Raw genomic sequence first — 288358 nt, 5'->3', positions numbered from 1 at the left:
TTAAAGCAGATCTCTAAGCAGATAGTTAAAAAAAATCTTTTAGATGAAGGATCATAACCCTCTTCCAGCAAATCAGGGCTCTATTGCTTTGCATAAGGCTGTTAGTCTAACAGATTCTTAAAAGGTGTAAAGAATAAAGCGACTACCTCATTGGTTTGCTGTTTCATAGTCCATTCACAAGCTAGAGTAGTAGGCTGTAATGCGCAATAGTTTGTAAAGTCTACGAGGAGATGTACTTTTTGGCAGGGGTGCTGGCATCACAAGTCATTTGGAAGCTAAAACGGTTCCAATATGTGTATCTTGGCTGGGTAGTTAACACTCTGCCTGATGTTTAGCTCAAAGACTATATACACTTTGTTTAAAAATGGAATTCAATCCTAACATTTATTACACATCAATGTCCAAAATGTGTTATAAAGTTTTGCGTTGCTGCTTTCAGTATGGTAGGTTGAGTCAACCAGTCCAAATTATCCACTTTTAATTTATATATATATATTTGTGGTTTATTTTTTAACTGAGCATATTTTTTAATATGTGTATTCATGGGTGTGGGCCTGGTTGATTTAAAGAGTATCTAACACAAAAAATACTAAAATTGAACATATTGTAACTTACCACTATTAGAAAATATCTGTTGATCTTGCCAGAAATACAGCGTCCTTGTCATTAACTGTAAAGACAGCAAAGACAATGTTATCTTTTTTGTGTAAATTACTAATCCCATCAACTACTATGTATTGGAGATGAATAAAGTCCAGCCTGTGTTTCAACCATGGCTGCCTACATAGGCACAGTGCAAAAATGAATGTATTATTCACAGAGTTACCAGCCCAAAAAAAAAGGAAAATGCCTGAAAAAAAAAAACGAACTCAGCCACCAAGGACTGGTAAGCTGCAATATATTACATATTTGTTTTGGGGTTTAGATACAGCAGCAATGGTTAGTACATAATTTGTAATATGTAATTCCAAGAGTCCTCAATTTCCTAAACAGTGTAGTCTGGTTAAGTCACAAATTAAGGAGAAAAAAATAATCTGTCACCCATGCACAGGGTAGAGGAAGCTATGATATGATTTAAAGATTTATCAGTCCTACAAATGGTTTAAAAATGGTCACTGGCTTGAAATATGCAAGCTTATCAATAAAGAAAATGCCATTGTGTACTGTAACTCATAGCTAACAATCAGATTTTTATTTTCATTCGTTTAGATCAGTCAGAATAAATAAAGCTGCTTGCTGATTGGTTGCTGTGACATGACAGGTTTTACACATGACAGGGCTTTGAACATTGATCTTTGTGTTATAAAACATCTATCTAGCCCTCATGATAGCTGTATCTAATCTGGATGAGTGACAGGTCCACCTTAAAAGTAAAATAAAACAGCCACTTCAAGACACTGCTTCATATAGAATGTATTTTGTTTCATTTTTAAATGTGAAATTGCTATTAAATGGAATGGATTTTAAGTATTTATTTTCTCAATGTGTTGAATAATTTCTTATAGTTTAAATACAGTAGCCATGTAAAAATTAAACACACATGCTAACTATGACAAATTCACGGTTTCATTTTTCTAGTGTTGTACAGGAAAAGAAAACAGTAACACAGACATATAATGTTTCAGAGAGGACATAACTTACTATTAAGTTTACTTTTAAGTCTTACATCCTTTATTCCTTTTTATTCATATGACACTGTATTTTATGATGGTTAACATAGAGCTAAAAGCAAACCTTTTTTTCATTGTGGATAGAGGGTTATAACCCCTGTTAGGGTTACTTTTGCCATTTGTGCCATAATTTATGGACATTGCTTTGTGCACTGGTGCGCAGTCATGTTGGAACAGGAAGGGGAAGTTGTGAGCATGAAATTATCCAAAATGTCTTGGTATGCTGACGCCTTAGACATTCTCTTCACTGGAACTAAGGGACCAAGCCCAACCCCTGAAAAACAACCCCACACCATAATGCCCCCTCCACCTAATGATTTGGACCAGTACACAACGCAAGGTCCATAAAGACATGGATGAGCAAGATTGGGGTGGAGGAACTTGACTGGCCTTCACATCCTGAACTTAACCCAACAAAACACCTTTGGAATAAATTAGAGCGGAGACTGCGAGCCAGGCCTTCTTGTCCAAATCAGTGCCTAACCTCACAAATGCACTTCTGGAAGAATGGTCAAACATTCCCATAGACACACTCCTAAACCTTGTGGACAGCCTTCCCAGAAGAGTTGGTATAGCTGCGAAGGCTGGGCAAACTCAATTTTGAACCCTATGAACTAAGACTGGAATGCCATTTAAGTTCATGTGCGTGTAAAGGCGGTGTCCCAAAACTTTTGACAATATAGTGTATATGGCCTCATGCACACTAGGCATTTGCCCAGCTTCTCTGAATGCCCTTTATTCTAGGAGGAGAAAAGCAGCTTATAAAAATGTCCCCAAAGCCATGTTTCACAAACAATTTTCGGTGCGTTTAGGCGCCTCAAGCATTTTGGCATTCATTCATTCCTTTGGCCATTGAAATAAATAAACACTCAACCACTAAATGCATCTAGCGATTAGGCACGTTAAGACGCGTCAAGCATTTTTTCTGGTCAAAAACTCCTCCCCTGAACGTGCAAGTGATGTTTTTTTTTTTCTAAATGCTCCACTATCCTGAGACCATGGATAATGGATGATAGTAGCTGTCATTGTTGCATACACATTTTAAAAGCTCCTGAGCTTTGGATACTTCAATTAACTTCTAACTTCTGTGAATTCTTCTACAAAGCAGAAAACACAAAACCCTGAGCTCTCCTGCTATCCCCTAAGATTTGTAAACTCTTTGACCATCGGGACATGGAGACATAAGAGCAGGCTTTACAGTGTCAACAATCAAAAGATCCCTTGGTGTTATCAACTTGTTGAACCACCTAAGGACCTGGCCTATTTCTGACACATGTTGTTTACAAGATAAAATCAGTATTTTTTGCTAGAAAACTACTTAGAACCCCTAAACATTATATATAGTTCTTTAGCAAAGACTCTGGAGAATATAATGGCGGTCATTGCAATATTTTTTGTAACAAGGTATTTGCGCCGCAGTCTTTCAAACCAATTTTTTTTTAAAAATGGATTTCACTGATTTTAAAAAACTAAACAGTAAAGTTAGCCCAAATTTTTGGGATATTGTGAAAGATGTTATGTCGAGTAAATAGATACCTAACATGTTAAGGTTTAAAATTGCGCACACTTGTGGAATGATGACAAACTACAGTACTTCGAAATCTCTATAGGCGAGACTTTAAAACATTTTTAACGGTTACCAGTCTAGAGTTAAAGAGGAGGTCTTTTTCTAGAATTATTGCTCTCGCTCTGACGATCGACGATTTGCGGGCACTACTTACTTATGCTTTTTCTTTTGTGTGCAAGCTCACAGGGATGGGGGCGCTTGAAAAAAAAAAATGTTTTTCCTATTAATTTAATTTTTTATTTTTAACACTGTTGAAAAAAAAATCTGATCACTTTTATTGCTTTTACAAGGAATGTAAACATCCCTTGTGACAGTTATAGGCAGTGACAGGTACTCTTTATGGAGGGATCTGGGTTCTAAAAGACCCCAGACCCCTCCAAATGCACTTCAAAGCATTCAAAATGCTGAAATCTGCATTTTTGAATACTGACTTTTTTAAATCGGTGCCATTGGCAGCCGAGTAAACTAGAAAGTGACATTGTGACGTTGCTTCCGGGTTACATGATCGGAATCTGATCATTTTTATTGCTTTTACAAGGAATGTAAACATCCCTTGTGACAGTTATAGGCAGTGACAGGTACTCTTTATGGAGGAATCTGGGGTCTAAAAGACCCCAGACCCCTCCAAATGCACTTCAAAGTATTCAAAATGCCGAAATCTGCATTTTTGAATACTGACTTTTTTAAATCGGGGCCATTGGCAGCCGAGTAAACCAGAAGTGACGTTGTGACGTTGCTTCTGGGTTACATGATCGGAGACCCAATCAAAGCCAAATCCAGTGGGACAGGAGACCCGGGCAGAGCGGGGGGAGGCGGCGAGATGCTGAGCTGCATCGGTTGTTATCAATATCTCCTAAAAGCCGACCACTGGCTCTAAAAAACGGTACCAGGTTGATGCCTGCAGGTAAAATCACTTCTTCAAGCCAACGTACAGGTACGTCGGTTTGCGGGAAGTGGTTAACTTTGAATGGTCAGTACTTGTTGAAGGAGAGAGCTCTGTACCAGGATCTATGATCTATGATGTTGAAATGACCATTATAGCCTAAACTCCTGTCCTTGCAGGAATATCTTTGAGGAATTCCCTGGCTGTGTTGTTTGGCCACAGAGTCTGCTGACCTCTCTTTGATTAGAGGGTCCTATGAAGTCGGTAAGCCTGTACTCTTTATTAAGGTGGTGGTACCACGGCTTGGAGGCTGCAATGTTGGTGATGAGGTTTATTTATTATTAATTTCTTATTTTAAGAAAATTTATGAAGAGACTATAACTTTGCCTTTCAACGTTGCACAAGTTTTTTCTTCCTTTTTCTCTTTTTTTCTGACTTTATTATGTGTAACTATCCCTAAATAGGGAAAATTTGTATGGACACTCTTATTAACTTTTTGAGCATCATTGTTTTGTAGGGTGGCTCTTTTTGACATTATATTCATTATATAAGTAAGATACTTCAGGAAGAATCATTTGCCTAGCATAACCCTCTATCTCTGTGCACCGCATAGCCCTCTCCTCTTCTAGGAGGGTCATATTACTCACTGTGCTGACCCAGCATCTCCAGCCTCACCTCCTTACATAGCCTTTTATGCAACTGTTGGGGGAAAAGCAAAGTTGAATATACTACAGTGTCAGGTCTGAATCTGTTTGGGCTAATGACATGTGACATGACATCCAAGATGGTGATAGCCAGCAGTGGTTGCAGGGCTTTTACACAAGGGAGGCTTTTACAGGTAACATGTCGATAAATTTCTACAATGTACACAAAATCATAGAAGAATATTATTATTAAGTTCTGGCAACAGGGTCTCTTTAAGCTATAACAATGCTGTAGTAACAATCATAAGTAATTTTAAATCTATTTTTTAATTTAGATGCATTTTTTTCATTACATTTTTAAAACTTTAACCACTTGCCTACCGGGCACTTTCACCCCCTTCCTATCCAGGCCAATTTTCAGCTTTCAGTGCTCTCACGCTTTGAATGACAATTGCGCGGTCATGCTACAATGTACCCATATGAAATTGTTATCATTTTTTTCACACAAATAGAGATTTCTTTTGGTGGTATTTAATCATCTCTGGGTTTTTTATTTCTTACAAAAAAAAAAAAGAAAAAAGACAGAAAAGTTTGAAAAAAAAAAGTTTTTCTTATTTTCTGCGAGTAAATTTTTAAAATAAATACATTTTTCTCCTTCACTGATGTGCGCTGATGAGGCGGCACTGATGGGCACTGATAGGCTGCACTGATGGGCACTGATGAGATGGCACTTATGGGCACTGATGTGGTGGCACTGATGAGGAGGTACTAATATGCCGCACTGATGAGCACTGATAGGCGGCACTGATGAGCACTGATAGGCAGCACTGATAGGTGGCACTGCTGAGCACTGAGAGGTGACACTGCTGGGCACTGAGAGTTGGCACTGCTGGGCACTGAGAGGCGGCACTGATGGGCGGCACTGATGGGTGCTGAGAGGCGGCACTGATGGACACTGACGAGTGGCACTGATGGGCGGCACTGATGAGCACTGATGGGCAGCACCATCAGTGCCCACACTCAGTGCCCATAGTGCTGCCAGTCAGTGCTCATCAGTGCCTAGATGAGCAGGCACTGACTGGCAGCACTATGGGCACTGATTGTAGGCACTGATGGGGGCACTGATGGCGGGCACTGTGGGCACTGATGGTGGGCACTTAGTGTATTTTATTTACCTTGTGTAATCAGGGCACTGGTGATCAGTGCCCTGATTACATTCCTCTGTGTCCACGAACGGCTGATCGGCTCTGCTCCTTCCTCACACGCAGTCTCTGTGTGAGGAAGGAGAGCTGGCGATGAGAGATGATCTCATATGTTTACATATGAGATCATCTCTCATTGCATGGGCCGATCAGGTGGTAAATGGCCGCTGTGATTGGTCATTTACCACGATCTGTGATTGGCTGTGTCCAAGGGACACGGCCGACACAGATTTTCCCCGATGCACGCTTGCGGGAGCGCGCGGGAAGCCTGTCTCTGGGAGGCCGTTTAAAGACGACCTCCCGGAAATTTGAGTCCGCACTGTAGCCGTACTTCGGCTATAGCGCGGATCGGAAGAAGTTAATTATATGACTACAATATTTGCAATATTGACTGGGGTTGTTTGGGCTTAGCAACATTGTAGTAATTCACACTTTCCAAAGCACATTTATCATTCATTGAGTTTACTGTGAGAATAACTGTGCATGAACATAACAGACAGAAACTCAGTAGCCATTACACTGCACATAGGAAGTGACTTAATAAATAATTCATTTTTAAATGAATTTAGCCAAGTAAGCCTGTGTTCTTAAAGAACACCCAATTATGTACATACACTCACCGGCCACTTTATTAGGTACACCTTGCTAGCACCAGGTTGGACCCCCTTTTGCCTTCAGAACTGCCTTAATTCTTCAAGAAATAGATATAACAAGATGTTGGAAACATTCCTCAGAGATTTTGGTCCATAGTGACATAAGAGCATCATGTAGTTGCTGCAGATTTGTCGGCTGCACATCCATTATGTGACTCTCCCATTCCACCACATCCCAAATGTGCTCTATTGGATTGAGATCTGGTGAGTGTGGAGGCCATTGGAGTACAGGGAACTCATTATCATGTTCAAAAAAACAGTGGTGAGATGATTTAAGCTTTGTGACATGGTGCATTGTCCTGCTGGTTTCTCAGTTGGTACTAATGGGCCCAGTGTGCCAAGAAAATATCCCCCACGCCATTACACCACCAGCCTGAACTGTTGATACAAGATAGGATGAGTCCATGCTTTTATGTTGGTTATGCCAAATTCAGACTCTACCACCTGAATGTCGCAGCTGAAATCGAGACTCATCAGACCATGAAAGGTTTTTTTATTCTTCTGTTGTTTTGGTGAGCCTGTGCAAATTTTAGCCTCATTTTCCTGTTCTTAGCTGACAGGAGTGGCACCCAGTGTGGTCGTCTGCTGCTGTAGCCCATTTGCTTCAAGGTTTGATGTGTTGTGCATTCAGAGATGGTATTCTGCATACCTTGATTGTAACGAGTGGTTATTTGAGTTACTGTTGCCTTTCTATCATCTCAAACCACTCTGCCCATTCTCTTCAAATAAGGCATTTTCGTCCACACAATTGCCGCTCACTGGATATTTTCTCTTTTTTGGATCATTCTCTCTAAACCCGAGAGATGTTTGTGCATGCAAATCCCAGTAGATCAGCAGTTTTTAAATACTCAGACCAGTCCGTCTGGCACCAAAAACCATGCCACCTTCAAAGTCACTTAAAATTCCCTTCTTACCCATTCTGATGCTCAGTTTTAACTTCGACAAGTCGTCTTCATCATGTCTAGATGCCTAAATGCTTTGAGTTGCTGCCATGTGATTGGTTAATTAGCAATTTATGTTACTAAGCAATTGAACAGGTGTACCTAATAAAGTGGCCGGTGAGTGTATAAATTGCTTTTATATAGGAGTAGATAACTTCAGTGTTAATAGTTTCATTGAGCCGAGGAGGAAAAAAAGTCACTACAAAGCCAGAGGGTTCCTGGGTGGGCATACTGACTATGGCAAAAAATATTGGGCAGTGGCAGAAGGGCACAGCAAATGAGAAAGGAAAAAAAAAATAAACTAAATACACATAAAGCCTCATGCACACTGCTGCCTAATAAAACTCAGAATTTCAGACATACAGGCATTTTTTTAACTGAGCTAAATGCAGCCCATTGTTTTCAATGTACCTGTACACACAGGCACGTAAACATTTGCTGCACATTGATTTAAAAAAAAAAATACAGTTGATGGTCAATATTTTTGAGTGTATACTCACAAACACTAATAAATATTTATAAATAGGCACAAATATGCGTAAACACCAAGTTTTCTGTCTGTGTGTGCATATTTTATAATTTTCCACATTTTTCCTGCTAGGAATGTCTGATGCTCATACAAAAGTACAGTGTGCAAGACACCTAACTTAGAATATTGCGAATAGATAGAAGCAAATTTAAAAGGTGGATTTATACTTTAACATTAAATTACTGTAAAAAAAAAAAAAAAAAGCAAGCAACTGTGACCAGGAGCACGTTAGAGAGAAGACTATGGGAGACTGGACAACTGGAGGGAACCTACTGGTGCATGAAATGAGGTAGGTATTTACTACGTATTCCAGCATCCCTAGACATAATGACTATAACCCTTGTAATGCACTGCAAATTTTTTTCTAATTCCTGGAATTGGTAGAGGTGCTTGCACTGTCACCTTTGGACAAAACATTTCAAACCACAACCACACATTCTAGGAAAGTGTTTGGTAAAAGTTGGCTAGCATCAGAATAGTATGCAAGCATTTAAATAGAAAGAGACAAAGCAGGTTGTAATATAATTTAGAATGTATAATTTGAGAAACAATAGACAATTTTCAGTGGCTGTACAGCATGTAATACCAAAATATAAATCAAATACAAGAAAAATTTCCGCGCTAATGAAATGAAAAAAATTGATAATAAATGTTAGCAGCCAACACAAAATCAACCAACAATGACTCAAATAGATATTAAAACATAAAGTGTAGCGCTAAAAACAATAAATGATTATAACAAAAAAATTATTAAAGAATAGTGTCCAACTGAATGGAAAAACTATTAATCACAATAGTGAAAGGGAAGATAGTGTCCAATTGATAAAGTCCCAAAAACAGATTGATCTGAAATCAAATCCAAAATCATGCAAGATAATCCAAAAGGGGAGGGTTTCTTCCCATGACACCAAGGGTATGTGAAGGAAGGGGCACACCTCAGTGATGAAATAAAAGCAGCAGCTTACCAGATTTCCATGGCTGATCAACTTAATGACTCAGCCTCTCCCAGCTATATAATCAAGGCCACTGGAGATCTGATGTTACATGGATGCTTTATTCCAAAATAAACCACTTCTCAGGATTCATGGGATCAAAGCAGGAAAGGAGCACTTCTCAGTATTTCTCATCGATCATAAATTGAAATATGAAAGGAAAAAGAAAGCGAGGCCCATAGCGTGATCCCGTTTAAAAATAACAATCTTGTTTAATAAAAAAGGTACTCACAATATAACATAGGCTTCCAGGCATGTATACAATAGTTGTACAAGGGATGGATATGCGGCGTCCCGCAGACTGGATTGTGTGTTCAGAATCTGTACAGATTCAATAGAAAGAGACAAAGCAGGTTGTAATATAATTTAGAATGTATAATTTGAGAAACAATAGACAATTTTCAGTGGCTGTACAGCATGTAAGCAGCTTGGTTAGGCCAAGTTTATATTGAAATAAACATTAGAATATATTATTTGAGCGGAAATAACCACAAATATTGAACAGTGGCTGGACAGTATGTAGGCAGCTTGGTTAGGCCAAGCTTATATTGAAATAAACATTAGAATATATTATTTGAGGGGAAATAACCACAAATATTGTACAGTGGTTGGACAGTATGTAAGCAGCTTGGTTAGGCCAAGTTTATATTGAAATAAACATTAGAGTATATTATTTGAGGGGGAAATAACCACAGATATTGTACAGTGGCTGGAGAGTATGTAAGCAGCTTGGTTAGACCAAGTTTATATTGAAATAAACATTAGAGTATATTATTTGAGGGGGAATAACCAAAAATATTGTACAGTGGCTGGACAGTATGTAAGCAGCTTATGTAAGGCCCCAATATAAAAGAACGAGAAAAGGCAGGTTCAATTTTGAAACAATCATTAGAGTGTATTTTTCTATTCTATTCTACTCTATATTCTTGTATTGGTTGAACTAGATGGACTTGTGTCCTTTTTCAACCTAACTAACTATGCTACTAATATACTATGTAACTATGTTACTACTGTATGTATTTAAGAGTCAACAGGTACAAATATTGCTTTAGGTAGAGGTGAGGCAGGGTTTATCTTGAAATAAACATTAGAGTGTTTTCTGAGTGACAATATTTTTGAGTTCTGGAAAATTGAAATTTGACAGCAGAGGTCCCCCTGTGGAGGTGTTCTGTGGCAATTTTACAGTGCTGAAGAACTAGAATAATCCAAAAGAGGTGGCGTGAGCTGGTAATGGTGGCGGTCATCATTTTTTTTTTTTTTTTTTTGGGAGGGGGGGGGGTGTAACCTCAGTAGCAGAAATGTAATCATTGGTAACTAATTTTAATGAATTTAAGCCAGTCCTCACTGTCAGGGGAGAGGCAAATTTGCCTCTCTGTAACAAAATATCCTGAAACATGGAAGGCCCTCTTACAAAATCACCCTGGCTACAAGACAAGATAGAAGCTCCATCACATACTATACAAGCCCCAGCCAGGTTTACAGCCTGAATATCCAATAGTCCATAAGGTCCTCACGTCTGAAATTGCCTGAATCAGCTATGGACTGATGCAGTCAGCATTTATATGTTCTAGGCGCTACTTGTGAATGCTGTCTGCAGTCAGGTCTGGCGACTGTGGTTTACAAAAACGTTGTCATCATTGCTGTTCTGCATTTAAAGAATCAGAGGATCGGAGGCACACTGGTCATCAGAGGGGAACCTTCCATTAGGCAAAGAGGTTCTTACCCAACACTTCTTCAAAGTGCTGCATTTTGGGCTTCCTCTTGCAAGGTGGCAATAGATCTGCCATTTTTCACTTCTACTATAGGGTAGCTACCCAATAGTGGTCATTCTCTTTGATGACCCTGCCCATGCTTTGGTCCTGTGTCCCCTGCCACTGACAGCGGTCAAGCAGAATAGATACATTACATACTACATGCTGGAGGCGGGCAGGGTGGCCTTCTAGGCAAAATACCAACATCTGAGTACCTGGAACTGTAGTGTAGAACAAGCTCTAACCTCACTGAAGTGGACTGAAATGGAAGCAGTTGTAAAACCAGCAATCTTGACAAACTGGCATTAGGATGCTAGATATGAGGGCAATTTGGGGACAATGTTTTCTAATACTCCAGCAGCTGCAGAAGAGACAGCCTTGGGAAGGATGCTGATGAAGATAAGGGGAGTGGGTCTAGGAGATCTCTTTAGCGGTTCAAGCTTTGGCTTGACCCACCTTAGTGTAGCCCCATGATCTCCACTTGACATGGTGTATCCTAGGTCTCTGAAATCATTATTGAGACTTCCCTTCCTGTCATTAGCGTTTACAGATGTTGTGGTGGATGCAACAAGAGAATGTTGTCAGGGGAAGAATGAGAAACAAAGAAAAGGTTAATGTTTTAGTGCACACTAATTTACCGCACAAGTATGCAGTGATGTGCTGCAAACAACCGTCAGCGTTGCCTGCACCAGCAATGGATCTCGAAATAAAAAAAGCCAAAGTAAATAAAAACACCACAATAAAACAGAAAAAAAGGCTGAAAGGTTGGACCAGACAGCTAAACAGCAACTAAAGCGGTTTCTTGCACAAAAAAAGGTAGTTCTAAAAATGATTGTTGGGTCTATATACAGTATCTCACAAAAGGGAGTACACCCCTCACATTTTTAAATTTGTAAATAATTTATTATATCTTTTCATGTGACAACACTGAAGAAATTACAATTTGCTACAATGTAAAATAGTGAGTGTACAGCTTGTATAACAGTGTAAATTTGCTGTCCCCTCAAAATAACTCAACACACAGCCCTTAATGTCTAAACCGCTGACAACAAAAGTGAGTACACCCCTAAGTGAAAATGTCCAAATTGGGCCCAAAGTGGCAATATTTTGTGTGTCCACCTTTATTTTCCAGCACTGCCTTAACCTTCTTGGGCATGGAGTTCACCCCAGAGCTTAACAGGTTGCCACTGGAGTCCTCTTCCCCTCCTCCATGACGACATCATGGAGCTGGTGGATGTTAGAGACCTTGCGCTCCTCCACCCTCTGTTTGAGGATGCCCCACAGATGCTCAATATAGTTTAGGTCTGGAGACATGCTTGGCCAGTCTCTCACCTTTACCCTCAGCTTCTTTAGCAAGGCAGTGGTCCTCTTGGAGGTGTGTTTGGGGTCGTTATTATGTTGGAATATTGCCCTGCGGCTCAGTTTCCGAAGGGAGGGGATCATGCTCTGCTTAAGTATGTCACAGTACATGTTGGCATTCATGTAGCTCCCCAGTGTCGGCAGAACTCATGCAGCCCCAGATCATGACACTCCTGCCAACATGCTTGACTGTAAGCAAGACACACTTGTCTTTGTACTCCTCACCTGGTTGCCGCCACACACGTTTGACACCATCTGAAATAAATACTTTTATCTTGGTCTCATCAGACCACAGGACAGGGTTCAAGTAATCCATCTCCTTAGTCTGCTTGTCTTCGGCTTTCTTGCGCATCAACTTTAGAAGAGGCTTTCTTCGGGGATGACAGCCATGCTGACCAATTTGATGCAGTGTGCGACGTATTGTCTGAGCACTGACAGGCTGACCCCCTAACCCTTTCAACCTCTGCAGCAAAGCTGGAATCACTCATATGTCTATTTCCAAAAGACAACCTCTGGATATGACGCTGAGTATGTGCATTCAAGTTCTTTGGTCGACCATGGCAAGACCTGTTCTGAGTGTAACCTGTTCTGTTAAACCACTGTACGGTCTTGACCACTTGCTGCAGCTCAGTTTCAGGGTCTTGGAAATTTTCTTATAGGCTAGGCCATCTTTTTGTAGAGCAACAATTCTTTTTTCAGATCCTCGGAGAGTTCTTTGCCATTAGTTGCCATGCTGAACTTCCAGTGACCAGTATGAGAGAGAGAGAGTGATAACACCAAATTTAACGCACCTGCTCCCCATTCACACCTGTGACCTTGTAACACTAAGGAGTCACATAATACCGGGGAGGGAAAATGACTAATTGGGCCCAATTTGGACATTTTCACTTAGGGGGTGTACTCACTTTTTTTGCCAGCAGTTTAGACATTAATGGCTGTGTGTTGAGTTATTTTGCGTGGACTGCAAATTAAAATTGTTATACAAGCTGTACACTCACTACTTTACATTGTAGAAAAGTGTAATTTCTTCAGTGCTGTCACATGGAACGATATAATAAAATATTTACAAGATTGTGAGGGGTGTACTCACTTTTGTGAGATACTGTATGCTGGGAAAGAAAAACTTCAACCAACACGTCTAGGAATGTTAGTCTATGCTCAAATGTTACAAAAAAGGAACTTAGAGAATGACCATTCAATTAATTTGTGTTGGTAGTTATCAAGTGAGTCCGGTGCTATTGTAGGAGCCTTTTCCATCCGGGCAATTTGGTTTACTCTGTTCTGCTAGTTGTTGTTGGTTAAAGCTAAGGTAGAGTTCCAGTGTCCAGAAATCATTGTTTGTGCTGCATTAAGAAGGGGAGTTTTAAGTTCTTTTGTGTTTGCCCAGCAGGACAACTGTATCATATACAAGATAGACCTGGGAGGTGCACGTTTAGGTAGTTTTGTTATTTTAGAATATTTTTGATGCAAAAACAGTTTTGGTAACATTTGCACAACTATCATGAGACATATAAAACTAGTAGCTGCATCTTCTATTTATAAAGGTCCTGTGCTTTCTTAAAAAAAGAAAACATGTCCTTCCTTTCAGAGCATTAAGTGAAAAATAGCAAAAAAAGGGACAAATAGCAAAAAGGGTTTGGCTACCTAAGGTAAAAAAATGGAAGCAAGGGCCACCAAAATAAATGGCTGCTTTGCACCCTTGAACTGAAGGAGAGGAGACATAAAGATACATTAGCGGCCCCAAAATACATGGCTGCTATGCAAGAGGAGGAGAAAAATGGCCAGGAACTTTCTGCTAGATGATATGGGAGATGTTTGAGTGCAAAGAACTTGACCAAAAATGACTGCTTTGAAACTTTGAGTAGGAAATGCATCTCACATCACATGTGGTATTTAGGTGTCCAGACACATTTTTCCTAAATATAGAATGCGATCCTGAAATTGTAAATTTACTATACTGCTCAAAACTGTCCGTAAATACAGCATGAAAAGGGATTCAATTCAATTATTAGAAGTAAATAAAAAGGTAAATGCATGTGGTAATTAAGTAGTGGTCCAGACATGCAGTATTTAAGTCATCCCTGCCTTTTTGGATCAATTCTCTCAACAGTAATGAATAGAAGTCTAAATATGGAAATCATTGGGGTTGATTTACTTAAAGTATAACTAAAGAAAAATGTTTTTTACATTTTGGATAGAGTAGTGAGGGATTAGAACACCTATCAGCTCAAAAGTAAAAGAAAATCCCAAATTTTGGGTTGTCCTCAGAAAAGTAATAGTGGAGAATATTCCGACGGGACACAGATGGTAAAAAAACTGACAGGGGTTATAATTTTTTTGACTATAGTCACAACTAAAAAATGTACCTGTTCCAACTTACATACAAATTTAACTTAAGAACAAACCTACAAACCCTATCTTGTTTGTAACCCGGGGACTGCCTGTAAATGTAGTAATGCTTCACTTTACAAAGAGTAGCCAATCACATGCAAGAAAAAGAAAAAAATGCATTTTTGCTTGCACTTGATTGGATGATGGAAGTTAGCAGAGCTCCCCCTCATTTACTAAGCTCTAAAGTAACTGCACTTGCAAAGTCCTCAGTCTATGTGCCACATATATGTGTTTTGAACCGCATTCGGTCCCCATGACATGTGAACCGACAGTCTTCTCTATGGAGCTGGTTCACATATATACGGTGCAGCAGCAGTGCGAATTTGCTGAGAATTAAAAAGAGCCCTGTGCATTTTCTGAGCACTGGGGTGCAGTTCAGATGCGAATTCCTCGCTATTCCCTTCTATGGGAACACATCTGAATCGCACATGTCATCAACTTTTGAACACTAATTTGATCTGAGAAAAAAACAGTGTGGGAGTCCCCCTCAATTCCTACCAGGCTCTTTTGGGTTTGGTATGGATTTTATGAGGAACCCCATGCCAATATTTCTTTAAAAAATGGCATGGATCCCGACGCCCCCAAATCCATATCAGACCCTTATCTGAGCATGCAGCCTGGCAGGCCAGGAAAGGGAGGAGCTAGCGTACCCCCCTCCTAAACCATACCAGGCCACATGCCCCTTAACATGGGGAGTTGCTTGTGGGCAGAGGGGCTCTGCCCCGCCCCCACCTCAAAGCACTTTGTCCCCATGTTGATGGTTGTGGTGGTTGTGGGGGTCTGCGGAAAGGGGGCTTAAAAGACTCTAAAAGCCCCTTTAACAGATCCTGTGGGGGGCAGGATCTGTTAAAGGATCCTGTGGGGGGCAGGATCTGTTAAAGGGGCTTTCAGATATCCAACAGCCAAAAACTGTCTCTGTTGTTTTTACTTCTTTTTTTACACTTTTTTTGGTTAATGAGAAGGTGTACAATGGGGGAGAGGGCAGTTGTACACCTACTCATTCACCAGAAAAAGTGTCAAAAAGAAATAAAAACACAGACAGTTTTTTAGAATTCCTTTGGTAAAAAAACAAAAAAAAAATACCCAGGTGTAAATCTATCATCAATCACAATGAACGCCACCGCCGACTCGAAAAAAATATAAAAAAAAGATTGGCTTGTGCCGAAGGCTCCCGCCGTCTGCCTGCTCCGCTGTAGTTTTCTAGTCACCTTTTTCTTTTGTATTATTACATATACTGCAGGGACCGCACTGACTTAGTGAGTTGTCATATTTCCATGGTTTAAACCATTTTACCTTTTTATTAACAATAAAAACTGACATGGGTTCTAATTTTTATCCACTGTGTCCAACCCACTGAATATTGCATGAGATAAAATACAGCATGCAGTATTTTAGTAGCTTTCTTGTAAACTGCAAAATATGTTTGTAAAATGCTATGAGCTATTTTACTGCAAGTTTTAACCACTATAGCCCCGGAGGATTTTGCTGCTTAATGAGCAGGCCCTATTTTGCGATTCGGCACTGCGTTACTTTAACGGACAATTGCTCGGTCATGTGACGCTGTACCCAAATAAAATTGACGTCCTTTTTTCCTACAAATGTGCGATTTTTATTTTTTGCTCTATAAACAAAAAAAGAGCGACAATTTTGAAAAAAAAAAAACAATATTTTTCACATTCTGCTATATAACATTCCCAAAAAAAAAAAAAAGTAAACATTTTTTAACATTTTAGGCCAATTTGTTTTCTGCTACATATTTTTGGTAAAAAAAAATCACAATAGGCGTATTTTGATTGGTTTGCGCAAAACTTATTGTGTCTACTAACTACGGGAAAGATTTATGTCATTTTTATTGTTTTTTTTTTTTTTAATAGTAATGGCGATGATCTGCAAATTTTTATTGGATTGCAACATTGCGGCAGACAGATCAGACCCCTAACTGACATTTTTGACACTTTTGGGGGTACCAGTGACATTACTACAGTGATCAGTGTTCAAAATATGCACTGTTTACTGTAATAATGCCATTGGCAGGGAAGGGGTTAATACTATTAGTGATCAAGGGGTTAAATGTAAGCCTAGGGGAGTGATTCTAATTGTGGGGGGGGGGGGTTTGGGCTTGTGAGATCATCACAGAGACATGTGATCCTATACAGTAGGATCACATAGCCTCTGTGATCACTTCAGGGAGAAGGACAGATGGCTGTGTTTACATCAGCCGTCTGTCCTTCTCTGTCAGCAGGGGGAGATTGCGAGTGGCCGGCGGCCATCGGAGCCGCCAGTCACACGTACTGGCTCCCCGGCTGACGAGCGGGGGCGGAAGCGCAACGCCGGTGGCGCGCGCTCGCCCCCTAGAGTCTTCTGAGCGAGCGACTTAGTACTATGTCGGTTTGCCCAGTAGTGGCCGTCTGCCACAGTAAATTTGCGGTGGATGGTCGTCAAGTGGTTAAAGAGGAAAATACCGCTTTGTGAGTGGAGCCCATTGTCATTAGTAAATATGTCCTCTAGAGGAGGAGAAGGAAGAAGAAAAATTGTTTTAAAACTTTCTTATAGTTTTTAGTTGTGGCTACTACTTCCACCATACAATTAAAGCTAATTGGCACTGGATAGGGAAATTTAGGAGTTGCATTAAAAACACCTTTTTTTTCTAGTTGTAATGAATCAAAGTGGATGCTGATGCAGTATTTAAAGTAATAATAAAGTCATTTTTAAAATAAAAAATAACAAACATGTTATACTTACCTGCTCTGTGCAGTGTTTTTGTCACAGATCAGCCCTAATCCTCCTCTTCTCGGTTCCCCCGCCGACGCTCCTGGCCCTTCCCTCCTGCCAAGTGCCCCCAGAGCAAGCAGCTTGCCCAGCCCTCCTCTCTCCTTGTGGGCTCACTGGCTGTGATTGACAGCAGCAAGAGCCAAGGACTCTTGGCTCTTGCTGCTGTCTTAGCCAATGAGGAGGGAGAGTCCCTGGAGAGCTGAGGCTCTCCTGCACATCAATGGAGGAAGATCAGCCTAAGGTAAGTATTAGGGGGGCTGCTACACAGAGAAGGTTTTTTACCTTCATGCATAAAAAAAACCTTCAGCCTTCACAAACACTTTAAGCCAAGCACAAAAGTAAAAGGTATACAAACAATTACACGTGCAAAATAGTTGATTCTAGAATCTGGTTGTTGACACTCTGTGAGAATCATACGGTTACCAAATATCACACACAACATAAAGCCATCTGCCAAGCATTTCATTTAAATAACTGGTGTTTTTTCATGGCACCCTCGAAAATTGCATAAAAAGGAAGACCTTCTCACTGCTATACAGTATTTAATTCTTTTTTTTGCATTGGCAAATGCCCTTGCAGTGTCCAGCTCCCCATGCCAATGCCATTTGTTTGACAATCCCTTTTCTATTTTCCTTTAAAATAGGCAGGATTGATTTTCAAGATTCGTCCCTCATAGACTTTGGAGAAGTTCAAATTAAAGGATAACTCTACTTTCGTGGAAAAGAAAAAATATATACTATATACCGTTGCCACACAAGCCATATAGTATTTTAAAATTATAAAAAAAGACCTTTCCTTTTAACTCTGCTCTTACTGTAATTTTCTCTTAAATTCAATGCAACATGGAAACCTGGAGGGGTACATCTATGGTGTACGGAACGCTCCCAGAAATTTCCTTTCATGCTTGTGTGATTGGCTCACTGATTTCCCCACAAGTCTGCATCAAGACACAAGTTACATTTTAGGCAATCCCTGCAACAGAAATTGGTTTTGGTGAGATACTCCCAAGAGTTCAATACTTATAAACATATGCAGGTAATGCAACTTTCCTCATCAGCACTATGAATGTGCACCAGGTGATTTTTATGAACCAGATCCTCCCATTCAGAATCAGTCTACCAAAGACCTGCTGAAACAAACAGCTATTTCTTCGGAGCAGAAAACTTAGTATTTGTAATAAAGTCTGTTAAAATCTTTGCAATAGGGATAGATTACCTAGAGGGGATTTTTTTTTTTCTCATCAATAGTGGAGTTACAATTTAAAGTTCATAATTTTGGGACTTACCTATAACCTATTACCTATAGGTTACCTATAATAGGTTATGGCAACCTATTATTATTACCTATCACCTAATTACCTATAATAGGTTGAGGGAACCTACAATAGGCTTGATAATAATAGGCCGGTAATCTGAACTCAGTTTGAATTGTTCATTTCTATTTGTAGGTAGATAGTGCAGAATTGGGAGACAGTTTTCACCCCACAACAGGAATTATCTAAACAAGGGCTTTTATGGCAAGTACACCAGATAAAGATGGAGGTTTAAAGAGATTGCAAATAATGTTTGACTGTATATTAACCATATACATTTGATATGAGATTTAAGGCCCCGTTCACATAGGGGCGATCCGACTTCGGGGGTCGCCTCCGGGTCGCCCCAAAGAAGCTCCGGACCCTTTCTCTAAGTCGGAGCGACTTGTGTCGCTCCTATTAGAACGGGTCCGCAGCTTCCCTATGGAAGGCGACCTACGGCGACCTGTGAGGCGACCAGGTCGCCTCACAGGTCGCCTCACAGGTCGCCTCACAGGTCGCCTTAGTGTGAACGGGGGCTTAGTGACAAGGTTCAAATCTATTTTGATCAATAGAAAATAACAGGTATATTGGTTTAAATACACATAATAAGGACAAAGGGTAATGTCATATATATATATATATATATATATATATATATATCATCTGTCATTGGTAATATCATTTAAAAAGTTGTTCTCAGTATTACCAGTAGAGCTTAAGGAAAATGCACTTTGTTAAATAGCAGTGTGCACTGTGCACGTGCATTACAAATAAACTACAATAATATTAATAATACTAATGAACATTATCCTAGCTGCCTCCTATACTTATTCTATTTCTGTCAAGCTCTGACATGGGACCTTTGTCAAAAGGCTAGTTTCCATGGTACTGTCTCAAAAATAGCATGAACCCAACACACATCAATATCTGTACAATAAATAGAGTAAATTGCTACTTATAATACATTATTTTGCATGTACTGAGTAGTAATTTGTGCAGAGGGCCGCAACTTATTCTTTCTCATTTAATCAGGGGGAAGCAATCCTCCCTGATCCTCAATAAGGATTTAGAGATTGTGAACAATGTTGGCCTTTTTCATGATTCCAGAGATAACTTGCTGTTTAAGTAACCTTAAATCTCATTTCTTTCTTTGCAAGACACATCTCAGTGCTTGCATTCAGCAATTGCATGTTATTATTACTGTTGAATAAGTTATTTAGGTTTGGACAGAACATAACTAGAAACCATTTGACCAAGCTAGAAATATAAAGCAATATGAAAAGTGATATAACCAAACCTTCTCTTTCAGGGTGGTAAAGTTTATCGGATTTGTTGTCATTAGCACCTGCACTGAGCGTATATTTGGTTTTTGTACATCTCTGAAATTAGTGCGGATTGGATGATTTTAAAATTGTACTTATAAACCACTCTGATAGCAGTTTTTATTTTCCAATAATTTTTTTATTTTATTTTCCAATAAAGTGATAGCAGTTTTTATGCCAGTAAACCCCTTCTTCGCCCCACAAGCTGACAAAAGCAATTTTCCAATTTTTAAAAATAAAATGTAAAACTAAAAACACAACTGGATACGTAAAGTGAACAAAGCTTCACATTATTTACCAAGATCGGTAAACATTAAAAGAGATGTTTAGCTTTGTTTTGTCTTTTTCCCCAGCCTCACAAACTGGGAAATGCAATTTTCCATTATTTTTTTTTTAAATAAAATTTAGAATTAAAAACACAACTGGATGTGTGAAGTGAACAAAGCTTCACATTATTTGCTAAATTAGGTAGACGTTGTGGGGCTGATTTCCTAAACACAAGTGCAAGTGCAGTGGCTCCAAAGCTTTGTAAATGAGGTAAAGGTTCACTTTGCAGAGAATACCCAATCACATGCAAAAAAAAAAAAAAAAAAAAAAACCAGCATTTTTGCTTGCACATGATTGGATGATGGAAGTCAGCAGAGTTTCTTCTCATTTACTAAGCTCTGGAGCAACTGCACTTTGTAAAGTGCACAGTCTATTTGCCTTTAGTAAATCAACCCCTAAGTGCCTATTCACACCAGCAGGGGCATGTTATGCTTTGTCTAACATACTCGTCTCCCGTTGGTTTGTGCTGTGAAGAGGCATTGTTACAACACAAATGTTTACCTTTTGTTTGAAATATCACAAAATGACATTCCATTCAATTTTATGCACCACATTGCATTGCTATGTGGTGTAAATGTGTCGTTACAAGCTGCACTACATAAAGTCATAAGACATAAGAGAAAGTGCCTTGTCTATGCATTGGGACAGCGTTGGCATGATTTCCCAATGCAACCCAATACATATAGTGTGAGTGGGAGGGGTTATACTGAACTGTCCTTACAGTTTTGTTTGCCAGTGTCCAGTCTCCTAAAGAGACCTGTAACACCTTAAGTACCAAAAAATATCCTGTGTTCCTTAACCACTTGACCTCCGGAAGGCTTAAACCCCTTCCTGACCAGAGCATTTTGTGCGATTTGGCACTGTGCTATTTTAACTTGTAATTGCGCGTTCATGCAACACTGTACCTCAACTAAATTATTGTCCTTATTTTCCCCACAAATAAAGCTTTCTTTTGGTGGTATTTGATCACCGCTAGAATTTTTATTTTTTGCGATATAAATTAAAAAAGACTGAAAACTTTAAAAAAAAAAACAATATTTTCTACTTTGTGTTATAAATAATATCCAATAAACTCAAGGCCTGATTCTGATAATGTTGCATTTTTTGTGCTGTGTATAAGAAGTGACAGTGATCTGCTAACACTGCACTTGTTGGGGGGGCCTGGGGGCGGAGGGGCTAAAAGCATGTGCTGGCAGGTGTTGGAGATGATCATGCTATTGCTGCATTTTTGGGAACACTATACTATTGAGGACACTAGTAAAGTTCTGAGCTGATCAAAGATATTGATCCATTCAGACTATACTAGTATTGGCGGTGTATAGTGTGTTTGTGTTAGTGTTACTGGCAATCAAATGGGTTAAAAGTAATAATGAAAATGTGGTGGGCAATTTGGCGCTGTCTGGGATTGACGTTAACTGACGCTAATGCTATCTGGCGTCACCCATGACACTAATACAGTACATAGAAAAAAGATCTGTACTAATGACACTGCGACAGGGAGTGAAAGGGTTAACTGAGGTGATCAGGGGGTAAAACTTTATTAGTTAATATATGGCAGGTACCTTGACGCTATCTAGGACTGACACTAACTGCCGCTAATGCAATCCAACGTCACTAGTGACACTAATACAGTGATCAGTAAAAAATCTGTACACTGTACCTAATGACACTGTAATATGGAGTGAAAGGGTTAACTGTGGGGGGGGGGCGATCAAGAGGTTAAATGTGCCTAACTATGTGATCTGCTGTCAGTGTAGTGCTTTTACTCACAGTCTAATGCTATCTCCTCTCACACTGGATCTGAAAAGGACTCCAGGAAAGAAGACTGCATCATTTCCTGTTTCTGTGTAATGTAAACACAGACACCGGAGGATCTGTGATTTGTCGGAACTGATCAGCAGGTCCAGGCCATAAATTATTGGCCTAGACCTGAATATTAATCAGTTCTGAACCAAATCATAGCGCTGCCGCCCCCTGCCCGTGAGCGCGGATCATGCACAGGTATGTGAATCTACGCAGAGAGGCTGCTGCCCCGCAGTAAATGTACATGGGACAGTCGGTAACATGTAAATTAAAAATAAGTAATCCCCCCCAAAAAAAAGTTTTTTTCCCTATTTACACTCCCTATTAACCCTTGGTTACCCCTAATCTTTTTTTTTAAACTCCTATTTTTTTTTATTTTTAATTTGTGTCCACCTTATTTTCATTTTACTAAAAGAAAAAAAAAATTAATCTGTAAATACTTTCACTGTGCTTTATACCAAAAACATAATTTTGGTTCCTAAAAAAAAAGGCCATGTCAAATAATTCCATTTTCACATTTGATGGGTTACATATTACTTTGGTTCCCAGATAGAAAAGCAAAAAAAGCAAATGTTAGTTATCATACCGTTAGTGAAACTTTGAATAGAACTACATCTCAAAAACTGGATTAAAAAAACAGACAGATGCCAGCCTTAACTAAAAAAAATGTATCTGAAATCTAGGATCCTAGACAGGTTGGATCAGTTTTCTAGACAAATGCCATCTGATTTACACAATCAGGTTATTTCGCTAAAGGAGTTGAAAATTTTCACTTCACAATGTATTCTTTTACTTAGCTTTGTGAATAAAGTGAAGCATGTTTACTTCAATCATCCAATCGCGTCTAATTGAAAATCTTTTTTTGCATGAACATTCATTTTGAAACGTAAACATTCTCAACTCTAAATACTGTAAATCCCTTTAAATTACAGTAATGAAAAATAACTTTAAAAGACTTGTCTTTTTGGCATTACAAACATTTCTACAAAAAATTTGAAAATGTTATGGGGAAAACCAGGACATTTATTCGCAGTTTACACCTTTCTTTTATAGGCTTGAAATGAAAAGTCAGCAGGCCCAGAGAATGTGAAGATATTTAATTCAGTAAAAATTATATGCAGCAGATAAATCACAATCCATTAGGGGTCAGCTATGTCCCAGCAATCTCTGGAAACCCACCACTTGAAGATAATCTATGCCAAAGTATTTTAAATGTCACCATGGGATCTATTTTCCTGGAGTCTGATGATACCCCTTGGCTCCAGCCCCCAAATCATTAGATATTTTTCAGCTATAAAACCATCGCGGAATGTCTCATTCTTAACAAAAATGAGTTAAACTTTACTGGGTGATTAAATTTAAATGAAATTCTCACAAACACGATGACTGCCTATCTTTATTCCAGCAGTAAGTAACAGAACACTACATTGTCTATGACAGATTGTATTGTGGATATCCTAGCAGAACAAACAATATATCCAACTCTTTCACTTCCTAAAGTCAAGCACCTTCCTTAATCTTACAAGACATTATTAAGTAGAGTCTTTATGGGTGCATCTGATGCTCCATTAGGTAAAGAAACATCTGACAATGGGGCATCTAATAAACACATCCTGAGAAGAGGTGACCTAACAAGTGATAATAAACAGACTAACACAAACATAGTAAATGGAAATAAGGATTTAACTGCACCAGTCACCACAGAAAAGCTACATATGTTGAGAATTTACAAAATCCGTCTCACAAAAACAAACAGACGGAGAGCCTGCTTACAAAAACAAATGTACTCATCAATCACCATAGAAAACCTTCAAGCTAACAATTAACCACGAGCACCATAGTCTTTTGGCATACCTTTTTAATTATTGTGCTTGTTATTCAATATATTATCAAGTTTATAATATATATATATATATATATATATATATATATATATATATATATATATATATATATACAAACCCAATTCCAAAAAAGTTGGGACACTGTACAAACTGTGAGTAAAAAAGAAATAGACTAATTTTCAAATCTCATACACGTACATTTTATTCACAATATAATATAGATAACATATCAAATGTTGAAAGTGAGACATTTTGAAATGTCTTGCCAAATATTGGCTCATTTTGGATTTCATGAGAGCTACACATTTCAAAAAAGTTGGGACAGGTAGCAATAAGAGGCCGGAAAAGTTAAATGTACATATAAGGAACAGCTGGAGGACCAATTTGCAACTTATTAGGTCAATTGGCAACATGATTGGGTATAAAAAGAGCCTCTCAGAGTGGAAGTGTCTCTCAGAAGTCAAGATGGGCAGAGGATCACCAATTCCCCCAATGCTGCAGCGAAAAATAGTGGAGCAATATCAGAAAGGAGTTTCTCAGAGAAAAATTGCAAAGAGTTTGAAGTTATCATCATCTACAGTGCATAATATCATCCAAAGATTCAGAGAATCTGGAACAATCTCTGTGCGTAAGTGTCAAGGCCGGAAAACCATACTGGATGCCCATGATCTTTGGGCCCTTAGACGGCACTGCATCACATACAGGAATGCTACTGTAATGGAAATCACAACATGGGCTCAGGAATACTTCCAGAAAACATTGTCGGTAAAACACAATCCACCGTGCCATTCGCCGTTGCCAGCTAAAACTAGGCTAAAAAAGAAGCCAAATCTAAACATGATCCAGAAGCGCATGGCGTTTTCTCTGGGCCAAAGCTCATTTAAAATGGACTGTGGCAAAGTGGAAAACTGTTCCGTGGTCAGACGAATCAAAATTTAAAGTTCTTTTTGAAAAACTGGGACGCCATGTCATCCGGACTAAAGAGAACAAGGACAACCGAAGTTGTTATCAGCGCTCAGTTCAGAAGCCTGCATCTCTGATGGTATGGGGTTGCATGAGTGCGTGTGGCATGGGCAGCTTACACATCTGGAAAGGCACCATCAATGCTGAAAGGTATATCCAAGTTCTAGAACAACATATGCTCCCATCCAGACATCGTCTCTTTCATAGAAGACCTTGCATTTTCCAACATGACAATGCCAGACAACATACTGCATCAATTACAACATCATGGCTGCGTAGAATAAGGATCCGGGTACTGAAATGGCCAGCCTGCAGTCCAGAAAACATTTGGCGCATCATAAAGAGGAAGACGCGACAAAGAAGACCTAAGACAATTAAGCAACAAGAAGCCTGTATTAGACAAGAATGGGACAACATTCCTATTCCTAAACTTGAGCAACTTGTCTCCTCAGTCCTCAGATGTTTGCAGACTGTTATAAAAAGAAGAGGGGATGCCACACAGTGGTAAACATGGCCTTGTCCCAACTTTTTTGAGATGTGTTGATGCCATGAAATTTAAAATCAACTTATTTTTCCCTTAAAATTATACATTTTCTCAGTTTAAACATTTGATATGCCATCTATGTTGTATTCTGAATAAAATATTGAAATGTAAAACTTTCATATCATTGCATTCTGTTTTTATTCACAATTTGTACAGTGTCCCAAACTTTTTGGAATCGGGTTTGTATATATATATACATATATATATATATATAATTATTATTATTATTTATTTTTTTTTGCTAACAAGTTAACATGAGCAGTGCTATTATTCAGGTTTTGTTACAGTAAGCCTGTATATTACCATTTTTGTATGTATAAATGATGAGGTTTTTGTCCGCTTAGCTTAATAAATACGTTGCAACTGTGTTTTGTGTCAATCCTCCAATCAGGCTCAAGCAAAAATCTTCTTTTTCAAGTGAATGTTATTTTGCAAAGTGAACTTTCTCAACTCTTTTAGAAGATGAGCCCATTTAAATTGCCATTGAACGATTTACCTTTAGTAGACATTACAAACATGTACACAACATTCTTTAAAATCTTCTACAAGAAATCCTTTAGACATTCACCTGTATTTTTTAATTTTAATAGTTTTTATTAGAAAATTTTCAAACATACAACAAACAAATCCATCAGTCAATACAAAGATCGGAATATACAAATATAGCAAAAAATAGCATATACCTTAAATTGTATAAAGTACCTCCAGTCGTAAGGAGAAGAGGGACCCGAGGGAGAAATCATGATCCACAACCAGGGCACCAATCAACGCCGAGGGGAACGTGCCGCATGGCCAGGCACCCCACTGGGGGCATACTGTGCCCAGGCCCCACGACCCGGCCCCCCCACCCCAACCAGCCCCCCCCCAATCAACCCTCCGGACCCACCCAAAGACACATCTCCAAAATGGTACACTCGCAACCTTCATATCTTAAAAGATGGTAGGTATCTCAAGGACTTGAAGTGCGTCATAATAGAAAGAAAAATGGTAACATACAAAATATAAAACTAGTAGACTATCAACAGGACAGTCCGAACAGTGCCTCCAAATAAAAGTCATCATTCAGGATATACATTCAGATATGCTCAAATTCAGCTAGGTTACAGCATCTGCCAATGTCCCCACTGCTTCTGGAATGCCAGAAGGGCATCTCTTGAACTAGCAAAGAATTTTTCATAAGAGTGGTTTGCCTTCCCTCGGTTGATAACATCATAAATGGTAGGAGCCCGTGCCGATCTCCACGCCGCCGAAATAGTCACTCTGGCCGCCGTTAATATATGCGAGAGTATACATCTATGCTCTTTTTGTATTGCACGGATACCCAAATTAAAGCGGAGTTCCACCCGAAATTTATACTTACCTCCATCTTCTCGCTCCCGGTCACCTGAAAAACAAATGGATAATCGCAATTTTTTTTTTTTTTTTCACTTACCTTTTAGAGAAAATATACTCACCTTACTTCCTTCTTCCTCCCCTCGGCGGCCACGGCGATTCGTCACTTCCTGGCTTTTGCAATGATTCCTGGGAGCTGAACGTCATCGCTCCCAGGAATCATTGCGCCTGCACCGGCCCCGACGTCAGTTCCGGGGCGCGCGCGTCATTCCCTTCTAAACAGCTTCTGGGCATGCCCAGAAGCTGTGGAGGGATGACGCGCGCGACCCGGAAGTGACATCGGGGCCGGTGCAGTGCATCGTGGGACCGAAGAAGGAGGAAGAGGACCGAAGAGGACGCGGAAGAGGATCGCGCTGGCTTCAAGCTGCCCACACCCGAGATGGCAGCGCTGGAGAAGACAATTTCAAGGTAAGTATTTCTCCTGAAAGGTAAGTGCAACCCGGGACAGATCAGAGGCTATCCATTGTGGAATGTGCTAGCCCTGACTGTCCCGGGGGTATTTTTATAAAAAAATGTATAACTAGGGTGGAACTCCGCTTTAAGCAGCGCCAATGAAGGTGACATAGTGAGTTGCAGGCCCGTTACAGATGTTATCAAAGCGTAGATTGCAACCCAGTAGCTTTTCAATTGCCTACACTCCCAAAAAAGGTGTATTAGAGTACCTTTGGCCCCACATTCCCGCCAACATAAGTCTGAGGAGTCTTTAAACATTTCTACCAACCTTGATGGGGTAAGGTAACTCCTGTTAAGAAGCTTAAGCGCCACCTCCCAGTGATTAGTGCAATGGGTAAATTGATAACAGGATTTAATGGCATCCTGCCAGTCTGTGAAAGAGTATTCCGATTTAAAGTGGAGTTCCACCCTAAAATTATACTTACCTCCATCTTCTTGTTCCGGGTCACCTGAAAAACAAATGGATAATCGCAAATTTTTTTTTTTTTACTTACCTTGTTTAGAAGAAAACATACTCACCTTACTTCCCCTTCCTCCCCTCGGCGGCCACGGCGAGTCGTCACTTCCTGGCTTGCAATGATTCCTGGGAGCTGAACGTCATCGCTCCCAGGAATCAATGCACCTGCACCGGCCCCGATGTCAGTTCCGGTTCAGGCACCGTCATACCTTGCTAAACAGCTTCTGGGCATGCCCAGAAGCTGTGCAGGGATGACGCTGCGGAACCGGAAGTGACGGCGAGGCCGGTGCAGTGCATCGTGGGACCGAAGAAGACGGAAGAGGACGCAGAAGAGCTTCAAGCTGCCCACACACCTGAGATGGCAGCGCTGGACAATACATTTTCAAGGTAAGCATTTCTTCTAAAAGGTAAGTGCAACCCGGGACAGATCAGAGGCTATCCATTGTGGAATGCACTAGCCCTGACTGTCCCGGGGGTATTTTTTTTAAAAAAAACTTTCCCAGGGTGGAACTCCGCTTTAAGGTCCCCTTCCCACTCCAGCATACACTTCGACTTAGTCTGACACCTAGGAGTAGTCAGTAGTTTATAGAACCATGACAGCCCTTTAGATTTCAAGGCCCCCGGAGGTGAGATATTCCCACACTTCCTGGGACACAAAAACACATGTGTTAGGAAATTTAAGATGGTAGTGATGCATTTGTGCTAAGAAAAAGAAATCCGGTGAAGGTGTGGAGAATAAAATTTGGGCATATGTAAACGAGTGTGGAATTTCATGGCGGGGAGATTTTAATGAGGGTAGGAGGTATTCGTACGAGGCAAGCTTAAGTTCCTTAGAGAGGAGGGGGACTCCAGAGACAGTCCTCAGGGACCCCAATCCAGCCGCAGTAGCCTGAATGGACGGGATCTCAGGAAAGTGGAGATCCCGACCAGTCTGTGCCGCTAATAGCAGGGAGGGAAGATCTCTATTCACTACCAAAGATCTTTCCAAGTGCACCCATAATTTGTCAGATGCGGGGTTGAACCACTCCCTCACCTGATCCAACACGGCCGCAGTGTGGTATTTATGAAGGTCCGGTAATCCTACCCCCCCCCACCCCCATGCCTAGATTTGAGGAGTGTAGAGTAGGAAATCTTGGGCACCTTCCCATTCCACAGGAATTTCCTAAACAGCTTATCCAAATTAGAGAAAAAGGAATTGGGGAGGACTATAGGAATCGTTCTAAAATAGTACAGGATTTTTGGTAGGACAATCATTTTAAGCGCTGCAAATTTGCCCATCCACGAAAGTTCATGTAGAGCAATATGGGATAGATCTTGGTGTACTATATTAGTGAGCGCTGAAAAGTTAATGGAGTAGGTAGAGGCAGTCGGGAAGGACAGTTGTATGCCTAAATATAAGGGAGGCCCATTGAAAAGGGTGATTCTTCTTCAGCACACCCAAAGCTCCAGGGGACACAAATATTGGTAAGCACTGAGATTTAGTAATGTTTAATTTGTAATAGGAGATAGCGCTAAAGGTGTCCAGGACTTTATTAAGATTCCGCAGTGAAGTCACCGGGGAGGTAAGGGTAAGAATAACATCATCTGCGAATAAGCCTATTTTATGTTCCATGTCACCCACCCTGATGCCTGAAATAGATGGGTCACTTCTAATGGCCTCCGCCAGTGGCTCCATTACTAGGGAAAAGATCAGAGGTGATAAAGGACACCCCTGGCGGGTGCCATTCGTAATATGGAAGGTGTCAGACATGGCATTACTCATATAAACCCTCGCCGAGGGTATGGTATACAAGGCCATTATGGCAGAGCAGACAGGACCCCGAAGGCCAAACCTAGAGAGTGTAGCGCTCAGGTACCCCCAGTGAACCCTGTCAACCGCTTTTTCAGCGTCGAGCGTCAGGAACACCGAGGGCACCCTACGATTCTCCACCACTTTCAGAAGATTAAACATCCGTCTGGTTCCGTCAGGGGCCTGCCTGCCCGTAACAAAACCAACCTGGTCCGCTCGTACTAGAAAGGGGGTGACCCGTGCCAATCTATGAGCCCATATTTTAGCGTACAATTTTAAATCCGAGTTCAATAAAGATATGGGGCAGAAATTTTGCGGGACATCAGGGGTTTTCCCTGGTTTGGGCAGTGCTACGATTATAGCTTGAAGCATCTCTGCGGGGAAGAAGGACCTAGTCAAAGCAGCATTTAACACTCGGCATAGGTATGGTGTGACTATGGATCGGAAAGCTTTATAATATTCGGCCGAAAAGCCATCCGCCCCCGGTGACTTGTTAGGAGGCAGAGACCCAATAGCAAGATCAATTTCCTGCTCCGTTATGGGGGCATTCAACCGATCCAGCATTTCCTCCGAAACAGTTGGCAGATGGAGCCCATCCAGGAACCCCCGGATACCCTCCTCTGTCGGCTGTGGCGTGTCGGTATCAACGTTAAAATTATAAAGGTCCGCATAGTATTTAGCGAAGGCATTAGCTATTTCAGATGGGTGGTGGACAGTGTGGTTGGTGTGAGGGTCCTTCAGGGATGACAGTTTGGATTGCTGTTGCCTCTTCCAAATATAGTTAGCCAACATTTTACCCGCTCTATTGCCTTGGGCATAGAATCGTGCCTTAGAGCGGAAAAGTAAATTCTGGTGTTCCTCCAGTAATTTGGTCCTGACAAGTGATCTACACTCATTAAGTTCCTTCAAAAGAGCCGCAGTGGGGTTGGATTTGTGCGGAGTCTCCAAACCTTTAAGTTTAGACATGAGAGAGGACATAGCCCTGGCCTGTTCCCGCTTTACCCTAGCGGCCAACTGAACAAGGAGACCCCTAGCGTAAGCTTTATGAGTACATCACAGAGTAAAGACATCAGTACCATTCGTGTCATATTCAAAAAAAGTCTCGGATCTGACCACGCAACCGCTCCCCATGGCCTTGGTCCCGGAGAAGAGAGACGTTATTGCGCCATAGGTGCACTGGAGTAGTGTGATTAGACTCCGCAACCACCATCGAGACCGGGGCGTGATCAGACCAAGAGATTGTGTGGATAGAGGCTGACTCTACCAAAGGCAACATAGACAAATCTGCTATAAAGAGATCCAGCCTAGAGTAGGATTGGTGGGGGGCCGAGTAATAAGTGTAGTCCCTCTCTGTCGAGTTAACGCACCTCCACAAATCATAAAGATCAGAAGTGTGCAAGAACCATTGCAGAGTGGTACGTGCATGCTTCTGAGGAGGGGAACAGTCTAAAGATGCATCAGTAATACAATTAAAGTCCCCACAGTACAGGAGGAGGGAGACCCCTTTTGACTCGATCCACTTTTTTGGTCAATGACCTAAAAAATCTAAGCTGGCGTTGATTAGGGGCATACACGGTAACTATAGTATACGTAACGTTATTAATGTCACAGATCAATATCAAGTATCGACCTGCTTCATCAGTAATAGCTTCATGCAACTGAAAAGCTACAGTTTGGGCAACAGCTATGAGTATCCCATTTTTTTTTAACCGGAGGAAGTGAATACATGTGGGTATCGTCTATTTGAACATTTAGGTTGTTTGGATCTCACAAAATCGGTCTCCTGTACACAGACAACATCCCCTTTAAGACTACGGGCCAGAGAAAACGTCGCTTAAACGGGCTGTTCAAACCATGGGCATTTAGGGTCACAAACCGTATGGTCATGGTATATCAAATAGAAAAGGAATAAGGCCCATCTCTAGGATGGGGCCGTAGATGTAAAAAAGAGAAAAACAGAATGAAAAACCCAAAGTTACTAGGTGTACCTGCACCGCAAAAAATGGAGATATTCGCAAGAACAGGTCTAAGGCAGATTCCAGCAGAGAACAAAATCGAACATTGGTAAGTCGTCCATATACTTCGAGCAGTTCGTAGCTCTTGAGGAGGCTGAAAAAAACAGAAGCAAAAGTCCAAAGAAAATACAAAACTCAACAGATGTAGAACATGGGGTATATCCCATCATGCGAAATGAATCGCAGGTACTGAGTTGGGGGGGAACAGCTCCCACCCTCCAATCACCTCCAGGTCACCAGCCCAAGGATGAGCCGAGAAAGATCACCTTCATGGTATCAGCTTCATACAGGCATAAAGAACAAGTTCAAGATGTCTTCACTTGTTTCAATTCAGGGTCCAAGTAAGAAGGAGATTTAGACACAGACGGGGATGCATCCGAGTCTGGCCACAGACCCCATGTCTTGGCAAGGCGGAATCCCCCCTCTTCGGTATGGATGACATGTGTACGACCTTCTCTTACGATCAGCAGCTTAGTAGGGTAACCCCAAGAGTAGACCACCTTATTATTTCTGAGCAATTTAGTAAGAGGCACCAATTTTTTGTGGGCAGTCATAGTGTATTGAGAGAGGTCCGCATAAACAGAGATCCCATGATAGGGTTCTGGTAGGGGGGAATTCTGCCTGGCGAAGCGCATAAGGTCATCTTTCACATGAAAGAAGTGGATACGGGCTATTACATCCCTGGGTACCTTTTCAGGCAGATGTTGCGGCTTAGGCAAACAATGAGCCCTATCCACAATAACTTCTCCGGTCAGAGTGTCGGGTAGTAGGGCCATTATAAAGGCTTGAAAATAGGAGCGCAGCTCAGCAGGGGGAACCGTCTCCGCCACTCCCCTTAGCTTAACATTGTTCCTACGGTTCCTGTCCTCCAAGTCGGCTATTTTAGCCTTTAGGGCCTCCATCTCATCGGAGTTATCATTATGGGCATCCACTAATTCATTATGGGCCACAGAGAACTCAGCCATTTTTGTTTCAACGTGGTCCACCCGGTCTCCCAGGACATTCACATCAGTTCTGAGATGCGTTACACAGGCCATGAGATCCCTGTGGAGTGACCCTGTCAGATTAAGCAGCATTTCTTTCATCCTAGTGTCATTGAGGGGCTGCCCTGTAGTAGGGAAATCTTTTATGTGTTCATAAAAGTCCAGGGTACTGTCCTGCAAATTATCCCCCGCTGGCGTTTTGCCCACATAGTGGTGGTCCAAGGAGTGCCGTGGGGCCGCTTTCCGCAGGCTGTTGCTCGGGGAAGGCCCCAGGGAGGAACGGCTGCTGGAGCCTGCTGCATGCAGGCCTCAGTGCCATTTTCAGAGCGTGGCGTGCTGGCGGACACGAAAAAGTCCATTAGTTTGCTGGCCCCCGTGATCCGTGATTTTTTCTCTTCCCCATGTTCGCAGGGTGTGGGCAGAAGGCGAGGGTTGTCAGATGTGCTGGTGTCGCTTACCCACGTCGCTTACGGAGCTGCGGAGGGATCGAAGGAGACGGAGCTCGACTCTCATCCGGCCATCTACCTTGGCTGCCGGCCACGCCCCCACCTGTATTTTTTCAATGACATGAAATAAAAAGGAATCAGGACCACAAAATGTGAATATATGCTGCTCCAAAAAATTAAAGGAACACTTTAAAAAAACACATCAGATCTCAATGGGGAAAAATCTCACGCTGGATATCAATATTGATATGGACTGGGTAATGTTATAGGAACGAAAAGATGCCACATCATTTGATGGAAATGAAAAATATCAACCTATAGAGGGTTGAATTCAATGACCCCAGAAATCAAAGTGAAAAAATGATGCAGCGGGCTAATCAATTTTGCTGAAATTTCATTGCAGCAACTCAAAATGGTACTCAGTAGTTTGTATGTGCCATCCTGGAAGAGTTGGACTGCCTGTGCAACCTCTATAGGGTCCAGGTATCGCCTCATGCTACCAGTAGTGACACAAAAACTAGTGAAAAACAGTTTCACTAGTAGGGAAAAAATGTCAGTGGCCTCCACCTCTAAAACCATTCCTGTTTTGCCCATCTAGTGCACTTGTTGTTAATTTCATTACCAAAACAAAGCAGCTGATTAACAACCACCTCTGCTACTTAACCACTTAAGCCCCGGAAGATTTTACCCCCTTCCTGACCAGGGTTTTTTTTGCGATTTTTTACTGCGTGACTTTAATGGACAATTGCGCGGTCGTGCGACGCTGTACCTAAACGAATTTGACGTCCTTTTTTCCCACAAACAGAGCTTTCTTTTGGTGTTATTTGGTCACCTGTGCGATTTTTTGATCATGCGCTATAAACAAAAAAAGAGCGTCAATTTTGCAAAAATAACAATATTTTTCACATTTTTTTATATGAAATTCTCCAAAAAAAATGTAAAAATCAAAATTTTTTAACATTTTCGGCCAATTTGTTTTATACTACATATGTTTGGTAAAAAAAATAGCAAAAAGCGTATTTTGATTGGTTTGCGCAAAAGTTATCGCGTTTACTAACAAAGGGAAAGATTTTTGTCATTTTTGGTGTTTTTTTTTTTAACAAGTAATGGCGGTGATCTGCGATTTTTTTTGCGGGACTGCGACCTTGTGGCAGACAGATCGGACCCCTGACTGACATTTTTGACACTTTTGGGGTTACCAGTGACATTACTGCAGTAATCAGTGCTATACATATGCACTGTTATTGTAAAAATGACACTGGCAGGGAAGGGATTAACTTTATTGGTGCTCAAGGGGTTAAGTGTGTCCCTAGGGGCATGATTCTAACTGTTAGGGGGCGTGGCTAGTGACGTAATCACAGAGACATAGCAGGATCTCATAACCTCTGTCATTACTTCAGGGAGAAGGCAGACGGCTGTGTTTACATCATGCGTCTGGCTTTCTTCCTCTACTGAGGGGGATCGCGAGTGGCCGGCGGACATCGAAGCCGCCGGTCACACGTGCTGGCGAGGCAGGGAATGAGCGGGGGTGGGAGCGCCCTGCTGGCGGCGAGCATATACCCCTATGTCACCCCTACGTCACTTTGCCTGTAGGGGGCTGACTGCCGCAGTAAATAGTCATGCGGCAGTCGGCAAGTGGTTAAAAGCTTCTGTTGAGGGTTAATAAGAATATAATGGGGCAGACAGGTCAGACAGGGATCAGACCATAACTGTGCGTGAAACTGGGGCAGATGGGGGGAGGGTTATGGCAGGTAATAAGAAAGTTCTTTTGTTTCAAACAACCATTGGAAATGATACTGTAGTACTGTATATTCAACTCATAAAGTGCAGCTGTGAAGCTCCGAGAAGACGTTCAACGACGAAACGTTCATAGGGCTGATGTCTGGAGGTATCGACATCATGCTGGATCAGGTTTCTGCTTGCGGCATCCAGAGATTCAGGGCAAACCGTCATACGATTCTATGCTTGCTAACCTGTGTCAGTGGAGACACCTATAAATGTAAGTGCATCAGGATTTTATTAAATTAAGAACGTGATTTTCAAAAGGTTTTATGCTATGCCGAGCTTTCTTGCTTATGTGAGGTTTTCCCTGTTTGCAGACACCGTTTGAGAGTTTTCGAAGATCGCAGACATTACCAGCCATTTCTGGTATTCCGCTATGAAGAGGAAGATAAACTGTCAATCTACACTTGGATATTCATTTGGATTATGTACGGGGTTTAATACATGTGGATTTTGTTACATGAACAGTTGGACTTTTGATACATCGTTTTTTGAGCATTTGAAAACATTCTTTGTTACTATTTTCCGAATATTTAGATTTTTTTTAGCACTGCAGCACTGGCTTTTGTTTATTGATCAATTTTATTTACATATAAATGCACACATTAGCTTTAGAGTCGGCTCACACTGCCACGACCTCTAAGTTGCCTCATAAGGGGCGACTTGTTAGCGCGACTTTTAGCGCAACTTCAGCACCACTTTGTGTGTATTCAGCGTGACTTGTATGATAGACGACTTTGTATGACTTTGTATTTGGCCAATCAGAATATGATGGTTCTGGGTCATGCTCAATCACACAAAAAAAAAGATCTAAAAAAATTGTCGTTTTTGATAGAGAGCCAATTATTGAAAAAAATTAGATTTCTTTGGATTTTGTGTCTGGGGGGTCTAAAAAGTGTACCTGTGAAGTTTCAGCTCTGTAGCATGTCCAGAACCAGAAAAAAAGATCATTTTCCTTATAATTATTAATAGAGCAGGGTAGTGGCTCCTCTCCACCTGGGCGTTTTTGTTGCAGGCATTTATCGGGCATTTTTGGAGGCAGGCATGACTTTTTTTGGATTTAGTGTCTGGGGGGGGGTCTAAAAAGTGTACCTGTGAAGTTTCAGCTCTGTAGCATGTCCAGAACCAGAAAAAAAGATCATTTTTCTTATAATTTTTAGTAGCACAGGCATATGGCTTCTCTCCAACTTGGCATTTTTCTTGCAGGCATTTATCGGGCATTTTTGGAGACAGGCATGACTTTTTTTTTTATTTAGTGTCTGGGGGGTCTAAAAAGTGTACCTGTGAAGTTTCAGCTCTGTAGCATGTCGAGAACCAGAAAAAAAAGATCATTTTTCTTATAATTTTTAGTAGTACAGGCATATGGCTTCTCTCCACCTGGGCGTTTTTCTTGCAGGCATTTATCGGGCATTTTTGGAGGCAGGCATGACTTTTTTTGGATTTAGTGTCTGGGGGGTCTAAAAAGTGTACCTGTGAAGTTTCAGCTCTGTAGCATGTCCAGAACCAGAAAAAAAGATCATTTTTCTTATAATTTTTAGTAACACAGGCATACGGCTTTTCTCCACCTGGGCGTTTTTCTTGCAGGCATTTATCGGGCATTTTTGGAGGCAGGCATGACTTGACAATTCACAGGTACACTTTTTAGACCCCCCAGACACTAAATCCAAAACAAGTCATGCCTGCCTCCAAAAATGCCCGATAAATGCCTCTAGGAGAGTCAGGAGCCCCTATTACCAGCCCCATACTTGCAGCAGAAAGGATACCTAGGCACCCTCCAGCCCCCCTGGATGATTGTGGGATCGATAGGAGTTCCTCTTTTTATGCTGTAACCTTACAGCAGTAAGGTAAGGGTGTAGTACACCCAGAATTTCTGAATCATCCACCATTCACCGTAGGTGTTGTCATCACCTGAGTGGGCACCTTTCACAAGACTGCACCTGGACCACGTTTTTTATGAACTCTATTGCTGCCTTATTTGCACCAAGATTACTCATCATAGTTATGGACTTTTCCACCAGTCCTTTTATGCTTTAATCCCTGTTATATATATTTACATTCTCATTTTTTCCTATTTATTATTGAATATATTGATCATTGCTATTTTCATTTTTATTTTGGATCCACTTTTGCTGTCACCCAGTCATTTCTGGCTGATCATTTCTGGTATCACACAGTTCTTGTAGTAGCATTACCAAGCACTTTACTTTGATTTTATTTACAGCACGTGTACCATCATCTATTGTTATATGATATTTTGGTTATATAACCCAGTTTCACATCATCCATTAGTGTCACCAAATTATTATTGTAGGATTGGCACTGCATTCACGTCACAATATTGCCAAAGCACCACTTAAAGCGGAGTTCCGGCCACAAAATCGACATAATCGATTTTGTGGCCATCCGCTTGCTTTTCATTACCTGAAAAGGAAATGGATAGTTACGATTTTTTTTTGTTTACTTACCTTGTTATTGTAGAAAGAAATACTCACCTTTCTTCCACTTCCTCCCTCGGCAGCCGCGGCCCGCGCCATCACTTCCGATTTGCAATGATTCCTGGGAGCTGAACGCCATCGCTCCCAGGAATCAATGCGACGGCACCGGCCCCGCTCGTCACTTCCGGTGCGACGCCGCACCGGAAGTGACGAGAGGGGCCGGTGCAGGAGCATTCTGGTAGAAGAGGACACGGAAGAGGACGCAGAAGAGGATAGCGCTGGCTTCAGCTGCCCCCATCAGAGATGGCAACGCTGGAGAAGAAATTTTAAAAGTGAGTATTTCTTCTTGCAGGTAAGTGCGACCCAGGACAGATCAGAGGCTATCCATTGTGGAATGCACTAGCCCTGACTGTCTCGGGGGTATTTTCATTGAAAATGTTTTTTTGTGGCCGGAACTCCACTTTAAGCACCTTATACGGAGATCCTGTATATCACTGAAGTTCTACTATACCTTTGTATTATTATGCCATTTGTTGATCCTTTGTTATATGTATTGGATGAGCGCAGCTTCACTATTGTATTTTTATAGCTATTCAGTGTTTTTTGGCAAGGCTGAACTAGGAGCTGCAGCTTTTCCTTGCTGTCTGCTATCTTTGTATTGTCATCCCATCTCTGTTGTGATAGTGCAGGGGTTCTCACTCATAAGAAAATAATGGTGGCCACACACAATATTGACACTTTGGGCCCAATTTGAAAATTTTCACTTAGGGGTGTACTCACTTTTTTTGCCAGCGGTTTAGACATTAATGGCTGTGTGTTGAGATATTTTGAGGGGGCAGCAAATTTACACTGTTATACAAGCTGTACACTCACTACTTTACATTGTAGCAAAGTGTCATTTCTTCAGTGTTGTCACATGAAAAGATATAATAAAATATTTACAAAAATGTGAGGGGTGTACTCACTTTTGTGAGATACTGTATATATATATTTTTTTTTCTTTCATTAGCAATATGATTTTAAAAAATTCTTCTCAGTATTACCAGTAGAGCTTAAGGAAAATGCACTTTGTTAAAGAGCACTGTGCACTATGCATGTGCTTTACAAATAAACTACAATAATATTAATAATACTAATGAACATTATCCTAGCTGCCTCCTATACTTATTCTATTTCTGTCAAGCTCTGACATGGGACCTTTGTCAAAAGGCTAGTTTCCATGGTGCTGTCTCAAAAATAGCATGAACCCAACACACATCAATATCTGTACAATAAATAGAGTAAATTGCTACTTATAATACATTATTTTGCATGTACTGAGTAGTAATTTGTGCAGAGGGCCGCAACTTATTCTTTCTCATTTAATCAGGGGGAAGCAATCCTCCCTGATCCTCAATAAGGATTTAGAGATTGAGAACAATGTTGGACATTTTAGTGATTCCAGATATTAACTTGCTGTTTAGGTAACCAAAGTGATATTACCAAAACTTATTTTTCAGGGTGGTTTAGCTGATTTGTTTTTTATTAGCAACTGCACTGAGCGTATATTTGCTCTTTGTATTTCTCTAAAATTTGTGATTGGATGATTTCAAAATAGGGCTTACACACCACTCTCATAGCAGTTATTATGCCAGTAAACTCCTTCTCAGCCTCACAAACTGAGAAATTCAATTTTCCAATTTTTAAAAATAAAATGTAAATTAAAATCACAACTGATCCATGTACAAAGCTTCACATTATTTACCAAGAAAGGTAAACTTTAAAAGAGATGTATAGCTTTGTTATTTTTCCCCAATCATACTTACCTAGGTGGATGCAGCATTGAACCGATGCTGCATCGGTCCTCCGGTGCCTCTACGCTGAGAACCGAGCGATCAAACACCACCGATCGCTCAGTTCTGATAGCTCCCAGACAGCTCTCACAGAGCAGAGAGTTGGTGACTGTCAGTCACCGCTACCTGCTCTGCCCCCCCACCCCTCGCTCACTGGAGCACTGGGCTGTGGAAGGGGTGGGAGCGGCGGCTCAGGCTCTCAGTGGCTCTCAGCAGCTCTCAGCAGATCACTGATGCCATGCAGGACTCCAGCAGATCTGTCAGTGAATCTGCTTGCCCGTACATCCCAAGTCTCTGTCTGGCCAACTTTTTTAGATTTTGTGACAGCTATCGGGAAAGGAGAAGAACCCCGCTAGCTGTTACAGCAGAGATCCGGGAGGTGCAGGGGCTGGTCTGTTTGTAACATGTTACATGTTACACCCTAAATACGGGTGTAACATGTAACATGTTATGAAAGGTGAACTTATCCTTTTGGATTTCACACAACTTATTTAGTTTAATTCTGTGTTTGTATAAAAAGTTCACCTTTTCAGGCAGAATTTCACTTTTCACAATAAACAAAAGCGTTTTCCAATGCCATTTCTCACCCAGCCATCCTAATGTGATTTTCTCTCACTTACCTTATTCACAGGAGGTTTAAAACCTTGTCAGTTTATTTAATTTTTGAAAATGATTTTCAGATTCCATTACTTCCTGTAGATCAATGGCCTACAAACTGCGGCCCGTGGAGCCCGAAAGCGGGTCTTTGCTTGCCATTATATGACCCTTTGGGCATTATTTGCCCCACTGTCAGCAAAATTGAGGAAGTATGCCTGATCTTCAGCTTTGACCGTTCTTTTATAGGCAAGAGGCGGGGCCACCCGGCTACATCACTCAGTGGCACCAGTCACTTCTGATGTCACGTGCCGTCATGTGACGTCAGAAGGGGTGGTGCCACCATGTGATGTAGCCGGGTGGCCATGCCCCTTGCCTATAAAAGAACCATCAAAGTCAAAGATCGGGCATACTGCGGGTAGCCTCTAAAGAGGTGAAGCGTTTTTTAAATTTTTTTCTATTTTTCGGGCCTGGCGGGCCTCGTGATTGGTGATGGATTTACATTGAGGGACACTATTTTTTTTTCTTTTTTCTTTTTAATAAAGGACTGTCTGGAAAAGGGCCCTTGTCCCATCAACATGGGGACAAGGTGCTTTGGGGGGCACTCCAAAGCACCCTCCCCATATTATAGGGCAAGCGGCCTGATATGGTTCAGGAGGAAGGAGGGGCGCCCGCTCGCCCCCCCTATTCCGGCCCAAAGGGCCTGGTAGGGGCTAGGGGGGACCCCACGCCATTCTTTTCATGTTTTTAATCTGTATTGCCTGGGAGCCGACAATACATTACAGCTGTGAGCAAGTTTAAATGACATTTTTTCCTTTAGAAATGACAGTATTGCTGTAGCAAGATCTATACATCATACAAATGCGCCACTTTTCAGGCACATTAGGACCCCCCAGGCACGATAGTTAAAGGAATTTTTCATTTGTATTGTTTCACTATAAGTATGAATAAAATTACTGCTCCTGTAAAAACTATTGTTTGAAAAAATATTTCTTCCATTGATACATGTCCCCCAGGGCAGTACCCAGATCCCCATACACTTTTTATGGCAATAACTTGCATATAAGCCTTTAAAATTAGGACTTTTGATTTTTCATGTTCGTGTCCCATAGACTTTAATAGGGTTTGCATGTTCGCTAGATCATTCCCTGTGGTGCGAACCGAACAGGGGGTTGTTCGGCCCATAACTAATGTATTCAGGTGAATAGGGTTAATCCACTCCCTTTCAGGAAATTAAGTAAAGACAGCTCATCATTACCCCTGCCATTCCCATCATGCCTTAGCTTTGTAGAAAGCAATAGAAAGAGATGATCGAAAAACCAGAGGGGAACAACCAGTGTTCCTTAATGTACTCCACAAAAAAGAGTGTGTGGGTGTGTGGGGGGGAGGGGGTATTATACTGAGCTGTCCTTAACGTTTTGTTTTCTAATGTCCAATCTCCTCATGGCATCTATCAAACTAAATAAACATCATGTGTCCCTAATGTATGGTTACATGTTTTTATTTTTTTTTTTTATTAACTACTTAAGCCCCGGAGGATTTTGCTGCTCAAAGACCAGGCCCTATTTTGCGATTCGGCACTGCGTGACTTTAACGAATAATTGCGCGGTCGTGCGACGCTGTACCTCTGTACCTCGGATGACTGATTTACATGACAGTGCAGAGAGTAGAGAACAACTGAAGCTGTGCAGAGCAGGGTGAGATAGTGCCTTTATGGGTTTTAGACAGTATAGGCATTTTTTTTTTTAATGCTTTACATAGCTATACCTGCAAAAGGCGCCAGCTCAAAGTGATCTATTAGGACTTAATTTTCTGACTAAAGTTTAGTTTTTTTTTTCCCCTATTGATCCTTAGTTACCCCCCATCAATTATTTTATTTCCTAATCTTTTTTTTTTTTTCCACCTTATATTACTTACTAGTGCCGAGTTACATACAACTGCAAACTGCAAAAAAAAAAAAAAACCCAAATAGTTTGTAAATATTTTGTGTCTTGTACCATAAACATAAACATAATTTTCGTTCTTAAATAAAAGGACCATGTCACCGAGTAAAATTTTCACATTTAATGGGTTACATATTACCTTGGTTCCCGGATGGAAAAGCGAATGTTAGTGTGAAACCTTGCTCTGTTTTAAGTTACTCATTAGGTTTTACGTTAGGCAAAGTCACACTGGTTTACCCATTTCTTAATGCCACCCCCCCCCCTGCATCATATTAGGTTTTCTATGGACCAGTGGACATTGGCTATCATTTCTGACAACCCTACATGTAGACATGCACCTCTGCTTGAGAAATGGATTTTACTTTTGCATCTTTGAGTTCAATGCCAGAGGACCTTGACATAAAATTATATCTCAAAAACTGGAGTAAATAAACAAGCCGGTCATAGATGGTGCAATTTTCTTTCCTGCAACTAAAGGTTTGTATGAAAACTCCAAATGGCTGGTTGCACCCAAGTTGATTCATCAATCAGTCTGACCATACTTGGTTTGAATCTCAGGCCGGTCCCTGCTAAACCAGCTGAGATTTAAATCGTCTATGGCTGGCTTAAGTCAATCATAATAACCAGTTAAATGCTAGCTCTCACTAGGAAAATCTCCTCTGGAATCTAGGATTCTAGACTTGTTTGATCAGTTTTAGAGACAGTATTTTCATACAGAGGCAGTCTGATTTACACAGTGGGGTAATTTACCAAAGGAGTTGAAAATGTTCACTTTGCAATGTGAACACTCACTTTGTGAATAAAGTGAAGCATCTTTACTTCAATCGTTCAATCACATTCAATTGAAAATCCTTTTTCGCATGAACATTCATTTTGCAAAGTGAACATTCTATTTTAGTAAATCAATTCCTTTAAATTACAGTAATGAAAAATACCTTTAGAAGACTTCTTCTTGGCATTCCAAACATTTACACAACAATCTTGAAAATGTGTTATGAGAAATCCAGGACATGTATTTGCAGTTTACACGTTTGTTTCAAAGGCATTAAATGAAAAGGCAGCAGGCCCACAGAATGTGAACATATTTAATTCAGTAAAAAATATATGCAGCAGATAAATCACAATCCATTAAGGGTCAGCTATGTCCCAGCAAGCCCTAAAAACCCCCCACTTGAAGATTATCTATGCCAAAGTATTTTAAATGTCACCATGGGATCTATTTTCCTGGAGTCTGATGATACCCCTTGGCTCCAGCCTCCAAATCATTAGATATTTTTCAGCTATAAAACCATGCCGGAATGTCTCATTCCTAACAAAAGTTAAACTTCACTGGGTGATTAAATTAAAAGAAAATTCTGACAAACACGATGACTGCCTATCTTTATTCCAGCAGTAAGTAACAGAACACTACATTGTCTCTGACAAATTGTATTGTGGATATTCTAGCAGAGCAAACAATATATCCAACTCTTTCACTTCCTAAAGTCAAACATTTTCCTTAAAGTGTTAATAAACATTGGTTTTTTTTTTAACAATAACAAACAGGTCTATACTTACCTGCTCTGTGCAATGTTTTTGCACAGAGCAGCCCTGATCCTCTTCCTCTATGGTCCCCCACCAGCACTCCAGGCCCCTCCTCTCCTGTGGGTGCCCCCATGGAAAGCGGCTTTCCATGGGGGCACCAGTGAGTGCTTGCTCCCAGGCCACCCTGTCTGTGTCTATAGACACAGAGCGACCAGCTTGGCCCCACCCCCAGCTTCCTTGTCTCAATAGCTCCTGCTGCTATCAATCTGCCCAATGAGGAGGGAGACAGTGGCGAGAGCTGCTGCTCTTGTGCACATCGCTGGATCAAATCGGGCTCAATTAAGAAATGGGGGGGGGGAGCTTCAGCACAGAAGGTTTTTCACCTTAATGCATAGAATGTGAAAAACCTTAAGGCTTTAGAATCAAATGATCTTACAGGGGTTGATTTACTAAAGGCAAATGGGTTGTGCACTTTGCAAAGTGCAATTGAACTCACTATGTAAAAATAATAATAAAGAAAAAGCATAATATGAGAATAATAATAATAAAAAACATTGTATTTTTTTTATTATTATTCTCATATTATACTTTTTCTTTATTATTATTTTTTCTATATTATTAATTTTTCGAGATTTTTTTATTTTATACTCTTTTCTGTTATTTCCTCTTCAATTTGGTTAGGCATATTTATATTAGGGACACCCCGCACATATCTAGTAAATATGTGTGTTGGTTTTAAGTGTTTTATCTTGTTTTTAAAAGATTAGCTACAACTTTATGCCATATATTTTAATAATATATATACATTTTTAATTCTGTTCTGTACTTAAAAGGTAACCAGAATTTATTGTTTATGGCAATATGACATTTTGTGTTGTTGTTCTGGATTGCCCTTTGACATCTGCTATAGTCATTTCCGGTGTATGTCCTCTTAAGACCGCCGTTGTAGAGAGTCTGTATACGTCTGATGAAGGAGCCGATTGCGCATGCTCCGAAACGCGGTACGTCACTTCCGGAGAGCTTGCGGTTCACCGCTGCCTCCACTTGAACCAGCTCCTCCACGAACCTTCCTGTACTGTCATCACCCGGCTGCGGGCCAGTCGGGATGTGGAAAGATTGCGTACAGGAAGTGATCTAGGATACGGAACATGGACTCAAGGGCACCTCTATGCGAGTTACTATTATAATTTTTCATGTAATAAAATTGTTGCTACACTCAGCGGCGCCTGTTTCTTTCCTTTGTTGCCAGCGGGATTTCCGTTTTTTTGCCTGTCAGAGCTACCCTGAACTATAGCATCATTTGTGAAGCCTTGTCTACAGCAGCCCCTGACCACCTGGCTGTTCATAATGGGGTCCTTTTCTTCCGGGAAACAAGCGCCCAACATCCCTCTGCTCTGTTCACTTACTAAGCTCTGGAACAACTGAACTTTGCAAAGTGCACAGCCTATTTGCTTTTAGTAAATCAACCCCTAAGTCTTTATGGGTGCATCTGATACTCCATTAGGTAAAGAAACATCTGACAATGGGGCATCTAATAAACACATCCTGAGAAGAGGTGATAATAAACAGATTAACACAAAAGTAGTAAATGGACATAAGGATTTAACTGCACCAGTCAACACAGAAAAGCTACATATGTTGAGAATTTACAAAATCATTCTCACGAAAACAAACAGACGGAGAGCCTGCTTACAAAAACAAATGTACTCATCAATCACTTTACAAAAGCTACAAGTTTACATTCTTTAAAACCTGCTACAAGAAACCTATTTGAAGTTTGCCTGTTTCTTTCAATTCAAAAAAGAAAGAGAGCATGCCCACAAAATGTGAATATAATTATTTTAGTAAATGTAGTGTTACCCCCGTAGGAGCCACTGGAAATATGCACAGGTTCTTTTTCCCAGTAATTGCCTATTGCCCCACAGCCAGACACACGATTACAGTCACTTATTGGTTAAATGACAAGTCCAGGGGTGTTCTTTAGCTTTAACTCGGATAGGGTTGGGGAAATTGAGTGGGATACTCCAAAAATAACTTTGTACAAGATGAGGACAGTAAACTTCCTAAATCAAAAGTCCTTGCAAAAGCAAACTATGAACTCAGCTTTGTAGTAGAAACAGTTAAAAGCAGAAAAGATTTTTCTTAAGAGCAATTAGAGCAGAGTCCTTTCACACAGTACTTTCTAGCACCAGAGGGGTGGTAGCAGCCCAAACATCTCTAAGATCTCTCTCAGTGTCTGTAATCATAAAATGTCCAGAGACAGTTGGTTGCCTCCTTCCAAAATCCATGCAACACCTTTTGTTCTGTGATACCAGGCTAGATCTTCAGACGACAGCCCCTTAGTCAGCTCCCCATAACTTCAGCAAAGCAGGCCCTCAGGTCACCCACCCAAGGCCTCATAAACAGCAAGCACATGGCAGGGTTGCCTAAGGGGGCAGCCAGCCCCCCTTAGGCTGTGTTCCTCTCCTGAAGGAAAAGACAAAGCTCCTCTGTGTCTCAAAGTACGTATACAGATTCCCAGCAGCTTTCAGGGCTTGTTCTTCATTTTTCTGGAGAGGTCCGCAGTTCTCCAAAAAACAGAGGAAGCAATCAAACCTACAGCAGCTGAAACACTGAACAGACCAGAATATTTAACATAGTCTGACTGATTACAGTGAGCAACACTAAATGTGGCGAACAACAAAACAACAGTGGATACAGTGAGCCAGCACTAATTGTACCTAATCCCAGCACCTATCTAGGAGAGTACTACATAAAGATTAAATAAATCAGACAAATCACAGCCTGTTATTTGTCAGCTATGTCCAAGCAATAATTCATAAACTCAATAAAAATATACATAAAATCAATACACGTATTCCTAGTGTATTCCAACAGTGCATAAATTAATATAAATTGCACCGTGCAACGTAAACCCAACTACTATGCAAATATTGCTTTTATGAGTGCTAGGTGTCAGTGCAGCAGAAAAGATCACTGTAACAGTGCTCAGTGTGTTTTGCAAGCTTTATTGGGTAAATGTGCTTAGTGGTGTGGATAGTACAGAGGAAGGAAGTGCACTAACAATAATATTGTGAAATCCTCTATTTAGAGGTTTTATAAGTGCTCAAAGTCAATAGTTACAAACATGGGTGTGCAAGAAATATATACAAAAATAAAAATAAAATTATTGTGAAAACTAGTGGGGAGATTACTCCCAGTGCTCAATGCCCAACCGTGAGTGCCAGTTACTGCCGGCGTTGATTGATCGGTTTCGGTGAGGGTGCTGGTAGCGACTATACCCGTGGCCCCCCACTGGGTACTGCACTCACCCTTCCGAATTTCACTTTTAACAGGGGTGCTGACTATTTATGTCCTAGGCTACTGGTTCCCACAAGTCTTGGGCTTCCCTGGTGTCTGTGGCAGGATCGGCTGTTAGTCCCCTCCCTGGAGGTCCGTAGGGTCTTGTGGGCTCAGAGAACAAACAGGGGATCCCCCATGGTGTAGTAAGCAGGGTAAAAGTTAAAAAAAAAAAGCAAATAAAAAAAGCGGCCACTCCAGATGACGTCTTGATGACGAAATGCGTAGGGCGGAGCTTACAGCGGCAACATCACTTCCGGTTAGGGGAGTACGGACCATGGAACGTGGAAGTGTCCCGGCGTTTCCCCGCTGAATATCGTGTATCCAATTGTGACTTTACTGCTTTTTTTGTGGAACTTTTACACCGTACGTACCCTTTGTCCGGCTGGGGGACCAATTGGCAAATTATTAGGTCAATTGGCAACATGATTGGGTATAAAAAGAACCTCTCAGAGTTGCAGTGTCTCTCAGAAGTCAAGATGGGCAGAGGATCACCAATTTCTCCAATGCTGCGGCGAAAAATAGTGGAGCAATATCAGAAAGGAGTTTCTCAGAGAAAAATTGCAAAGATTTTTAAATTATCATCATCTACAGTGCATAATATCATACAAAGATTCAGAAAATCTGGAACAATCTCTGTGCGTAAGGGTCAAGGCCGGAAAACCATACTGGATGCCCATGATCTTCGGGCCCTTAGAGTGCACCGCATCACATACAGGAATGCTACTGTAATGGAAATCAAATCATGGGCTCGGGAATACTTCCAGAAAATATTGTCAGTAATCACAATCCACCGTGCCATTCGCCGCTGCTGGCTAAAACTCTATAGGCCAAAAAAGAAGCCATATCTAAACATGATTCAGAAGAGCAGGCGTTTTCTCTGGCCAAGGCTCATTTAAAATGAACTGTGACAAAGTGGAAAACTGTTCTGTGTTCAGACAAATCAAAATTTGAAGTTCTTTTTAGAAAACTGGGACGCCATGTCTTCCGAGGACAAGGACAAACCAAGTTGTTATCAGCGCTCAGTTCAGAAGCCTGCATCTCTGATGGTATGGGGTTGCATGAGTGCATGTGGCATGGACAGCTTACACATCTGGAAAGGCACTGTCAATGTTGAAATGTATATCCAAGTTCTAGAATAACATATGCTCCCATCCAGATGTTGTCTCTTTCAGGGAAGACCTTGCATTTTCCAACATGACAATGCCAGACCACATACGGCATCAATTACAACATCATGGCTGCGTAAAAGAAGGATCCGGGTATTGAAATGGCCAGCCTGCAGTCTAGATCTTTCACCCATAGAAAACAATAGACAAGAATGGGACAACATTCCTATTCCTAAACTTAAGCAACTTGTCTCCCCAGTCCCCAGATGTTTGCAGACTGTTATAAAAAGAAGAGGGGATGCCACACAGTGGTAAACATGGCCTTGTCTCAACTTTTTTGAGATGTGTTGATGCCATGAAATTTAAAATCAACTTATTTTTCCCTTAAAATTATACAGTTTCTCAGTTTTGATATGTCATCTATGTTGTTTTCTGAATGCAATATTAAAATTGGAAATTTTTACATCACTGCATTCTGTTTTCATTCACAATTTGTACCAATGTGCCCCAACTTTTTTGGAATCGGGTTTGTATATATATATATATATATATATATATATATATATATATGTGAAATTAGAATGTAAATGTCTTTATTATGAGTGTAAAATGAAACAATTGTTAAAAGGTTAACTTTTCTCAGTAATGTTCTTGCTTGTTTGTTCTTCCTTTAGATTCCTTACTGTTTCCATTTTCAGAATGAGAGGTCAATGTGGAGCTTTACGATCACTTTTGTAAATCAGTCTGTTTCTCTGCCTAGCAGGTTCAGGGAGAGGAGATATCTTTACTGAAACTACAAGTTTTGTAAGCAGATTCAACTGCAATGAGAGGCCTTTTAAAAACTTGTATTCTTTAGACAGCGAAGCAGAGTGGCAAATCATAATTTACTGTGAAGAAATCAGATCAATGCAAGATGGATTCTGGTTGGTTGATTTGATTTATTGCACTTAATATTTTTTTTTTTTTTTTTAAAGTTCATCTTAACTCAAAAAGTGAATATTCGCTTTCCAGAACAGAAATGTACATTTTACTAGGAGCTCATCCTAAAAACCTGCTGCTACTGCTGCTACTGCTGCTACAGTTTGAGGTAGGTTTTGGTTATTTCACTACCGTGCTTCTCACTTTTCTCCTTGCTGGAGAGGAAGTTGTACCTGAGGACCTGAAGTGCCAGAATCTCACTACTTCTTTATTTATTTAGGGGATCTGTTCTTTCTGATCCTCTTCTACTATTTTTTAGAGATGGCCTTGCGGTTTACCCTGCGGTCGGTTCGCGGCGAATATTGCTTGTTCGCAAATTCGTGAAAAAGTCGGACTTTTGCCGATGTTCGCGATTTTTTTGCTGTAAAAAAATAAATAAATAAATTTAGGGCAATTTCCAATTGCAATACTTCTGTTATGACATTGTCCATGTGTTGGGACTATTTGTGCACAGCTAGTACGTCTTTTGTGGCTGAAAATATGACCTAAAGGTTTTTAAAGTTTGCCTCCAATTAAAGTCAATGGGGCCCCCTGCGAACTTGCGGTTCGCAGACTTTTGAGAAAATTTGTGGCTGACGTTCGCGAACCGCCCGGCCGATGTTCGTCCATCTCTACTAGTTTTTAAATATTATCTCACCAGTAATTAAGACACAAGTCAGGGGCAGGGCTAGTGTTCTGACATGAGGAAGCAGAGCCCTATCCAGATGGTTAGATCCACACGGAGACACGACGCAGAACAGAGCATGTTGTAAAATCAGCTACTAGGAGACCACAGGAAATACTGCTAATTGGTAGCAATGAGCAAATTTGCTTGGCTTTGTTTTCCATACAGTTCCAGTCCCATACACTACACACTTTCTAGCTCATTCTGACAAAAGGCTGAAGGGAAACCTGTTTTTTTTTTATAGGGAGGGGGCTGCACACAAAAAATAAAAAAAAATATTGGCCATTCCATGCCACTTGACTGCAGTTCAAAGGCCAAGAAATATATAATTGGTAATTGGTTGCTATGGTGTTGAACAATCTCATTAGTTCATTGTTTTTCCAAACTGCAAAAAACTAGAGGTAAAGCTGAATTCATGGTCGACCAGAACTTGAAGTTCCTTCCTACTGACTAGATCTTTGCTTTCTGCCTGCATTTTTTGCCACAGCTTCCACAATTCAGTTTTATTTTAGGACTAAGAATTCTGTATTGAATATGACTGTATGATAATAAGATGTACATTAGGAAAGTCTGTATCCCTTGTCTCCCAGGCAACTCCTTAAGTGTCCAACACAATCACAATTGACGTGCAAATCCATGCAGCAAGTGAAGGACATTATCAGTTGAGGCTTACGTGGCTTGATCCCTCTGCTAGGGCTAGAATGAAGTTTCTTGCATGGTCTATATTTATATTAAAAAAGAATAGCGCACAAATGCAAAAGAAATTACTACCAAATCTGAAGAGAGTCCATAAATAAAAATGGGGGTTTGGTCCCACCATATGGCCATATCGTGCTCAAGCCCACTACTGCGTCAAAGTACCCCATTATCAGTGGGTCCTACACTATCCATGAAAAAGAGATGAATCCAGCCTTTCTAACCCTTGGAGATAATACTCCTTGCTGGGAGAGATGTGCAAATGCACTACAGGGGACTCCTCCTATATCCACTTGATGGTGGACACTGATTGAGTACAGGTGTGTGTGGGGGGTGGGGAGGGCTGCTCAACCTCGATAGTCTGGTCAGACCGAATACATAATAAACAGGCAAAAAATTTGGGGGAGCATACCCATGTATTTCCAAAGCTGCTGCAGCTATGAACCAAAAGACATGTATATTAAAAAAGAATAGCGCGCAAATGCAAAAGAAATTACTACCAAATCTGAAGAGAGTCCATAAATAAAAATGGGGGTTTGGTCCCACCATATGGCCATATCGTGCTAAAGCCCACTTCTGCGTCAAAGTACCCCATTATCAGTGGGTCCTACACTATCCATGAAAAAGAGATGAATCCAGCCTTTCTAACCCTTGGAGATAATACTCCTTGCTGGGAGAGATGTGCAAATGCACTACAGGGGACTCCTCCTATATCCACTTGATGGTGGACACTGATTGAGTACAGGTGTGTGTGTGGGGGGTGGGGAGGGCTGCTCAACCTCGATAGTCTGGTCAGACCGAATACATAATAAACAGGCAAAAAATTTGGGGGAGCATACCCATGTATTTCCAAAGCTGCTGCAGCTATGAACCAAAAGACATGTATATTAAAAAAGAATAGCGCGCAAATGCAAAAGAAATTACTACCAAATCTGAAGAGAGTCCATAAATAAAAATGGGGGTTTGGTCCCACCATATGGCCATATCGTGCTCCAGCCCACTACTGCGTCAAAGTACCCCATTATCAGTGGGTCCTACACTATCCATGAAAAAGAGATGAATCCAGCCTTTCTAACCCTTGGAGATAATACTCCTTGCTGGGAGAGATGTGCAAATGCACTACAGGGGACTCCTCCTATATCCACTTGATGGTGGACACTGATTGAGTACAGGTGTGTGTGGGGGGTGGGGAGGGCTGCTCAACCTCGATAGTCTGGTCAGACCGAATACATAATAAACAGGCAAAAAATTTGGGGGAGCATACCCATGTATTTCCAAAGCTGCTGCAGCTATGAACCAAAAGACATGTATATTAAAAAAGAATAGCGCGCAAATGCAAAAGAAATTACTACCAAATCTGAAGAGAGTCCATAAATAAAAATGGGGGTTTGGTCCCACCATATGGCCATATCGTGCTCAAGCCCACTACTGCGTCAAAGTACCCCATTATCAGTGGGTCCTACACTATCCATGAAAAAGAGATGAATCCAGCCTTTCTAACCCTTGGAGATAATACTCCTTGCTGGGAGAGATGTGCAAATGCACTACAGGGGACTCCTCCTATATCCACTTGATGGTGGACACTGATTGAGTACAGGTGTGTGTGGGGGGTGGGGAGGGCTGCTCAACCCCGATAGTCTGGTCAGACCGAATACATAATAAACAGGCAAAAAATTTGGGGGAGCATACCCATGTATTTCCAAAGCTGCTGCAGCTATGAACCAAAAGACATGTATATTAAAAAAGTATAGCGCGCAAATGCAAAAGAAATTACTACCAAATCTGAAGAGAGTCCATAAATAAAAATGGGGGTTTGGTCCCACCATATGGCCATATCGTGCTCAAGCCCACTACTGCGTCAAAGTACCCCATTATCAGTGGGTCCTACACTATCCATGAAAAAGAGATGAATCCAGCCTTTCTAACCCTTGGAGATAATACTCCTTGCTGGGAGAGATGTGCAAATGCACTACAGGGGACTCCTCCTATATCCACTTGATGGTGGACACTGATTGAGTACAGGTGTGTGTGGGGGGTGGGGAGGGCTGCTCAACCTCGATAGTCTGGTCAGACCGAATACATAATAAACAGGCAAAAAATTTGGGGGAGCATACCCATGTATTTCCAAAGCTGCTGCAGCTATGAACCAAAAGACATGTATATTAAAAAAGAATAGCGCGCAAATGCAAAAGAAATTACTACCAAATCTGAAGAGAGTCCATAAATAAAAATGGGGGTTTGGTCCCACCATATGGCCATATCGTGCTCAAGCCCACTACTGCGTCAAAGTACCCCATTATCAGTGGGTCCTACACTATCCATGAAAAAGAGATGAATCCAGCCTTTCTAACCCTTGGAGATAATACTCCTTGCTGGGAGACATGTGCAAATGCACTACAGGGGACTCCTCCTATATCCACTTGATGGTGGACACTGATTGAGTACAGGTGTGTGTGGGGGGTGGGGAGGGCTGCTCAACCCCGATAGTCTGGTCAGACCGAATACATAATAAACAGGCAAAAAATTTGGGGGAGCATACCCATGTATTTCCAAAGCTGCTGCAGCTATGAACCAAAAGACATGTATATTAAAAAAGTATAGCGCGCAAATGCAAAAGAAATTACTACCAAATCTGAAGAGAGTCCATAAATAAAAATGGGGGTTTGGTCCCACCATATGGCCATATCGTGCTCAAGCCCACTACTGCGTCAAAGTACCCCATTATCAGTGGGTCCTACACTATCCATGAAAAAGAGATGAATCCAGCCTTTCTAACCCTTGGAGATAATACTCCTTGCTGGGAGAGATGTGCAAATGCACTACAGGGGACTCCTCCTATATCCACTTGATGGTGGACACTGATTGAGTACAGGTGTGTGTGGGGGGTGGGGAGGGCTGCTCAACCTCGATAGTCTGGTCAGACCGAATACATAATAAACAGGCAAAAAATTTGGGGGAGCATACCCATGTATTTCCAAAGCTGCTGCAGCTATGAACCAAAAGACATGTATATTAAAAAAGAATAGCGCGCAAATGCAAAAGAAATTACTACCAAATCTGAAGAGAGTCCATAAATAAAAATGGGGGTTTGGTCCCACCATATGGCCATATCGTGCTCAAGCCCACTACTGCGTCAAAGTACCCCATTATCAGTGGGTCCTACACTATCCATGAAAAAGAGATGAATCCAGCCTTTCTAACCCTTGGAGATAATACTCCTTGCTGGGAGAGATGTGCAAATGCACTACAGGGGACTACAGGGGACTCCTCCTATATCCACTTGATGGTCTATATTTATGCTATGTATGGTGTATTTAAAGCGGAGTTCCAGCCACAAAATCGACATAATCGATTTTGTGGCCATCCGCTTGCTTTTTGTCACCTGAAAATGAAATGGATAGTTATGTTTTTTTTTTTTTTTTTACTTACCTTGTTATTGTAGAAAAATATACTCACCTTTCTTCCACTTCCTCCCTCGGCGGCCGCGGCCCGCACCCGGCATTTTCGGTTTGCAATGATTCCTGGGAGCTGAACATCATCACTCCCAGGAATCAATGCGCCGGCACCGGCCCCACTCGTCACTTCCGGTGCGACGCACCGGAAGTGACGAGCGGGGCCAGTGCAGGCGCATTCTGGGAGAAGAGGACACGGAAGAGGACGCAGAAGAGGATTGCGCTGGCTTCAGCTGCCCACATCCGAGATGGCAACGTTGGAGAAGAAATTTTAAAGGTGAGTATTTCTTCTTGCAGGTAAGTGCGACCCGGGACAGTTCAGAGGCTATCCATTGTGGAATGTACTAGCCCTGACTGTCCCGGGGGTATTTTTATTGAAAAGGTATTTTCATGGCCGGAACTCCGCTTTAAGGTATATTCCTTCAGTGTATGTTCTTAGTTACTTATTATGTAACAGTAAACAATAATGTGATCGCCATAAATGTCTTCTTTTTGAAACTGTTTAATCTTTGTGGGATGAAGAAGGAAGAGTTTGAAATGCAATATTTCATTCTTAACCAAAACCACTAGCGTGTAAATACAGTACCTTCATGTATGCATCTAGGCAGTTACGAGCTAATTTATATAAACAGAGACAAAAAGTCTTTCTCCAGCAGAAGCACATTGGCAGTTTTGACATATTTATCTCTGTTAGTGATTTACCTAGATGTACGAGTGGTTGTGCATCACATTAATGAGTATTGCTTTTTGTATGGTGGCTGTTTTGTACTTAGCTTTCAAGCAGTTCTCAGAGGATTTGCTGCATATTCTTTTATATAAGGAAAATGATTTATCTGCCTGATTCTCATTATATCTGCAGAAAATTTGATTCACAGTATGGTCTATACAGTACCTGCAAATAACATAGTTGAATAAGCTAGTTACAAATGAAAACAGCTTTAAAGAGTCAGTCCACCCAAAAGTCATGCCCTAGTTGCAGGTGGGGTTTGTAGTGTTCAGTAAACCCTTGGCTTCCCAAGTGTCTTGTGATACTCCAAATAATTTTGGATTCTGTTCCTGTCCACCTTTGAACTTTGTTCCTGCCCACTTGCATATGTTTCAGCAACTCCTGTGGATTTTTTCATAAAATAAAAAAAATAAATAATAGTAATTCAGGAGAGAATGGCACCTCCCCATAATGGTTGCAGCACATGTGCAGACCTGACAACTCAGGTGCACAAATTTCATCAATGTATTCCTCACAAGGTTCAAGAAAATATAAGGATCTGACAAAAAAAAATATCAGGGAGAAATGGCCCTTTCCATCACAAGTTTTTTTTACCCTAATGTATTAATGTTAATGTGTTAACCTCTGTATAAAGGTAAAAAACATTTTGTGTGCAGCTGTCTCTCCAGGCTCCCCTTATACTTACCTGAGCCCAGTCTCAACCCAGCACTGTGCCCGAGAACAGTGTCTCTCTCCCTCCTCCCTAACATAAACTTTCCCACTGTTGATGCTAAGTAGAGTTAATGGCAGCCCTTTTCCAAGGCAAGGTGGCATATGGCATGTTTAACAGATTCATGGGTCTACATTACAGATACCCAAGGCGTCAGTTCCACCACTTCTGGCTCAGGCCCTCTGCCCTCTGCTCACCACTATTATTTGTATTATTTGTACACAGAAGTTTGGCTTCTGTGTTTACAAGTGACAGCTTGTCTCCCAACGACGCCCAGAGATATAATCTCATGAGTGGCTCCCATTCAGTGCAGGATGGGGACAAGGGAGATGCAGGTTCCTGGGGTGCAGTGCAGATGCTGTCACCCCCACTGGATGAGCTTCCAGCAAGTGAGAGACTACAGGGCCAACTACAGTGTGCAGGGAGGTACTAGAATCAATACAGCAACAAAAGTAAGACACCTGGAAGAAAGTGGAGCTTTTAAGGAGGTTGGGATAAGATAGGGGCAGTGAAGGGGTTGCTTGCAGAGGTCAGAGCTGGAGAGGGGTGAAAGTGAGATGTGGATGGGAGATGCAGAAATAAGCAGCTGTGGAAGAAGGCTGAACTCTGTACTCCGTGTGTAGTGCACCCCTTAATTCTGCATTATGTACGTAGTGCACCCCCAAACTCTGCACTCTGTGTGTAACCCCCCCAACTCTGCACTTTGTACGTAATGCACTCCTGATATTTAATGCCCCTTTAAGACCCTCCCACTGTTAGTGAAATTAGACTGCACCCACTATTTGATGCGCTTTGGAGGGTTTGTGTATGGAGGTGGAGGGGGTTATTGGGGGTCGTGATTGAGTTCCTGTACCTATTATCTGAGAAAGAAAGCCCTGCGAATACCTAAAAATAGACAAAACTCGAATCTTCCCCAAGCACTCTCAATGTATCAGGCTGGTGGGATCTTTATAGTTTAAGGACTGAGTCAATCGGCTTTGGTCTTTTGTTGATAGTATCAGTTTAAGATGTTTGTGAGATCATTTTAAACTCATTCACTAGTACATTGACCAGCAGTTGATTTCATTCTAACCCACATTTAACTTGCTTGGGTTTTGTGTTCCTATGGTACAGAAATGCAAAACCCATTTGATGCAAACACAAGCCCATTGACAAAGACCCTTAAGGTGTCGTAAGCTGAAAAATGATGGCTGTTTTAAAAGCTGTTCTTATTTCAGCAGGTTAATAGAACTTATTGGTCGAGTGATTCCAAATATTGATAATGTTATATATCCAAGCAACTGTAAACGCTAGTTGTACGTACAACAATTGGATTGTCAAAATTTACTTTACTGGTTCACTTTGTTGTAGACCTCCACAAATCAGGGGAAGACATGGGCGCATGTGCACCCCCCAGTCCAGTGCCAATAGGATATTTTGGGCTGGTGGCCCTGAGACAAGATATTTCACTATTCAGACCTCAATCAAAGCAAAACCCTTAGTCAGTGACAAATACTATACATTATATATCTACCTGCTCTCTGTTCACACCTCCAACAACAGCTTCTGCCAGAAGGGAGCCTTCCTTTGCAACAACAAAGAAAAATTATGCTGAAAGATGTAAAATGGTGTGTCACAACAAATCATATCCTTTAGTAACACCCACCTTTCCCCATGTCTTTCAATCAATGAGGCCCTATGGCACATTTTGCACAAAAATCTGTCACTACCCCAAAAAGTTTACTTAGTTATGTTTGCCTCCAATGCCAAAGGTTCCCAGTCCAACCCTGCCATAAATGCACATATTTACCTTCTTTTCACTCCCCTGATTCTTTGTTCAGCTGCACAGTGTAAGATAAGAGTTACGGAAGTCATAGCTCATACAGGTCTATGGACTTGCCATTCAGCAAAGCCCTCTGCAAAAAAACAGTCACTCAACCGTAGCTTACATTGGGTTATTTACTACATGCTTTCCCATACCAGGAAGTACTGAGTGTTTTCTTTGGCTGCCAATGCAGAACAGAGAGGTGGGATAGTGAAGGATGGGTAAATATATGAAGCTGGGGAATGTCAGAATTAAAGCACGCTTGTTGCTTTGCCCTGAATAAACTAAACACATATTTGTCACTCTCTAATTATATGATTAAACCAGATACATCTGAGCATTCAGCACCTGCATCACACTTCCTTATTTTACAAGACAGTAGAAACAAATACATGCACAGATATCATTATCATGCAACTCAATTGCCTATCCTATCTAAATTGAGATAATAAATGGGTTTAAAGGTTTTATTTTTACATATTTTGGTGGACTAGGTAACTATAGGCCGATCAGCCTAACATCTGTAGTCTGCAAAATATTGGAGGGGATGTTAAGGGACCACATACAAGACTTTAGTAATGAAAACGGTATTATAAGCATTAATCAGCACGGATTCATGAAAAATCGTTCGTGCCAAACCAATCTTTTAACCTTCTATGATGAAGTGAGCTGCCACCTAGATAAAGGTAAGCCTGTGGATGTGGTGTATCTGGACTTTGCAAAGGCCTTCGACACCGTTCCCCACAAACGCTTACTGTACAAACTAAGGAAGATAGGTATGGATCATAAGGTGAGTACCTGGATAGAGAACTGGCTCCAGGGGAGAGTACAGAGGGTGGTGATTAATGGGGAGTACTCGGATTGGGCGGGTGTGGAAAGTGGGGTCCCCCAGGGTTCTGTCCTGGGACCAATCCTGTTTAATTTATTCATAAATGATCTAGAGGAGGGGATATCTAGTACAATCTCAGTATTTGCGGATGATACTAAATTAGGCATGCCAATATCTTCTATGCAGGATGTGGAAACCTTGCAAGCGGACCTGAACAAAATAACGGAGTGGGCAACTACATGGCAGATGAGATTTAATGTTGAAAAATGTAAAGTAATGCACTTGGGGGCCAGAAACCAGAAAGCAAGCTACTCGCTAGGGGGGGAACCTCTGGGTGAGTCTAGGATGGAAAAGGACTTAGGGGTACTGGTAGACAACAGGCTTGGCAGTGGCATGCAATGCCAGGCCGCAGCAAGCAAAGCCAACAGAATACTGGGATGTATAAAAAAGGGGATTCACTCCAGAAATAAAGAGATTATTCTCCCGCTCTACAAGACTCTGGTCCGGCCACATCTGGAGTATGCTGTCCAGTTCTGGGCACCGGTCCTCAGAAAGGATGTGCTGGAACTGGAGAAAGTCCAGAGAAGGGCAACAAAAATAATTAGGGGGATGGAGGACATCAGCTATGAAGAAAGACTACAAGCCCTGAACTTATTCTCTCTGGAGAAGAGACGATTGAGGGGGGATATGATATCAATGTACAAATACTGTACTGGTGACCCGAGCATAAGGAACAAACTATTCAGAGAAAGGAGATACAATAAGACACGTGGCCACTCACTAAAACTAGAGGAAAGGCGGTTTAACCTTAAAGTGCGTAAGGGGTTCTTCACTGTAAGAGCGGTAAGGATGTGGAATTCTCTTCCACAAGCAGTCGTATCAGCAGGGAGCATTGATAGTTTCAAAAAACTGTTAGATGGACACCTTAAAGACCACAACATACAGGGGTATACAATGTACGGCTAAAAGCAAACACACACACACATCATAGGTTGAACTGGATGGACTGATGTCTTTTTTCAACCTCACTAACTATGTAACTATGTAACTATGTAACTAATGACAACATGACAAAAATGATCTAGTGTGACCTTAAGGCTAGCCATATAATTGCCACGAATATGCATTAGCCAGAATATCTTGAGACTGATCACAAGCTTACAGATTGAAACTCAGCTATTGGGAAAGATTACATGTGTTGAACTTATTCTCTCTGGAGAAGAGAAGCTTGAGAGGGGATATGATATCAATGTACAAATACCATACTGGTAAACCTAGCATAGGGAAAAAACTTCAGTGAAAGGGAATTTAAAAAGACACGCGGCCATTCACTAAAATTGGAAGAGAAGCTGTTTAACCTTAACCTCCCTGGCGGTATTGATTGTTTCCGATTTTAGGTGCTGAAAGTGGTACCATTATTTTGCATGTAATTCTTAAGAATGAGCAGCCCAAACCAACTATTTACATATGATTTTTTTTTTTTTACTGTGCGTTCTTCTTTATAACATCTCGGGTATGATAAAGTTTAAAACACAAAATCATAAATTATAATATAATAAATAACTATAAATACGTTAAAGTATGTATGTGTAAAACTGCAGGAAAGGACACTGGGGGGCAAACTAATGTGAATGTATTATATTTTGCAATGTGTCAGTGTGTTTGTGTGTTTTACTATTTTGAATTTGCCACCGGTTCCACCCCCCCCCCCCCTGTCACATCGCAGGAGACGAAAGCCGGGGCACAGAGCATCGGGCGGAAGATCCGGCCGCTGCACACTGCCGGGATACATCGCTGGATCCCGGGGACAGGGTGAGTACCCTCTCTTCCAGGATCCAGTGATCTCCCTAGTGGTACCCCTAGTGTGGCTCGGGGTTGCCGCTAATGGCTCTGAAATTTCACCCCGAGCCACACTCGGGAATACTGCTAAGGAGGTTAAACTGCGTAGATGGTTCTTTACTGTCAGAGCGGTAAGAATGTTACATTTTCTTCCACAAGCAGTGGTATCAGCAGGGAGCATCGATATTTAAAAAAAAACTATTAGATGGGCACCTTAAGGACCACAACATACAGGGATATACAATGTACTATTGACATAAACACACACACATCATAGGTTGAACTGGATGGACTGGTGTCTTTTTCAACCTCACAAACTATGTAAGATTACACAATAGGGTTGATTTACTAAAAAAAAAAAAAAAGTACAGTATTTGCCGTTTATTTACCAAAGTGAACTTGTACTTTGCAAAGAAGTTTTCACTAAGCTTAGTAAATGAGGTCGCCAGGTGCTCTGACTTCAACCATACAATCATGTTCAAGCAAAAAATTCAGTTTCTTTTCCTTGCGTGTGTTTAAGTTTTCCTTGTAAAGTGAGTTTCACCACATTCACCTATTTAAGTGGAAATCACCTTGCAAAGTAAAAATTCACTCTGCAAGGTGAATGTATCCCACTCTTTTAGTAAATCAACCTAGATGAGTAAAATTTCTTCAACTAGGCAACATACTATGCAGACTAAGCGGAAAAAAATTAGCCAGTGGAAGTTGGCCTTTGTCAAGAAATTATAAGAAGCAAGAGTTTCAATCACTTACAGAATGTTCATGGCTTTGTGATTATGATTCATTCTCCTTAACCACACAAAATCAAAAAAAACACACAGACTCCCACTTTTTATTAAATTTAACTGACATAACCCAGAGAATAATGAACATAAAATAATTCACATAACGTGTTTTGCAATCATTCATGCTACTTCACACAATGGAGTCTGTACTTTGAGGAAATTGAAGAAGGGAAGTTGTATAACCTCTTTCTCAAAGACTTATCATACGTCGCATACAGATGGTTATACAGTAGGGATTTTAGCCAAAAAGTTAATCAGTTGATCACGGTCCAAGGTAGTTATAAAAAAGATATTAGTTCTATTTAAATTTTAGTAAAACACATCTTTTACCTTAAATGTCATGTTTTTCACTGGTTTCAAGATCTGCCTTGTGTGTGTCATGTACAAATATAATAATGAACTCTGATAAGTAATATGCATCAGGGAAAGGAGTTGGTTATATACACAGACAAGTTCTAAGCCTGTACAGTATCTAAAAAAACTTGATTTATTTTCATAAATGTACAGTATTAATAACAACTCGCGAAATGTGATCTCCGGAGAGAGAACAAGGAATTATAATGTTTAACCCAAATTTAGGCTGTTCAAATCTGAATTTAATTTGGTATTGTGCTATGTAAAGGTAATATAAATATAAAAAAGTTATACAAAAAAACAAGTGCTAAATAGCATCACCTAATATTTTAATTCATTCTTCATTTTGGACAGCTAAACCCACCCAAAACTATTTTTTTTTCTTTTTGGTTGAAGTTTCTCTTTAACCAATTCAATACTGGACACTTGCACCCCCTTCCTGCTCAGGCCAATTTTCAGATTTCAGCGCTGCCAGACTTTGAATGACAGCTATTCAGCCATGCAACACTGTACGCAAATGACATTTTTTATCATTTTGTTTGAGCCAAATAGAGCTTTCTTTTGGAGGTATTTGATCACAACTAGGTTTTATTTTTTGCTAAAAAAAAAATGAACAAAGGCTTGAAATCTAATAAATAACATGTTTTTCTTAATTTCTGTTATAAAATTTCGCAAATAAATAATCTGCATATACTTAGGCCATCATGTATTCTGCTACATTTCTTTGGTAAAAATAACTCAAATCAGTGTATGGTATTTAGTCTGTAGAGTCCACAAACTGTGGTATATACTGTATATTTGAAAATTAATCAGTCCTGATATACTGATGGTCTATCTAATTTCTTGAGGCCTTAAAATGCCAGGTCAGTACAAATACCCCAAAAATTACCCTTTTTTGGAATGTAAATATTCTAAGGTATGTATTTGGAGGCTTTGAGAGTTTTTTGATATTGTAATATTTTGGTCACAATTTTTTGGAAAATGAAGAAATTAAACAAAATGTGGTCTTTTTTTTTTTTTTTTTACAATATTTTATTTAAAAAACTTTCACCATAGCAGTACAGTGTCACCATATGCTTGGTGTGGTTGAGTTGAGTCAGGGACACTGACTGGTGACAGTATGTAAAAAAAAAAAATAATAATATTTTTTTTAACATGTTTTTTCTTTTTTCTTTCTTTTTTTTTAAAATTTTATTTTATTTTTAGTATCTTTGTTTTATACTGTGACCACAGAGCAATACCGTGTTACCATAGTGACACTTTACTAATCTGGGGAAGTGATCAGGATTTTTTTTTTGTTTTACACACTATTATTGTATAAACAGTGATGATCACTGTTATAAGCAACCATTTTTTATGAATAGCATCCATTTATCCAGTGTGTACTATTGTGAAGCTATGATTGGCTACAGCACTTACATGGTACAGATGTGCTGTGTTTGGCCCTGTCTGTACCATATGATCACTGTACCCAATCATAGAGATCAGCAGAGTAGTACACAATGAATGGTAATGAATGAAAGCCATTCATTGTGTACAACTGTCATGTGATTGCGGTTATTGGTCACACCAATCACCTGGTACCCGGAAGCAGCCTGGTACAATGATCTGTAATCCACTGTGTACATAGCAGGTGACAGATCGTAGTGGCACGATCCTGGAAGGACTTCATGTGACATCCACCCAGGATGGGAGAGCTCCTACTCAGCCGCACAGTACATTAGAAGCCGTGATTGGCTGAAGCAATGAAAGCTTTGACCAATCAGGGCACATAGCATTGTCAGAGCCATGATTGGACGCTGTCATGATGACTCTATCCAATCATGGCTCATTGCTTTTAGTCCCACCCCGCACTATAAAAATATTCTTCCCTTAGCGGGCATTTGCAGTATATTGACATGGAGAGAGAAAGAACAGGGCTCTGTTCAGTGCTACTAGAATGTCAGTGTACTATAGTAGGCTATTATCCTTCTATTGTGAGTGTATCAGTATCATTTTATTGTGAATTTAGTGATCAGCATGAGTGAAGTGCAACCGTCCATTTTTACTATCGTGTCATTTTATTTTGTCAGAGCAAGTTTTTGGCAGTATATATCAGTGCGTTACTCCATTATTAACACAGCATATTTCAGTACATTGCTGCACGTTTACCGCAGTATATTGCAGTGTGTTAGTGCACATTTAACGCAGTATATTTCAGTACGTTTGCGCACCTTTACCGCAGTATATTTCAGCGCGTTATTGCATGTTTACTGCATTATATGATAGTGCATTTCTGCATGTTAATGCAGTATATTTAAGTGCAGTGTATTTCAGTGCGTTAGTGAATGTTTAATGCAGTATATTGCAGTGTTTCAGGGCAGTTTTAATGCAGTATATTGTAGTGTGTCAGTGGAGTGTGTCTGTGTAGTGAGTACTGAAGTTCAAGTGCACCAAACACCACTTTCTATTGATTAAAGTCCATCCACATACATATTTCCCCTTCTTCATTACATTTTGCTAATAAGCCTCTCCCCCCCCCCCCCCCATGCTATCCAGCCACCGCATACAGAGGGGGTGGTGGACTGGCTTACTAAACCATCCTCATCCTCCTCATCCTTCATCACCAAGCAGAGACCAGTGCGCAGACCACCGCAGCTGCCAGAGTGGCTTATTCTGCCTCCTTGTCCACAGCTACTCCTGCCATAGACCCAGCAACATTCAAGGAGGCGTCAGCTGAGTTATTTGAATAGAGTGTTAGCCACTTGCTCCCTGACGATGCACAGCCAATACTTGATTCATCAATATACCTCTAAAGGGTTATGGTGGGAAGGAACTACCAAAACCCAAAGCCCAATTTTTCTGCACCTGTTACTTCTATCTGAAAACTGTGAAAGAGACAACATAATTTATTTAAAAAATCTTTAATCTTGTTCCGAGTGCACTACATTATGGCCTCATCATACAGACTGGCTCCCCAAGCCATTGTTTACAAAATAAAGAAAGCTTGCATGGGAAATTTATTTTGGCTTTACAAATGTCATTATTGCTGCAACAGGTTCTATACATAGTAAAGATGTACCACTTTACAGGCAAACCAAGGGGACCCCCCAGGAATGATATTTAAAGGAATTTCTCATTTTTATTATCACACTTTAAATATCAGTAAATCACTGCTCATTTAAAAATTATGTTTTTTACAAATTTTCTTTTCATTCATGTCCCCTAGGGCAGTACCTGGACCCCCATAACCATGTATTCCCAATTACTTGCATATAAGCCTTTAAAATTGGCACTTTTGATTTTTCCATTTCAGGTCCTATAGACTTTAATGAGGTTCGTTATTCGATCCTGAACTTTTGCGAAGTTCGAAAGTTCTGCCGCGAACCGAACCAGGGGTCGTTCAGGCAATGTCTATTTAGGAGATATTTACTATACATGCAGCTGGTGGCATCACCGAAGCATGCGCTCTGAAGGAAAAGCCACTCAAGCCATTGCTTCAGAGTCCTGTGTCATAAACGGCGGTTAGCGTGCATGCGCGGGAGTGACGTCATCGTGGCTACGGCCACTCACACAACCGGAGTCTGCAAACCCAGAAGGAAGCCGAGTGAAGATGGAAGCCCTGTCAGCGGTGACAGCTTGCAGCTGGAAGAGCTTTATTCTAAGGTAAGTTTCACATAATGTGCAAGTATGCGATGCATACTAGCACATTATAATTTTGCCTAGCAGGTTAAAAAAAAAAATCACCCGCAGTTTACTACCAATGAAGCTTACTGCTGCATTATGTCTGATGGATTATAAAAATTTAAAAAAAGGAACAAAACTGTAGTGACTGTAGCCGATAGGCAGCTCTACAGAAAAAAAAGGGCCAGTTAGATTCCAATGGGGGTAGAGCTCCCCTTGGAGTAACCGAGTGATTATTAAGGCAGAAACTTGGACTTAAAAGTTGAGTAAAACATGTATTTATTCCAAAAAGTATAAAGATAATCTTGATAAATGATCTTTGTATATTTTGGAATAAATCCATGTTTTACTAAACTATTAAATCCAAGTTTCTGCCTTAATAACCACTTGGTTACTCCAAGGGGAGCTCTACCCCCATTGGAATCGAATTGACCTTTTTTTCTGTGTATGCGTAAGGTTAAGGGCAGAACACCACTACGTGGTACAGACAAATAGTACTGTGAATGTATTCAATCTAGTTTTTTTGTTAAAACAGAGTTCCACCCAAAAGTGGATCTTCCGATCATTTGCTTCCTCCCCCCCTCTGGTGCCACATTTGGCCCCTTTCAGGGGGGAGGGGGGAACGGGTACCACAGGATATGGTGCAGCGGCACCGTCCCTCTGAAGTTTGGCCCCCTCCTCCCCCCCCCCCCGCCAAGCCAATCCAAATGCGCAGCACACTTCACGTGTGTGCATTAGGGACCCGTCCGTGAAGCCGCGAGGCTTTACTGCCGGGTTCCCTCACCGGCAATGGCGGCGGCAGCACCGACAGCCGATGTAAACATTGACTGCGGTGCTGACATCGGTGGACTCCAGGACAGGTAAGTGTCCTAAAATGTGTAGCTGCTGACTTTTAATTTTTGGAGGGGGAGGGGGGTGAGGCTTGAACACCGCTTTAAGGCAGATCTACAGACTGCATACATTTTCTCAGCAAAATTCCTAAAAGACTTGAGAAAGCAGTTGGGGATTTTTCAACTGGTATACACCCTAGCATACTGAATTATATGTTTTGTATATCAGAAATCTTGTCTGCACACTTTTTCTTTACCCTAGAACAGGGTATAAATAGGGGGAAAAACAAGCTATTCAGAGAACATAACCCAACAGGCAAAGTCCTAACTGGAGTTTAGCTTTATTATGTTAGTCAAGTCCATCTAAATCTACTAGTGCATCTAACACTACCTTAAGCCCCGTACACACGAGTAGAAATTCGGCGGGGAAATTTCGTCCGACGACCGATCTGCCGATTTTCGGCTTGTTAGTATGGTGCTTCCAACAACCGACTCTGACTTTTTGGCCGAAAAAATCCTGGTGTGCAGGCTATATAATTTTTGTTGACCGTCAAAACACGTCAGATTTTCGTCTCATTAGTACAGATTTCGATGGGGAAAAATCTTATGAGCAAGACTAGGCATGCTCAGATGAAAGAACACAAAGAAAGCAATCCAACACATGACATCACTTCTGAAGTAGAATTCTGTAGTGCGGGAAAATTCATGTGCAGTCTAGAGCACATTCTAACCAACAGACACCACTCTGGACAAAAGACGGACGACCGGTCGGCGGAAATTCATTGCGTGTGTACGAGGCTTAATTCTCAGATTGACAATGCTTCTGTCCAAGGTTGGCTCCATTGCTCCTCCATCCAGACCGGAGACACCCTAATACAGGAAGTGAAGTACTGGCTGGGTCACCAAGTGAAATGCAGCCACCACACTTAAGGAATGGTAAACTGCAATTTAATACATTTTTGTTTGTGGGTTTAATACTGCTGAAAATGTGCTGAAAAAAAACATAATTGTGTATAATGCAAGGGCATTGATTTTAGGCTTTTGGCATTTGTATTACCTTCATTCACCACTATGAACTCAATTCACAAAAGCTTTACACAAGTATACCAAATTCAGCAAAGTAACTGAAACTTTTAAACCTCATTCAAATCTCTTTGGCTGAAAATAGCTGTCACAGGCGACACAGGCGATTGGGGGGATATTTTACAGCTGACATTTCAGCACCGACATTGTAATATGAAAGCTGCAGAAAAACTGTTGATATGTTGTAATAGAGTGCAGTTTTATATCAGAACCTTATTCTACCCATGTCCCCCGATATATCTACAATATGCAGATTTTACAATCAAAGCAGTAGACCTTGTACGCTTTCTTCCTTACATTGACAACAACAATATTGTTTTTTTCAATCACTTACATTAATGTCATCTTAAGAAGAAAACATGTCAATTTGTTGTCTGCTGGCTTGATCAATCATTCTTACATCTGCACTGAGACAGACATTGAAAGACTTGCATTATTATTTATATCTATTGATCCCAAATCTTTGAGAGTGCATGTATTATTCAAAAAGATATAAAAATATTAATAATAGCTACTAAGTGACATCGGTATGGAGAATGATTGGCGGCATTTACTAGCATTGATTTGTTGCTTTGTTTCACATCTTGTAATGTAGACATTTAGTATTTGTTTGAGCATTCATGTTTCCACGGTCTGATGTATAAAACGAAGCCCCGGTTCACATATGTGCGATGACAGACATCGCATATGATTTGGAGTGCACTGCTCTGCAGATCACATGCGATGTCTGTGCGATCCAAATTCAGCCATACAGATTGTATGGCTGAATTCACATCGCATTGGGATAAAAACTCACACAGGACACTTTTTTTGGGTCCGCACCAGAATCGGATCGCATGGGTGTTCACTAGGGATGATCGAACTTTTGAAAAGTTTGGTTCGACCAGAACACCCGAATTTCCCGAAAGTTCGGGTCTGGATTCCAGAACCCCATTGAAATCAATGGGACCCGAACTTCGGTAATCAAAAAACACCATTTTGAAGCCCTGAAACCCAATAAATGCCCCTAAAAACCCTAAAAAGTGCCTAGGGTTCTGGGTCATGCCCCAGGGACTATTAATCACACAAAAAAGTTCTTAAAAATTGTCGTTTTTGATAGAGAGACAATTATTGAAATAATTATTGGAAAAAAAAATGAGATTTCTTTGGAAGTGTACCTATTAAGTTTCAGCTCTGTAGCATGTCCAGAACCAGAAAAAAAGATAATTTTTATTAGCGCAGGGATGGGGTTCCGCTCCTATCACACCTGTATGTGTGTATGTGTATATATACATATATGTGTGTGTGTATATACCCCTATACAGAAGTTTAGATGTTATGCCTGCCTCCAAAGACGCCCAAAAAATGCCCAATAAACACCTTCAACAACACAACTGGGCGTTTTTGTTGCAGGCGTTTATTGGACATTTTTTGGGCGTCTTTGGAGGCAGGCATGACATCTGAACTTCTGTATAATGGTATATATACACACACACATATATGTATATATACACATACACACATATAGGTGTGAAAGTAGTGGAACCCCATCCCTGCGCTAATGAAATTATTTGCAAGGATGGGGTTCTGCTCCTATCACACCTGTATGTGTGTATGTGTATATATACATATATGTGTGTGTGTATATATACCCCTATACAGAAGTTCAGATGTTATGCCTGCCTCCAAAGATGCCACAAAAAATGCCCAATAAACGCCTGCAACAAAAACGCCCAGGTGTGTTGTTGAAGGCGTTTATTGGGCATTTTTTGGGCGTCTTTGGAGGCAGGTATAACATCTGAACTTCTGTATAGGAGTATATATACACACACACATATATTTATATATACACATACACACAAACAGGTGTGATAGGAGCGTAACCCCATCCCTGCAAATAATTTCATTAGCGCAGGGATGGGGTTCCGCTACTTTTACACCTATATGTGTGTATGTGTATATATACATATATGTGTATGTATATATATACCCCTACACAGAAGTTCAGATGTCATGCCTGCCTCCAAAGACATCCACAAAAAAGCCCAATAGACGCCTGAAACAAAAACACCCATGTCACCCTGACATGGATGAATTCGGTCACCCTGGCATACAAGGAGCGGAGCCCCATCCCTGCTCTACTGCAATTCTAAGACAAACAATCTTTTTCTTATGGCGGTCACCCTGACATGGATGAGTTCTGTCACCCTGGCATAGCAGTCAGAGTCAGTTCACCCTACGCTACACTACGGTCACCCTTGACACTTAACACTTTCCCTACAGAAACTAGATGATTGAATCTAACTATAGTGGTATATAGTACCCTAACTACACTAGATATCCCTTTCCTCACACTAATAATTGCTAAATGACACTTTTGAAGCAGGAGTAACAGAACTGCTTCCACTCTCTTCCACAGCCCCTGTATTACAGTGCTAGAGATTTGGCGGGGCTATGTTATATACTGGGGGGGGGGCGTATTCACTACTGATTGGCCTCTGGACCCCCCTAGTCACTCCAATCAAATTCCTAGCATCCTTCTGCCCCCTCAATTGGCTTTTACTGATGTTTCTGGTCCAATCACGGGCTTTTAAAGCCCAGTTCCTGTCCCATTGCATTTTGGTCGGTTCTGGTTGCCGAATTCCGAAGTTTTTCCGCAAAAAGTTCTGAATTCGGCCGAGTTTCGAACAGTCAATGTTCGGGTCGAACCGATGGTCGACCCGAACCATTCGATCATCCCTAGTGTTCACACCTATGCGATCCGATTCTAGTCCAAAATGACAGGTCCCACTGCCATATGCAAACTGATCTGGGGGTGACGTTAACTTTGCATTGACACCCCCAGCATATGGCAATGTGAACTACCTGTGAGTTGAATGCGATGCGGGAACCCACAGTGGATTCAAAGGGTTCCCGCATCACATATATGTGAACTTGCCCTAATACCCTCTACTCATGTTGAAGGACTTTTTTTTAAAAAAGAAGCATTTGATTATATCACAAGTATTATTAAGTCATGTTACCTCTAGTATAGCACACTTGTCACAACTGAGGTTCCAACAGTTGTTATAATTTATTTATTTATATATTTCTTTGATTGTTTTATATGATATTATTTCGCGCAACACTACTTTTTTTTTTTTTTTAGTATGGCACTATACACTTCAGAATAAGATTGTGATCAGTATTTGCAGCTGGCTTGATTGAAGTAGTATTGGTCGTAATAGCTCGCAGGAACCTTTCATATTCACGTTGAAGGACTAATATCAAATAAAAGACAGAGACTTTTCTAAAGTTCTAAAGTTTCACACAGATAATAAAAGTGACATTTTAGTAACATGCTTTTGAAATCTATCTGCATGTTTGTCTTGGAGTCTAAAACATATTCAACCAACCTCAGAATAACCATTAATGTTATTATAAAATGAGTAAAATGGACTAAAATGCCTTCACAGGAAAAAATGTTACATATGACTTAAATTCCAAAAGTAAAGGTTTAATCCCTATTTAAAGCAAGTAGGTGGGGCCAAAGGATCATTTTGTGCACCCTGTGGCCAACCAAGCATCAAGTAGTAGTATATTTAACTCATTCAATAATGGGCACTTTCACCCCCTTCCTGCCCTGGCCAAGTTCCAGCTTTCAGCGCTGTTAAACTTTGAATAACAATTGTCATGCAAAGCTGTACCCAAATTAAATTTTTATCATATTTTTGAGACAGATGGAGCTTTCTTTTGGTGGTATTTAATTCATTTTTGTTTTTTGTTTTTTGCTAAAAAAAAAAACAAAAAAGGCTGAAAATGTTGAAAAAATTATTTTTTTTAGTTTCTGTTAGAAAATGTTGTACATAAGTAATTTTTATCCTTCACTGAAGGGCACTGATGAGGAGGCACTAATATGCAGCTGGCCCGTGTGTACTGCAGCTCGGCTGGCTTCTGTCAAAAAGGTATGACTGAAAAAGGTCTTCTGACCGGCTCCTGCTCAGCACTCACAGCTAATGGCTGAGATTGCTGACCAGGGTGTTATAATGGCTGTCCCCATGTCAGAACACAATAGAACAGCAGGGGAATTTGCTGTACTAACATCGGATTGTTAGTCCAGCAACTCCGACCTGAGCTGTCAGTTTTTTTGTTTAGCTCGCTGGGTTGAAGGAAAAAAAACTAGCAGTGTGTACCAGGCTTTAGGAAATCATGCTCTCCACTCAGAAAAGCTTATACAGCAATTATAAAATGGTGTGTACATCTGAAATCACATGTAAACACTAACAGCGCTATATAATTGATCACATAGTCCATAATGTGTCATATTCATTTCAATGGACAGTCCACCAGCTGAAACCATCTGTAGTGATGATATCCTATGTAAAGTGTCCACGTGCTCTATATATGTAGTAGTGCACCTTCACCACACCAGCATGCCCCCCAAGCAGTGCTCACGTACCTCACTGAGGGGGATATCAGGCCAAACAGAATGTATGCACAGGAGGATCAATCACTCTGTCACAACACAAGATCTCCACAAAGCTGGCGGCCGGATCACTCCACAGATGTTATGTGATATGTGGATGAGAATAATGCACACATAGCGTAATTCCATCAACACTTATACATTTATTAAGGCAAATCCAAACAAAATGCACTCACAAACAGAATAAAAAGAAGAGCATCCAAATATTTGTCAAAAGTTCCCGATCCGGGCTACCTGCACAGTGCAACACCGTCCCGTTGTGTACTCCGAAGCCGCGGCTACCACCGCCGGGCGACTTCCGGGTTCGGCGTGACATCAGACGTCCGGATCGTCACGTTACTATGGTCACCGCGTGTCCACGCCCTAACGCGTTTCGTCGATTGGCTGACTTCAACAGAGGGCCTTCTGTTGAAGTCAGCCAATTGAGCACCTTAGCGCCGAGTGGGTGAGGTATACAGGCATCCCTTGTGGTGTTTATGTCAGTTTTCTTACTCCTTGTTTTATTATACAGCAATTAACATATCTATTATCAAAAAAAAAATCAATAACAGGAAAGATAAAACAAACTGCACAAAAAATAGAGCACTAAAAAGGTAAAGGACTTTTACACCCAACTTGAGCAATAAAGCCCTATTCACACTTGCGAGTGGGGCCATTTGCAATTACCTGCAGAAGACCCAGGGGGGGTTCCCTGTGATTAGATAAAGGCAGAAGCCCTATTAAAAGCAATGGGAGGCTGGCAGCTCATGCAGCAATTATCAGTTTCCAGGGACAGGGATCATGCAAATCATGCAGGCACCTGGACTGGAAAAAGGGCCTGCATTATCTGTTTTTTAAAGGCAATCCAAACAAAATTATATAAAAAATATCTTTATTTTAAACATTTAAAAAGAAAAAATCTTTATAAAAGCATATGTGTTTTTAAATGTAGGGAACAAGCAAACAACAAGTAATACAAGGTCAATAAGATGCAAAAAAATGGGTATTCCTCAACTAGTGTCCAATTCCTTTTGAAGGTTGAAATAGCATAGATATTTCCCAGTGGTGGGGATACCCAACGTGTTTCAAAGTATACAACATATAACTTATAAACTTACAAAGATTTTTTTTTTATGTTTAAAATAAAGATATTTTTTATATAATTTTGTTTGGATTGCCTTTAAAATCCCATTCAATGAATGAGGATTAAACTCTTTGATCATTAACAAGGGATGATGGCAATCACACCAATAGCCACTTGAGCCATTCCATTCTTTCGCATTATCTGTTTCTTAGCTCTGAGGAAGGGGTAGTGCTGAGCCCCTGAAACACGTTGGCTGTTGCAAAAAAAAATCTTTTAAAGGTCTATACAAACTGGTGTGGCACTCTCATCCTTTCAAAACTTTAGTCTGTTCTCACATCTAGACACATACTGGGCATTCTGATGTCTATATATTTGCGGTATCCATTTCTGGCATTATATTAAGTATATTTTAACTAGATGGGCTCTTTGGAAATCCCTTTTTACAATGGATGCAGGCACTTTACATTGGCCAATGGCACAGATTAAACATCCTGATTCCTACTGCTTCCCTATTAAATGGGAGGCCCTTGTCCTCCATACTTTTTGCTCTCCCTGTTGAGCCATTGGCTCCAAAAATCTCCCTCTGCAATTACATATCTTCTAAATAGCATACCAGTACCCCTCTTGTTTCCGATTCTACACCTCTTCCTATTACTCCGGGTGGTGCGGGGGGACTCTTCACAGAAACTGCTGGCCCCTCGATCCCCCTCCATCCACCAATTCACAGGACAGACTGGACATTAAAATTGTGCGCCCTCTAGTGGCCGCTCTAGGTCATTCAAACTGCACATTTAAAACTTGGAAGAAGTTCTAATCCTTTACTACTTTATAAAAAAAAAATAATAATTTTTGGCTGGAGTTGGGCTTTCAATAGCAATAATTAAGAAACCTTATGTTTTAATAAATTGCATGTTGTTAGAAATCTATTTCACTGATGACACAAAGTATCTCACAAAAGTGAGTACAACCCTCACATTTTTGTAAATATTTTATTTTATCTTTCCATGTCACAACACTGAAGAAATGACACTTTGCTTCAATGTAAAGTAGTGAGTGTACAGCTTGTATAACAGTGTAAATTTGCTGTCCCTTCAAAGTAACTCAACACAGTTATTAATGTCTAAACCACTGACAACGAAAGTGAGTACACCCCTTAGTGGAAATGTCAAAATTGGGCCCAATGTGTCAATATTATGTGTGGTCACCATTATTTTCCAGCACTGCCTTAACCCTATTGGGCATTGAGTTCACCAGAACTTCAAGGGTTGCCACTGGAGTCCTCTTCCACTCCTCCATGACAAAATTATGGAGCTGGCGGATGTTAGAGACCTTGCGCTCCTCTACCTTCCATTTGAGGATGCCCCACAGAGGCTCAATAGGGTTTAGGTCTGGAGACATGCTTGGCCAGTCCATCATCTTTACCCTCAGCTTCTTTAGCAAGGCAAGTGGTTGTCTTGGAGGTGTGTTTGGGGTCATTTTTATGTTGGAATACTGCCCTGGGGCCCAGTCCCTGAAGGGAGGGGATCATGCTCTGCTTCAGTATGTCACAGTACATGTTGGCATTCATGGTTCCCTCAATGAACTTTAGCTCCCAGTGTTGGCAGCACTCATGCAGTCCCAGACCATGGCACTCCCACCACAGTGCTTGACTGTAGGCAAGACACACTTGTCTTTGTACTCCTAACCTGGTTGCCTCCACACATGCTTAACACCATTGGAACCAAATAAGTTTATCTCGGTCTCATCAGACCACAGGACATGGTTCTAGTAATCCATGTCCTTAGTCTGCTTGTTTTCTGTAAACTGTTTGCGGGCTTCCTTGTGCATCATCTTTAGAAGAGGCTTCCTTCTGGGACAACAGCCATGCAGACCAATGTGATGCAGTGTGCAGCGTATGGTCTGAGCACTGACAGGCTGACCCCCCACCCCTTCAACCTCTGCAGTAATGCTGGCAGCACTCATACGTCTATTTCCCCAAAGAAAAACTCTTGATATGATGCTAAGCATGTACACTCAACTTCTTTGGTCGACCATGGTGAAGCCTGTTCTGAGTGGATCCTGTACTGGTAAACCACTGTATGTTCTTGGCCACCATGTTGCAGCTCAGTTTCAGGGACTTGGCAATCTTCTTATAGCCTAGGCCATCTTTATGTAGAGCAACAATTCTTTTTTTCAGATCCTCAGAGAGTTCTTTGCCATGAGGTGCCACGTTGAACTTCCAGTGACCAGTATGACAGAGTGAGACACCAAATTTAACACACCTGCTCCCCATTCACACCTGAGACATTGTAACACTAACGAGTCACATGATGCTGGGGAGGGAAAATGGCTCATTAGGCCCAATTTGGACATTTTCACTTAGGGGTGTACTCACTTTTGTTGCCAGCATTTTAGACATTAATGGTTGTGTGTTGAGTTATTTTGAGGGGAAAGCAAATTTACACTGTTATTCAAGCTGTACACTCACTACTTTACATTGTAGCAACGTGTCATTTCTTCAGTGTTGTCACATGAAAAGATAAAATAAAATATTTACAAAAATGTGAGGGGTGTACTCACTTTTGTGAGATACTGTGTGTAGTACATCTTTATACATGATTTCTTATCCCTTTCAAATTAGTCATTTTATTCATTTTTGAACCATGTCTCCACAAATAGCGCACAACATGCTGGAGAATATTTATGCAATCCTTTTGTATGATGTACACTACTATAAAAACATTTACTGTTGGACAAAGTTAGAGTATGAACTCACGGAAGTATTCTTTGAATGATTTCATTGGTTTTAATTTAAAACAGACATTATATTATACTATGGTAGTGCATGTTTTTCTTTAACTGTGCCTTTTCCATTGATGTCTGCATTGACTGAAACACGTTCTGTATTTACTGCTTTCCGTCAAAGCAAAGAGCAGAGCTAGATGTGGTTTGGCAATTGGTTTGGACAGGAAAAAGTATGGGGTAAAACATGATCTTTTTTTGCTACTGAGGAAATTGGAAGTACCTGGTATATTAGGGTTTGTTTACAATGCATACTTTGTATGTTATGCATTCGTCATTTATTGAGATGTGTTTTTTGCAAAGGCAATGGCCCTAATTTACTAAAGAAGAAGAAAATGTTCCCTTTGAAAGTGAGCTTTCACTTTGCAAAGTGAATTTAATCTTATTTTAGTGAAAGAGGTCAAAACAAAGTGAGGGAAGACTCATTGTGGGCGGTGATTTTATCTTGCCTATGGATCCACAGCTGGATATGTCTACATTTAAATCCTCAGTGTCATTTTCTAAATTGAAAATGCTGAAGCGTACAGTGCATCCGGAAAGTATTCACATCGCTTCACTTTTTCCACATTTTATGTTACAGCCTTATTCCAAAATGGATTAACTTTATAATTTTTCTCAAAATTCTTCAAACAATACCCCATAATGACAACGTGAAAGAAGTTTGTTTGAAATCTTTGCAAATTTATTAAAAATAAACAATGAAAAAAATCACATGTACATAAGTATTTACAGCCTTTGCTCAATACCATGTTAAAGCAACTTTGGCACCAAGTCCAGCCTCAAGTCATTTTGAGTTTTTGTTACAAGCTTGGCACATCTATTTTTAGGCAGTTTCTCCCATTCTTCCTGCAGGTCCTGCAAAACCTCTCAAGCTCCATCAGGTTGGATGAGGAGTGTCAGTGCACAGCCATTTTCATACCTCTCCAGAGATGTTCAATCGGGTTCAAGTCTGGGCTCTGGCTGGGCCACTCAAGGACATTCACATTTGTTTTCCCGCAGCCACTCCTTTGTTATCTTGGCTGTGTGCTTAGGGTCGTTGTCCTGTTGGAAGATGAACCTTCACCCCAGTCTGAGGTCCAGAGCTCTCTGGAGAAGTTTTTCATCAAGGATGTCTCTGTACATTGCTGCATTTATCTTTCCCTCAATCCTGACTTGTCTCCCAATCCCTCCAAAGCGGTGTCTGTTTTCCTCCAGACATGACGCTTGCTATTCAGGTCAAAGAGTTTAATCTTTGTTTCATAAGACCAGAGAATTTTGTTTTTCATGGTCCTTTGGGTGCCTTTTGGCAAAATCAAGATGGGCTGGGGCGAAGCTTCCGTCTGGTCACTCTACCATACAGGCCTGATTGGTGGAGTGCTGCAGAGATGGTTGTTCTTCTGGGAGGTTCTCCTCTCTCCACAGGGAAATGCTGGAGCTCTGTCAGAGTGACCATCGGGTTCTTGGTCAACTCCCTGAATAAGGTCCTTCTCCCCTGATCGCTCAATTTGGCCAGGCGGCCCACTCTAGGAAGAGTCCTGGTTCCAAATTTCTTTTATTTATGGGTGATGGAGGCCACTGTGCTCATTGGGACCTTCAATGCATCAGACATTTTTCTGTACCCTTCACCAGATCTGTACCTTGATACAATGCTGTCTCTGAGGTCTACAGACAATTCCTTGGACTTCATGGCTTGGTTTGTGCTCTGATATGTTAACTGTGGGATCTTACTGTATATATTATATTTATATTACATTATATTATATTATATTTGCTCATTTGCAGTCAATTTACTGACAACTAACATTCCAAAACAACAAGAAAGACATATCTTGAATAATACTTTTAAGTGCTATATTGTTATGAGACAACCATATTGTGACAGTACTCACTGTCACTGGGAATGAAAGACAGACAATATGCAAATATCATCAGCCCAACCACCTGTCTTCCAGACATCGTTGAATATGCTGATGTACTCACCTGTTATCGACAATATGTTCTGTATTTACTCCTATTGTTTGTGTATTGTATTGCAGGAGCTAGAGGACGGCCGGCTGCTACTTAATTGGCTCAGGCTGATTGAATCACTGTCATCTATTAGTTGCTCAGTGGAAGTATACTGTTTATGTTGGTTGTTCTTTAGATATGTTAATTCTGTTTCTGTATAAAATTTGAAACTGTTCAATAAAGGAGAAGGTTCCAAAACTTTTACGAGCTAAGTTGTTGGCTAGCTTTGTGAGGGTAGCTGGGAAAATCTGGGATATATGTTCATTACTGCAAGGAAGCCGTATACTGACCGAAGCCCACAAATACAGTGTGGGTCGGTGGTTCTGTTACACATATCTTATACCATATTAATATATTGGGCAGCAAAGTGTCTAAGTGGTTAGCACGTCCATCTGGCAGCCTTAGGAAAGTTGGTTTGAATCCCAACCACGGCATTACATGCCTGAAGTTTGCATGTTTACCCTGTGCCTGCATGGGCTTCCTCCCACATTTCAAAGACATGCTGGTATGTTAGCCACTTGCTGACCATGCCGTAGCTGAATTACGGCTACAGTGCAGTCGTCCAGTTCTGAGAGGGCGTCTATTGATGTCCTTCCAGTACTGTGCACCCTAAATGCGCCATGTCCTTTGGACACAGCTGATCACAGATCAGGGTAAAGAGCCAACCACAGTGGCCCTTTACCATGTGATCAGCTGTGTGCGATCACAATGTAAACACATTTGCTGATTATTGTCATTCCTTTCCTCATGCTGTCACAGTGTGAAGAGAGGAGAGCTAGTAACTGGCATGTGTGAAAAGGAATGTCTACACTGATAATTAGTGTTGCCCCAATAGTACACATTAGTGAAGGAGAAAAATTACTGATTGGCAAAATTTTACTACAGAAACTATGAAAAGATCTTTTTTTTTTAAACTTTTGATCTTTTTTCATTTGTTTAGCAAAAACAAAAACCCAGTGATAATTAAATATCACCAAAAGAAAGCTCTATTTATGTGAAAAAAATGATAAAAATTTAATATGGGTAAAGGGTTGCATGACCGTGCAATTGTCATTCAAAGTGCGATAGCACTGAAAGCTGAAAATTGGCCTTGTGAAGCTCTCATCAGCGTCCTAATATCAAACCAAAATCTGTCAGCTGCGGTGGCTGCCAATACTTGTAGTTCACTCATTCACACTTGTAGTTGACTTATTCACACCCACACAGCCCAGATCTTTAAAAAAATGATAGTGATTGCAGGGAGAAGATCCCCCGTCCACTGTGACCGGGAGGGGGAAGGAGTTGGCAGACAGCAGTATTTGGAACATTCTACATGTTCCATCCTGAATATGGATGTTCCAAAATGTGAACTTAGCCTTTAATTCAATATAGTACCCTCTATTGCTCTCAGTCTCCTCCAAATCTCCAAATTCCTATTTTTGGTGCTGTGATCTGACTTCTTGTTAGACGGTGGCTACATTCATTCTCCATGGCCCCCACATAGCCACCCTCTCTTTCTGTCTCCAGAGTTGGACTAAAAACTATACAGCATGTACTATTTTATTTGTAGTATGCACATGAGAGCACTTTAAATGCACTGCCTGCCCCAAACAACAGAAGTGATAATGAATAGAAAAGGTGTGAACGTTTACAGAAGACATTAAAAAGGAGGCAGAAAAACAAAGTAAGAAACGCTTTAATAAATAATCGATTGCAGGACCATAAAGTAGCATATGCATAGGAGATATCTTTAGAGAATAGGGATATATTTTAGTGTCACTAGGGCTTGTGTACATTTGTGATTGGGGAGTGGTAAGACCTTGTGGTTGACTTGTGTTATTATCACCCTTCAACCACTCCCCCTTTCCCTGCAAGGGCAGTGGCTGGGAGTGTACACATGTTGCAGCCGCTATGCTTTGCTTCACAGCTGCGACAGAAATTATACCTCCTGTCATGCTCAGTTCACTCTTCAGAGTGCAAAGCAGGTGTATATGAGCCCAAGAGAATTTAAACTCTGATTCTCTACCACAACCGAATAAACAACAGCAACATTTGGAAAAAACAAGACCAATTTTAAATTAAAACATTGGCTCTCCTGCAACATCAGAGACAGTTGGGAGATACAGTATTTAGTGGGTCCACATATACAGTATATTATCCTTATTCCTAAATTTCCCACATATGTTAGAACCTGGTGTAGGTTGTCAACATCCCTGTATGTATCAGAAGATTTCCCCCTCGGGTTGGGACTTTAAAGCGGCAACTCCCATTTCATATAAAAATGTCATGGTTTATTTGAATATATAAAAAATATGTGATAGCATATACAATATAACAAACATTGATTTTAAAACATATACATCTCACAGCCAGTAGTGTTGAACCTTCCAATAAATATAAAAATACAGTGCCATGCAACAATTCTCCTGAAAACTCTACGCGTTTCAGGACCATTCCCTTCCTCAGGGGTGATGAGGAGGAGATGAAATAGTTAAAAAATTGTATTTTTCTCATTCAACTGAGTGCAAAGGATGTAAGGCTGTAGAGATCTATTCTATCTTAGAAAGCTACAAAAAATCATCAGCACTTATTGCCGGACAACAAAGAATCCCAGCAACATCCAGGGCAGGGCCAACATGAGAAACCCACGGAGGTCCCCACTGTAAAGGGCCACCAAGAGTTCCTTGCTTTGAATCCTATAAGTAAAAGATGAAATCACAGGGTTCACAATTGGTTGTATCCCAATGGTTTTAGGATCTGTGCAGATGTGTGAACCGCTCGTCCTGTGGCAGATAGGGATGATCGAACGGTTCGGGTTCACCATCGGTTCGACCCGAACATTGGGTGTTCGAGGTTCGGCCGAATTTAGAACTTTTTGCCCAAAAAGTTCGGAATTCGGCAACCAGAACCGCCCAAAATGCAATGCTTCAGGAAATGGGCTTTAAAAGCCCGTGATTGGACCAGAACCATTAGCAAAAGCCAATTGAGGGGGCAGGAGAATGCTAGGAATGTGATTGGAGTGACTAGGGGGTCCCTAGACCAATCATTAGTGAATACGCCCCCCAGTATATAAAATCGCCCCCGCCATATTCCTAGCATTGTTATACTGGACATGGAAGAGAATGGAAGCAGTTCTGTTAATTTTACTTTAAAAGTGTCATTTAGCTATTTTTAGTGTGAGGAAAGGGATATCTAGTGTAGTTAGAGTGCTCCTTTACATTTAAGTTAGCTTCAAAAATTGAGTTTCTGTAGGGAAAGTGTTAAGTGTAAGGGGACCGTAGTGTAGTGTAGGGTTAACTGGCAGTGACTGCTATGGCAGGGTGACAAAACCCTTCCATAGCAGGGTGACCGCTATAGAGAAATGATCATTTCTCTGAATAGCTTCGTAACTGGAATATGGCTTCTCACCAGCCAAGCATTTTTTATGCTGCAGGGGCTGCCACTGCCAGTGCTTTTTTGAGGACATGTTTGATGTCAGACATGACATCTGAACATGTGTATAGGGGGTATATATAGACATATATGTCTGTATATATACCCCTAGACATATATAGGTGTGATAGTAGCAGAAATATATGCTTGCGCTAATGAAATCATTTACAGTAATATATTTCTGCTACTATCACACCTATATATGTCTAGGGGTATATATTCAGACATATATGTCTATATATACCCCCTATACACATGTTCAGATGTTTTGCCTGCCTCAAAAGAACCCAAAAAAATGCCAAAAAAACGCTAGCATCAAAAAAAAAAAATGCCCAGGTGTGTTTTTGCTGGCATTTTTTGGGGGGTTTTGGAGGCAGGCAAAACATCTGAACATGCGTATAGGGGGTATATATAGACATATATGTCTGAATATATACCCCTAGACATATATAGGTGTGACAGTAGCAGAAATAAATGCTTGCGCTAATTAAATCATTTACAGGAATATATTTCTGCTACTATCACACCTTTATATGTCTAGGGGTATATATTCAGACATATATGTCTATATATACCCCCTATACACATGTTCAGATGTTTTGCCTGCTTCAAAAGAACCCAAAAAAATGCCAAAAAAAACGCTAGCATCAAAAAAAAATGCCCAGGTGTGTTTTTGCTGGCATTTTTTGGGGGGTTTTGGAGGCAGGCAAAACATCTGAACATGTGTATAGGGGGTATATATAGACATATATGTCTGAATATATACCCCTAGACATATATAGGTGTGATAGTAGCAGAAATATATGCTTGCGCTAATGAAATCATTTACACTAATATATTTCTGCTACTATCACACCTATATATGTCTAGGTGTGTATAAACATATAAGTATGTGTGTATATATACCACTATAGACAAGTTCAGATGTTTTGCCTGCCTCAAAAGAACCCAAAAAAATGCCAAAAAAAACGCTAGCGTCCAAAAAAAATGCCCAGGTGTGTTTTTGCTGCCATTTTTTGGGGGTTTTTGGGGACAGGCAAAACATCTGAACTTGTGCACAGTACCACTATACACAAGTTCAGATGTTTTTCCTGACTGCAAAGAACCCAAAAAAATGCCAAAAAAACGCTAGCGTCCAAAAAAAAATGCCCAGGTGTGTTTTTGCTGCCATTTTTTGGGGGTTTTTGGAGGCAGGCAAAACATCAGAACTTGTGCACAGTACCACTATACACAAGTTCAGATGTTTTTCCTGACTGCAAAGAACCCCAAAAAATGCCTTCTATTAAACCGGGAGAGAAGCTAACTACCTGTCCTGAAAGAAAGTGTTCTAATACAAACAATCTTTTTTTTTCTGGTTCTGGACATGCTACAGAGCTGAAACTTCACATGTACACCTTTTAGACCCCCCAGATCTGAAATCCAAAGTAGAAATCAAAAAATCTCTTTTTTTTTTTTTTAATTTTTTCAATAATTGGCTTTTTTTATCAAAAATGACAATTTTTAAGAACTTTTTTGTGTGATTTGGTGTCTGGTGGGTCTAAAAGGTGTACCTGTGAAGATTCAGCTCTGTAGCATGTCCAGAACCAGAAAAAAGATCATATAGGTGTTAAAGTTAAAGGAGGGTCCCGACCCACATCCCTGTTCTACTGAAAAATTATCTTTTTTTTTTTCATGGTTCTGTACATGTTACAGAGCTGAAACTTCACATGCACACATTTTAGACCCCCCAGATACTAAATCCAAAGTCAAAATCAAAAAATCTTTTTTTTTTTAATTTTTTCAATAATTGGCTTTTTTTATCAAAAATGACAATTTTTAAGAACTTTTTTGTGTGATTTGGTGTCTGGTGGGTCTAAAAGGTGTACCTGTGAAGTTTCAGCTCTGTAGCATGTCCAGAACCAGAAAAAAAGATCATATAGGTGTTAAAGTTAAAGGAGGGTCCCGACCCACATCCCTGTTCTACTGAAAAATTATCTTTTTTTTTTTCATGGTTCTGGACATGTTACAGAGCTGAAACTTCACATGCACACATTTTAGATCCCCCAGATACTAAATCCAAAGTCAAAATCAAAAAATCTCTTTTTTTTTTTTTTAATTTTTTCAATAATTGGCTTTTTTTTATCAAAAATGCAAATTTTTAAGAACTTTTTTGTGTGATTTGGTGTCTGGTGGGTCTAAAAGGTGTACCTGTGAAGTTTCAGCTCTGTAGCATGTCCAGAACCAGAAAAAAAGATCATATAGGTGTTAAAGTTAAAGGAGGGTCCCGACCCACATCCCTGTTCTACTGAAAATCTATCTTTTTTTTTTCATGGTTCTGGACATGCTACAGAGCTGAAACTTCACATGTACACCTTTTAGACCCCCCAGATACTAAATCCAAAGTCAAAATCAAAAAATCTCTTTTTTTTTTAATTTTTTCAATAATTGGCTTTTTTTTTATCAAAAATGCAAATTTTTAAGAACTTTTTTGTGTGATTTGGTGTCTGGTGGGTCTAAAAGGTGTACCTGTGAAGTTTCAGCCCTGTAGCATGTCCAGAACCAGAAAAAAAGATCATATAGGTGTTAAAGTTAAAGGAGGGTCCCGACCCACATCCCTGTTCTACTGAAAATCTATCTTTTTTTTTTCATGGTTCTGGACATGCTACAGAGCTGAAACTTCACATGTACACCTTTTAGACCCCCCAGATACTAAATCCAAAGTCAAAATCAAAAAATCTCTTTTTTTTTTTTTTAATTTTTTCAATAATTGGCTTTTTTATCAAAAATGACAATTTTTAAGAACTTTTTTTTGTGTGATTAATAGTTAATGGGGCATGACCCAGAACCCTGGGCACTTTTTAGGGGCATTTATTGGGTTTTAGGGCTTAAAAATTGTGTTTTTTGATTACTGAAGTTCGGGTCCCATTGATTTCAATGGGGTTCTGAAATCCGGGCCGAACTTTCGGGAAGTTCGGTTTTTCTGGCTGAACCGAACTTTTCAAAAGTTCGATCACCCTTAGTGGCAGACTATGTCCGAGGCAAATAGGTGTATATTATCCTTATGTTTGTTTTTACCTAATACAATTTTAAATACCAAATGAGATTTAGCCCAGGTTCACACGGAGGCCGTTTTGAAATCGTGCGAGTTCAGCTGCGTCTGACTTTGGGGGTGATTTCACAGACATCTGTGTGGGTTCCTGCACAAATGTCTATGGAAATTGCCCCCCCCCCCCCCAATATCGCCAAAAGTAGTACAGAAACTACTTCTGGGAATTGGTGCGTCGCCACAGAGTCGGCGTCGCACAGATTCGGGCAGTGCCATTGCCGGCACTTGGCTCCGATTTGACATGCGATTTGACATGTCAAATCAGACCAATGTGAACGTGGGCTTAAGAATGTGTGTACCTGGTGTATTAGAACTTACACATGAAAACTATGAATAGAAAAATAATTTCACTTTGATTGCACCCAATTTATCTTTGCTGTTTCACTACTTTTTGCCTTTGAATATTTTATATAATTTGACAGCATGGTTGTTGGATATATTGAGTCTGTTTGCAAGCTGTGTTCACAATATGTCACCAGTAGGATTTCTTCAGACAAAAAACTACCTTCTTCTTCCATAACGTTATGTAAATTAGAATGTTATAATTCTCAGACTGGATTAAAGCTGAACTTTAGGCAAACAGCTAAATAAACAGTTAAGTTATATATACTGTATATATAATAATATAATATAAGGGTCTATTTTAACTGGCTAATTGTAACTCTTGTTCGCCTGGCACCTCTGCCATATAGTACAGCTAGCTAGCTTCACAAGCTGTACATACTGGTGCCAGTACATAGGCACCAACACATGTGAGTGCAATAATATTTTTTGTATTTTATATTAACCTTTTTAATAAATATTGCTCAATGTAACTTTTCATGCTGCCTCATGTCGAGTCACTAAAACTATGACCACCACTATAAAACAGAGGACCAAATCATATCCTAACATCAGGGAAATCCCACAAGCACTTTTTTACCTGCCTGTAAAAAAAAGGGTCAAACATCTCTGGTTAGTGTACATCCACACTTTGGGCACAAGTGATGAAGAATTTAGGAAATTAATGTTGAAGAGAAGAGACATTGATGTTGGCAATTTTGTCAAATTTGCCTTTTTTTTTTTTGATTCATAAACCATTTGACTTAAAAACTTATATATTTGGTATTCTGTTATTACGCATGGTTTGTATTTATATGTGACCACCACTTCTTTATTATTTCTTCTTAGCAATCACAGGTGGATATATTCCACTTTAAAGGGGCAGTTACATTTATTAGATGTTTTTATACATAGGTATAATCAGGTGCCACTCATTGGTACATCTTTTTATTATGCAAAGTTTATTTGCCTTTAGTAAATAAAGCCCACTATGTCTATACATGCGCTGAGTTCCGTGCACATTCTTAGAAAGTCCTGAACCTCTTTGACTGTGCCTTCTATGTGCAAGTGCGCAGATGTGCCGAGATCTCTGCCGGGTCCCAAGGTTGGGCAGAGACCCTCAGCATATCTGTGCATGCTTGTGCAACGTCATTCTCGCCTAGATGAGAAAGAAGAAAGTGCTGTCCCGCAGTACAAAAAAATTAAAAAAAATATCTAATTGTGGGAGAGGGAGGTGGCTGGAGCCAGGTGCACACTTATTGTCTATCGGGGTCCTCTTTAAACACTGCATCAGGCACAGTGCCAGTATAGTGTCCTTTCGTGAAATACTGTAACTAAACCCCATATGAAGTCTTCAGATGTGCATTCTAAAAATGTTTCACTCATTTATCTAGTTAATTGAATTTTCTAACTGAGGTTTATGCCTTATGCTTATTAAACTTGAAAGCATGTAACTTAGATTAGTCTAATTTATGACTTAAACATGCTTATGTTTCAAGAGTAAATTAAAACCAGAGTGCCTAATGTCAGAACTACTAAATGCTGCAGGTTCAAAATCAAATCTTAAAAACAGAAAGATTTGAAAATGACATATATTACTCCAAAATATATGAGCATGACATTATGTATTTCCAGTCTGGGCTTTCTTAGTTGTGTTTGCCAAATTTAAAAATTGTGTCATGAAATCTTTAGTTAAATGTCTCGATCAAACATCCACACGTGGAAATAACCCTCCTAAATATATATTTTCTGCATCACAGGCTTTCTTTTTTTATAAAAAGAATTCCACTAAGATGAGTGTTGTTGTAAAAAAAAAAAAAAAACAGATAGCAATATACCATAAATCACTATAATTGTGTTTTAATATTATAGAATAATTATAATCCTTTCTATTAAAAGTGTATTATTTTGGGAGTCCACTCCTAATTGTTGCTGTTGTCAGTATTTTCTGTGCTTGCTATTGACTTGCTGAAGAAGGGATATATGTAATGCTGTTTATAATAGGAAATATGTGCTGCGAGAGGCTGCCGCTGGTGACCTCCTTTAGAAAATGCTATATACCTGGCAGTGTCTGGCCTCGGTTCTAGTCAGCAGTATCCAGAACAAGAAAGGCAGAGTAAAATCATAGTTTCTGATTAACATATTTGTTTCAGGTCAGTGACTCAAAGTAATGAAGCCACTGGATTAGTATGACGACCAGGTAACTGACATTATTAAAGAGAAGAGGTTAGTCATAGAAGCCTTCAAGCTTCCTAAATACTGCTTTATTTGAAGATGTTCTTACTGATCATGGTTAACACAGCATGTCCTGGGGACAGCATTAATGCTTTATTAATAATCACTGCATCAGAATATTTGTAATAGTAGATACTTTAATGAATTATTGCTCATGACAACGGGAGTTATTGGAGAATTGGCTGTGAACATTGTAATATGTAAGTAATTATGATATTTATTGCCTCTCTTCATCTATCTTTCCTGTATATATTACAGCACATATGTATTCAATTGTCCATTGCCTCAGTTCATTACTGTACATTAGCCATCATTACATTTTTAAGTGAAAAAACACACTGTAACCATAATTGGATACTCATTGTGCTATGTACTGACACAGATCAGACCGGCTAGGGTAGCCCCCCTTCCACATTCATGGTAAATTAAGGTTGTCACACCAAAATAACATAAGTGAACACTGAATGTACGTTGTCAAAGGCAAAAGCCAAAGTTCATTGCAGTGCTCACTTAGATAGAACGGATGTGTCAATGTGTGTTGGACCAGAGCATCTGTCTTTGCTGACCATGTGTGCGTTCTACGATGGTCCAAAGTGGCTGCAGTTCACAGCATCTGTGGCAGCATGCATTCTAGGATGCTCTTATTTGTTTCTTAAGATATTACTGCATCTATATACAGTACAGTACAGTAGGTGTGAAAAAATGCTGTAAAGTAAGAATGTTTTCAAAAATATATATTTAACCTTTTTATTTTTATTCATTTACAAAATGTGCAAACACAAAAGAAAAATCTAAATCCAATCAATATTTGGAGTACCTACCATTTGGCTTCAAATTAGCATCAATTCTTACACGTGTACACTTGTACTAAGTCAGAAATTTCCTAGGATTAGAGTCGGGTGTATGGTTAGCCAACTATAGCAAGCAGGTGCTAATGATTATCAATTTCATATGTAGGTTGAAACATGGGCATTAATTGAATCAGAAACAACTGTGCAGGCGTCTTAAAGAAACAGCCAAACTCTGCTACTAAGGTGAGGTTGTGGAAGACAGTTTCATGTCACAGGTCATACACCATAGCAAGACTGAGCATGGCAACAAGAACCAAGGTAGTTATATTGCATCAGCAAGATCTCTCTCAGGCAAAGATTTCAAAGCAGACTGGTGTTTCAAGATGTGCTGTTCAAGTTCTTTTAAAGAAGCACAAAGAAACAAGTAACACTGAAGACCATACATGCAGTGGTTAGCCAAGAAAACGTAATGCAGCAGATAAAAGGCACATCATGCTTAGTTATTTCCCTTTGACACCGAAAGATGTCCAGCAGTGCCGTCAGCACAGAACTGGTGGAAACCAGTGGGACCCAGGTGCACCCATCTATGGTATGGAGAAGTCTGACCAGATGTGGTCTTAATGGAAGAGTTGCGTCCAAAAAGCAATGCTTCTGATGTGGAAACATGGCTAAGCAACTCAACTATGCACGAAAACAAAGAAACTGGAGCGCAGAAAAAATGTCAGCAGGTGCTCTGGGTTGATGAGCCAAAATTTGAAATATTTGGCTGTAGCAGGAGGCAGTTTGTTCACCAAAGGGCTGGGAAGTGGTATAACAATGAGTGTCTGCAGGCATCAATGAAGCATGGTGGAGGTTCCTTGCAAGTCTGGGGCTGCATTTCTGCAAATTGAGTTAGAGATTTGGTCAGAATTAATGATTTCCTCAATGCTAAGAAATACAGGCAGATACTTATCCATCATGCCATACCATCAACGAGGCATGTGATCGCCCCCAAATTAACTCTACAGCAGGACAACAACCTCAGATTTTAAATGTCAATTAAATAGGTGAGTGGTGTGACCAAATCATAGTATCAATGTCGAACGCTGGCGACCAGTCTAAGCAATTATGATCAACAAAAAAATAGTTGATACGGCTGTACGAGTGGTGGACTGAAGAAAAATATGTGTAGTTTCTGGATTTAAAGTGCAATATCTTCCACACATCAATCAAATGATAATCACACAAGGTACAGTGCATCCGGAAAGGATTCACAGCGCTTCACTTTTTCCACATTTTGTTATGCTAGTCTTATTCCAAAATGGATTCAATTCATTAGTTTCCTAAAAATTCTACCAACAATACTTCATAATGACAACATGAGAGAAGTTTAAAATCTTTGCCAAATTATTAAAAATAAAAAAAAGAATCACATGTACATAAGTATTCACAGCCTTTGCCATGACACTCAAAATGGAGCTCAGGTACATCCAGTTTCCACTGATCATCATTGAGATGTTTCTAAAACTTGATTGGAGTCCACATGTGGTAAATTCAGTTGGTTGGACATGATTTGAAAAGGCACACAGCTGTCTATATACAGTGGGTACGGAAAGTATTCAGACCCCCTTAAATTTTTCACTCTTTGTTATATTGCAGCCATTTGCTAAAATCATTTAGGTTCACATAGCACCCCATACTGACAGAAAAACACAGAATTGTTGACATTGTTGCAGATTTATTAAAAAAGAAAAACTGAAATATCACATGGTCCTAAGTATTCAGACCCTTTGCTCAGTATTTAGTAGAAGCCCCCTTTTGATCTAATACAGCCAGGAGTCTTTTTGGGAAAGATGCAACAAGTCTTTCACACCTGGATTTGGGGATCCTCTGCCATTCCTCCTTGCAGATCCTCTCCAGTTCTGTCAGGTTGGATGGTAAACGTTGGTGGACAGCCATTTTTAGGTCTCTCCAGCAGAGATGCTCAATTGGGTTTAAGTCAGGGCTCTGGCTGGGCCATTCAAGAACAGTCACGGAGTTGTTGTGAAGCCACCCCTTCGTTATTTTAGCTGTGTGCTTAGGGTCATTGTCTTGTTGGAAGGTAAACCTTCGGCCCAGTCTGAGGTCCAGAGCACTCTGGAGAAGGTTTTTGTCCAGGATATCCCTGTACTTGGCCGCATTCATCTTTCCCTCTATTGCAGCCAGTCGTCCTGTCCCTGCAGCTGAAAAACACCCCCACAGCATGATGCTGCCACCACCATGCTTCACTGTTGGGACTGTATTGGACAGGTGATGAGCAGTGCCTGGTTTTCTCCACACATACCGCTTAGAATTAAGGCCAAAAAGTTCTATTTTGGTCTCATCAGACCAGAGAATCTTATTTTTCACCATCTTGGAGTCCTTCAGGTGTTTTTTAGCAAACTCCATGCAGGCTTTCATGTGTCTTACACTGAGGAGAGGCTTCCGTCGGGCCACTCTGCCATAAAGCCCCGACTGGTGGAGGGCTGCAGTGATGGTTGACTTTCTACAACTTTCTCCCATCTCCTGACTGCATCTCTGGAGCTCAGCCACAGTGATCTTTGGGTTCTTCTTTACCTCTCTCACCAAGGCTCTTCTCCCCCGATAGCTCAGTTTGGCCGGACGGCCAGCTCTAGGAAGGGTTCTGGTCGTCCCAAACATCTTCCATTTGAGGATTATGGAGGCCACTGTGCTCTTAGGAACCTTAAGTGCAGCAGAAATCTTTTTGTAACCTTGGCCAGATCTGTGCCTTGCCACGATTCTGTCTCTGAGCTCTTCAGGCAGTTCCTTTGACCTCATGATTCTCATTTGCTCTGACATGCATTGTGATCTGGAAGGTCTTATATAGACAGGTGTGTGGCTTTCCTAATCAAGTCCAATCAGTATAATCAAACACAGCTGGACTCAAATGAAGGTGTAGAACCATCTCAAGGATGATCAGAAGAAATGGAAAGAACCTGAGTTAAATATATGAGTGTCACAGCAAAGGGTCTGAATACTTAGAACCATGTGATATTTCAGTTTTTCTTTTTTAATAAATCTGCAACAATGTCAACAATTCTGTACCCACTTTCCGTACCCACTGTATATATATATACAGTATATATATAAAATATATATAAATATACATAGGCAAATAATTGTAATATACTTAAAGTGGCTGTAAAGGCTAAATAGTATATTTTTTTTTTACTTTTTTATAACAAACATGTTATGCTTACTTGCTCTGCACAATGCACAGAGCGGCCCTGAGCTGCCTCTTCTGGGGTCCTCCACTTGCAATCTTGACTCCTCTTCTCTATGTGCCACCATAGGAAGCCATAGCCCCCCCATGTGTATCTCCTAGTGGGTGGGGCAAAACATGTTGGGGGCATGACTCAAAGAGGCTTTCGCATGTATACATCCATACTAGGATCGGCTATGGCGAGCGGCGATTTCAAGCTAAAGTGTTCATTGCTCACTGGATGAGGTTTTTTTTACACTGGCATCTCCACTATCCTGATTGCAATGGGGCTCTACACCTCAGCCTAGATCAGTACCAACAAGTACTGATGGCCTTATTGTGACCATAAGAAGCCACTTTATATGGAGATGCACATGCAGGCTTGCTCCCCGCTCTCTGCTTACAGGATCTGATTGACAGCAGAGGGAGCAAATGGCTCTCGCTGCTGCCTCTCGGTCCTGTGTATATAGGGGGACAGGAGAGAGTCGCTACAGACAGGCACAGCGCTGGTTCGAGTGAGGACTCAGGTAAGTTTGTGGGCAGGTGGTGATACAAATACTGGGGCATTGCAAGTTTTAAAGAAAAAATTACCCCAACATTTCATATTCCTGATATAGGTCCACTGTACCATGGACTTGTGTGAAAAAGTATCTTGTTCTCTTTGTTTTGCTTCCTTTGGGTGAAATACCTGGTGATCCTAACAGTCCCCCTGCTTTTCTATTTTAAACTGACCACCCTAGGCATGAGAGCACATCCATCTTAGTGTGGCCAGTTTTATGGTTGTGCTGAGAGAACAGCCAGCCTGTACTCCAATGGCTAAGACTTGTGCTAACACATTCACTGCATGGTTATTCATTAGGAAGATTAGTGTACTGCTTTTTCTCCACCCTCACCTCACCTCTTCTCTGAATACCAATACAGGAAGTCGCCTACCATGGGGGCACACATGCAGGCTTGATCCCGACCTGGGCTGTAAGTGTCTATGTCACTCCACCCCCCCCCCCGCTCCCTCTTCACAGTATTAATTGACAACAGCCAATGGCTTCTTCTGCTCTCACTAAGTTCTGTGAGGAGAAGGAGGGGGAGTCAGCAATACTGCTGCTCTCTGGCACAGCACTGGATCGAGATCCGGCTCAGGTATGAACTTGGGGGTGCTGAAAGGCTCTTCACCTTATAAAAAGTATTTCTATCTATCTATCTATCTATCTATCTATCTATCTATCTATCTATCTATCTATCTATCTATCTATCTATCTATCTATCTATCTATCTATCTATCTATCTATCTATCTATCTATCTATCTATCTATCTATCTATCTATCTATCTATCTATCTATCTATCTATCTATCTATCTATCTATCTATCTATCTATCTATCTATCTATCCACACACATACACACACGCACAAGCGTTTTGCCTTTCATTTTTATTTTAAACTGAGTGGGTTGTTGTACAAGCTAAGGGTTCACATATACTTTAACTAACTAAGCTACTGTTCATTCTCAGACTCTGTCTGACATCACATCTATTCACCATAGTAGCTGAAAGCCAGTGAAAGTGTAGGAGGAATTCCTAAAATAGAAACTGCGGACCAGACTCATATCCCAGAGCCAGGCCAAATATTTCTAACGAAGGACTAAGATAGCCATGTTTGCAAAAAACAAGAAACAAAAAAAAAAAACACAAATAAAAAACTATCAAAAGTAAAAATTGTTTAAAGTAAATACATTCATTTTAAACAAAAAACCTCCTCTAGGTGATTAATGTACAATGAAAGGGTTTTAAAGTGAAACTAAAGGCAAAACTTTTTTATTGGATAGAGTAAGGAAGGGATATAACCCGTCAGTTGTTTTTTTTTTTTTTTTTTTTTTGCCATCTGTGACGCGAAGGGGAGACTTGCCTTTAGTTACACTTTAACAATCTTTATAGCATTGCCCTACCCTTTACCAGACTGATTCCTGAATAGGAGAATATGGGTTCATTATAGCCAACTGGTGTGTTTTCAGTATTCCAATGGGATAAGCTAAAGAGTCTGCATTGCTTTAGAAGTAGTAAACCCTTTGAGTTTATCTTACCAAAATGAAGTTCTTATTGTGGGGGATGCCTAAAGTTTTACTTGTATTTTAGCGCAGCATCTGAGAAAGTCAATGAGCCAATCAGAAGCAGGAAATTACATGTCTGGGGCATTTTGTAAACCAACCTCCAGGCTGCCATATTGCATTGAACTTTTTTAAAACAAAAGGGGAAGGATAATCACAACCTCCATAGTGTAGTAAAGAAGGTGAACAATATTTATTAATGATTAAAAATTCACTCACAAAAGAGGAGCTTGTACAAAGCGAAAAAGTCAAAGCTGCTGCCTCTGGAGCCCGGAGTCGCTGTGGAATTAAGCAGGGGGAGAAGAGCTCAGGCAGGAGGGAGCTGCTGCTGCAGGGAGACATCCTGACCAGGGATGGGAGCCAGAGCCTGGATGGTGAGGATGCCTGACACCCCTGGGAATGCGCTGGGGGATAGAAACATGTTTCAAAGCATGTAGCTTCTTCCTCATCTAAAAGTGGACGCCCGCTAAAAATAAATGTAGCACTATAGATAAGGTAAGATAAGATTCTTCCAAATTACCTTTTTTTTAATTGAACACTTAACATTTCTTGTTATGTACTCTAGGAGCCTCCCAGCGCCCCGCCCCCCCCCTTTATTCTTACCTCAGCTCGATCCGATCCAGCGATCTGCACAAGAGCAGCCCTCTCTCCCTGCTGTCTCTCTCTGAATTGGGCAGGTTGATTGGCAGTGGCAGCCATTGACTCCCACCACTTGCCAATCAAATGCTGTAACGAGAGAACAAGGGGGGGGGGGTGATTCACTCAGTCTCTGTCAGCAGACACAGACTGGGCAGCTCAGGAGCGAGAACATATTCCTTAAGGGCTCTTTCACACGGGCGGTCCGATCAGATCTGCCTGTCAGTTTTTTAGGCGGATCTGATTGGATGCCCCATTCAGCCCTATGGAGCAGCGGATGTCAGCGGTGATATGTCCGCTGACACCTGCTGCCATCCGCATCCGATCCTGTTCGTGAAATCCGGACGGATGGAAACCCTATTTTCCATCCGTCCTGGGGATCGGATCGGATGGGATTGGATGAGAGCGGACAGGCGGTCCGCTCTCATCCGATTCCCCATAGAGAGCGGCGGGGGCTGTGACACCTCCCTCTCCGCACTGCAAGCGGAGACGGAGCTGTCATCCGCCGGCTCATTGGGGATCGCGGATCAATCCCTGCTGAGCAGCACGGATCCGCCTACAGAGGCGGACTGTGTGAAAGAGCCCTAAGTGAAGATGTCAGATGCTGAGAAGTACTGATCATGCAAAGCTCTGACACTTCCTGGTAGTGTCAGAGCTTGCCCATTGCCTGCCACTCTCCCCCCCTCCCCCTCCCCATATATTCCTATGGACAAGCTACTGTGATGGACTATATTACTGACCAAGTGAAATGCTTGGAATGCAAGAGGGAGCAAGCAAGGCCAGATCAGAACAGCCCGGCATTCAGGCAAAGCAGGAACACTGAAAGCTGCTACCCTTTTAGGTGCAGACACATTTTACTAGTCCGCAGCCTTTTCTGGTCATATAGTCACAGAGCCACTCTTTGCATGGTTATGCTCAAACAATGGGAGGATTTCAGCCATTTTGTCTAGCAGAGGAACTGGCAGATAAGAATCCCCAAATCTTCTTTTGGTCAGGAGTTTGAGCCTAGGATTGGATAAGGGTCAACACAGTTATGGCAAAAAAATCAGGTTTTACTTTCCGCAAAATAATTTACCACAAATAAATAGGGTGCAGGGAAATCTATGAGTCATATATTTCTGTGAGGTGGTCACAAAACTCTTCTAAAGACCCATTACACTGCCTAATCTTTACTATTTGTGAGGAAATGCTTTGAAAGTACTACAGAGGAGTAGTTGACCTCAGCAGCATACTTGGATCCTTCTTTTGTGTATTCATTGCCTGCAAGTAATTCACTTTAGACAGTCTTCCATATACTAACTTGTCCAGCTTCTAAATGGACAAAGCAGGTACATACAAAATACTTAAAAACATCTAAGAGCTATTTCACTCAATATGTTCCCAGAACACTGTACTACTTCCAATTATCCTGCTTTCGACAATCCTGAAAACAACAAATGAATAGCAGATGTCAGCTTCTATTGAAGGCTACTTACTGAATGCTAGCGGATCTTGCTATTGGAAACCTTTTTTTTTTTTTTTTTAAGTGATTCCCTTTCTTCTGTTACCATGACAATGTTTGGCCCAATCCCATAGATTCTCGGATCTAAAGAACACTGTGTAGGCAAGTGGAATTATCATTAAAAAGAATGTCATTCAAATTTATAATGAAAGTCCTACTCCAAAAATCTGTTTATCTTTGTAAACTTTGCACTGCTAATATGACAGCTATGAAGACAGTGATTTAAAAATAAGTGCATGAGCCCCTGTCATCCTAAAAAATTCGGAATAACTGGTCATCACCTTAAATGATTTATGGACTCCAAGCCAGATCTTCTTAACACTTAGCTAGCACTGTCAAGCATTCATCTTCAATGACTGTCACAATAAATACTTGATCTTAAAAGTCGAACACACTTTGGACACACTCCAATTTATACAAATGACAAATTTGAAAAACATGAACAGCAAGAAGGGCTATGTGAATATTGGATGTTTCCCAGAACCTTTTTGATGTCCAAGCATAATATGTAATATTATGTAAATATTACATTTTGCTTAGGAAAAACTGATATTATCCAGCGGGTGACATTTTAAGTTGTAGAAATCACAAGTGTCCCCTGCTATTTTCAAACTGAGAGCTTGCAAAGTTTGTCAAACAACATCATAGTGGCTGGCATCATAGTGGTCTGGACATCTGGTTCTTTTCCCCTTAAGATCAAAGCTGTAATTTGTTCATTCATAGAGTACTAGGAACATTTTTCAGGCAGGCAAGTGATATGTTTTCCTATTTCCATATTTTACGCATGTTTAATGTATTTCAACCACAAAATACCAAGCTGCTCAGCTAAGTGTTTTTCAAGTTGTTTGTATTTTATTAAACCACATGGAGTATATTATTAAGGTATTTTTTCTGTTATAGAAATGCATAGAAAAGCATATCTGTGACTGTGATTTGCCTAAACATTTATCTGCTCATTGCCTTAGTGATTATGTTCTTTAACTACAGTAAAGATGTGCCTGTCCTTACTAATTTAAGCTTCTTTTAGCATGCAATATATTAGCTGTGATGACTCAGGTAAATAATGTATTTGTATGGAAGGGATTGCGTGGATTGGATAAAAACATATATACTGAGAGATGATAAAGTTTGTTCACTGGTTTATCTATTTTTTATGGTTTATAGTTGATGATTTATTGATTAAATTTACAAATTTTTATGGCTTACTCTTCATGTCTTACTAAACACCCTTCTTTATCTGAGCAGTGCAAGGTAGTCCCCAGAGATAAGGATGACCAAAGGAAAGAGTGTTTCCCATAACAAGTACAATGACCTCTTACTGATCAGGAGTGGGCAGGTCAGGGTCAAGGCTAATGGACTATTCACTTCCCCCCTTATTTCATGGACCCATGAGGATTGGCATGTTTTACAGTAACAGCATTCCCAGCCCTTGGCTATACCAAGGACGAGGGATATGTTGAGATTGTAAATACTGTATTTTCTGGCGTATAAGACTACTTTTGAGCCTCAAAAAAATCCCCCAAAAATGGGAGGTCGTCTTATACACCGAGTATAATATCTCCAAGGTAACCTAATTATAAGTATTACCGGTAGATCATGTAATAGGGGGATCGTCTTATACGCCCAGTCGTCTTATACGCCAGAAAATATGGTATGTAAATTAAAGATTGTATTAAAGGTGCTTGTAGAAAGTGGGGGATTTGTTGTGTGTTGGGAGAAGCTCTGCTGGAATGAACAAAAATAAAGTCCACACATACTGACTAGTTGTGTGAGCCTTCAGTCATTTGAGACTGTTGGCCAGGAGGCTGGACATGTTTGCAATGTATTTAATGCACCCTTTGAGAAAGAAGCTTAGGTTATTATTTTGAAAGGATAAAATCAGTAAGACAATAACTGACATTTTTGTTTGGACTGATCTGTGTTCTTCTCATCAGAAAATGATGTACCATTATACTAAGACCCCTGACTCTTTCTCTTGTTAGTCAGTTCCCTCAACATTCACCCGTTTCAGCTTACATGGATCCTAATAGTAACTGAAAGGTACCAAGGCTGCCTCAAATTGAAAAACTGTCATAGAATAAAACACAGACTTTTTTCCTAGTGGCAAGAAATGTCAAATTTAGAGTAAAAACAAAAAAGTCCTTCGGTGCTCATCGGTCTTCCATTACTGATTATAACTACAGAGAATGATCTAAATAATCAGACTTTTGGTACAAGCTCTTTTTTGTTAACCACATTTTTAATGTTGACGGTGTGGCATTCACCTTCAAATACTGGTTCAAGGCCAACACTGAGGGGGTGTAAAAAGTAGTGAATGTGACATCCACCAAATATGCACTGCAGGTGAATGTGCACTGTGCATGTTTTTTAAATTAAATAGCCTGTGAATGTTTGGTGAATGTCACTTTCACTGCTTTCGAAAAATATGCCCCGTAATATGTATACATTATGTATACATAATACTATTTCACAATGACATGTCCTATTTTGTAAAATCACATGAAGACCCTTTTTACTTGGCTCGACCTGTAATGACTATTTTTTTCCCATTTTCACAGTTCTTGAGTGTTTAAACACCCTAAAGGTACAAAATGCAGTTTTATATATGCAGAACACGCCCACTACTTACTGTCTGTTCCTACTGGCACAACACTAGGATAAACAGCATTACTGACTAACAAAAAAATAGGCAGGGCAGTCTATAAAATTTTAAGAAGACATCAAGCATTTTACATCACCTCCAATTTTAGGATTCTATTGGCACTGGAAAGGTCATAGAAAGACTAGCTAAACGATTGCATAATGAATTTTGATTGGTTGCTATTAGTTACTGCACGTATATATAGCATTTAGGAATAGGAACTCTTTACTGAATAAAGCTGGCCAAAGATGGATCGAAATTTGGCTGGTCCAGCAGAAGCCCAGCCAAATGTCAAAACATACGTGTGGCCGTTCCTACTCCACAGAAGCCAATCTAACCATCGATGTCTGTTGAACTGGCTTGTTGAATTGAAAAATTCTTTCTTGATCAGCAGCTGCAGTCAAAGAGCTTAAGCCCACTGATCAGTGTATTCTGACAGCAGAGAGTGGCTGTCAGAATACAATATCATAGCAGGGAGGATTAATCTATCAACCTCGATTGTGTGGATGGGGGAATCCATTTTCTTTCTTTCTTTTTTTTTTCACCCAGCCTGCTGGCTGAATGAAAAAAAAAAAAAAAAGATCCATCTATGGCCAGCCTAAGGTAGTAACTGTTTTCTTATAGAGGTATCAGGATATAGCCTAGGAGATAGACCAGAGGCAGTAAAGAGGATTCAGAATTTAGCAATCATGGGTGGAGAGTTGCATTTCACATTAAGTCTCCATTCACACTGGTACGACTTGTCAGGCGACTTGGTCAGCCTGACAAGTCACGCACCGTCGCGTCCCATAGTGTAGTACAGGACCGGTTCTAATAGGAGCGACACAAGTCGCTCCGACTTAGAAAAAAGGTCCTGTACTACTTCGGGGCGACCTAGAGCAACTTGCATAGACATTTATTTTATCAAGTCCGTGCAAGTTGCGCCAAAGTCGCGCTGCACGCAACCTCACAGGTGCCCCCCTCACACTACGTCGGAGGGACGTAGTGTGAACCGAGCCTTAGAATGCCTCTGTGTACAGAACAGAAGGAAACAATGTAGCTGACAATGTATGCAAAAATGCAGTACAGTGGATATTAGTTGTATTAAAACAACAGTCCACCTATCACATCCTCTGTACACATTCAAAAAAATGACTTGACTTAAAATGAAATGTCTATGCAGTGAGTAAAACAGTCACATATAAACCTGTAAATATCAGCAATAGGTTTTTTTTTTTTTTTATATATATATATATAAACAAAGTTGACACAAAGGGTTTGCTGGCCCTTTAATACTGCCAATATAAACAAATATGTATTTAAGATATGTGCCCACTCTTTCCCTTAAGAACTCATAAATGGTGTTTTAGACTGTGGTTTCAGATCTCTTCAAGCAAGTAATGTATGACAGCCTGAATATGTCTTATATACATACATAAATAAATAATGTATACAGTTACCTGATACTATAATATTTCATTTTTATTTTGGGTAGCATGTTACAAGTGAGCACTTATTTGTGATCTCTGTCCTTGAAGACAGATGATACAGCTTGCCTGCATGAGACTGTTTTAAAGGATCTGTACACAGATGGTCTATACTACTGTGTGCAAAAGGAGCCGAAGTATAAGGCTGAAATCGAGGTCAACAGAAGATTTTCAATTTCATATCAAATATTTATGAAGTAGCTATTTCTGTAAATGGTGTGTCTCAGCATTTCTTTTGGCTTTTGCATCTTCTCAGTTAAGTTTATCAAGTTTGTTTTGCTTTTTCTATTGCTATTAGAGAGGAGAGTGTTTAATCCTTGTGCGGTATAAAAGGATAATTCTATTAAACAACATTAAAATCTGCAATGTAACAGTATTATGAGAGTCTAAGGGTCCACTAAAGCTAAGGACTCACACATCCTCATGCTCCACTGATATATTTTGGATGTTTTCCAGACATTAAAAGGGGTCTTTTACTTTGACGGATAAATCTGCCGAGTTCCGTCCACCTGAAATTTAGGCGAACCTGAACTTGTCAAATTCCATTGATGTATTTGGCAAGCTGGGTTGGGTTTGAATCCTGTAACTAAGCTCTGCCCATCATTAGGGCTGATAAGCAAACTACTGTAAAAAAGGGCATGTGAAAAAGGGCACCATACCTTTAAATAATATGCTTGGTGGATGCCTTAAAGCTGTACATGGTGTTATGGAATAGTACAATTCATTTTAATGGACAGTCTCAGCAAAAGAGTACACTGGCCGTGGAATTGATTTTTTTTTTCTTTTACAAATAGCTTGGCTTACATACAGCAGAAACATCTCAATCCGATTAATTTCAAATTGAAAAATGTCAAGTAGATTTAACAGCAAAACATGTTTTTTTTATTAAACAGGATTAGGCCAACCTTTGACCAGCAGGCAAAAACCAGCTGGAATTTCACTGAGGCAGTCCCTGTCCTCACTAATATGAAACTGCACTACTGCTGGTCAATTTTTACCAAACTCTCATTAAAAATTAAGAAACTGCAGATGATGCAAAGCTAGGCCAAAGTTTACTAGAGACAAAGCACAGGCTGGGACTTTAATACATGAATGAAACGATTGCAGAGGATACAGCAGTGTAAAATGGACAGCAGCAGTTTTTTAAATCAGAGAGTTAAGGCTCCTACACACTATAAGAAAATTGATAGAGAATTTTCCTCCAAAGAACTTTCATACTATTTTTGTATAGTGTGTACACAACTTTCAAAAGCAGACTCCGACTTTTCGTACGAAAATTCTCAAAGGGAAAAACTCCAAAATTTTGCTTGTACGGGAACAGAACAAAAGATTTTCGTTTAACCACTCTGCAACCGCTCACAGTAATACTACTGCGGCAGAGTGGCTCGTTCCCGTCCAGCCACGTAGTATTAACGTGACTGGACTCCTCCCCTTCTGGGCGGCGCTTGCGCGCCGCCGGAGGCTCGCTCCCGCTGTTTTCATTCACAGCGGGAGTCGGGCCAGGGGAGGAGCAGCGGCGATCGCCGCTGCTCTTACCCGATCGTCGGGGATCGAGTCTGGAGATCCGCCCGCTGTGTGTAAACACAGCGGGCGGATCTCCATAGTGACAGGGAGTGACAGATCGGACTGTTCAGCATAGCTGGACATCCGATCTGTCCATGAATCACATAGTCACCTCCCCCCCTACACGTCAGTAAGCACCAGGCATACATTAACCCCTCCCTCTCCAATAAAATTAACCCCTTCCCTGCCAGTGTCATTTTTACAGTAACAGTGCATATATATAGCACTGATTACTGCAGTAATGTCACTGGTACCCCCAAAAGTGTCAAAAATGTCAGTCAGGGGTCCGGTCTGTCCGCCGCAATGTCGCAGTCCCGCAAAAAAAATCGCAGATCGCCGCCATTACGCGTTAAAAAAAAACACCAAAAATGACAGAAATCTTTCCCTTTGTTAGTAAACGCAATAACTTTTGCGCAAACCAATCAAAATACGCTTATTGCGATTTTTTTTACCAAACATATGTAGCATAAAACAAATTGGCCAAAAACTTTTAAAAAAATTGGTTTTTACATCTTTTTTGGGGGGAATTTCATATAAAAAAATGTGAAAAATATTGTTATTTTTTCAAAATAAACGCTCTTTTTTTGTTTATAGCGCAAAAAGTAAAAATCGCACAGGTGATCAAATACCACCAAAAGAAAGCTCTGTTTGTGGGAAAAAAAGGACGTAAATTTCGTTTGGGTACGGCGTCGCACGACCGCGCAATTGTCAGTTGAAGTCGCACAGCGCCGAATCGCAAAAAGTGGCCTGGACGGAAGACAGCAAAATCCTCCGGTTGTAAAGTGGTTAATGTGTACCAATTTCGTATGGTTTTCGTACAAGAAAAATAATTAAAGAAAGACTGCGCATGATCAGAAATTTTTTTTAAAAAAAGCCTTTGTCGTATGAGAATTTTCGTACGAATATTTTTTCATCGGTTTCGATTTGCTGTGAAACAACGAGGAAAATCAGACGATTGTTTACCCCGATTTTCTTATAGTGTGTACCCCACTTAAGTCAAAGCATCCCCCATTTTTGTTCCACCGTTTGCCATTCCTGCCATAACATTTATTTAATCTGGTGGCTTTATTCCACTGCACTAGAGGCATAGTTTCAGAGGTAAAGCTAGCATAGCCTGGCCACCCACACCCACACAGCAGGTAGGAGCAGTATGTCTGCAAATAAAATGCTTAAAAGTGATCACATTCATAAATTATTGGGTGTGCAGGCTGGACCACTGTCTGGAGATGGCCAAACATGGACTTAAGGTATTAGCCTGTCCTGATGTCATGTCAGCACAGTGGATTGATTGTGTCATTGAAAAGGTTGAATTTTAATAACCTGGGCTGAGGGTGTACTGATTTTTGAATGCTGAGGGGGTGAGTTCACAGGATGCAGGGAGGCTCTTGACAAAACTGTCAGTAAAAACTGTCTAATGTAGTCTAATTAGCATAAAGCTAAAACTTAAAATCTAAATATCAAAAAAGAAGAAATAAAATTATATATGCAATAAACATTCCCATTTATTAACCACTTTACCTCCGCCCACAGTAATATTACTGCGGCAGAGTGGCTCGTTATCGTCTGACGACGTAGTACTACGTCGTCAGACACTCCCCCTTCTGGGCGGCGCTTGCGCGCCGCCGGAGGCTCGCTCCCGCTGTTTTCGGTCACAGCGGGAGTCGGGCCAGGGGAAGAGCAGCGGCGATCGCCGCCGCTCATCCCCGATCGTCGGGGATCTAGTGTGGAGATCCGCCCGCCTGTGTAAACACAAGCGGGCGGATCTCCCAAGTGACAGGGAGTGACAGATCGGAGTGTTCAGCATAGCTGGACATCCGATCTGTCCTTCTGTCACATAGTCACCTCCCCCCCCACACGTCAGTAAGCACCAGGCATACATTAACCCCTCCCTCTCCAATAAAATTAACCCCTTCCCTGCCAGTGTAATTTTTACAGTAACAGTGCATATTTATAGCACTGATTACTGCAGTAATGTCACTGGTACCCCCAAAAGTGTCAAAAATGTCAGTCAAGGGTCCGATCTGTCCGCCGCAATGTCGCAGTACCGCAAAAAAAATCGTAGATCGCCGCCATTACGCGTTAAAAAAAAAAACACCAAAAATGACAGAAATCTTTCCCTTTGTTAGTAAACGCAATAACTTTTGCGCAAACCAATCAAAATACGCTTATTGTGATTTTTTTTACCAAACATGGGTAGCAGAAAACAAATTAGCCAAAAATGTAAAAAAAATTTGGTTTTTACATCTTTTTTGGGGGGAATTTCATATAAAAAAAATGTTAAAAATATTGTTATTTTTTCAAAATAAACGCTCTTTTTTTGTTTATAGCGCAAAAAGTAAAAATCGCACAGGTGATCAAATACCACCAAAAGAAAGCTCTGTTTGTGGGAAAAAAAAGGACGTAAATTTCGTTTGGGTACGGCGTCGCACGACCACGCAATTGTCAGTTAAAGTCTCACAGCGCCGAATCGCAAAAAGTGGCCTGGACGTAAGACAGCAAAATCCTCCAGTGGTAAAGTGGTTAATTAAGACACAACAGACAGAAATATTCTTCAGTCACACTCCACAGTTTGTAAGCATTTGTATAAGGCTGCAATTTAGGAGGGAGGAACTGGCTAGGTTTATAATTAAAAAATGAAAATTAGAGAACATTTTTTCACTGAAAAAATCCGGAAATATGGAATAGACTTGATGCTCACTATGTAAGCCGGTGAAAGTGATAATAAACCTTTGGATTTTTTTTAAACCAAAATAACGTACATGTCATACTTACTTGCTCTGTACAATGGTTTTGCACAGAACAGCCTTGATTCTCCTTTTCTGGGGACTCCCACCATCGCTCCAGGCCCCTCCTCTTCGGTGACTGCCCCCAGGTAAAGCCACTTTCCCAGCGGGCACACATGCGTGATTGCTCCCAAGTCACCCAGTCTACCTCTATTGACACAGCCCCTCATCACGACATTTAATTGAAAGCACCAATGGCTGCCTCTGCTGTCAATCTGCCCAATGAGGAGGGAGACAGCGGCAAGAGCCACTGCGCTCATGCACGTCACTGGATCCTTTCGGGCTCAGGTGAGAATAAGGGGGGCTGGGGGGCTCCTGCAGTACAGAGGGTTTTTTACCTTAATGCATATAATGCATTAAGGTAAAAAACCTTGAGGCTTTAGAACCACTTTAGGTAGGCTTCAGTTTAGGAGGGAGACACCAGGCAGGTTTTAATCTAGAAATTAAAATTGAAGTGTGCTATTTAATGAAAAGAGACAGAAAAATTGTTCAGCCCATGCTCACTACTTGAGGTGCTTTACTAGGCTACAGTTTCACATTGAGATAAAAGACAGGTTTATAATCTAAAATTGAATATTATATTAAATTATAGTGTTTTAATTTACAGTAAAAAACTGTCTCCATGTACAGTATTAAAGCACATTTAGTATACCACATTTTGAACAGGGCCCACACCTGTCAGCTTTATAAAAAATAATTTATTTTTAAATATATATATATATATATATATATATATATATATATATATATATATATATATATATATACTGTATGTATATAATGAAAATACCATTTTATATATATATATATATATATATATATATATATATATATATATATATATATATATATATATTTATATATATATATATATATATATATATATATATATATATATATATATATATATATATATATATATATATATATATATATAAAATGGTATTTTCATTTCATGGAAGAATTTAGAAGAATTTACCCAAAATATTCTAGTAACTACGTGTGCAATACTTTGACTAAGACCCATTTTTAACATTTGACATCAGCCAGCTTTATAAATAAAAAAAATAAAAAAACCCCCCAAAAATACTGTAGTGAGTATGTGCAATCTTTAAACACTTTGACAATGTGGCTCTTTCAACAGGATCCACACCAGCCAGCTTGAGATAATAAAAAAAATCTGCTTGATAGTGTATTTGTTTTACTGTAAAAAAAACATAAATTTTGCAGTGCCTGCATCCACAACTTTTACCCCTATTTTGAGCGGCCATTCTAAAATCAAGAAATCATCATTAGAGTATAATTATTTCACAGTGAAAATATTCTAGGTACCACGAGCTCAGAATTTAATCTCTTCTACTAGATCCCATTTACCAGTGATTTTCTCAAAAAAATAAACATTACAGTGTAATATATTTTCAGAAAAAAATTATTTATTTTTATGCCCGCGAGCTCAATAAAAACTATTTGTAGCTAACTATTTGTTGAACAAGATCCCAACCAAGTAATAAAAAAATTTGTGTCACTTTGTTGCTCAGAAAATCACCCAAAAATTTTAAATGCCCACGAATAAAGTACAATATTTAATTATATACATTTGCAACTTTGTGACAGATTTACAGAAATTATTTTTTATCATTTTGAACACTAGCTGCTTACAGTTAAAACAAAGTTTCAGACACAGGTGCTGTCATTTCTAGCATGCTATCAAAGTGAGGCTTTAGTCCCTGACCTGGTATTAAATTAGAGTGAGCTCACAACTCCTAATATTTTGTTTCTACGTTAGGGATTCTAAAGGTATTGAAATCAAAGGGTCAGCATTATAGACTGGAAACCAGAATTGTCAATAGGTCAGCAATGGCAGTCTATGTATTACTTTACTGACAGGTTTCCTTTAATGGAAAATAGAGGTAAATCACATGCACTCAATGTCATTATACTAGTAAGTACGTATATACATATAATTATCACACTCATAAATAAAATACATATGTACTTGGACTTTACAGCAAACCAGTGATAAAATTATGGAGCACATATGATCACCTTTAATTCCCTGTCAAATACTAGAATTGTTTGCATCTGACACTGGTAAGTAATGATCACCCTTATTGCTGATTTATACACCAAGAAAAAAAAATCGTAGATTTTATGGACTATCCTGGGAAAAACCATAAGTTATTGGTTTGGTGAAGGAAAAGATTAGCTTCACTAGTGGGATCTTAGAGCTGTATTAAACCCAAAAGCATATATTTATTATATTGCAGCCTACCAATTCTTAGATTTGATGGCTGCATTTGTTTTTTCTTTCCTTTATTTTCATCTGGTGATCCAGCTAGTAGGTATGTTATTTTTAACAGTACAAGCTTTCCTGCAGATGTAGCAGTTAAACTTGGTACACACTGTCCAAAAATAGGCTGGTTCAGAAGGAACTGTCCAAACCTCAGTCAGTGTGTACAGCAGCCTGTCGAGAGAAGCTGAAGGGACATGCTGGAAAACCAGCATCTGATCAGTGCTAGCAGGCAATGACTGCAAGCGTTCGTCAATGTATTCTGGTAGGGGGTGGAGGAAGTCTCCCTGCCAGAATACAATAGCACAGCAGGGGAGATTGCCGCACCAACATCATTTGTGTTGGTATGGCGATCTGACAGTTATTGTTTTAGTTAACCCATTGGTTGAATGGAAATAAAAACTTGCAGCGTGTACCAGGCATTAGAGCAGGGGTCCTCAAACTACGGCCCTCAAGCTGTTGCGGAACTACATATCCCATGAGGTATTGTAAAACTCTGACAATCACAGACATGACTAGTCATGATGGGAACTGTAGTTCCTGAACAACTGGAGGGCCATAGCTTGAAGATCCCTGCATTAGAGGGTTGAGACAAACCATTTACTAGCCACACGATCAGTTTTATCCCAAAAAAAGTGCCTAAAAAAAGTTAGCTAGAGTTTGGCTTCTACACCTAACACTCCCCTCCCCCCAAACTGATAATGTTGCTGTCCTCAGGTGTCCTTGTACTCTAGTAACACTTCTCTCATATACAGGAGGTGTGTTACTGTCCAGATGAAAAAGCCTTAGGAAAGAAAACGAATGCAGTCACCACATCTAATGATTGGTACGCTACAGTATGTTACATTTTTGGTTTTGGGTTTAATGCCACTTTAAAGAGACCCTATAGCATAGCTAAAACATGTAAAGTGAAGACTGAATACTTTCCTCTTCTATCACCTGCACCACTGAACAGCACATTGTGGAGAATGGTTCCCTGTAATGTAATTCAGTCAGTATTCAGTCTCTTGTTGTACAGGAACATAGTCTGCTGAAACAGTTTATGGGGTCTCTTTAAACAGTTTCTTCAACTGCAAATGTATATAGCTTAGCCTCTTCCCGACCGCCCGCCGCCTTTTTACTGAGGCAGTGCAGCCCTCCTGCGCAAACCGACGTAGACCTACATTGGTAATGCACCTGCAGCTAGGGGGCGAGCGTGCGCCGGCAGCATGCTCCCACCCCCACTCAGCAGCGGGGATTGCTGCCTGACACCCGCGATCGCTCCCCGCTGAGAGAGAAGGACGGTCGGCTGTTGTAAAAACAGCTGACCGTTCTTCTCCCTGGAATGATCACAGAGCCCCTGTGATCCTTCTATATAGGATCATCGGGGTCTGTAATCATGTCACAAGCCACACCCCCCCCCCCCCCCACAGTTAGAAATACTCCCTTAGGCTCACATTTAACCCCTTGATCACCCATAATGTTAACCCCCTACCTGTCACTGTCATTATTACAGTAACAGTGCATATTTTTAGCATTGATTACTGTAATAATGTCACTGGTCCCCCCCAAAAGTGTCAAAAATGTCAGTTAGGGGTCCGATCTGTCCGCTGCAATGTCGCAGTCCCGCAAAAAATCGCAGCTCGCCACCATTACTAGTAAAAACAAAAAAAAAAAACAATAAAAATGACATAAATCTTTTGTGTAGTTAGTAGACGTGATAACTTTTGCGCAAATCAAAATACGCTTATTGCGATTTTTTTTTACCAAAAATATGTAGCAGAAAACTAATTGGCCTAAAATGTTAAAACATTTTGAATTTGAATTTTTTTTTTTTGGGGGGGGGGGGGGATGTTACATAGCAGAAAGTGAAAAATATTGTTTTTTTCAGAATTGTCACTCTTTTTTTGTTTATAGCGCAAAAAATAAAAATTGCATAGGTGATCAAATACCACCAAAAGATTCCATTCTATTCTATTCTATTGTAAGATCTATTTGTGGGAAAAAGGACATAAATTTTATTTGGGTACAGCGTCGCATGACCGCGCAATTGTCTGTTAAAGTAACGCAGTGCCGAATCGCTAAATATGGCCTGGTCATTAAAGGGTAAAATCTTCCAGTCCAGAAGTGGTTAATCATGCATTAAATACAAAAAACTATATCGAAATCCAAGTCTTTTATCGTGATTACTATTTATTTACATTACGACAACTATTTATTACAGCTACTACATTTACATGGCAGCACAGTGGTTAAGTGGTTAGCACTTCTGCCTGGCAACACTTGGGTCATTGGTTCAAACCCCAAGCATGGCACTACCTGCCTGGAGTTTGCAATTTCTTGTACTTGCATGGGCTTCTGCTGAGTATACTGCTTTCCTCCCACACTCCAAAGAGATGTTGGTAGGAAAATTGTCTCCTGTCTAAACTGGCCCGAGTATCTATAAATGTGAGTTAGGGACCTTAGATTGTAAGCTCCTTAAGGGCAGGGACTGATGCGAATGTACTATATATATGTAAAGCACTGTGCAAATTTGTTGATGCTATATAAGTACCTGTAACACAAGGTAAGTATCCTTTCCCTCCAGCTCCACCCAAAGACATGCAGGTAGGTAGCCTGGCCTCTGGCTAAATGTATACTCTTGCATAGTCAAGTTCAAGCTCCTGCTTATAAAAAGTCATCTAGCAAATATTACCGCTATAGATACATTGGTGCCTGATATTCCCCACATTTATAAAAGGCTTACAATCAAAGCAAACCTCAAGGCATAGAAAAATAATAAACTATACTTACACTGAATAACAAGCACTTTACTTTACAAGGTACTTTCTGGCCTTCCTGCCCCCTATTTTGGGTTAGTGAGTCTGCCAATCACAACCATGCGCTAAATGTTATGTGCATACCATGATTAGGGGTTCCCAGTGTGCTCTGCAGGAGAGCCTGGAGGTGTCTGCTATTTAGTGCTAGTATCCTTTTTACTATTTTTATACCCACAGATACACTTCAAGCCCTAATAATATACTGTAGCTAAGACTAAATCACTGAAATGAGAATATGAATTCTCTGATATGTCCATACTCTGACTCAAGTCCAATGCCTTGAAGATATTTTTCTTATTTCTCAAACAGCGTTTTTAGATCTGGTGTCATTCAGTAAATTAACATTTCAAGTAGTATATAAGACATTAGTGGAACAAAATGTTTTATTCAACTTTTTTCCATTTAATTTATAAATCAAAACCTTATTATTTAAGATATAATCATGATTACAAAATCAGAAATCTCCAGTGCTTTTTAACAAGCCATTATATTTTGACAGTTCCACATTATCATTTTGATTAAAAAAAGGTCAGCAAATTGCTCCCTTGATGATAATTGAGCAGTGAAAAATTCATTTTGATAACATAGGAATAGCTAACTGCTCTGTGTTTCAGTCCTGCAGAATAATGGGGTCTGTTGAGAGAATAGATTTGTCCTACAATGTTTATCTATGTGATAGAGCTGAAAGTGGTTATAACAGAACCCAAGACTTGCAAAACTTTTATTTTTGGCCTCACAACTTACTGGTTTCTTTTTCTGCATCACAATGAGTGTCAGTTTACTTTACCTTTATGATGGTGCCTTTCATAAAAATGTGATTATGTAAACTGGCTTGCATCCCTGAACTTTAAATATGAGTTTCAGAAGTCCTCATATTGAACTTAAGCGGGAAACTATATTCTTTTTTGTACATGTGAAAGACATCAAATTAAAGGAGTCTATCTATAAAAAAAACTTGCAGTGTGAATGTCTCAATATTTACGCAAAAGTCAAAAGCAAAGTTAAGCACAAACTGTTGATGTGGCACCACATCTAAATATGTACAGAAAAAGAAAAAAAAAAAATAAGGACTTTATTGGTTGCCCCATACAACCCCAAAAGAAAGGAAGTGAGCACTCAAAAATGAAAGAAAAGTAATCACAACAGTGATACCTATAGCGCTTGCTGTGTTCTCCCTAGTGAAAAAATAATATATCACAATAGTGCTAAATAAAAATAAATAAATCAATTGCACTGTTAAATATGAATAATAAATAAATTAATAAACCATTCATGAATAAATGTCCATCCAGTGTATGGTGATAAAGTGATCAATTGCTAAAAATATTAATTGTAGTATACAGTCCAAACACAACTTAAAGGACTAGTGTGCTGGTGCTTCTTCCTTGACTTCTTTGGTGCTCCCTTCACCGTGAAAATAAATGAATTGCCCACTCACCAGATACTGTGGGTCCTATATGCCTTACGACATTAGAACCATTTGGGCTTAATAGGAAATCCTTTCCAGGTTCGGATTCACTCTCCCTGGGTTTAAACAGTCATTCCTCTGCAGTGCCAATATACTGCGATTAGACTTCCACCATAGGATGTGTCTCCTTCAACCACGATCCAATTCCTGGGATGTGCTTCCCCTGTAAATCACCTCCAATCACAAACCGTGATAGGGGAATAAACGGATAGTGTGGTATTGTTTTCCAATATATTTATTTCACACACCCCGCACACTTCAACGGTACAAAGCTATAAAAAGTTCCAATAGGTGAATAAAAATAGGTGACATGCACATCCAAAGTTCAAAATACAGCAAAGGTGAGGTAAAAACCTGATAAAATCCAAGCAGTATCAAACAAACGGACAGGACCGTCATACACGTGAGCTTAGGCAGTGGAGAGCGGTAGTTCCGGCTTGCGTTCCACCCGAGCTCGTATGACGTCACGACGTGCATTCCACCTAACGCGTTTTGTCATTGGTTAGACGTCTTCAGAGGTGGAGTCTCACGTCTAGCCCAGATCTTATATGCCGGAGCTGCCGCTCTACACATATTATTTATAAATAAGGCTTTTCTACTCACAATTTTAAACGTGTTAGGGAACATAACACAAAAATATATAACACCATTAAAAGTTATTTTTGTAATCCACTCCGCCCATCTCTGCCCATAGACTCTACCCGGAAACCGGATGTTACTCCGTGTCCCCGCAGTGTTATTGTATATTACAAGCCATAAAAATCTCTGTGCGGATCTCAGGTTTTTTGATCATTCTTCCCTAACTTAATAGCGATTATCTCTCATACCGTATATTAATATTTTATGCTCTATTTATTGGGAATTAAGTACATATATAAATAAGTTAATGCTTTCTCAATCAAAAAATACTCTTTATTAAATTAAGTTTTTAGAAGTTATTATAGGGTGGCGTGACTATACAATTTCATATTATTTTCATCTTAAAAATCTTTTATTATTATATATTAATCTATAAAAATTAATTTCATTAAAACTAATCTTTATTATTAAAAATTATTATTATTTTTATTTATTATAAAATACGTGGATTACAAAAATAACTTTTAATGGTGTTATATATTTTTGTGTTATGTTCCCTAACACGTTTAAAATTGTGAGTAGAAAAGCCTTATTTATAAATAATATGTGTAGAGCGGCAGCTCCGGCATATAAGATCTGGGCTAGACGTGAGACTCCACCTCTGAAGACGTCTAACCAATGACGAAACGCGTTAGGTGGAACGCACGTCGTGACGTCATACGAGCTCGGGTGGAATGCAAGCCGGAACTACCGCTCTCCACTGCCTAAGCTCACGTGTATGACGGTCCTGTCCGTTTGTTTGATACTGCTTGGATTTTATCACGTTTTTACCTCACCTTTGCTGTATTTTGAACTTTGGATGTGCATGTCACCTATTTTTATTCACCTATTGGAACTTTTTATGGCTTTGTACCGTTGAAGTGTGTATACTACAATTAATATTTTTAGCAATTGATCACTTTATCACCATACACTGGATGGACATTTATTCATGAATGGTTTATTAATTTATTTATTATTCATATTTAACAGTGCAATTGATTTATTTATTTTTATTTAGCACTATTGTGATATATTATTTTTTCACTAGGGAGAACACAGCAAGCGCTATAGGTATCACTGTTGTGATTACTTTTCTTTCATCACTAGCACCCGCACTTTATATAGCAGCTGCAATTAAAATATTAATCACAGAATTTATTTATTTATTTACACATATATTTATTCATACCAGGTTTCTGATACAAATCTCTTGGCACGCTAATATACTTAGTATATTTTTTCTATATAGCACTCAAAAATACATGTAAAAACACAAAAGTTTATTAACCACACCAATTCAGCTAAAACCTTCATAAAAAACATTTCACACACACCCATCAAAACTGTATATTAAATTCCCCACATTAGTAGGAGCGCACTATAATCTGTTAGAGCCTATCTCATATACAGTATCTCACAAAAGTGAGTACATCTCATGATGTAGTAGTTAAAGATTAAAACTACTTACAAAATACAGTCAGACAAATCACATTGAACACAGGAATTCCCAATCAGCACCCTGGTGGTTGTGATGACATCACCGCTATAGCTCCAACCGACGCGTTTCTTCCAATAGGGGCAATGGAGTATCGCAGTGTCTTTTTCCAAAATGCAGCCAGACATCTTTGAGGTCTTATCATTTGGTAAGAAGTCTGTGAGTAGGGTGTGCACCTGGGTGAAGAGTGCTGTTCACTTTGGTTGGATCACTGAAACTTGGCATTTTTTGAACATTTTTTATGGACTTTGCATTGAGCACTTTTCTAACTATGAGGGGTTTATCTGGACTGCCTTTGTGAACATGCGCATGATATTCATTGATTTAAATGTTTGACCACTTTATGCATTTACACTTTCTTTTTTACTATCTTTTTTGATTCATTCACCCATTTTTAATTTTATTTCATGTGTTTGCGCTTTATTGTTGTATAGTACAACACATTTGTGTTGTATTGTTTACTTATATTTTGTGTGGCTGTCACTGAAAAATATTTTTTACATTTACTGTGTAAATTTATGACACTTAGCACAACTACTGTTTGATATAAAATATTATAGTTTACGCTAAAATATTGAAAGCAGTTTGTACAAAAGTAATATTTGCTAATTGTCGAATAAATTGTTGATACACATGTACTTTTGTATACAATTGCCCCTCCCATGACATAAATTTATTCCAACCACACTCACAAGGCTGTCAGCTGGTGGAATGTTTTTTACCTGTCTTACACACAACTGGAAGCAGTGGCTGAACTTTTCAACTAACTGCTATGGTAATACAGTCAGTGGAAAATAACAGGTATGGCATGCAGCATTACCTTCGGTAAAAGCTTTTCATCACCAGGTCGGCTATCACTGACTCATGTGCAAATTGCAGTTTACATAGTTTACTACTAGAATTCGAATACTCCATAGTGACATTACAATTATAAATACACTATGCAAAGCTCTTGGCATCCTATACTTTTATATACAATGTTGATTTTGTAAATACTCCAATTTTTTTACTTGGTCAGTAGTGATTTTGCCTGCAGAAGCATTTAATCTGTCTCATCTTACAATAAAAGGCAATAGAGAATTCCCTTTGTATAGTCATTAAACTGAGGTAATTTATCTGCAATTAAACGTAACAGGAAGACACCAAAGATCAATAGGTGGTAAGCACAAGCCCAGAAATAGCTAATTAGAGGTCTTCTGGAGGCTAAGTTACCCGGTGAGACCCACTGTCTATTCTGGAGACAGCTGCCATTTCAGTGGTTTCAGAACTGCTGTAATTACGGAGCAGGTTTGAAGCCAGGGCACTACATGGTTGATTTAGTGTTAGTCCAGGATTTTTCTACCAGTTCCCATATCAGTTATGAAACTGGTAAGGCTACAAATGATTGTGTATTCAAAAATCAAAAAAGTGTTTCGAAAAGGAGCAAAAAAAAAAAAAAAAAGAAAGTAGAGATTCCAGCAGCATGTTCTCCTACCTGTTACATGGTACATAATTGAGAAGAGTAGTAGGAGATATCCATCAGAGTGTTTTTTCTGAAATTTGTGTAATCCATTTCTCTTTTAATTGAAAGGAATAATTGTATCCTGTATATTTAAAATGACATATACATGTTTTACATTAACAACTCACTGTAGCGTGTTGCAAGTGTTTTCAGAAAAAAAAAAAATGACATTACCTCCAAATCATTTTGGTGTTTTGTTTTCAGTCAGGCCTAAAAAAAAGTGAAAACAGTGGGTAGACCCCCTCCTATGCTTAGTCACCAGGTTTTTGCAGCTAATAAAGAACTTATTTTTTTTCTATTTTATAAATAATATAGAGGTTAATACAGAGGCGTAACTAGAACCTTCAGGGCCCCAGTGCAAGAAACTATGAAGGCCCCCCTGGACCCCTGGCCAGGGCCCTTCCCTTCAAGCCTGGGGCTCTTCCCACTGATGCTGCATCCCTTTACTCTCGTTGCGGGGCCCTTTCACAAGTTCTGCAGTGGGCCCCCTTCCCGCCATCTTGGGGCTTCCCCACGGTGGTTAAATGCCAGGACCCGGTTGCAAGTGTGACCTTTGTGATCCTGAAATTTCACCCACTGGTGTCAGTAGTTTTTATTTTTTGGTATTTTAATTGTATTATTTTATTTCATTTTATTTTATTTTTTTACAATGTAACTGACTATGACTCTGTCCATTCAGAAAATGAAGGACTTGGTAAATTACATATTTACCAACCCCCTTCCTAGTTCTCTATTGTGGCACATCCCCTGCAGCAGCTGGCAGGAGAGGGGAGGGGGGCAGCACAGTGGAGGGGGGGCGGGGGGACCAGGGGAGCACACAGGGGCAGAGACAGCAGAACACAAGCGAACTGGATAGGAGGAGTGGTGGTAGCAGCATACAGAGGAACCAATCTCCTCTATTTTCTTCCTGCAGCTACAGGAGGAAAAAGGAGGACAGTGATTTCTCTACATGCTGCCCCCGCCGCCCCTCCTATCCAGGTGTACAGGGGAGCCGCACAGGCCCCCTGGAGCATGGGGCCCGGTTGCAATTGCAACCCCTGCAACCTCTGTAGTTACGCCCCTGGGTTAATATATAAAAAGTGAGGCTGCGCAGGATATTCACAGCCTGTACTATCATATGCTGAGAATGTACTTGTTTATATTGTCTGTCAATTCACTCTGGCAGTCTTGTCTAAAGTAGAACAGGAAAACTGATCCTTTGCAGTTACCTGTCTCCAGATTGGTTTTAGGAGGTCAGTGAATTAGAAGGATGAGATACCATTATACATTAATGGACAGTGTGAAAGAAAAATCTGTAATTGGTATAAAAAAAGAACAAACTTGGAAAATCAGTAGACCTTCTAAGGACCTTTTCACACCAGCAGACTGATCGGGTCTGCCTGTCAGTTTTTCAGCCCATTCATGTTTATGGGGCGATAGATGTCAGCGGACATGTGTTTACTGATACCCGCCAGGCATCTAATCCAATAGAATCTGCTAAAAATTGACGTATGGTGATATGTTCTCCATTTGTCTAGGGGATCAGATGACAATCGAATGGAAACGGACATGCAGTTGGTTTCCATCTGATGGCCCCATAGAGGAGAGCGAGCTTGACCTGTCATCCATCTGCTCAGCAGGGATCAGCGGAGGGATCCTCCACTGGGCAAGCGGATTCTCCTTGGACGGATCCGCTCCACCTAAAAGGGGTCTAACACAGGACAACGTGTGTCTTATTTACTAAATCTAGTAAAATCAGGCTCACTTTTGCATAGAAACCAATCAGCTTCTAACCTCAGCTTGTTAAATTAAGCTTTGACAGTAAAACCTGGAAGCTGATTGGTTTCCTTATGCAGAAAGGAGCTTGATTTACACTCTTCAGCTTTAATAAATAAACATCACTGTGCACTTGGAAAACAACAATGGAGCACCTTTATGGGGAATAACCAAGGGCTAAATTATAATTGTTACACTAAGCAAAAATACAAGGACACTTACACTGGGACACCAGGAAAGGACAGAAGCATAATGTATATTCTAATTCCAAGCACAACTAAAAAAAAATTATAATTAAACTGTGACAAAGTGGACTTCTAGTACTAGGGATAGGGATTCCTAAAATAAATACAACAAAAGGGGCATGAAAATGTCAGTAAATGGTAGATCATAGGTCAAGGTCAATAGCAGCAAGTAGGCAGAGAAGTTTCAAATCTAAAGTAAAAAATGTTGTAGAAATTCGGGTTATACATTCTTTTATCATTTTATTATGCTTGTATGCCGTATATGTGAATATAATTGAATCATATACTGTAAAAAATGTTACAGCATTTCATTACATATTCGATTAAAGAAATTCATCTAAATACAGTAAGAACTGAACATGGAAGAGCTTTGTTCTTAAAATTTTGAATCTGTTCTGTGACAATGTGCTTATTAAATGTCATGTGTTTTTGAGAGATCAAATTTTAAAAAAATGTGATTGTCATTGCGCTTTGATAATGGAAAAAGTATTAGTTGAGTGACCTCTTTTTTCTGAAATACTGACATCAACATTTTGCCAACCGTTTCAGAGCCTGTGCTACAGGAAGGAAACTGATATTAGACAGAATGAGCTGTGTTATCTGATCTGCGTTTGTTCTTGCCAAGGGCGCGGTATCCTTGAGCTTGCCAGTCAAGCCAAGAGATGAGTTCCTACATCTTCCTTCCTGTATACTGCTCTGCCACCTTCTCCTTATCTTTACACTAGTTTTCCTTTTCACATGGTAAAGATTTTTTTTTACAAACAATAGATGGACATAGGAGCCTCTGGTCTAAATAAATAGTTTAGTACATTGCATGTTATTTCTAGTTTAGGAGAAACCAAATAATCTACCAGTGTGGTTTTTAACAATAGATGAAAATTTATTTAAGACAACTAACATGCAGATATTGCTCAATGGTTGAAACCAAATGCTAAAAACACTGTGATGCCGGGTAGCTACAGAATTATATTGTTTGTGAAGGTTCCCATTTACCCAGGTCATGGAATTGCAAGTTGGAAAGAGACTTAGGGATGTCCCTAGACCTACCAGAGCAGTCAGGCAGTCAAGGCACCATTATCTCTAAGCAGAAGCAATGTTTTTTTTTTTTTTTTAGCCACATATTCCTATTTCTGTAAATAGGGGAGTGAACATCTTCTGCTGCTGTATGAGTTAGCAGCCACTGAAATTGTGAAGAGTTGAGCTCACACACCCCTTTCTTCCCTCTCCTCCATTCAGAGACCTTGCACTACAATTCCCCCACATTGCATTAAGTGCTGTGAATGGAGGAGGAGCAGAAATATGCCATGATCCCCACCATCCCTTAGAAGAACATGATGCATTGTGGGAGAATTACAGTACAAGGTTTCTTAATGGGGGAGAGAGCAAAGGGGGCAGTAAAGTGGTACAAGTCTTCAGACTAGCAGCTGCTGTTAACCCATACAGCAGTGGAAGATAGCGGCTAAGGGAAATATTCTTCAGCTATGAAAGCACCACGAAAGAAGGATTTTTTTTTTTTACCCTTAGCTAATGTATTTGGTGCTGTATCCCTTAAAAAAATATATATAAACAATGTTTTTTACGTGTTATGTTACTTTAACCACTTGCCTACCGGACCCTTTCACCCCCTTCCTGCCCAGGCCAGTTTTTAGCTTTCAGTGCTGTTGCACTTTGAATGTCAATTACACGGTCATGCAACACCGCACCCAAATTAATTTTTTTATCTTTTTTAAACAGATAGATAGATAGAGAGTAAAAAAACCCCAATAAATTCTTTAAGTATATAAATAGTAAGAAAGCGAGGCCAGAACACATTGGCCCCATAAAAGATGACAAAGGAAATCTGGCCACAGAGGACAGAGAGAAGACAAAAGTATTAAATAATTTCTTCTCTTCAGTCTTCACAAAAGAATTGGGGGGGGGTTACATAACTCAGCTTGTAATGCTAAACTAAATAATACACCTCAGGAAATACCCCCATGGCTAACAGAGGATAGACTTAGAACTAAACTAGAGAAACTTAACATGAATAAATCACTGGGACCGGAAGGCTTGCACCTGAGGGTTCTTAAAGAGCTCAGCCAGGTGATAGCCAGACCATTATTCTTGATCTTTAAGGATAGTCTATAGACGGGTATGGTGCCAGCTGATTGGAAAAAAGCCAACTTAGTACTAATATTTAAAAAAGGGCCGATATACTGTATATCCCGGGTAACTATAGGCCGGTCAGCCTAACATCAGTAGTCTGCAAGATTTTGGAGGGGATGTTAAGAGACTACATACAAAACTTTAGTAATAAAAACTGTATTATTAGTAGTAATCAGCATGGTTTCATGAAAAATCGTTCTTGCCAGACCAATCTATTAACCTTCTACGATGAAGTGAGCTGCCATCTAGATAAAGGAAGGCCTGTGGATGTGGTGTATCTGGATTTTGCAAAGGCATTTGACACAGTTCCCCACAAACGCTTACTGTACAAACTAAGGTACGTAGGCATGGACCATAGGGTGAGTACCTGGATAGAGAACTGGCTCCAGGGGAGAGTCCAAAGGGTGGTGATAAATGGGGAGTACTTGGATTGGGCGGGTGTGGAAAGTGGGTTCCCCCAAGGTTCTGTCCTGGGACCAATCCTGTTTAATTTATTCATAAACGACCTAGAGGAGAGGATATCTAGCACAATCTTGGTAATTGCGGATGATACTAAATTAAGCATGCCAATATCTTCTATGCAGGATGTGAAAACCTTACAAGCGGACCTGAACAAAATAATGGGGTGGGCAACTACATGGCAGATGAGGTTTAATGTTGAAAAATGTAAAGTAATGCACTTGGGTGTCAGAAACACGAAAGCAAGTTACTCACTAGGGGGGAAACTTCTGGGTCAATCTAAGATGGAAAATGACCTGGGGGTACTAGTGGACAACAGGCTTGACAGTGGCATGCAATGCCAAGCCACGTCAAGCAAAGCCAAAAAAATACTGGCATGTATAAAAAAGGGGATTCACTCCAGAAATAAAGAGATCATTCTCCCACTCTACAAGACTCTGGTCCGGCCACATCTGGAGTATGTTGTCCAGTTCTGGGCACCGGTCCTCAGAAAGGAGAGTCCAGAGAAGGGCAACAAAAATAATTAGGGGAATGGAGGACATCAGCTATGAGGAAAGACTACAAGCACTGAACTTATTCTCTCTGGAGAAGAGACGCTTGAGGGGGGATATGGTATCAATGTACAAATACTGTACTGGTGATGACCCTAGCATAAGGAACAAACTTTTCAGAGAAAGGGAATACAATAAGACACATGGCCACTCACTAAATCTAGAGGAAAAATGGTTTAACCTTAAAATAAGTAAGGGGTTCTTTACTGTGAGAGCAGTAAGGATGTGGAATTCTCTTCCACAAGCAGTAGTATCAGCAGGGAGCATCGATAGTTTAAAAAAACTATTAGATGAGCACCTTAAAGACCACAACATACAGGGAACTACAATGTACGGTTAACAGCAAACATACACACATCATAGGTTGAACTGGGTGGACTGATGTTTTTTTTGAACCTCACAAACTATGTAAATATGTAAAAATATATTTCTTTTGGTGGTATTTGTCATCACTGGGTTTTTAATTTTTTGCTAAACAAACAAAAAAAAAAAAAAGACAGTTTGGAAAAAAAATACTTTTCCTTTGTTTCTCTCATAACATTTAGCAAAATAGGTAATTTGCTCCCTTCTGTACTGATGGGCACTGATGAGACTGCACTGATGGCCAATGATAGGTGGGACTAATGGACATTCATATACTGCACTGAGGGGCACTGATGAGGCTGCACTTATATTCAGGGCACTGATGATCAGTTCCCAGATTATCAGTGTAAATGTCCCCTGTCACAGGAAAGCTGGTTATCGACTTTCCTTTCCTCAGTGACAGCGCTGAGGAAAGGAAAAGAATGATACACGACATTTGTTTACATGTATAAAAAATATTTAAATGACCCGCACTAAAGAAAAAGTTATCTAAAACAAGTAGCTGCTAACACAATTTTGCTGGCTGCAAATACAAATAAATTAAAACAAGGAAGTGTAGTGATGATAGATGCAGATTTCATTCAGGTATAAAGTCCATTCTTTATCCAAGTGAAATAAGTAATGCAATCTGAATGTGACCAAGAGAGAGATCCTCCACCACCCTCAGTGACACACACAGCCTCTTACCAGATGAGGTTGACCCCTATTACAGGTGGTCAAACAGTGCAGATAATAGCCCAGGTAAAAAAGGAACCTGATTAGTCAAATGACAGGCTTAGCTAGACCTCCTCCCAACAAGAATGGATACACAAACTCTTCACAAGTGCATAGCTCAAAAGAAAAAGTACTCTTATAGCGTAGTATATCGTAAAACTATCCGTTCATTAAAAATAAAATATTCAGATATTCCACTCACATAATTTCCTGGTTAAAACAGCATGGTAATGATAATGCAGATGTTTCCAACCAAAAATATGGCCATGCAGCAGCTGCGTGGTGACGTCACATGCCATGGCCCCACCCTATTTGTTAACATGTGATCACCTGTGATTGGACACCGCTGATCACATGGTAAAGAGCCAACGTCATTGGCTCTTTAACTGATCGGTGATGCTCTGTGTTCGAGGGACAAAGCTCACTACTGATCACCAGAGCGCACATGCGTGACAAGAATGGGAGGACATCATATGATGTCCACCCAGAACAAGACCATCAGGCGCAGCAAGCCAGTCAGCACTTCTTCTTGAACTTTGAATCTTTTCTTCAAGAAACTTTTGTATACAGCTATTAACATTTGTTAAGATTGTGGAGGTTGAATGTTCAAATAAACGCAAACTGAATGCACTATTTTGGTCCTCTTTTATCACAAACCAAAAGTCTGTTGCTTTATTGTATTGTACTGTTATTTGCCTCTTCTGTTCTGCACATTGTAACAAACACCAACTGATATTTAGCCATCTATATTGATTTTTTTAATATTCCTTTTTTACATGTAAATAATTGTTGTCACAATATTTATACTCTAATTAGGAATGCAAGGCAATTATAATAGGCTCTGACTAAAGTGGTTCTTGGGACGCTAAGTAGACCTAAAGAAAAAAAAATGCAATCATTTCAGGTGTCAGGTTTACTCTGCAGTACTCCGCAAATTGCCCAGGGAGAAACTGATACTTTGACAAATATTGGTTTCAGCTACAGGGAAGTAAGCATTAAGATAGCCCAGAAGAAGAAAAAACATCTTACAAGCAGTATATGGAGCCACTTAATGTAGCATTGTCATCACTATTTACTCGTCATCATGCATTTAGCTCCACTTCACAGCTTCATGCTTGGTACTTTACATGAGACCTTTTGAGATATATTTTCATTTCCTCACTCCCTTCTAGTATATTTCTGCAACACCAGCAAAGAAGAATGGGTAGCTGGTCCAGATCTAACATATCACAATATATCTGAAATCTGAAATAGCTTGTAACCGAGATATATGAGAAAAATGGGAGAACAGGAAAGCCCTTATCATGTACTACTATTATTACAAACCAAAGATAACAATTGGGGGCTATACATAGGCAAGAAAAAAACAAAAATACTAAAATACTACCTCTTCGTGAGCTGCGAGAAAACAACTGAAAGCGGTATACGCAAAATCAAAAGTCGGTTTGTTGACAGTACATCTGTCTCTACATAGTTCTTGGGAGGGTGATGGTTGCATTGGAATGCTCTGAACTGGCTCCAATCTTCTCAAGACAGAATGTGGACCTGGTCAGTAGGAGCATAGATGGGAAAAAAAGCCAGTTGGTGACGTTGATCAACATATTTGTGATAATGTGAACATTCCGCATGCCTCCAGCTCTGACAAACTTGTCACTACACCACTTTATGAAGTGGCAGGCACTAGGAATTATTATTTTGTTTACTGACAACTTTGTGACCACTCATATTTTCTCCTCTGCTGACTGACAAACTTTTTTTCCCATGCTATATACATAGGTCAATGCAGTTTTCTTATCATACTTGTTTCGGCAGTCAGCAAGCTGACCTATAACTCCTAAAACATACTGTATGTACAGTAAAGCTACTATGAGTGTGATCTTTTTGATTTCTATTCATGTACAGATGTTACAATATCACACTCCTCAATCATATAGAGTAACATGTTGTTTACTGTCTCATTCATTTTTAGACAATTTATCTCATATATACTCCTGATGAGTGAGCTTACTGAAGACTCACGAAACACGTCGAGTTACTTCAATATATGAGTGCAACCCATATTTTTATCGATATTGTTATTCATGTGTATTGTTGATGCTATTATGCCGCATGCCCATTGTATTGTTGTTTTATTGTTGTCATTATTCATATGCAACTACATCAATAAAATTTGTCATATTTTTCTACCATCTTTGTACTATGGTCACTAAATGTATATACCTCATTCAAATTCCCACCCCAAGGGCACCCCTCTCTTTTTTCTAGTAAAGCTACTATGAAGACTGTTTACTGGATAAAGAAAGGCTCTTTGGTTTCGCCATAGTATTATACAGGCTAGGCTAGTGATTCAGTCACTTCCAAGAGAAGAACTATGTTTGGGTGTATTCAGTAAGGTATAGTTCAATGGGAAAAGTGCCTCATCCAGCGGTTTGATAAAAATGTGGGCCCCTTAGGAGGTAAACCTCTATCTTTTTACAGCTCTCTTTGACACCATTGACTATAATCCCCACCTGTTGTGTCCTCTGCTATTGCTGTACATCCAACTCTGTTATTTTGTTCTGTATACCTCCTTGATCCAAGAATACTCTGACTGCTGTAGCTGATCTGGTTTACATATCACAATGTCTTATTAATGCTATGATTAAGTTCAATCTGTTTACATTCATGCATATTTCCTGTTGATGTCGACATAAATTTAAAGTAAAACTAAAGGCACCATTTTTTTTTCATTTTGGATAAAGCAAGAAAGGATTATAAACCCTGTCAGGTTTTTTTTTTTCGCCAACTGTGTCCCATTGTGGAGATTTCCCTTCACTTCCTGCCCCATAGCCAAACAGAAAGTGAGGGGAAATCCATGCAAATTAGGGGAATTCCTTGGGGACCCCCAGGCCACCAGAACTAGTTTCCCTATTGGAAGATGTCCCCTCTATTATTTTTCTAGGTAGGACAACTCAACATTTGGGATTTTCTTTTACTTTCACTTTCAATGATAATTGTAAACAGGCCAAATAGAGAGGGGAATCTCCCTAGCGGGGACGCAGATAGCAATAAAAACTGACAGGAGTTCTAATCCCTCTGCACTCTATCCAAAACTGCCTTTAGTTATACTTTAAGCTGTTCTGTAATTTGATATTTTGTCAGTTGGTTATTTTTCTTAGCCTCATTGAGGCTTTTGTATTCTTAAGTTACTCCTGCTTTTGTTACCTTTTCCTTTTTAAAAACTCAATAAAAACACAATTATGAAAAAAGTGCCATATCCCACTACAGCCAATTAGAATGAATCGTTCTCTGATTTTACTAGAACAGATGGCTAATATATAATTGTATTTATTTTTTTCATTTTGCATATCTCTTTATTTACTTATTTACTGTGCCCTCTTCTTAAGAAGTTAAGTAAGGTCAGCCTGGTCTCAGTGACAATTGAATAGTCTGTCTCCTCTGCTGTAGCTTTACTGAGACGACTGTCTGCATTCAATGTCTGGCTTGTTCTCAACGAATTCAGTCCTGCACAGAAAAGGATCTGGAGTTCGATGGATTTGCAATTTCAGCTAATCAGGCCACATAGTTAGAATTGTACTAGTATTACCAATGGATTTTGATTTCAGATGTTCTGTCATTATTTTGTCTATTTAATGACACTCATCATTATGAATCAACTTCTAATAAATTGTATTACATTTGGGATGATTAAATAAATTGGTACAGATGGGTTTATTGCATTTTGCACTTTGCCTTATTGAATAAGCCTGATTGTGTTCCGTAATATGTTTGAGCAAAAGCACTTAAACTGACACTTATCCTCAAATAAAAAAATAAAACTTGTATTACGTTTGACTGGTGTGGCATAAGTAAGGAGCATTTCAGAAAATCTCTACAATTTTGGGTAATAAATGGTATTTACTTCAGAAGGACAGACATGCCCTTCTGAATGCTGAAAACTTTTTAAGTGGGTGCAAAATCATTTCCCTTGGCTAAGGCAACTAAAAATAGTTATATATACAAAAATGTTATTGGCCAGTAGAGATAAATTTGTTTTGTTTCTTTTCGAATTCATTTGTTAAGTAAATAATTTCGTTTTGTCATATTTTTTATGTTAAAATTATTCATTTTTGGAATTCATTTAGTATATTTGGATTAGTTGTTGCAAATTGATTCATAAATTTTAGAAGTTATTTCGGATTCATTCATTGTGTCATTTGAAAAAAAAAATAAAAATTCCAGAAAAGCTGGTTGTTAAGGAGAGGGCAGCTGCCGCATTCCTTAGCAACTATGACTCCTCTGCTGTCAGTGGGCTTCCCTGCTGACAGCAAAATGTAAACAAAAAAAAAGCAGAATATCTGGTTGTTAAAACAGTAGTAAAATCTATTTTGCAATATAAAATAATGTGCCCCCCTCAGGTTAGGGTCCAAGGGCTGAAATGATCAGCTCCTGGGCTTCCAATTGTGCTATACAGAGCTCTCTAAGAGCGTATATTGCAGATCGTTGTGAGCACAATGCTTTTGTATTGTGATTACATTGGAATGAATGTAACATCACAAGTGATGTCACATCCATTCCCCTGTGTACAGTGGCTGAGACAGAGCTGAAACAGTCTCTCTCTGCAGCAATAGGTCACTGTTATATTAATCTATTGCTGGCTAATTGCAGTAAGCAGTAGATCACTATTATAGGTGATCTGTTGTTTCACAGCTGGATGACCAAGTGTAAAAACAATATACTGTATATATATATATATATATATATATATTTATATACATATATATATACACAGTAAACCCCCGTTATATCGCGGTTCAGTTTTTGCGGTCCCAGTATATTGCGTTTTTTTCTGTAATGTTATTTTACTAATTAAATCATTCATAATTAAATATTTTCGTGTTTTCCATAGCTCTTGCTCTGTCTCTCAGTATCTTTTATGTGTTTAAATGAGTTTCTATTATTTTAAAAGTGTGTTTAAAGACCTTAAAATGCTTTTAAAAGTACAGTGAAAGTTATAAAAACATGCCTACAGTGTATTTAAATAGGGTATTTCTATTTCGCGGATTTTCACTTTTCGTGGGTGGGTCCGGAACGTAACCCCCGCAATGGAGGGGGGTTTACTGTATATATATATATATATATATATATATATATATACTGTATATAATCAACAGCTACCAACAATGACATTGGATGATCTGGATGACAATTGCATGCACTGTACAAGCATCAAATGCTCATGTAAGTGAATGAAAGTATTTTTGTAAACCTGTGAAAAAGTCGCCATTGCACTAATTTGTGCCCTTATCAACCCAACATATTCCTATCTTAAGGCTATGCTAAAAATGTATGCAGACCATTTTTTTTTTGCATGCATCAGAATGTATCACTGAAAGGGGATTGAAGCTTTCCTAATGCAAAATGCATACATTCTCTTTAAACTTACTATTCTGCTATGTTACAGACTTTGTTGAATATATTTTGTGACAAATATATAGGGGTTCACAAATTATGTGAACATCGCACTGGGAAAGATTACTATAAAATGCATTTTATTCATTTTTTTTACTATATATTCCTAATAAAACTAACTATCCCCCACCCCCGCAAAAAAACATATATATATATATATATATATATATATATATATATATATATATATATAAAACCTGTTAGGGTAGACTACAAATGCTAAAAGATATAATGTGGAGAACTGAAACATTGGCAAAACAAAAAAAAAAAAACATCTAGGACTTAAATTTGAACTTTAATCAGAAAATGAAGTCCTGATAGATGACTTCAGGCTGGCCCCTTTTGCAGGTATAGCTATATAAAACATTAAAAATAAGTAGTATACTGTTTAAAATCCATAAATACACTGCTTCACCCTGCTCTACACATGCTTGGATGCTCTCTATTTTTAGACACTCCCAAATTTCTAGAGGACTATTTTCTGACACATAAAGTGGAATTAAACCCTCCTATCCTTTACAGTCAAGGAAGATGCTTCTGTTTGATCTGCAACTTCCATAGTGCTGTACATTTGATCATTTACAACACCAGCCATTTTTTGGCTTGACAGTTTGGTTGAGGACACAAGCATATGTGACAGTTGGCAATCCCAGCATTCCAGGATTGTAACTGTTTTTTGTAACTGTTAAATAGATGGGTTTCATTCCACTTTATGATTTACTGCTGTTCAGGGGCTCTGAGCTTCAGCAAAATGGCATCCTCCAGCAAGGAGAAACAGGAGCAATGCTGGAATAACTTTACAGCACACGCTAATTTTGGTAGCATAATTATTATTGTGGAATGTATGTTCCTTGCTAAAGAACATTACTTTTTATCAAGCTGTTATGGGTAAAGTTCCCCTTTAGAGGATTTAGGGAAGCAAAGATCTGAGGACTCCAGTTGTTAAAGCTTATTTGAGATTTTAGTAATTAGGTTTACATATACTTTAAAATGGAACTCGATGATTACTTACTTTTGTTTCTGAAATAACAGCAAGTACATGGTCCATAAAGTCACCATTGTTTACACATAGAAACATAGAAACATAGAATGTGTCGGCAGATAAGAACCATTTGGCCCATCTAGTCTGCCCAATATATCTGAATCCTATGAATAGTCCCTGGCCCTATCTTATATGAAGGATAGCCTTATGCCTATCCCATGCATGCTTAAACTCCTTCACTGTATTTGCAGCTACCACTTCTGCAGGAAGGTTATTCCATGCATCCACTACTCTCTCAGTAAAGTAATACTTCCTCATATTACTTTTAAACCTTTGCCCCTCTAGTTTAAAACTGTGTCCTCTTGTGGTAGTTTTTTTTCTTTTAAATATGCTCTCCTCCTTTACCGAGTTGATTCCCTTTATGTATTTAAATGTTTCTATCATATCCCCTCTGTCTCTTCTTTCTTCCAAGCTATACATGTTAAGGTCCTTTAACCTTTCCTGGTAAGTTTTTTCCTGCAATCCATGTACTAGTTTAGTAGCTCTTCTCTGAACTCTCTCTAGAGTATCTATATCCTTCTGGAGATATGGCCTCCAGTACTGCGCACAATACTCCAAGTGAGGTCTCACCAGTGTTCTGTACAGTGGCATAAGCACTTCTCTCTTTCTACTGCTTATACCTCTCCCTATACATCCAAGCATTCTGCTGGCATTTCATGCTGCTCTATTACATTGTCCTCCCACCTTTAAGTCTTCTGAAATAATTACTCCTAAATCCCTTTCCTCAGATATTGAGGTCAGGACTGTGTCAAATATTCTATATTCTGCCCTTGGGTTTTTACGCCCCAGGTGCATTATCTTGCACTTATCCACATTAAATTTAAGTTGCCAGAGTTCTGACCATTCTTCTAGTTTTCCTAAATCCTTTTCCATTTGGCGTTTCCCTCCAGGAACATCAACCCTGTTACATATCTTTGTGTCATCAGCAAAAAGACAAACCTTACCATCGAGGCCTTTTGCAATATCACTTATGAAGATATTAAACAAAATTGGTCCCAGTACAGATCCCTGAGGTACCCCACTGGTAACATGACCTTGTTCTGAATGTTCTCCATTGACTACAACCCTCTGTTGTCTGTCACTCAGCCACTGCCTAATCCACTCAACAATATGGGAGTCCATGCTCAATGACTATTATATTAAAAAAGAATAGCGCGCAAATGCAAAAGAAATAACTACCAAATCTGAAGACAATCCATAAATAAAAATGGGGGTTTGGTCCCACCATATGGCCATATCGTGCTCAAGCCCACTACTGCGTCAAAGTACCCCATTATCAGTGGGTCCTACACTATCCATGAAAAAGAGATGAATCCAGCCTTTCTAACCCTTGGAGATAACACTCCTTGCTGGGGAAGATGTGCAAATGCACTACAGGGGACTCCTCTTATATCCACTTGATGGTGGACACTGATTGAGTACAGGTGGGGGTGGGGAGGGCTGCTCAACCTCGATAGTCTGGTCAGACCGAATACATAATAAACAGGCAAAAAATTTGGGGTAGCATACCCATGTATTTCCAAAGCTGCTGCAGCTATGAACCAAAAGACATGTATATTAAAAAAGAATAGCGCGCAAATGCAAAAGAAATTACTACCAAATCTGAAGAGAGTCCATAAATAAAAATGGGGGTTTGGTCCCACCATATGGCCATATCGTGCTCAAGCCCACTACTGCGTCAAAGTACCCCATTATGCTCCCCCAAATTTTTTGCCTGTTTATTATGTATTCGGTCTGACCAGACTATCGAGGTTGAGCAACCCTCCCCACCCCCCCACACACACCTGTACTCAATCAGTGTCCACCATCTAGTGGATATAGTAGGAGTCCCCTGTAGTGCATTTGCACATCCTTCCCAGCAAGGAGTATTATCTCCAAGGGTTAGGCTGGATTCATCTCTTTTTCATGGATAGTGTAGGACCCACTGATAATGGGGTACTTTGACGCAGTAGTGGGCTTGAGCACGATATGGCCATATGGTGGGACCAAACCCCCATTTTTATTTATGGATTGTCTTCAGATTTGGTAGTTATTTCTTTTGCATTTGCGCGCTATTCTTTTTTAATATACATGTCTTTTGGTTCATAGCTGCAGCAGCTTTAGAAATACATGGGTATGCTCCCCCAAATTTTTTGCCTGTTTATTATGTATTCGGTCTGACCAGACTATCGAGGTTGAGCAACCCTCCCCACCCCCCCACACACACCTGTACTCAATCAGTGTCCACCATCTAGTGGATATAGTAGGAGTCCCCTGTAGTGCATTTGCACATCCTTCCCAGCAAGGAGTATTATCTCCAAGGGTTAGGCTGGATTCATCTCTTTTTCATGGATAGTGTAGGACCCACTGATAATGGGGTACTTTGACGCAGTAGTGGGCTTGAGCACGATATGGCCATATGGTGGGACCAAACCCCCATTTTTATTTATGGATTGTCTTCAGATTTGGTAGTTATTTCTTTTGCATTTGCGCGCTATTCTTTTTTAATATACATGTCTTTTGGTTCATAGCTGCAGCAGCTTTAGAAATACATGGGTATGCTCCCCCAAATTTTTTGCCTGTTTATTATGTATTCGGTCTGACCAGACTATCGAGGTTGAGCAACCCTCCCCACCCCCCCACACACACCTGTACTCAATCAGTGTCCACCATCTAGTGGATATAGTAGGAGTCCCCTGTAGTGCATTTGCACATCCTTCCCAGCAAGGAGTATTATCTCCAAGGGTTAGGCTGGATTCATCTCTTTTTCATGGATAGTGTAGGACCCACTGATAATGGGGTACTTTGACGCAGTAGTGGGCTTGAGCACGATATGGCCATATGGTGGGACCAAACCCCCATTTTTATTTATGGATTGTCTTCAGATTTGGTAGTTATTTCTTTTGCATTTGCGCGCTATTCTTTTTTAATATACATGTCTTTTGGTTCATAGCTGCAGCAGCTTTAGAAATACATGGGTATGCTCCCCCAAATTTTTTGCCTGTTTATTATGTATTCGGTCTGACCAGACTATCGAGGTTGAGCAACCCTCCCCACCCCCCCACACACACCTGTACTCAATCAGTGTCCACCATCTAGTGGATATAGTAGGAGTCCCCTGTAGTGCATTTGCACATCCTTCCCAGCAAGGAGTATTATCTCCAAGGGTTAGGCTGGATTCATCTCTTTTTCATGGATAGTGTAGGACCCACTGATAATGGGGTACTTTGACGCAGTAGTGGGCTTGAGCACGATATGGCCATATGGTGGGACCAAACCCCCATTTTTATTTATGGATTGTCTTCAGATTTGGTAGTTATTTCTTTTGCATTTGCGCGCTATTCTTTTTTAATATACATGTCTTTTGGTTCATAGCTGCAGCAGCTTTAGAAATACATGGGTATGCTCCCCCAAATTTTTTGCCTGTTTATTATGTATTCGGTCTGACCAGACTATCGAGGTTGAGCAACCCTCCCCACCCCCCCACACACACCTGTACTCAATCAGTGTCCACCATCTAGTGGATATAGTAGGAGTCCCCTGTAGTGCATTTGCACATCCTTCCCAGCAAGGAGTATTATCTCCAAGGGTTAGGCTGGATTCATCTCTTTTTCATGGATAGTGTAGGACCCACTGATAATGGGGTACTTTGACGCAGTAGTGGGCTTGAGCACGATATGGCCATATGGTGGGACCAAACCCCCATTTTTATTTATGGATTGTCTTCAGATTTGGTAGTTATTTCTTTTGCATTTGCGCGCTATTCTTTTTTAATATACATGTCTTTTGGTTCATAGCTGCAGCAGCTTTAGAAATACATGGGTATGCTCCCCCAAATTTTTTGCCTGTTTATTATGTATTCGGTCTGACCAGACTATCGAGGTTGAGCAACCCTCCCCACCCCCCCACACACACCTGTACTCAATCAGTGTCCACCATCTAGTGGATATAGTAGGAGTCCCCTGTAGTGCATTTGCACATCCTTCCCAGCAAGGAGTATTATCTCCAAGGGTTAGGCTGGATTCATCTCTTTTTCATGGATAGTGTAGGACCCACTGATAATGGGGTACTTTGACGCAGTAGTGGGCTTGAGCACGATATGGCCATATGGTGGGACCAAACCCCCATTTTTATTTATGGATTGTCTTCAGATTTGGTAGTTATTTCTTTTGCATTTGCGCGCTATTCTTTTTTAATATACATGTCTTTTGGTTCATAGCTGCAGCAGCTTTAGAAATACATGGGTATGCTCCCCCAAATTTTTTGCCTGTTTATTATGTATTCGGTCTGACCAGACTATCGAGGTTGAGCAACCCTCCCCACCCCCCCACACACACCTGTACTCAATCAGTGTCCACCATCTAGTGGATATAGTAGGAGTCCCCTGTAGTGCATTTGCACATCCTTCCCAGCAAGGAGTATTATCTCCAAGGGTTAGGCTGGATTCATCTCTTTTTCATGGATAGTGTAGGACCCACTGATAATGGGGTACTTTGACGCAGTAGTGGGCTTGAGCACGATATGGCCATATGGTGGGACCAAACCCCCATTTTTATTTATGGATTGTCTTCAGATTTGGTAGTTATTTCTTTTGCATTTGCGCGCTATTCTTTTTTAATATACATGTCTTTTGGTTCATAGCTGCAGCAGCTTTAGAAATACATGGGTATGCTCCCCCAAATTTTTTGCCTGTTTATTATGTATTCGGTCTGACCAGACTATCGAGGTTGAGCAACCCTCCCCACCCCCCCACACACACCTGTACTCAATCAGTGTCCACCATCTAGTGGATATAGTAGGAGTCCCCTGTAGTGCATTTGCACATCCTTCCCAGCAAGGAGTATTATCTCCAAGGGTTAGGCTGGATTCATCTCTTTTTCATGGATAGTGTAGGACCCACTGATAATGGGGTACTTTGACGCAGTAGTGGGCTTGAGCACGATATGGCCATATGGTGGGACCAAACCCCCATTTTTATTTATGGATTGTCTTCAGATTTGGTAGTTATTTCTTTTGCATTTGCGCGCTATTCTTTTTTAATATACATGTCTTTTGGTTCATAGCTGCAGCAGCTTTAGAAATACATGGGTATGCTCCCCCAAATTTTTTGCCTGTTTATCATGCTCAATGACTGTAGTTTATTGATAAGTCTTCTATGTGGGACAGTGTCAAAAGCCTTACTAAAATCTAAATATGCAATGTCTACTACACCTCCACCGTCTATTATTTTAGTCACCCAGTCAAAAAAATCTATAAGATTTGTTTGACATGATCTCCCTGAAGTAAACCCATGTTGTTTTTCATCTTGCGATCCATGGGATTTAAGATGTTCCACAATTCTATCCTTTAATAGGGTTTCCACTGGTCTATAGTTGCTCGATCCCTCCCTACTACCTTTCTTGTGAATGGGCACGACATTTGCCAATTTCCAATCTTCCGGGACGACTCCTGTTACTAATGATTGGTTAAATAAATCTGTTAATGGTTTTGCCAGCTCACCACTAAGCTCTTTTAATAATTTTGGGTGTACCTCATCAGGACCCTGTGACTTATTTGTCTTCACTTTAGACAGCAATCTTAGAACGTCTTCCTCTGTAAAGACACATGCATCAAACGATTCATTAGTCATCCTTTCAAGTAGAGGTCCTTTTCCTTCTTTTTCTTCTGTAAAAACTGAACAGAAGTATTCATTAAGGCAGTCAGCTAGCCCTTTTTTCTCTTCTACATACCTTCCGTCCTTTGTTTTTTAATTTAGTTATTCCTTGTTTTAATTTCCTTTTTTCATTTATATATCTGAAGAATGTCTTATCCCCCTTTTTCATAGACTGAGCTAGTTTTTCTTCTGCCTGCGCTTTAGAAGTTCTTATAACTTGCTTGGCCTCTTTCTGCCTAATCTTGTAGATTTCCTTATCTTCATTGCTCTGGGTTTTTTTATAATTACAAAATGCTAGCTTTTTATTTTCAATGATTTGGGCCACTTCTGCTGAGTACCACAGTGGTCTCTTCCTTTTTTTGCTTTTACTGACAAGTCTAATGCAAGTTTCTGTTGCCTTCAATAATGCACCTTTTAAGTAGTCCCATTTCTCCTGGACTCCATGTAATCCGTTCCAGTCTGATAAGGACTCATTTATGACTAATTTCATTTTTGAAAAGTCTGTTTTTCTAAAATCTAAAACTTTTGTTTTTGTGTGGTGTGACTCTTTCACAGTTCTTATATTAAACCACACTGACTGGTGATCACTAGATCCCAAGGTTTCGCCTACAATGACATCATATACCGAATCCCCATTTGTGAATACCAAATCCAAAATGGCCTCCCTCCGGGTTGGCTCCTCAACCACTTGTTGCAGAGACAACCCCAGTAGGCAATTTAGAATATCTGTACTCCTGGTAGAACTTGCTATTTTGGTTTTCCAGTTTATATCTGGAAGATTGAAATCTCCCATAATGATAACTTCTCCTTTCATTGTCATTTTAGCTATTTCTTCAACTAGTAGATCATCTAGTTCTTTAACTTGACCAGGTGGTCTATATATCACACCTACACGAGTTACTGCATGATTAGCAAACTGCAACGTAACCCAAACTGACTCTATGTTGGCCTCACCAACTTGTATTAGGTTAGATTTAATGCTATCTTTCACATACAGGGCCACTCCTCCTCCTTTCTTGCCTTCTCTGTCTCTTCTGTATAAAGAGTACCCTGGTATGGTTATGTCCCAGTCATTTCTTTCATTAAACCATGTCTCCGTAACAGCCACTAAATCTACATTCTCAGATGCCATTATTGACCCAAGTTCATTGATTTTTTTACCTAAACTGCGAGCATTTGTAGACAGGACTCTGAGCTTATCATTTCTTAACCTCTGTGCTTCTGACCTGTTCTGGCATTGTTTCGGGGGGCAATTGGACTCTTGTATTTCCACTCTTTTGCCCCCCCTTCCTAGTTTAAACACTAACAATAACAGTTGTTAAAACAGTTCTATTATGCCGTATGCTGTGACAGAATCTGGGACATTGCTTCAGTACAGAGTTTCAATATTAAAATATTATAACTTGACATGAGAGGTTTCCATGAAATGTAATTATGACATGAAATGATGCAGAAGGAATATAATACGTTCAACATTATGACCATATAAATTGTCCTAATTTGGTTAAGATGATGTTGTGCAGTAATCATTTTGAAAGAAACTACTGAACCCTTTTTTTTTTTTTTTTACTTCTGTCGTAGGTATAACAGATAGCCCAGTTTAAGCTCATCCAGAAGTTTTAGTTCTGTTCCTTAAACATAGGCACTCTTTCAAAGAGATGGTTGACAACCTGTGATAAAAAAAAAGTGAGCATAAATATTCAATATATCTCTAACCTAATCATTTAGTTTTTACACTTCCATCAGTGTTACTATAGAAAGATATCTGTTTTACCTTTTTGCTTGTTTTGTTTTATACTGAACTAAGCATAATTCAAGTAAAAAAATGACTTTAGACCATCTCCTTCCATCATGATGCTTATTTTCCTCATTTGTCTTCAACTTCCACTTTCTTGTCCTTGCCACCTCTGTTTGGGGTAGAAGCACTGACTTATGGATCTCCAAGGAAGTTGTGAATCATTAATAGCACTAATTGGGCTGATTGGCAAAAGATTTACTGGTTCGCAGATTTTCTATTTAGGAAAGTGAATGCTCATTCAGCTCACTAAATACTGTAGCGAGAAACTAATTTAAATACACTATCGGGGACAAGGGAAAAAAAAATGACTTTTGCTTGCACATTATTGAATGATTGAAATGAACACAGCTACACCCTACTCACTAAGCTCTGATTGAATATTCAATTTTTAAAGTGAATACTCATTTTGCTAAGTGAAAAATTTGTACTGAAACCAGAATGCCCATTTTGGATACAAGCATGCGGTCGTAATAAGATTACTGATAATCTATGCAGGATCTTGGTTGCACAGACTCGCAGAAATATTCTTACATTTACATGTGTATAGATGTGTAAACATTAAAGCTGCATTTACAGGTGCATCTCATAAAATTAGAATATCATCAAAAAGTTAATTTCAGTAATTCAATTCAAAAAGTGAAACTCATATGTTTTATATAGATGTGTTACACACAGAGTGATATATTTTAAGCATATCTTTATTTTAATTTTCATGATATTGGCTTACAGCTAGTGAACTGAAAACCCAAAATTCAGTATCTCAGAAAATTAAAATATTACATAAGACTTAAAAATAAAAGGATTTTAATACATAAATGTTGGCTTACTGAAAAGTATGTCCATGTACAGTATAATATGCACTTGTTTGGGGCTCCTTTTGCATGGATTACTGCATCAATGCGACCTGGCATAGAGGCGATCAGCCTGTAGCACTGCTGAGGTGTTATGGAAGCCCAGGTTGCTTTGATAGGGGCTTACAGCTTATCTTCATTGTTGGCTTTGGTTTTGGTGTATCTCATCTTCCTCTTAACAGTACCCCACAGGCTCTCTATATGATTTAGGTCAGGCGAGTTTGCTAGCCAATCAAGCACAGTGATATCTTGATCATGAAACCAAGTATTGATACTTTTGGCAGTGTGGGCAGGTGCCAATCCTGCTGGAAAATGAAATCAGCATCTCCATATAACTGGTCAGCAGAGAGAAGCCTAAAGTGCTGTAGAATTTCCTGGTAGAGGGCTGCGCTGACTCTGGACTAACACCAGCAGATGACATGGCTCCCCAAATCATCACTGACTGTGGAAACTTCACACTAGACCACATGCAACTTTTTCTTCCTCTCCACTCTTCCTCCAGATTCTGGGACCTTGATTTCCAAATAAAATGCAAAATTTTCCACAGTCAGTGATAATTTGGAGAGCCATGTCATCTGCTAATGTTGGTCCACTGTGTTTTATCAAGTCCAAGGTCAGCGCAGCCCTCTACCAAAAATATCTAGAGCACTTAATGCTTCCATCTGCTGACTATCTTTAATGAGATGCTGATTTTATTTTCCAGCAGGACTTGGCACCTGCCCACACTGCCAAAAGTACCAATACCTGGTTTAATGATCATGGTATCACTGTACTTGATTGTTCAGCACACTTGCCTGATCTAAACCCCATAGAGAATCTGTGGGGTATTGTCAAGACACAGTGACACAGGCTGATCACCTCTATGCCATGCCCCACTGATGCAGTAATGTATGCAAAAGGAGCCCCAACCAAGTACTGAGTGCATACTATGCTGTACATTGACATACTTTTCAGTAAGCCAACATTTCTGTATTAAAAATTATTTTTTTCTTTTTTTTTTTTTTCTTTGGTCTTATGTAATATTCTAATTTTCTGAGAAACTGAATTTTGGGTTTTCACTAGCCGTAAGCCCTAATCATCAAAATTAAAAGAAAGAAATACTTAAAATATATCAAACTGTGTGTGACACATTTATATAAAATATATGAGTTTAACTTTTTGAATTGGATTACCGTACTGAAATAAATTAACTTTTTGATATTATTCTAATTTATAATTCCAAAAAACACCCATTTCATAAAATGTTAGCATGTACACATGTACATGCATTTACGGGTGTTTAGATGTGTACTGTACATCTAAAGCGTAGTGTAAATGACTAATCTCAGATGCACATTTTGCAGGAAGAGAGAGAGTTTATTGACCTTTAAGTACTAAGTTTATGGGCTACGACAATTCACCATGGCCACCATTCACTGTGGCACACAAAGATATGGGACATCATTTTAGCACACAGATAACTGTCCATTAAAAGGCTGGTCAGTTGTGTGTGCCCCAGCCCACAATTATCCATTCTTTCCTTATCTTGATTAATTAAAACTGAAAAACATGGGTATTCCAATGTATCATTTTATCTTAATTATATCATATCTTCACCCACAAGAATGATTGTATATTTAAGATATCAGTAAAACACATTTTATTCTTTTTACTTTTCTTTAAATAGAATGACTATATATTCCAAAAACCTTGCCCAGGAACATAATACAGAATTGTACCTATTCCTAAAGCCACACAGGTTTCTGGTTACATCATTGTACTTTTCAGAGTGATCTTTAAAGCATTATATAGATAGATGATTACCTCTGAGCATTGGATAATACATGTAGACTGAGATATGAGAAGCTAATATTTTATGATGATTTCTAAAAGTCTGCTATTTAAGAACTGCATTAAGACATCTTAAAATCATGCCCTGCAACCTTATTGATTTAAGGAATACAAAACTATAACATAAAACTAGTATATGTAACATAATATTTAACTCCATACATCGGATTCCCAAAATATCTAAAACATTATCACATGTTTAAGAAGAAGTAAGGGTATATAAGTATTCAGTAGTGGCCCCAGCCGGTGATTCCAGGAATTGGAGCAATTTACCTCATTTCAATGTACAGTGTTACTTGTGCATTTAAAAAAAAAAAAACATTGTGCCCTATTTTCAGCTCTTAAGATGTACAGTAAATACATGATTACTAGGCAGATTTGTATAGTGTTTTTGTGTAAATGTTCCATTTTTTATGTTAACCCCATTGTGACCACATTACGCCTTTTTAAGTGAAAATGGCCCTTGCCATTAATTAATTGTGCAGCGGAGAACTAGGAAAGCACAACTGTGTGTATTCCTAATTCCCAGGCCCAATCCCAAACTAAAACATTTGTCATAGAGCTATTGTCAATTTAACTGACTCAAACTTGCACTGCTAAATTTGGTCTGAGCAACTAAGCTTAAAGTGGAATTAAACTCCATTTTTGAAGTTGGATCTACAGGTAAAGCTTACCCGCAGGTACAGTGAATATCTCTTTAATATGCACTGTTTAGGAGATATTAACACAACATGCACCAGTGCATGCTCTCTGAAGGGAGGGCATAACGTGTCGGACCTTCAGAGCTTCGTGCCAGAGTCGAGGGCTTCTGAGTGCATGCACAATAGTAACGTCACTATGGCCCCGCCCATTCATCCAACTGAAGCCCGTGAACCCTGAAGTAAGACAGGGTGAAGATGGCAGCTCCAGGGAGCTGTGACAGCACTGTGCTGGAGAGCTCCATGTGGAGGTAAGTCTGTCATGATATGTTAGTGTGCGGTGCATACCAGAACATTATGACTTAAAACCTGCAGGGGGCCCATTGTTTTTTATTTTTCTGGCAGTTTACTACCGCTTTAAGGGCTAAAGCAAAAGTGTCACATTGGCTTTCTGTAACCTTGGATAAAAGTTGTTATGAAATAAACCTAAATAGCACAGAAAACAGATTGCATTGACTACAGAATCACCCACAGAGTTGCAAACCTGTTGGGCTGACTTAGGTACCTACAGGGTTATTGTTTAGCTTGTTCTGGCCTTTCCTGTCTGAGCATTCAGTATGCATTGCAAAATGAGTTTCATTTTATAAATGTTCATTTGTAAAATACATTTTGTATATGTTTTAATAATAAAATATACAAAATATCTCAACATATACATTTGTAAAAAAAATAATAAAAATCATGAACCTGTATGTATTGTGGTTTTGATTTTTTTTTTTATGGTAACAATAAATTTTGTCATACACACACGCTGACGCAACCCTGCTTAACCATCTCCAAATTTCATAAAGAAGTGGACCTATATGGGTCATTATCAGGATATAAAATCAATCCCTCAAAACTGGAAGCTCTTCTTTTTAACACTCCTCGCTCTGAAACACAACGTCTTTCCAATAAATTTCCATACACATGAATGACTTCCTAACTAAAATACATTGTCTCTTGGTAGGAACACGCAAAGACATCCAGTAATGGGTGATTTATTTACGGGTGACAAATAGCAGTCACGCTATCGCAACGACTGCCTTTGGACCCAACAACTCCTCCTCCAAGGCTCCCAACGAACATACTACTAGGTCTCTAGGAAGCCGAAAACTAAATAACTGTGAAATAGTATCTATGACTTCTGTCCAATATCAAAATAACTTGGGACATCTCCATACCATATGCAACAAGTCACCATGTTCTTGTTCACATTTTGGACAAAGAGGAGTATCTCTACTTCCCCACTTATGCAGCTGAGTTGGTGTTCTGTAAACTCTATGCATTAAAAACAGCTGAGAAAGTCTCTGAGATGCTGACACAGAAACCCTAATCATGGAGGACAGGCACAGCTCCCATGTATCATCATCGATAGTGCCCAGATCCCTATCCCCACCCCCCGCTACATTTCAATGCAAATGTTCTCTGCAAGGTGTTCAATATAATTTATAAGATATTTCTAACACAAAGCATGTACATAGCAAAAATTACACCCCAAAATACATTCTACTACTTGTCCTGAGTATGGTGATACCACGTGTGAGACTTTTCCAAAGCCTGGCCACATACAGAGGTCCAACATCCAAGTAGCACCATCAGGCGCTCTAAAAGGCATAAATTACACATTTCATTTCCTGAGTAACTATCACATTTTTGAAGGCCCCGGAGCAAAAGAACAATACAATTAACCAAAAAATGAAAAAATTACCCCATTTTGAAAAGAGAACACCCCAATGTATATTCTACGAGGCATAATGAGTCTTTTGAACATGTTATTTTTTTCCATTTTTGGAAAATGTGGAAAAAAATTAAAACATATTTTTTAACACAAAGTTGTCAATTTTTTAAATATTTCTAACACATAGCATGTATATACCATGAATGACACCCTAAAATACATTCTACTACTCCTCCTGAGTGTGGCGATACCACATGTGTGAGACTTTTCCACAGACTGGCCACATACATAGGCCCAACATTCAAGTAGCAGCTTAAAGCTTCTAACACATAGCATGTACATACCAAGAATTACACCCCAAAATACATTCTACTGAGCAAAGGGTAAAAAAAAAGGATTGCCTGTGGTTTTAGCAGGCAGGAACACTGTCCCAGCACAGGAAAAGCTTTGGTCCAAACAGCCAACGGAAATGTCCAGGAATTGTCCAGGCAGCAGGCAGAGATATGCCAAAGTATTGGTCCTGGCAGTAGTTCAGGTAGCAGGCATAGGCATGGCCAGTTCAGGTGGCAGGCAGAGGCATGGCCAGTTCAGGTGGCAGGCAGAGGCATGGACAGTTCAAGTGGCAGGTAGAGGCATGGACAGTTCAGGTGGCAGCAGGCAGCACTATAAGGCTTAGGGCCTTGGTCAGGTAAGACCTGAGGACAGGAGTAGAGGCTTCTCCCACTTATATCCCTTTGAAGCCTCTGAGTCTCCAGACCGTAATCCAAGAAAACAAAAACAGAGAAAAAGGTTTTCTCCACTAGGAAATTCTATTCTGGAGCCCCTCACATATGTGAGACTCCTGTGCTGTCTTGAATCCCACTAAAACAGTGACAGGGCAAACAATCAGTTCAGGAGGCAGGCAAAAAGCATGGTCATTTAATAGGCCAAGGTCAATTCACATGTAGGGCAGAAACATGGTTGGCAGAGGCATAGTTGATAAACAGCCTGGGTCCTACACAGAAATAACGGAAACTGGAAAAATATCTTCACATCATAGTCGATAAACAGTCCGGTTCATCCACAGAAATAGCAGATAGTGGAAACTGAAAAATGTCTTTACTTCACTAATAGTGTAGTGAAGTGTAATAAATCTGATAGCACTCCAATACAGAGGCCTAGCTGGGAGGGACATTGGGGACAATAGTATCGGGTCGGGTGTCACGGCGAATTCCTTTACTTGAATATACATGACATTTTTGGGGGGGTTTGCGGCCTGTTTGGGTAGGAGGGAGGATATCGGGGAAGCGCCTTTCATGAAGTCTGGCTTATGTATCGGAGCGATAACAGAAGAATATATCAGCGCAAGCAAAGAAACAAAATATTACAAAGCAGCTGACACCAAGGTAAATATACAGAAAACCTTAAAAAGTCCAACAAGCAAAAAGTGCAGCACTTAAATGGTCAATAAATATCTAAAAATCATCCATAGTTCATAAAAAATCGCTGTAATGCATCCTAAAACCAAGGGAGGAAGGGGTTAAAAAGTCCAAGAGAGTCCAAGGGAAAAAGTGCACAGTGCTTGACAATATCCAGATACAAGGTGCAAATATCCTCCACCAGTGGTTCTAGCCTCTCACCTGAAGGCTGAGAGTAAGCAGCCTTATTCAACAATCAGCACAGTAAAATCTCCGCACTGGATCCTCGGACCTTAACATGTATCCCCTTCTCACAAGTTCAGGTGAAGATATTCCCCAGAAAAAGCAAAAGGCGAATCATAGCGTATTATGCATATAATACCACATTTATTGAGAAAAACAAGACAGCCTCTTACTTCATTCAGAAGAAAAAAAAATGTATCGGAGCATTCAGGGGCATTGCCATGGGGATAGAGAAGGGTTTTAATAACGTCCTCTTGAAATTTTAGATAGGTTAGGGAATCTTTAGGTGCACTTGGAAAAAATAGCATATGAATTGAACAGGGCTAGTTGAATCAAATAAATGGTGACTTTCTTATGCCAAAACAGTGATCTCCTGGTGGCCAAGTAGGGCTGCATCAGCTGGTCATTCATATTGACCCCATATGAATAGGTTATAGTCATGTATAGGTGTGTGATTCCTAAAAAACTTTTCAGTTCTGTTTAGCCATCATCCCGAGAGAAATTTTGAATATGGGGTTGGTGCCTCAGGTCAAAATTGGGACTTTACGGGCTCAATATGTATGTTCATAAGAGATTGTTGTTTTTTACATAAAAAATAAATTTATTATATGTATTGCCACATATAATATAATTACACAATTACATACAAAATCCAATAAAGTATTTCAAGAAATCATATATTGGTGTATGGGTTATAGACCCATTGGTGATCGTGAGTAAATAAGAAAGGTAAGAAAAGGTGACAATGTGGTATAGTGACAATCACTGTCTCTCTATTGTTCCACGCTTTGAGTGTAGCGTCGGATCCATAGGGAGGGTGTTCAATGTCCTACGCGTTTCGGCCATAAGGCCTTTATCAAGGAAGGTATGTCACCACATCTGTAAGTATAGTAAATAAATTATTTGAGTATATATTATTTGAACCAATCGGAATGTTTGTTTTCCTTTGGTCATATAATAAAGAACATACTTGTTAGGAAAAGATTCTGCTTCTGGTCCTTGCCTCCGGTCCTTCTCTTATCACATAAGAATCGTATTGCCGCTGCTGCTGGAGTATAATTATGAAGGGTGTAAATTTCATTTCCAGTGTTTGGTAGGATTTTGGTTGGCTTAAATATTTCACATGTATTGGGTACTTACAATTCATATGCTTCTTTGGCCAGTGAGGGGGAAGTAATACTGTCCCAGGTCTGGTCCGATCTGTATTGAAGTGTGAATGTGCTTTTTAATTTTTATATAATAATGCATTTTTACATGTTTAATTTCTCTGGTTTTTGTTGCACTTACTTGTGTGCATATAATGTGTATTCTCCGGGATGGCCACTAGGTGGCACTGTGGTGTTGCAGATCCCCTTCTATTCTATCTGGATAGATAGAGAGGGGAGAACATAAATATATATGGTAGGTAATCAAGTACCAGCAATGCTTTGAATTAGCATTGTGGTTACTTACTTTTGCTTGCACCAAAGTGTTCCAGGCAGCAGGGTCCGGGCGTCTTCACTCTCCCTCGGTCCGAGGGAAGTGGCGCCCTGTTCGATTCCCGGCCTATTTATGTGCCGCGGTGCGCATGCGCAGATGAGCGCAATGACGTGGCTTCCGGGTTTGTTGGATGACGTGGCGCGGGTGCGCGCGCATCCTGTCATAATATCGCGGAACTATTTCAAGGCGGCCGCCGACACAGGAGAGGAGGACGATCCCTAGAAAGGGATTTAGCAGTTAGGTGGAGATTTCTGCTTGCCTCTTGGGACCCCGGTTATTACAATACCGTGGTTACCTGTGCCGGATGTGAGAAGTGAGGAATGGAGATCGACCAGAATTTTGATCTTTTGTCCTAACTGAACATAGTACAATAAGTGAAAAAAGAAAAAATAAAAAATAGTAAATGCAGTTTTTCATGAAGAACAATTTTTCTTTTTAAGACAGATCCGAGGATCGTCTTTACATAAATCCTGTATGGAACAGTAATATATATATATATATATATATATATATATATATATATATATATATATGTATTTTTCACAGCAATAAAATATTTGATAGGTAGGTGTTGGGTCAACTAAGGGAAAACTTAGTATGGCACTGGTGGGGGACCCTGGTTTGGGCTGGGGTATGTAGGACCCCCTTGTGTATGGATAGCCAATTAGGGATAGATGGTAATCAATTTTTGTTTCTTTTCTTTTTGGATTTTTTGAGGATCCTTTTTGTTAGAAGGATTTAGCCTATTTATGAATGGACCATTTTGTTTTTCCATATTTTGTTCAATCGGTTTTACCCGATGTGAACCCTTCCAGAAACGGGCGGTAACTCGTGTTTTCGTTTAGACCCGGGGGCTGAGCGGCATTCAGTCTTTTGATCCATCTTAGTTCCATCTGGAGGAGGGTCTTATTCCAGTCCCCCCCTCTTACTGGGACATGTATTCTGTCTAGTATGGAAAAAGGGACTTTTGGCATCCTGTTTTTGTGGTAGTTAGCCACATGACGGCCTAGTGGGAGATAGAAATTGCTTATGTGCATGCTATGCATGTGTTGGTTCACCCTGAGGCCAAATTCTTGTCGTGTTTTACCGACATAGAAGCTGCCACATTCGCACTCCATAAGGTAAACTAAAGGTTATATTCATGTACACATTTTGGCTTCTGAACGGGACTTCGTCTTGTCTGAAGTTTCACCAAGGTGTCATCTAGTATTATGAAAAGGATGTAAATGTCTCTTTTATCTCTCCACTTTAGGGCTAGTTCCTCTTAATTCTGCATACTGGCTTCCCCCCCACCCCATTCAATTTCTTGGTGACCAATCTCTGTGGGAAGCCCTTGCGGTTGCACCATGCATGTGAGGTATCACCACGAACGTCACATCAATGGCAGTAATTTTAGCAGTAGACCTCCTCTGTAAATGTAAAATGGTAACCTGTAGGCTTTTAAAGGTTTTTAAAAATATGTGTAGTTTGTTGCCGCTGCACGGGCATGCACAATTGTAACGCATGTCGTGTTTGGTATCTATGTACTAAGAATAGGATCATCTTTTATATTTTACCAAACATTTTGGCAATAAAGTGTGTTTTTGTGCATTGAAATTAAAAAAAAAAAAAAACACACACCATTTTAATTTGTAGGCTTTAAAAAGTATACAGTATCTCACAAAAGTGAGTATACCCCTCACATTTTTGTAAATATTTTATTATAGCTTCAGTGACAACACTGAAGGAATGACACTTTGCTACAATGAAAAGTAGTGAGTGTACAGCTTGTATAACAGTGTAAATTTGCTGTCCCCTCAAAATATCTCAAGACACACCCATTAATATCTAAACTGCTGGCAACAAAAGTGAGTACACACCTAAGTGAAAATGTCCAAATTGGGCCCAAAGTGTCAATATTTTGTGTGGCCACTATTATTTTTCAGCACTGCCTTAACCCTCTTGGGCATGGAGTTCTCCAGAGCTACACAGGTTGCCACTGGAGTCCACTTCCACTCCTCCATAACGACATCACGGAGCTGGTGGATGTTAGAGACCAGTCTATCACCTTTACCCTCAGCTTTTTTAGCAAAGCAGTGGTCATCTTTGAGGTGTGTTTGGGGTCATTATGTTGGAATATTGCCCTGCAGCGCATGCTCTGAAGGGAGGGGATCATGCTCTCTTCCACAATTGGTGGTAGCTGCGGGGAGTATGGCTACTTTTAAAAGACTCTTGGAGGTGCATCTCACAGATCACAACATTCAGGGTTATGGGAAATGATCAGGCCACTGACACACACAGACACACACACACACAAACACCTGTAGAGGTTTAAATGGATGGACTGATGTCTTTATTCAACCTCAACTACTATGTAACTATGCTCTGCTTCAGTATGTCACAGTACATGTTGGCATTCATGGTTCCCTCAATGAACTGTAGCTCCCCAATGCCAGCATCACTCATGCAGCCCCAGACCATGACACTCCCACCACCATGCTTGACTGTAGGCAAGACACACTTGTCTTTGTACTCCTTACCTGGTTGCCGCCACACACACTTGACACCATCTGCACCAAATAAGTTTATCTTGGTCTCATCAAACCACAGGACATGATTCAAGTAATTCATGTCCTTAGTCTGCTTGTCTTCGGCAAACTGTTTACAGGCTTTCTTGTACATCATCTTTAGACGACACCCATGCAGACCAATTTCATGCAGTGTGCAGTGTATGATCTGAGCAATGACAGGTTGACCCCCCACCCCTTCAACCTCTGCAGCAATGCATCTATTTCTCAAAGACAACCTCTGGATATGACGCTGAGCAAGTGCACTCAACCTCTTTGGTCGACCATGGTGAGGCCTGTTCTGAGTAGAACTTGTCTTGTTAAACATTGTATGGTCTTATAGACTAGGCCATCTTTATGTAGAGCAACAATTCTTTTTTTAGATCCTCAGAGAGTTCTTTGCCATGAGGTGCCATGTTGAACTTCCAGTGACCAGTATGAGAGAGTAAGAGCCATAACACCAAATTTAACACAACTGTTCCCCATTCACCCCAGAGACCTTGTAACACTAATGAGTCACATGACATTGGGGAGAGAAAACGGCTAATTGGGCCTAATTTGGACATTTTCACTTAGGGGTGTACTCACTTTTGTTGCCAGCAGTTTAGACATTAATAGCTGTGTGTTGAGTTATTTTGAGGTGACAGCAAATTTAAACTATTATACAAGTTGTACACTCACTACTTTACATTGTAGCAAAGTGTAATTTCTTCAGTGTTGTCACATGAAAAGATATAATAAAATATTTACAAAAATGTGAGGGGTGTACTCACTTTTGTGAGATACTGTATAATGTTTGGGGTTTTAAAAAAATGTTCTAGCAAAAAAAATATATATTTTTTCATTTAAACAAAAGTGTCAGAATAGCTATGTCTTCAAGTGGTTAGAAGAGTGGGTGATGTGTGGCATAAGCTTTTAATATTTGTCATAAAATGCCAGGACAGTTCAACCCCCCCCCCCCAAAAAAAAATTACAACCTTTTGGAAAGTAGACACCCAAGCTGTTTGCTGAGAGGCATGTTGAGTCCATGAAATATTTTATATTTTGCCACAGGTTTCGGGAAAATTACAAAGGTTCTTTTTTTTTTTTTTTTTTACACAAAGTTGTCACTAAGTGATACATTGCTCACACATGCCATGGGTATATGTGGAATTACACCCCAGAATACATTCTGCTGCTTCACCACACCACATGTGTGAGACTTTTTGGGAGCCCTAAAACCAATCACCGCCTTCAGGTTTTCTAAGGGCATAAATTACTCATTTTTACTTCCTCACTACCAATCTTAGATTTGGAGGCCCTGAAATGTCAAGATAGCACCCCCCCCCCCCAAATGACCCCATTTTGGAAAGTAGACACCCCAAGCTATTTGCTGAGAGGCATGTTGAATCAATGGAATATTTTATATTTTACCACAAGTTTCCGGACTGCCTATCTCATTTCTTGAGGTGCTAAAATGGCAGAACAGTACAACCCCCCCCCCTCCCCCAAATTACCCCTTTTCAATCACTTGTGACAAAAAAATGAAACATTCAATGGGTTCAACATGCCTCTCAGCAAATTCCTTGGGGTGTCTTCTTTCCAAAAAGGGCTAATTTGGGGGGGGGGGGTTGTACTGCCCTGCCTCAAGAGATGAGATAGGCAGTCATGAACTAAAAGCTGCGTAAATTTAAGTAAATGTTCCATAGCTTGTAGACGCTATAACTTTAGCGCAAAGCAATAAATATACACTTATTGAATTTTTTTTTTTACCCAAGACACGTGGCTGAATACATTTCGACCTAAATGTATGACAAAAATAGACTTTATTGGATTTTTTTTTATAACAAAACGTAGAAAATATCATCTATTTTTTTCAAAATGTTCAGTCTTTTTTAGTTCACATCGCAAAAAATAAAAAATCCGTGGTTATCAAATACCACCAAAAGAAAGTATTTGTGGGGGAAAAAAGGATGCAAATCTCATTTGGATACAATGTTGCATGACCGCGCAATTAGCAGTGCAGTGCCAAATTGCAAAAAGTGCGCTGGTCAGGTAGGGGGTAAAACCTTCCAGAGCTGAAGTGGTTAAACACTTTAAAAAGGTTCTTACCTGTCAATCTTAAATGAATTAAAATATTATGGCTAGAGTTGAGGTTTAAAAATTAATTCTAAAGTTTGGCATGCTGGTATGCAATGGTTGACTGGATAACATTATATAGAAGAGAAGCTTATTTGGAATTCTGCTTACTAGGCGCATATTGCCAAATATTTATTGCAGGGATGTAAATGGGGATACTACTTTTACTGTAAACATTACTGTACTGAAAAATGCATGTCTTTCTGGTTTGCAGTAAGCACATATGATAAAGAGAAGTGCATGCATACTTTTGTGGAATGTATTATTCAAAGAGCAGACCAAGGCGGATTTATCTTCACATTTCCTGTACCTGCATTTAAAGCATGGACAGTAGTTTTACTAGTTTCACCCCCATCATGCAGTATTATCATAACAATTCCATTAACAGAGATTGCTTTGATGAAATTACATGTATAAATAATACTGTACTGCTGAGCTATCAAATCACTTTGAAACCAAGCAGACATCCTATATTTAGAATTTGCTACAATTATACACTTAGGTTTCCAGTGTAAATAGCCATTGCCCATCTACATTTGATGTTCTTTAGAGAAATACACAGAGTCCTTGACCCCAACAACTACCTATTTTTTGCTACAATAGAGGATACCATTTCAAATATCACCTACTCTGCCACCTGCCGGTAACAAATAAAATTATTCCAGGTTTTCCAGGCAGACAATACTGTGGGAGGTATTAAAGTGGAGCTCCAGGAGGAGAAGTCTTTTCTATTCAACATTACTACAGGCCATTTAAGCTTTTACTGCTTTCTTGATTATCTTCCTGCTAACAGGGCTGAGGGCACATTGATGATGACTTACTGGTTATTTAACAAGCTAGAGAGTGACATAGGAGCTGAATTACTGAAATAGAAAAAAAGATTTTTGTACTTAACATAAAATATTTTTTTGGAGTCCATGGAGGGACACATGTATATAGTAAATCATAGGCATGTGGGTTTTATGCAGCTGCCTAAAGGAGGTGGACACTGGCAACAACAAAAAAACATTGAAGGCCCAACCACTATTACCCTGTAATCATGCCTATGTTTTGTCAGCAAGCAAGAACAGAGGACCAAGACACAGAAAGTGTAAGACCTGTGTCCCTCAATAAATATTAGAAAATCATTTCCAAAAATCTTTTTTTCCTTATCATTTTTTGATAGGAAGATTTCTGCTGTTCCTGCATCTCAATTCTTTTCATGAAATGAGTGAAAAGGATAGGCTTACACTCAAAAAAGGAGCCGCTGTTCTAGGCCTCTATAGTAGACTGTATTGTGCCAGTTTAGGCAGCATTCAGCTAATAGAAGTCACAAATCAAAATGTGTTACCCATAACAGACATCTAGTGATAGGGTTGGTGTTCAGAGTTTTGGACACAAATAATTGCATCACGACACTGGGTTTGTAAACTGTGCTTTGCCACTAACAGGCACAGTACAAGGACTGGGAGACACCATGGCAGAGTGGAATGCCCAAAGCAGACATATAAAATTGCAATAGACAATTTAGGTTATTACCAGATAGGCAGTACTTCCAGATAACAAGAATGCTCTTTTGGCTAATGGACTCAAAACATACCGGTCTTTTGATGTCCAAAGGTACCATACTAGGGTGCATTATTACCAGAGGTCAATTTTCACAGGAAAATCTTAGAGACTGGGTTACTCAGAAGGTTGTACCACTGTTCTGAAGTTTGGGTAGTGCTCTGCGACTAACTGACCAGTATAGACAGTTTTGAAAAGTGCCAGATGCAGTGGTGGATAGTGGAGATATCACTCACCAAGATATCTGCATTAAAGGGAGATACTAGATACTGGAAACACCAAAGGTTGTACCACTTCTCTAAAAATGGAAACCGCTCTGCAGCTACCTGACATAGTACTTACAGGTATTGCAATAGTTGCATGCAGAGCACTTACTAAGATAACTGCATCAGAGAGAGACACTATAAATTGGCTACAGCAGAGGCTGTTCCACTACTCTATAACTGGAGACCACTGAGAAACGAATTAACACAGTACCCACAGGTCTGTAAACTGCCACAATGCAGATCCCAGTGCCGGAAGGTCACAATCCAGTATATCTGTGTCCTGTCCATTGGATTACTTACAGAGTAAAGTAAAGATGGTCCAACAAGGACACACTTCCTCCTCTATTGAGAAAAGTTATTTCACTGATTACACTACCTGTAACACCATCTGTTAATAGAGAAGCATATGATCAGTCACAGTATTCTCTTTACACAAACAAGTGGCCACTGCCCCCACCTATAACTGGTCTTTGCAGCAAAAAACACTGGAAGGGCGACACATGTCAAACAAATACAAAAAGATTTCCAGGCTCAAACTTACCAACCAACCAGCGACCAACTGCATCGACCTGTCTAACAATATGCTATAAGAACAGGGGTTTAGTCTGCACACAATTGCAAATACATGTGTGAGCTACAGGCCCCATCAAGGCATCCTGTTTTCTGTAGTCCTTACTCTAACTTCTGAGAGTCTCCACAATGGAAGTAATCTCAGCCCCATTCATAGATCATGTTACAAGCAATGAAAGAACCTTTCTCAGTTGTGTGTGGAGGAAGGAGTGGGCATGTCCCCATCGGGATCATCTGTACTGCTGTTCTGCCTGAAGACCTGAAAGCTATTCAGAGTCAGGAAAAGGACTGGCATCCCTGCAGTGGAGATTCCTCCAAGATCCAGGATGTGAGGCATACTTTATTACAGGTAAGTGGTGTAAAACTTCAGCTTTAACTGCTTTGCTGAAAAACCTTCTTACACTTCTAAATAAAACTAAAATGACATAGGCAGCTAATTGAGGTAGAGGATTGATTCACACCCCCTACCCAGACTGTTCTGTTTAGATAATGTTCATTAATGAAAGACAGTCACAAAGGGAAAATGCTACTGCTGTGCCCTGTTTTAGAAAACTAAACATGCTCTGCAAAACCAGTGTTATGACTGAGTGCACCCCATTTTAAACGTTTGTTTGTAAACCCGGGATTTAGAAATTGGGTAAGGGAACTACCTTCCTCTCACATAGCGCACATTACAGGATTGTATGAATTCTGATCGTTCTATGAACTCGTGGTTCAGAAGAATTAATTTTGTAAAAATGTATATCGTGCCCTGTTTTCTTTATTTGTTCTAAACTTTGCCCATTATGGTTTCCCACTCCTTTTTTGCTACTCTGCAATCTGCCTTTACAAGATTCATTTGGGGGCGTAGCAGGCCCAGACTACACAGAACACTCCTGTCCCTGTGGATACACCTGATTTATTATTATCATTCTGCCGGGGGTCCTCCCTAGGTTGGTGAATGGTTTCATCATTCTCACTCCAAGCAATGAGTTTCCATAAAAAAGTTGATTACTCCTTATGTTCTTCAGGTGTTTCCTTGGTCAACCCTGCGTTCCGAGCCCCTTCCTCCACTTTGCCCCTCCTCACATCCCATCTTCTGTGTATTTGGAATAAACTACAGTCCCAATTGGGGCCCTCCTTTTAGCGGGCCCGATGACTCCCCTCTTTGGCTACCCGCAATCCCCCCCTGCGGGAAACCTGGACATGCTTTCTATCCTGGAAGAAGGAGTCACATTGTCGGCTAATGCAAATCCTTCACCATGGACTCCTTCTACCCTTGTGGACTCTGACTTCTGTACAGCAGTCTTAATTTTTGCACTGGCTATAGTATCAGCAACTTACATCTTTCTTCTCCTCTCTTTCTCCTGCAGAATCCCTTACCAGGGGCCAAGGGACCTTGACTTTTTCGAGTCCCTTCTCCTGCAAGACTCTCCACCTGAACAAGTCCTCTCAGTGGTGTACAAGACCCTTCTTGTAAAACTTCATCCTGATCTCCCTGAATATATGACTAAATGGGCATCCAACTTCACGTTCAATTTACAGCAGAGGATAGGGTGAAGTTGTTCACTCTTCCTCACCGTTTGTCACTGGCGACTAGGGACTAAGAGACAAATTTCAAAATGATCACAAGTTGGTACCAATGTCCAACACTGTTGCATCAGATTTATCCTTCCTTTTCAGACCTATGTTGGTGCTACCATACTGCCAGAGGCTCCCTATTTCATATCTGGTGGGAATGCCCCCCACCCACTATTTTTGGGATCTGAACCTAAGGCTTTACACCACCATTGCAGGGGCGACCGTCCCCAATACTTTACAAGTCACTCTGCTACCAGGCTCTTTTGAAGGTGTCAAAAAAGGCCTCCTTAGGCATTGTTTGATGCAGCAAGTATGGTTTTCCACATCATTGGCAGACAACCCAAGTTCCTTCTTTGATTGAGTGGGTTACAGAGATGGATCAAGTTGAGAGGATGAAGTCCTTTTTGCCACACGAACTGGATACATATGAACAATGCCACCAAACATGGCTTTCTTGGAAGATGTTCAGGGAGCCATCTGAGCTTTAAGATCTCCTTGTGGGCAAGGGTAGGCCCTGTCCGTAACCTGGTGCTGTGTGACATTTCTTTTGGTTGTCCAGCCCTGGCTATACTATTATTCCCCTCTTTTGCGTCTCAACATTCTCTGTTTCCTAATATTCTCAATACTCCTGCCTTTCCCCCTCCGTTTACCTTCTCCCCCCCCCCCCCCCAAAAAAGAACCATTTACAACCCCCCCCCCCCATTTGTTTGAGAATAGGGATTGATTAAGAATGGATACACTGGTTTCCACTGGTCTTGTGTGGCTGTAGCCTGTTCACACCTCTGACGAGCCTCCCAATTGGTGCTGTTCAGAACCCTATCCCCTTCTACAGTTATTCTTTTGTTCAGGCTCATTTATGCGTGTTATAATTGTTCCCAATCATGTGTGCATTTTGTCAGGTATGGGGTATTTGTATAATATGTGCACCTGAGTATCTTAGTGCCTACAATCGTTTTGTTATTTATTTTATTTTATGTAGTTTTTTGTTTAATGCTTGTACTGCCCCCTCTGGTACACATATACTAACTCTGTGTTACTGTTTTGTATTTTTGAAATGTTTTCAATAAACTCAGAGGGAACATTAAAATGTGGTTAATCAATTAATTTGCTATTGCTAACTGCATATCATGATGGCTAACTAAAGAAATGAAAAGAAAAACTGTGCTTGCATTAAAAGCTCTTTTGCATTCTTTGTTTATTAAAACTTTCTATTTTTAAGGATAGTTATTTTAAACTTTTCAAGAAAACTAAAATTATTTTTGAATATCATTTTATGTACAGTATTTGCTGGTTTTCAAGTGCATACGAAAAAACCTAGAGAAAATAATGAACCCACTGATCAATTAGCAGATCGATAGCTGTGTTTTGACATTTTGCATTAAGCACAAACTAATTGCTCAAATCTAAATGCTTTTTAAACCATATCTGTGGAATCAATAATGCAGTAACTACAAGTGAAATAGAAGAAGTGCACAGACGGAACTGGACGCTACAGAAAACACCAGCTAATATTAGGAATAAAGTGTGGGCTTGTACTTGTGTCGGTGATAATACTTTCATACTCTTAAGCAGGTTTTCTGAAGTATGTGTAATTTGTTGAGTAACTGTGTACTTGGACCCTTATGGACATTTACTGGAGTTTTTGAAGGGTAATGTAATGCCTATTCTGCCTAAATTCTTAAATTCTCACTTGTATCAGGACATCCTATCTGATATTTCAAATCAGGCTTACACAGTGAAGAGCAGAACAGGGTTAAATAATTCAAACCCTATCTGAAATCTCTTGTCTACACTAGTGTCAGGCACAAAGAAGGTCAATCAAAGTGTAAACTTGTCAGCTTAAAATTAGACTCCTAGAACCACAGGGAATAAAGTTACCCTTAGTTGCCCAAGCCTGGCAAGATTGGACAGCTATCAACTATTTCATGTCTATGTACCCAACCACTTGCCAACAGTTGACATCAGTGTACATTAAGGCTGTCTCTTATTTTCATGAATGCCCACTTAGGCAGATGTTGGAGTTTATAACACCGCATCCAAAACCTGGTGTTGTCGGGGCTAGGGTGGGGGGGGGGCAGGAGGGGAAGCTACCCTGGGCACAGTGCTATGTGTTTAGGGGCAGCCTCATTCAACCAACTAGAGAGCCCACCCACACCCCTTCCATCCTTTACTGAACAACCCTGTGGCCTGGGGGCTGCCCTACCTTACAGAAGGAGTTGGTACAGAGGAACTGTGTTATCTCCAATGCTGAGGCCCATTGTCTGCACCAGTGGCATTCTTAGGGGGGTGTGGGGGTGTGGTCCACACCAGGTATCGGCACTCTGGGGGTGCAGGCCAGCTGCCAAACATATTTTTTTGTGGCATCTTGCACCAAGCTGCACTCTAGTGCTAGTATCATAGATATTTGCTGCAGAAGACAATCGGGGCACCCACATTAGAGGGAGAAGGGGCACAGATTGTCCTAGGCAATGGGTGACCTTGTCCAGGCACTGCCTGATTGTGCTTAAGACAACTTTCTGAGGTCCATAGACACCTATAGAGTCTTTGATATTTATTTACTAAAGTGGTACATTTTATGGGAGACTTTGATCACTTTAAATACCAACCTGATTCAAACAAAAAAAAAACATTTTTTAATTCTCCTCACTTGGATTGGGTATTTGAATTGGCTACAGATTAGTGTGAAGTTTATTACTTTGATATATCAGCCTCATTATAGTAAACAGTGATTTTATAGGCTGCTAAAAACTGTTGCAAATTTGAAGTACTTCTTAGAAACGAAGCCATATATTCATGACTACAGTTGCTGAATATATGTCACATGATCAATTCCTTTGGAAAATGTTGCAATGTAATAGTTACCACATGGCATGAAATATTTCCACAACCTTGCTGGACACATTATGGTTTATTATGCCATACATTTATTTTACAGTATGTATCCTTTCAGTTTCTATGGTTTATTCATTATCCTGTTTAGTGTTTTTCTAATTTATGTCTTGGAAACTCTACTTGATGTCACAGTCTACTGGCGCTCCACCTAAATACATTTCTTTGATTTATTGAGTTTTGTATGATGCAGTATCCCTACATAAACGCTTTTGTATTTATGTTTTATATTAAATGAAAGCAGTTTGAAATTGCTACTATATTTGTGCATCTGCATTTGTAATTCGTTTTGCTCATGACATTTTAAAATGTATTTTAAGAGGCATGTTTCTAGTTTACTGACAAAGGAAAGGTTGTAAACAATACAGTAAGCTTCAAGAATAGTTACATATGACAATGAACACCACAGAAATGCAGGGACTGAGGTAAATAAATTATACATACTCACCCTTGTCTTGTCTAGCTGCCCACGCCTATGCTTTAAAGCAGGCATGTCCAACCTGCGGTCCAAGGGCCGCATGCGGTCCAGAACTGCAGGCAATGTGGCCCACTGCCCCCTGAATATTTTTCTTTGCTGGGGAGGAAGGAAAATGGGTCAGGGGCATGGCCACAGCAGCTTCCAACTAATGGTAGGCAGAGGCTGAGGGGGGGGGGGGGGAGCGAGCATGTGCAGTGTTTCTGACTCCTACCACCATGGCCACTTCAAATTACTACTGAAGTGGTCATGGTGGTTAGAATGTTCTCTTATTGTCTCTCAGAAGAAGTAAACCTCTGTATACTGATTCCATTTAATTTGATCATCCTCTAGTTGTGTTAAATTAGTGCCGGGGGCACGGCGGCATTTTATTACATGCCTTAACTATAGTATATATTTTATTTGCGGCCCGAGAAAATTTCTGTACACTCAATGTGGCCCAGAGAGGTTGGACACCCATGCTTTAAAGTAAGGTTCTTAGATCAATCAATGAATGGGTGTGGGACAGTTAGGTAAGGCATGGAAAATTAAAATCAATTGTCAATGTTACTCAAAGACCTATTTGGTGTCATGCACACAGCCCCCCCAAGAGTATACAGCATTCATGGAACAAAAAGAGCAGGCATAAGGGAGCCAAAGGTGTAGAGCACAGCCTCCCATTGCAGTGAATGGCTCTACACTGCTAAACATGGTGTTTGTATGGGCTCATGTAGGGACAAACATTCAGAGCATACAAACCTGAATGAAAACTATCTGGCCAGGATTGCAAGCCTGTGCACAAACCTTTGTTTAGTTGTATACAGCAGTGGCACCAGCTATTAACGCTAAATGCAAGATGTATACCCTGCTGTGGGGGCACTTGACAGGAGGGAGGGACCAGCGAAGAAGACACGAGACTTTACAATCACAGATTATTATAATCTGTGTGCATCCCATTGGGGAGATTACCCTTCACTTTCTGTTTCTGGGATGAATGGAAAATTCTATGAAATCTCAACAAAGTAAGGCAAATTGTCCTCTCAAACAATCAAAACTCTGGAAAAGGTGTCTCCACTGGCAGATTGCCCCTTTATGCCTGTTCCAGGGACAACCTAAAATTTTGGAATATCTCTTATTTTGATGATGGTCACCAGGACTGTGCCCTCTCCAGGTGGGGAATAGACAGCAAAAAGACTTAAACACAATAGACACTAAAGCTTCCATACTCCATGAAAAACGACAAAAAAAATAAGTTTTGCCTTTACATACACTTTAAGGATATACCATATTGGCAGAAGGCACTGATGTCTCACATTATTCTAGGCTTACCCCTACAATAATAAACTGGATCAAGTATAAAGAAAACAGGGGATAGAGCATTTATATCAGTGCATAAAAACCCACTGAGCTCAGTGTAAAATAAATTATTACAAATGAATAAACCAAGAAAAGCTAGACTTTATATAGTGTCAGAATACTTAAACATTTTACCAATACTCATATAAAAAATAGATGCACTATTCCTTTAAATATACACATAAGAATTGTGCAAAGTAATACCATCAATAAATGTGACTACAATTTACACCAGAATGATATGACAATCAGCATGACACCAGACCCAGTCCTCCGATGGCAGATTAGATACTTAAATATTAAAAAAAAAAAAAATGTTTTTCATTCACTTGATACCTGGAGGTCATGGTCAGTTTGGCCTTCAATGATGTTGTGATTGGTAATTTTTTCAATAAAACCTTTTTCTAGTTAATCTATACCGTGGTTGGTTCTCCATACAACTCATTCCTTTAAAGGTTACCTACCTGGTCTTCCTCCTCATGTTTTTACTCCGATGGCAGATCCCCATTAAACAGCTCCCCCCCAGTTACTTGCATCAAAGATTATGCTCACAATAGCCCACAGCAGCTAAGCCAGCCATAAAAGAGCTCTATTGTGCATTAACCAACCTACAAAATTTAGTAAAAAAGATTAAACACTTACCAACACTTGCAATCGCATCCAGATAATAATCATAGACCCGCATGACGCGTTTCGTTGCATAGCATCCTCAGGGTAAGCAGGAGTCCAGGCCGGAGCAGTTGAAAGGAGATCTGCCATCGAAGATCTGGGTCTGGTGTCATGGTGATTGCCCATGGGATATATTTCTGGTAACCAGCTTGTATACTTACGTGGTGGGTAATGGTGCATGGAAGTAGCTGCTAATAGCCTGTAGAAGTTTCACTTCATTTGTGGATTATCCTAGAGAACTCTGTTGATGCAAATTCCTTATTAGGAGTCTGTTGTGTTGTACATTGCACTTTATATGTTTGCACATAATTCACTTTTATTGTTTATTTGTTTAAACTTTTTTTGTAATATTTTTGTATTTATGTAGTATCATTGTAGTGCAAATTATAGTCATATTCATTGATGGTATAATTTTGCACAATTCTTTTTTTTTTTTTTTCAAAAATATCTTTATTTAGAATCAAAATATAGTATACAGCAAATTCACAACAATGTCAAGTTTGTGACAACAAAGATAAACATGCTCCTAACAGATAATTTTGCACAATTCTTATGTGTATATAAGGAATAGTGCACCTATTATTTTTATGAAAATCATATATATGGTGAGTATATAACTACAATGAAATAAGAAAGAACAACATTCAGTGCCCATGGGCTACATGCAGTAATCCTGCAACCAGATTTTAGTCATATTAGATGCCAAATGTATCTGCAATTAATACCCTATCAATGCATTTTTGATGCCTTACCATATAATATTGTACATGTTTCAGGCTGAGGACCCTTTATTTACTATGATTTCTGATAGCCAGTTAAAGGAATCCCATCTACTGTATAATCTAGAAATGGATATACTTTTTTGTAGGTTATCAGTGTATACCATGCACTGTATATACAATAGTACAGAGTAAATAAAACAAATCAGAGCATAAAAATTACAATTTTCCAGATGGCATGGAAATTATAGGTTTTAAAGCTGAAAACTAGGCAATTATAAAAGACACTGATTAGAGTATTATTAGTTTTTTATTATTATTATATAGGATTTATATAGCGTCGACAGGTTATGCAGCGCTTTACAACTTGAGGGTAGACAGTACAAGTACAATACACTTAAATACAGTAGGAATCAGAGGGCCCTGCTCGTTAGAGCTTACAATCTAAGAGGGAGGAAAATGTTTTCCTTCATATTTAACTTTGACATACAGCGTTTAGACAGACACTGCATTTCAAATCTGCTATTCAACAAGCACCAATTAAGGGGACAATTATTTATCAGATTTTCATTCACACATTACAGTGCGATACACCCATTGCATACTGTTGTATTCCGCTTTGATATAAAAACCCATTTAGGGGCAAATAAAGTTGATTGCGGCCCTGTCCGCCTATGTTACAGTGAGATACACCCATTGGATACTGTTGTATTGCGCATTGCAATAAAAAAAAACATATAGGGGCAAAAAAAGTTGATTTCAGCCCTGTCTGCATATGTTACAGTGAGATACACCCATTGCATACTGTTGTATTGCGCTTTGCAATAAAAAAAAAACATTTGGGGCAAAAAAAGTTGATTGCGGCCCTGTCTGCATATGTTACAGTGACATACACCCATTGCATACTGTTGTATTGCGCTTTGCAATAAAATAAAACCCATTTAGGGGCAAAAAAAGTTGATTGCGGCCCTGTCTTCATATGTTACAGTGAGATAAACCCATTGCATACTGTTGTATTGTGCTTTGCAATAAAAAAAACCCACTTAGGGGCAAAAAATAGTTGATTGCGGACCTGTCTGCATATGTTACAGTGACATACACCCATTGCATACTGTTGTATTGCGATTTGCAAAAAAAAAAACACTTAGGGGCAAAAAAAGTTGATTGCGGCCCTGTCTGCATATGTTACAGTCAGATACACCCATTGCATACTGTTGTATTGCGCATTGCAATAACAAAACCCACTTAGGGGCAAAAAAAGTTGATTGCAGCCCTGTCTGCATATTTTACAGTGACATACACCCAATGCATACTGTTGTATTGCGCTTTGCAATAAAAAAAAACAATTTAGGGGTAAAAATATTTGATTACGGCCCTGTCTGCATATGTTACAGTGAGATACAAACATTGCATACTGTTGTATTGCGCTTTGCAATAAAAAAAACCACTTAGGGGCAAAAAAAAGTTGATTGCGGCCCAATGTTTGCATATGTTACAGTTGCATACACCCATTGCATACTGTTTTATTGCGCTTTGCAATAAAAAAAAAAAACATTTAGGGGCAAAAAAAGTTGATTGCGGCCCTGTCTGCATATGTTACAGTGAGATACACCCATTGCATACTGTTGTATTGCACTTTGCCATAAAAAAACCCACTTAGGGGCAAAAGAAGTTGATTGCGGCTGTCAGATCCCTTCCTGGTAGAGGCCGAAATGCTGAGAGGGCTTCCCTTGCAGCTCGTGCGAATCACGCCTGGAAGTGGGACAGGAGGTGACGCGTCCCAAGGAGCACTGGATGCTTGTGGAGTGCAGGTAAAGGTTCACAAGGGTATCCGGAACAACTTTCAGGGCCTCCAGGGAATCAAGCAATGTGCAGGTAAAAGCCAGGGCGAGGGTCATACACAGGTATCAGTCCAAACAGGCGCCAAAACAAGGGGATTTGAGCAGAAGCAAGTCCGTTGAGCAAGCCAGGATCGGTACACTAGAAGTCAGGCAGAGGGCAAAAGAGCTAGGATGGTCACACAAGGCAAGGGTCAAACACTGGAGCAGGATCCGATGGTCAGACGAAGCCGGGGGTCAAAGCCAGGAGAGAGAGCAGACAGGTCAGGAACAAGCCGGGTCAAACTGGAATCCAGGAAGTAGCAATGCTCAAGAAACAGGAAGAGCTGAAGACAAATCGTGAATTTTTTCACATTTAATAACTTGGACTTTGTTATTGAAAATTGTACACGGAAAAACTTTTTTTGCACACCCCTGTTAGGGGACCTTGCACCTTTTCATTTGATTTGGGACACTTATGCAACTTATATCATTTGTTTACTTTCCCACATTAGCAGAGATGTGAAGAATCCAGATGATAGGTGAAATTATGGATAAAACCGGTGCTCCCAATGACAACCACGTGTCGAGCGTAATAGACTTGTATCCCACCACCTTTCAAGTTTGCTTTTTACAAGCAGATATATATTATTAGGGCAAAAAGACAGCCACCTCCAGAATATAGACCCCTGGTGACAAAAGAAATATATGCTATCCTCCCATACCTCCCGAGGGGGTGAATGGGCCTCCTACCAGATGGTGAAAAATCTTGGGCATATATTAATCCTCTTATAGGAATTCTCTCCTCCCGTCACTCTGGGTCACTTCTGAGGTCAGTATGCTGAGAATCTCCTGTGGTCTTACACTCCTTCTGGTCCCAAAATGTTCTCACATGTATAGAACAGAGAAGGTGGCCAATAGTGCATTATCCCAAAAGACTTTTATTGAATAAAAGTAAAGCACTTACATATTTCCCGCAAATAGACTGCCTTGTGCAATCTAGATGTGTGTGAAAGCGCGGCGCCTCCTTTCTGACGCTTTTCCTCCCAACTGCAATCCACAGGTGGCCTGGAGCATATATTTCTCTTGTCGTCAGGGGTCTATATTCTGGAGGTGGCTGTCTTTTCGCCCTAATAATATATATCTGCTGGTATGAAGCAAACTTACAAGGTGGTGGGATAGAAGTCTATCACGCTCGACACGTGGTTGTCGTTGGGAGCACCGGTTTTATCCATAATTTCACCTATCATCTGGATTCTTCATGTGTATTTTTTCACATTTAACCGGTTGCCGACTGCTCACAGTATATTTACTGCGGCAGTCAGCCCCGGCCAGGCAGAGTGACGTACGTCTACGTCGCTCGCCTGTCACTCCTTTTAGAGCCAATAGCGGGCGGGCCAGCGCCCGCCGAGGCGCGCGCCCGCCTCGGCGCGCGCCCGCCTCGGCTCATTCAAAAAGGAGTGCGGGCGTGTGACCGGCGGACCCGATGTCACATTACGATCGCCGGTACAGCGGGAGAAAGACAGAGCGGCTTATGTAAACAAGCCACCTGTCATTCTCCCCTGTGTAAAAATGAAGATCAGACGGTTCTACTATGTAGAACCGTTGATCTTTGTTTTTACACTAGGAGACCTGTCCCCCTACAGTTAGAATCACGCCCCTAGGACACACTTAACCCCTCCCTGTCCAATACAGTTAACCCCTTCCCAGCCAGTGTCATTTTTGTAGTAACAGTGCATATATATAGCACTGATTACTGCAGTAATGTCACTGGTACCCCCAAAAGTGTAAAAAATGTCAGTCAAGGGTCCGATCTGTCCGCCGCAATGTCGCAGTACCGCAAAAAAAATCGCAGATCGCCGCCATTACTCGTTAAAAGAAAAACACCAAAAATGACAAAAATCTTTCCCTTTGTTAGTAAACGCGATAACTTTTGCGCAAAACAATCAAAATACGCTTTTTTGCGATTTTTTTTACCAAACATATGTAGCGTAAAACAATTTGGCCGAAAATGTTAAAAAATTTTGATTTTTACATTTTTTTGGGGGGGAATTTCATATAAAAAAAAGTGAAAAATATTGTTATTTTTGCAAAAATTACGCTCTTTTTTTGTTTATAGCGCATGATCAAAAAATCACACAGGTGATCAAATACCACCAAAAGAAAGCTCTGTTTGTGGGAAAAAAGGACGTGAAATTCGTTTAGGTACAGCATCGCACGACTGCGCAATTGTCCGTCAAAGTCACGCAGTAAAAAATCGCAAAAAACCCCCTGGTCAGGAAGGGGGTAAAATCTTCCGGGGTTTAAGTGGTTAATATCTTGGACTTTGTTATTGAAAATTGTACACGGAAAAACTTTTTTTGCGCACCCCTGTTAGGGGACCTTGCACCTTTTAATTTGATTTGGGACACTTATATCATTTGTTTACTTTCCCACATTAGTGGATGTCTTTATAGATAAATAAGTATATTGTCAATATTTGTCATTTGATTTGTTACATATTTGTTTAATACCCGAGAGTGACACCTTATTATTTTAGCACCAGACTTTTTACATTTCATTTACACTTGTAATATACCCCATGTATCCCCTTTTTGTTTTAAACAAATATTCAATAAACTCAAACTGAACAGAAAAAAATAAAAATAATATAAAATAATAATATGTAAAACAGGTGACCTATTTATAATAAAGAAAATGGGCACGTGTAAAATCCATTAGCTCCCAGTGACTTTGTTTTTGGACGGCCTTAATTTTTTGCAAGCAATAAATGCAAAATAATTGAAAGCATTCCTTTAAAGACTGCTGTCCCTATAGTGAATGGATATTTTTTAAATAAATAATTTAAATATTAAATAAATCAAAGCACGTCGGTATTCCAATATTTTTTTATTTCCAAATTGATAAGTAGTGTATGTTCAGTATATCACCCAATGAGAAGTGACTACAAAATATAGCAGGCAGCTTTTTCCATTCTAGGCTCTGTCCTTGGTACTGACCTGCATGAATCAGGTACAGTCAGGCAATTTTCAATAAAAATATATCTACAAATAATAAATAGTATATGATATTCTACAACATTAGCAGCAGAATATATATCATAATATAATGTCAGATCTAAACAAGTTTTTTTTTTTCTTTCAGATATATGTTTCATTGAGCTCCAATACATTTAATATTTGTTACTGAACAGTGAAAGGGATATGTGGTTTAGACCTATGGGACCAACCATTACTGAAATTCTTGTTTATATTTGGAAACAATTCAACTAAGCAGAAGTCGGGCGCAGTATTAGCTAGGAAGCATCAGATATGCAGAATATGCAGAACTATGTGGCAGTTCAAGGTCACTGTATGAGACAGTGGGAGCTGTCATTTTGCAATGCTTTCAGCTCCTCGACTTTACAAATAATGGTATTACTTAATCATTTCCATTAGTGAACTCAGCCAATGTAAGAATATGAGCCAGATAAAGACTTACTTTGGTTTATTGAAGCCAGAATGTGAAATCCAAAAAGCATCTCTGCTCTTCCAAATCATGCAAAGGATGGAAATAATAAACATGTGCTAATTCTTCTCATTACTTGATCACCATTACAGAGAGCAAAATGTATTATTGGGCATCGTGTTTTCCAAACTTTGTTACAATGTATATCACAATTGCAAAAGTTGAAGTCTCAGTTGGCACCTGTACTCCTAAATCTGAATTCCAGGCAAACAGGACTTAATTTAAATAAATATGTGCATTGTTGCAATTTACTGTATTATATAATAATAATAGTTTTGAGATACATTGGGGGAGATTTACTTAAGGCCCCTTTCAGACTTGTGCGACTTGTCATGCGACTTGGTACTGCAAAGTCACATGGTAAGTCGTACTTCATGATTTCCAATGAGTACCATTCATATCTGTACGACTTCACATCGCAACTACTTCAAAGTAGTCCCTGCACTACTTTGGTCCGACTTTGATGCGTTTTGAGGTCCATAGACCTCAAGATTACACAGGCATTGATTCAAGTCCAGTCAAAATCGCAGCAAAATCGCAGTAAAAAATTGCAGCTAAGTCACGTGACTTTTAGGTTGCACAAGTGTGAAAGAGGCCTAAAAGAGAAATGTGAATTTTTTTAATCAGTGCTCCAGTTTTTGTAAATCTCCCCCATAACGTCCCAATCTACTGAAAAGTAATATTACAATCATAGGCTCTATATCCCCTTTGAGACTCTGATTGCTTTTATTTCTTCAGAACGACATACTCAAAGATGAGCTGGGAAACTTTGGACTTGCATTTGTAGTCAGTTGAAGAGAAACTTCAAACAAACTTAAAAGGTAGCTGCACAATTGGTGAATATTGGATTCTGCATTTACTACTCTTTGGGATCTTCTGGAATAAGAGACTTTATGAACTTTTTTTCACTTAATTCTGATCAATTAGATATTTATTTATTTCACTATATGCATATCTCTTTTTTTGTATAATTTAACCTGCACACTTTATTTATTTATTTATTCATTTATATTTATTTATATATACTCGTGTTTGGGTGATATCATTTCACTTATATATTTTTAGCACAGCTTGTTTATTTATAAGCTGCAGAAGAGCATTATAGACCCCCAGGCAATGCAGTGCACTGAGGCCCCGCCTACACAATCACCCATAAGAAAAAAAATGCAAATTATCGATAAGGGGGTAATTATTGGTACAGCAGTGCCAGGCTAATGACAGATTCCAGGTTCGGCGGCTGGGTTCGGTGAACACACAGACGGACGGGAGTCAGACTGGACTGTCCTGTGTGTGGCTGTTCCCGTGGAGGTGGACAGACATTCCTGCAGTTATGGGCTCCCCCTCCACAGCCCAAGTGACCTGACAGCAACGCAGGGCCGACAAGCGCTTGCCATCTGCTAAGTTTGGCAGCAGGATGCACACGGGAATTGGGACTAATGCTTGGCTGGGGCTGGGGCTGGGTCGCTGGGCAGGTGGGGCCCCCCCCCCGGGCAAGTGCCCAGCCTGCCCATTCGGGAAGATGGCCCTGGGTAGCTGCCACGCAGCAAGGCTTCCCTTAATGGGCACCAATAGTAGTTTAAACTATAGAAGTACAGAAAGGCGCACCAGACTAAATCTAGATGAAAGATTCCAACATAATTTTAATTGTTGGTAATTGCTGAAAAAAAAAGTCATATAAAACCATCCAAAGCAGTTAGAGCGTAACTCCACTCCATTCTTCAAAACTCAACACAGAATAAAACTTGGATGCGCTCAGAGAAAACAGTGACTTCATAGATTTGCATTAGAACTAGTTTTAAACTAGGCACATGGAGTACCAACTTGACAGCATTGGATGAGTCTATTTTATTATGACATCCATCAGCAGTGGCTGTCAGTATACTTCAATGCTGGTGCATCATGATTGGATGCAGCCACTGTTCCACCTGGCTTCTTTGATTTTACAGTCAAAAAATGTCAGGCAGGAGGGGACTGAAAGCCACCTACAAAGCAAAATGAAGCTAGTTCATCAGGATCTGGCTGAATATCATTCAGTGTATGACCAGTCTAAATCAGTGGAGAACACTGAAGAGGCTTTTCTGGCTAGTAAAGGCTAATGCAAGCATCGTACAGAGCTTTTTGAGTTATCAAGCCTTGTACTTTTCATTTAGTGTCAATCAAACTGCATTGTTCTTGAATCAGATTTGCAGAGAAAGAGGTGATGGCTGTGGGTTATTTAGGCTGCAAAGAGTGAGGTCTTTACTCTCTGTGATGCCCACCACTTTATATCCACATCCTAAACCTTTGCTGCTGAATTTAGAGATAACTCTCTAGAGGTGACCACACAAATAATACAAAAGTTAAAATGTAAAAGAAAGTATACACTTTCACATTTGTTGCCAACCTCTACCTCCATTGCCACCAACACCAGGTTGCCCTTGGCACCTGGCAATTTAGCTGTTAATGAGCCTTAGCTATATACCACCTAAAATAAATGGAGGCCTTGTTTTCTAATGTCCAGTCCAATCTACATTAGATGAAAGTAAATGGCACATAGATTATTTTTAGTGGGAATAAAATGCATATAAAATGTAAAATCTATCAAAAATGCCATACACTGAGACAAATATTTCTGATTTGCAGGTGTATGCTATTGAAGCAGATATTTCACACAAACAGCTGGCATAAAAATGACAAGTGCATGAATATATATGTATTTATAAATATACATATACAGTATTCATTGAAATATTGTTTGATGAGCCATTATGCTGCACATTGAATTTAGTAGTTAGAAACATGCTTACATTGTGATTATCCAGCAGCTGTACGTCATTAAAAATTTGCATAACATTGCTCCCCCATAAAGTAAATAACACTTTGCAAGGAAGCTTGCTTTGAATGCCTAATGATAGGTTGGGAAGCATTCAGAAATCAAGGGACATGGCCATTAGATGCTAACAGTAATCAGGATCAGTACTGAAATCAGAAACATTTCAGCCGTTTGCCTCTCTGTGTATGTGGTTTAAAGCTTACTCTTACAATGTGTAATTCTGTGGTCAGCTTCATCATATTAATGTGACAGCTGAGGAAATGAAGAGTGGAAAAGTTGTATATGTGTAAGACCACAAAGTATCTCAGTGGGAGGTGCACGGGCTCAGGGCTGTTATTAAGGGTATATGTAAAATATATTAATAGATGATTGCCAGCATTTAAAAGCTACTTCCAGATACTGTACACTTTGATTCTCTATTTGATATATGCTGATCTCCTTACACAGGTCAAATACAACTACGTAACAAGCCATTGGAAATGCATATGCAAAGGATAAACAAAAACAGAAAAACCTAAAAATATACGCTATATTACCAAAAGTATTGAGACACCGGCCTTTACACGCACACGAAGTTTAATGGCATCCCAGTCTTAGTCCGTAGGGTTCAATATTGAGTAGTCTCACCCTTTGCAGCAATAACAGCTTTAACTCTTCTGGGAAGGCTGTCCACAAGGTTTAGGAGTGTGTTTATGGGAATGTTTGACCATTCTTTCAGAAGCACAATTGTAAGGTCAGGCACTGATGTTGGAGAGAAAGCCTGGCCCACAGTCTGCGCTCTAACGCATCCTAAAGGTGTTCTATCGGGTTGAGGTGCAGGGCAGTCAAGTTCCTCCACCCCAAACTCGCTTATTCATGTCTTTATGGACCTTGCTATGTGCACTGGTGCACAGTCATGTTGGAACAGAAGGGGGCCATCCCCAAACTGTTCCCACAAAGTTGCAAGCATGAAATTGTCCAAAATTATTATTATTATTATTATACAGGATTCATATAGACAGATTACGCAGCACTTTACAACTTGAGGGTAGACAGTACAAATACAATACACTTTAATACAGTAGGCATCAGAGGGCCCTGCTCATTAGAGCTTACAGCCTAAGAGGGAGTGTCAAGAGATAAAAGAGGTAATAACTGTGGGGGATGTGCTGATGGAGAAAATAAATGTACAGTTGTTAAAGAGGAAGTAAACGCTCCTCTGCAACTTTTACCTATAGGTAAGCCTATGATAAGGCTTACCTATAGGTACTATAAATATCTCCTAAACATGTACCGTTTAGGAGATATTTACCTTACATGCAGCCAGTGACATCACCGCTGGTGCCGTTCCTTCAGAGCCCCGTGCCGTGACCATCGGCTCCCGCACGCGTGCGCGGTAGCGGCGTCACCCGCGGCTCCGGGCAATTGGATGGCCGGATGCCGTGATCCCGGAAGACGGGCGACTGAACATGTCGCCCGTCATAGAGGTAAGCGGGCGGCACGGCGGCGGCTCGTTCTAAGGTATTTCATAATGAGCTAGCATGCGATGCATACTAGCTCATTATGTGTTTCTCTTTCAGGTTGAAAAAAAAAATTTGGGGGTTTACAACCTCTTTAAGTGGGGGCCAGATAGGCTTCTCTGAATAGATACATTTTCAGGGATCGTCTGAAAGTAGACAAAGTAGGACATAGTCAGACAGATTGAGGTAGAGCATTCCTGAGGATGGGAGAGGCTCGGAAGAAGTCTTGGAGGCGAGCATGGGATGAGGGGACAAGGGAGCTAAGGAGTAGGAGGTCTAGGGGGGAGCAAAGCGGACAAATTGGTTGGTATTTTGAGACCAGGTTAGTGATGTAACTGGGAGCTAGGTTGTGGATGGCTTTGTAAGTTACTGTTAGTATCTTAAATTTTAATTTGTTGCTTGAGTGGCAGCCAATTAAGGGATTGGCAGAAAGGGATAGCAGACGCCGCGTGGTTTGTAATATGGATGAGCCTGGCAGCAGCGTTCATGATGAACTGAAGGGGGGGGGGGGGATAGCCTATTTAGAGGTAAGCCAATCTGGAAAGAGTCGCAGTAGTCGAGGCGAGAGATGACCAGGGAGTGGATTAGAAGCTTTGTGGTGACATTGGTTAGGAAGGGGCGTATCTTGGAGATGTTGAAGAAGTTGAGGCGGCAAGCTTTGGTGTCAGGTCACCTGTGGCCAGGTGACAACTGCACCCTGTTGGAGGCAGGGGCGCAGCCCAAGGTAGTGAACCCTATAGCAGACTGCTGCTGATGGACCAGAACGTGAACCCAAGATTCCCCAGGGCGCGGAGTCTAAGACCCAGCAGGTGTTCACCAATGCCTCTAGTGGTGAGGATGGACTTCGCTGCAGCTGGGCCCAGGTCGCGGCCCCTGGGGTCCCCCAGGTCACGCTCCGTAGGGAGAGAAGGGAAGCAGCCACTCAGGACACACAGAATGGTGAAGGGCAAGCCAAGGTCGGGGTAACAGGCAGACAAGGGTAGTCAAGGGACAGGCCAAAGGTCAGGATAACAGGCAAACAGGAATAGTCAGGGACAAGCCAAAGTCGGTACACAGAGTAGTAATTTCAAGCACCAGGAACAGGAAACTAATACTGTTGAACAGCAAAGCAGGCCTGCAGTGCGTTGGTTAATATAGACTTCCTGTGATGACCTGGGCGGGGCAGGAACAGGAAGTAGAGGTGATAAAAAGGATCCAGAAATGCAGTCTGACCTCTAATACAGACATGAAGGTACAGGTAAGCTTGCCAAGCTCTATTGCAAGTCCATGACAGTACCCCCCCTCTTACGAGGCCTCCCCCTACCCCGCCTGGGCCCAGGTTTAGAGGGACACCTCAGATGAAACCCTCTTAACAGACGAGGTGCAAAGACCTCCGATGCAGGAACCCAAGACCTCTCCTCAGGACCAAAGCCTTTCCAATGAACAAGGTACTGAAGAACGCCTCTACAGAGTCGGGAATCCAGAACTTGACTGACCTCGTATTCCTGATTATCCTCAGAGACCGGTGCCATGGTAGGGAAAGGACGAGAAAACTTATTGAGGACTAAAGGCTTCAGAAGGGAAACATGGAAGGAGTTAGCAATCCTGAGGCTTTTGGGGATCTGAAGTTTGAAACAAACCGGATTCAGTTTAGAAATGATGGTATATGGACCAATGAATCTTGGAGCAAACTTCAGGGAAGGCACTCGAAGCTTGATGTTCCTGGTGGAGAGCCAAACTTTGTCCCCTGGCTGAAGAGAAGGTGGTTTACGCCTGTGGCGGTCAGCAAAGCCTTTGAATTTGTCGGCAGCTGCCCGGAGGGAATCATGACCTCACTCCAGACAGAATTGAAGGACTCCTGAGCTGAAGCCAACGCTGGGATATCCGGAGAACAGGCCATGGGAAGCGGAAGTTGAGGATGTCTTCCATAAACTGCGAAGAAGGGTGTTTTCTGCGAACTGGTATTTACATGATTGTTATGTGAAAATTCCGCCCACGGAAGTAGAGAGGACCAATCGTCATGATGAGCGGAGACTAAGGTGCGAAGAAAAACCTCTAACTCCTGATTAACCCTCTCCGTCTGCCCATTAGATTGAGGATGGTAAGAAGAGGAAAAATCCAAGGCAATATTGAGGGATTTGCAAAAGGCTCTCCAGAAACGAGACGTAAATTGAACGCCCCTGTCAGAAACAATGTGAGAAGGAACCCCATGGAGGCGGAAAATTTCTCGAATAAAAATGGGAACCAAGGCAGGAGCAGAAGGAAGACCAGGAAGGGGAACAAAATGAGCCATCTTGTAAAACCGATCGATTATCACCCAAATGACTGTATTACCGTCCGACAGTGGGAGATCGGTGATAAAATCCATGGCAATATGAGCCCAGGGTTCCTTCGGAATAGGCAAAGGCATGAGGAGACCAGCAGGAGCTTGTGTGGAGGATTTAGACTGAGCACAGACATGACAAGCCTTGACATAGTCTTTGACCTCCGAGCGGAGATTAGGCCACCAGTAGTGACGGCTGATAAGCAAGAAGGAGCGGAGAAACCCTGCGTGGCCTGCCACCTTGGAATCATGTCCCCAACAAAGAATCTTAGTTCTTAGCTCAGTGGGGACAAAGGTCTTACCAGGAGGAATCTTCGAGTCCAGGGTGGTAGAATGGGCAATTATGCATGAAGTGGGGATGATCGGCTCAGGTTCAGGAGTGGACTCCTCGTCCAAAGTGTCAAAGGACCTAGAAAGTGCATCAGCCCGACCGTTACAGGAACCAGGTTTGTACGTAATAGTGAAATTAAAATGGGAAAAGAAAAGACTCCACCTGGCCTGTCTGGGATTCAATCGTTTAGCATTCTGTAGGTACTGTAAATTCTTGTGATCGGTGAAGATCGTTATGGGGTGAGGAGAACCTTCCAAAAGATGACGCCACTCTTCCAGCGCCAATTTGATTGTGAGAAGTTCCCGGTGACCGATGGCATAATTTCTCTCCGCCTGAGAAAATTTTTTGGAAAAGAACGCACATGGTTGACGTTTCTTCTCAAAGAGTTGAAGAAGAACAGCTCCCACCCCCACTGAAGAAGCGTCCACTTCAATAAAGAATGCATCCCCAGGATTAGGTCTCCTCAAGAGAGGCCCGGAGACAAAGGCCTGTTTCAGATCATGAAACGCAGCGACAGCTTCGGGGGGCCAGACTTTGGCATTAGCACCCTTCTTGGTCAAGGCGATAATAGGTGCAGCAATGGAAGAGTAATTCCTTATGAACTGCCTATAGTAATTTGTGAAGCCAAGAAAGCGCTGTGTGGCCTTAAGACTAGCAGGAAGGGACCAGTTGGTAATGGCTAAGACCTTCCCAGGATCCATACGAAGGCGCAAACTTGAGACAAAGCATCCTAGAAATAGGACCTCAGAACATTCAAAGGAACATTTCTCCAGCTTGGCATAGAGATTATTCTCTCGAATGCGCTGGAGTACAGTGCGGACATGGTTTCTGTGGACATGCAGATTTTCCGAAAAGATCAGAATGTCATCCAGATAGATGACAACAAACTGGTACAGCAGGTCCCTGAAGATCTCATTGACAAAGTTTTGAAACACAGCTGGGGCATTACACATCCCAAAAGGCATGACCAGATATTCGTAGTGACCGTCCCGAGTGTTAAACGCCGTCTTCCATTCATCACCTTCACGAATTCGAATGAGGTTGTATGCCCCTCTGAGATCCAACTTGGTGAAAATGGAGGCACCCTTCAACCTATCGAATAGTTCAGATATTAAGGGTAAGGGGTATCGGTTCTTAATAGTAACAGCGTTTAAGCCTCGATAATCAATGCAGGGTCTCAAGGTACCATCCTTCTTGGCAACAAAAAAGAACCCTGCTCCTGCAGGCGATGAGGATTTCCGGATGAAACCTTTCTCAAGATTTTCTGCGACATACTCAGACATGGCCTGGGTCTCAGGGATGGACAATGGGTAGGTACGACCCCTGGGCAGAGTTGCCCCGGGAACAAGGTCAATGGCACAGTCAAAAGACCTGTGGGGAGGAAGCACTTCAGCTGATTTCTTACAGAACACATCCCGGTAATCGCTGTATGCAGCGGGAAGGTCAGAAGATACCGATGTGGTGGCAACGGAAATTCTCTCCTTTGGGGTCACCTTGGAAAGACATGACGAGAAACATGAAGGGCCCCAAGCCAAGATCTGCCCAGAGACCCAGTCCACATGGGGAGAGTGGAGCTGTAGCCAAGGAAGGCCCAATACAATGGGAGTAGAGGCTTTGGGCAGGATGAGAAAGGATATCCATTCCTGGTGGAGAATCCCTACTGACATCCTAATGGGTAGTGTCTGGAAAAGCGAATAGGGCCCCCTGGAAGAACAGTTCCATCAATAGCCGAGACTACCAACGGCGTAGAAAGGGGTGAAAGGGTGAGCTTCATAGAAGAAGTAGTTCTCCAGTCCATAAAGTTGCCGGCAGCCCCGGAATCCAGATATGCAAGGGTTGATTGGGGAGAAGTGCTTACATGAAGGGACACTGGAAGAAGAAGACGGGAAGGTGATGTTTCTGGGTCCAATACTCCACCTTCTAAATGTATTAGACCCGAGCGTTTCCCGGACGAAGCGAACAGGAGTCACGAAAATGTCCCTTGCCTCCACAATAGAGGCACAAGCCCAAAGTTCTGCGCGTAGCACGTTCCTCGGGGGTTAGTCTTGTCCGGTCCAGCTGCATGGGTTCCTCTGGCAGAGGATGCTCCACAGAACAGAGAGAGGGAAGCTCAGACTGGCTAGGTCCCAGGGAGTGTTGGCGTTTTCTTTCTATGAACCTCTCCTGAAAACGAATGTCGATCTGGTTACATAAGGTGATGACCTCGTCCAGACCGACGGGGATGGTTCTTCCTGCTAATTCGTCCTTCACTCGTTCAGATAGACCCTGCAAAAAGGTAGCGACCAGGGCCTCATTGTTCCAGCTCAACTCAGCTGAGAGGATACGGAACTGAAGAGCATATTGTCCCACAGAACGGGATTCTTGGCGGAGACGTAAAAGAGCACTAGCCGCTGAAGAAACCCGAGCCGGCTCCTCTAAGATATTACGAAAGAGCTTTAGGAAGTCAGACAGGTTGGAAACTACCGGATCATTCCTCTCCCATAGGGGGGCAGCCCAGGCTAGAGCCTCACCGGAAAGGAGGGAAATAATATAGGCTACCTTTGCCCGATCAGACCGGAAGTTTTGCGGCTGAAGCTCAAAATGGATGGTGCATTGGCTAAGAAACCCCCTGCAGGCCTTGGAGTCTCCAGAAAAAACGGATTGGAGGAGGTAGATTCAGTGAATGCGAATCTGTGACTGGCGCGACAGGCCCAGCCACTGGTTGCTCTTGGTGTTGCGGATTCGAGGTTCCCAACGAGGTCTGAAGCTGTTCAAAGCGGGAAGACAGCTCCTGCAGGAATCGCATCACCTGAGTCTGATTAGCTTCTTGCTTCTCGAGTCTGCGAACTAAGCCCTGTAATGGATCATCTGGAGGGCGTGGCACATCGGCCGGGTTCATGGCTGTTCAAACTGTCAGGTCACCTGTGGCCAGGTGACAACTGCACCCTGTTGGAGGCAGGGGCGCAGCGCAAGGTAGTGAACCCTATAGCAGACTGCTGCGGATGGACCAGAATGTGAACCCAAGATTCCCCAGGGCGCGGAGTCTAAGACCCAGCAGGTGTTCACCAGTGCCTCTAGTGGTGAGGATGGACTTCGCTGCAGCTGGGCCCAGGTCGCGGCCCCTGGGGTCCCCCAGGTCACGCTCCGTAGGGAGAGAAGGGAAGCAGCCACTCAGGACACACAGAATGGTGAAGGGCAAGCCAAGGTTGGGGTAACAGGCAGACAAGGGTAGTCAAGGGACAGGCCAAAGGTCAGGATAACAGGCAAACAGGAATAGTCAGGGACAAGCCAAAGTCGGTACACAGAGTAGTAATTTCAAGCACACGGCAAACAGGAACAGGAAACTAATACTGTTGAACAGCAAAGCAGGCCTGCAGTGCGTTGGTTAATATAGACTTCCTGTGATGACCTGGGCGGGGCAGGAACAGGAAGTAGAGGTGATAAAAAGGATCCAGAAATGCAGTCTGACCTCTAATACAGACATGAAGGTACAGGTAAGCTTGCCAAGCTCTATTGTAAGTCCATGACATTTGGACAGTAATTGGAAGTGGGGCCGAAAGGATAGTTTGGAGTCTAGGATTACACCTAGGACCTTGGCATGGGGGGACAGGGTTGATAGTGGAGCCATTGATTTTGACAGAGAAATCAGGGGAAGTGGCACGTGGTGGAGGAAATATCATGAGCTCTGTTTTGGATAGGTTGAGTTTGGGAAAGTGATGTGACATCCGGGCTAATATGTCTGTTAGTAAGTTGGTGATGCGTAACGAGACAGATGGAGTGAGTTGGGGGGTGGAGAGGTAGATTTGGGTGTCGTCAGTGTAGAGATGATATTGAAAGCCATGGGAGTCAAGCAAATGACCCAGGGAGGTGGTGTAGATTGAGAAAAGGAGAAGTCCAAGAACAGAACCTTGGGGAACCCCCATGGAGAAAGAAAAAGGAGAGGAGGAAGTAGAGCTGAAAATGACACTGAAGGATCGATGGGATAGGTAAGATGAGATGCAGTGAATAATACAGTCATGGAGACCAAAAGAGTGGAGTTTTTGAGAAGGAGGGGGTGGTCCACTGTATCAAAGGCAGCAGAGAGGTCCAGGAGAAGTAGTACAGAATGGTGTTAATTGGTTTTTGCCATTAGTAGGTCGCTTGTGAGTTTAAAGAGAGCAGTTTCCGTGCAGTGTTGAGGGCAAAATCAGACTGAAGGGGATCAAGAAGTTTGTTTATAGTCAGATGGTCACTCAGTCAGTTGTAGACCAGTCTTTTAAGGAGTTTGGAGAAGAAGGAGAGTAAGGAAATAGGGCATAGGTTGTTAAGATTGGTGGGGTCCAGTGAGGCTTTTTAAGGATAGGGGTGAATAGCGCATGTTTTAGAGAGTTTGGGTAGGTGCCAGAAGAGAGGGAGACATTGAAAATGTGAGTGTAGAATAGAGTCAGAGGGTGAGCGTAGCATTTAAAAGGGAGCAGAATCCAGGGGGCAGGTGGTTAGATGGGTGTTATAAAAAAGTTTAGCAACCTCGTTAATGCTAGCAGGGTTGAATGAGGAAAGCAATGATTGTACCTGAGGACATAGGGTGTTGAGTGGAGAAGGTTTTTGCTGATTGGAGATCTCCTCACGAATTGTATCACTTGTATTTTTTAAGTGATTGGCGATCTCCTGGGCAGTGAGTGAGTTTGAGGGTGGAGGCAGTAGAGGACAGAGTAGAGTGTTAAAGGCAGAGAAGAGTTGACTGGGACTGGATTATAATGTGTTAATGAGCGGGATAAAATAGGTCTGTTTGGCAGTGTGGAGACAGGTTTGGTATTTTAGGAGGGCAGATTTATATTGGTTGAAGTCTTCCTGGGACTTAGACTTCCACCACAGACGCACAAGAGCGTGGCTATGTTTTCTGAGACTACTGATGTCGTCTGTTTGCCAGGGTTGTAGTGGTCGTTGCCTGAGTCTTCGTGTAGTGAGGGGACGAGCTTGTCTAGGGAGGATGACAGTGAGCTGTTTTAGATGAAAGTGGCTGGGTTGGGACAGAAAAGGGGTGAGATTTTGTCATAGAGGTGGTCAGTGAGCAGAGTAGAAAAGAAGGGTCGAGGTGGCGAAGGTTTCTACAGGTAACTGAGGGTTGGAGGGAGAGGAGGTGGAAGAACGGGAGAGAGTAAAACTAATAAGGTGGTGATCAAAGCGTGGGGTAGGATTGTTGGAGAGGTTGCACGGAGTGCACAGATAGGAAAAGATATGGACAAGGGTGTTGCCATTGGAGAGAGTCCAGAAAAGATATGGTCAAGGATGTTGCCATTAGAGAGAGTCAGAGTCTGTATCCATTGCTTTAGGTCAAGAGATGAGGCATGGGCATCCGCAGAACTTTTTTCAGGGGGGGCGTAATTTTAGGGTGACCCATGCTCCGCCCCTTTTTGACGATGTCATGAATGGGAGGGGCTTACTCATTATCACATAGCGCGCAGACATCCAAAGGTTTGAGACACCTGATGCAAAAGATTAATCAAGCTGCCATAATCTGTTTTTATGTTCACACTATTGACACTTTTGAATGCACGCGGAATGTTTACTGATCTCCCTTCCCTCCATCTGTTTGTATCTGCCATGCCAGTCCCAGGTCTACTAATGGGTGCATGGAGCCAAGGAAACATGGCTGAGGTGTGTGTATGGGGAGGGGGGAGGTGGCCGGCACTAACAGGAGATGTGTGGAAGTGATCTGGTGGCTACACTGCTAATGGATTGTTTGCATATGACAGACAACATTTGGCTTGTCAGGTTTATACACAGTAAGTGAGATGCTTTCTTTTAGGCCTTGTTTTCATTTACGTTTTCAGGGCAGTAAAATCGCATGACTGAGCCATGTTTACCAGAACTCAATCACTCCCTTATGCTACAAAGGCACTGCCACCATAGTGCCACACAATCCCAGTGGATAAAGCCTTTGGGTGTGTGTGTAAAACCCCCTGGCACCACTGTTGTACTATGTATGACAGTGGCAGTGCCTTTGCAGCATAAAGGGGAATGGTTGGTGGTGGTTAACGTGGCTCAGCCATGCATTTTTACTGCCCTGAAAACGTAAATGAAAACAAGGCGTAAAAGAAAGCATCTAACTTACTGTGTATAAATCTGACAAGCCAAGTGTTGTCTGTCATATGGAAACAATCTATTAGCAGTGTAGCCACCAGATCACTTCCACACACCCCCCGTTAGTGCCGGCCACCTCCCCCCCACACACACACGCACGCACCGGTCCTCAGCCATGTTTCCTGGGCTTCATGCACCCATTGGGACTGGCCACCTGGGACTGGCATGGCATGTGCCAACAGGTGGAGGGAAGGGAGATCAGCGACATAGCGCCAAAAGTAGTACAGAAACTACTTTTAGGAATTGGGGAGGAACCGCAAAGTCATTGTCGCATCGATTCAGCCGATTCCATTGCTGGCAATTGGCTCCAAATTGAAATGCGATTTGACAGGCCGGGCTGGGTGCAGGTGCAGTGTTGAGAGCGGACAAGAAAAGTCTCTCCTCCTGCTTCTGCCTGCCTCTGATGCATAAGCACCAATATCCCTAGGATTATTTTCTTCAAATCAAAATCCATGTCATGTGTGTGCCCCACCACTGGCCTCTGCCCCTATAATCCAGTGCTGCCTCTGGCCTGATGCAGCATGCATAACCCACTAATATTAACATCCTTCCTTCCCTTGAATCCCTTTAAATCTACATCCTGTTCCACTGCCCCTGACTGTGTGTTATCATGCCATTAGCAGATCAATTAGTTCCTCTACTCACTCACTTTTCACAATCACCGCCGCTGGTGTGTGAGACGACTCTCTCCTTCACCAGGCTCCTCTCCTCCACAAGCCGCAGCTCCACCCCTCCTGACTGATCTGATGTCAGCAGGGAAGCCTCAGTCCGGCCTTCCCCCTGCATCTGTCGGAAGGAGAGAGGAGAGGGAGAGCGGGGAGTCGGGCGGCGATCGGCGCACGTAGCTTGACATTCCAGAAATTCCAGACATTCCAGGGGGGGGGGGCGCTCGCCCCCCCATGCGGACGCCCATGAGATGAGGTTAGACTGAGAAGCTTAGAAGTAGTATTAGTATTAGCATTAAACATCGCCGAGAATGATTCTGGGGATTTTAGAAGAGAGAATGCAGGGTACCCAGGCAGAGAAGTCATCCAGGAAGCTTAGTACCGGTCTAGGGGGCCCATAGATGACAGCAATTCTGAGATAAACAGGAGAAAATAAATGAATACAATTTTCCCTTTAAAAGAGGAGTGTGTCAGAGAGGGAGGTGCGTGAAGTATCTGATGTCAAGGTCTTACCTTGCCCTCCTGTTAACAGCCATCTTGGACATGTGCAGACTTCTGCCTCTTATAAACCCTGATTTCATCATCAGTTGCCTGCTGCTTGGGTGTCACACAGTGATGATGCTGCACACCTGACTATATTAATCACCTGATGGGTTGCAATCCTTGCTCTTGCGTTTGTGCTCCAAGGTGCATTTCTACTAGCGGCCTTCTGTTCTCTATGTTCCTCCGTGTATGACCAGGCTTGGCTGATGACTATCCTGGCTCTCGACCCTGCATCCGCAGACGATCCTGCATCAGCAGACTACTCCCTTCTGGACTCGACCCCAGCTTGGATGACTAACCGCTTCTGGACTTGTCCCCGGCTTGTTCCTGACCTTGCTCCTCACTCTTGTTGTGCGTTTATTGTTGTTTGCTCCAATAGACTGCTTTATTTTACCTGCATCTCCATGTAGTCTGGTTTCCTGGCACCCTGACACCTGATAGGTGCTGCATGGCCCTTGAAGAATTCCCACTCCACCTCTTTTCCGTCCACTTGGTCCGGGTGAGTGAGTCCAGAGAAGGCCACCATGACTTTTATGAGACCTCTTATTGGACTTTTTATGGTCATTATTATACAGTATATTAATGTTTATGCTATGCGGATGGACTTCTAGCGCCTATATGTTTGTGTTTTTTTCTTAATTAAGGAGGTAGTTGGCGTCCCTGAGGAATGGCTCCAGGGAGTCCTGCCTCATCATCTGGTTCAGCTGGTCTGGGCACTCCAGCACCACCAGCCGATCCCTCAGACCTTGGAAATGGCTGGCAGCGATGGTCAGGCTGGCCAGGTTGTTGTTGTCGTCTGCCGCCGGCATTGCCTGATTACTGAGGTCCAGGCAGCAGCTGCAGTCTGGACCTCACTAATAGGAGATGGGAGAGTGGCAACCTTCCTCCGGGGAAAAGTTCTGTCAGGGGAGAGAAGGTGGTGTGCAAGTTGATGGAGGCTCCCTCTGAGGTAAAATAAAGGATGGAAGCTATGCCTGTGGTGACAGCGGCTGTCTATGAGGAGATATGAGTAACAGAGACTGTATGTGAGGAGATGGGGGCTCCTCTGAGGTAATATGGGGAATAGAGGAACCTCTGAGCTGATATGTGGGATGGAGGCTCCTCTGAGGTGACAGAGCTTATATAACACGGTGTGTCCTCCTCACAATGTCCTCCTTTCTGTGAGGTGTGTGTCCTCCCTCACAGAATCTTCTGACATCAAAGTTCTCAGAGGAGACTTTATATAAAACAGGAACTCCTACTATGTTATTACTACACACAGCCTCCAAAAGGTCCTGTTACCAAATATTTCTACATACAGAGACTGCTATGGGTCCTGTCACTGAACATTACGACATAAGTGCCTCCAAAATGTCTTGTTTTGGCAATATGGAGGTGAGGCTTTGTGTGGGTGTGACTTAAGTGTGGGCAAGGACACAGGGGGCCCCATGATCTCCTATTGTCTGGGGGCCCCATGAGTTGTCAGTCCACCCCTGGTTCCACTAGATTTTGGTTAGGGGTATCAGAGTAAAGGGGGCTGAATACAAATGCATGTCACACTTTTCAGATATTTATTTTTAAAAAATTTTAAAAACCATTTATCATTTTCCTTCCACTTCACAATTATGTGCCACTTTGTGTCGATCTATCACATAAAATCCCAATAAAATACATTTACATTTGTGGTTGTAACATGACAAAATGTGGAAAATTTCAAGGGGTTTGAATACTTTTTGAAGGCACTGTAAAAGAAGGAGGGAAGCTATGGACGTACTGATTGAAACCAATTCTTATGGCACTATTATACCTTCATGCAGATTGGACCAGTACCTGCCACTGATATTATTGCACTAATGGGACATGAAAAGCAGAGCCCAGCTCTAAGTTTCCTCTATTCTTGCACCACACTGGGAAAAAATGTGAGAAAAAGCTTGTAAAAACAAAAAGGAAAAACAAGGCACAAACATATGTAGCACCCTCCTAGGTAGGTGCTAGGAAAACCATAAGAGAGGCCCTGTCTACTTATCAGGGGGGCCTGATTGTTCAGCTAGGTGGTCATGTGTTTCCAGGTGTGCGTATTGAGCTTGGGGAGTCTCCCCACTATGTCCAATGAGAGCTCTTATTGGACAGTGGAGGAAACCTGGCCAATAGCACACCAGGGCTTGTTTCTATCCCAGAGGGCAGAATCTGCCGCAATGCATCCTGGGATGGGGTATAAGTCTGAGGGGGGCACATGACAGGAAGCAGAGTCCCAGGAGGAGGGTGACGGCTGTCTCTCCTCCTGTCAGCGTGAGGAAAGGTCCTTGGCAGTCAGCCTAGAGGATGGAAGGTTAAGCTGAGCTGCAGAGAGGGATCCAGTGTGCTGTGGACCGAGTGGAGCTGCTGGGCAGAGATTCCCAGGAGAGCAGTGTTGTGAGTACTGTAAACCGCGCAGGGGTCTGCCTAGGAGAGGGGACCACTCCAGAAGGTCAGAGGGATCCGGGAGCCAGCTAACCAGTAGAGAAGGCTTAGAAAGGGGGTGCCAGAATCTAAGTCCTTAAGATAAGTGTGTGAAATAGGGTGTCGGTGCGGGCCCTGAAGCGTACAAGTGTTCAGCAGTGCAGCAGTGATAAAGTAGCTACCTCAGCAAGGAGTGCCAAAGGGAGCTTCAAAAGGACTCTGAGTCACAAGGAGATGATCAGAAGTCAGTTCAGTGTTAACAGGCAGCAGGTCAGCATTAACCAGCGTTAACCGGTATTGACCGGCATGAAGCCAGAATTAAGTCAGTGCCAACAGGCATTTTCTCAGTTGTCCCCTGTAAATTGTGTATAGTTGAGCCAAAGGAGTATCCCACTCATCCCTTCTCCTATCCAAGTTCTCAATAAATATAAAAAACCCAAAGATACTGGGCTGATCATTGTTTCAGTGCTCACACTTAGAGAAACATGCACAAAGGTACTTTTGTTGCACCCGGTGACCCAGGGGGACCCATATCCAGCAAATCGGCTGGGAATCCTGCTACACATAAAATAAAGCTTGTATTTCATTATAAATCCCAGTAAGGTGCTCTTTATATTTTCCATGCATCCAAGAGGATTAGTCATCTGTCACATCCTTATAGCCATATACCATAACAGCTGTGCTTATTATCTTGTGAGTTAAAACAGAAAACAAAAATACATGCAATTTCATTTAAAAAGGTCTTTAAAATTTTACCAAAGTGCAAATCCAAGAAGGCACGTCTTGGATACAGTTGCACAGGCCGTATTCAAAACTACCTTATTAAATTCAAGTGATTACTTTGTATTTGTTTTGAAGCAACAGCGAAATATGGTTGTGGCACATAAAGCAACCCTGACATTTGTAAATCCCTAGTTAAGTAGTTGTGATTCACAAAGCAATCTATTTAATCTGTGGCCAACACTGCCACCCAGACTCCAAGCCCAATAGCCAGAGGCCAATGTTTTTACACCTGTGTTGTCATCTGGAAAAGAAAAGGAAGTCTATTACCACAAAGCTAGAGCAAAGACAATGCCAATTATCTGAGTCTTTGAACATTTCACAGGAGACTGGAAAGGAAAAGATCACTTCAGCAATTCTCAAATGTCATTGGAAGAATAGCGATGCTTAACATTTAGAAGGTATAATGTGTAATGCATGGCCACCTGCAGGACAAAGGTTGTACTGCTGTGCTCCAAACACACAGGGGATAGTTGTTTCCCTTCACAAAGCCCACATGTACAAAAATATTAATTTCTGCTTATTTTACTAATAGTGGTGGTCACAGTAGTAATATCATTTATTTAGACAACATATATTGCACAGCTTTGAAAAGCTCCTTCACATCATCTTGTTCCAATGGGTCATAGAATGTGTTGTTCATGTCAGTCACAAAGGATTCAGATGTTCTCTAAAGCCAATGTACCTATCTAAAAATGTGTTAAATATTTTTGTTTTCATTTTTGTTTTCATTGTTGGAGGAAACTTAAGTACCGAAAGGAAACCCATACAAACATACAGAACAACTGACACTTATGTAATGGCCCTGATGGTAATCAGGATCTTAGCACTGCAAAGTCACACAGCTATCATTTTCATTCATGTCATCCCATTTAACTTACTTTTGAGTGAATATGACTGCTTTAATACTGAACCACCACTTGGCGACGATCAAGATTGGTAATTAATGTTTTAGTTCTGAATGACAGTGCAACTTTTTTCCACTGTAGCACTGTCCCCGTAGGGCTTGCTGTGTGATGACTTCTTGGGCCTCCTCTGATTACCTGCAGACAATCACTTAGGGTACAGTTGACACCTCTGTCCTTACTCCAAGTTGCTCATTACTCAATAAACAGTCGAAGGGTTTTGGTTTTTGATATTTATTGTGGAACTTGGATGGGAGAAGGGATATTGGGATACTCCAACTTGAACTATTTACAGTTGATAAAGACAGCTCTCACTTGATCTAACCAGGTTACTTGTGGAAGCAGTCACACTGTTTTAACCATACTGCCATGTGTATGGAAAGGGGTTAAGTCTTCTTGCTCTCTCTTTCCAGCAACAGGCTTGGTTAAGTACTTTGTTTTTAGGACACTCTCTAGCATTCCCTTTACTGACACCTGTCCACTGACTCTTCTAGCTGAAGGGATGGCGCCCCCCTCAGGACATACCCCTTGACACAGATCTGTACTCACTGTATGCAGAATCAGATCCTTTCCAGTGTCCCCCTTCCAGTCAGCTCTGCAGGACCTCTCTACTCTTTAGGCCCTCAGGTCAACCACCTGAGGCCACATGGCAACCTCTTCAGAGGAGGAGGCAGCTGCCCCCTCTCTCCGGGACTCGGCTCTCCAGCTGAAAGACCCCGAGCACATGTGCCCTTGGTATGTATACAGTATCCCAGCATGCACCGAGGCACTTTCCTCTGCAATTCCCCAGGACTGTAATAAATGCCTGCACACTCATTTGTGACGTTTCCTCCCACTGTTCAATATGCCTCCCTATTGGACCAGTGTGAAACACTTCAGACAAACTGAGCTGCACCTAAACACAATGAGCAGACCTCACTAGCAGTAGGAGGCAGGAGCATGTGCATGCATCTGTCACTATGCTGCACATAGTTAGTGCTGTCTTGTCCTGTGAAATTTGTGATCTGTAGTTCATTACCTGACTGTCTGGTACTGTCCCAGCTCTTGACCTGCTCCTGATATCCAACTGCACTGACCCTGGCTTGCACTTGGACTACGCTTCTGCCTGCTACTTCCATTTCTGACCTGTTCATCTGTTACTGATTCCAGCCTGAACACGGAATACTCTTCTGCCTACATTATTGTACTTGATCTGATGGAAGTTGCTCATCTGGCTTGCCTGACTTTGCACCAGTCCTGAGTTTCTGTGCCATGGTCATCCCCAGCCTGCAGTCCCTTAGACCACACTTCTGCCTACACATCTGCCTTTGTGGCAGTTTACCACCTGTATGCTGTTCCTGTAGTTGTCACCCACTGTTGATATCTCTGCATATACGAGGGTTCTTCAAAATGTTTACGCACTTTTTAAAACTCTATTATATTATAAAGGTGCAGAAACTTTTTTTTTTTTGAAAACTCCTCATATAATCACAGGCAGTGGTGGACATAGTTTTCAAAGAACCCCTGGACACTTTTCTTGGCTCATTTCATAACATTCAACTGCGGTCAGACAGCAAAAAAAAAAACTCTCTTCACTTCCAATTAAGTGGTATCAAGAAGAAATGAGAAAATTATTTTGAATATCTCAGTGATGATCAGCCAAAGAGGGAAGTAAGAATTCACCATCCAACAACACTTGGATATTACAAACCAGAGGTAAAGAGGGGACATTATAAAGTATGCCACCTGCTTCTCACCTACCCTAGAAGTCAGAAATGTCCAGGTTGCAATGACAGTGGGAAGGTGCCCCAACACATGGTCAACTAAAAGTTAGTATTCATGGGCCCGTAAATCCTTGAGGGCACTTGTGCTGCTGGATGGTCTGCATAGATTGTATGTTTGCATCAGATAAATTCATAAGACAAGAATCAAAGTGTAGGGAAATCAAGAACATTTTTTTATGATCTGACCTGTACAAAAATACATTTAATTGGATGACATAAGTTATTACACCATGCATTAGTCCTTTAGTCTGAGAATAAAAGGATACATGTTTTACTTTCTCAATTTTATGTTTATATCTTATCACAAGAGCTAAAAATGTACATGCTGGTCTGCACAGAGAACTGCATTCTGAGGTTTTAAGAAAAAAAAACACAGGTGCGAGCAACGGGTCAAGAAAATTTTACAGTGATTGTGGAACAGCACAGATATATGAGACATCATTGTGTGTTCATGCATGTGTTATTCAAGGAATTGGCTTAACACATCTCTGCACATTGATGTTGCATAGTCTTTTGATGGAAGATGTCTTCACCTAAACATCTGTTGCAGACAAAAATATAACTGGATTTTTGCCTTTTGGCTGATGTGCAAAATTTAAAAACATCTAGTTTTAATAATACCGACTGTAACGCAAGGCTTTATAAACTTAAATCCCCAGTCTATCTCTCAAATGAATCCAACATCAGAAAGCCAAGCAATAGAATTAAAAAGTTTATAAATTAAGTTTGATATATTAACTGCCTTTTTTTATTAGGTTCACACAGGCTATTGAAGCATCCAATGTTCACATTCTGCCTGTTATGTTAAGCACAACAAACATGCTTTTAAGCAAAAAAAGGATCTTGCTGTAATAGAAAACCAATCTGATTGGCAGCTAAGTACAAAATGTTTCATTTTTACCCTAGCTCCCTTTCCTCATTTTTTAAAAAATTAGACCCAGATCATGCAGACTGCCACTTGAAGCAAATAAACTTCTACCCACTGGTATATCTGGGACTATTTCTGCCAAGAAGAAATGCCAGTGCTCCAATCCAATGGCTTTCATCCATATAATCAGGTGCATGTGACCACATGTTAAAACCTTAGAGCAGCCTTTCTCAACCATTCCAATATAGAGGAACCCTTAAAATACATTTTCAATCTCAGGGAATCCCTGTTAAAAATTACTATACCTACAACTCATGATACACTATATTGTTAAAAGTACTGGAACGTTTGCCTTTACACGCACATGAACTTCAATTGCATCTCAGTCTTAGTCTGTAGGGTTCAATATGTAGTTGGCCCACCCTTTGCAGCTATAACAGCTTCAACTCTTCCGGAAAGGCTGTCCACAAAGTTTAGGAGTGTGTCTATGGGAATGTTTGACCCTTCTTCCAGAAGTGCATTTTTGAAGTCAGGCACTGATGTTGGAGAGAAGGCCTGGCTCACAGTCTCGGCTCTAATTCATCCTATAGGTGTTCTATCGGGTTGAAGTCAGGACCCTGTGCAGGCCAGTCAAGTTACTCCACCCCAAACTCGCTCATCCATGTCTTCATGGCCCTTGCTTTGTGCACTGGTCCAAATCATTTGGTGGAGGGGGGGGGGGTTATGGTGTGGGGTTATTTTTCAGGGGCTGGGTTGGCCCATTAGTTCCAGTGAAGGGAACTCTTAAGGCATCAGCATACCAAGACATTTTGGACAATTTCATGCTTCCAACTTTGTGGGAACAGTTTGGGGATGGCTTCTTCCCGGGACAACATGACTGTGCAGCAGTGCAAAGAGCAAGGTCCATGAAGACATAGCTGAGCAAGTTTGGGATGGAGGAACTTGACTGGCTGAGTCCTGACCTCAACCCGATAGAACACCTTTGGGATGAATTTGAGGGCAGACTGCGAGCCAGGCCTTCTCTCCAACATCAGTGCCTAACTTCACAAATGTGCTTCTGGAAGAATGGTCAAACATTCCCAGAAGAGTTGAAGCTACAAAGGGTGGGCCAACTCAATATTGAACCCTACGGACTAAGACTGGGATGCCATTAAAGTTCATGTACGTTTAAAGGCAGGCATTCCAATACTTTTGACAATATAGTGTACATTTGTGTGATTGTCAGTGAAGGGAAGAATGATCCTTACACTTGTGGTTATTGGGAAGAATGTCACTTTACAGATAGCTAAAAGGATTAGTGATGTTAGAACTTATCTTTGAGGCGAAAAATTTTCAGTGCTCAAGGAACCCCTAGCAACCTCTGGAGTAACCCTGGTTGAGAAACCCTGCCTTAGAGGTATGACCACATGTTAACACTGAAAATGTTGAACTGACCCTTTGCACACCGTTATACACCTTTACATATTTATAAAAAAAAAAAAAACTTTGCATACAACAGTGATTTGTGGTTCACATACTGTATAATATATAAAAGCTTGCCAACTACTTTAAAGCGGAGTTCCACCTCCCCCTTCCAAAAATTAAAAGTCAGAAGCTACAAATACTGTAGCTGCTGACTTTTATTATTAGGATACTCACCTGTCCTGGAGTCCAGCGATGTGGGCACAGCAGCCGATGTATCCATCGGATTTTAGGTTCTGCGGCCGCCATTGCCGGTAAGGGAACCCGGCGGTGATGCCTTGCGGCTTCACGGGCGGGTCCCTACTGCGCATGCGCAAAGTGCACTGCGCAATCCTATTGGCTCAGTGGCGGAGAAGGGGGCAGAACTTCCGAGGGGCGGCGCCGTATCCCGGGAGTGGGGAAGAGTACCCTCCCCCCTGTAAGGTGCCAAATGTGGGGGGGAGGAAACAAAAGAGCGCAAGTTCCACTTTTGGGTGGAACTCCGCTTTAAAGTAATCCCTCTCTGTCTAGTCCCTACCAAAATTCCTATTTGTTTGTTTTTTCAAAAAATTGCTAGAAATATGTAAGAGTGTATAACAGTGTGCAAAGAGATCAATTTAGAGTTTTCAATGTTTCACACCCCCATTCTGGTAACTGATGTGTGATATATAATTAAGCTACGGTATTTGGATTTGAGTACAGGCATTTATTCTCCATTTCTATTGAACAATGATGGTCAGTGACCAGACCTGAACCTGTAGCTCTCCTTCAACTGTCCTTCTTCGGCCCCATATAATAAATTGTGAGTATTTAGCATTATTTTGCACAGCCGAGTAGGGACTGGCCAGAGATGGATTATTTTGACACAGTTGACCAGCTTGAACATGTATTGCCAGATATGCGAACCAAAAAAAATCCCTGTTTTTCTTTTTTAAGGTTGCTATAAATATGTAACGGTGTAGAACAGTGTGCAATGGGGCAATTGAGAAATTTCAGTGTTACCATTTCTGCCATAAGATGAGAATTTTTCTGCAGCATGGGATAAGGCTCACACTTTTGCCCCGTGTTTGCCTAGTGGCTTCCTTTAGGTATAAATACCAAATAAGCTGCTTCCTGCCATAAACATGAAAAAAAAAATGTTTAGAAAGCACTGGAAAGATGAAGACATTATTGTACTGCTTTATGTGTATACTAGCAGGAACTTAGTCCAAGTAGTGGGAGTAGAGTGGTTCTTCACTGACAATTTAGAGAGCACAAGTAGGAAAATACAGTACATGGGCCCATTTTGACAGGCTGCTTCTAAGGCTGACAGGGTCATGGCTCAGGTGTGATGCCAATGCGCATCTATTTAAGTGTTTGTTAATTTCATTAATGCTTCAGTTTCAATGTACATATTTATTTTTCTAATCTCAGGGAACCCCTGTTAAAAATGACTATACCTACAACTCAGCATGAGGAAGGGTTAGAAATAAAAAACAAGAACAACCAACCAATCTCCCTCTATGTACCTTAGCCCTAAAATAATTAGGTATGTATTTTCAAAGTGAGTTCTGTGCCTATGAAACATTTTTGGAAGTCATATACTGTACACTAACTAAGGCTAGGTTCACACTACCAATGGATCACTTTTCAGAGTGCGGCTAAGCAGCCGCTGTCAGGCGCTCAAGAGGCAATCCGCCTGAACGGCTTTTTTTCTTTTCTTTTGTTTTGCCATACATTTATAATGGGGCTAATGTGCCACAGCCATGAACCAAGCATTTGGCTCGCAATTGCAACGTGGCTTCATTAACTTGAATGGCCAAATTTGAAAGGGGGGGGGGGCAAACTGTCAACAGGGCATGCTGTGTTAAATTGGCCACGGCATGTGAAAAGCCTTCTCCAGCTGTATCTTACTACACTAGTTAGGGCGCCAGAAGGTGGTAAAACTGTTCCTTGGCCACCTGTTTTTCCCACCCCTCAGTCATCCATGTAAAGAAGGCCTAAGTGTAAGGCTAGCCAAACACAGTTCGAATCTCAGCCGATTCTCAGAACCGGCCGAGATTTGAACCGTTAATGGGCTGGCTGAATGTACCAAGTTGATTAATCAGTCAACTTGGGTACAATCAGCCTGCTGGATTCTCTTGCGATCATTGCTAGCGGCTTCTATAGTCCCTAGCAATATTAACTGCCTTCTCCCGGCTCAGCCTGCTTCCCCAGCCCCCTACCACCCTCTAGCCCAGAGCAGACCATTGCTCGGCAGGAAGGATTCCCCTGTGAGCACTATCTGTGTTGAAGGGGGAATTATGCAAATTTCTTTATGGGTTGCAGGAAAGAAATTTGCACTGTTTATGGCCTGCCTTACTCATTTAGTGCTAGGCATAGCCAGTATGGCAAAATTATCAGTTGAGATTAGACTTTATGGAGGTTAGAAAAGGAAAAGGGCTTCAGTAGTACACACCAAGTATAAGCAGATGTGGCTGCAAAGAGGCTACAGGAGATCAGCAGCACTGAGCTGAAAAGATGAAAAAAGGCACAGCAAATATTTGTTATACACAGTGCCTTAAGCCCCGTACACACGCACCGATTGTCGGCCAAACGATCGGCCGTCTTTTGTCCGGTGCTGTTTTGTTGGTTGAAAAGTGCTCAAGACTGCACACGAATTTTGTCGGCCAACAACAACCAACTGCAGAAGTGATGTCATGTTCTGGTCTACTTTTCGTGTGTTTTTTCTTCACTGAGCATGCCCAGTCTTGATCATCACATTTTTGTCGGCCGAAATCTGTACTGACTGACGAACAATCGGCCGTTATTTGTTGGCCAACAAAAATTTTAAAGCCTGCACAACAGATTTTGTTCGGCCGAAAAGTCGCAGTCGGTTGTCGGAAGCATCATACTAACAAGCCGACAATCGGCCGATCGGACGTTGGCCGAATATTTACAGCCGACAATCGGTACGTGTGTACGGGCCTTTAGCAACAAAAATGTTTCCATTTAGGGTTCACATTTATTTTAAATCTACACTTTTGTATTATTATAAGTGGTCATATTTTATAAGTGGTCATATTGCTTCATTTTGGATTTACTCCTGCCGTTACCTTTTTATTTTATGGGAAAAAAACATAAATTAAAACAATCTAAAAAATACAGTTAATTGTTGTTTGGCAATATGCAGGTATATGTGAGAATTCTAAGCATTATTCTATGGCTTCTTGAGTATGTTTTCATATTTAGCACAAACCATTATTCATGTTCTCTTAAACAGTGATAGGTACCAGTAGATCAAATGATCAGTTTTCCTAAATTCCCAGAAGCATTTAGCCTTAATGAGCTCATGTCCCAAAGGATACATGTGCTGTAAAAGGCACAATGCCCATCACTCTATTGCAAAGACTGATTTATTATTAACCATTTACCAATCACTGTCTGTATCCTTATTATTCACAATATTTGTTCGCAAACATTTCCTAGTATTATCTGTAGAATACACCTTGTGAACATGATAACATACAATGCTTAAAATATGCTTAAAATACTTAATGCCCGAATAACGCTTCAGCACAAATAGTAAAATGACATTGGGGAACAAAAGCTAAGTCCCACCTCTTTGTTTTCTTGTTCAATCATTTTATTAATGCTTTTCAAAACAAATGCAAAAAGGGGAGAAAATCGCCAAAATGATCCATCCAGAGACAGGTGTATACATTGAGATATATCATAAGCAAGTGCCATTATTGGACTTGTTACAGATACAGACATCTTAAATATACAGTGGGTACGGAAAGTATTCAGACCCCCTTAAATTTTTCACTCTTTGTTATATTGCAGCCATTTGCTAAAATCATTTAAGTTCATTCTTCTTCCTCATGAATGTACACATAGCACCCCATACTGACAGAAAAACACAGAATTGTTGACATTGTTGCAGATTTATTAAAAAAGAAAAACTGAAATATCACATGGTCCTAAGTATTCAGACCCTTTGCTGTGACACTCATATATTTAACTCAGGTGCTTTCCATTTCTTCTGATCATCCTTGAGATGGTTCTACACCTTCATTTGAGTCCAGCTGTGTTTGATTATACTGATTGGACTTGATTAGGAAAGCCACACACCTGTCTATATAAGACCTTCCAGATCACAATGCATGTCAGAGCAAATGAGAATCATGAGGTCAAAGGAACTGCCTGAAGAGCTCAGAGACAGAATTGTGGCAAGGCACAGATCTGGCCAAGGTTACAAAAAGATTTCTGCTGCACTTAAGGTTCCTAAGAGCACAGTGGCCTCCATAATCCTCAAATGGAAGACGTTTGGGACGACCAGAACCCTTCCTAGAGATGGCCGTCCGGCCAAACTGAGCTATCGGGGGAGAAGAGCCTTGGTGAGAGAGGTAAAGAAGAACCCAAAGATCACTGTGGCTGAGCTCCAGAGATGCAGTCAGGAGATGGGAGAAAGTTGTAGAAAGTCAACCATCACTGCAGCCCTCCACCAGTCAGGGCTTTATGGCAGAGTGGCCCGACGGAAGCCTCTCCTCAGTGTAAGACACATGAAAGTCCGCATGGAGTTTGCTAAAAAACACCTGAAGGACTCCAAGATGGTGAGAAATAAGATTCTCTGGTCTGATGAGACCAAAATAGAACTTTTTGGCCTTAATTCTAAGCGGTATGTGTGGTGATCAAATACCACCAAACGAAAGCTCTATTTGTGTAAAATACAAACGGTATAGCGTTGCATGACCGCTGAATTACCAGATAAAATAGCACTTTTGTGCTAAATAGCAAAAAAAATGGCCTGGTCATGAAGGGGGTAAAACCTTCCAGGGCTGAGGTGGTAAATAAACATTTGCAGATTGGTCCATATAGAGGGAGCTCTCAGAATCTCTATGCAATCAATGCCTCTCTGCTTATCAACTATTATAAGTCAAATAGGAAGTGCATTAACTGAAAATGTGAACAAAATCATAATAGGTATGATATACAACTGACTTTGTATATAGATGCCATGAAGAACCGGATTACCATTGATGCAGTGAAGAGAAACTCTGCTTGGTACAATTCAGCACAATTTTTAAAAAGAGTATGCAAGTGTAGGATTGACTATTGTTATGGGTTTGTACTGATTTACAGCACTATAAAACTATGATGGGTTCAATTTCTAGTTTTTATAATCTATAATTACCTTTCCTCAACTCACTTTATTAAATTACATTTCTATATTTTAAAAAAGTTACTTTATGTAAATAACTGTGAAAAAAAATGCAATATATAATTAGCAAATAAGTATCACAATTAAGCAAACAATTTGTGACCTATATCTCTTTGCAAAACTATTGGTAAGCTTAAAACTTTTTCTGATTCCCAATGTATAACTTTTTAAGAATCTCAATTAAGAAGTTTAGTGCTGGTACCTCTTTAGAACATTATTGGTAATTTTAACATTTTTTTTTTTTTCGTCATTTATGTTTTTTTATTTAGTTTTTTCCACAAATAACATTACATTTATGCACCATAAAAAGAAGATGTGTGCATCTTTGGAAATATCCATTTCAACACCTTGGACAAACATTAACACTTTTTCCACTACCCAATGTAGTCTTCTTTTTAAGAAGTGATTACCTATTTTGTCTAGTTCTGTTTTCTCCCAACTGCCTACCAATTTGCGGTTTAACCACAGAGTCTAAGTTTACTTGACCATTAATGAAGTGATGCATCATTCAACAGCCCATACAGCCAAACAGTAAGGGCAATAAACTGCTACAGCAGTTAATAACAGGCTAAGCAAAAAAAAAAATAAAAAAATAAGTGCTGCATTTATTCAAGACCTACTTTGACCATGCCGCTAAGAGAAGTTAAATTCTCTTTGTACACTTTGCTCTCTGAGAGTAAATAATTGATAACACAGATATCCTATCAATATTTTTTTTAATGGTTAAGCATGTGTTAATAATTCAAAAATCTATGGACAGCATCTATGCACTCCTGTGATTTTTGAAAGCCCCAGTGCTCTTCAAAGGAAGTCTATCATTATCATGAACAAGTTAAAAGCCTAGTGTCCTCCACTTTTCTGTCTTGTTTCTTTGTAAGAAGTGTTTTCTAGGAACTGTCTCTCTACCATGAATTCTAAATGTATAGGAGTGTCCAATAGTCTGGAGTAAAAAAAAAGCCAGTTTTCAGAAGCATGGTTTGATTTTCTGTGCAATTATCATACAGAATATCCCTAATGGGAGAGATGGATAACTTTTGGTGGCTACAATACTGATATTTTTTATTCAAAACTTTGTAATAAAAATAGTTTATGTACCCACAATTTATAATTTTATAGTTAAATGTCTTACAATCTGATTTCTGTGCTAATACATTTCAAAAATAAAGAAGTCATACAAGCTAAAAGTACAAGAAGATGTACAAACAATGTGAAGACTTAGGAGAAGATTTCAGCTTGTTCAATTAAGCTTTGAAAATAAAACATAAAAGCTGATTGGTTACTATGCACAGTTGCACCAGATTTAGTAAATCTCCCCTTTATTTCTTTTCAAAATGAATTATTAAATTTCAAAGTACAGCCTATAGAGCACAATACATGTAAAGTTAGTGTTGTTCATAACAGTTGCAATAACAACTCTACTTGCCTCTATGCTATCTAAAGTAAACTCGTGTAGAGCAGCATGATTCGTCAGTTAAAAGGACTATAATTTGCTATGTGATACTTTTAGTACATTTTGCTTTTGCTAAATGGACCACCAGAATGTCCCATGATCCCTAGAAAGCAAATAGTAAAAATTTTCTCTATTTAAAGATAGAGATTTAAATAAAGGCAGACAAAAACTTCTATACTATCAACCCCACAGACTGCTCAACAGTTCATGCATACATATGTATATACGATATATATATATATATATATATATATATATATATATATATATATATATATATATATATATATACAAACCCGATTCCAAAAAAGTTGGGACACTGTACAAATTGTGAATAAAAACAGAATGCAATGATGTGGAAGTTTCAAATTTCAATATTTTATTCAGAAAACAACATAGATGACATATGAAATGTTTAAACTAAGAAAATGTATAATTTTAAGGGAAAAATAAATTGATTTAAAATTTTTTGGCATCAACACATCTCAAAAAAATTGGGACAAGGCCATGTTTACCACTGTGTGGCATCCCCTCTTCTTCTTATAACAGTCTGCAAACGTCTGGGGACTGAGGAGACAAGTTACCCAAGTTTAGGAATAGGAATGTTGTCCCATTCTTGTCTAATACAGGCTTCTAGTTGCTCAACTGTCTTAGGTCTCCTTTGTTGCATCTTCCTCTTTATGATGCGCCAAATTTTTATATGGGTGAAAGATCTGGACTGCAGGCTGGCCATTTCAGTACCCGGATCCTTCTTCTACGCAGCCATGATGTTGTAATTGATGCAGTATGTGGTCTGGCATTGTCATGTTGGAAAATGCAAGGTCTTCCCTGAAAGAGACGACGTCTGGATGGGAGCATATGTTGTTCTAGAGCTTGGATATACCTTTCAGCATTGATGGTGCCTTTCCAGATGTGTAAGCTGCCCATGCCACACGCACTCATGCGACCCCATACCATCAGAGATTCAGGCTTCTGAACTGAGTGCTGAGAACAACTTGGGTTGTCTTTGTTCTCTTTAGTCCGGATGACATGGCGTCCCAGTTTTCCAAAAAGAACTTCAAATTTTGATTAGTCTGACCACAGAACAGTTTTCCACTTTGCCACAGTCCATTTTAAATGAGCCTTGGCCCAGAGAAAACGCCTGCGCTTCTGGATCATGTTTAGATTTGGCTTCTTTTTTGGCCTATAGAGTTTTAGCTGGCAACGGCGAATGGCACGATGGATTGTGTTCACCTACAATGTTTTCTGGAAGTATTCCTAAGCCCAAGTCTTTGTATTCCTCCCCTGGTGGCCACCACAGACGCTTGACATCATCTTAACCAAATAAGTTTATCTTGGTCTCATCAGACCACAGTACATGGTTCCAGTAATCCATGTCCTTAGTCTGCTTGTCTTCAGCAAACTGTTTGCGGGCTTTCTTGTGCATCATCTTTAGAAAAGTCTTTCTTCTGGGACGACAGCCATGTAGACCTTATTGATGCAGTGTGCGGCATATGGTCTGAGCACTGACAGGCTGACCCCCCCACCCCTTCAACCTCTGCAGCAATGCTGGCAGCACTCATACGTCTATTTCCCAAAGACAACCTCTGGATATGACGCTGAGCGTGTACATTTAACTTCTTTGGTCGACCATGGTGAGGCCTATTCTGAGTGGAACCTGTCCTGTAAAAATTGCTGTATGGTCTTGGCCACCGTGCTGCAGCTCAGTTTCAGGGTCTTGGCAATCTTCTTATAGTCTAGGCCATCTTTATGTAGAGCAAGAATTTTTTCTTTCAGATACTCAGAGAGTTCTTTGCCATGAGGTGCCATGTTGAGCTTCCAGTGACTAGTATAAGAAAATGAGAGCGATAATACCAAATTTAACATACCTGCTCCCCATTCACACCTGAGACCTTGTAACACTAATGAGTCACATGACAGGGGGGAGGGAAAATGGCCAATTGGGCCCAATTTGGACATTGTCACTTAGGGTGTACTCACTTTTGTTGCCAGTGGTTAAGACATCAAGGGCTGTGTGTTAAGTTATTATGAGGGGACAGCAAATTTACACTGTTATACAAGCTGTACACTCACTACTTTACATTGTAGCGTGGTGTCATTTCTTCAGTGTTGTCACATGAAAAGATAAAATAAAATATTTACAAAAATGTGAGGAGTGTACTCACTTTTGTGAGACACTGTTCCAGGTGGATGGGGGAATCCCCCCACTGTGAACCAGTGGTCAAACAACCAGGGTGTCTGTCCAGCCAACTATTGACAGTGCTGGTCTCAGTCTTCATGTCAGCAGCAGCGCATTAGAACCCAGTGCTGGTTCTGTTATGGGGCTGATGGGCACATGCAATGTAAATTTATAGTTTTGGAAGTGTTCAGTGATTGAGGGAATCCCATTTCTACTAGGCACAAACTAGTTGCTGGAAAGCAGGAAGTCACACACCAAGGTTTCAGCTCACATCCAACTTTAATTTGTGCAGCAAGAAGTCAGCTGTGAAGCCACAAGCTGGCTTCCCACACTAAAGATGCCGATGCCAGGAACCTGGAGACTAGTAAAGAAATAGCCTGGGTGAGGATAGATCCCTGAACAGATAAGTATCCTTATATTAAAAGTCAGCAGCTTTAGGCATGTAACAAGGAAGGGAATATGAAATATGTATTGCAATTAGAACTTAGCTTTAGTTCACACCATAGAAACGCAGTCCGGATGTGTTCCAGATGCTTTTATGTGTGTGTGTTTTTAAAGCATTTTTGATGCGTTCAGTGCATTTTTGATGCAGTCCAGTGCATTTTCCCCCTCTTTTTCTTAACTTTAAATAAGGACATGTGTGTTCCAGTGTGTTCTTGGAGCATTTATCCGCGTTTCGGTGCATTCCAGTGCATTTTTGATGCTTTTTAAAGCATTTCACTACAGTTTAGTGCAGGAAAAATGCATCATGTTCTACTTCTTTTACTGGAACACACTGGAACTGCAAGCACTGGTGTGAACTATGCCATAGGAAACCATATAACCTACTTTCCATGCATTTTTGATATAGAAAAAAAATGCTTTGGGCTGTATGTGGTGTCAACTGGCCCTGATGAAGGATTTGAGATATTTTAACATCACATTCACTAAAAAATACTGCAAAGTTTGAAACTTTATACGGAAAGTTTCTTAATGGTTCTGGAATGTACTCTCAACAAAGAGTTAATAATGAAAGAACTAATGAATTCAAAGGATTCATACACACACATTTTTTTGTAGCAATGTTACAGGCATTGACATATAATATCATACAGAAAATTCCGCATTGTAAGGTGAAACGGACCTTGCCTTTTCACAGCTGAGTGAAGACTTCCATGTGAGGCTTTGGACTATACAGCTAACTGCCAGCAGACTTCACACACACAGTATCCCAAATCCCCCCATGTAAGAGGCTCATTAATCAAATAATTGTGCTGACATGTCTTCCTGGATGAAGAAAACAGGTGAAAACTGAAATTTGATTTTTATCTCCACTGTGTGCACACTTTGCCAAAACTTCACAATAAGATGTGAAAAAAAAATACTAGTTACAACTTATGTTAGGAATGAAGAATGAATTAACATCCATCTGAAATGCATATGTACTACCCTCGTAGAAGCCACTAGATAGGGTGGGTACTCTGTTCTATGCCTCAACCTTCTAAAGAGCCCACCATTGATATTGTAGGTTGAGTGTACAAACATACAATATCATAGTAAAGGCAAACTTAAGTGATTGTAAAGTCTCCTTTTTTTATAAAAAAAAAAAAAATAACAAACATGTTATACTTACCTCCTCTGTGCAGTGGGATTTTCGAAAAAGGGTGACACCAAGTCCCAAACAATTTTGCCGCTGCTCCCCATGTAGTCTGGGCAGTTATGAGGCTCCACATTGCTATCTTTTCCCTTGTAAATCTGGAAACTACATGTATAGCCTATTGCCCTGTCACATAGCTTATATATCTTGACCCCGTATCTGGCACGCTTGCTGGGGAGAAACTGTTTGAAAATGTGGCCAGAAAATGTAATCAGGGACTCATCAACGCAGACAGTTTGTTGGGAAGTATACAAGGCTGCAAACTTTTGGTTAAAGTGATGGATTAGGGGCCGAAATTTGTGAAGCCGGTCATATCCAAGGTCACCCTGAGGATGACAGAGTTCATTGTCATTGAAATGCATGAACCGCAAAATTTGCTCGTATCTAGTCCTGGCCATGGCAGCAGAGAACACGGGCATATGATGAATTGGGTCAGTGGACCAATATGACCACAACTCACACTTTTTAGTAAAGCCTATGATGAGGGATAGGCCCAGAAAGGTTTTAAATTCGGAAACAGTGATACATTTCAACGCAAATTCTCTGGCTAGGGTCAACTTTGGATTTGCAGCGATAAATTGATCGGCATATAAATTGCTTTGGTCCACAATAGATCTGTACAGATTTTCTGTGAAAAACAACTCATAAAAATCAAGGGGAGGAAAATTGACTGTTTCCACCTGATTCCCGGGTTGGCCAGTGAATGGGGGCAGTATGGGTGCTGCAGAAGTTGTGGGCTCCCATTCAGGATTTCAAGAGCATCAGAAAGGACACTATGAGCTCTACGGCCTGTTTTCAAATTCTTGGTGGCTGCAGGACACTACTTGTGCTAGCCACTACACCAGCCTTAACTTCCCCTATGGGACTCGTCACATCACCAAGTGTTGCTGCAGAGCTGGTTTGACTATGACCAGGATGTACTAGGCTGCTGGTGCTTGCCGGTTCACCAGAAGGTTGAGTGGCACTAGTACCGACACTCTGCTGCATACGGGAACCCTGCGATTGTTGCACCTCAGCAACAGAACAGCGGGTCGGGCACACCTGACCTTAGCAGGGACCACTACTGCATCGTCAAAGCTATCTGTCAGGGTGCCACTGCTCTCTACAGGTTCGAATACTGAGCCGGATTCTGACAGTGAGGCTTCCCCATCGCTCTCATCTGTCATTGTGACAGGGCAATGAAGGGGTTAACCGGGAGGTGATCAGGGGGTTCAACCTTTATAAGGGGATATATGGCGGGTACCCTAAACCTATCTGGGACAGACACTGACTACCACTAACTGTCTCTCACACTAACTTGTGTCCCAAGTGACACTAATACAGTGATCAGTAAATTATCTGTATACTGTATATAGTAACACTGTGACAGGGAGTGAAAGGGTTAACGGGGGGGGTGATCAGGGGGTGACAAATGTGCCTATGTGCCTATGTGTACTGGTGTCAGTGTAGTGCTTGTGTACTCACTGCCTGATGTTCTCTTCGCTCACACTGGAACTGAAAAGGGCTCCAGAAGAGAAGATTGCATCATTTCCTGTGCCTGTGTTTACATTACACAGGCACAGGACGTTCTGCAATTGGTCAGAACAGTTTACCAGGTCCAGGCCAAAAATCATTGGCCTGGACCTGATGACTGATCGTTTCTGAACTAAATCAGCACATCGCGGGGGCAGCGCATGCGCCACCCTAGCCCCGCAAGCGACCGCCTTAGAGGTACATTGGTTCGCGCAGCCAAGCCACCTTGCCGCAGTAAAACTGTGGCGGGTGGTCGGCAACTGGTTAAAACAGCACATGATGTTGGAGAACAATATGATTTTCATGGACAGTCTCAGCGACAGCGTACCCTGTCAGCACATACTTGGCCGTGAAATTGATTCTTTCTTCTTTTACAATTCGCTTGGCTTACAGCAGAACTGAAAACCTGATCCATTTCAATAAAAAAAAATGCTGTTTAGTTGTAGCAGTGGCACATGCATTTTTCATCAAACAGTAACAGACCTCGCTGACCAGCGCATAGAAATTGGCAAGTAGCTCCCTATAGTTGTCTCTATTCTGGTCAATGTAAAACTGTCCTGCCCTGACCAATTTCTATCCAGCTCTCATTTAGAATTAAGAGACTGCAGATGATACAGCTGTGTAAAAATGGAAAGAATAAGGAAGAAGTGGACAAAATGTTCGAGAAAAAAAAAGAGTACAGGCAGTTTTACCACAATAATTAAGAAGCCATAGATGACACAGCAGTAAAAAACTGGCTAGCAACAATACAATTTTATTTAGCAAGGCTAGACCCACATTTACTAGAGGCAAATAGCACATCCTGGGTTTTTACTACATAATTAGGATACTGCAAAAAATACAGAAGTTTAAAACAAGACAATTATAATCAGTGATATTAGGCCTAACTGGTATATGCCTAACTTGTACAGTGGTGATCGAAAGTTTGGGCACCCCAGGTAAAAATTTGTATTAATGTGCATAAAGAAGCCAAGGAAAGATGGAAAAATTTCCAAAAGACATCAAATTACAGATTAGACATTCTTATAATATGTCAACAAATGTTAGATTTTATTTCCATCATTGACACTTTCAAAATTGCAGAAAACAAAAAAATGGCGTCTGCAAAAGTTTGGGGCACCCTGCAGAATTTATAGCATGCACCGCCCCCTTTGCAAGGCTGAGACCTGCCAGTGTCATGGATTGTTCTCAATCATCATCTTGGAAGATCAGGTGATGTCAATCTCTAAGGTTTTAAAAGTCCAGACTCATCTGCCCCAACAATCAGCACCATGGGATCTTCTAAGCAGTTGTCTAGAAAACTGAAAATAGTTGACGCTCAAAAAGCTGGAGAAGGCTATAAAGAAGATAGCAAAGCGTTTTCAGTTGTCAATATCCTCTGTTCGGAATGTAATTAAGAAATGGCAGTCATCAGGAACAGGGGAAGTTAAAGCAAGATCTGGAAGACCAAGACAGAACAGCTCGCAGGATTGTGAGAAAAAAAATTCAAACCCCACGTTTAACTGCACGATCCCTCCAGAAAGATCTGGCAGACACTGCAGTTGTGGTACACTATTCCACTATAAAGAGATACTTGTACAAATATGGTCTTCATGGAAGAGTCATCAGAAGAAAACCTCTTCTATGTCCTCATCACAAAAATCAGCGTTTGAACTTTGCAAATGAACATATAGACAAGCCTGATGCATTTTGGAAACAAGTTCTGTGGACCGATGAGGTTAAAATCAAACTTTTTGGCCGGAATGAGCAAAGGTACGTTTGGAGAAGAAGGGGCACAGAATTTAATGAAAATAACCTCTGTCCAACTTTTAAGCATGGGGGCGGATCAATCATGCTTTGGGGTTGTATTGCAGCCAGTGGCACAAGGAACATCTCACGAGTAGAAGGAAAAATGGATTCAATAAAATTTGAGCAAATTTTGGATGTTAACTTGATGCCATCTGTGAAAAAGCTGAAGTTAAAGAGAGGATGGCTTCTACAAATGGATAATGATCCTAAACACACCTCAAAATCCACGGGGGATTACATCAAGAGGCGTAAACTGAAGGTTTTGCCATTGCCTTCACAATCTCCTGACCTCAACATAATTGAAAATCTATGGATAGACCTTGAAAGAGCAGTGCGTGACAGACATCCCAGAAATCTCAAAGAACTGGCAGACTTTTGTAAGGAAGAATGGGCAAAGATACCTCAAACAAGAATTGAAAGACTCTTGGCTGGCTACAAAAAGCGTTTAAAAGCTGTGATACTTGCCAAAGGGGGCAGTAAAAGATATTAACTCTGCAGGGTGCCCAAACTTTTGCAGACGCCATTTTTTTGTTTTCTGTTATTTTGAAAGTGTAAATGATGGAAATAAAATATAACTTTTGTTGACATATTATAAGAATGTCTAATCTGTAATTTGATGCCATTTGGAGATTTTTCCATCTTTCCTTGGCTTCTTTATGCACATTAATACAAATTTTTACCTGGGGTGCCCAAACTTTCGATCACCACTGTATCATTGGTAGTAGGGGTGCACCGAATGCAATTAATATATTGTGAAGTGGTTTAAGTGTACAGTGTTATTACACTTAGTTTTAGTATTTTTCCTTCCAAACAATTGTAGCACCCTACAAGGTAGGTGCTAGGTAAAGTGTAGTAGGCCTTGGCTGCTTATCAGCAGGGCCATGATTTTCAGCTAGGTTGTCATGGTTCCCAGGTGTGGCTGTTGAGACTGGGGAGTCTCCCCACTGTACTCAATGAGGGCTCTCATTGGGCAGTGGAGGAAACCCGGACAATGGCTCACCCAGGCTTGTATCTATCCCAGGAGGGCAGATTATGCCGCACAGCATTCTGGGAGGGGGTATAAGTTTGAGGGGAGCACATGACACAGCATCTTTGGCAGGAAGCAGAGTCCCAGGAGGGATAGTACGGCTGTCTCTCCTCCTGTCAAGAGGAATTGGCTTTCCTGAGGGGACAGAGGGCTGAGCTGAGCTGCAGAGAGGATCTGGAGTGCTAAGGACCAGCGGAGCTGAGAGGGGTCGAGTTTCAGGAAAGCATTCCCAGTCATTAGTACTGCAAACTGCCCCTGGGGGTCTGCCTAGTGAGAGGGGATCACTCCGAAGAAGGTCAGAGGGATCCGGGAGTTAGCTAGCCGGTGCAGTAAGAGTAAAAGGGGGTGCCAGCGTTGACCTTGAAGAGTAAAGGGGGTGCCAGTGGTTGGGCCCTGAAGTATTTAGTGTACAGTGGAAGTGTACAGTGGAAGTGTACAGCATGCAGTGTACAGTGTTGAGAGTTGCAGCAGCAGCAGCAGTGTTACTAAAGGCTACCTCAGTCAGGCAGGACTGGAGGGAGCAGTGTCCAGGACTTTTGAGCTAACCAGATTGTCAGAAGTCAGTCTTCATTACAGTATGAGCAAGTCAGTGATTTCAAGCGCCAGCAAGCGTTGGTCGGCATTTAACCGGCGTCAAGTCAGCACTGAAAGGCATTTTTCAAAAAGTGTCCCAGTTTGTACCTAGTTGAGCCAGAGAAGTATCCCACTCATTTCCTTCTCCCATCTCCATATAAAATAAACAAAACCAAACAAAGATGCCGGACTGTTCATTGTCTCAGATCTCACACTTGGGCATTCAGCTTAAATGGACTGTTAGTGTTACCGGTGACAATGGCAGACCCACGTCAGGAAATCCTGCTACACAATGCAGTGGTGTGTCACAACAAAAGTCAGCTAAAAGAAACAGTTAATCAATAACAAGTGAATGCTTCACTTGAAGCATAAACCTTAAAGATAGCCTTTTCAACATAACATCCACAAAAAGTCCACAAAGGTAGCCTAAAACTTCCATCCCCCTGAAACAAAAGCCCAGTTATTCTTTAAAAAATTTTTGTTGTTTGTCTTAGACAGGATTAATATTAACCACTTCCATACAGAGCAATTACACCCTCTTCCTGCCCAGACCAATTTTCAGCTTTCAGCGCTCTCACACTTTGAATGATAATTACTCAGTCATACAACGCTGTACCCAATCATATTTTTTTTTCACACAAATAGAGATTTATTTTGGTAGTATTTAATCACCACTGGGTTTTTTATTTTTTGTGATATAAGTGAAAAAAGAGTGAACATTTTGAAAAAAAAACACATTTTGTTTTAGTTTCTATTGTAAAAATTTTTTTCATAAATTTGGGCCAAAATTTATACATCTACATATCTTTGGTAAAAATAACTCAAATTAGTGGTTATTATTTAGTCTGTGTGAAAGTTATAGAGTCTACAAGCTATGGTGCCAATCATTGAAAATTGATTACACCTGATGTACCGACGTCCTATCTCATTTCTTGATGCCCTGAAATGTCAGGGCAGTACAAATACCCCCCAAATGACCCCCTTTTGGAAAGTAGACATTCCAGGGTATTTAGTAAGAGGCATGGTGAGTTTTTTGAAGTTGTAATTTTTTCCCACAATTCTTGGGAAAATAAAGAAATATTTTTTTTACACAAAATCATCATAATAACAAGCTATTTCTCACACACAGTATATGCATACTTGCAATTACACCCCAAAATACATTATTCTACTCCTCCTGAGTATGGTAATACCACATGTGTGAGACTTTTACACAACCTGGCCACATACAGAGGCCCAACATTCAAGGAGCACCGTCAGGTGTTCTAGGAGCATAAATTACACATATAATTTCCTAACGACCTATCACACTTTTGAAGGCCCTGGAGCACCAGGACAATGGAATTACCCACAAAATGACCCCATTTTGAAAGCAAACACCCCAATGTATATTCTATGAGGCATAATAAATCTTTTGAACATGTAATTTTTTCCACAAGTTTTTGAAAAATGTGGAAAGAAAATGAAAACCCATTTTGTTTTACACAAAGTTGTCAATTTATAGGATATTTCTAACACATAGCATGTACATAGCAAAATGACACCCCAAAATACATTCTGCTACTCTTCCTGAGTATGGCGATACCACATATGTGGGACTTTGTCACAGCATAGCCACATACAGAGGCCCAACATGCAAGGACCACCGTCAGGTGTTCTAGGAGCATAAATTACACATATAATTTCATTACAACCTATCACACTTTTGAAGGCCCTGGAACCCCAGGACAATGGAAACCCCCACAAAATGACCCCATTTTGGAAAGCAAACACCCCAACACATAATCTAGGAGGCATGGGCTGCAGATAGGTACTCAGGTACTCTGATGGGCTGCAGACAGGTACTCAGGTACTCTGATCGGCTTCAGAAAGGTACTCGGGTACTCTGATGAGCTTCAGAGAGGTACTTGGGAATTCTGATGGGCTAGAGACAGGTACTCGGGTAATCTAATGGGATGCAGATAGGTACTCGGGCACTCTGGGCTGGAGACAGGTACTCGGGTACTCTGATGACAGGTACTCGGGTACTCCGATGACAGGTACTCACTTTCTATCTATCAGCTCCAATGCCAGTTGACGCCTAATCAGGGGAAACGCGTTGGGTGGAGACAGCCGTGATGTCAGAGCTCCAATCCCGGTTGATGCCTAATATGGGGAAATGCACCAGGTGGAGACAGCCCGTGCCACTACTAGAACCATGCTACATCTCTGAATTGATCTTTAAGCCCCGGTTCACACTTCTGCGTGTGCGGGGTTCGCATGTAATGTCGGAGCGCACTGCTCCGACATTACATGCGATCAGCTGTGCGGTGCGAGTTTAGCCATACAGTTTGTATGGCTAAATTCGCATCGCACCCGCAGCAAACACGCACAGGAGGCATTTTTGCTGCCGCATCAGGATCGGATCGCACAGCGGTTCACACTTGTGCGATCCGATCCTGTGCGAACTGCACGATCGCACTGCGATATGCGATCAAACTGGGGGTGTCGTTAAGATTACATTGACACCCCCAGCGTATCGCATATGGCAGTGTGAACTGCCGGGGGTGCGTGTGCGATGCGGGAAAAGGCTGCGAATTCGCAGCCTTCCCGCATCGCATATATGTGAACCGAGCCTAAGTGTTTTTACCTAATAAATATGATTTTTATCAAGAGATAATGCACTATTCGTCCTTCCCTTTCTACTCCTTATATCCATCCGTGACCCTGGAGGTGTTGTTCGGTTCTTGGTCCATGGATCTATCCCACACCAGTTTACATGCTCATTGACCCTTGTTGGTCTGGTAAACAGCCAATTCAACCTTTTTTAGCACATTGGTGATGCATGCAGCACTTGGAAACAATTGCGTCTTCACCTGTTTGAGCATATCACTTCATATCACTTCATTTGGACTTTGTTGCTATAATTTTTCTTGATTTGCACTGTATTGTACTTTTAGCCATATATGGTGGCAATGTTATGTGTTATAAGTGTTTGATTTACACTTCACAATTTTATTTACAACAGTGCATTTTATATATATTGCAGTATCTATCTATCTATCTATCTATCTATCTATCTATCTATCTATCTATCTATCTATCTATCTATCTATCTATCTATCTATCTATCTATCTATCTATCTATCTATCTATCTATCTATCTATCTATCTATCTATCTATCTATCTATCTATCTATCTATCTATCTATCTATTTTTTAATCACAAAGCACATGCCCTTAAGCAGTTTTTAAAGCCACTGCCCTTGTATTAATGTATATAATAAATCTTATTAAACATATCATTACCATCTGTTTAAAAAACAAAATTTCACCATGACAGAAGAGATATGATATAGGTAATATAATGTAGATAATATACAGGGTCTACGATATTCAGTCTGCGTTCCTGTCCATGCTATGTAAGACGACCCCCCCTCCCTCTCTCTATCTCCACTTGTGTTCCTTCCCTCCTCTTACGCAAATCTGTACAGAAATTAAAGCCTTCGAACAATCAGCTCAGCCGTTGCTGGGGTGGCTTCTCACGTCGTTAGCTGCAAGCATGACAGCCGATGAAAGAAATGCAGCTAAATCTGACTCACTTGTGCGTGTGTGTTTCTTTTTATAAACGTAGGGAAGCTTTAAAAATAAATCCGAACCAAAGTGCTCAGTGATGGAGTGTGCTGTTTGCGGGGGCAGAGGTATACTTGTTGACTATGGCAAAGTTTCTAAAACCTTGTATTACTTTGCTTCCTGTCTTACTTTTCTCAGCCATCCATTTATTATTATTATTATTATTATTATTATGACTATTAATATTAGCAGCAGCAGCGGCACTGTAAGCAATATACTAAAAGTTGTGGAAATTTACAAAACAAGCACATAAACTGAACAAGGCACTGTCCATAAAAGCTTACAGTCCAGAAAACACTGGATGTAATAGGTATAGGCATCTATAGTTGGATGGGAGTTTGTTACTTAACTACTTCCCGTCTGCCTCATAGCATTTTGACTGCTACAGGGCGGTTCTCCTGTGCAGAATCACGTATATATATATATATGCTATTATGCACGTCCAACTGCAGCGGGCATGCGTGTGCCGCCAGCGGGCCACTTCACAGCAGAAGCTGATCTGTGGGTGCCTAGCACTCAGTGTCCTCTGGCACCCGCCGATCGGCAGTAATACACAAAAAAGTGAGATCTTCCTATGCAAACAATGCAGATCTCAGTTCTGACAGGGGATACATTTTGTGTTCATCCAAAGCGAGGACAAGAATACCTCTCTTCCCTTAGTAAAAGCAGCACATACAGTACACAAAAACACTGGTTAAGCACACAGTTAAGCCTTTAATCACCCTAGATGTTTAACCCCTTCCCAGCCAGTGTCATTAGTACAGTGACAGTGCATATTTTTGCACCGATCACTGTATTAGTGTCACAGGTTCCCAAAAAAGGGTCAAAAGTGCCAGTTAGTGTCTGATTGTCTGCCACAATATCACAGTCCTGCTATAAGTTGCTGATCACCACCATTAGTAGTATAACATAAATAAATAAATAAAAATTACATAAATATATACCATAGTTTGTAGACGCTATAACTTTTGCGTAAACCAATTAATATACGCCTTTTGGGTTTTTTTTACCAAGAAAATGTAGCAGAATACATAATTATGAAGACATTTGGTTTTTAACATTTTTTAATTGGGTGTGTTTTATAGCAGAAACTAATAAAAAAATATATATATATATATATATATATTTATTTATTTATTTTTTTCAAAAAATGTTGATCTTGTTTTCCTTATAGCGCAAAAAATAAAAAACGTAGTGATATTCAAATACCACCAAAAGAAAGCTTTCTTTGTGTGGGGTAAAAATGACAAATTTGATTTGGGTACAGTGTCGCACGACCGCTCAACTGTCAGTTAAAGTAATGCAGTGCCGTATCATAACAAATGGCTTGGTCATGAAGGGTGGAAAATCTTCTGGAGGTCAAGTGGTTGGTTGTAAACCTCCAGTGCATGCAACATAAAAGAAAAACACCATAATAATGTGTCTACATTGTAAAAGTAAATCGCTGTACTTTCCCCTTACATTTTTTATCGCCTGAGCCCTCAGAATATCGCAGATCGTAGAATATCGTGAACTCACTAGACTCTCCTCCCATCTCTACACTCACCCAGGCAATCTCCAGGCTTACAGCAGGACAGCACGAACCCCTAGTGGCTGGCCAAGCCCCCTCAAAGGTACTGACCAACCAGAACTCGCGGAAGGCACCAACTAACTTCAGCCTGGCCAATAATGCTGGAGCATGGAGCAGCCAATTGTGGGTGAGCCGGAGGAGGTAGGGGGAGCAATCGGTTAGGGATTGCTGAACGCATGCCCCCTTCTCTCATGCTCATGCATGAGAGAACTACGTAGTCTGTCACTCACAGGAGCGGGGTATGGTGACACATTTGTGCCGTTTTTTAACCCTGAAAGAAAGCAGAGAGGATTTAGCACTGCTGGATTCACCTTTCTTTGCAAGACGGGGCAGATGGCTTCTGATGCCTAATGGTATCAGGTAAACTGCTTAGCTTATTTGTCATTTTTCAGGTTTACAGCCACATTAAAGAGTGCTACCTAAGAGATATCCTGGAGATGTACATAGGATGAGTTATAAGGGAGGAGGACAGTAAATCATTGTAAATCTGGAGAAGACAATCTCAGGTTAGTTTGTACAAGATCAAAAATATAGGTGAGACGTAATTTGTGAAATCTCCTGCCAAACCCTCAGGGGTAATTTTACCTTTCCATTTGAATCAAATGTGAACAGATTCTAAGGAAGTGTTTATGGGTGATTACAATTACATAAACCCCTTTGTATGCAAATAATACATTCAGATTTTCCCAAATGAACCATTCTTTTCCCCAATGGGGCTTGATGATTCATCACAACGGCTCTATTTCTTTGCAGTGTACTTGTTTAAAGTTAACCTGTTTATCAAATAAATGTCATAAACCAGTCCAGTTTCTTTGGTTTTTAGGGCTTATTTGAGAAGGGAGAAGTGGGATACTCCAAAAACTGAACTATGCACAATTAGGCAGGGACACTGAATAATGTTACTTGGCGCTATTTAGTGCTTCTCTGACGCTGGTTAAAGCTCCACCGATGCTGGTTAACACTGACTGATGCTGGCCTCAGCAAGGCCAGTTACTAGAACTTCACCTCTGACTGTAGGAAAAATCCCTTTAAGTTCCCCAAGATGCTCCTTCCTGAGGTAACTGACTTTAAAGCAAACTGTATTGCCGAACACTTCAGGACCCTTCCTGGTGCCCCGTTTCTCTCCCCAACTTCAGGGTTTAACTACTTGGCACCCCCTTTCCTGTGCCCTCTCCTAGGCAGAACCCTGGGCAGATCTTGAGTACTCACGATACTGTTTTTCCTGAAGATTTTTCCCCAGCAGCTCCACTTGGTCAGCAACTCTGGATCCCTTGCAGCCCAGGTCAACCTTTGGTCCCTAGGCTGACTGCCTGGACCACCTTCTCACTCTTACAGAAGGAGAGACAGCCGTCACCTCCTCCTGGGACTGATGCTCCCACCAAAAGAAACTCTGTCACATGCTCCCCACAGATTTATTTCCAATCCCAGGGTGCACTACGGCAAACCCCGCCCACTGGGACAGTCATAAACCCTGGTGTGCTATTGGCTAGGATTCCTCCACTGCCCAACAAAATCCCTCATTGGATACAGTGGGGAGACTCCCGAGACTCAACAGGTCACACCTAGGGGCATGTGACAGATTAGCTAACAGATCAGGCCCCCCTGATAAGCAGACAGGGCCACAATTATGCTTTTCCGAGCACCTACCTAGGAGGGTGCTACATCCATTTATCACTAGATCGTAGACAGGTGTTGGCCTGTGGTTTGTCACTGTGGTGCTCTGCAGCTTCTTCAGGCCAGCAAGAAACCACTGGGACAAATTTGTGGCCATCTTGGGGAGGGTGGCATCTCCTATGGGATGCCAAAATCCTACAAGGTTTGGGCATCCATTTTTGACACAGAAGTGCTTACATTTTCACTCTACAGTGTGGAAGTAGCATAGGGATGGAGTTCTCCTAGGTAGGGAGAGCTCAGGGGCAATGTAGGTGTCAGATTCCTGATAAGGTAAGAAAGAGCAGCTATCCCCGCATAGTGCATGGCTTCTGTTAGCTTCTAAAAACCAACTCTAAATGCCAGCCAGTCAAACTGCAAGGACTTGTAGGGGCCTAAGGTCAATCCAGTATTCTAAATAACTCCTCCAGGGATAGTGCTCCTCAGACGTCCACTGGTCTGTAAGCCCATAATATATTGCTGTTGAAAAAGTGCCTTGTTGATGGACATTATCTTTCTGCTTGAAAGAAAGGTACTTGAAATATATGTAGTGCTATATATAAAAAGAAAAGTGATCATTCAATTTCCAAACCAAAGGTTTAATAACCAATGTGTTCTGACACCTCCCAATTTCTAGGAATGCTGGTTAAGCCCCACCCACAAGGAAAATCTGAATCTGCTTCTATAAATGCAGGCTGCTTGATCCTGGGCACACTTTGTAAACAGGACTCTCAATGGAGCCAGTTCACACATCTCTCCAGGGGCGGCTGCTGAGTGCATTGCACAAGGGTCCTTTGAGTCTTTGGCTCTTTTTCAGGTCCACATTCAGGTAAAAATTTAGGCCTGATTCGTCCCTGAAACGGAGAACATTGACGCGCCGGACCCCTGCTGCGAGCAGCCCTGCACACAGTGTGAACCCATCCTTAGGCTTATTAGCCCTTATCAGTGCTAGATATAGCTTTACTGGCTCTATAGTGTAGGAAAGGGATGTCAAACTCGATTTCATCACGGGCCGCATCCACATTATGGTTGCCCTCAAAGGCCGGTTGTATCTGTAAGACTATATAATGCCTCCACTGCAAGCACTGCAAGGAGGGTTGCACACACCGCAGGTATCATCCACAAGAAACTTTACTGGAGACTGCTCAGAGAGCATGGTTCTGCCATAGTGTTCTGTCTGAAGTCTCCAACAAAGTTTCTTGTGGAAGACACCAGCAGTGTGTGTAACCCTCTTTTTCAACTGGCATAGAATCCTAGTATTCTCATAATACTTAAAAGCAGATGTCCAGAGCACCCTACCCCCTCTTTACATCAAATGTCAAGAGCCCCTCCACCATCAGAATACAAGAATACTCCACCCTCCCTTAAATCACAGTGCACCACCACTTACCCTGCTCTGCTGCCAGGAAGAAACTGGGGGTGGAGCTGCAGGAGAGGTGTGAGGGCCACATAAAATGGCCTGGAGGGCCGCATTCGGCCCCCGAGCCTTGTGTTTGACATATGTGGTGTAGGGCATGTGAGTTCATGGGAACATCACGACCCTTAAGATTGTGGTATTGTATGGTTTCCCTGATGTTAGTTATGAAGATTCACTTTGTAACCCACACATACTAGATAATAACAAGTATCCTTAATCACAGTAACAGGCATATGATTATACTTGTCCTATCTGACCAAGACATTTTTTATCCAACTTTGGTATCCCAATTAAAGTGATGGTTTACCAAATCTGTGAATTCATGGCAGTTTTAAAAGTATCAGACAACTGGAATAATCCTAATTTGCAAAGCTAACAATACCACACCACAACAATAATCCTTATATATTAAAAAAGTGACAGTTATTTTCAGCCAAGTCATATGGCTGGAATGTGGCCCTGATTTCTATATTAACCCCTTGTGAATTGAGCCTAATTGTAAAATTGTAGCCTTGAGAATATGGACATTTATTTGCATCAATGCCAGCTTCAAATGGGATTGCAAAAACATCCCAGATGAATGTCTAAAATATCTCAAATGCAATCTGGATGCTTCTGACACTTGCTGCGTTTACTTTATTTGCAAGCTCTTAAACTTCCTTCATGTTAAGTCACAGTTTGCATTGTTACATACATTAAATCCTTTTTCTTTTTTGCAATTTGTAAATTCATTACTGCCCAGTAAGGTGTAAAAGCTGGCACAATATTATAAATATGTATAAAATTTGGGAATATTTAGATTGTCCTCCACATGCAATGGCCATCATAAAATGACCCTCTGTAGCACCAATACACCCTGTAATACTCTGCTCTTTGCTGACATCTAGAGGTTGCTGACTGAATAACAAGTATCAAAAAAATGTAACTGTAACAATAAATGACTGAACAATATACATTTATTTAAATACAATATACCCTCTTAGCAATTAAATTAAATCAAAATGTATAACTATCTATATGCATGTATATATTAAGACAAGTGATCATCTGTTTTTAATGAATTGTTAGAGGGAGAATGTTTAACAATTGATGCATTCTGTCACCATGGCAACCTCTCAGAGAAGGACAGAACAGAATTCTTTATATGGAATTGTAAGATTTGTGCTAGGAAATCATTTTATTACATTTTGAAAATGCTTAAGAATCTTTGTAAAAACTACTATTAATAAATGTTTGCTGGATGGAGTCGGCTGCTGCTGTTTTAAGAGGCTTCGGTGCTAGCCATGTGTCTGCTCAGAATTTTAATGGTTGTTTACCAAGTGAAATATGCCACTGAAAGGCAGAATGTTTTCAGACACACAAGGTGTGAACGTCATCTAGCGTTTTAAATAGAATTCTTCCCATCACGAAATGTTATTTTTCTTGTTCAGCCTATTTGAGCCTTTTCTTTTTTTTTTTTTTTCACTGTGTTCTCCCTTTGACAAATGACAAGTCAGAAAAAATAATGTTAATTCATTTTGATTAATGCTGCCATATTTTTCATAAAAATGTCTGTGTTTTGCATATGCATACGTGTTGCTCTGAACACCTCAATAAGTATATATGATATGAAAAAGTACTATGATTTAAAGTAGACTTATAATCATATTATGTATTTCCCATAAATCAATAGGGTATATGTCAGCATGTAAAAAGAAGCCTAGAGTGTCACCTGCTGGCTGGAAATGAAAATACAAAATTTTCATATGCAAAATCTAATATTTATATAACTAAATAAAAAAATGAACAAAATCAACTTATACCGTTCTTGTAGTCAGTCATTCCACCTGCAGCTATGGCAGCAACAGACAATACGAGGTGCACAATGTTTTTAGATATTTGATTGGCACATGACAACATGCCAGAGAATAAAAAGCATTATAAACAGGGCTAGCCATGAAACTGCCTTAAAAATATCTGTGGTAAAAATGTAAAATCATATATTCATTTCTACAATGTTTTTCAGTTATATCTAGGCTACACACGTTAATTGGAAATTGGAACGATCTTGAAGTTTGTTAACTTACTTAATTTCTGTGACATATTCATTATGCCCTCTGCTTAGACCGTGATGCATCACACATTTCACAGAGCCTGCCTTCTGAATTACGGAGGCGCTGCCAGGAGGAGTTTTGGGAAGTGGAGTCAGTACAGGAGTCACTGCTTCCAGACAGCAATGTACCATAGGCAGGGCCATCTTTAATATTGATTGGACCCTGGGCAAACATTTTCTTGGGCCCCCCATGCAATTTCGCTCTCCACCTTCTCTGAGACATACAATAAACAGCAGCTAGACTCAAAATCAGTTTACTTAATCAGATCAGGCAGCAATTGCGATTGATTGCCAGAGGTTACAGTGTATCATTACTTCTCACTGACTGACTGCTAGAGGTTACAGCACACACTATGGCTCACTGTTTATTTGCTCAAGGTTACAGCACATGACTACTGCTTGTTGATTGGTTTCTAGAGATTACTGTACAATAACAGTGCTCACTGATTGGTTGCTAGAGGTTACTGTACATCCTTACCACTCGCTAATTTGTTACTAGAGGTTACTGCACATTATTACTGCTCACTGATTGGTTGCTAGAGGTTACTGCACATCCTTACCGGTCAATAATTGGTTGCAAGAGGTTCGTGCACATCATTACTGCCCACTGATTGGTTGCTTGCCTGCACACCATGGACTGGGGAGGTGAGGGGACCCATCAGTAGATAGAAAACTCCTAGGGATACTAGGACTCCTGGGATCAGTGGCATTGCTGGGGAAGGGGGGTGATCAGTGGCAATGCGGAGGGGTAGATGGGATCAGTGGCAGTGGTGGGGGGATGGGATTAGTCAGGAGGCAGTACACTGTGGCAAATTCTGAATCATGTAGAGCCAAGCAGAAAATCTTTGGCAAGTATATAGTGGGGGGATTTTACACTGACCGCCAATGTGAGGGGAGATTCTACACTGACCACCAATGTGAGGGGCAATTTTCACTGATCACAATGCAACGGGTGATTTTACACCCCCCACCAATATAAAGAGGGATTTCTAAACTGACACCAATGTAATAGGAGCATTTTTACCAACCACCAGTGTAAGGGGGAATATACAATGACCTCCATTTAAGGGGGAGTTTACACTGACAACCATTGTTGAGGAGATTTGTACTGACCACCTGTGATGAGAGTCACTTTGGGCATGGGGGTTGTGGACCCCAAATTCCTTTAGAGAGGTTGGGGGGCACCATGCCCAGTCTTATGGGGCTCTCTTATGTTTAAATCACCCTGCATCTGTTATGGATGCAGGGTGACCAGGAGGGTGGCGAACACTGAAAATATGGTTTGGACTACTACAAATAGATTGAATTGCTTCATATTTGTCAGCAAGGTCAATTGTTCCCTTAGCCATGAGGTTTCTGAGCAGGAAGTGCATTCCTATTATGGTCATCCCAGGAAGTTCTGAAGAGACGGTCGGTCAGAAAAGGACTTCCGTCTAACTTTTAACCCCTGGAGGGATTTCTATGATTTTTGGTTATGTTTGCAATTGAAGTATGGTGATTCTGAAAATGTAAGTTTTATTTGAATGTGATTCATATTTTAGAAGTTATGAAAATGTTGCTTACTGTCTGAGGTGGCTATTGTCAGGTGTGCTAATGACCACACCTGTTGTCTGCTAAGGGGGGTATTGACACAGAGTAATGTGTATTGAGGGCTCGTTAGGGAACCATTGTTCTGTGTCTGACTATTATGTACATTGACTGCCCCCTGGGGCTTCTGTCTCCTTGCATTGGTCAAAGTTATCTGACCAATCCCTGTTGACTCATTTCAAGCCCTCATTTGCATGGATATTACACTTTCTGTATAAAGTGTGCTGTGTTCTTCCAATAAATGGTCTTCCTGTTTGAACGTACATACAGCTTGCCTGGTGTTTTGTTCTAATGGATTCCGGACGGCACATAGCTGTAGTTCGGATCCCGGATCCTTGGTTGACCGAACCATCAGACGATGCGATCTGCAAGCTGACTGACTAGAAACAGAGGAGTGTCGGGAGAGCGGACAGGGCGAGCCAGGGTCTCGTCACATTGGTTGGCAGCGGTGGGATTTGCTCTCCAGTTACCAGGACACTCCAAACCACCACGGTCAATGACCAGCTATGCAGCATGCAGGAGAGCCACACTGAAAAACTTACTTGAGAGCTGCAGAGGGACCAGTGGGACAAAGAACAAGGCCACCCTGATCAGTGAGCTAGCCGAGATGGATCAGAGGGGTGGTGATGCAGGACCCTGGTCAGTTGAAGACTTGTTTCAGCAACGAGTTTGAGAGCGGTTGGCATTATATGGTGCTAACCCGTCAGAGACCGCCATACAGAATGCCATTAGAGACATCCAGCTGCAGGATGAGCGACAAGAGAAAGAACGAGAACGACAAGAGAGGGAACGAGAGCGGCAGCATGAGCAGAGAATGGCAGAAATACAGCAATCGGAGAAAACGCCTAAAGATGCAGCGTCCCCATATGAGGAGGAGTTTCTCTGGAGGTTGCAGCAACACTTGGTCCAACAGGATGAGCCTGGATCAGAGGAAGCCATACTGGACTGGAGAGATTTCACTCGAAAGGAAATGTGGTATGAGGCTTTAGAGGATGTGCAGTGGAGGCGGAGAGAGAACCTTCCCAGCGAAGAACAGCGGTTCCAGGTATACGTTGCCCTGCGGTTACCTTTCCTAGGAGAACAACCCCGGGATGAGTGGGTGACGGAGCTAAGGAACCTGATTTGGAAGGAGATGTGGCTGGATGAAGCTTACCGGGCACTAAAGTGGTACGCCACCAGCTACAACCACTGGATGCCTGATGACAATATGCCGGAAGGTGAGGACTATAGTGGCCCGGGCTTGCTGTGGAAGGCCTTTGAGGAGAGGGACTTTGGATGTCCAGCAGAGTTCCGGTGCTGGGAAATCCAGGACACCAGGGAAGCCCTACTGGGTCTCCCCAAAGCGAATGACCTGGGGTCAGACCTGATTAAAATGGTCAGAATGGAGTGGGAACTGGAGCAGGACTACCAACGCCTGCTCTGCTCCATTCCACCCCAATCTACCCTGCAAGCAGAGCCGGAGTCCTGGGTGGCAGATCCAGACCCACAACCCTTCAGTTGGAGAGACAGTACAGACTGGGGGTACTGTGAAGACCCACCGATGGCAGGTGGAGATGGGACCGAGGTCTCTCTACCGGCCCTACAGGGAGGCTGGGCAGCCGGCCCAGGTCCCCAGCTACAGCAGGAGTTACCGGGAGCCGAAGGTGTCATCTTTCCTTCAGAGCAGCAGTGTACCTTCCAGGGAGAGGAGACAACTAATCCTTCTCTCCAACCACAGGGAGACAACAGCCCTGATCCCAATGGTGCAGATGGGACCGCAGTCTCTGCACCAGACCTACAGGGATGCTGGACAGCCGGTCCAGATCCCCAACCTGCCCCGCAGGAATACCAGGAGGAGGAGGTAGGCGATCCCTCCTCTCTACAGCAGACCCCCAACCAGGTCCTGGGGGTAGTATTCGCCAACCCCAACCCAGCGGAAGGGCTGGCAACAAAGCAGAACGCTGCTGGCCTCTACCCTCAACTTACAAAGGATGGATTTCCTGAGAAGGTGGATGATACTACAATCTCCACTTGTTTACCCCAGGGATGCTGGGCAGTCGGCCCAGATCCCCAACAGCATGAGGAAGTGAGCCCAGCCACCCTGTCCTCCCTCCAGCAGCTGAAAGGAATCCTGGGAGAAGGGCCAGTTCATCCTTTTCCCCCACAGAGGAGATGTTCTACAAGAGAGGCAGAGGTTGGCTGGGTGAGTGACGTTCTGTCCCGGACAATTTGTTTGGGGTACTTTGTGGGTGCAGACATTGGAGGACTTGAACTATGGACTAACTTTGAAGTAAACCCGGTTAGGGTCTCCTTCTGTGTTAGTCTCCTGCCGAAGGGGGAGAAATGTGACGAGAGTCACTTTGGGCATGGGGGTTGTGGACCCCAAATTCCTTTAGAGAGGTTGGGGGGCACCATGCCCAGTCTTATGGGGCTCTCTTATGTTTAAATCACCCTGCATCTGTTATGGATGCAGGGTGACCAGGAGGGTGGCGAACACTGAAAATATGGTTTGGACTACTACAAATAGGTTGAATTGCTTCATATTTGTCAGCAAGGTCAATTGTTCCCTTAGCCATGAGGTTTCTGAGCAGGAAGTGCATTCCTATTATGGTCATCCCAGGAAGTTCTGAAGAGACGGTCGGTCAGAAAAGGACTTCCGTCTAACTTTTAACCCCTGGAGGGATTTCTATGATTTTTGGTTATGTTTGCAATTGAAGTATGGTGATTCTGAAAATGTAAGTTTTATTTGAATGTGATTCATATTTTAGAAGTTATGAAAATGTTGCTTACTGTCTGAGGTGGCTATTGTCAGGTGTGCTAATGACCACACCTGTTGTCTGCTAAGGGGGGTATTGACACAGAGTAATGTGTATTGAGGGCTCGTTAGGGAACCATTGTTCTGTGTCTGACTATTATGTACATTGACTGCCCCCTGGGGCTTCTGTCTCCTTGCATTGGTCAAAGTTATCTGACCAATCCCTGTTGACTCATTTCAAGCCCTCATTTGCATGGATATTACACTTTCTGTATAAAGTGTGCTGTGTTCTTCCAATAAATGGTCTTCCTGTTTGAACGTACATACAGCTTGCCTGGTGTTTTGTTCTAATGGATTCCGGACGGCACATAGCTGTAGTTCGGATCCCGGATCCTTGGTTGACCGAACCATCAGACGATGCGATCTGCAAGCTGACTGACTAGAAACAGAGGAGTGTCGGGAGAGCGGACAGGGCGAGCAAGGGTCTCGTCACACCACCAATGTAAGGTGACACTTCTACACCGACCACCAATGTTAGGGGGGATTTACAGTTGTGTTCAAAATTATTCAACCCCCACTGAAATTGATTGTTTTGGCCAGTTTGACATTGGTTTTGATCATTCAGTCATCCTGCTTACAATTAAATCAAAGAGGCACGTGTAGGTCAGACAAATATAACATAACATTTATAATGAAATAACCACAAATGTCTTTTCTGTGCTCACATCATTATCAGTCTTATTCAACCCCCAAGTGATATTCAATCTTAGTACTTAGTACAACATCCTTTTACAGTTATAACAGCTTTTAAACGTGAAGCATAGCTTGACACAAGTGCCTTGCAGCGATCTACGGGTATCTTCGCCCGTTCATCATGGGCAAAAGCCTCCAGTTCAGTCACATTCTTAGGCTTGTGCACTGCAACTGCTTTCACCAGAGGTTCTCAATCGGATTTAAGTCTGGTGACTGTGATGGCCACTCCAAAATGTTCCAGCCTTTAATCTGCAACCATGCTCTAGTGGAGTTGGAGGTATGCTTGGGATCATTGTCCTGTTGAAAGGTCCAACGTCTCCCAAGCCTCTGGTTTGTGACGGACTGCATCACATTGTCATCCAATATCTCCTGGTACTGAAGAGAATTCATGGTACCTTGCACACACTGAAGCTTCCCTGTACCTTCAGAAGCAAAACAGCCCCAAAGCATGATTGACCCCCCCGCCATGCTTCACAGTAGGCAAGGTGTTCTTTTCTTCATAGGCCTTGTTCTTCCTCCTCCAAACATAGCGTTGATCCATGGGCCCAAACAGTTCTAATTTTGTTTCATCAGTCCACAGAACACTATCCCAAAACTTCTGTGGTTTGTCCACATGACTTTTGGCATACTGCAGTCGACTCTTCTTATTCTTTGGAGACAGCAAGGGGGTGCGCCTGGGAGTTCTGGCATGGAGGCCTTCATTACGCAGTGTGCGCCATATTGTCTGAGCAGAAATTTCAGTACCCACATCTGACAAATCTTTTCTCAGTTCCTCAGCAGTCACACGGGGACTTTTCTCCACTCTACGTTTCAGGTAGCGCACAGCAGTCGAAGTCAGCATCTTCTTTCTGCCACGACCAGGTAGCGTTTCAACAGTGCCCTTTGCCTAGAATTTGCGAATGATGCTTCCTATGGTGTCTCTTGTTATGTTTAACATCTTTGCAATCTTCTTATAGCCATTGCCCTTCCTGTGAAGAGTAATCACCTCTTCTCTTGTCTTCCTGGACCATCCTCTTGACTTCACCATGTTTGTAACCACACCAGTAAATGTCTAGAAGGAGCTGAGTATCACAGTCATTTTAAAGCTGCCTAATTGGTGCTTATTAGGCTTTATTGCTGCTCCCTGACATCCACAGGTGTTTTCAATACCTGATTGAAAACACTTCAATGAACCTCTGTTCTTCAGAGTTGTAGTCTTTAAGGGGTTGAATAATTGTGTCAATGAAGAATTCACAAAAGAAACATTTACTACTGTATTACAAAACCAATTGATGTAATTTTAGTTGCATAAGGTTCTTTAAGAAGTCCTTGTAGGATTTCATTCTGAATACAATTACAAATGTACACTAAATTCCCTAAACCCCTTACAGCATTGGGGGGTTGAATAATTTTGAACACAACTGTACACTGAACACCAATGTAAGAGCAATTCTGCACTTACCACCACTGTAAAGGGAAATGTACACTGATCACCTATGTAATGAAGAAGTTACACTGACAACCAAAGTAAGGGGGACATTTACACTGGCCACTAGTGTGAATGAAATGATTTTTCAACAAGCCCCAATGTGATGAGAAGATTTACATTGACCACCAATGTAACTGAGACATTTAGCCTGCATTCACATTTCTTGTGTCAGGAAAACATGCAAAATAGCTTTCCTGACACCACAGAAATGTGCTGCCCTTCACATGGTACACAGCAGTGGCATTAATTGTTAATGACACCTTCACGTGTCTACTGAGGTATACGTATTCCCATCCACCAAAATTCAGGGTGCTGTGCCACCATGCTATTTGGAAAAAAGGTTCCCCCTCCAATTTGCTTACCTGTTGCAGAACAGGCTGATGGTAGGCTTAATGACCTCAGTTGTAGACAAGCATGCCCCTTTACCTCCCCAGTGGGCAGCATTTAACAGAAGTGAAGGTGGATATGACCTCAGGGTGTCATGATATACATATGAATGCTGCCTCTATTTACATATCAATTCAGCTGGTCCATGGCCATGGACATATTAATGTCATGCAATTTACATATCATTGCAGGTGTTTTACAGGTAAACACAGGGTCTGCAGGTGAGTCATCTTTACATGGCAATAGGGCAGAGCTGGGCAGCTATGGGACTACAACTTTAAGGGAATTTATACAGTGATAGTTGGCAAGTATGAGGCAGCTGCTTTGGGCCCCACAACAATGATGGGGCCAAGGGCAGCTGCCCCTTTTGCCCTGCCTTAAAGACGGACCTGACCATGGGGTATGTAGTTCCTAGAAATTGAAAGAAAACATCAGAGGAGAAACTGCAAAACATGCAGGCAATCCAGGACATTGTGGAAAGAGATGGTAAGCAGACAGACAGAACTCACAACATGAAAGGAGATTTTCCAAGTAAACTTATTGGAGTATCAAAATAATTATTGTTTGTATTGCTAATATAACTCTGTGTCAGGAACCATAAACCAAATTGAGAAAGAAAATGCAGTTAAAAGTACACCCTTAATGAAATAACAAAAATAACACAGTTCAGGAACGTAGTCAAAAACAGAAGCCAGGGTATGGAAGCCAGAGCGGGTAATCATATGAGCGGGGATCAGAAAGCCAGGAGTCAGCAAAGTGAAGAGCAAAATCAGGAACAGGTTAGTGAAGAGAAGTCAGCTAGGCCGAGACATTACAGAAACACAAGCAGGTACACACTGGAGGTATTGACCACGTAAGGGCACGGGGGAATCAGCAAAGCTGTTTAACCTTCCTAGCGGTATTCCCGAGTGTGACTCGGGGTAAGATTTTTGAGCGAAAAGCGGTAACCCCGAGTCACACTCGGGGTAGCGCTAGGAAGATCGCTGGATCCTGGTGGAGGTTTCACTTACCTTTTCTCCGGGATCCAGCGATGTATGAGAGCAGTGTCCGGCGGCGGATGTTCCTCTCGATCATCTGTCAGCCCTGGCTTCCGTCTCCGGCGACATGACGTCCGCCGGGGGGTGGAACCGGCGGCAAATTCAAAAAGTATAAACACCAAACACACTGATACACTGTAATCCTATTGGATTACATTCCCAAAATATAATAAAGTGACCTTTATTTGCCCTCCAGTGCTTTCTCCATTGCACTTCCTGCATTATTCCCATACTTTGTATCTGGATCATTGCAGAGCGACCATGGCCTCAAGCAAGCACGCCGCAACATCAAAAGCGGTGTATGACCTGCTGGGCGATAGCGACAGCGATCCAAATCGCACGGAGAGTGGAGTGACAGCAATTCCTGGGGAAGCTCGTCATCCGACGCTGAAAGTGAGTTTAGTGATGACGATGTGCCGAGCGATGTGCGTACTTGGTGCGTGATCGACTGCGGTACGGAGCACGTAGCGCCCCCAAGGTTTCCATTTACCGGAACGCCTGGTCTCAAAGTTGATGTTGAGGAGGATAACCCCTTGGCGTATCTGCAGCTTTTTTTGACTGATGAGGTCATCGAAAAAATTGTTGTGGAGACCAACCGGTACCAGGAACAACAAGCCGCAGCACATCGGCGGTTTTCCAGGAGCAGGATGTGGGAACCCGTTACCAGTGCGGATATCTGGAGATTCCTGGGCCTTATTATTCTGCAGGGAGTGGTGGGGAAACCCCTGCAGAAGTGGTATTGGACCACAAACAAATTATTGGCCACACCTTTTTTTGGAACCATTATGTCGGAGTACAAATTTTCCCTTATTATGCGATATTTGCACTTTGCCAATAATGAGGATTTTGATGAAACATCTCATTCGGCTCCGAAGCTGAAAAAAATCTGGGACATTTTTTCAATTCATTTTGAAAAACTTCCAGCGGTCCTATGTCCCATAAAGAGACATTTGCATTGACGAAAGTCTTATGGCATATAAAGGGAGACTTAGCTGGATCCAATATATTGCGTCCAAGCGAGCACACTTTGGAATCAAATCTTTTATGCTGTGTGAATCCAGCTCTGGCTATATTTGGAACTCGGTCCTATATACCGGAAGAGGAACCAAGTTCAACCCAAGGTTCAGCAGCTATGGGATGGCAACTGCTTCTGTTCTGACGCTTATTGAGCCTCTGCTGGATCAGGGGTACTGTGTCACTACAGACAATTTTTACACGTCCCCAGAACTGTTTGAGTTCCTCCTACAGCATAAGACGGATGCGTAGGGGACCGTCAGAGCAAACCGGCGTGACATGCCCCCCAGCTTTGCCAACAAAAAACTCAAGCCCGGAGAGTTAGTTGCCTGGCAGAAAGGCAAAATGTTGGCACTTAGATGGCGCGACAAAAAAGATGTCTGCCTGATGAGCACCATCCATAACACCGCCACTGTCATGGTCCATACAAAAGGGGGAAAAGATGTGCTGAAACCTCAACTGGCCCTGGATTATAATAACACCATGGGAGGTGTGGACAGAGCTGACCAGGCCATGACTTTCTATCCAGCAATGCGGAAACAGCAGAAAAAATACTATAAAAAAATTTTCAGACACCTCCTGGAGCAGTGTTTATGGAATGCCTTCATTCTGCTAAAAAAGAAAAGTGACCGGCCTGTGATCCATGCGGACTTTGTGTGGAAAATTGCGGAGCTGATTTTTCTCAGGCACCAGACACCAACTGTAAGTCGATCCGGACGCCGTGCTGCTGGTGTCGTGAACCCCGAACGACTGACCGGTCGTCATTTTATGGACCTCATTCCGCCGACGGAGAAGAAGACTGCACCCACAAGAATGTGTGTGGTGTGCTGTTGCAAGCACGACGACACCGGGCGGAAAATAAGAAAGGAAACGCGGTACTACTGTCCAGACTGTGATGTTGGACTTTGCGCTGTACCCTGTTTCAAAATTTTCCACACCTGGGACGTTTATTGAAGCAGTATGAAGAGTAATATTGCATCCTTTTTTGGGAAAAAAAAATATATTGCATCCTTGTTTGACAAAAAAAAATGTCAGTGTTTTTGATTACATGATTTACTATCATTTATTGAATAAAAAGTGTTATTTTTTGGAAAAAAAAGTGTTATTATTATATTATTATTTTATAGTTATTTATTATATTATAATTTAGGATTTTGTGTTTCAAACTTTATCATACTCAGGATGTTATAAAGAAGAACACACGGTAAAAAGAAATCATTAGTAAATAGTTGGTTTGGGCTGCTCATTCTCCAGAATTGCAAGCAAAATAATGGTACCGCTTTCAGCACCTAAAATCCGAAAGAATCATACCACCAGGGAGGTTAAATAGCCAAAAGCGGCTGGCTGTAGGCTGGACTTATGAGGCAGGTAACGGTAACTAGGTGAGTCACTGTAGAAACAATGAGTGGCTGGTAATTAACCGACAGCTGAGCAGCCCCTGTGCACTTAAAAAAAGAGCTGCTGATAAATAACAGGAGCCTAACCCTGACACGCCAATGTTATAAAATGAAAGTGTATGCTACAACTATAGATCCCCCAAAAAATTGGCAGTAGTTACAATAATCCTTTTGCTTTCCCAAAGTGAAACTATGACCATAAAGCACTTGCATTGCTTCTTTAGGCAGGCACCCTTGAGGCTAATAACTTGTGGTTTACCAGAAGGGTTGCTGTGCTGGCAGAATAGTACTCAGAATGCTCCAATCCAGATAGCAAGCTGGGAATAAGCAAGAATGTCCCTAATCTATCCCTTTCCTTAGGCTTAATCTAACTTTCCCGTACCAGCGGGTCTCTGTCCCCGAATATATCCTTCCTACACTGTCAGTGCGCAAAAATAACCCAGCAGGAGCTACTATAGGTCCAATCAGATATAGGCCAAGATGGCCACTGGGAACCCAGTGCAAAGGACAAGTTAGTCCTTTGCAGGGTTCCCCTAGCACCAGAAGAAACCAGAAATCATGCGATCTCTGTGTTTACCCCTAGCGGCTAACCAGGAAGTGACTGAGCATTTGGTGTATCTGTTACTGTCATTCAATGGAGTGATTTTACTGTTTATTCAGTGAAGTGGTGGCTGAACAACACCCACATTTTCCACCTCTCCAAAGTCCTTGGGATTACAGTTAGGACCAACATGATAGCTAAACGAAGTAAAGAACAGTGCTGTAAACCAGATAACAAAACAATTCAGGTACTTGACAGATATGAATCCTCTAGATGCATGTCTTGGCAGGCATGTCTCAATGTTCAATTACTGTCCATCCTCAACAGGAGAATTAGGGCAACGTGCACCTTCATCGGGAGTGTCAGGGGTTTCTTGGTCTGAGGTCTTTGCTACAGTGAGGTCCAGCAGGGTTCATTCACCAAGGTCAAGTTCCCACTGGGGGGACATACCATTTCAAGAAGGCCTTGGTTTCAGGGGGTTTTTCTTCTGAACCCAGGTGATTGGTTACCTCTTCAGATAGTGTGGAGTTGGTAACCGCTGCAGCTGTTTGTCTGTTTGAGCAAAATAGATGGGGAGATAAGTCTGCTCTGGGGTAAAGCACATATTCGATTCTTGTTCTTATTTTGAAATATACAGCACGGTGGGACAGGATCAGGACTTTTCATATAAGTTTCAGAGAGGGTTTCACTAAGAATGCCGGTTTTCTGGTAGAGAGTTTCAAATCCGGCTATGCAAAAAGGAAAGGAGGAGAAGGCTCAAAATCAGGAAAGTTGAGGTTTTCTCCAAAACTCAAGTGTTGTGTAAGGGTGTGTGGGTGGCTTCTATATATCACCCTGGGCAAAATGTATGGCTCTAAATGTGTGGTCCGTCAACCACTGACAGAAGGTAGGATCTGTTAGACTTTGGATTCCCACTAAGGTGGCAGAGCTCAGAGAACACCTGGGATTCAAAGTAAGGACCTTGATCTGAAAGATATTGTTTTGGATACCTGTAGGGTTGGAACACAAGTTCCCAGAAGAAAAAAAATTACTCCAACAGCAACACTTTTAATTACATACAAATACCCATCAGATTTAGCACTTACCAGAAACATAAGACCTACATTTCTAAAGGTCTACAAACGCTTGTGTTACTACTCCTAATTATCATTTCTCCAGGTAATCACCTGTATCAACAACAATCTCCCTGCACGTCTCCAAATTGCAGTCTCAAATGACCTGGGACATTCTTCCTTTCCTTTAGCATATCGGATTAGAACCTGATACGCAGTCACAGAGTTTAAAACAAAATTAAAATTAGTATAGTGTAGTTCCCATTTATTTAAAACAAAGTAAAATGTATTACAAATGCCAGCTCTTTAATATGACTAATATGTTTAATCAATTGACTTCATCAGAGGTATAAAAAATACTGGATGCATTGGTTAGTCTAATGAGCATGCAATTACACTAGTAAAACGGTAACCCTAGAAACGTAATGAGAGTATCCTTTTCATAATATCCTTCCTTTATAGGGAATTGCCAGTATGCGCTGGCCAGGTACTGTATAATACGGAGAAGTAATAGTGCTATCCCAAAGCCATGATACTCCTTGACCCTAGGTAAGGGGTAGGTATCAGCAGGGCCGGCCTTTGGGGTGTGCAAGCTGTGCGGCCGTACAGGGCACCATGGGCAACAGGGGCACTGTGCGGCCATCAGAGCTCGCAGATGATCAGGCTGCACAGCGGGAGGTAAGCAGCGACCACGGCCTAGACAGGGTTAACACAGGCCGCGGCGCCACAGAATTGGCTTGCACAGGGCGCCTGAACACCTAAGGCTGGCCCTGGGTATCAGAGTGAGTACTGAGCAGTTGGTAAGGTAGATGGATCTGGCAGCAGCATTCATGACAGACTGAAGAGGGGATAGTCTATGGAGAGGTAGGCCTATGAAAAGGGAGTTGTAATAGTTAAGACGAGAGATAACTCGCCTTGACTGGCTCCAGGGGAGAGTCCAGAGGGTGGTGATTAATGGGAAGTACTCGGATTGGGCGGGTGTGGAAAGTGGGGTCCCCCAAGGTTCTGTCCTGGGACCAATCCTGTTTAATTTATTCATAAATGATCTAGAGGAGGGGATATCGAGCACAATCTCAGTATTTGCGGATGATACTAAACTAAGCAGGCCAATATCTTCTATGCAGGATGTGGAAACCTTACAAGCGGACCTGAACAAAATAATGGGGTGGGCAACTACATGGCAGATGAGGTTTAATGTTGAAAAATGTAAAGTAATGCACTTGGGCGTCAGAAACACGACCGCAAGCTACTTACTAGGGGGGAAACCTCTGGGTGAATCTAAGATGGAAAAGGACCTGGGGGTACTAGTGGACAACAGGCTTGGCAGTGGCATGCAATGCCAAGCCACTGCAAGCAAAGCCAACAGAATACTGGCATGTATAAAAAAAGGGATTCACTCCAGAAATAAAGAGATTATTCTACCACTCTACAAGACTCTGGTCTGGCCATATCTGAAGTATGCTGTCCAGTTCTGGGCATCGGTCCTCAGGAAGGATATGCTGGAACTGGAGAGAGTCCAGAGAAGGGCAACAAAAATAATTAGGGGAATGGAGGACATCAGCTATGAGGAGAGACTACAAGCACAGAACTTATTCTCTCTGGAGAAGAGACGCTTGAGGGGGGATATGATATCAATGTACAAATACTGTACTGGTGATGACCCTAGCATAAGGAACAAACTTTTCAGAGAAAGGGAATACAATAAGACACGTGGCCACTCACTAAAACTAGAGGAAAAACGGTCTAACCTTAAAATACGTAAGGGGTTCTTCCACAAGCAGTCGTATCAGCAGGGAGCATCGATAGTTTCAAAAAACTATTAGATGGGCACCTTAAAGACCACAACATACAGGGGTATACAATGTACGGTTAACAGCAAACACAAACACACACATCATAGGTTGAACTGGATGAACTGATGTCTTTTTTCAACCTCACAAACTATGTAATAACAAGGGATTGAATGAGGAGCTTGGTGGTCTCATTAGGGCAAATTTTAGAGAAGTTATGGAGGTGAAGTCTACATGATTTGGACAGTGATTGGATTTGGGGCTGAAAGGATTGAAGTCAAACTACAGCAAACTCTTTTTAAGCAGTTACAGTATTGGTTTTGTTTCCTTTGGGATAAAGGTTTTACATAAATAAGTAAAAGCTGACCATTGTAAGCATCCCTGTCAGTGTTAAATGGTTTGTCTCATCACTCTAACGGCTACATCTGCAGGATGGCTTGTTCTTTTAAAAAACAAAAGACTTACTGGCTAGATCACCAGGTGAAATTTAAAAGAATAAAAACCTAAAAAAGAAAATGAACGCAGCCACTATATGTAAGAATTGGTAACCCGCAATATAGAAAATGTTTGCTTTCAGGTTTAATATAATTTTTTAATAATTATTACTCCGACTCTCTCGGCAGTAGGGATGATCGAACGGTTCGGGTCGACCATCGGTTCGACCTGAACATTGGCTGTTCGAGGTTCGGCCAAATTCCAAACTTTTTGCTGAAAAAGTTCGGAATTCGGCAACCAGAACCGACCAAAATGCAATGGTACAGGAAATGGGCTTTAAAAGCCCGTGATTGGACCAGAACCATCAGTAAAAACCAATTGAGGGGGCAGGAGAATGCTAGGAATGTGATTGGAGTGACTAGGGGGTCCAGAGGCCAATCATTAGTAAATACGCCCCCCCAGTATATAAGATAGCCCCCGCCAAATTCCTAGCATTGTAATACAGGGACATGGAAGAGAGTGGAAGCAGTTCTGTGACTTCTGATACAAAGTGTCATTTAGTAATTTTTAGTGTGAGGAAAGGGATATCTAGTGTAGTTAGGGTGCTATTTTCCACTTTATTTAGCTTTAATAATCTAGTTTCTGTAGGGAAAGTTTTAAGTGTAAGGGGACCGTAGTGTATTGTAGGGTTAACTGACTCTGACTGTTATGGCAGGGTGACAAAACCCTTCCATTTCAGGGTGACCGCTATAGAGAAAAGATTGTTTCTCTTTTGTCACTTACAGAGCAGGGATATGGCTTCTCACCGGTCAGCCTGCTTTTTGCTGCAGGCGTTCATAGGGCTTTTTTGAGGACAAGTTTGGAGTCAGGCATGACATCTGACTTCTGAATAGGGGTATATATACACACACATGTATGTATATATACACCTACACATACATAGGTGTGAAAATAGCAGAACACTATGCTTGCGCTAATGAAATAATTAACAGGCATATGTCTCCGCTCCTATCACACCTACTGTATATATGTGTATGTGTATATATACATATAAGTGTGTGTGTATATATACCCCTACACAGAAGTTCAGATGTCATGCCTGCCTCCAAAGACCCCAAAAAAATGCCCAAAAAAACGCCTGCGCCAAAAAAAAAACGCCCAGGTGAGTTATTGCAGGCTTTTTTTGGGCATTTTTTTGGGGTCTTTGGAGGCAGGCATGACATCAGAACTACTGTATAGGGGTATATATACACACACATGTATGTGTATATACACCTACACACATATAGGTGTGAAAATAGCAGAACACTATGCTTGCGCTAATGAAATAATTAACACCAATATGTCTCCGCTCCTATCACACCTATATATGTGTATGTGTATATATACATATAAGTGTGTGTGTATATATACCCCTATACAGAAGCTCAGATGTTTTGCCTTCCTCCAAAGACCCCCAAAAAATGCCCAAAAAAACCCCCTGCAATAACACACCTGGGCGTTTTTTTTGACGCAGGTGTTTTTCTGGGCATTTTTTTGGGGTCTTTGGAGCCAGGCAAAACATCTGAACTTCTGTGTAGGGGTATATATACACACACACTTATATGTATATATACACATACACATATATAGGTGTGATAGGAGCGGAGACATATTGGTGTTAATTATTTCATTAGCGCAAGCATAGTGTTCTGCTATTTTCACACCTATATGTGTGTAGGTGTATATATATACATACATGTGTGTGTATATATACCCCTATACAGAAGTTCAGATGTCATGCCTGCCTCCAAAGACCCCCAAAAAATGCCCAAAAAAAAAAGCCTGCAATAACACACCTGGGCGTTTTTTTTGGCGCAGGCGTTTTTTTGGGCATTCTTTTGGGGGTCTTTGGAGGCAGGCATGACATCTGAACTTCTGTATAGGGGTATATATACACACACATGTATGTATATATACACCTACACACATATAGGTGTGAAAATAGCAGAACACTATACTTGCGCTAATGAAATAATTAACACCAATATGTCTCCGCTCCTATCACACCTATATATGTGTATGTGTAAAATACATATAAGTGTGTGTGTATATATACCCCTATACAGAAGTTCAGATGTTTTGCCTGCCTCCAAAGACCCACAAAAAATGCCTAAAAAAATGCCTGCGCCAAAAAAATGCTCAGGTGTGTTATTGCAGGCGTTTTTTTGGGGCATTTTTTGGGGGTCTTTGGAGGCAGGCAAAACATCTGAACTTCTGTACAGGGATATATACACACACACTTATATGTATTTTACACTTACACATATATAGGTGTGATAGGAGCGGAGACATATTGGTGTTAATTATTTCATTAGCGCAAGTATAGTGTTCTGCTACTTTCACACCTATATATGTGTAGGTTTATATATACATATAAGTGTGTGTGTATATATACCCCTACACAGAAGTTCTGATCTTATGTCTGCCTCCAATAACCCCCAAAAAATGCCCAAAAAAACGCTTGCTACAAAACCGGCAAGGTGTGAAAATAGCAGAGCCATATCCCTGTTCTATAAGTGACCTAATACAAACAATCTTTTTTTTCTGGTTCTGGACATGCTACAGAGCTTAAACTTCACAGGTACACTTTTTAGACCCCCAGACACTAAATCCAAAGTCAAAATAAAAGAATCTCATTTTTTTTTCAATAATTTTTTCAATAATTGGCTCTCTATCAAAAATGACAATTTTTAAGAACTTTTTTTTTGTGTGATTAATAGTCCCTGGGGCATGACCCAGAACCCTAGGCACTTTTTAGGGGCATGTATTGGGTTTTAGGGCTTCAAAATGGTGTTTTTTGATTACCGAAGTTCGGGTCCCATTGATTTCAATGGGGTTCTGAAATCCGGGCCGAACTTTTAGGAAGTTCGGGTGTTCTGGTCGAACCGAACTTTTGAAAAGTTCGATCATCCCTACTCGGCAGTCTAATCTAGCCTTTCTCAACCAAGGTTCCATGAAAACCAAGGGTTCCTTCAAAGGTTTCTAGGGGTTCCTAGAGCAGTGGCAAGTATGTTTACCACCTACACTAACCTCTATGTAAATTTCTGCTGCCATACAATGTAAGGAGTGAGACACCCCTGCAATTTTCACAGTCTATGTTTCTTTTATGAACATTATGAACCAGTTACGCCCCCTGAAGACGTCAGCACGATGAAACACCACATCAGGGTGGGCTGGAGAGGAAGAGACATCCTGCTAATGTAAACTGTGGTGAGAGATATATTTGTGAGAATAGCATCACTTGTCCTGTGGATTGTTTTTTGGAATAGCGGAGTTACTGCTATGTGTGATTAAGCGCTGTTATCCTGGTGCAAGGCTGTGCACCCTTGAATGCGAGTAAGCATTTTTCTAGTTTTAGAATACAATTTTAAATAAATTGAGGATTTTACACAATACTAGTTTTTATTACTTTTTGGCTGTATCTGAACTTGAGTGGAGACTATAGGAGGTAAAGAATGAGCTGCTTATCCTGGACCCCCTTTCCTTAAAAGGAAAAGCACTATATGACCCATATTGTAAAAAGGGTCATGGTCCTCTGGTGAGTGTTCTGTGTCAAAGGTGGCGTCACTTAGGTTTTTGTTTGCACAGAAAACTTTATGGACACTTTTTGTTTGCTTTTTTTTTTTTTTTTCACTTTTATTTTTACATGCATTGAGAGCACAGTTGTGTAAAATAGATGCACTATTGAGTGTTTAATATTTAGTATATAATCGCTGTTTTTTTACAGCTATTTATATATATGATTCATATTTTATAGCACTGAAGTATGAGATAGATGTAGCTTGGAACAACTACTTTATCTTATTTTTATTTACTTATTTATTTATTTATTTATTTTTATTTAACTTGGCATAAATACATTTTTTTTTTTTTTTTGAGTGGTGCAGGTTTTTTTAAGATTTGATATGTTTCTTTTATGGCTAATATTATTATTACTAGTTTTATTATTATCTTGTTTTTTCTACAACTTAGAATTCATGCTCATGTACCATGAACTGTAGATATATAAATTTTTAGCAGGGGTTCCCTGAGACCTAAAATAAAATTTCAAAGGTTCCCCCAAGGTAAAACGGTTGAGAAACGCTGGTCTAGTCAAACACCTGACTGGTTTTCCAAGTGATACAGGGTTCCATGCTTTGAGGTTGCTCATAATAATTCTTATAGAAGACAACGTTCTTTGTAAAAACCTCAGACCACAAGTCTACAACAGGGCAAGCAAGTTGACCAGTCAAAGTACCTGTTGATATGGCATATAAAGAGATCACTTTGTAATCCAGGTGGCACTGCCAACTTGGCACAGTTTGCCCCTTTATAAAGGTAACACCTAGTTTATTCAACTGTCTACCACCACTATTTATATGGTGTTTTGAAAATGTATTAATACCTCTTGAAATTTTCCACATTTTGTCATGTTACAACCAAAAACGTAAATGTTTTTCATTGGGATTTTATGTGATAGGCCAACACAAAGTGGCACAAAACTGTGAAGTGGAAAGAAAATGATAAATTGTTTTCATAATTTTTTACAAATAAATATCTGAAAAGCGTGGCGTGCGTTTGTATTCAGCCCCTCTGGGCTAATACTTTGTAGAACCACTCTTTGCTGCAATTACAGCTGCAAGTTTTTTTTGCATATGTCTCTACCAGCTTTGCACATCTAGAGTGAAATTTTTGCTCATTCTTCTTTTCAAAATACATTGCATCTGAAAAGTATTCACAGCGTTTAAATTTTTCCACATTTGGTTCCTTTACAGCCTTATTCCAAAATGGATTAAATAATTATTTTCCTCAAAATTCTACAAACAATACCCCATAATGACAACCTGAAAGACATTTGTTTAACCACTTTAATACAGGGCACTTCCCTCCCTTCCCGCCCAGGCCAATTTTCCCCTTTTAGCGCTGTTGCATTTTGAATGACAATTGCGCGGTCATGCAACACTGTACCTACACCAAATTTATATCATTTTCCCCCCACAAATAGAGCTTTCTTTTGGTGGTATTTGATCACCTGTGCGATTTTTACTTTTTGCTAAACAAATAAAAAAAGACAGAAAAGTTTGAAAAAAAAAAAAAGTTTTTTTGTTTATGTTATACAATTTTGTAAATAAATAAGTTTTTTCCTGCACTGATGAGCACTGATGAGACTGCACTGACAGGCACTGATGAGGAGGCAATGATGGGGTGGCACTGATGGGGTGGCACTGATGGGGTGGCACTGATAGGCGGCACTGATAGGCGGCACTGATAGGCGACACTGATAGGCACTGATATGTGGCACTGATAGGTAGCACTGATATGCAGCATTGGTGGGCACTGATAGGCGACACTGCTGGGCAATGATAGGCGGCATTGATGGGCACTGATAGGCGGCACTGACGGGCACTGATAGGTGGCACTGACGGGCACTAATGGGCACTGATAGGCAGCACTGGTGGGCACTGATGGGCACTGATGGGCGGCACTGATCGGCACTGACGGGCGGCACTGATGGGCACTAATGGGCACTGATAGGCGGCACTGGTGGGCAATAATGGGCACTGGTGGGCGACACTAAAGGATGGCAATGATGGGCACTTGTGGGCAGCACTGATAGGGAGGACACTAGTGGGCATCACTGATGGGGAGGGCAATGGGGGGCTCCCTGAGCCCTGATCGCCATCCCTGGTGGCCATAGTGGGCATCCCTGGGGTCATAGTGGGCATCCCTGGGGTCATAGTGGGCATCCCTGGTGGATCTAGTGGCATCCCCCCCCCGAGGGTCTGCACTGGTAATCAATGATCTGATTACCAGTGCCGACCCCCCCCCCCCTGTCAGGGGAGCCGCCGATCGGCGCTCCTTTACTCGTGCCTGTCAGGCACGAACTAAGGAAAGCCGATCAACGGCTGTTCCTGTTTTACTATGTGACCAGCCGTGATTGGACACGGCTGATCACATGGTAAAGAGCCTCCGTCAGAGGCTCTTTACCGAGATCGGAGATGCAGGGTGTCAGACTGACACCCCGCATCACCGATCGCCGCTCTGCGCGCCCCCGGGGGGCGCCCACAGCGGTGTTATCCTGCCGCCGTCATATGACGTCCGGTCAGGATAACTCAACCACATTCCCGCCGTCAATTTGTAATAGGGCGGGCGGGAAGTGGTTAAAATCTTTGCAAATTTAAGAAAAATAAAAAGCGAAAACAATCACATGTACATAAATATTCACAACCTTTGTTATGACACTCAAAATTGAGCTCAGGTGCATCCTGTTTCTACTGATCATCCTTGAGATGTTTCTACAACTTGATTGGAGTGAGCTTGTAGTAAATTCAGTTGATTGGACTTGATTTGGAAAGGCACACGCCTGTCTTTTTAAGGTCTCACAGTGAACAGTGCATGTCAGAGCACAAACCAAGCCATGAAGTCCAAAGAATTGTCTTGTAGACCTCCAAGACAGGATGTATTGAGGCACATATCTATGGAAGGGTACAGAAAATTTTTTTCAGCATTGAAGGTCCTAATGAGCACAGTGGCCTAAATAACCTGTAAATAGAAGAAGTTTAGAACCACCAGGACTCTTCCTAGAGCAGGCCCCTGGCCAAACTGGGCAATCGGGTAAGAAGGGCCCTAGTCAAGTAAATCGGGGAAGAAGGGCCCTAATCGGGTGACCAAGAAACCAATAGTCACTCTGACAGAGCTCCAGCATTTCTCTGTGTAGAGAGGAGAGCCTTCCTGAAGCACAACCATCTATGCAGCACTCCACCAGTCAGGCCTGTATGGTAGAGTGGCCATACGGAAGCCACTCCTTGATAAAAGGAATGTGCCAGCCCACCCAGAGTTTGCCAAACGGCACCTGAAGGACTCTCAGACCATGACAAAAAAAATTCTGTGATCTGATGAAACAAAGATTGAACTATTTGGCCTGAATGGCAACTGCTATGTTTGGAAGAAACCAGACACCGCTCATCACCTGGCCACTACTATCCCTACAGTGAAGCATGGAGGTGGTGGCACCATCATGCTGTGGGGATGTTTTTCAGCGGCAGGAACTGGGAGAATAGTCAGGAGGATCGAGGGGAAGATAAATGCAGCAATGTACAGAGACATCCTTGATGAAAAACTGCTCTAGAGCGCTCTGGACCTCAGACTGGGGAAAAGGTTCATCTTCCAACAGGACAACGACCCTAAGTACATAGCCAGGATAACAAAGTAGTGGCTACAGGACATCTCTGTGAATGTCCTTGAGTGGCCCAGCCAGAGCCCAGACTTGAATCTGATTGAACATCTCTGGAGAGATCTGAAAATGGCTGTGCACCAACGCTCCCCATCCAACTTTATGGAGTTTCAGAGGTCCTGCAAAGAAGAATGGGAGAAACTGCCCAAAAATAGGTATGCCAAGCTTGTGGCATGATATTTAAAAAAGACTTAAAGCTGCACTTGATACCAAGGTGTTTCAACAAATAATTGAGCATAGGCTGTGAATACCTATATACATGGGATTGTTTTCGTTTTTTTTTTTTTTTTTTTTTTAGGAAAATAATGAATTTAATCCATTTTGGAATAAGGCTGTAACATAAAATGTGGACAAAGTGAAACACTGTGAATACTTTCCGGATGCACTGTAGCTCAAGCTCTGTCAGATTGGATGGAAAGTGTCTGTGAATAGCAATTTTCAAGTTATGCCACGATTTATCAATTGAATTTAAGTCTGAACTTTGACTGGGCCATTCTAACAAATTAATATTTTTGATCTAAACCATTCCATTGTAGCTCTGGCTGTATGTTTAGAGTCGTTGTCCTGCTGAAAGGTGAACCTCTGCCCAGGTTCAATTTTTTTGCAGATTCTAACAGGTTTTCTTCTAAGATTGCCCTGTATTTGGCTACATCTTCCCACCAACTCTGAGCAGCTAAAGAAAAGCATCCCTACAAGATGATGCTGCCACCACCATGTTTCACAGTGTAGAGGGTGTGTTCAGGGTAATGTGCAGTGTTAGTTTTCCCCCACACATAGCGTTTTGCTTTGAGGCCAAAAAGTTCAAGTTTGGTCTCATCTAACCATAGCACCTTCTTCCACATGTTTGCTATGTCCCACACATGGCTTTTTGCAAACTGCAACTGGGACTTCTTATGGCTTTCTTTCAACAATGGCTTTCTTCTTGCCACTCTTCCATAAAGGCCAGATTTGTGAAGTGCACAACTAATAGTTATCCTGTGGACAGATTCGCCTACCTGAGCTCTGGATCTCTGTAGCTCCTCCAGAGTTACCATGGGCCTCTTGGCTGCTTCTCTGATTAATGCTCTCATTGCCCGGCCTGTCAGTTTAGGTGGACGCCCGTGCAGTTGTGCCATACTCTTTCCATTTTCGGATGATGGATTGAACAGTCCTCTGCAAGATGTTTAAAGCCTGGGATGTTTTTTTATAACCAACCCTGCTTTAAACTTCTCCACAACTTCATGCCTGACCTGTCTGGTGTATTCTTTAACCTTCATGGTGCTGTTTGTTCACTAAGGTTCTCTAACAAACCTCTGAGGGCTTTGCAGAACAGCTGTATTTATACTAAGATTAAATAAACACAGGTGGACTCTGTTTATGAATTAGGTAACTTCCTAAGGCAATTGGTTTCACTTGATTTTAGTTAGGGGAATCAGAGTAAAGGGGGCTGAATACAAATGCACGCCACAATTTTCAGATATTTATTTGTAAAAAAATTTGAAAATCATTTATCATTTTTCTTTCACTTCACAATTATGTTCCACATTGTGTTGGTCTATGACATAATATCCCAATAAATACATTTACGTTTTTGGTTGTACCATGACAAAATGTGGAACATGTCAAGGGGTATGAATACTTTTTCAAGGCACTGTCAATGGTAGTTGATCAGGATAACTGCATAATGAGTCCCAGCTCAGCAGCATTACAAAGAATCTTGATTGAAGAAAAAATCTTAAATCTTTAGTTAACTCTTGTTAAAAGAAAATAAAAATGGTTCGCCTGCAGGTTAATGTAATAATGTGCTGGTATGCACCACATACTAGAACATTATGACAGACTTACATGTAAAGCGGATCCCCACTGATAAGGCTTCTATCTTCACCCAGTCTTCCTTGTGTTGTATAAAAAAAATGACAATGCCTCCTAGCACTCACACGACTCCTCGGCTCTCTGCTCCTTTGGTACCCTCCTCCCAGTTGACGTCAGCGGGGAATTCTTGGCCCCGTCCGCTATAGCTGTCAGTCGGTAACAGGAGAGAGCCAGAGAGTCACGTGAGTGACGAGACGCTCTAAGGTAGAAATCATCTTTTTTTTTTTATACAGCACAGGCATTGGGACACATATCAATATATAAAAGATGAGATGGTATACAGATGATATAGTGGCTTAACAACCACTTTAAGGTCTGATGGCCGAAACGCGTTGGATTTTTTTGACTGTTATTCATCTGCAATAATAAAATGATTAAACAAATAATGGGCAAATAATTGCAATGTGAAACAGCAAATAAAGTGCAAAAAGTGCAATATGGAACGGCAAACTTTGAGTGTAATATGAGACAGCAAATATTTAAACATGCATGTTCCAATAAGAAACAGTAGCTAAAGTGTCAGAGAGAGTGCATGTCAGCATTTGAGCGCACATGTAAGACTGATCTGCATGCTCATGGTCTGATCTCCGCCTTCTATGCTCAACTGCTAGACCTTCCACCCCATACTTCACTTTAATATACAGTTAAATGGGAGAGAGATCTGGGGTTCCAACAAGATGCTAAAGACTGGGCAGATATATGGGAAGCTATCAAATCGGCCTCACAAAATATTGTGGTGCTGGAGAAGTCCTCATGCACTGGTACCTAGTCCCTGCCTGGATCTCCAAATACCTGACTACCTATTCCCCCTAACTGCTTTCGCGGCTGAAAGAAAGCAGGTACCCATCACCACATTTGCTTGACCTGCTCACTGGCCAAAGGATTTTGGACTGAAATCTTCCATATCCTCTCCACTTTTTTTAACAGCCCGTTGGACCCGGACCCTGGCACAGCTTTACTCAACAAAAAATCCTTGAAAGTGACCCGCCCTCAATTTAAACTCCTCCTGCAGGTTACCAGAAAACCATTGCCAAGGCCTGGAAAGCTCCCTATCTTAACACTGTAGAGACCAAAATCAGGATTACCAGAGCCATGATAGATGACAATATAGAAGCAGTCCTCTTGGACAGTCACAGAACCAAAAAATTTGAACGCCTGTGGAAGCCCTAGGTAGATCACTACCTCGCCCCTGACTTCGATAAATCGTTACTCTCCCCTTGAGCTCACCATAAATAGGATATTAGAGCCACCTGTTATGGATCTTTAATTCACCCTTATACCCCCCCAGATTATTTCCTCCCTTCCATCCCCACCCCTCATCTTTATGCTTCTTGTCCTCTTCTCTTATACTACCCCTGTCCTCTGACTTTCTGGTGTCACTTTCCTCCCTCTATCTCTCTCCACCTAATTCCCCCTACCTTCCTTCCACACTACTTCCTCTGTACTTCTGTCTGATCTCATGTGTCTTCGCTCCCCTGATTTGGGATAACCCATCTTAAGAAACACAATCTACTCCGATCTCACCCACACCTGATTCTCTAGAAAGTCGAGTCTTATGATATGCATAGTATCCTCTCTTGTTTCCATCTAACATCTTCTCTTCACCACAAACATTACTAGATGTAACCTCAATTGATGAATTTCAGGTTATCACCCTTTGATATTACCGCCCTGGGGGGTTCTCTTTTCTTCAACCTCGGTAGGCATCCAAGGTATTTCCTAGCCTCTGGTACCATGTTACTTTGCAACTGTTACACATTTAAATGTACTGTTATCATTTTCCCCATACATCTCTGTGGGCTGCGCCCCAATCAGCTTGTTGTATGACTGTTCATTTTGATACGACTCCCTTGTCTGGGGGCTAATTTGTATTTGCTAATACTTTTTGTATGTCCCCTTTGTATCTTGTTAATAAAATATTTGAACAAGAAAAGTGCCAGAGAGTGCAATATGAAACAGCATTCAATAAATTGCATATATAAATCCAACACTTAACCGTGCAAAAAAGTAACAACATATGTGCAAATAAACACGGTGTAAAGGGATCCACCAGCGGCTAGAAATGATCATCACTCCTCTTATCAGAAAAGATGGGCCAAAGGTTATAATGGCCAAAAGAGCAGAAGATGTTAACACAGGCTGGGCAGTCAGCACGGAAAATGATGGTCATCACTCCACAGTCAATCCCAATGGAATGCCAGGAAAGAAATACATATCTCCATCGTAAAGTCCATAATAAACATCAAAGTTTATTGAAGGCTTACAGTGTTCACTGACAAGCTTCACAGCAGGGTGGATCAACAGGCTGATAGTGTACAGCAGGGAGAACTAGATGGTGCTCTATGGCTAATGCAGACAGTAGCCACACTCCTACATGTTTCTTCTGCAGTGACGTCTTCGGGGGGGATGGGCCACACACACAGCATTCCTCAGTCTCGCTATAAATATACAACGGCATCTGATTAACGTGTTTTGGCAGGGGGAGGCGACCCCCCTTTCAGAACACAATAGCACAGCGAGAGAGATTGCTGTACTAACATTGCTTTTGTTAGTACAGCGATCTGTCAGTTTTTTTTTTCATTCAGCCCGCTGGGTTGAATGAAAAAAAACGTATAATGTGTACCAGGCTTTACAATAAGACCCTCAAAGACCCCATGTACACTGAAGATGTCCATACATGTCAACATGAACCTAATTCATGTGCAGCGAATTAAGTAATCTGAAATATTCCAATCCACAGTTTGTGTTCATTTGGTAGGATTCTTTTTTCTCAACACAATTGTATGCCCCAGTAAGATGAAAAGCTGGAAGTGAGTTGCCAACATCCCTATTGTTTGAACAGAAATGGACAAGGGGTTCCCCTTGGGTGCGGGATTTTAACTGAAAATACACTTCCACAGAGGAGTAAAATTAAATCATTTTATTAAGACAAGAAAATAAAATAGATCTATGAAAGATCTGAGGTGTACAAACAATGATAAATTTTGCAATATGTACAGAAATAGTGTATGGATGTAAAACCAAAAAGTTAGAGAAGTTAGTGGTACATATACTTGGTAGTATATGTTGAATATTAAAGGAAATCCTCCCACCCGACGCGTTTCAGGCGCATAGGCCTTTCTTCAGGGGTCTGGCTGTAGAGAGATATGATTTCCTAAATAACATAGTAGATAATGTTTGTATTAGTTACACAGGTTATAGTATGTTACATTCGTATTTCTACACGGTTATAACAAGGTGATTGGTCATTACATATGTAGATATCATCACAGATATTCAGAAATGCATACCTATGGAGTAGTCAGGGTTTGACAAGAGAGTCACTGCTGGTAAAAGCAAAAGAAGGAAGAAGGATTCTTTTTTCTCCACCAACAATCAAATTGCAGCACAGTTGAATCTCAAGCTTTGGGTCATACGATCTCAATCTATGTATGGATAACTTTAAAGGAAAAATTCCACTTTGGAAAAAAAAAATACAGTGTATGTTATAATTGCCATGCAACCCATTTTATAATTTATTGGTATTAAAAATGACCATTACATTTAAATCTGAAGCCACTGTAATTTTGCAAAAATTAAATGCAATATGGGAATCTGGAGACATTCTGTACACAAGTGGTATACAGAAAGCCCCCAGAATTGTCATTTCCTGCTTGTGTGATTGGCTCACTGATTTTCTTAGATGTCTGCCCTAAGATGAAAGTTACATTTTAGGCATTCTATGCATTAGGAATTTCATTTTGGTGACATACATTCTAAGGCAGTGGTTCTCAACTCTGGTCCTCAGGACCCACTAACAGGCCAGATTTTAAGTATTACCTTGGGGAGTTGCAGACTAGAGTACTGCAATCCCTGAGCATCAAATTATGTATTTCAGTTATCTTGCAAACATGGCCTGTTAGTGGGTCCTGAGGATTGGAGTTGAGAACCACTGTTCTAAGGGGTAATCATTTTTAAAAAGATGCAGACACTGCAATTTTCCTCATTAGAATACCGAAATTGCAGGAATCAGTCTTGCAAGAACATAGTGGAACAAACAGCTTTTTCCTTTAGAACAGAAAAGGTAGAACTTTACTACAAAATTAATTAAAATTCTTACAGTGTACTGACACTGTACACTGTATAGATCACCCAGAGGGGATTGCTTTTTTTCTCAACAAAAGTGGATTTATTCTTTATTGTTGTCTTAAAGCGGTAATATACTCAAAAAAAAACCCCTGCAAGACAAAAGGCATAATGAGCTAGTATGAAATACTTACCTTAGAACGAAGCCCCGGCACGGACCCCCGGACACCGATGTGGGAGCGGGCATGATCCCTCAGCGCCTCTTCCGGGTTCGGCGGCTCCGGCACTGTGAGTGGCCAGAGCCGCGACGACGTCACTCCACGCGCATGCGCGCAGGGATTAACTTTTCGGCAACTTCCCGGGAAGGAACTCTGAAGGTCCGCCGGACCTTCAGAGCGCATGCGCCGCTCGCGTCAGCAGCTGCATGCAGTGCAAATATCTCCTAAACCTATAATAAGGCTTACGTGTAGGTAAAAGTCACAAAAATCGGTATACTACCGCTTTAAGTGATATGTGATGTTCATCAGACAATGTCATCTATGTCATAAACCTATTAGATCCCTGATCTGATTGCCCTACCCAGGACTTGGCTTTCTTGGGTGTTTAGATTTGATTACATTGATGAGCAAAATTGATGTCACAGTACATTTTTTTTTAACAAAATAAAAATTGTTTTGGCCAGCCAGTGGCATACAGTGTTTCTATGTCATGTATCCTAAATAGGTCCTCCTTAATTTAGAAATAGGCTGCATACATAAATGTAATTAACACATCAATAGCCAGTCCGAAAACACTTTACATAAATCAAACTATTGTTTAGACAGGTTTATGGCAGAATGATGAGGGCTAAATTATATTGCATGTATAAAGTTACATGCAACACTCATAATATTGTCTTATAATCACATTTGAGGCTAAATTAACATTGGTTTGAAATGTTAATGTAAACATAACTACTTTAGAAGCTAGCTATTGCAAATCTAAAAAGGATAAATGCTGTAAAAATGATGTACTGCATAAAAAAAACATACTGAAGTTTGTAGGTATTTTTCGTTTATCAATTAGTTCTCTGCATGGTACAAAGAAAGTATGGGATGTAAGTAGAGAGAAGAGTTGCACTGGAAAAGTATTTAAATCCCCTTAGGTGCAGTGCATGAGACTGAAAAGTGATTCTTGCAATTATAAAACATTTTTTATCAGAAGTAAGATTGTCCTAAAAGCAGAGCAGCACTTTACCGTTTTAGCCATCAAATGAAAGCAAAAACTTTGGAGCAAAACCATTTTCATTCTATATTTAACAGACTGAATATTCAAGGTATAAAGACATGTTCAAGTTCATCAATAAATGTAAAAACCTGTGAAGTCTCATAATCACATATTCATACACCAAACTACAAATAGATTTTAAAAAATGTATCTTCTTAAAACACATGGGTTTATAAAACAGATACGGCTCAAGAGAGTTATATGATAAAAAAATCTAATAAAAAAAAACACAAAAAAAGAAAAAATCTTATAAAACCTATTTAAATTTGCTCATTTTATTTTATTTTTTTTGTATAGAATATTTTCCCTGTTGTCTAAAAATGGGAAAAGACAAAGAGTTAAAAAAAAAAAAAAAAGGTACATCATCAGGTCACAGTGTGCCTATTGTTTCCATCTTAAATGTATATCCAAAGCCAAAATTTAGTTAGTTTTGGATAAAGCAGCATGAGATTTGAACTTCTGCCATGTTTTTTCTGGTGCTTTCTATTTCCCTGCTATTAAGATGTACCCTTACTATTTGTCTTGTGACCATTGTTATTGAATTGGAAGTGAAGGAAAATCCAAATTTTTAAGTTGTCACCAGGAAAGGAAAAACAGAAGAGAGAAATATTCCAGTGGGGACACTTGCTGCAATGTCAACTAGAGGGGATTTCCCTTATTTTACAAAAACTTTATTTTGGTTCTTGTTGTGTTGCTGTTGTGTGTAGAGGTTAGGAAGTGAAAATAGATGTCCCCAAGGGGACACCTTTATCTAAACCCCCTATGGCTTGCATTATTAGGTCAAGACGGTTAACTTTTGTCAGAATTATTTGAACTAATTACCTATCTTAACTTTGTTCAGGACAGGAACACCTTGTTTTTGAATCATTTTGATTATTATTACAGGCTGTGTTTTGTTTTTAATTTTTGTTTTTTTTCAGTTGTTCTTGGGTTATTTATCATATGTCTACCACAGATAGTTTAGCGTCCTCCTACCCTTAGTCCCCGTTCACACTAAGGCGACCTGTGAGGCGACCTGGTCGCCTCACAGGTCGCCGTAGGTCGCCTTCCATAGGGAAGCTGCGGACCCATTCTAATAGGAGTGACACAAGTCGCTCCGACTTAGAAAAAGGGTCCAGAGCTTCTTTGGGGCGACCCGGAGGCGACCGCCATAGACTTCAATGTTATGAAGTCAATGGCGGCCGCTCCGAGGTCGCGGCGCGCTGCTTGCACCGCGACCTCGGAGGTTGCCCTCCCGAGTCGGATCGCCCCTATGTGAACGGGGCCTTACATGTTGCTTGATTGAGACCTTTTTCCGTTGCTTTATTGTTATATTATACTATGTAATGCTGCCTGTATTTATATAAATAAAGAAATTACAAAAAAAAAAAAAGCTGACACAGTTTTTAACTGTTTCTTATGCTATACAAAATGAAAAGTGCATAAGCTTTAGATATACACTATATTGTCAAAAGTTTTGGGACGCCTGCCTTTATACGCACATGAACTTTAATGGCATCCCAGTCTTAGTCAGTAGGGTTCAATATTGAGCTGGCCCAACCTTTGCAGCTATAACAGCTTCAACTCTCCTGGAAAGGCTGTCTACAAGGTTTAGGAGTGTGTCTATGGGAATATTTCACCATTCTTCCAGAAGCGCATTTGTGAGGTCAGGCACTGATGTGAATGAAAAGGCCTGGCTTGCAGTTTCCGCTCTAACTCATCCTAACGTGTTCTGTCAGGTTGAGGTCAGAACTATGTGCAAGCCAGTCAAGTTCCTCCACCCCAAACTCCCTCATCCATGTCTTTATGGACCTTGCTTTGTACCCTGGTGCACAGTTATGTTGGAACAGGAAGGGGCCATGCCCAAACTGTTCCCACAAAGTTGTGAGCATGCAATTGTCCAAAATGTCTTGGTACGCTGACGCCTTAAGCGTTCCCTTCACTGAAACTATAGAGCCAAGCACAATCCCTGAAAAACAACCGCACACCATAATCCCCTCTGCACCAAATGATTTGGACCAGTGTACAAAAGCAAGGTCCATAAAGACATGGATGAGCGAGTTTGGGGTGGAGGAACTTGACTGGCCTGTACAGAGTCCTCACCTCAACATCTTTGGGATGAATTAGAGTGAAGAATGCGAGCCATGCCATCTTGTCCAACATCAGTGCCTGACCTCACGAATGCGTTTCTGGAAGAATGGTCAAACATTCTCATAGACACACTCCTAAACCTTGTAGACAGCCTTCCCAGAAGAGTTGAAGCTGTTATAGCTGCAAAGGTTGGGCCAACTCAATATTGAACCCTACTGACTAAGACTGGGATGCCATTAAAGTTCATGTGCGTATAAAGGCAGGCGTTCCAAAACTTTTGACAACATAGTGTAGTTTAAAAGGGCGGTCATTTTGTCTCTTCCATTGACTCCAATGCATTAACGCTCATGTTCTTAAATTGTGATGGACAAGCTAGAACAAATAGAAAATGCGAAATCTTTTTAATACTCTTTTAAAAAAATGAATACTATCCAGAGCAATATTTTATTTGCCAGACGTATGATGTGTTAATATTTTCAGTTGTAAAGGTGTACAAGAATTTTTAAGGAAATAAAACAGGACTACGTGCTATTTGGCGAGGAGGTGTAATTAGTGGAATGTAGAGGTTTTCATCACTTGCTATATCTCATCTATGGGCAGGGTTGTTGGCTCTGTTCTAAGTGTTGCTTAACCATCTTACAATAGTATCTATTCTAAAACCATGTGGCAGAGTTCTGGATGCCATCCATGTAATTTCTGCATGTTTCTCAATAGAATTTGGGTTTGAAACCTTGTCAAAAATTACATATCCTTTCTTCCAAGTTTAGATCATTTTAAAGGTGTTTAAGACAGTTTTGACAACAAGAGAAAGCAAAAAAAAAAAAAAAAAAAGTGATATGTACTTAAGAACTTGTGCCTACCTTGTGTGTACCTTTCAGCTAAAATATTCTTTTGCTTTCCCTCATATGACCTTTTATATGTTAAGAAGAGATGTCTTTACGTTTCTACATCCACATAAATGGCTTCAGCTGTATTGTATCTCATCAAAGCACTTAGCAATATTTATTCATTCTGTTTAACACTCCCTTTTTTTGGAATCATTTCACTCTTTTATTCACACTATCTATGGTGATCAACAACTGCACGGTAACACATCAACAAATACAGTGCCTATTGCAGGCATCACTAAATGGCGGCCCGCAGTCCGCGTCCAGCCCAAGTCACTGTTCCATTTGGACCTGCCACAGTCCTGCCACTTAGGAGCCCGCTCAGCCATCCTTACTGCTGTCATCCTCACCAGCTCTGCATGGACGGTGGGAGGCTGATATAGGAGGCAGAAAAGCTCCGGATGGAGGGCGGGACTTCAAGTTAACTATCAGGTGATTAGTTGCTAGCAACCAATCCCAAGCTGGTTACCAAGAAAAGTTGTGCAAATCCCACCCTCCTTCCAGAGCTGTCCTGTTTCCGATGTCAGCTTCACGCCTCCCAGTGTCCATGCGGAGCTGTCCTGTTGCCAATGTCTGCTCTCTAATGTGCCTTCCGCCTTGTGTAGGTAGGACATTAACTGCTGTGAATGATGTGGAGGAAGCCAAGGGTGCTGTGAAGGGGGGCCGAGGACAGGAATCTGAAGTTGGGGGGGAGCTGAGGACCGGAATGTAAAGGGGTAGTGGAGGTTGAGGACAGGAGTGTAAAGGGGTGGGGGGAGGTGAGGCCAGGATTGTAAAAGGGTAGTGGGGGTGAGGACAGGAATGTAAAGGGGTAGTGGGGGTGAGGACAGGAATGTAAAGGGGTGAAGGGAGGTGAGGACAGGAATGTAAAGGGGTGGGGGAGGTGAGGACAGGAATGTAAAGGGCTAGTGAGGGCAAGGACATGAGTGTAAAGGGGTAGTGGGGGTGAGGACAGGAGTGTAAAGGGGTAGTGGGGGTGGGGACAGGAATGTAAATGGGTAGTGGAGGTGAGGACAGGAATGTAAAGGGGTGGGGGAGGTGAGGACAGGAATGTAAATGGGTAGTGGGGGGCTGAGGACAGGAATGTAAAGGGGTGGGGGGAGGTGAGGACAGGAATGTAAAGGGGTAGTGGGAGCAAGGACGGGAGTCTAAAGGGGTAGTGGGGGGGAGGACAGGAATGTAAAGGGGTAGTGGGGGTGAGGACAAGAATGTAAAGGGGTGGGGGGAGGGGAGGACAGGAATGTAAAGGGGTATTGGGGGCAAGGACAGGAATGTAAAGGGGTAGAGGGGGAACGGACTGGAGTGTTAAGGGGTAGTGAGGGCAAGGACAGGAGTGTAAAGGGGTAGTGGGGGTGAGGACAGGAGTGTAAAGGGGTAGTGGGGGTGAGGACAGGAATGTAAATGGGTAGTGGAGGTGAGGACAGGAATGTAAAGGGGTGGGGGAGGTGAGGACAGGAATGTAAATGGGTAGTGGGGGGTGAGGACAGGAATATAAAGGGGTGGGGGGAGGTGAGGACAGGAATGTAAAGGGGTAGTGGGAGCAAGGACGGGAGTCTAAAGGGGTAGTGGGGGGGAGGACAGGAATGTAAAGGGGTAGTGGGTGTGAGGACAAGAATGTAAAGGGGTGGGGGGAGGGGAGGACAGGAATGTAAAGGGGTATTGGGGGCAAGGACAGGAATGTAAAGGGGTAGAGGGGGCACGGACAGGAGTGTTAAGGGGTAGTGGGGGTAAGGACAGGAATGTAAAGGGGTAGTGGGGGTGAGGACAGGAATGTAACGGGGGGCTGAGGACAGGAATGTGAAGGAGGAGGAGCATGATATAAAGGGGCATAAGCTTAGGAATATAAAGGGGGGGTGACCACAGGGATGTGAGGGGAGGGGGTGATATGAAGGGAGCTGAGAACAGTAATGTTAAGGGGGGGTTATGATGTGCAGGGGGGACTGAGTACACTGTGGTAATGACAGGATTGTGATGTGAAGGATCTGAGGCTAGGTTTATAACATTGCTTCCTGTGTTTTGCATGTAGGCAGCCCATTCATTTCAATAGGCTATCCTACATGCAGAAACATACAAAAAGTAGTCCCTGACCCTTTTAAATTGCCCTGCACCAAGCTGGTTTGGCGCTCACGAAAACGTGCAGCGTTTGCCAATGCTTCAAGGTGCCATTAAGAATCAAACATACGATTCGGACCTCTGCTGGAAGAAAACTGTAGTGACTGGACCACCGTGAATTTTAATTCAATACCCCTGGCCTATTGTGTTGTGTGCTTAGGGGCTTCTATATTTCATTATGCATATACTTAGTCACCATCCGTGTACATGGAAGCAACAACAATATTTGAATTGTATAAATTATGTGATAGCGCTGCCCAACAGAAATAAAGTATAATAATATAGCAGCAATACTATACACAAATAAAAAATGTATAAAGTGCTGGTGCAAACATACAAATAAAAGTGCTAATAGTGCAATCAATGTGAAAATCCCCTTGCAAAACTGCTCGGTAGTAATTCTTCCTTAAATTGTGTATCAAAAGAGTCTCTGATACAATTGTGTGCTTCACACATTAACACAGTGTGTCTCCACTCCATATCCTGTGCTCCATTCACCAGATGCAGTGCAAGCTCACCTCCATCATACACCCGCAAGGGGTCAAATAAGCATAATAGGAATAATATCTGATGCTCAGGTTCCTTTAAGGCGATACGGTTCCTCTTCGAGAGTGGCTCTACACTATTCACAAACAGCTCCAAGACAACATATGAAGAGGAAAAAGGCTTCCAATAGTGCAGTTCCTGGGTTACCGCACATCTCCAGCTTCATACAATGCAAAATGAAACATTTAATGTCATGTCTACCTCCTAAATATTTTCCTTTTACACAAATGTTATAGGGCTTAAAGGAGAAGTACAGCCAATGTTCGTTCTGCACTCCTGTGACCCATTTTCAGCTGAAGCCCGATGTTGGCAGACTTCACAGAGACGGTCCAGGCTGGGGAAAGATTGTGTAAATGAAGTCAGGATCTGCTCACACACCGGGACTGGAGCCAGCCGCTCCTACCCCCTCCACAGCCCAGCACTCCAGTGGGACGACTGGGGGGGGGCAGAGCAGGCAGCGGTGACTGACAGTCACCAGATCTCTGCTCAGGGAACTGTGAGAACCGAGCAATCAGTGGTGTTTAGAGCCGGCGGGGGACAAATGCAGCATCGGACCAATGCTGCATCCACCCAGATAAGTCTGTTAAATTAAAAAACCCTACCTCTCTTATAACAGAAATCGATTCAATAACAAACATAGAAATGGAATCATCTCTAAAGTAACTAAAAGAATGTATGGTAGTAAAAGGTTACACAAAAGTGCAAAAAAAAGTATACAACAAATAGATTTAAGTGGTAATTGTAGAGAGAAGACCTCAGTTGGTTGCAAGGAAAAGGTATCAGTATAACGTAACTAAAAGTTTAAACAAGAGGGGAGGGATAGCGGTGTTCACTGCGTATGTTCATTCACAATCACTGGTTGTAGAGGAGTAGGAAACTTGCCTATGAGGTGAGTTGTAGGAAGTTTTGAGGCAAACTGTACATGGGCGGTAAAAAAGTTGAGAAGAAAAATAAATGAAAGTGATAAGAGAGTAGAAATAGAGGAGGAACGAGGGGGTGTAGGAGAAGAAATAGGGAAGGCAGGGTTTTCCTAGACAGGTAATACATCTACGTACAATTCTTAATATATTGAACAGAGAGCAAGGAATGGTCAAGGTTGAGATTGCTGTTGTAATTTAACTTTGGGGTCCATATCTTAGGAATTTTGAGTGTGTATCGTTCAATATTGAACCAAGCTTTTCATGAATCATGGTTCATTCAATATTTTCCTGATGACTAAGTAATTCTTTCTATTACACACAAAAAAAAATAAAAAAAATAACAGATTCTATGTTTTTGACTATACAGGATTTCCTCAAAGTTTAGGAAGGCAACCCCAGTGATTGATGTAGTGGGACAAAGTCTAGGAAACACTTGTTTCTTTATGAAATATGACTGAGAATACAGATAAAAGGTGTGCAGTACAATCATTTTTTTCAACCATGTTATTCAAAGAACTCTAGTAAGAACATTGTCTTTAAAACTACAACTTAAATCTGCTCCCTTGGTTCCCTATCCCCCAATCCCTATCAATAAAAAAAAAAAAAAAAAAACCTACTTTACTCACTTAAATTCATAGTCAATTGCAATTCCAATCACAAATCCTCTCCCTTTTTCTGTGTACAAAAAAGGACCCTTCTTTGGGTGACTTTGTCACTGTCTGTGTGATATGGACCCACAGAAAATAATAAAAAACCTAAATTATGACTTGATCAACCACTCTATAATGCCTCTCAATGTAGCACCAACCCTAAAAAAATGCTGCAGAGATCTGATGCCCGCTATTGTTAGCCGCTAATATAAAATTGTTTTGTATAATTATGCATTGGCACTTCCTGTCTCAAGGTGGGATGGTTTTAAAACCCCAGAAGGAGCAAGTGGAGAGAGAGCAGCTGACACATGTCCATATACTGTACAGGAGCTGCATTACTGCAACACTGTATTTTATCCAGACCAGAAGCAAAAATGATTAGGTAACTATTCCTGTGTTGTAGATGTTTCACTATAGCTGCCCATAACATCTTGATTGCATTCCACATGCACAGAACCAGATTGCTAGGTCTGTGATACTGTATGTATGTAGTGGTCATCTTCCAGTATATTAGTAGGTGAACCTGTTTATTGCAATAGAGTTTACAGTATATGCAGCTCCTGTCATTTTCATTTTCGTTATATGTAGCTCCTGTTATTTTAGTTAACCTTGTCCTTACTGGTCCTGGATTCAATTAATAGTGTTAGCTTAGGGCTTGATAACCAACATAAGCTAGAGTCAGGTTAGAAATCCAACAGCCATTTCTGGTAGGGGTCCAGCTGCATGTCAGATTAGAAACTCTGAGTTCCAGTGCCACACCACAGTTTCTGCCTGTGTGAAGCTGCGTTCCAGGCTGGTTGGGCAACAGTTGGAGGATTTTTCCATCAACAATAATCTTGTCTTCAGGTCTCTGACACAAAGATGGATGGCTCATCACAATCAATCTCAGGGGCCCCTGCAACTGAACTTTCTGCAACATTTATCTTGAGGCATGTCTATTAAAGCAAAGCTCCAGGCTCCTTCAGAAAGAATTAAAAGCCAGCAGCTACAAATACAGTAACTGCTAATTTTTAATATTAGAACACTTACTGGTCCACAAATCCAGCGGTGTCCAAGCTTATTTTGGAACCTTGCGGCTTCATAACCAGTTCCCTACTGCGAATGGGCAAAATGAGTTACGCTTTGTGAATGGCTTGACGGCGGGGGAAGGAGGAGGGAGGCTGAACTTCCGGATGAGTTTGCCACGATGAAGTCAGCCTGAAGTGTGAGTGGTACCTGTCAAAACCAGGTGCCCACTCCCCGCTCCCCCTCCCCCCTTAAATATGGCATCGGGGGGGGGGGGGGGAGGCAATAAAGCGGAACGTCGCCTTCTGGGCGGGTATATCACTATATACCCGGTTATATGTGCACAATTCCACCAGGACTCCTATTAAGCGCTTGCTGATAATACCCACTTGTACATTGGATTTATGCACTAATATTATTCTTTTCTTACATAAAGTTTGTATTATTTTCATATTGCTGTGAATTTTTAAACGTATGGTTAATGTTATATACTAGTTGCAGTTATATCTCTACTCCCAATTACTTTGATTAGATTACTAGTTAATTTCCTAGAAAGGGATTCCCTTCTGTCCACAGAGGCCCTGTCCTGGATGAAGTCACTGCCAACTTTATTATCAAACCCACTCTTCCACTTAGTGAAGGTTCTAGGTTTCTTCTTTACCTACAGGTTTAGCACACTCTTCTGTTTGTGGAGGGTCATTTTTCATACCACCCACACAAAAAATAGACTACAATGCAAACTGCTTATACACCATATTGTACCTTTTAATAACATACTGTACACATACTGTACACATTCTGCATTAAATGCTTGGCTAAGATCATTTAAAATGATCTCCCCGTCACCTGCTCTCATGATGTAATATACTTTAACTTGACTTAAACATAAGAGAGAGAAACAAATGTCCAAGTGACCACATGTCTTCAAAAATATGAATAATTTCAAGGTGTGTAACATTCAAAAATATACACTTGGAACAGCAGTTAAAGTGATTGTAATGTCTTGTTTTTTTTTTTTATATATATACTTACCTCCTCTGCGCAGTGTATTGTGCACAGGGCAACCTGGATCCTCCTCTTCTCAGGTCCCTCATTGCTGCTCCCAGCCCCTCCCTCCTGTCGAGTGCACCCAAAGCTAGCAGCTTGCTATAGGAGCACCCGAGCTGAGCTGCAGCTCTGTGTGCCCATTCAGACACGGAGCAGTGGTTCAGCCCCCTCCTCTCCTGATTGGCTGACTTTGATTGGCAGCCACGGGAGCCAATGGCGCTGTGGCTGTGTCTCAGCCAATCAGGAGGGAGAGTTCCTGTTGGCCGAGGGACTCGTAGACATCGCTGGATAGAGATGGGGCTCAAGGAAGGAATTAAGGGGTGCTGGGGAGGCTGCTACACACAGAAGGCTTTTTATCCTAATGCATAGAATGCATTAAGATAAAAAACCTTCTGACTTTACAACTCCTTTAACGCTCCTATGTCTTATTAATGAAGTTCATTTATATTTCTCCAAAAGAAAGGACTGTTTGTGAAACCTCATAAGGCTGAATATCCCAATAAGTCCAAGACTGAGCTTGGCTCATGTATGTAAACTATCCTGTGTTCAAAAGGATTGTAACCTTAGAGTTGTATCCACCATGGTGATTCAATAGGCAGTGGAATCAGTATGTATAAGCAGTTCTCATATTAAATGAAATACAACTTTGCTGACTGACATCCTATGGAAGATCTAACGTTATCTTACACAACTGATTTCTGTACAGTGCACACACCTACCTTTGTCCCAGTGAAGTCCTGAAAACTGCATACAGGCAATAAGTTGTAGTCGCTTTTATTGTTATGTTTGAGCCCAGTTGAACTATATAACAGCATGGGAGCAGGTGATGTGGAGGTAATTTTAAATTATCTTGGCCAAGCTTTTAATGCTGAATGTGTACAGTATGTTAATAAATGTTGCAATATTGTGTTATATGAAGTTTGCATTTTGTTTGGATTATTGTTGGCATTACATTGGGAGAATAGATTGGTTGAGGGAGTCATAATCAGGTTTTTTATTATTTTCTGTTGGCTTATTGTTGTAATACCGAAGACTCCCCCACTGATATTTTTACACGCACAAGTTATTTTTTTTAAATTTGACCTTGAGGTTTTCTGGTGGTAGAGTTTTGGACATCTGTGTGGCATGGACAATTTCTATTGGCTGCCCAGCAGTGAGGACCTTTCGGGTTTCAGAAGAGGATGTGCTGGAACTGGAGAAAGTCCAGAGAAGGGCAACAAAAATGATTAGGGGAATGGAAGACATCAGCTATGAGGAAAGGCTACAAGCACTGAACTTATTCTCTCTGGAGAAGAGACGATTGAGGGGGGATATGATATCAATGTACAAATATTGTACTGGCGACCCTAGCATAAGGAACAAACTATTCAGAGTAAGGGAATACAATAAGACACGTGGCCACTCACTAAAACTAGAGGAAAGGCGGTTTAACCTTAAAGTGCGTAAGGGGTTCTTCACTGTCAGAGCGGTAAGGATGTGGAATTCTCTTCCACAAGCAGTCGTATCAGCAGGGAGCATTGATAGCTTCAAAAAACTATTAGATGGGCACCTTAGAGACCACAACATACAGGGGTATACAATGTACGGTTAAAAGCAAACACACACACATCATAGGTTGAACTGGATGGAGTGATGTCTTTTTTCAACCTCACTAACTATGTAACTATGTAATATCAGCAGTGATGTCAGCAAAGGGAGACTGGCAGGAACCAATCGGTGCAGACACATCTGTAGCGCTAGATTACCAGTCCCCCATATGCAAAACTGGCAAGGGACCCAGATGATGAGCTTAGGTGAGTTTATCCCTCCTCCAGAGTAGAAATTGCATTAAACAGAGGGAGGGGGGAGTGGGTTTCATTTTTGATTGGAGATATCCTAAAAGCAAGCTTTTCTGTTAAAAAAATTGTTGTTTATAGTGTCCCAATGCCTCTAATAATGGATAACATTTCTTTTGTGTAAAGATGACATGTAGTACATAACTACAGAATTTGCAGTTTGGATTACATGGATTCCAAAGAGACATGACAAGATACTAAATTTCAGTTATTTAAAAAAAACACCAACTTCTTTTTTGTTCCATAATATTTTACAAGGACATAACTAAATGAAAAAAATAGGTTTCAAATGTATTTAGCAAAATAAACTTGCTTTTTTAATACAAATGTATAGCATACTTGGGTGCAATAAACTCTGCAAAACCAAACTGTATAAGAAAGCATGTGTGCAAAATCAAGCACTTAGTATGGTAAAGTTACTGTGGTCATAAAACACACAATATAGTCTATTTTTTGTTAAAGTGGAGTTCCACCCTAAAATTGAAGTTCGGTCCATCTTCTCGCTCCGGGTCACCTGAAAAACAAATGGATAATAGCAATTTTTTTTTTTTTTTTTTTACTTACCTTGTAGAGAAAATATACTTACCTCTCTTCCTCCTTCCTTCCCCCTTCTTCCTCCCCCTCATTCCCTTCTAAACAGCTTGTGGGCATGGCCAGAAGCTGTGGAGGGATGACGTGCGCGCACCGGAAGTGACGGCGGGGCTGGTGCAGTGCATCGTGGGACCGAAGAAGAAGGAAGAGGACGCAGAAGAGGATCGCGCTGGCTTCAAGCTGCCCACACCTGAGATGGCAGCGCTGGACAATACATTTTCAAGGTAAGTATTTCTCCTAAAAGGTAAGTGCAAACCGGGACAGATCAGAGGCTAGCCATTGTGGAATGTACTAGCCCTGACTGTCCCGGGGGTATTTTTATTAAAAAAAGTATCCTCTGGGTGGAACTCCGGTTTAAGGTAGAGAACTTATTTCGGGTACTGAAGCTTCCGAGCTAAATTAAGCTTTTCACAAATAACACTTTCCCTTTAGTTTAATAGATTGGAATTACAGATATTATTTTGAAGAGCTATGATATCATCCATCTATACAGCATTGAAAATAGCTTGGTTTGTGAATATATACATATACTGTATGTATGTGTGTTTATATAGAAATATATATATATTTATATATATGTAAAAATATATATATACTGCTAAAAAAAAAAAAGGAACGCTTTGAAAATGCATCAGATCTCAACGGGGAAAAATTTCATGCTGGATATCTATACTGATATGGACTGGGTAATGTGTTAGGAATGAAAGGATGCAACGTTGTTTAATGGAAAAGAAAAATATCAACCTACAGAGGGCTAGGCCATTTTCCTGAAATTTCATTGCAGCAACTCAAAAGGGTACTCCCATGTGCTTCTTTGCATGCCTGACAATGTCAGGGCTTGCTCCTAATGAGACAACAGATGGTGTACTGGGGTATTTCCTCCCACATATGGACCAGGGCATCACTGAGCTACTGAACAGACTGAGGTGCAACCTAGTGGAGTCAGATGGACCAAACATGATGTTCCAGAGGTGTTCTATTGGATTTATGTCAGGCGAGCGTACAGGGCCATTTAATGGTATCAATTCCTTCATCCTATAGGAACTGGCTGCCTACTCTCGTCACATGAGGCCGGGCATTGTCGTGCACCAGAAGGAACCCAGGACCCACTGCACCAGCGTAGGGTTTGACAATGGGTCCAAAGATTTCATCCCAATACCCAATGGCAGTCAGGGTGCCATTGTCTAGCGTGTAGAGGTCTGTGCGTCCCTCCATGGATATGCCTCCCCAGACCATCACTGACCCACCACCAAACCGATCATGCTGAGCGATGTTACAGGCAGCATAATGTTCTCCACGGCTTCTCCAGACCCTTTCACATCTGATCACATGTGCTCAGGGTGAACCTGCTCTCATCTGTGAAAAGCACAGGGCACCAGTGGCGGACCTGCCAATTCTGGTGTTCAATGGCAAATGCCAATCGAGTTTCACGGTGCCGGACAGTGAGCACAGGGCCCCCTAGAGGATGTTGGGCCCTCAGGCCACTCTCAAGAAGTCTTTTTCTAATTGTTTGGTCAGAGACATTCACACCAGTGGCTTGCTGAAGGTCATTTTGTAGAGCTCTGGCAGTGCTCATCCTGTACCTCCTTGCACAAAGGAGCAGATACCGGTCCTGCTGATGGGTTAAGGACCTTCTACGGCCCTGTCCAGCTCTCCTAGAGTTACTGCCTGTCTCCTGGAATCTCCTCCATGCTCTTGAGACAGTGGTGGGTGACACAGAAAACCTTCTGGCAATGGCACGTATTAATGTGCCATCCTGGAGGAGTTAGAATGCCTTTGCAACCTCTATGGGGTCCAGGTCATGCTACCAATAGTGACCCTTACCCTAGCCAAATGCAAAACTAGTGAAAATCAAACAGAAAAGATGAGTAGGGAAAAATTGTCAGTGACCTCCACCTCTAAAACCATTTCTGTTTTGGAGGTCGCCTAATTTCTGTCCATCTAGTGCCCCTGTTGTTAATTTAATTAACACAAAAGCAGCTGAAACTGATTAACAACCCCCTCTGCTACTTAACTGACCAGATCAATATCCCAGGAGTTCAACTGACTTGATGCTGTACTCTGATTAAAAAGTGTTCCTTTAATTTTTTTTGAGCAGTTTATATAAATATATACACATACACAGTATACATTACACTCACCGGCCACTTTATTAGGTATACCCGTTCAATTGCTTTGTAACACATATTGCTAATCAGTCAATCACATGGCAGCAACCCAAAGCATTTAGGCATCTAGACATGGTGAAGACGACTTGCTAAAGTTCAAACCGAGCATCAGAATGTGGAAGAAAGGGGATTTAAGTGATTTTGAACATGTGGCATGGCTGTTGGTGCCAGACGGGCTGGTCTGACTGTTTCAAAAACAACTGATCTACTGGAATTTTCTCACACACAACCATCTCTAGGGTTTACAGAGAATGGTCTGAAAAAGAGAAAATATCCAGTGAGCGGCAGTTGTGTTGATGAAAATTACTTGTTGATGTCAGGGGAGAATGGACAGACTGGTTTGAGATAATAGAAAGGCAACAGTAACTCAAATAACCACTCATTACAACCAAGGTATGCAGAATACCATCTCTGAACACACAACACATTGAACCTTGAATGATGGGCTACAGCAGCAGAAGACCACACCGGGTGCCACTGCTGTGAGCTAAAAACAGGAAACTGAGGCTACAATTTGCACAGGCTCACCAAAATTGAATAGAAGATTGAACAAACCATGCCTGGTCTGTCGAGTCTTGATTTCAGCTGTGACAGTCAAATGGTAGGGTCAGAATTCGGTGTAAACAACATGAAAGCCTGGATCCATCCTGCCTTGTTTTAACGGTTCAGACTGGTGGTGATGGTGTATTGGTGTGGGGGATATTTTTTTGCACACGTTAGGCCCCTTTGTACCAATTGAACGTTGTTTAAATGCCTCGGCCTACCTGAGTATTGTTGCTGACCATGTCCATCCATTTATCACTACGGTGTACCCATCTTCTGATGGCTACTCCCAGCAGGATAATGCACCATGTCACAAAGCTCAAATCATCTCACTACTGGTTTCTTGAACATAACAATGAGGTCACTGTACTCCAATGGCCTCCACACTCACCACATCTCAATCCAATAGAGCACCTTTGGGATGTGGTGGAACAAGAGATTTGCATCATGAATGTGCAGCCGACAAATTTGCAGCAACTGCATGATGCTATTGTGTCAATATGAACCAAGCTCTCCAAAGAATGTTTCCAACACCTTCTTGAATCTATTCCACAAAGAATTAATGCAGTTCTGAAAGCAAAAGGAGTCCAACTCAGTACTAGCAAGGTGTACTGAATAAATTTGGCAGTGACTATACAGTATATACACTGCTCCAAAAAATTAAAGGAGAAATATCATGTTGGGTATCTATACTGATATGGACTGGGCAATATGTTAGGAATGAAAGGATGCCACATTGTTTGAAAGAAATGAAAATGATTACCCTAAAGAGGTCTGAATTCAAAGACACCTCGAAAATCAAAGTGAAAAAAGTATGCAGCAGGCTAGTTTATTTTTCTGAAATTTCATTGCAGCAACTTAAAATGGTACTCAGTAGTTTGTATGGCCCCCACGTGCTTGTATGCATGTTTGATAGTGTCAGGGCATGCTCCTAATGAGACGATGGATGGTGTCCTGGGGTATTTCCTCCCAGATCTGGACCAGGGCATCACTGAGCTCCTGAACAGACTGAGGTGCAACCTGGCATCGTCGGATGGACCGAAACATAATGTCCCAGCGGTGTTCTATTGGATTTAGGTCAGGTGAGCATGCAGGGCCATTCAATGGTATCAATTCCTTCATCCTCCAGGAACTGGCTGCATATTCTTGCCATGAGGCCGGGCATTGTTGTGCACCAGGAGGAACCCAGGACCCACTGTACCAGAGTAGGATCTGACAATGGGTGCAAGGATTTCATCCGATACCTAATGGCAGTCAGGGTGCCATTGTCTAGCCTGTATAGGTCTGTGCGTCCCTCCATGGATATGTCTCCCCAGACCATCACTGACCCACCACCAAACCGGTCATGCTGAACCATGTTACAGGCAGCATAACTTTCTCCATGGCTTCTCCAGACCCTTTCATGTCCGTCACATGTGCTCAGGGTGAACCTTGCCTCTTTAGTCAGGCTGTCTCATTCATACCTCCTGTCAGTGCAAGCTTGCAGCTGATCACTGCTGTCATGTGTAAACAAGCAGCCAGGAAACTGTCTGCAGATGAGTGCCTATCTATTCGTGGCCCAGCAGCATTTGGAGCACCCCTAACTAGGGTTGAGCGAACACCTAGATGTCCGTGTTCGACGGGTTCGGCCGAACTTTAAAAAAAAGTCCGGGTCCGTGTCCCGGACTTTTACCGAACTTTTCCCGGACACCGAACCCCATTGAAGTCAATGGGGACCCGAACTTTAAGGCACTAAAATGGCTCTAAAACACCAAAGGAAAGGGCTAGAGTGCTGCAAATGGCAGCAAAACGTAATTAAGAGCATGGCAAGTGCTCTGCAAACAAATGTGGATAGGGAAATAACTTAAAACAACAAAAAAAAACAGAAAAATAAAACAATGTTCTTCTTCATCTGGTGGATGTGGCGGTGACTAGACATATGCCGGTTTTCGGTAATTCGATATATCGCGGTATTGCATAGCCACGGTATTGTTATTGTGGCATTTTTAAAATACCGAGTTTCTCTGTCAAGTCTGCCTGACTTGTGAATTGATACATTTCAGTGAGCTGGATGACTCATTCACTCACTCAGCTAACACCTTTCAGCATTAAGTCTCCTAACTATAAACAAAAATGATTACATTTGTATCTTTTCCTTCCCTCTGCCAGGGAGAAAGGAAGTTTAACCTCTTAAAGACTGGATCTTTTTCTGACACTTGCTGCTTGCAAGTTAAAATCAGTTTTTTTTTTGCTAGAAAAGTACTTAGAACCCCCAAACATTTTATATATTTTTTTAGCAGAGACCCTACAGAATAAAATGGCGATTGTTGTAATATTTTATGTCACACTGTATTTGCGCAGCAGTCTTTCAAACGCAATGATTAGACTTTAATGAATAAAAAAAAAAAAAAAAACGTAACAGTAAAGTTATCCCAATTTTTTTTTTTTTTGTTACACAGAGAATCGTGAGAGAATCGTGATCTTTATTCCAAGCTAAAAAATCGTGATTCTCATTTTGGCCAGAATCGTGCAGCTCTAATAAATATATATATACACACACACACGCCTAGCAGCCCACATTACATTATTATATAGCCATCAAGCAGTGTCTGGCCTACCTGGTGATGACTGGTCCTGGCGCTCTGATCCGATGGCCTGGTCTTTAAAGGGGCAAATCCTTGCGATCCAGAAGTGGTTAAACCTGCAGGAGGACCGGTGTTTTTATCTATTAATGACTTTACTATTGCTTTAGGCCTGGTTCACATGTATGCGGGTTGGTGGTTCACATGTATGCGGGTTGGCGGTTCACATGTATGCGGGTTGGCGGCCCACATTTGCACAGGCATAGCAGCCCATTGATTTGAACGGGCTGCTATGCCCTCATTTTCTGCAGAAAAAAGGTGCATGCAGCATTTTTTTTAAATTCAGTGGCCTTGAAATCCATCCTGCTTTTGCACCATGCGACTAACCTGCAGTTCCTGCTCTGGCAAGCTTTCTGCATTTTTTGTATACGTGGGCACGGCATTTAAAAATAAACAGTTTGCGTGTGCAGCAACGGCAGGTAAGTCGCATGGTGCAAAAGAAGGATGGATTTCATGGCCACTGCATTTTTTTAAATTCTGCATGCACCTTTTTTCAGCTGAAAACGCAGGCATAGCAGCTCAAGCCCATTCACATCAATGGGCTGCTATGCCTGTGCAAATGTGGGCCCCCAACCCGCATACATGTGAACCAGGCCTAAAGCAATAGTAAAGTCATTAATAGATAAAAACACCGGTCCTCCTGCAGGTTTAACCAATTAATGACTTTACTATTGCTTTAGGCCTGGTTCACATGTATGCGGGTTGGGGGCCCACATTTGCACAGGCATAGCAGCCCATTGATGTGAATGGGCTTGAGCTGCTATGCCTGCGTTTTCAGCTGAAAAAAGGTGCATGCAGAATTTAAAAAAATGCAGTGGCCATGAAATCCATCCTTCTTTTGCACCATGCGACTTACCTGCCGTTGCTGCACACGCAAACTGTTTATTTTTAAATGCCGTGCCCACGTATACAAAAAATGCAGAAAGCTTGCCAGAGCAGGAACTGCAGGTTAGTCGCATGGTGCAAAAGCAGGATGGATTTCAAGGCCACTGAATTTTAAAAAAATGCTGCATGCACCTTTTTTCTGCGGAAAATGAGGGCATAGCAGCCCATTCAAATCAATGGGCTGCTATGCCTGTGCAAATGTGAACCACCAACCCGCATACATGTGAACCAGGCCTAAAGCAATAGTAAAGTAATTTATAAACAACACCTCCTTCAGGTTTAACCACTTCTTGACCACAAGGATTTGCCCTCTTAATGACCAGGCCATCGGATCGGAGCCGAGCGCCAGAACCAGTTATCACCAGTTAGGCCAGACACTGCTTGATGACCTATTTTAGGCCTGGTTCACAGAGTCTGTACTGACTGACTATATAATAATGTGCATAAGTGAACCAAAGCCCCTAAATTCAGCAATGAAATTGAAGTGAGGTGGAAATTTAATAATTTAAATTTAATAATAGAATACCGTGATAATACCGTATACCGTGGCAAAACCTTAATCAATTAATCGCAGCATGAAAATCTGATACCGTCACAAGCCTAGCGGTGACATAGGCGTGCGCACAGGGTGTGCTGGGTGTGCCTGGGCACACCCTAATCACCTAGGGCACATAGCATTGCCAGTGAGGAGATGGGAAAGATCTCCCTGGGACCTGCTCTGCTCTATTTCTCCTTGCCTACAGGTACATGGCCCCGATACATTACTCTCCCTGCTGGCAAACACATGCATGTGTATTTCAACTTTGGGGTGCACACCTTAATGCAATAGGCTGCGCACACCTATGGGCGGTGTAGGTGGAAGCGGCGGTGGAGGAGGACCAGGGCCGGATTAACAGCATCATGGGCTTGGTGCTGAGGATTTTGAAGGGCCTTAAGGGCCGTGCCTTGCCATGCACCCAGAGGAGGAAGGGTGCAGCCATGCATGCCTAATTCAACATGGGATGCTGTCTCTGAAGCCCATAAACACATCCATGCATCGCCAACTGTCCCTCCTTGTCCGGCCTTCACGCTGTGTGGGGAGGTTCTGAGGGTGCTGCCTGGGGAAGCGAGCATAGAAGCCAGACTTCTGTGTTTACAAGTGACAGAAGAGCGGTAACAGTGAATATGGCCAACCCGGGGCCTATATAAAAGGTAGGGGCCTGGAGCTGCAGCTCCAATAGCCCCTACATTAATCTGGCCCTGAGGAGGAGGACGAGGTAGCCAACACTGCTTCTTTTCAAAAATTTTAAATGAGGGTACACCCCAAAAGAGTGAGAAAGAGCAAAAATGGAACAATGGGTGGGTAAGGTCGGTATCCATTGCTATTCTGCATAAGGTACGGAAAAGTCCCGTGGGATCCATGCCTGGTTCATTTTAATGAACGTGAGCTTGTCCACATTGTCTCTGGACAGGCGGCTGCGCTTGTCTGTTATAACGCCCCCAGCCGTGCTAAATACCCGTTCAGATAATACACTGGCTGCAGGGCACGCCAGCACCTCCAAGGCGTAAAGGGCAAGCTCAAGCCATGTGCCCAATTTGGAGACCCAGAAGTTGAAGGGGGCAGACCCGTCATTCACTACATGTAGGCGTGTGCACACATACTGCTCCACCATGTTGGTAAAATGCTGCCTCCTGCTAAGACGTTCCATCTGAGCTGCTGGTGCTGCTGTTTGTTGTGGCGTGCTGACAAAGCTTTTCCACATTTCGGCCATGCTAACCCTGCCTTCTGAGGTGCTGGCGGTGCCCTGGTTGCGTTGGCGACCTCCTCCTCCTCCTCCTCTGCCTTGTGCTTCCACTGTGGCCCCGCTGTCAGATGGGAATGCCAGCAGCATGGCGTCTACCAGCGTGCGCTTGTACTCGCGCATCTTGCGATCGCGCTCCAGTGAGTGAATTAAGGACGGTACGTTGTCCTTGTAATGGGGATCCAGCAGCGTGGCCACCCAGTAATCAGCACAAGTTAGAATGTGGGCAACTCGGCGGTCGTTGTGGAGACACTGCAGCATGTAATCGCTCATGTGTGCCAGGCTGCCCAGAGGCAACGAAAGGCTGTCCTCTGTGGGAGGTGTATCGTCCGTGTCCTCTGTATCCCCCCAGCCACGCACCAGTGATGGCCATGAGCTGGCCTGGGTGCCACCCTGCTGTGAACATGGTTCCATCTCCTCCTCCAGCTCCTCCTCCTCCTCATCCTCCAGAACTGTGCCCCTGCTGGACAATTGCGTCCCTGGCGTTTGCGTGTGCAGGAACCCACCCTCGGAGCCCCTTGCGAATGACTGCCCTGAAAGCCTTGGAAATGTTACCTCTTCATCCTCCTCCTCCTCCTCATCCTGTGCCACATCCTCTTCCATCATCGCCCGAATTGTTTTTTCAAGGAGGCATAGAAGTGGGATAGTTAAGCTGAGAACGGCGTCATTGCCACTGGCCATGTTGGTGGAGTACTCAAAACAGCGCAACAAGGCACACAGGTCTCGCATGGAGGCCCAGTTAAATTAAATAGCGGAATAGAAAATATGATCCAAAAAAAGTGTATGTATATCACACGTACACAACCACACTGGGCCCCAATTACTATTGTTTGTACCCCTAAAAGGCTAGATGAGGAGTAGGGGGAGTATGGAACAGGCAGCACCCTCAAACCTTCAGAAGTATGAGATGAACCCCAACAACTTGGAAAGGTGGATCTCTCTCACACGTACCGACACAGACTATCCCGCAATTCAATTGATCCTCAAAGGTTTTTATTGAATAGCGGAATAGGAAATATGATCAAAAAAAGTGTATGTATCTCGCACGTACACAACCACACTAGGCCCCAATTACTATTGTTTGTACCCCTAAAAGGCTAGATGAGGAGTAGGGGGGGTATGGAACAGGCAGCACCCTCAAACCTTCAGAAGTATGAGATGAACCCCAACAACTTGGAAAGGTGGATCTCTCTCACACGTACCGACACAGACTATCCCCCAATTTAACTGATCCCCAAAGGTTTTTGATTAAATAGCGGAATAGAAAATATGATCCAAAAAAAGTGTATGTATATCACACGTACACAACCACACTAGGCCCCAATTACTATTGTTTGTACCCCTAAAAGGCTAGATGAGGAGTAGGGGGGGTATGGAACAGGCAGCACCCTCAAACCTTCAGAAGTATGAGATGAACCCCAACAACTTGGAAAGGTGGATCTCTCTCACACGTACCGACACAGACTATCCCCCAATTTAACTGATCCCCAAAGGTTTTTGATTAAATAGCGGAATAGAAAATATGATCCCAAAAAAGTGTATGTATATCACACGTACACAACCACACTGGGCCCCAATTACTATTGTTTGTACCCCTAAAAGGCTAGATGAGGAGTAGGGGGAGTATGGAACAGGCAGCACCCTCAAACCTTCAGAAGTATGAGATGAACCCCAACAACTTGGAAAGGTGGATCTCTCTCACACGTACCGACACAGACTATCCCCCAATTTAACTGATCCCCAAAGGTTTTTGATTAAATAGCGGAATAGAAAATATGATCCAAAAAAAGTGTATGTATATCACACGTACACAACCACACTAGGCCCCAATTACTATTGTTTGTACCCCTAAAAGGCTAGATGAGGAGTAGGGGGAGTATGGAACAGGCAGCACCCTCAAACCTTCAGAAGTATGAGATGAACCCCAACAACTTGGAAAGGTGGATCTCTCTCACACGTACCAACACAGACTATCCCCCAATTTAACTGATCCCCAAAGGTTTTTGATTAAATAGCGGAATAGAAAATATGATCCCAAAAAAGTGTATGTATATCACACGTACACAACCACACTAGGCCCCAATTACTATTGTTTGTACCCCTAAAAGGCTAGGAGTAGGGGGAGTATGGAACAGGCAGCACCCTCAAACCTTCAGAAGTATGAGATGAACCCCAACAACTTGGAAAGGTGGATCTCTCTCACACGTACCAACACAGACTATCCCCCAATTTAACTGATCCCCAAAGGTTTTTGATTAAATAGCGGAATAGAAAATATGATCCCAAAAAAGTGTATGTATATCACACGTACACAACCACACTAGGCCCCAATTACTATTGTTTGTACCCCTAAAAGGCTAGGAGTAGGGGGAGTATGGAACAGGCAGCACCCTCAAACCTTCAGAAGTATGAGATGAACCCCAACAACTTGGAAAGGTGGATCTCTCTCACACGTACCAACACAGACTATCCCCCAATTTAACTGATCCCCAAAGGTTTTTGATTAAATAGCGGAATAGAAAATATGATCCCAAAAAAGTGTATGTATATCACACGTACACAACCACACTAGGCCCCAATTACTATTGTTTGTACCCCTAAAAGGCTAGGAGTAGGGGGAGTATGGAACAGGCAGCACCCTCAAACCTTCAGAAGTATGAGATGAACCCCAACAACTTGGAAAGGTGGATCTCTCTCACACGTACCAACACAGACTATCCCCCAATTTAACTGATCCCCAAAGGTTTTTGATTAAATAGCGGAATAGAAAATATGATCCCAAAAAAGTGTATGTATATCACACGTACACAACCACACTAGGCCCCAATTACTATTGTTTGTACCCCTAAAAGGCTAGGAGTAGGGGGAGTATGGAACAGGCAGCACCCTCAAACCTTCAGAAGTATGAGATGAACCCCAACAACTTGGAAAGGTGGATCTCTCTCACACGTACCAACACAGACTATCCCCCAATTTAACTGATCCCCAAAGGTTTTTGATTAAATAGCGGAATAGAAAATATGATCCCAAAAAAGTGTATGTATATCACACGTACACAACCACACTAGGCCCCAATTACTATTGTTTGTACCCCTAAAAGGCTAGGAGTAGGGGGAGTATGGAACAGGCAGCACCCTCAAACCTTCAGAAGTATGAGATGAACCCCAACAACTTGGAAAGGTGGATCTCTCTCACACGTACCAACACAGACTATCCCCCAATTTAACTGATCCCCAAAGGTTTTTGATTAAATAGCGGAATAGAAAATATGATCCCAAAAAAGTGTATGTATATCACACGTACACAACCACACTAGGCCCCAATTACTATTGTTTGTACCCCTAAAAGGCTAGGAGTAGGGGGAGTATGGAACAGGCAGCACCCTCAAACCTTCAGAAGTATGAGATGAACCCCAACAACTTGGAAAGGTGGATCTCTCTCACACGTACCAACACAGACTATCCCCCAATTTAACTGATCCCCAAAGGTTTTTGATTAAATAGCGGAATAGAAAATATGATCCCAAAAAAGTGTATGTATATCACACGTACACAACCACACTAGGCCCCAATTACTATTGTTTGTACCCCTAAAAGGCTAGGAGTAGGGGGGAGTATGGAACAGGCAGCACCCTCAAACCTTCAGAAGTATGAGATGAACCCCAACAACTTGGAAAGGTGGATCTCTCTCACACGTACCAACACAGACTATCCCCCAATTTAACTGATCCCCAAAGGTTTTTGATTAAATAGCGGAATAGAAAATATGATCCCAAAAAAGTGTATGTATATCACACGTACACAACCACACTAGGCCCCAATTACTATTGTTTGTACCCCTAAAAGGCTAGGAGTAGGGGGAGTATGGAACAGGCAGCACCCTCAAACCTTCAGAAGTATGAGATGAACCCCAACAACTTGGAAAGGTGGATCTCTCTCACACGTACCAACACAGACTATCCCCCAATTTAACTGATCCCCAAAGGTTTTTGATTAAATAGCGGAATAGAAAATATGATCCCAAAAAAGTGTATGTATATCACACGTACACAACCACACTAGGCCCCAATTACTATTGTTTGTACCCCTAAAAGGCTAGGAGTAGGGGGAGTATGGAACAGGCAGCACCCTCAAACCTTCAGAAGTATGAGATGAACCCCAACAACTTGGAAAGGTGGATCTCTCTCACACGTACCAACACAGACTATCCCCCAATTTAACTGATCCCCAAAGGTTTTTGATTAAATAGCGGAATAGAAAATATGATCCCAAAAAAGTGTATGTATATCACACGTACACAACCACACTAGGCCCCAATTACTATTGTTTGTACCCCTAAAAGGCTAGATGAGGAGTAGGGGGAGTATGGAACAGGCAGCACCCTCAAACCTTCAGAAGTATGAGATTGTGTTCACTGTACCCCACAAAGATTGAGTTCACTGCACCCCACAATGATTGTGTTCACTGCACCCCACAAAGATTGTGTTCACTGCACCTCACAAAGATTGTGTTCACTGTACCCCCCAAAGATTGTGTTCACTGCACCCCACAAAGATTCTGTTCACTGTACCCCACAAAGATTGTGTTCACTGCACCCCAAAAAGATTGTGTTCACTGCACCCCAAAAAGGATGTTGTTCACTCCACCCCAAAAAGATTGTGTTCACTGCACCCCACAAAGATTGTGTTCACTGCACCCCAAAAAGATTGTGTTCACTGCACCCCAAAAATGATTTTGTTCACTGCACCCCAAAAAGGATTTTGTTCACTGCACCCCAAAAAGGATGTTGTTCACTCCACCCCAAAAAGATTGTGTTCACTGCACCCCAAAAAGATTGTGTTCACTGCACCCCACAAAGGATTTTGTTCACTGCACCCCAAAAAGATTGTGTTCACTGCACCCCAAAAAGGATGTTGTTCACTGCACCCCAAAAAGGATTTTGTTCACTGCACCCCAAAAAGATTGTGTTCACTGCACCCCACAAAGGATTTTGTTCACTGCACCCCACAAAGATTGTGTTCACTGCACACCAAAAAGGATTGTGTTCACTGCACCCCAAAAAGATTTTGTTCACTGCACCCCAAAAAGATTGTGTTCACTGCAGCCCAAAAAGATTGTGTTCACTGCAGCCCAAAAAGATTGTGTTCACTGCAGCCCAAAAAGATTGTGTTCACTGCAGCCCAAAAAGATTGTGTTCACTGCAGCCCAAAAAGATTGTGTTCACTGCAGCTCACACACAGAAAAATGGATGTGGATCACTGACACCTGCCTATCTCCAATCCCACACCACACAGCAATATCGATTGTAGTTTGTAGAACACAGTTTCCCTAAAATTCAGCAGACTCTGTCCCTAACAGGATTGAGAAGAGATCGTAGATCAGGATTGAGTGCAGACCCCACCCCCCACACAGCAATATCGATTGTAGTTTGTAGAAGACACTGACCCTATAATTCAGCAGACTCTATCCCTAAAATGCCTACAACTCGCCCTGCCTAAACACTCCGACCTGTCCCTCAATTCTATCCGGACACAAATGGTTTTTTCCTGCCTATCCTTCCCTAATCAGCAGCCAGCACGTTGATGTGTGCTCTGTCCCTGAATCTAAGCAGCATAATGACGCCGCTGCGGCTGCCTCGAACTTATAAAGACTTGGTCACATGCTTCAGACGGCCAATCACAGCTACTGAGACATTTGCAGGCATGGCTGGGATGGCTTAAGGCACACCAGTTAAACGATTGTTGATTGGCTGTTGAAAGCCCGCCATGAAAAGAGCGCCAAAGCATGCAAAACCCGGAAATAAAACGACCGAACACGGATTTTTACCCGAACATACAGTAAAGTGTCCGTGTCCGTGTTCGGGTACAAAAAATCCAATTATTCGGTACGAACACGAATAATACAGTCCGTGTTCGCTCAACACTACCCCTAACATAAAAGACTAACCTTCTCTGGCATACAGTACCTGCCCTTGCTCTGTATACTCCACTATCTCTCCCTCCCTTGATGCATGTTGGGGCCGGTGACCGGATCCTGGTTGCGCTGCTGTAGCCCCTAACTCCCAGGGGTATCAGGATGCTGGCCCACTTCTCCCAGGGCTTGACAGTCAAGTGGCATCCCTTTAACTGTACTTACTCACTTCATCTGCTGCATTAGCTGAAGAACTACACAAAGGCCACATGCAGATAAACTTTTTCTTTACCCAAGATTTAAAATTTATAACAGTCAGTAAGGCCTTGGGCCAAACACAGTTTGAAATAAAAGGTTTCTGTTCATGATTAGTCAAGGAATTAGTCATCTGGCTGGTGAGGTATCCCTTGTGCCCATCTCCAGGGGGAGAGAAAGGATTAAGTGTCTGTTCCTAGATGCTGCTCCCCTTAATGGCTCTCCTTTCTATGGTCAGCAACCTACTTCTCTTAGCTAACTCCTCCCACGCTATTTAAGAGATGCTGCCAGGCAGTAAGTGAACTCAGGTTCCTTCCTGGAAGGATTTAAAAGGGTAACACTCTTAAGTGGGCTACCTAGTGGGTCCCATCTTGAAGCGGAGTTCCACCTATAAAAAAAAATACATAAAAATACCCCGGGACAGTCAGGGCTAGTGAATTCCACAATGGATAGCCTCTGAACTGTCCCGGGTTGCACTTACCTTTTAGAAGAAATACTTACCTTGAAGATGTATTGTCCAGCGCTGCCATCTCAGGTGTGGGCAGCTTGAAGCCAGCGTGATCCTCTTCTGCGTCCTCTTTGGTCCCACGATGCACTGCACCGGCCCCGCCGTCACTTCCGGGGCTGCAGCGTCATCCCTGCACAGCTTCTGGGCATGCCCAGAAGCTGTTTAACAAGGTATGACAGTGCCTGCACCGGAACTGACGTCGGGGCCGGTGCAGGCGCATTGATTCCTGGAAGCAATGATGTTCAGCTCCCAGGAATGATTGCAAGCCAGGAAGTGACGACTTGCCGTGGCCGCCGAGGGGAGGAAGAGGAAGTAAGGTGAGTATACTTTCTTCTAAAACAAGGTAAGTAAAAAAAAAATAAAAAATTCCGATTATCCATTTGTGTTTCAGGTGACCCGGACCAAGAAGATGCACGGAACTTCAATTTTAGGGTGGAACTCCACTTTAATCAGCCTACAGAACAGTTACACTACTCACTTTTTTAGAGCCCTCTAGGTTAGGCTGTTCATTTTTAGTGTTTTGGGCCTCTGCTGGAACCCTGTGAGTTTTTTCTCCCCCTGTAGGGATGGTTCCATGCACTCAAAGGAAGGAGGACTGTTTGCCTCTGGCCCCCCTTCTTGGACTGAAAGCAGGGCTACTTACTGAAGCTCTTTTCTCTAGATGGATCATTGCCACGATCTGTGGGTAGAGCCAAACCCCTGTGTTGCAGTTTCTGGTGGTACCTCAGCTGTAAGTAGCTAGACCATTTCAGCCTATTTCTGCTAAACTTGTCCAGCAATTCCCCTGGTTCTTAGAAGGAAGCAGATATTGTATGGCTGCTGTTTAGAGATAAGGAAGAGTCCTCTGCAACCTATGAATCAAGCTTTTTGGAGTGTCTCATACCCCATTGCCCTCCCAACTTTACAGTTACATAAGCAATAAACTTCATAAAGACACCCCTGGACTGTTTACTGGGCCTGAGTGGATGAGATATTGTTGTGTGCCTGGCCGCCTGGAATGAAGCTGTGCCTATCTACAGCAGCTGCTTTGGGGGTAGCACCACACTTTCTTTGCCAGACTCTGCATTAGGAGATGTAATGATTCAGAATCCAGGAAAGGAAGTGAGTAATGCAACTTCCTCTGTCCCGATCTTTGTATACATTTGTGACAACAGCGATTGGCTGTACCATCTGTCACAGTGAAAGGGGCACAGATTAACTGAGGACAAACACTGTCTCTGTCCCTGAGTGGTGTGGCACAGCCCAGCCAGGGCCTGTGCCTGACAAAAGTGTTAGCACTAGGAAAAAGCACATTCCCTCTAAAAAAAAAAAAAAACCTGGGACATCGCCAACCATGCTAGTAAATATTGAAAATCTGAGCTGTCAGATTCATTCTGGCTTGGGAGGTTTTTGCCATACAGCATATTAGTTCTTTTTTTCTGAGAAGTTTGACACCCAAATAACATGCTGCGATTTGTACAAAACCCCCAACAGCCATAGACTCCATGCGAGTGTCTTGGGATTTTAACAAAACCTGGATTCCTGCAGGTCTGGGCTGTGTCCTGCAGAAATCCTGCACCTGCTTTGGCTTCTTTGCTGCTCTATCGGGGTGGAGTGATCTCCTGCCTGACATAAGCAATCTAATTCCAGCAAAGGAAGGCAGTGGTGCAGAAATGAGGTCAAACCCACTTCTCACACAAGAGCAACCCAACCATTATACAGTGGTCTGCCAGGCCCCACCTGCTTCACACATGAGGCAATTCCTCAGGCAAGGTGGGATCAGCTGGGGGGGGGTATCAGGCTGAAATAGGGAAGGAGGCCTGGATGCTGTTACTATGGCAACTTCTTCTTTCAAGGCATGTGTGCCTGCTTTACCCAGTGGAGCTTGTAATGTGTCAGATACACACACCAATGTATTATCCAAGGACCTATCCTATGGAGATATATCCCCAAAACCATGGGCCTCCGTATTGTAACTATGCCCAGCACCCCCAATATCCCACATCCTCTGGCTGCCCTCATAATCCACATAGTTTAGTTTCTCTTTTCCCAAAACCAGCCATTCTTATGCACCCTTTGGAATGCACACTCTGCCTGTAATAAACTCACCTCTGTCCATGACCTTTTTTTTTGACTAACTCCTTTAATCTATTTGTTCTTACTGAAACCTGGCTTCAAGAATCTGACTCTACTTCTGCTTTCCTCTTCCATGGTGGTCTTCTCTGGACTCACTCTCCCAGAACCAGTGGACAAGAGGATGATGGAGTTGGAATCCTTCTATCTCCACAAAGCCCATTTTAGTTTCTTCACTCACCTCCTCTCTAACCTTCTCCTCATTCAAAGCACACACTGTGTTTGTTTTCCATTTTCACCCATTTCATTGAGAATTACTGTGATCTACTGGCCTACTGGACAACTATAAACCTTCCTTGATGACCTATCTACCTGGCTACCCTACCTTTCTCTCTCTACTGAAATTCCCACAATCATTCTCAGTGACATTAACGTCCCTGTTAATACTAGCACTCCTGCTACTTTTAAACTTCTCGTCAAACCTTCTCTTTTGAAAATAAGCAATGGATACATGCTTCTCCTCACTTTGAGGGCAACACCCTTGACCTTGTCTTCTAACTATGCACTGTGTGCCACGTCTCCAATAAAAATTTTCCTCTTTTCCTGATCACTACCTTACTAGTTTCATTCTCTCCCTGTCTTCCACCAACTCTTCCTTCAACTGCCTAACAGTTACCCATTGAATCCTTTGCCACTTTTACCCTTCTCTTCTCTATTCTGCTACTTATCACCTCTATGACAAAATCTCACCCCTATCCTGCCCCAACCTAGCAATTTCTGTCTACAACAGTTCACGTTCATCCTCCCTGAACCCCTCACTCTACACAGAATCAGGGCCTGACTGCTACGACCTTGGCAAACAGACAACCTAAAATGTAGCATTGCTATAGTACATACCTGTAGTGAGTGGCTGCAGTATAATATATCACAGCATTAAAGATGTTAATACACCTCAATATTCACAGAAAATGTTTTTTGCTGGACTTACTTTCAAACCTCCATGGAATATGCCTGTTTAATGGGTACTGCCCCATGAAATACTCTGAATTTCGGGCTCTTTGCACCATGAACCCACACATCTGGGTAGCTGTCATACTCACTATAGGTGGCTGGGGCGTGGGGGTAGAGGTAGAAATAGATAGTCCCCCCCCCTTCCTCTCCTCACCCTTCCAGCCCCCTCCCTTTTTTCCTTTTTTTTCTCACACGCCTCCCATCTTCCTCTGTTCCTGGATGCCCCAACCTACCTCTCCTCCCCCTTCTTATCTTCCCTTCTCTTCTTCTTGACATCAGCAGGTCTCCGGTCTGATGCCCATACTGGGGTTACTGGCAGGATTGCCAGTTCCCCCAATGACAAGTCACTTTTGTAATGGATACTTACCCTCAATTTTTCTTTACATGCACTTTTTTTTTTTTTTTAACCTCATGCCTCACCTAAAGCACTCTCTATAGCACCAGGGCTTTGGCTCATTACATGCTATCTGTTGTTTTTAGAGATTGCTCTAAACTCTTAGGGTCGTGTTTGTTGCTTATACCTAGCCTGTCTTCTTTGGCCTCCAATAGGCAGACTTGAATGCACATTTATTATTGCTGATATGTCTAAATGAAATGTATTTTCAGTATTCCTATCTGTTTTACTGTAACATTTGTCATGGGCCTTGAGCCCTTATGTACTTGTTTTCTTTCAATAAAGTATTTGTAAAACCTAATATGGCAATACAGTACTATGCAGCTGTGCCCAATTTAGTTATGGAAATAAAAGAGGGCAAGGTAGATTACAGGTTCTGTGGGGAGATTCATAATCCAGAAAATACTAGTAAAAGCTAAGATTTTTCAAATTGGTTAATCAAACCAGAAGGACCATATTTGTAGAAGAGAAAAGTGTGTCCCACAATGGAGCCCAAATCTTGTAAACTTTTGCCGTGCTGCCTCTGCTTGCAAGGTAGATTGATACATAGGCAAACATGCATTGGCAAGTTTTTCTTTTTTCCAGAATGCAACTGTAGGCGGTGTTTGCTTTTTCCATGACCTAGATTTGGCCTTCCTGATATTGAAATAAAACAGATTAAGGAGGGTCAGTTCTCGTCCAAAAATACAGGTTTTTGGGGAGGCAGAGAGTAGAGACTTGACAAGTTCTGCAGTGTAGTATTCCTGCTAATAGATGGTAATGAACAGAAATGTCTAGTAGATATACTCTAGGAAAAAATGTCTGTCCTCTAGACCACACTATCAGGAGGAAGGTGAAATGGCCGAATTCAATTTGTTGGTAGGGGCGAAGTAGGCCCTATTTAGGAATTTAAAGTGGATACATTTATAGCTGGCTGAGACTAGAGAGCTGAAGGGGGTCTCCTGAGCATTCTTCCAGTCCTCATGATCTAGTTCAGGCTCATTGAAAGTTCAATCTTGGAAAGGGTCGGCATTCTACACACATTCAGCCTATCAAAAGAAAAGATGAATGCACTTCACCACTACTGAAATCAGGAGCAGGAAAATGTACCCCTCTGGTAGCAAATTGATAACCCTCTAGCTTGGGTTATCTCTGCTAGGATGGAACAACTGAAAACATGGTTCATTTAGTTACAAGGATCATCCAGCTTTATTGTGTCCATGATAACATGACCTTTCTTCCAATATGGCATCTCTGGTACTATGGAACAGATGCTGATGCTTTAAAACTATTGTGCTTTCTAAATTATTTCTTTGTGTGCCAATATGGCACATCCAAGTCAGGACTAAGGATAGAATTTGTTTACGAGGCCTAAAAAAAACCTGAAATCTCATCTGTGTGACGTAGTAAGCATTCCCTGCAGCTGTCCACTACATAATGCAGTGAGTGTTTGACAGCTTTTGGCCTGACATCAGGTACACCTTAAGGCAGTAGAGTGTCCATGTCTCCAGGCTTCTCAGTTATAAATATATTTATTTTTAAAATGGTTGAACTTTGCAAAGTTGCAAAACTCTTACAACACGTCCAAAGAGAAAGCATAGATACAGAGTTGGACACATATTATCAAGTGGACATAAGCCATGTAAAATGATACTTAATGAACCAAAAAGATGTATTTAGGTTGTTATAATAATGATAGATTACTATAATCAATCAAGTATGGAGATACAGCTTGATTTCTTTCTTAGGAATTCTCAACTCAGCATTAATGAAGTCTCATCTTGTTTTATCACTGTACCCTCTGTGGATAGTGCTGATGCTGTTTTATGTTAGCTGTCTTCTCAAACTAGATAGAGAAGCTCCATTTGGTGTCAGTTTAGCAGAAAGCAATACTAAAGGAGAAATGTAACAATGATGGAATGCGGACTTATAGCAGTACAAAAGTCATAAAAGTTTGCAGTCCACAAAGGTCCAAATATTGTTATTTTGAAGAAAACAAAATCTGAATTAATGCCTACACCTCTACAACTGTATAAATCTGTATGTGGAAGATACAAAGTGGACAAAGTGTGCACAAATTTCTCACAGGATGCTATTAAAAAATGTTCCCTCTCTCTCTCTCTGTATATATATATATATATATATATATATATATATATATATATATATATATATATATATGTGTGTGTGTGTAGCACCCAACAGGTAGGTGCTAGGTAAATATATAGTGGGCCTTGTCTGCCTAACAGCAGGGCTGTGATTTATTTAGCTAGGGTGCCAGGGCTTCCAGGTGTTCCTGCTGAAGGGAGAAGTATCCCCACTGGCTCCTGTGAGAGGCTTCTCATAGAGCAGTGTGGGAAGCCCAATCAAGGGACACATCCCAGCTTGTAACTACCCCAGAAGGCAGATTAGGCTGCAAAGGATTCTGGGAGTGGATATAAGTTTGGGGGGAGGTGCGTGGCACGGTGTCTTTGGCGGGAACAGAGTCCCAGGAGGGAGAGTATGGCTGTCTCTCCTCCTGTCTGAGGAAGAGGATATCTCGGGGTGTTGCCTGAGTATCCAGAGAGTGCTGAGTTGAGCTGAGGGGATCCGGTGTGCCGAGAGCCTGCAGAGAGTGAGAGGGGTCCAGTCCCAGGAAAGCCTACACAGGTCGTGAGTACTGAGGATTGCCCCTGGGGGTCTGCCTAGAGTTAGAGGGGACCACTTCGGAAGAGGTTCTGGGATCCAGTGTCAGCTAGCGGAAAAGGGGGTACCTAGGTTGAGGACCCTGAAGTTACCAAGGGGGTACATGGTCAGTGGACCTTGAATAGTTACTGTCAAGGGGGCACCTGCATCTGGGCCCTGAATTGTATATAGTGTGTTAGTTGCAAGTACAGATTTGCAGAGTTCTACTTCATACTATCTCAAGCTGGTCTAAGCGGGGGACAGTATTCAGTGAATTGTACAGCCTAGCAGTGTCAGGAGTTCTACAGTTTCTCAGTCCAGGCATTTTCAGGATCAAAGTCCCAATTGTAATTAGTTCAAGCCTAAAGGAGTATCCCACTCATTCCCTTCTCCCACCCTCTTTAACTTATAATAAAAACCACAAACAAAGATGCTGGAGTTGTCAGTGCTTCAGTTGTCACACCCAGGGACTCCGCTCACATGGGCTGGAGAGGAATCCGGTACTAATGGCAGACCCACATCAGGCGACAGGTCTGGAAACTTTGCTACACACACACACATATATATATATATATGCAGTATATACACACTCTACACATACTGTATGTACAACATTGTAAACACATATGCATATTTATTTTTTGGAGCTCATCTCTTTCTATTATGTTTTTGGAGAAAGAGGGCTATGCCCTTTTGGAAGGGTTTTTAAACTGGCCACTTATACTGCACACATTTTCCATTAAACACAATTGTTATATGAGCTGCAAAACATTCAAAAAAGTGACAGGAGCACCCAGAAAGGCTGTTTAATCAATAGAACTCGTTTTAACCACTTGCCGACCGCCGCACGACTATCTACGTCGGCGGTCAGCCCCTCACAGGCAAACTAACGTAGGACCCCCCCCCGCGCGTGTGACCAGCGGACCCGTTGTCCGCCGGCCACTCGGCGATCGGCGGGGGAGAGGGAGAATGTCAGGCATCTTGTGTAAATAAGCCACCTGTCATTCTCCTCGCTGTAAAGACACTGATCACATGGATCTACTATGTAGATCCATTGATCAGTGTCCTTACAGCTCAAGCCACAGCCAATCACAGTAGAAAGCACGCCCCTAGGGACACACACAGCCCCTCCCTCCCAAATAAAGTTAACCCCTTCACTACCAGTGTATTTTTACAGTAACAGTGCATATATATAGCACTGATTACTGTAGAAATGTCACTGGTAACCCCAAAAGTGTCAAAAATGTCAGTCAAGGGTCCGATCTGTCCGCCGCAATGTCGCAGTACCGCAAAAAAAATCGCAGATCGCCGCCATTACGCGTTAAAAAAAAAAACAACAAAAATGACAAAAATCTTTCCCTTTGTTAGTAAACACGATAACTTTTGCGCAAACCAATCAAAATACGCTTTTTGCGATTTTTTTTACCAAACATAGGTAGCATAAAACAAATTGGCCGAAAATGTTAAAAAATTTTGATTTTTACATTTTTTTGGGGGGGAATTTCATATAAAAAAATGTGAAAAATATTGCTATTTTTGCAAAATTGACGCTATTTTTTTGTTTATAGCGCGTGATCAAAAAATCGCACAGGTGATCAAATACCACCAAAAGAAAGCTCTGTTTGTGGGAAAAAAAGGACGCCAAATTTGTTTAGGTACAGCGTCGCACGACCGCGCAATTGTCCGTTAAAGTCACGCAGTGCCGAATCGCAAAATACCCCCTGGTCGGAATGGGGGTAAAATCTTCCGGGGCTTAAGTGGTTAATAAAAGAAACGTATATAGCAAGATGTATGCAAGAGGCCACTGCTGGCCTCCTTTTGAAAATGTTAGTTGCCTGGATGTCGTTTTTGTAAGTCACTAACTCTGCACAAGCATGCACAAAAGTATGGAGTCAACATTTTTTGATCTAATTTGAAACATTTTGCAGGCACTGGGATCAGCAGGATAGTCAAGCAACTTACATTTTCAGCAAGATTAAAATGATTACAAAAGTCTCCACAGGATAAAGGGTCAGACTTATTAAAAAATATAATGTTTCTGGTACCAAATAGCTGAATTATCGAATTGATTATGTATCTTGAGGATTCTATTGGTAAGATGTATGATTTCCCGAGTGCCCAGATGTGCTGCAGTCCCTATCCTACTGTATATTACCAAAAGTATTGGGACGTCTGTCTTTACACACACATGAACTTTATGGCATCCCAGTCTTAGTCCGTAGGGTTCAATATTGAGTTGGCCCACTCTTTGCAGCTATAACAGCTTCAACTCTTCTGGGAAGGCTGGCTTCAAGGTTTAGGAATGTGTCTATGGGAATGTTTGACCATTCTTCCAGAAGCGCATTTTTGAGGTTAGAGAGAAGGCCTGGCTAGAAGTCTGCTCTCTAATTTATCCCAAAGGTGTTCTATCGGGTTGAGGTCAGGGCTCTGTGCAAGCCAGTCAAGTTCCTCCAGCCCAAACTTGCTTATCCATGTCTTTATGGCCCTTCTTTGTACACTGGTGCATAGTCATGTTGGAACAGAAAGGGCCAACCCAAACTGTTCCCACAAAATTGGGAGCATGAAATTGTCCAAAATGTCTTGGTATGCTGATGCCAAGCTCTACCCCTGAAAAACAACCCCACACCATAATCACCCCTTCACCAAATTATTTGGACTAATGGAAGGCATAGCTCCTTGTTCCTTTGCAGGAACACAGGATCAACATCTTCCATACTGACAGAACGGCCATCTGCCTTGTTTACATAGGCAGACTGCCGTTCTGCCTGTGTACAGAGTGATCGACAGATACCGGCGGACCTGCTGATTGGCTTTGACAGCCGCAAATGCAGTATCACCTTAATTTTCATGATCCTGAGCAGCATGACCGCCCTGTAGCAAAAAAATCTGCTATGGGGCAGTTAGCAAGTGCTTAAGATGATCAGCATTATGGTAACACACAGGCAGCAGGCGCTCTAGCAAGGCTCTGTCCCAGAGTGTCCCATAACATGGCTGTTGGGTGCTGACCTTGTTAACTTATTATCAATAAGTTAACAAAATCAGCACCCAACAACTGTGACAGAGCCAGCCAGAGCCTTTGATAGAGTGCCTGCTGCCTGTGTGTTATGATACCATTACCATCCATGCCATAATGTGCTGCCTGCAGACAATGCAATGTAGTGTATATTCACCCACAAACACACCAGCGTTGAAGGCAGCCCCATGAACCGCTTCCTCTTTGTTCCTGCCTCTGCCTGGAAACTGTGTCAGCTAAGCTGCCTCTGCCTGCCACCGCGGCATGCCTCACAGTCTCCCGAATCTCACTCTTGGGCCCCACTACAGGGTGAGAAGCAGAGAAAGATAGATCATGCCACCAGGGAAGGCAAGCCCAAGCCAAAAGATCATGTGGAGTGGGCGCGGAATGCATCCAAAACTGAAGAAATAGTCCCTTCACTCCCAGTCTCCCACAGGGCACATCATCAGAGAAGAGGGCCCCCCCTAAGGTAGTAGGAGCAAGGGGGGGTGGGGGTGTAATTCAGAAAGCATTTTCTTTTATTCTGCACTCTGTCTTTGAGAGTGCCCGGTCCCCCTGCTGAGCTGAGGCCCAGTACAACAGGGCCGATTGTACTGGCTTATCAGCGATTCTGTTTAAATGTATATAGTTTCAGAAGATATAAAACTTTTCAAAGCAGATAGTACCCTCACTAGAGACAATTGTCTTTGACATGGATGATTAGAGGGTCAAATGGGCCCCCTAAATGTTTTGCTAACAGGCCCTACATTTGGTATAGGCATCTAAGTACTGTTGTCTTAAATGTTTTACAGATACGAACACAAATGAATTTAAGACATATTCAACCAAACACCTTTTGCCTGCTGGATTCTCCCCCCCAGAAGTCTCTAGTACATGTCTGCTAATGCCGGAAGAAACACAATTATTTCCACGGAGAATGTTTACAGAACATGAAGAAGGGGTTGTATGTAAAAGCTATTAAGTGCATCACTTATAGAATGAAATACAGACAAAAGTAGTGTGCAGCCCAGAGAACTCCCTAGTGCCAAGATATGGATTACATTAACTTCTGAAGTGAAATGGACTCCCTGTATCACAGACAGGTTAATAAAAGAAGGAAAACATCTGCATTCATCACAATACACTGAAGAATTGTGAGGATGATAAAACTGTAGGCAATAGCTAGTCTCATTCTTTTCTAAATAATGTGGCAAATGTCATGGTTTTGATTAAGGAAAAAGAAGCAACATTTAAAAATATAGCCTATGCAATAGAGGAAGATGTTGTCTGAAGTGCACCCTGCATAAAAAGTATTCTGAGACAATTAGTTTACAGAAAATAACAGACATCTTTGGTCTTAATTACATTTTGTGCACTGCAGTATTTTTTCATCGCTCAAATTATCTTTGAAGGGCCAGAGATTGTTGCATAAATGTCTTCCAGAATAACAAATGAAATTTCAATTACGGACTAAGCATTTGATTTGTAAACAAGCCATACACTTAGAGGGCATTTGACACAAGCTTCTGGTCTTTTCCACAAATCTCCAAAGAGCAACATGCCGAACAATGGTGATCAGAAGTCTAGATTTCCCTAACCTCTATAAAGCAAAAGTCTGTGGTCTGGATTCATTAGTCGAAGCAGAAAAATTATATTGAGCAGTTAAGGAAATGCTAGTATGGACTCAACTGTTATGTACCTTGATGTACGCTGTCTAATGATCGCACAATTGAACTTTGAATAGTCTAAGTAATAGGACATTGCTTAGAGCTGAATTTACAGCATTGAATGCATTTGTTAAGAAAGGACAGAAAGTGAAATTGTCATATGTATAATTTCATACTTTTATTCAAACTGATAGTAGCTGCAAAATATAAGTATTCATTAGCGATTTAAGCCAGAGATATATATACAATTTTGAAAAAAAACTTAAGAGGACCTTGCATCAAAATGCAAGATCTGCCTAACTTTAGTTGCCCATGTAAAAACACAAATTTATTACCAAATAAATTAAAAAGACTTATCTTATCCTGGAAATCCCCAGCGCTATCTTTTGACATTTTAAAGAATAAATTGTCCTGGATAAAACGCCTCTCTGCCATACTGCAGTACAAGCTTCCCTGATTTGAAAAAGAACCTGGGACCCATGGATCACCTACCTGAGATGCGGACAGGCTCGTCACATCTGAGGCTAGCCTCTTACTGCCCTAGGAGAGGCTCACTGTCTCCTTTCTTTCTTCTTTTCTTCTCTGTTTCTCTCCTTCCTACTTATTAAACCTTTTAGTAGTTTGGGGGGCGGGGGTAGGACTGCTGGTCGACCGCCATTGACCCCACTCCCCGTATGAGGGCTGTGTATGCAAACACAAAGACCAGCTACTGTGATCGACTCATGGCCCCCTCGTTTTTAAAGAAAGCGTCCCCCGGTCATGCAGCTCTTCTTTGGAGGATGTATCTTCTGCTCTTAGGAATTATAGCCATGGCCCAAAATGGCGCTATAACGGTTCCTTAGCAACCACTGGTGAATGTCACTAATTATTAGTTATTTTGTACCAGTACTTTTCTATACTGTATTGTATGGTTTTATCTCTGTACGGTTTATAACCTTAATTGAAACTTATTGGAAAAGAAAAAGACTCATCTTACAACCCAGCTTTAATTATTAGCAAGCATTGAGTGAGGCCAGTTTTACTTACAAACTCTAAAGAATATTGCAAGGCTTATTCACCTCTCTGTCTTTTCCAAGTGTTACCACACCACGAGCATTTAAATTCCTGCCAAGACAAGGGAATAGAGTAGTCCACAGCATTGTTTCTGAAGTCCATACTGCAGCCACTTCTGAATACATGCATGGAGCAGCTTGGGTGCAATGGCAGGTGAGATCCTAGCACACCTTATCACCAAGCCTAGAGCCTTGTTGAGCCATAATCCCAACCAATAATAAAAGCCAAAAATGAGAGGTCCCCTGGACCTGCTGCATTTTCTATCCTCTGTATATCTGCATATAATTATCTCTTTGTGATCTAGAACTTGCTGTGATATATACGTTGGGTAACTCTGACAACTTTATATTAATATTAGTTCTTCCTGGTATAAAAGAAAACTTGTACTGAGAGTAATGCAATCCTCTATGGCTGACCTTTGTCTAAATATGCTAGTAGCCCTGTCGTCTCTAACTCCAATACTCTCCAAGACAAGGACCTGCAACAAGCATGCTCATAACAGTCACAGTGAAGTCAAAACTCCTGGTCTACATACAGTAAATTATAAGGGTTAACGACTCAATGTACTGAAGCCACTGGCAGCCAGGAGGCTAGTATTTTTAGGAGGAGTAGTTAGTGAAGGCAGCCTACATATTTCCTGTCTGTACAGTCTTTCTTTAAATTCAACTTTATCCTACGGGAGAATTTTTGTGCATTTTAACTTACCTGATCCTCTGATTCCCCCAGCAGACAGTGTTGCCCCACTTTGAAGCCCAACACTGGCCTGCTGTTCAATGTACCCAGGCTGTGGGCTTTCTATTCACTACATGCAACAAAGCTCATTTGGACTGCGGGGGAGTGGGGGGGGGGGGGAATAAAATAAAAATACTTACTCCTTGCTCTCCCAGCAGCCAGTGCTCTCCCACACTGCCTGAAACCCCCAGGATGTGGATGGGCATTTGGTGCTCTCCTGCACTGTGCTGGGTTGCTGATCTTGCATTGCATGTGAAGAATCAGAGAGCTGCAACGAGTCAGGTAGTGAACTTAAGTGGCTTCTGATGACCAGTTGCACAGAGGAGAGGAGGTAAGCCTTCCAGAGAAAGAAATAAGGCAAGTATTTGTACTTATTCCTTTCAACTCTAGCCAAAAAAAGCATTTTAACCCTTGCAGTGCGGGGGGGACTCCACTGCATGAGTAAGTTTAACACCAGTCAACCGTGGGGCTTTAAAGGATAAGTATTTAGGGTGGAAGATGTAAAGTATGTTCATGCTACTGCCTCCTCTCCTCCTGCTTCCCCCTCCCTATGACAGGGGGTAAGGGAAATTCTCCCTGCACCCACTATCAGAATTTAAAAACAGCATGCCTCTGTGGGGCTCCACCCACACAGCCACATCATTAATTTACAGAGTCCTGTGAATTAATTAACTACATCGTCCTTTGCGGTCAACGGCTGGTAGTTCTCAATGAGCTAGGAGGGTGCTGGTGAGTGCTCACGTAGTCCATTATTTCTTCCTACCATTAAAATGCAAGATATCTTTTAGTCCATTCTGATTTGGTTGACAAATAATAAGTTTTACATGCTAAATGGTCATTCAGTGATAATAATAGGTAGAAATAAAAAGTGACACTAGTTAAGCAAGAAATTAACATTTATCGGTATATAACAGACTGTGATTAAAGCATAACCTAAAAGGGTTTAGTATATATGTGAATTATGTGCGTTTTTTTTTTTTTTTTTCTTAATATCAGACTCCTTGCATAAAACTTGAACATGAACACTCAGTCGAATTCCAGATGTGATTTCTAAAGATGGTGTACTTTATTAAGTATTAAAGCTCAGAATTGAAATTTGTGAAATGGAATATTAATCCTCTTTGAAATGAAATGGTTTAGTTATATACACCTCATTTGAACCATTTTACTTTCATATTTTCAGCCTGGATACTGAAAAATATATAAAAAGACTGAAAGCCTGACACATTAACTGGATCTCAACCAATCACTCATACCAACCTTGTAACTATGTCTACAAGGTCTCCTCATTATCTTGGGCCAGGAAAAGACTAAAACGTTACAAATACACAGGGGTTTTTTTTGTACATACTGGACTGAACTATAAAATGCCCATCTTGACAATCTGCTTGACAATGAAAACAAAATATATATTTAGTAGACAATTGGTCCTGAGCAGTTGGCCTTTCAAAGACTGCATCCAGATGGTGGGAATCCAGCTGGACACTAGGTGTTGAGAAACATTGAGAGCTTTTGTTTGCCCAAAATGTTACCATTACTGTAAAAGGCATCGGAGTCAATGGACAAAGTGACATTAAGGTGGATTGTTGTGTTGTTTAGTGCTCAATAACTGTAAAAAGCTATAGAGGTAAGTTTCCCAGACCTGTTCTTAGGTCAAAAAGTGTCCCCCTAATTTGAATTTCCACAAAAAAAAAAAAAAGAATAAAACCCAAACACGAAGCATACTTAAAGAATCATTTAAATTTTCCCCACACAGGGCTTTTTTTCTGCCGGAATGGCATTCCAGAACCTTTGGCAACCCTGTCCCCCAGGGCTGATTCTGGGAGGGTGCACGGGGTGCACTGCAAGCTGCCACAGATGGGGGGGGGGGGGGCGCCAAAGCTGTGTCACTCACATTTACTGTTATTCAGAAGCAGCAGCGCTGCCCTGCACTGTCCACTCCGCTGCCTGCAGCACTGATTGCTAGAATCGCCTGTCGCCTAGCAATCAGTGACGTCACGTTATCAGGCCGAGGAGAGGACCCAACATTCAGAGCGGAGGAGGAATTTCTTCCTCCTCCGTGCCCAGTCAGTTTTGGCTCCACCCACCTCCTCCAGCATGGCTCAGAGCCTGAAGGGAGCACGTCTGAACAAGTTCAGCAAGAGGCGAGTGTGAGTGGCCCTGACCTGCACCAGCACCTGCCTGACTCCTGAGGGTGTCTGAGGATCAGCCTTGTCATCCTTGGATGTGTACTTCAGGAAGTTGCAGCTGGACAGGTCAGCAGGTCGGCCCTCGATGTCAGGGATGTGAGCAGACTGTCACTGTGGGCGATTTACAGGTTTCTGAAAGTGAGAATCCCCAGTGCTGAGCCGAGTGGCGAAAGAACCCTGCCTGCATCAGCTTTAACCCTTGCTGAGCTAAGAAATAATCAGTGAAGGGGATTGGCCATTGTAAAGGGGAATGGGGGGGGGGGAAATATTTGTGTAGAAGTGGCATAATGTGGAGGGGGATGGGGGCCAATGTGTATAGGGGTAATGTATGAAGGAGGGGGAAGTATGTACAGGGAGGGATTAATGTGCAAAAGAGGGATAATGGTGTACAACAAATATGGAGGGGGAGGAATGTGTACAGGGAGGGGGATAATGTGTGCAAGAGGGGGTCTGTGTTTACAAGGAGGGGGTAATATGTACAGGAAGGGGGCTGTATGTACAGGGAGGGGGGTAATGTGTGCAGGAGGGGGTAATGTGTACAGGGAGGGGGCTAATGTGTACAGGGAAGGGGCTGTGTGTAGAAGAAGAGGATAATGTGCAGAGAAGGGAGCAGTGTGTATAGGGAGGGGCATACCACCCAACGGTCCATGATTTAGCAGGATTGTCCCAATATTTTAACTAAGAAGAGTCCCGTGAATCGCAGAGCCCATTGCCAGAACAGTGGCACAGTAGCACAGGCATCCAGACACCTGTCCTGCCCTCACAATTTCCATTTCAGGTGCGAATTCAGGCAAAAATTTTGGATCTGATTTTTCACCTGAAACAGTGAACAGACACATGCCGGACCCACGGCCGCAACTAGTGTGAAACGTTTACACTAGTTGCAGCCATGGCTCACAGCAGGGGCTCTGGTGTGTGTCTGTTCACTGTTTCAGATGCGAATCAGGTCCGAATTTTTTGCCTGAATTCGAACCTGAAATGGAGCCAAAGACGCAGAGGATCCTTTTCCAGTGCGGACCTGTGGCCGTCTCGGAGATGTGTGAACCGGCTCCATTGAGAGCCAGTAATACTCTCCGGTCATGCGAGTTGCATGCGGGGAAAACCACATCCAATTCGTATTAGGGGAGGAGTTGTGAACAGGTAAGAGAGCTGGGGGGAGGGGGAGGAGTTGTGAACAGGTGAGAGAGCTGGGGTTTTGGTGGAGGATTTGTGGACAGGTGGGAGAGTTTTTTGTGTGGTGGGGTGTCTTACAGTCACATGTTACATATTAATGGCCCCTGAACACAATACTCCCGAATTCTTCACTCTGTACAGTGGGTTTTACATTACATACTCCTGAGGCCTGCACATTACACTGTCCTCTGTGTGCTGGGCTCTTTGTTATATTTTCCTGACCACTGCACTCTGTGCACAGGGCTATATGTTGCATAATCCAACTACTCTGTATGTGGGGGTTACAGCAGTCAGAAGCATGCAAAATACATCACAGTATACAGAGTTCAGCAGCCAGAACTGACAGAGTGCAGTGATCAGAAGTATGTAAAATACAGCCTAGTATAAAGAGAGCAGGGGGGTCATGATTACATAATGTATAGCACAGTATACAAGGGTAGCGGTTAGGAGTGTGTATCATACATCTCAGATTATGTATGTACAGTGTACCTTACATGCTGCTGATCATAGTCTTGATGCTGTGCTGTGTGGTACATACTGTACCTTTTAATGTTATGTACTGTACATGTTTATGGCTGCTGCACACTGTATGATATGCACTCCTCAGCACTGCACAATACATACTCCTGAGTCTTGTACTCTGTGTGCTTCACTCTTCTGAATCTTGCGCCTTCTGCGATACGCAGTTCTAAGCCTCGATCACACCCACTATTTGGCGACCGTGTCATTTTAACCTCTGAGGAAGGTGTGGCTGGGGTGGGGTTGTGAGCAGAGTTGGGGTGGGGTTGTGGGCGGAGTTGAGGTGGAGTGGTGGGCAGAGTTGGGGTGGAGTTGTGGGCAGAGTTGGGGTGGGGTTGTGGGCAGAGTTGGGGTGGGGTTGTGGGCGGGGAAGCTGAGTTTCAGCACCCATTCTCTAAGGAAAAAAAAAACTGCCCCCACATAAGAATAATTTTAATTACCCTACATTGGGCAGTACATTTTAGCAGCTTAGAGAAACAGCTTCTACTTCCACAAAAATATCTCTGCTCATCCCTACTAGACACAGAGTAACATGATTCTTAATGTGGTACATCACTTGTTCTTTTAGCTTTCCATATTTGTTAAGGCAGTTTTCACGAAAACATATATTTTATTTTAGGCGGGAACAGGTGACTCATTGGTTTCAGTAGGAGACACAATATTTGAGGGTACCTGTGCAGAAATGTTGTCCTTTCTCACGGTTTGATCGTGGGAGAATATAAACATGATTTTTTATATACCCCTCATAAAACAGGATTGTACATTTGTGCAGGGAAACCACAAAACTTCCTTGCATGTGTCACTTCTTTGCTCCCGAAAACATTACAGAATATAAGCAGCTAGCAAGAGAGGGACACCGGATAGGATTGCAAATGTGGCGTGGGCCGAAACAAGGTGGAATTAAAAAAAAAAATTATTTTTTTTTTACATAGTATTACAACTGACAGTGATGTCAAATAGCATTTCCAAACCTAACAAGAAACGCAATATATTGCATCTTACCAATCTTTAGATGTTTTAGATTTTTCATTGTACAGGTTTTTTTTCCCCCTCTATTTTCACCTGGTGATCCTGTGAACAATTCTTATGCTCACTTTATGGGGAAGCTATAGTTCCCACACAAGCTAAACACATATGCCTGCCTTTTTTCATCTCTATTACATGGATCATGGGAAGATTAGTCATTTTCAGAAGATAAACAAGATTTTTTCTGATTCCTACTGTATTAAAATGTATTGTATTTTTGTAATGTCTACCCTCAGGTTTTAAAGCTCTGCGTAAACTGTCAGCGCTATATAAATCCTATATAATAATAATAAAAATTGTTTTTGCTATCAGTGCAGCTTAACCCTCATCTTATGTTAGGGTCAGAACCGACCCATTTTCAGGTTTTGAATGTCTATAAGTATCACATAAATTTGTTTATTGCACAAGATTTTTTTACTTTGTCAGGAACCTCTATTTAAACAATGTAATAGAAAAATAATCCTTTTCACTAAATTATAAAATACTGTGGTGAAAATTAAGACGTTTATGGTGTTAGGGTCAATTCTGACCCAGTTATAATATAGGATTTTAGGACACTAATAAGTGCCAAAACTGAAATCATAAACACTCTCTCTGCTTAGTAACACTGACAGCCAATCACCTCTCAACCCTGTGAGCTGTAGTTAGGGAGGGGCCTATCTCTTTGTCTGCTTGTCTGCTTGTCTGCTTCTCTAAATAAAGTAAAGAAACATAGGACCAATACATTTCAGAGTTGCTGACTTTATTTTACCATTTCTTAAATTTGAAAATGAGAGGTATGCTATCAAAAGAAAGGTCTAAGGGGTAACACCAAAAATATTAAAACCAATCTTTTCAAGGATAAAGAAGCCTAACATAGTAACCAAGAGGTAAGAAACAAATTGGATGATAAATAATTGTTCAGAGGGTATTTTATGGCTGATTTAAGACACGGGTCAAAACCGACCCGTTAACATCATGGATAGTAACAGAAAGCTAACATAAGAGGAGGGTTAAAGGAAATGACCAGGACACTGGCAAGATCAACGGGTAATTCCTGTACCTGCTGAAAATGTGACTGGTCAGCTGCCATATATGACACTTTTGTTGTTGGGTTTAGGTAATAAATAAGTGTGAATAAACAATGGATGCATGGAAAATTGGTTGGTACCACCATGGGAGCTATAATAACTGGTGAGATCAGTTTAGCACTGGCATGAATCCAAACTGGTTGATACAATGCAGTGCATGAAGCAATGGTCAACTGCAAATCACAGTAAAAGATAGCAGCATGTTAAAAAGCAATTTTGGTGGTTTACATAGGTTACTCTACAGGGTTCCTCACATATATGTTTGCTTACATATATACTTTAAAAAGGCCAGTCCACTCAAAAGTTTCACAACACCATTCAGGTCCGTTTACTTTTCCATATAATTATTAGGAGGCTATTGAGGTTCACCTTTGAGTCCGGTTGCGCCAGTCCTTTTATGTTTGTTTCTACTCAAAAGTAGCATCACAATTATAGATGGAATGTAGTGTTCTGAATCACCCTTGGCCCCTGAAATCTCCTGTAGTGTTCTGGCGCGATCTCTCTACAATGGTTCTGGGCTCTGTTTTCACCCATTCATGGGTGCGCTCTCTCTGGAATTTCAAACTTCACAGAAAAGAATACCTTCAAAAATATCCTACTCCCTTGTGGTGGGTGTGTGGCAGTGACGCAGGCTAAGGAACTCAAGCACAGAGACCCATGCACCACAATACCCTTGTGATATAAGAAAAACATTTTTTATTTGAATTGTCAACATTCATCAAAAATGGAAATATCGGGTTTAAAGTGGACTGATCATTTAAGTAATGTGGACAGAGTTACTGATTAAACTACCCACAGTTCAGCCTGTACAATGGGGCACAGAGCATATCCGCAAACTAATTGGCTGAGTGAATATAATGCTGATTTAAAACTAAAATAAAACATTTTTTTTTTACAGAGATAAGCTGGTCTCTTGCTATGAATAACAAGTAGTAAGTGCATCATTGCAAGACAAAGAAGCAGTACAGTCACTGGTTATGATAAGAAAAAAGGGAGTGGCTACGGCACTGAAATCTAAGCAGTGACCCTTTAATGCAAAGCTGTGAGATTTTAAGAAATTCCCTGCCCATAGAGCCCCCCTTTAAAGGATAAGTCCAGGCATAACCTAACACTAAACCTGCTCTTTGCCACATTGTAAACCTAATCTATCTAACCCTGTAAAGCAAAAATCCTATTCTGCACCCAAACTGGTCTGATCTCTAGCGGAAGTCGTGTGCAAAAAAGGACCAGCAACGGCTGTGAAATGAATGGAAATTGATGTCACCCATAGACTTACTATGGGGCTGCTGTTGTCGAGTGCCTCCCCTGCATCCGCCTCCCTGCTGAAGCCGCCGCTCACAGCTCAGCGTGGGACTGGAACGGGTGCAGAAAAGGTAAGTACAGTGATTTTTGCTTTGCAGGGTTAGATAGATTAAGTTTAGAATGTGGCAAAGAGCAGGTTTAGCGTTAGTTAGGTTTTACCTGGACTTATCCTTTAAGGTGCAAGAGGTTTGTTAACACTTTAATAATGGAAATAGACTTCTATATCAACCAACTGTTTTAAGGTTCCACTGTGGGTTAGCTAGCGTGAAGTCCACTGCCACACTTACCATGATTTTGTATGAGCAACCAAACCGTTTCTCAGCAGGCTGCAGGACTCCTCCAGTGCTAATTGAAAGGCTGCCTTACTGGTTCATTTGCACAAATATTCCAGTGCTATATTTACCATGAAATGAACTTCATTTGAGTAGACATGACAAACTGACTGATTTGTTAGTACTGCTTATGGGATTATAGGTAATATAAGAAAACAGAGATGCAACATTATGTCAATACAGCCGACATACGGTTTTGTTTAGTTTTAAATAGTAGATACACTGATTGATTTTCTGTCCAGGGAAGCATGTGTAATGTGCAAAAGTAAAGTAAGTTTCCAAACACCTGCCCCTAGCCCTAACCTGCTTAGGCCAAGTTCAAATCCAGGATGTTTGCAAACCTCCTCCCACCCCTCCTAATACCGATCCTTTTCTCTCCTTCTGTTTACTTTCTGGGATCCTTCAGGTGTCCACATCACTGCCTGCTTAATGTGTACATCTCCTAGTGGTGGAGACGATACTTCCAGTGACCAGGGTCCCTCTCTTTGGCTCTAGAAGCAGGAGAACTCACGGGGGCAGTAAGGGGACCAGTGCCCAAGAAGATAAAAATTCAGGGAAAAAGATCTAGCGTGAGAGAACACAAACAAATATGACAGCATTCCAGGCATGCCTGGAATGCAACTGTTTTTTGAAACCATTAAATCAGAGGGTTTATTTCTGCTTTGCCTGACCCTGCAATATTAAGTAACATTTCTGCCTAAACCTAAATAGTCTTAAAAATATCCCCTCCCCCTCCTAACACTTATATTGACTAACCTGTGTAAAAATACTGTATATATTTACCTATTTTTAGCCAACTCTGGTCGGGTCATGTGACTTATTTGTCAGCAACGGGCTGCTGCACGGGAGAGGGAAAGTGCTCAACAATGGCTAGGAAATCTGGGACTGGTGACATCACCCATAGGCTCCCATGTCCCAGCAGTTGTTAGCGCTCTCCTCTGGAGCCGTCACTGGCTAGCACAAGGGAGCCAGATCACATGACCGGACTGGAGTGGGTTGAGCATATATCTTTTTTATACAGGGTAGTCAGTATAGGCGGTAGTACGGGGGAGAGGACATTTTCAAGACTAGTTTGGCTTACTGCATGTATAAAGTACATGCATCAAAGGTGTATTTACATACCTAAAGCAATCTTCCAAGCATTTCTGTGACTGACAAATTCTCATAAAGCTACACCCCAATACAGTCTTTTTGATTAACTGCAATGGGTGGGCAAACCCCAACACCATCAGGAAATGCCAAAGCTTTGCATTTCAAAACAGCCCCAAATTCACCAGCTTGCTGCAGCAAGGAGCAGGTATCTCTAGGTCTCTACACGTTTACACATGCAGCAGTCTTTGTTTTATTAGGACAGATTGGGGAGTATTTACTAAAATAGGAGCAGACAGAATCTGGAGCAGCTGTGTTGTAACCAATCAGCGTCAATCTTCAGCTTGTTAAATTAAGCTGTAAAAATGAAAGCAATACCGATTGGTTGCCATGCACAGCTTCTCCAGGCTGCTTCAGTCTTGGCACTTTCCCCGGAACACTCAACCCTTAAACTCACGTAACCAGTAACTCTTTAAAGTTTTTCTCAAATCTAACGCTTATTCCCCTAAAAACCTAACCTTAGAATGGAACTAAGGACAATTTTTTTCTTCACTTTGGATAGTGTAAGGAACGGTTATAACCTCTGTTAGTTTTTTTTTTCCCCCAAAGTGAGGGAATCCCTGGCTGTCATCAATATTAATGTGCTAACTGTAAGTTTTCCCTTCTATTTATATACTGTCCCAAAATTCGAGAATTTCATTAGGACAAACCGAGAGGGTGATTCTCAATAACGGGGGCAGAGACCGCGTTAAAAACATGACAGGTATTCTTATCCCTCTCCATTCTATCTAAAACTAACAGAATGCCTTTAGCTACACTTACCTCTAATACTGGTAATCCCTTCAACTCCATACTTACTTTCATCTCACAAAAAGTATTGGGCGTTTCTGTGCTAAAAGAACCCTTCCCCTGCACTAAACAAAGCAAAGCCAAATACTACATTCCTCAACTGTTCCAGAATTATTGCCTGCAGTGGCTTTTTTTTTTTTTTTAAAGGCCAAAAAAAGAAGAACATACAGTAAAATGTTATCCATTTGCCAGAATCACACATCCAATCAGCAAAACAAAAAACAGTACCAATATTCCCTTTAATTCCAGTTTCCATTTCCAGATCAGTGATAAATAATGGAGACAAATTTCATGTTAATACAAATCATTTCAGAGTGTATAAGGTGCACTTAAGGAAAGGAGTTGAAATCTTTCTAGAGAACCTACAACTCCTTGATGACGGCACACAAAACTTGTAGTCATATTAATGATAAACACATATGGGCACAATTTACTGTAATCTGAAAAATGTTAGATTGAATAGTACATGGCCACAAGCTTCATTGTTTTTACTCCTCCAACATCCACATAACTACATGTATGATTCAGAGTTCTTACTTAGCAGAATTTTATCAGCTGCTTGGAATAATAGAGTAATGCATTTTACAAATCTCCAAGCACCAATACACTATAGATTATTAAAGAGGAAGTCTATCAGCTTCATAATACTGCTGGAGATCGCTACGGGTTCTTAGCTTCAGTATACAGCAGTCTTAACATAACTAATCTAATTCATGGCAATGTTATTTATCTGTTACCTGCATAAATATATGGGTGACATCACTGCTTAGGATGTAGCCTTCTTATACTGTATATTATAAGCCTGCAACATTGGAGGGGAGATACTGAATCCGCTTGTGTCCATTAAGAAAACAGCTTTATATGTACTTACACTTTAAGTGCAATAGCAGTCAGCTCACCTTGTGTGTCAATATGTAATATACAATAGACTACTACTCAGCATAACTACAGTATAAAGTATACTTAAAAGCAAGTTGTTGCTATATGAAATCTAGGTAGGTTGGTATTCAGGTGGTTCATGCTCTAAGCAAAATGTTCACATCTTACAATGAATATAAAATGTAAAATATGTTGATTTGGGGGAGGGGATATTTTTTGCATCCCAGTCCTAAAAATTCAAATTTATACCCTTAAACCTATTACACATGGGCCGAATGCCAGGCGACATCAGCTGGTTTAATAGAAACTGGCCAATATTTGGTCTATGTATGGCAGCAGGTCCCATAGAAGAAGGCGGTTCAGCCGACCTCCGTCAAAGGCTCGTGACCGCAAACGTTCTGCCAAACAGCGTCCGATAACTGAAGTGTTCTGGCGGGGGGGGGGGGGGGGGGCTTGTCCCTGTCAGAACACAAATAGCACAGCAGGGGAGATCGCTGTAATAACATCGGATTTTTAGTACAGCGGCTCCGACCTGAGCTGTGAGAATGAAGGAAAATAACTGGTAGTGTCTTAATGTGTATCCTAAGAGCCCTATAGAATAGTCAATTTTACTTTCTCTAAAACTACTACAAAATGTACATAATATACAATAGATTGCTTTATAAACAAAAAATATTGGCTGTTATGGATGATTACTTTCAATAAAAACACAAATTAGAGCCTAAAACAGTTAAACTGACCTTATTTTTTATTAAAAAGTAATTATGTCATGTACTGTGACCTTCTAAACTACAGCTGCTTCTTGACAGAAGGCTCTATAAGGTGCCAAATTATACATGATCTATTAGAGCAAGGCACCCCATAGATGATCCATTTTTCTGTCCTTCCACCATGGTTAGGAAGTCGCTTGATTCCCCCCATCAAGACAGTCTGTGTTGATGGGGAATTGCCTCCTGCAGTTCTATTGTGTTCTGCCAGCGGGGGAGCGCAGGGAGCCCTCCCAGGTGGCAGAACATGATTACTGCTAGAAGCTACAGCTGCCAGCAGTAATTGTATGTAAAAAACCCAACACGCTGAGTGTACTCAAGCAATTGATGTATCAAATTGGGTACAATCAGTCTGCCCATACGTGCATCGAATCTCAGCTGGTCTCAGCTGAACCGGACAAATTTTGATCCATGTATGGCCAGTTTAAGCATCCTTATCGTGTTGACAGAGCCCTAAATGAAATACCAACTTCTAGGAACACAGGCACAGATTCTCTCTAACTCCATAATGCAGTACTTAATGCCAAGCAAACTATTGCCAGACACACATATATCCACGTTGAAGGCTTATGCAATTACCAAGTTTAAGAAAGTCAGTATTTGCACTGGAAATTCAAAATGGTGCAGTGGAACGGTGCAGATTAATTCAGTGATTGTACAGATGTACCCATTGTGCCTTATGTCCAGCACCAGACTTCATATAAAAGGTGTTAGTGTAGCACAGTTACTTTTAAGGGGACTACTATTACAACTTGCATTTGTTTAAGGCACTTTCATGTATTAACAAAGAAAAGTCCTATGACAGCTCATGAAGTTTTCCTGATCTCAGAACTACTATACCTTTCGTTAAAATCTGGTATTTTACACCAGATAAGAAACATCCTATTTTTATGGTAAGTCTACCAAACATTGGATATGAAAGTGGGAACTGTAATTGTCCATTCATTGCTCTGAACGGAGTAAAGTGTATCCAATATTATTTTGCGTTTGCATTCCACTGTTCTAAACACCTAGTACAAAACTATCTGGCATCGGTTCTCTTCTGCGTTAG

The sequence above is a fragment of the Pelophylax lessonae genome (assembly GCF_965119305.1).
Source record: "Pelophylax lessonae genome assembly, chromosome: 1".
Classification (NCBI taxonomy): domain Eukaryota; kingdom Metazoa; phylum Chordata; class Amphibia; order Anura; family Ranidae; genus Pelophylax; species Pelophylax lessonae.
This window is presented reverse-complemented; position numbering follows the sequence as displayed.